Source organism: Lemur catta, chromosome 2, assembly GCF_020740605.2.
Source record: "Lemur catta isolate mLemCat1 chromosome 2, mLemCat1.pri, whole genome shotgun sequence".
Classification (NCBI taxonomy): domain Eukaryota; kingdom Metazoa; phylum Chordata; class Mammalia; order Primates; family Lemuridae; genus Lemur; species Lemur catta.
This window is the reverse complement of record NC_059129.1, coordinates 25,423,306-25,664,658: the sequence shown is the minus strand read 5'-3', so window position 1 is coordinate 25,664,658 and position 241,353 is coordinate 25,423,306. Positions and strand designations below refer to the sequence as shown.

The 241,353-nt window shown below is 45.5% G+C and overlaps 14 protein-coding genes, 4 long non-coding RNA genes and 2 pseudogenes across 28 annotated transcripts; 8 read left to right on the top strand and 12 right to left on the bottom strand.

The window, feature by feature from the left end:
• Positions 1-9,768: 9,768 nt before the first annotated feature.
• MBLAC1 (metallo-beta-lactamase domain containing 1) lies at positions 9,769-11,451 on the bottom strand. Its single transcript, XM_045541409.1, has 2 exons — positions 11,134-11,451; positions 9,769-10,892 (listed from the first exon to the last, which is right to left on the bottom strand). Exon 2 carries the CDS (start codon positions 10,874-10,876, stop codon positions 10,118-10,120), a length of 759 nt encoding a protein of 252 aa, XP_045397365.1. The 5' UTR covers positions 10,877-10,892; positions 11,134-11,451; the 3' UTR covers positions 9,769-10,117.
• Positions 11,452-11,507: 56 nt separating this feature from the next.
• Positions 11,508-15,891, bottom strand: CNPY4 (canopy FGF signaling regulator 4). The gene is made up of 6 exons (XM_045541410.1): positions 15,662-15,891; positions 13,786-13,912; positions 13,591-13,687; positions 13,218-13,340; positions 12,412-12,529; positions 11,508-12,318 (listed from the first exon to the last, which is right to left on the bottom strand). The coding sequence occupies exons 1-6, from the start codon at positions 15,771-15,773 to the stop codon at positions 12,161-12,163; spliced, it is 735 nt and encodes a 244-aa protein (XP_045397366.1). The 5' UTR covers positions 15,774-15,891; the 3' UTR covers positions 11,508-12,160.
• Positions 15,892-16,532: 641 nt separating this feature from the next.
• On the top strand, positions 16,533-25,435 carry TAF6 (TATA-box binding protein associated factor 6). 3 transcript variants are annotated; one of them, XM_045541401.1, is made up of 15 exons: positions 16,533-16,562; positions 20,418-20,633; positions 20,724-20,810; positions 20,953-21,106; positions 21,318-21,374; positions 21,478-21,597; positions 21,832-21,977; positions 22,086-22,163; positions 22,251-22,352; positions 22,459-22,641; positions 22,930-23,004; positions 23,130-23,255; positions 23,998-24,171; positions 24,421-24,615; positions 24,912-25,435. In XM_045541401.1, the coding sequence occupies exons 2-15, from the start codon at positions 20,478-20,480 to the stop codon at positions 25,290-25,292; spliced, it is 2,034 nt and encodes a 677-aa protein (XP_045397357.1). In that variant the 5' UTR covers positions 16,533-16,562; positions 20,418-20,477; the 3' UTR covers positions 25,293-25,435. The 3 variants fall into 3 exon arrangements, with proteins under 3 accessions (XP_045397357.1, XP_045397359.1, XP_045397358.1); XM_045541403.1 differs by lacking the exon at positions 16,533-16,562 and adding an exon at positions 16,661-16,688; XM_045541402.1 differs by lacking the exon at positions 16,533-16,562 and adding an exon at positions 19,069-19,085.
• On the bottom strand, positions 20,303-25,050 carry LOC123631611. Its single transcript, XR_006733197.1, has 2 exons — positions 23,866-25,050; positions 20,303-21,723 (listed from the first exon to the last, which is right to left on the bottom strand). It is a non-coding gene; the product is annotated as an uncharacterized LOC123631611 (long non-coding RNA).
• Positions 25,371-29,359, bottom strand: AP4M1 (adaptor related protein complex 4 subunit mu 1). 3 transcript variants are annotated; one of them, XM_045541407.1, is made up of 15 exons: positions 29,084-29,359; positions 28,896-28,984; positions 28,441-28,547; positions 28,258-28,354; positions 28,006-28,116; positions 27,836-27,916; positions 27,559-27,621; positions 27,393-27,459; positions 27,237-27,290; positions 27,014-27,120; positions 26,819-26,913; positions 26,517-26,561; positions 26,243-26,293; positions 26,000-26,111; positions 25,371-25,853 (listed from the first exon to the last, which is right to left on the bottom strand). In XM_045541407.1, exons 1-15 carry the CDS (start codon positions 29,343-29,345, stop codon positions 25,638-25,640), a joined length of 1,557 nt encoding a protein of 518 aa, XP_045397363.1. In that variant the 5' UTR covers positions 29,346-29,359; the 3' UTR covers positions 25,371-25,637. The 3 variants fall into 3 exon arrangements, with proteins under 3 accessions (XP_045397363.1, XP_045397360.1, XP_045397361.1); XM_045541404.1 differs by having other exon boundaries at positions 25,371-26,111; XM_045541405.1 differs by lacking the exon at positions 27,559-27,621 and having other exon boundaries at positions 25,371-26,111; positions 27,393-27,444.
• On the top strand, positions 29,242-36,784 carry MCM7 (minichromosome maintenance complex component 7). Its single transcript, XM_045541400.1, has 15 exons — positions 29,242-29,603; positions 30,772-30,851; positions 31,179-31,343; positions 31,499-31,623; positions 31,700-31,880; positions 32,136-32,273; positions 32,587-32,736; positions 32,931-33,045; positions 33,134-33,265; positions 33,511-33,594; positions 33,882-34,275; positions 34,535-34,618; positions 35,218-35,386; positions 36,156-36,265; positions 36,451-36,784. Exons 1-15 carry the CDS (start codon positions 29,390-29,392, stop codon positions 36,650-36,652), a joined length of 2,343 nt encoding a protein of 780 aa, XP_045397356.1. The 5' UTR covers positions 29,242-29,389; the 3' UTR covers positions 36,653-36,784.
• A 948-nt stretch (positions 36,785-37,732) lies between these two features.
• On the bottom strand, positions 37,733-40,497 carry COPS6 (COP9 signalosome subunit 6). Its single transcript, XM_045541408.1, has 10 exons — positions 40,396-40,497; positions 40,047-40,172; positions 39,709-39,840; positions 39,274-39,362; positions 39,108-39,170; positions 38,710-38,757; positions 38,507-38,621; positions 38,329-38,421; positions 38,132-38,232; positions 37,733-37,998 (listed from the first exon to the last, which is right to left on the bottom strand). The coding sequence occupies exons 1-10, from the start codon at positions 40,466-40,468 to the stop codon at positions 37,858-37,860; spliced, it is 981 nt and encodes a 326-aa protein (XP_045397364.1). The 5' UTR covers positions 40,469-40,497; the 3' UTR covers positions 37,733-37,857.
• Positions 40,498-50,550: 10,053 nt separating this feature from the next.
• On the top strand, positions 50,551-60,104 carry ZNF3 (zinc finger protein 3). Of its 2 annotated transcripts, XM_045541398.1 has the most exons (6): positions 50,551-50,677; positions 51,875-51,995; positions 53,540-53,671; positions 55,328-55,416; positions 55,706-55,832; positions 57,894-60,104. In XM_045541398.1, the coding sequence occupies exons 3-6, from the start codon at positions 53,617-53,619 to the stop codon at positions 58,958-58,960; spliced, it is 1,338 nt and encodes a 445-aa protein (XP_045397354.1). In that variant the 5' UTR covers positions 50,551-50,677; positions 51,875-51,995; positions 53,540-53,616; the 3' UTR covers positions 58,961-60,104. The 2 variants fall into 2 exon arrangements, with proteins under 2 accessions (XP_045397354.1, XP_045397355.1); XM_045541399.1 differs by lacking the exons at positions 51,875-51,995; positions 53,540-53,671 and having other exon boundaries at positions 50,572-50,677.
• LOC123631605 lies at positions 53,699-54,225 on the top strand (annotated as a pseudogene).
• A 10,050-nt stretch (positions 60,105-70,154) lies between the features above and the next one.
• Positions 70,155-83,771, bottom strand: ZSCAN21 (zinc finger and SCAN domain containing 21). Of its 4 annotated transcripts, XM_045541396.1 has the most exons (5): positions 83,692-83,754; positions 83,074-83,438; positions 75,358-75,849; positions 74,871-75,063; positions 70,155-71,412 (listed from the first exon to the last, which is right to left on the bottom strand). In XM_045541396.1, the coding sequence occupies exons 3-5, from the start codon at positions 75,751-75,753 to the stop codon at positions 70,571-70,573; spliced, it is 1,431 nt and encodes a 476-aa protein (XP_045397352.1). In that variant the 5' UTR covers positions 75,754-75,849; positions 83,074-83,438; positions 83,692-83,754; the 3' UTR covers positions 70,155-70,570. The 4 variants fall into 4 exon arrangements, with proteins under 4 accessions (XP_045397352.1, XP_045397351.1, XP_045397353.1 ...); XM_045541395.1 differs by lacking the exon at positions 83,074-83,438 and having other exon boundaries at positions 83,692-83,771; XM_045541397.1 differs by lacking the exons at positions 83,074-83,438; positions 83,692-83,754 and adding an exon at positions 82,881-83,062.
• Positions 83,772-88,719: 4,948 nt separating this feature from the next.
• Positions 88,720-111,634, bottom strand: ZKSCAN1 (zinc finger with KRAB and SCAN domains 1). 3 transcript variants are annotated; one of them, XM_045541390.1, is made up of 6 exons: positions 111,486-111,634; positions 102,289-102,803; positions 101,884-102,037; positions 98,739-98,830; positions 98,333-98,459; positions 88,720-95,885 (listed from the first exon to the last, which is right to left on the bottom strand). In XM_045541390.1, the coding sequence occupies exons 2-6, from the start codon at positions 102,709-102,711 to the stop codon at positions 94,993-94,995; spliced, it is 1,689 nt and encodes a 562-aa protein (XP_045397346.1). In that variant the 5' UTR covers positions 102,712-102,803; positions 111,486-111,634; the 3' UTR covers positions 88,720-94,992. The 3 variants fall into 3 exon arrangements, with proteins under 3 accessions (XP_045397346.1, XP_045397347.1, XP_045397348.1); XM_045541391.1 differs by lacking the exon at positions 111,486-111,634 and adding an exon at positions 111,048-111,265; XM_045541392.1 differs by lacking the exon at positions 111,486-111,634 and having other exon boundaries at positions 102,289-102,808.
• A 2,888-nt stretch (positions 111,635-114,522) lies between these two features.
• On the bottom strand, positions 114,523-120,171 carry LOC123631601. The gene is made up of 3 exons (XR_006733196.1): positions 119,790-120,171; positions 118,008-118,515; positions 114,523-114,908 (listed from the first exon to the last, which is right to left on the bottom strand). It is a non-coding gene; the product is annotated as an uncharacterized LOC123631601 (long non-coding RNA).
• Positions 120,172-132,603: 12,432 nt separating this feature from the next.
• LOC123632016 lies at positions 132,604-143,878 on the bottom strand (annotated as a pseudogene).
• Positions 143,879-150,983: 7,105 nt separating this feature from the next.
• LOC123631600 lies at positions 150,984-153,544 on the top strand. Its single transcript, XR_006733195.1, has 3 exons — positions 150,984-151,300; positions 152,619-152,738; positions 153,511-153,544. It is a non-coding gene; the product is annotated as an uncharacterized LOC123631600 (long non-coding RNA).
• A 3,646-nt stretch (positions 153,545-157,190) lies between these two features.
• Positions 157,191-161,370, bottom strand: SPDYE3 (speedy/RINGO cell cycle regulator family member E3). The gene is made up of 6 exons (XM_045542153.1): positions 161,290-161,370; positions 160,539-160,800; positions 159,837-159,895; positions 159,171-159,256; positions 157,417-157,585; positions 157,191-157,289 (listed from the first exon to the last, which is right to left on the bottom strand). Exons 1-6 carry the CDS (start codon positions 161,368-161,370, stop codon positions 157,191-157,193), a joined length of 756 nt encoding a protein of 251 aa, XP_045398109.1.
• A 4,801-nt stretch (positions 161,371-166,171) lies between these two features.
• Positions 166,172-172,015, bottom strand: LOC123631598 (zinc-alpha-2-glycoprotein-like). The gene is made up of 4 exons (XM_045541389.1): positions 171,909-172,015; positions 169,708-169,968; positions 167,662-167,937; positions 166,172-166,727 (listed from the first exon to the last, which is right to left on the bottom strand). The coding sequence occupies exons 1-4, from the start codon at positions 171,982-171,984 to the stop codon at positions 166,405-166,407; spliced, it is 936 nt and encodes a 311-aa protein (XP_045397345.1). The 5' UTR covers positions 171,985-172,015; the 3' UTR covers positions 166,172-166,404.
• Positions 167,863-171,081, top strand: LOC123631599. Its single transcript, XR_006733194.1, has 3 exons — positions 167,863-168,037; positions 169,316-169,401; positions 170,356-171,081. It is a non-coding gene; the product is annotated as an uncharacterized LOC123631599 (long non-coding RNA).
• A 3,229-nt stretch (positions 172,016-175,244) lies between the features above and the next one.
• LOC123631597 (zinc-alpha-2-glycoprotein-like) lies at positions 175,245-180,404 on the bottom strand. The gene is made up of 4 exons (XM_045541388.1): positions 180,297-180,404; positions 179,047-179,307; positions 176,736-177,011; positions 175,245-175,801 (listed from the first exon to the last, which is right to left on the bottom strand). The coding sequence occupies exons 1-4, from the start codon at positions 180,370-180,372 to the stop codon at positions 175,476-175,478; spliced, it is 939 nt and encodes a 312-aa protein (XP_045397344.1). The 5' UTR covers positions 180,373-180,404; the 3' UTR covers positions 175,245-175,475.
• An 18,297-nt stretch (positions 180,405-198,701) lies between these two features.
• Positions 198,702-206,113, top strand: LOC123631596 (gap junction gamma-3 protein-like). Its single transcript, XM_045541386.1, has 3 exons — positions 198,702-198,964; positions 204,912-205,699; positions 206,006-206,113. Exons 2-3 carry the CDS (start codon positions 204,916-204,918, stop codon positions 206,011-206,013), a joined length of 792 nt encoding a protein of 263 aa, XP_045397342.1. The 5' UTR covers positions 198,702-198,964; positions 204,912-204,915; the 3' UTR covers positions 206,014-206,113.
• Positions 206,114-213,720: 7,607 nt separating this feature from the next.
• On the top strand, positions 213,721-233,549 carry TRIM4 (tripartite motif containing 4). Its single transcript, XM_045541385.1, has 6 exons — positions 213,721-214,261; positions 221,253-221,348; positions 222,062-222,292; positions 227,753-227,775; positions 228,035-228,132; positions 232,110-233,549. The coding sequence occupies exons 1-6, from the start codon at positions 213,869-213,871 to the stop codon at positions 232,694-232,696; spliced, it is 1,428 nt and encodes a 475-aa protein (XP_045397341.1). The 5' UTR covers positions 213,721-213,868; the 3' UTR covers positions 232,697-233,549.
• Positions 233,550-241,353: the final 7,804 nt, after the last annotated feature.

The following is a 241,353-nucleotide window of genomic DNA, read 5'->3' as shown; positions in this document are numbered from 1 at the left end:
GTCTTGTATTTCAGGGTTTCCTTGCCTGACAGCACCATCCCTCAGTCCCCAGACCTCGCCCTGTGCGCAAGTCCTCTGGCTCTCTCCCCCCAGAACTCACCAGCCTTCTGTACTGGCCTCTGGCCCCGGGAGATAAGGGGAACCTTTTGGCCTCTACCAGCTCCCAGACCTCTACCCACTACTGGAGGGGCCCTGCCAAGGCCAGCTATGCCCTGGGAGGCTACCTGGAGGCCATCCTCATGGCGAGGGACCACTGGGGCAGGCCCAGGCCCATGGTGGGGAACTGTTTTGAGCACTGCTGCTGGGTCCCTGCCTGAGGACAGGGGTGCCTGGGGATGTCCAGGATCTGGAGAATGGCACATGCCTGTTGTCCTTCCCCCTGCTCTGGGCTGGGAGAGCCCAAGTGGGAGTGAGGCTGATCCACTCCAGCGAGGCAACTGGAGTTTTGCAGAGAATCTGGAAAGACCATTGGGCCACAGTTGATTTTATGGGCTATTTCCGGCGACCCACAGGATATGAAGAAAATGTGACTTGCAACGTGAATCCCCTGTTGACTAGGGATGAAGAACCTACCTGTCACTACAAGGAAGATTCGAGTGAGCTCTGGTTCTGTGCTCAGTCCCCTACCCAGCCCTGTGACTCACTGGTAGGACATTCAGCTGGAAATTACTGGAATGTGGCCACATCACACGAAGAGGCCCTGATGGCACCGTAAGAAACCAGGCATCACCTGGAGTGCCTGCCCCAACCCCTGAATCCTGGTCCCTGAACTCCTACACTTGTCATTCCTGTATTCACTTCCATCCAACACGTGTTTCCTGGGCACCTACTGTATGCCAGGTCTCACGCTAGGTACTAAGTATGGACAATAGTCAGCATCCCTGCCTGCTACAAGTTTTCAGTAAGGAAACACATGATTTTTAAAAAATACAGTGTGATGAGGACTTAAGGCACCTCACCTGGGGTATAACGGTCAGGGCAGGTGACAATTTAGCTGAAGCTTGAAGGAGAACCACAAACCTGTGGAAAAAGAGAAGACTCCCCGTCCTCTCTTGCCTTTCTGATGGCCCCCGCAAGGAGAGGTGTCGATTTAGAAATCAACAATGTACGGGTAGTCAGGGAGCAGAGAGGGCGGGTGCGACCCCGCTAAGTGAGAACGGGACACTTCGACCTGCAAGCCAAGCAAAATGAAGGCTGAGAAGTGTCCAGCCAGCCAGCCTCCCGGGGTGGACAGACAACCAGAGTGAGGGAGAGCGGACGGTGAGAACAGACTGGCTCACAGCGAGCCCTGCTGTCCTGGAGATCCGGACAGGGCGGGGCCGGAGGAGCCCTCCAAGCCGGGGGGTGGGGGAGGCATTTTCTAAGACGGGAGGCAGGGCATCTGGTCTCCAGTAGAGAGGGCTACTGAAGGCAAAGGAAGGAGGCAAAAACAGGTCTCCAGAAGATGTCTGGGTGGGGCCAAAGCAAAGAGGGACCCAGAGGGACAACCCCCCTCTGAGGGGTAGAGGACAGAAGCGGGTGCCCCGCGAGGCCGCGGTGCTCAGGGAGGGCTGGTGGTCGAGACGGCTGCTGCCCCGCGTCCCTGCGCAAGGGGGCGCCAAAGAGCACAAAAGCTGACCCTGGCTGCTCCCTGGAGGGGGCCGGCCGGGCCCGAGCACCGCTGCTGGCTCAGCTGAGACCCCCACGTCTCCCCCAGTGCCCGTCTCTGGAGGCTCTAAGCAGCTTTTTGCATCTAGGGAATTCCCAGTAGCATTCACTTCCTAGCCTGAGAATTTAGCCCTAGGAAACCCTGGTCTTTCCAGACCATCTTGCTTGCTCTCTGGTCAGAAAAGGAGAACCATGTGTCCTTTTTGCATTGATCGATTGGAAACAATCTATGCTTCAGTGCAGGAGCCGCCTCGGGCTGTCACGTGGAGGTAAAGCCCAACACCTTCAGAGCGAGATTGCCAGGGTTGGAATCCCTGCTCCGCCAGTTAGTATTTGCTAGTTATTATTTGTCGTCTTTGATTACTGAAGGTTAAGTCACTTAACCTCTCAGCACATTTTCTCATTTGTAAAAGGGGATAACAATAGTACCGACCTCCTAGAGGAACACATACGTTAATGTATGTCAAGTGCTTAGAACAGGGACGCCCGGCCGGTACTGGGCTGTTAGCGCTTATGATCTCGCCGCGGTTGCGCCCCTCCCTTCGCTGTGACAGACACTGTCCAAGGTCCTGGAAGTCCTGAGCTCAGGAGAGCAGGCAGGCCAGCAGTGGCCCCATCCGCGGGAGCTAGCAGTCTGCTGATAGAAAGACAGACATTAAGGAGATAATCACACATGTGGTGAACGTGTAGTGGACATGAATTTGCAATCCCAAGGCCAGGTGTTTTGTTTTGCTTTGTTTAGACCAACTTTGATCTAATTCTGAGGACCTCTGCAGCTGGACAGGTGGGGAGGGGTACCCTCACCTAAGGCCCATGCAAAGGAATCCACCTTGACCATCAGGAATCCTTCCTTAGTCCTGTGTCCACACTGGTCACCCCAAAGTGGCCATTGTGCAAGCCTGTATGGTCTTGGGCCCCACTGAATGGACAGGCGTTTCTACCTGGGACCATCCTGCACCTGCTTCCTGAAGTTGTGTCACCTCTGTAGAGCACTGAGGCCCTGGTACTCTCAGGAAGACTATGCTTTGGCATCTTTCCAAATCATAGTAATATTCCCTCACACACAGCCCACGAAAAGCGAATTCCCTCCTCCTTCTCCTAGCACATAATATCTTCAATCAGTCTGTTCCTTGGGTTGGCAAATGCTTGCTGAGTACCTGTTATGGGCGTGGCCCTGCTCCAGGCACTGGGAATAGATCAGTGAACAAACAAAGGCCTGGATCTGGTAGGGCTTCTATGTGACAAGAGGAAAGGATGATAAACAATAAATATAACAATAAGTAAATTATATAGGATTCTAGAATGAGATATATGACATGCAAAATTTTAAAATATAGAGGAGGAAAAATTAGGCGTGAGTGTGGTGAGGACAGGTCGTAATGTTAAATAGGAGGTCAGGGTAGATCTTATTAAGAAGGTGGCATTTGGCCAGGCACGGTGGCTCACACCTGTAATCCTAGCACTTTGGGAGGCTGAGGTGGGAGGATTGCTTGAGCTCAGGAGTTAGAGAGCAGCCTGAGCAAGAGTAAGAATCAATTTCTATAAAAAAATAGAAAAATTAGCCAGGCATAGTGGTGCGTGCCTGTAGTCCCAGCTATTATGGAGGCTGAGGTGGGAAGATTGCTTGAGCCTAGGAGTTTGAGGTTGAAGTGAGCTATGATGATGCCATTGTGGTCTAGCCACAGGACAACAGAGCAAGATCCTGTCTCAAAAGAAGGAAAAGGAGAGGAGGAGGAGGAGGAGGAGGCATTTGAGGAATGAGATGAGAGCAAGGAGATGAGAGAGTTGGCCAAGAAGATACATGGGGCAAGAGCATTCCAGGTAGAGAGGATACAGGAGTGTGCTTGGTGCATCAGAGGAACAGCAAAGAAACCAGATGGTTAGGATGGAGTGAAGATAGGAGAACAGTAGATGAAAAGACCAAGGAGGTTAAGGAAAGGCATGGTATGACAAGGAAGGGCACAGTATGACCAGGAAGGGCTCTGTAAGAACATTGGCTTTTGCTCTAAGCAAAAAGGGAGCCATTGCAAGATTTTGAGCAGAAGAGGGGCATGATATAATTTACATTTTAAAAGAGTCCTATAGATCTGTGTTGAGAATGGACTGCACTGTATGATTCCACTATTATGAGGTTCCCAGAGGAGTCCAATTCATAGAGACAGAAAGTAGAATAAAGTGCTTGCCAGGGGCTGAGGTAAGGGGGGAAATGAGGAATTAGTTTTTAATGGGTACAGAGTTTCAATTTTGCAAGGGTTAGTTATTAATAGCTCCTAGAGATATCGAACCTTGCCTGTGAGCAAGATTTTGGCATGCAAACCAACCAATCCTGAGTTCTTACCTCCTTGTATCAGGTTCCTACAGCCCTGATATCGTCTTCCTGTCGTAAGTCACCCCAGAGCCAGGTACCAGACAACTAAGGACCACCTCTATAGCCCATCGCCCACCAATATTATTCAAACGAGCCAATCTTAAACCTGCTTAGCTGATTATTCTACCTGGCCCATTCCTTTCTGTGAAAACCACAATAAAAGCCTTTGCCCATGCTGTGTCCTTGCTCCCTCTCCTCTTGACTGACACTGGTGCTCTCTGTGGGGCCCTGCAAGCCATGCTACCCCCCTCCTCTTGGGAACTGTGAGTAACAAACTATCTTTTCCATGGGAACCAGCTCCTGATCTATTGTCCTCACCATACCTAAGTAAAACCAAAAGCCTAGATACATTTTAAGACAATTTTTCATTCTGCACTGAGGAAATCCCTGAGGCAAGGAAATTCAAAGAATTCCTGAACTCCAGCTGTCCACTCCTCTTCTCTTTCCAAGCCTTCACTGTCTTCCAGGAGCCTGGCACTGGAACAGAAATCCTTGACTTTGAGAACCTCCATTCCCCTAGCACCCCCAGATGCCTCAGTCCAGGATTCCTCCCCTCACACACTTCCATTAAGGGCTCTCCTCTGACCAATTGGTTTCTCTTTAAGAATGTGACAGACAAGGTCCTCCCTCAGGGCATTTCTTCAATCCTGGTGGCCAAGGAGAAAAACAGGAAGGAATCTGGGTAAATGGCACTGGGGCTTGTAGAAAAGGCAGCATTTATTCCATGCTTGTGGCTTTAGCCTCGTCTGTACCCACCAATTGTTTTGCTTACAGTTCTGTCCCCTGAACAACCATGCAACCCTGGGCTCCCAGACCCAAAGCCCTCTGGCTTCTACCACCAAGATGTGTGGCACTCACTGTCCTGCTCTGCCCACACCTTCTCCACTGTTGATAGCATCTTGGGCTGCCTGGCTGGCCATGTCGCCCACATGTTGGGGGACCGCATGCTTCAGCAGTGGTGGGAGTATCTGCGTGATGCCATGCCCTGTGAGTAGCCACGAGGGAGGGAGCAGGACTTCTGAGAGAATAAGTGGGGAACCAGGCCCGCAAGAAGGCAGAAAACATCTATCACACCAATGGGGCAAAAGGCCTGGATTTCAGGAGAGGAATGTGAAAGGACAGGACACCTGGGTTTGGGGCAGGGAAAGGGCTGGGAAACAGGGTGTCCAGATAATGCATAATCTCAACAGTTAAGTAGGTGATGATCAGGGGGGCCTTAGAGGAGAACAAGTGTGTGGATAACATTGGCTGGAACTGAGGGTTTACTGGGGGTACTGGAGGAATAGAGTTGGAGTTTTAAAAAAGAACTGCAGGGAAACCAGGATTTAGGGGTTTATCTTGTGATAACTTAGAGGGATGATGTTTTTAAGCTGAGTGTTCAGTTTGTTGGACAGATTGGATTTTTAAAAATACCAAAGCCTGACAATATTGAGTAGCCTCAACATATGAGTTGAGGAGAGGCTAAATTGGTAAAGAAATAGGGGGCCAGCAGTAGAGGAAGTGTGCTGGAGGAACTGACAGCACTATTGACTGATTGGTTCTAGAATAAATGGACATGACTGGATAACTCTGGATAACTGCAGAGCAGACTCAAAATTGAAGTCATGGAGGTTCCTGGATTTGGAGCAATGGGGCAGGCATGGGAGAGAATGATGTATTCATTCCATACCCCTTCGAACTGGGTTAAAGAGCTGGGAGCTGGCTTCTAGGGGAACATCCCTTCTAGGGATGAGGCATTTGAAGACATGGGATCAGATTTGAAATGAGATGTCAGAGCTTCAGACAGAGTTTTGGTATCTATTCTTTACACATAAAAGTTAAAAGAGGTGAGTGTCATGCAAGTGGGAGTCTCCAACTTTCATGCACCAGGGTTCAGGACAAATTCCACAATATAATGTAACACGGATTAAGAAGTGTACCTTCTTGGGAAAAGGGATAACATGAGAGCCAAGGATGAGCAAGAAAAGAAAGAACGTGAGCGCCCAACCCCCTCCTCCACCTGCCCTGCCATCCTCCCACAGAGAGGTATGAAGGACCCTTGGGGCAGGGCTGTGCCCTCGTGGAGAGAAGCCCCCCATTGCTGTCCTTTTTTACCTATGAGCATTAAAACAGTCTTATCCAGCTTCTTGGCACAAAACAGCCTGAAGGTGGGCCAATTTGTTTATAGGCATTGTCTGGAAATACCAGCTGCCCACCTGGAGACTTTGAGGCCTGTGGGATGTTGTCTACCCTTTTGCTGGATGGATTGACACCCCCAGCCTCCCAGGAGAGTTAGCCTGGGTGCAGCCCGTCCCTCTGGGAGAAAGAGAAGTCTCCAGTTCCACCTGATTCAATATTTAGGTAACCTCAAATGACTTCCCAGGGTCACTTTGGGACAATTCTGCTATTGGATTGGGGGAATTCCCCAAGCAGGAGATGTTTCTAAAGATGGAAGGAAGTTCATAATAGAAAGTTGGGAAAACCAGAGCCTCTGCTGGCTGATGTGGTAACTTATTGTGAATCACAAAATGGTGTCCCCCTGGGCCCTCATAGCCTTTGAGCACATGGTGGGACAAGCATGCAGGGACTTTATGGAAAGAAAGGGCCTTTTCATGCAGGTGCATCTAGCTGTGTGTCAGGGCACAGAACTGAGCAAACAGACTGGGTTTTAGGTGCCACTGGCCTCCTATGCTGGCCATGATGGTGCAGGAATGTAAGCGGATGACCTCAAGTCTGCAGCTTGGGGTAAATCTTTACCCAGCAGAGACTGATGGAAGCCAATGGACAAATCCAAGGTGGAGAGCCACAGAGCACCAACATGCCACTGCGAAAGAAGAAAGTTTCCAAAGGAAAATCAGCGAGACAAAATGCTATGGGGCCAGGGAGGCCACTCATCATCCGCAATGAGGTGGACTTGCTTCTCTCCTTCGTCTGCCCCACCTGAGCACTTCTGAAGGTCCTGGAGCTGCACTGATGGGGAAGCCAGTTGGCCATCGAGCCTGGAGGTTCTTCCCCTCAGCTGTCAGTACTTCTCCTACCTCTAACACATAGGCGATAAAGTCAAGCAGCAAGAATGGGGGTGTGGAGGGTGGCAAGGGAAGGAAGCCTGGCAGAGGTTCAGTTCCCACATGGAAAGTCAGTGCTCGCAGATGAGGGTAGGGGACAGAGCCAGCAACATCTGCAACATCAGTGCATATAAGGATTGTCATTTCATGTGTCAGAGTCTTCATTTAGGGTGTCAACGAGCCTTGCAAAGATATAAGAGCTGAGTGCCATTTCAGTTCATCAGAACCACCCCACTGGAAAGCCTGACTATATATATAAACACTCCGTATACTGATTTGTAAAATAAAGTATTTCCCCTAATTGTTAAAAGCCACACATGCTTTTTGTAGAAAATTTGAAAAGACGCCAAAAAAAAATTAACAGAGAAAATAAAGATCACCTAGAATCCCATGCCTGGGAAATAACTGTGGTTGAAATACATATATTTCCAATAATTTCTCAGTGGGTAAAATTTTTTTCTATCCCCCTCCTTTTTTTTTTTTCCCTTTGAGATATATGTGATGGGATTATCCTAAGGTCCTAACGGACATTAAAGAGGATTTTGGTGTGCCCCTTGGTCAGTCCAGGTCTTCCAAGAAGTAGGTGCCAAGACAGGATTAGAAGTGCAAGGATTTTATTAGAGGAGACACCTGTGAGAGGTTATTGGCGGGAGTCAGGTGAGGCTGAGAGCCTCAGACCTTGATGCAAGGCTGGCCTTGAGTAAAGGATGGAGGGAAGAAGGGATGGAGGGTTGGCAGAAGCATTCCAGGCCATGGTGCAGTCTCAGGAAAGTTTGGCAGGACCACTGGGAAGTCCTTGAATCAAAGATGACCATCAGGGCCAGGTGCAGTGGCTCACGCCTGAAATCCCAGCACTTTGGGAGACCAAGGCAGGAGGCCAGGAGTTCAAGGTCAGCCTGAGCAACAGCAAGACCCCATCTCTACAACAAAACAAAAATTAGCCAAGCATGGTGGCATGTGCCTATAGTCCCAGCTACCTGGGAGGCTGAGGCAGGAGGATCGCTTGAGCCCAGGAGTTCAAGGCTGCAGTGAGCTATGATGACATCGTTGCCCTCTATCCTAGGTGACCCTTTCTCTAAAAAAACCCAAAAACAAAACAGAAAGATAACCTTCAGGGAGTCTTGCATCTCCCAGGAACGGGCCAGCCTTAGTATCCCTGCTGTGCCCAGTCATGGGCTGGAAGCAACCCATGGGAAGAGTGGCCTCAGAGTGTAACAGACCAATATTTAAAATATGCAATAACTCGGGAAACATAGTTGGCTTTAAGAATGATGAGTCAAATTTCAATCAGCCAAGAGTTTATTGGAAAATCTACAGTAAAATCTGGCAATGAAAATGAACTCATCTAACTGTAGAACTAAAGCTAAAATAAATGTGGGAATTATGATTACAGATGATAATGTATATATATTATAAATCCCAAAAAAGTAGGAAGAAAATTACTATCAAAAATTGGGAGGGTAAATGAAATCACAGCATAGCAAGTTATAAAAAAATGCTGACAATTTAAAATAGTGGAAAAAAACTTTAAAAAGAAAAAAAAGGAAAATTTGACATAATGACATAAAGGTGTATTACAGGGATAGATTGTGGGTGATTGCATGGAGATAGTCCGTAAAAGCTGGCCTAAGATGATGCAACTATCCTGTGATTGTGATTTTCCTGGGTTTTAGAAGTTAGAGATTTTGATCTTTCAGGATTTCAATATTTGGGATTATAGCATTCAGGATAGTGTCTGCCAGATTATTGTGATCCAGACCCCTGGGCCTGGGAGGCCACTTCACCACCTTCTTTCCATCCACCTTTGTGTAATGACTGTCAGGGATCTGGGCAGCTGTGGCTACTCTGCTGGCCTGGGAGCCTGGCACGCTTGTGGTCATCAAACTGGCCAACACCGGCTACAAGTCCATGTATGGCAGGGACTGGTACACCCACAGGGTGAACCGGCTTCTCTGAGCTACCATTTTAGCCTGCTCAAAAGCCAGCAGCTGCTTCCACCTCACTTTGTATACATCCAAACCTCTTGCCATGGTCCCTGACACCCTGCATGGTGGCCTTGCCTAACTCTGCAGCCTCATTTATTCCCTCCTACTCTTCCCTGGCCCTTTGCAGTCCAACCCCATGGGGTTTCTTGCTGCTGAAGTAGGTTAAGCTGTCCTGCTTCAGGGCCTTTACACCCACCTGTTCTACCCTTTTCCCAGATCCTCGCATGGCAGGCTTTCTTCTCAATTCTCTGATCAAACACTGTCTCATCACAGAGGCTTTTCCCAACTACCCTAAATAAAAGAGCCCACTCTCCCACCCCAGCACTCTATTCCCTCCTTACTCTGCTTTTCTTCATATCATTAACCACAACCTGTAATTATTTGCTTTGTTACTATTGTTGCTGTTGTTTACTTGTTTGTCTCCTCAAAAGAATGTGATTTCTAGGAGAGAGAGGGAGTTTGTCTACTTTGCACACTGTTGAATCCCATAACCTAGGGCAGTGCCTGAGACATTGCAGGTGTTAAATATCCACGGAATGAACAAATAAGTGAATGAATTAAAGTCAGATGACTAAGGGGTCACCTCTATGACCTGCACCTTCTTTCAGCAACCTGCACCCTATGAGAAATATGCAATTGGCCAAAGTGTCCCCCAATGCAGTTGCTGATTACCATATTTGCACAATTGTTACTGTCAGTGCTTCGCATTTACATTAGGGCAGTATGATTTTCAATGCAGTTTCTATTTTTATTTCGGAGAACCCTCACAAGAATATTCTCCCATTTTGCTGAGGCCTGGGGAGGATGCACACGGAGCTGAGCCAGTCCTTGCTTGGCCCTAGTTTGCTTGCAGAGACCGGCAGAGAGTGATACTGGCAACCACAGTGGTAAAACACTGTGTCCTCACTGGAAAACTGGCCTCCTGGAAGGGCTGGAAGCGACCACCCTTGACTGCTCTGACTGTGGTGGGCCGGGTCCTCTCCGTCTCGTTCCTAGCTGTAAGGGCTTCCTTGACAAGAGTCCAGTCCCTCTCGGGGCTTATCAGTTCGGGGGGGCTGTTGCCGGCTGTCCCGTCAACTCTTTTTCTCTGGTTGGGAGGCCTCCCTGAACACCAGAAAAGGGGCTCCGTGACCAGGAACGACTACGTCGGCAGTGTCTAGGACCCTCTTCCGGCTCCGCTCCTGGGCCACCGGGTCTTCGCTCAGCGCCTGCCACGAATCCTCGTCCCCATCGCGCTCAAACACATCGCCCGCCACCACCACGGTGCCCAGGGCCGTGCCCGCCACCACCACGCTCACGTCCCGCTGGCCCCCGTGGCCCGGCGTGGCCCACACCTCGAGCCCGGGCCCCAGCTGCAGGGGCCGCTCCTCACCCAGCCCATGGGGCAGGTAGAGGCCCCCGGGGAGGCAGAAGTCGTGCGAGACCAGCAGAGCCGCGCCCGGAAACAGCCCCAGGTTCCCGATATGGTCTGAGTGCCCGTGGGTCCCCACCACAAGAGTCACGTCTCCCGGGGACACGCCCTGTCCCGCCAGGGCCCCCAGTAGCGCCTCCCGAGCCCAGGGGCCCCCGGTGTCCACGAGGATGGGGCCACGGGCCGCCTCCTCCAGGGTGGTCTTCGCGCCGCCGCCTCCGCACGGGGACTCTTGCTGGCCAGAGGCCGGGCCCCAGGCCTGGGGCAGGACAAGGGTCACAGAGCCGTCGGCGCGCACGGCGTCATCCACGCCCTCGGGCTCCGCGTAGCCCTGCAGCAGAACCACGACCGAGTAGGAGTCACCGGGCACCAGCAGAGGTGCCCCGCCGCGCAGCGGCTCGGTCCGCACTAGGCTGCTCATGGCAGGGAGGGACGGGCTGGAGAGAAAGGAACTGGGGCTGTAGGCGACCGTCCAGGAGCGCCGCGTCCCAGCACACGCCGCGCCCGCCACTAGTCAAGTGGCACCTTCCAAGTCTCAGTTCTTTGGCACCCTCAACCCCCTGCCGAAGACGGTAGCGGCCCAGCTTGCTTTCCCACGTGAGTCCGCCCCGCTCCGCTAGTCTCGGGCAGGTCCTCCCTCGTCACCCTCCAAAGGACAGCCTTACTTCCCTCTCTCACCCTAGGCGCGCTCTCCCCTGGACCTAGCCGTATCGCCTCTTCTAAGTTTTACTTCACTCGAAGAAAACGCAGAAGTCGTAAAAGCGCAGGGAATTTTGTCCTCTACGAGCTCCCGTACACCGTGCTACGGTGGCCGAAACGGCACCACGCATTGGACTTTAATTCCGGCGCCTTCCTCAAACTGCCCCAAGGGAGGCTGCTCAGAGTCCAGCTTCGACACTGTTCTCGGTCCCTGTCCCCTTGGGCTGCAAAATTATCAAGCACCGTTATTTTCTAACAGGACGGCGGCCAATGGCCCTCTCTATTCTTTGGGCGCTGCTTCATTGATCAGCTACAATGTGTGCACGGCTGTTGTTTGAAACTTTGGGCCCAGCTGGTATTTAAAGAAAAAAAAGTTTAATAGCGATATAGAAAATTTAGCACCTGTGAAATTATCTGGTGGGCCCTCGGTTAAGTTAATTTGAAGTAGCCCAAGTGTCTACCCCACCTAACTTACCAGCATCACCTTGCCCCCACCCAGTGCCCTATTCTCGTTCACGGTTTGCTGGCATGTAGCCCCCCAACGCAGACAGTAGATATAGGTCCTGGAGGATGTCTGTTCTGGCCTCTTCCTCGTAAGGGCCTAAAAACAGACCCTGAGGGGCAAAGTAACTTTCCCAAGAAAATACACAGCTCCAACGCCACGGCCACCGCTGACCTCTAGGTGGGGGTGGGGAGCAGTAGGGACATTAAAAGAGGAAAGACTTAAGTAATGTCACCATACACTTGCCAGTTAAGGGGGCTGGATGGCAGGCAGAGGGTCCACCTGTAGGGGCAGGACTTCTACCTGCAGCTCTCACCTTTCTACCCATAGATGCTGCATCACCAGGATCCTGCCTGACATCAGATGGGAGAGAACAGCTCTAAGCTTTGGGGTGGGGTCACACACACAGACACACACCCTGAAAACTGTGGGGCAGGGAGAGCTCAGACTTCAGAGGGTTCTTCTCCATGATCCCTGCCCCTCCTGGGGGCTCAAAGGCAGGGGTCAAAGATCCTCTGGGTCATGCTTGGGGTGGCCTGGTGCCTTGGTCAACTTTTCTCCCTCCTCCTCTTCCTCCTCCTCCTCTTCTTCCTCCTCCTCTTTGGTCTTCTCTTGCCCATCTGTAATCTTCTCCTTTCCAGTCCAAGTTTCCTGTAGACATGCTAGGTTGGGTGAGAGAACACAATGTAGATATTGGTCCTGGAGGTAGGGGAGGCTGTAGCCTGGCAGGAGAGGAGCCTAACCCCCACACTTACCAGTTTCAGCAGCTGGGAGCACATGACCTTCACAGAGAAAATGCTGTAGGGGCTGCTCCTGATGGTGGAAGTACCAGTCTCCAACAACATCTTCAAACTCCTCCAGCATCGTCTCACACTGGTCAAATGGAAGGGCTAGAAGAGTATCTGCTCTGCTGGGCTTTGGAAGTCCTCCTCTCTGCTCTCCACTCCCTGCCTGTCTCCCTGACTCCACTTGACTAACTTTGGAGAGGCAGGTAGCCAGGAGGTTAGGCTTGGCTTACTAGATATGTGATCCTCATTCATTCAACAAACACTTACTAGCACCTACTCGGCCAAGGAGGTTATTAAATTCTGAGTCTCAGCTTCTCACCTGTAAAGTGGGAAATGTTAACAGGACCTACCACATCATGGTGTTGTAAGGGGAAATGAGGCAGCAGCTAGAAAGTATGTGGCCAAGAATTTGGCACATAGTAGGTGCTCAATAGGTGGTGGTGGATTTATTGGCCTCTGTTGTTACTTCTTGATCTGCCACTTTAGTCAATGACACAATCCTCACTCTGCCCCCTTCTCCCTGCTCAGAGGTGGATGTCCCCTCAGTCAAATCCTAGGACCTAACTCCCCTCTCAGGTTCCCTTGTCTCCTCCCTAAACACAGCACAGTATCTTATCCTACCTGCTCCTTTTTTTTTTTTTTTTTTTTTGAGACAGAGTCTCACTCTGTTGCCTGGGCTAGAATGCCATGGTATCAGCCTAGCTCACAGCAACCTCAAACTCCGGGGCTCAGCAATCCTTCTGCCTCAGCCTCCCAGTAACTGGGACTCCTACCTGCTTCTTGAGCAACGTGACCTCCACGCTGGGCTCGTCCCATAGCTCCAAAGGGATCCCCAGATCCACCTTCACCCCCTTCTGCACTAGGCCTTTCAGCGTTGCCATGGTCTGACTCTGACCCTAAGAGAGGAAGAATTTGGTATCAGTCCAGCCCACCACCCCACCTCTTCCTTCTCCTTTCTGCCATATCAGTTTTGTCAAGTACTAGAAACTCAGGAGTGAGTTCCACAAGGGTAAGATGAGGGAGCCTGACAATGAGAAGGGGACACTCCAGAGCTGGAGGGAAATGAGCAGATATCTCTTGAGGACCTCAGGGGATGTAGGTCTTTGTTTCTGAGAAGTGGGGTCCTGCCTCGGGGGAGGGTCTGACCTTGGCATATCTCAATGAGCCCTTGCGCTCGGCATGAACACTGTAATCCAGGATCCGCTCACATAAATTCTCCAAGGCCTCTTCCAGCCTTGTCTCTCTGTGGGAAGAGCAGACACAAAGATTCCTTGGACATTGTAGGAACTGCCAAGGCTCCTCTGGGGGTTGGAAGGTGGAGGAGCACCAAGAAGGACTCACGAAACACTGTAAGGCACGTGTCTCTTTCTCTTGCCTGTGTCCAGCACCTGACCCAGCTCCAGCACCTCTCGAGATCGGCCAGTGCGACTCAGCTCCTCCTGCAGCTCTGTGCTCAGCAACTTACACACTGGTGGGGAGGAGAGAGGTCCAAGGGGAAGTGAGAAACAAGCAAACATAGCAGCAGTTCATTCTGCAGATGATGAAAGGCAGCAGAGCATTCAAGTGCAGAATGGAGCCAGGCAGAGACTGGGTTGGAATCCTGGCTCAGCCACTTAGCAGCTGTGTGACAATCTTGCTGTGCCTCTGTTTCTTCATCTCTAAAATGGGATAATAGTATGTCTCTCAAAGGGCTGTGGTGAGAATTAAATCAAAATATGTAAAGCCTTTAACGTAGTGGGTACTGAATAAATGTTTGCTGTTATTCTGCTGTTATTTGTTAAACTTCTTTATACACAATAACAATATAGAGGGCAATAAGATTCACTATCTCTATCCATGGGACACTGTCAATATAGTTGGGGACAGATAAACCAATGATGACAATATAGTGTGATAGACTGTATACCAGGGGTTAAGACCAAGAGACTTAATCTCATTAAGAAATGCAAAATTCATTCAATGGTCACTTATTGACTTTCTACTAGCCTTTAATTTCCTTAAGGGTGAGCATCATGTCTGTTCCACTACTGTCTTTCCAGCACCTAGCACGTGACCTGGCATGTGGTGAGTCCCAAGAAAGAGAATGACCCACACAGAAGTGACAAACTAACTAAACACAGGCAAAGTAACAACAGTGCTTAAACTATGCCCAGCACTATGCTAGGACCTGGGATACACAAGCACTCCCCTTTGCTCCAGGGGCTTACAACATAGTGGGAGGTGACAGATAAGGAAGAAGGCTTCCAAAGGAGGTGACACATTTAAACTGGTTCTTGAAGAGTGGATAGGAGCTTATGAAATACAGAAGGGAGAAACAGCAAAGGCACAGAGGTGTAAAAGGACAAGGCATGCTCAGTGACCACCGAGAAAATCAGTGTGGCTGAAGCATGGGCACTTTAGAGATATGGGGGTGGCAGTATGGAAATGTAAGAAAGTTTGGGACCATACCACAAAGAGACTTATATGCAAGTCCTGAGAAACACTGATACTGAAATGTAGTGGAAGGTGAGGCGAAGAGAAAAAGAATTTCAGAAAGAAATTTAAAGTCAGGCAACAAGCTGGGGAACCAGGGCACTCAACAATCCAACTTTAAAATGCTCCCTCTCCACTGGGCCCCACACTAATGCAGGCACGGAAGATGCTGCTTGCTGTAAAATCCGTACAGTACACACTCTCTGCAAAGCCTCACACCGACGGGGCACCTCCCCTAGTTGTGTGGCCTCCCCCTCTTTTGTTTATGAGCTTCAAGGGCTGAGTTACTCACCCTCACACCCCCTCAGGAGGGAGTGGGGCCTGTAATTTGGGAGCGTCTCTGCCAGGGTGGGGCACAGGACGTCCACAAGATATGAGCCTCATACCTCGCTCCTGCAGGCTCTCCAGATTTAGGTCTGGTGACATCTGGGAAACACTAAAGATGCTCGGTAGAGTTGGTCTTGGGCAGGCAGTCCTTGAACTACAGTTCCCACAATCCACTGGGGCTCAAGCCAGCAAGAAAAAGCGGGCTTCCTCTGGATGTGTCATGGGAATTGTAGTGCCGTAGTTTTTTGGGGTGGGCACTATCCGTTCCCTCCCTTGACCCCATTCCGCCAAGCTCCAGCAGAACCTCCTCAGGCCTTCCAAGAGGTCGAGTGACCCACCCATCACAGTTCATTAGGTCTGGCCTGGACCAAGAAGGTGTGGCAGGGCGATGCAAATGGGGGCTACCCCCTTTAGATACCTTCGCATTTGCTGGGCAAGCGTTCCGTGTCATCGTCGTCCTTCGGCGTCCCAGCCCAAGTCCCGTACACGACCAAAAGGAAAAGCAATAGTCCCAACCGCACAGGTCCCATGACAAAGCGCTGTCCACAAACAACCACCGCTTGCCTTCAAACCAACTTCGGGAAGGCAGTGGGCCCTTTAAATTTAGAGGCGGTAGACGGCAACCTTAAATTAAAAAAAAAAAAAAAAAAAAAAAAAAAAAAGGCTGGGCGCGGTGGCTCAGGCCTGTAATCCCAGCCCTCTGGGAGGCCGAGGCGGGTGGATTGCTCAAGGTCAGGAGTTCGAGACCAGCCTGAGCGAGACCCCCGTCTCTACTAAAAATAGAAAGAAATTATCTGGACAACTAAAAATATGTATAGAAAAAATTAGCCGGGCATGGTGGCGCATGCCTGTAGTCCCAGCTACTCGGGAGGCTGAGGCAGTAGGATCGCTTAAGCCCAGGAGTGTGAGGTTGCCGTGAGCTAGGCTGACGCCAGGGCACTCACTCTAGCCCGGGCAACAGAGTGAGACTCTGTCTCAAAAAAAAAAAAAAAAAAAAAAATCCAGCCTCGTATGGTTGGCACTTGCGTAGAGCCAGCTCGGGCGTGGGTGGGGCCTTATTGCTCTGGGCGGGGACGCCTGTGTTTTGTGGCGCCTCCTGAAGGTCCTGGCCGCAGGGTAGTGAAGGATGAATTGAAGTAATTAGAACAAAAGGGCATGTTCCTCCTACTTAGACATAGAAACAAAGCTTATTTTTTATGTAATTTCAGGCCGTGAACTATAGAACTTATTTTGGCACGGAGAAGGGGCAGCGATGGTTCTTCGTCTCTGCCAGGACCTGCTCCCAGGAGGGGCGGGGCCAAGATGGCGCCGAGCGCCGGGTGAGCGGCGTCTTGGCTGCCGTGAGAGACTTTTCCTGCCCCGGGCGGTCGGCTGGCGGGGGCGGGTCTGAGTGGTACCGGGAGGAGACCCTTTGAAGGGCCCGTGTGGGGACTGGAAAGAGGACGGTTGGTTGTGTGTCCGTGCTCGTGGGGACTCAGTGTGTGTTTGCATTGGAGGGATGTTCGGGGAAATGGGGTGGGCTCTCTGAGCCTCCTTTAGCGCTGCCTGGGGATCTTCCACCTGCTTCTCTGCTGGGGAAACTACTGCACACGTCTTGCTCAAGTTAACCCTCTTCTGGAAAGCCTCCCTGCCGCCTCCACTGATCTGAGGAGCTCCTGAGACTGCAGCGTGTTTTATGAGACTTTACTGGCAGAGGGTACCGCAGGGTATTGAAGGATTAGTAGGAGTTCGACAGGGAATTGGGACACGACCGCTTCTTGTAAGCCCGGCGCCAGGCACAGAGTATGTGTTGAATAATTGGGTCCTCTATAGATAAGACTTACAAAAATGGGGGAGGAGACCTGGGATGGTTTGAAAAGTACCAAATTCTCCTTCAGCCTCCATCTTCCCATCCCCCCAGCACGCCCCTACTCTGCCCCCTGCACTCAGTCCTGAACACTATCAATGTTAATCTTCCTAATGCGCAGCTCCAAGCGTGCCACTCTGCATTTGACCACAATGTAGACTCCAAGCTTGGGCCTATGTCTTAGTAATCTTAATAATAGTGATGCCAAGTATTTATTGAGTACTTACATCTCTAAGTCTTAACAACTCATTCATTTATTCAACAAATATTTATTATTTACAGTGTCCCAGGCCCAGTATGGACTCCCAGAATACATCAGTGAACATAACAAATATTCCTACCCAGATAGTGGGTGGTGGGGGTGATAAGAGAGGATATAAAGTATGAGAAGATGTTAAATGGTATGGAAAAGGAAAAGTAGGGCAAAATGAAGGCAGAGCGTAGAATTAAATAGGGTGGTCAGGGTAGGTGGCCAAGCAGACATCTGAGAAGAGCATTCCAGGCAGAGGGAACAGAACAAAGGCTATAAAGCAAGAGCATGCCTAGCAGGTGTAAAGAACAGCCAGTAGAACGATGTGGCTCAATCAAGGTAGAAGAAGGAAAGGTCAGAGATGTAATGGGGAGAAGGCAAACTTTGAAGGGCCTTGTAGGTCATCGTAAGGATTTTGGATTTTACTCTATGGCAAATCGGGAGCCATTACAGGGTTTTGAGCCAAGAACTGACAATCTGATTTACATTTTGATAGAATCACTTGGGCTGCTATGTTAGGAATAGTTGTAGAGTGGCAAGGGTGGAAGCAGGGAGACCTTGTCAGGAGGCTGTTGGAGTTACCCAGGTGATAGATGATGGTGATTTGGGCCAAGCAGTGTGAGTGGAAGAGTCAGAGTCAATTAACCTGGCGGTTTTGATGAGAGGGCTCAGATAGAGTGAGTGTCTGGGTGGATGGCATTGCTATGAAGATAAGGAGAGCTGAGGCTGGAGCAGGTGCGTGGGGGAAATCAGTTCAGTTTTAGTGGGGATTTTGAGGAGGTAGTTTTATATACAAATCTGTGTAGTTAGGAAGAATGCTCTGGGCTGGAGACATAAATCTAACTGTCATTAGCCTACAAGCGATATTTAAAGCTGTGAGAGTGGTTGAGGTCACCAAGGGAGTAAGTGTAGCTGGAGAAGATAACCAAGGACTGAGCCCAAGACACTCCAACATTAAGCAGATGGGGAGAAGAAGAACCAGTTAAGGAAACTGAGGCAGTGTCCAGTGAGGTAGGAAGAAAACCAAGAGAAGGGAGTATGGCAATCGAGTAGAGAAGGTGTTTTCAGAGAAGGAAGTGGTCAACTGCTGTATACTGCTGAGAGGTCAAGTAAGGTGAGTGGACCTTGGATTTAGCAATGTAGAGTCAGTGGTGATCTTGACAAGTGGTTTCAGGGACCTACTGGGGACAAAAACCTGATTGGAATAGGTTTAAGAGAGAAGAGGAGAGGAATTAGAAACAGAGTTAAGACCACCCTTCAAGGAGTTCTGTTGCAGGGAAGAGCAAAATGGGATATATCTCATAGAGAAAATGGAATCAAGAAAGACTTTTAAAGCAATTTTTAATTGTGATGAAATATACATAACATACAATTTACTATTCTAACCCTTTTTTTTTGAGACAGTCTCACTCTGTTGCCCAGGCTAGAGTGCTGTGGCGTCTGCCTAGCTCACAGCAACCTCAAACTCCTGGGCTCAAGTGATCCTCCTGCCTCAGCCTCCTGAGTAGCTAGGACTACAGGCACGTGCCATCATGCCCGGCTAATGTTCTCTCTCTCTCTCTCTCTCTGTGTGTGTGTGTGTGTGTGTGTGTGTGTGTGTGTGTATTTATTTATTTATTTTAGCTGTCCAAATCATTTCTTTCTATTTTTAGTAGAGACTGGGTCTCGCTCTTGCTCAGGCTGGTCTCAAACTCCTGACCTCGAGTGATCCTCCCACCTCGGCCTCCCAGAGTGCTAGGATTACAGGTGTGAGCCACCGCCGCAGGGCCTATTCTAACCAATTTTAAGTGTACAGTTCAGTAATGTTAAGTAAATTCACATTTCATCTGTCTCTAGATCTCTTTTCATCTTGCAAAACTGAAAATCTACCTATTAAACAACTCCCATTCTCACCTCCCCCTAACCTCTGGCAGCCACCATTCTACTTTCTGTCCATGATTTTGACTAAGCACCTCTTGTAAGTGGAATCATACAGTGTTTACCCTTTTGCGACTGGCTATTTCCCTTAGAATAATGTCTTCAACATTCATCCAGGCTGTAGTATGTATCAAAATTCCCTTTATAAGGCTGAATAATCTATCATTTATGTATTCCCGTTTTTTTAAGATAGGAGAAATAACTGCATTTTGTAGGCTGATGAGAATGATCTTGTAGATTAAGAAATTGATGATGATGCAGGGAGATGGGAGAAATGCTGGAGTGAAGCTTGACTTGGGAGGAGCACGGACAGTTCCTCCAAAGCCACAGGTGGGAAGGCAGAGTACATGGTAGTGGGAGTCTGTGGAGGTCCTTTTCTGATCGCTGAGAGTGAGGAAGAAGGAAAGTCAAACAGGACAATGGGAGATGGACTGTGCTGGAGAAATACAGGGTGACTGGCAGCAATAAGGGCCCCTTTGAAGTTCACGGCCATGAATTTAAATTGAGAACTGGTCAGCGTGGCTGTATGCTTTTCTCATCACATTCTGTTGTACAGGTCTGTAGGCTCAGAGTGGGAGAGTTGTATTTTTGACAAGCATGAATAATGATGAGGGGCAAGAGAGATGTAGGTACATGTGTAACAACTTTAGGGGAAAAAGCATTATCTACATTTTACAGAGAAGAAAACCAAATGGGTGGGGAACCTATGGCCTTCTCTTTCAAGATTATTCTTTTTTAAGCACCAAAGGAGGCAAAAAAGGCTTCATTTTTTTCTGCTGTGCCCCTATTAATAAAAGGGTTTATTCTGTAAAATTTGGATTCAAAGCTGCACTTAAGGGCCTAGAAGGCCACAGGTAATTTGCCCAAGTAACAAACACAAGTAGGTAGTTGTAGAGCTGTGTTCCTTCTAATATATCTCACTTGTACAGTGCTTGGCCTAGAATAAGTGCTCAATAAATTGCAGTGAATTGGATCAGATTTCTGTCTTTTTCTATTATAACTGACTCCCATGGGGATGGACAGAAGATGCCCCCCACGTTATTTCCCTCCTTCCATCTCCATTGTCCTCCCTCTGTTGTGGCCTCTCTCAAGTAGACAGTCCCTCTTGTTTGGGTCTCATGTTTCTTTTTATTTCTTCTGCCTGCCCCATCCTCCTGCCAGCGTCTCCGTCTGTCCACCCTGGGGCATCATCCTTCTGGGGAGGAGAAGAGAGACTCCAGAATGACTGAGGAGAAGAAGCTGAAGCTCAGCAATACTGTGCTGCCCTCAGAGTCGATGAAGGTGGTGGCTGAGTCCATGGGCATCGCCCAGATTCAGGAGGAGACCTGCCAGCTGCTGACAGATGAAGTCAGCTACCGCATCAAGGAGATCGCACAGGTGACCTGGCCCTGCGTTGTCCAGGATGTTGCCTGGGCCCCCTTCTTCCTCAGGGTCTTGGGCTGACGTCTGTTCTCCCACCCACCCCAGGATGCCTTGAAGTTCATGCACATGGGGAAGCGGCAGAAGCTCACCACCAGTGACATTGACTATGCACTGAAGCTAAAGAATGTCGAGGTGACTGGGAGAGACAGGAAGGGGCTGGAGGACTGATCTGGAAGCAGGGTGGTGAGATGCCATCCTCCCAGATACTGCACGTGCTTCCAGGCAGGCCTCTACAGCTCCCTTCTCACTCCAGCGTCTCTCTCTCCTGATACAGCCACTCTATGGCTTCCACGCTCAGGAGTTCATTCCTTTCCGTTTTGCCTCTGGTGGGGGACGGGAGCTTTACTTCTACGAAGAGAAGGAGGTTGATCTGAGCGACATCATCAATACCCCTCTGCCCCGGGTGCCCCTGGACGTCTGCCTCAAAGGTTGGGGGAGGGGAGAGCAGGGTGGCAGGGAGGAGGGAAAGGAGTGATGCGTGTGGGTGTGAGGAAGCTCACAAGTGAAGAAAGCCTCAGTGTGAGATCCCTGGTGAGTTGCAAGAAGGGGCGCAGGAACGGAAACACACCTTCGTTAGTGTGGAGTGACTCCCTGGTGTCCATGTCCAGCAATTTAACTTGACACCTTCCTTCCTCACAGCTCATTGGCTGAGCATTGAAGGCTGCCAGCCAGCTATCCCCGAGAATCCACCCCCAGGTAACTTTCTCTGTGCCTACTCCTTCTCTCTCTTTCCCTCCTCTTTCTTTTACATTTCCTGCTGTTCTTGTCACTGCTCCCACTGTGACTGCTTTCCCACCAGCTCCCAAAGAGCAGCAGAAGGCTGAGGCCACAGAACCCCTAAAGTCAGCCAAGCCAGGCCAGGAGGAAGACGGACCTCTGAAAGGCAAAGGTCAAGGTGCCACCCCAGCTGATGGCAAAGGTCAGTACATCTAGGCCAGGCCTCTCCTGACTCACCCCAGAGCCAGATGGTCATGTGTAAAGTAGATGAGATCAGGGCCAGAGAGTCCCAGAAAGGATCTGGAAGCCTAAGAGGAAGCCAGGTGTCCTGGATGGGGGGTGGGGGATGGGGAAGGAATGGAAGGTTAAGGTTTGACTGGTACTGAGGCTTCTTCTGGAGCTTTCTGTTTCAAACCCACCTCCCCCATTCATGCAGGGAAAGAGAAGAAGGCGCCACCCTTGCTGGAGGGGGGCCCTTTGCGACTGAAGCCCCGAAGCATCCATGAGCTGTCTGTGGAGCAGCAGCTGTACTACAAGGAGATCACTGAGGCCTGTGTGGGGTCCTGTGAGGCCAAGAGAGCGGTGAGGCCCCCCAGCCTGCCCATACCCTGAGATTCCTCCCCTCGGAGGCCCCGCGAATTCCTCCCCAGGATATCTGCCCCCACCTCACAGGCTGCCCTCCTCCCACAGGAAGCTCTGCAGAGCATTGCTACCGACCCAGGTCTCTACCAGATGCTGCCACGATTCAGTACCTTCATCTCGGAGGGGGTGAGAGGATGAGGTTCCAGGGGTGCAGGGGCACAGGGACAGCTCATCCGAGGGATCTGTCTACCCCATCACTTCTCCTTCCCTTAGGTCCGTGTGAATGTGGTTCAAAACAACCTGGCCCTGCTCATCTACCTGATGCGCATGGTGAAGGCGCTGATGGACAACCCTACATTGTATCTAGAAAAATATGTGAGTGGTCCTGCCTACCCTCCTCTATTGCTGGGGTCCAGGGACCCGGCTGCCACCAACAGGAAGCTGTTTGTCAGAATCAGCTGACCTGTCACTTCTCCCTTAGGTGCATGAGCTGATTCCAGCTGTGATGACATGCATTGTGAGCAGACAGCTATGCCTACGACCAGATGTGGACAATCACTGGGCACTCCGAGACTTTGCTGCCCGCCTAGTGGCCCAGATCTGCAAGCATTTCAGCACCACCACTAACAACATCCAATCCCGGATCACCAAGACCTTCACCAAGGTGAGCCAGGAGAATCTACCGGGTACGGTCTGTTTCCCTACCGCCCCAGGATTGTCCCCAGGACCAGAGCTTCACCTACAGCAGTGGTGGGGCACTTGTGGCCAGGGGAGATGATATGGGAACAGCGGGCAGAGGGAAGGGGGACTGGGAGTGGGCAGTCTAAGGGCCTTCAGTCTTGTCTGTAATGTCCTGTGATTTACAAGGAAAGTGTCTTTATGAAAGACTTGGGTCCTTAACAATTAGCCTTTCAGACCCTTTCATCTGGGTTTATCTTCCTTCCCCTTCCAGAGCTGGGTGGATGAGAAGACTCCCTGGACAACTCGTTACGGCTCCATCGCAGGCCTGGCAGAGCTGGGACATGATGTTAGGCCCCAGGGGGAAGAAACAGGGGAGGGGAGGTGGTCATGAGATTACAGAGGGTGACACCTCCCTGCCTGAGAGACCCCTGGTGAGCCCTTGGCCTGGCTTCTTCCCTTCCTTTACAACAGGTAATTAAGACTCTGATCCTACCCCGGCTGCAGCAAGAGGGGGAGCGCATCCGCAGCGTCCTGGATGGCCCCGTGCTAAGCAACATTGACCGGATCGGAGCAGACCATGTGCAGAGCCTCCTCCTGGTGACCAGAGCCCCCGCCCCTGCCCTCCTCCTCCCAACGACCCCACCCCCTACACACACAGGGGGTGTTGAGCAAACATGTGGCCTATTTTACTCACTCACTCCATTTTTGTATTCAGAACACACCTCAGAGTCTAGCCTGTTTTGCAGATGGAAAGACTGAGGCCCAAATGGGCTAAGTAAGAAATGAGGGGTCGTGACTCCTACCTAGACTGCACTGCCCTGCTGCCTCTGCATCAGTATATAGTCCTGTGGGAGGAGGGCAGCCTGTGAGGTGGGGGCAGATATCCTGGGGAGGAATTCGCGGGGCCTCCGAGGGGAGGAATCTCAGGGTATGGGCAGGCTGGGGGGCCTCACCGCTCTCTTGGCCTCACAGGACCCCACACAGGCCTCAGTGATCTCCTTGTAGTACAGCTGCTGCTCCACAGACAGCTCATGGATGCTTCGGGGCTTCAGTCGCAAAGGGCCCCTGGACAGGCAAACGCCCTCTGGACCAACAACCCCATAGATATCACCAGTGTATTTAACAAGTTCTCTACACGAGTTGGTGCCATGTTTTGTCATGAAAACAAAAAAAACAAACAAAAAAAAACAGTATCTCTTACACACACCAAATAGCCTGGCATAGTCTGGCTTCCATCAGGGATACTGCAACGATGGTATCTCCTTTTCACCCCTTCCCCACGGCTCTTCTGAGTACCAGCCCTCCTTCAACCTGGCTTTTCTTTGTCGTCTTTCTGCAGAAGCACTGTGCCCCCGTTCTGGCAAAGCTGCGCCCACCGCCTGACAATCAGGATGCCTATCGGGCAGAATTTGGGTCCCTCGGGCCCCTCCTCTGCTCCCACGTGGTCAAGGCCCGGGCCCAGGCCGCTCTGCAGGCTCAGCAGGTCAACAGGACCACTCTGACCATCACGCAGGTCAGCGGCTGAGCGGGGCGGAGAGCGAAGAGGAAGGGAAGGAGCACCTGGGGGTGGGACAGGGCTGTGGTGCCCACTGGGATGGGCACTCACAGGCACACGCACACGCAGGCCCAGGGTCAGCAGTCTCAGTGTCTCAGTCCCTTAGTGACGATGCTGCACTGAGGAAGAGCAAGGCGAGCCTGGGCCTCTCCCTTCAGGTTCTTCTTCTTCTTAGATGTTGTTTCCTCTTGCCTCTTCTCCCTGCAGCCCCGGCCCACACTGACTCTCTCGCAGGCCCCTCAGCCTGGCCCTCGGACCCCCGGCTTGCTGAAGGTCCCTGGCTCCATCGCATTGCCCGTCCAGACATTGGTGTCTGCGCGAGCTACTGCCCCGCCTCAGCCCTCCCCTCCTCCGACCAAGTTTATTGTAATGTCATCCTCCAGCGCCTCATCCACCCAGCAGGTGCGTGGGTGAGGGACGGTGAGGAGCACCGAGGGGCCTGGTCGCCTCAGAGGACCCTGGGGAGACCCCCCCGAGTAGCACCAGTCCATTCTGGCCCAAAGTCAGGAGATGGGACAGTCACGTGCCATTGTCTTGCAGGGCTGTAGCTGCCCAGCCTGGGCAAGGCCTTGAGTTGCAGTAGCCTACTGAGACCCAAGGACAGGAACACATCTGAGGGGAAGCAAGTGTCCCAACCTCCAGGTTTCTGGGGCATGGGAGGCACAAGGTGATGGGCACTGCCTTTCTTTTCTGCCCAGGTCCTGTCCCTCAGCACCTCAGCCCCCGGCTCAGGCTCCACCACTACCTCTCCTGTCACCACCACAGTCCCCAGCGTGCAGCCTATTGTCAAGCTGGTCTCCACGGCCACCACTGCACCCCCCAGCACTGCTCCCTCTGGTCCGGGCAGCGTCCAGAAATACATTGTGGTCTCACTTCCCCCAACAGGGGAGGGCAAAGGAGGCCCCACCTCCCACCCTTCTCCAGCTCCTCCCCTGTCGTCATCGCCCTCCCCCCTTGGGGGCAATGCCCTCTGTGCGGGGAAACAGGAAGCTGGGGACAGTCCCCCTCCAGCTCCAGGGACTCCAAAGGCTAACGGCTCCCAGCCCCCCAGCTCTGGCTCCCCTCAGCCTGCTCCGTGATGCTCCATCTCCGGCCCCTGGATCCCCCCTCCACACACACACCGCACACACGCGGGGCGGAAGAAAGTAGTAGGCTGCTTCCTCCACGTCACTTTTTTAGATATTGTACAGCCAGTTACTCAGAATAAAAGCTTGGTTTGTAAGTTCTGATCCACCTCACTCCTTCCTGCATTGGATACCACGAAGGGGTGCGTCTGTCGAGCCCCCCTGCTCTCTCAGGACTCAAGACTCAGGACTCTTCCTGCCTAGACCCAGTGCCACAGGCCAGGAGGCCAGAAAAGATTGTCATTTTCCCATTTGACAAACCGCTGCCTTGGTGTCCTTGGCATCCTCATATAGGGAGTCTCAGATCCGAATTACGTAGGCATCACTGTGGCTTAGGTGTCGCACCCACTTGTGGGGGTTGGCGTTGCCGCAGGGCCTGAAGGTGAGCCTAAGGAAGCGAACCTGGAGCCCAGAGCATGTATGCCGAGGAAGTTCGAAGGAGAGGCTGGCAGGGCCCAGCCCCAGAGGAGGGGCTGAAGTGGAGGGCCCATGGCTGGGAGGCCCTGGGACATCCATCTGTGAGGAGCAGAGGTAGGGGAGAGCACAGAAGGCAGGAGGCTGACCACGCTGGGGAACAAGGCAGCAACTGCTTGGGGAGGGCAGGGCGAGGGGCTGCAAGTGCAGGTCAGAGGAGAGGGAGCTGGAGGATCGACAGCTGATACCTGGAAGAGGCCTGAGAGTTGAGAGCCTCCTTGCACCCGGGGCAGGTCCCAGCGAAGGGCTCCCTCTCCCAGCTCTGCCTTCTGCTCTGGGCTGCTCAGCTCCTGGGATAGGCTGGAGTTGGGAAAGGAAAGTGCTGGGGCTCGGCTGTGCCTTCCTTGGGCCAGGCCAGTCGTACTCAGCTCATCCTCTCTGCCCCCACACCGTGCTCCCCAAGGAAGCTCCCCTGGAGCACACACACTAACCTGACCACTCCTCGAGGCAGGGGAAGGTGCAGCCTGACATTGAGAGCTTGGCTGCGGAGAAGAAAGGAGCAAAGTCAGCCCCAGAAAGGCACAGTTCCTTGTCCCCATTCTTCTCAAACATCGCAATGGGAGCTCAGCACAAGTACAGCTTCCTAAACACTAAAGCCTCTAACCAAATGATTCTGAGGCTGGGGGCTGCATCTGAAGGAAGCAGCAACAGGTCTGTCTCCTGCCCCACACAGCTGAACTAGGCCTGGCCAGTCCCTACTCTTACCTCTTTGGGGGCAGGTCACATCGCAACTTCAGATAAACCTGGAGCCTGGATGAGAGGGTAAAATACCATTACTTAGGCCATATCCTACTGGCATCTCACCATTCCCCACCCAGAGCCTTCATGCAGGGCTGTGTAGGTTGTACCCCAAGAAGAAGAGCTGAAATCCAACCCAACTCCTAGTGGGCAAGCCTTTTTCCAATCTGTACCCTATTACCAGCACCCCTGTGTGTAGTAAGTCTTGGGAATATATACATCTTGGCTTGGCTTCCAAGGTAGCTCTGGAACACAGGAAATGGTCTCACCGGCCTGAGCCTCGGTCCCACTGCACAGAGGGAAAGAGCCGGAACGGGAGTGGCGAGGGGAGGTCATCAGAGAGTTGGTACCGCATTACGGTCAGCTGAGGCCAGAGAGGAGTGAGGTCAGTTTGGTCTCCCCACATCTGCACTGCCTCCCTTCCCCATGGTGGATGGAAAACTCTAGGCCACCCTGAGCCTCACCTCGCCCTGAGCTGGCTGCAATCGGAGGATTCGATGAGACTCAAACTCATCCAGGTGCACGGAGCTGTGGAATGAGACCTCATCAACCCGAATTCCTGGCCCATAACCTGGAAAGAGAGAAGGACTCTTCTCCTGACCCATATTGTGGGAAAGAAGAGCAGGGAGAAGGACGACGATCTGTCTCTAACTTCTCTCCGTGAACTCTAAGGATCCACTTTCTCACCTCTCAGTTCTGACTTCCCCACACAGAATTCTTCTGTCAAGCCTATGCGAATCTCTGTCAGAGGAAAGAACATTGGGGAAGGTCAGCAAACACCATATGTGACACCGAGCAGCGTGTCCCAAACCCAGCCCTGGACCCAGCGTGTAGACTCCTCACCAGAGCCGCTGGGAAGGAAGCTCTTGAGCCGGATCTCTCCCTGCACATCCACCTTCAAGAGTGAGCCCTGAGGAGGGAGGGAGGTCAGTGCCCAAGTCCTGACCCTCCCAACACATTTCCCAAATCCCATTTGTCCTCAGCTCCAGGGTTGGGAGCGCAAACTTACATTAGATGCTATCAGTACGGACAATCTCTCGACCACATCCAAAAAAACTTCATTCTTCTGGCTCTGAGAGAGAGGGGGGATTTGGGTGGCTGGAGGCAGAATGGCTTGTGTTCCAAGATGGACAGGCAGAAGGGACAGGGCAGTCCACACCAGGGCCCTGGGGTGGGGATATGGGGTGAGGAAAAGGATACCCATGTCTAGGGCAGGTGGAGAAGTCTTGGACTTGGGGGTCCCAGAAAAAAGCCAGAGGGTCTGATTCCATCCATCTCTCCCTCACCTGGTCAGTGCGACTGGACAGGACGGGGCGGCTGGCTGCGCTGCTGGGGGCCACTTTGCTCTGCTGTGTCTCGGCTCCAAACTGTTAAGTACCCAAAGTAATTAATTCTCAGGTTTGACACTCCCAACTGACTCTCCTTCCCCCTCGTCCTCCTTTTTCTTTCCACTGACCAAGCCAACACTGCTGAGGTCAAAAAGGCTGAAGGGCTTGCTGACCACGGGTTCCGTCTGGATGAAGTTCCTCAGCATCTCTGTGGACGTGGTCTGTACATAGCCATAGTCCTAGTGATGAACAAAAGACAGTCTTTGGGTGGCCAGTGGAAGGAGGGGTGAAAAAGGAGTGGACTTAGCTTCCCAGCCACAGGATCCCACAGTATCCCACAGTGGAAAAGCAGACAAGAGGAGAGAATCTGTGGGTCTCACCAACACTTCATCCAGGAGTTCGTAGACCAGAGCCACATTGCGGGAGATGGTCCCCTCACCCAGGGAGCCACAGTAATCGCCCAGGAGAGTGGCCAACCTGAGGAAACATGGCCCAAGCATGCATATTCCCCTCGTCCTCCTCTCAGACCCGCAGTCCCAGGCACCCCGCCCAGCCCTCCTCACCGGGAGAGCAGCTCCAGGAGGCTGAAGGGAGAAATGTTTTCTGAAGTCGTGGCTACTAAATAGAGACCACTGTGTCTGATGTGAATGAAATGACGATCATCGTGATGCTGAGACACAGATAGGGAGAAAAGCGTTAAAAAAAAAAAAGAGAAGGGTCGTGAGCTCGGATCCTGATGCTCCTACTAGCAGTGGTTGCAGAGCGACTTTGGGCGACACCTGAACCCTCCCTAAGGCCCAGCTTCTCAACGTGCAATAGATTGATAATAGCACCCACCCCAGAGTTGCTGAGGGTTGAGACACGCATGGAGCGGTGCTTGGTATACTGTTAGCCTTCAATGGACTTTCGCTAATTTTATTTGGAGCTGGGTGCCTCCCAAGCGCAAGCTTTCAAAGAACCAGCCCCGGGAGGGAAGAGGCGCCCACCTGGCCCGCCAGCCCCCGCCCCCAGTGGTTACCATGACAACCGGGGACTCGTCTCCTGGCAGTCCCATCAGCTTCCGGTAGAAGAGCTCGGCCACATCCCGGCCGCCACTGTCTCCCCGGACTGGCGGGTAGAAGGACAGTTAAGGAGCCTGCAACACGGGCTGGCTCCGGGCACTACTCCTGCCCGGCCCCTCCACCCCGCTCCGCGGGCCAAGGATACAGTCTTTGTAGATGAGAGGGTCTCCCTTGGAGGACAGAATGAAGAACTGGGAAATCATGGCTGTTCTGGAGAGTAAACAAGAAGGCGGCGAAAGTTGGGCCTGCCCCGCCCTGCGGCACCGGAACAAAAGGACGTGCGTGGACTGGCCCTTTAAGAGCGATCCTCCTCCGCCCGCGCCAGCTCCGACCGCGGGAAACCCGGCGCCAGCCCCGCCTCGCCCGGCGATTCCCTCCCGACACCCCCACCGCCTCTCGTCACTCATCCCAGGCTCGCCTAGTGATTGGCCGAGGCTGGGGCCTGTGGCGAATGGGGAGAGCGAAGAGCCGTCCTCTCCGATTGGTCCAAACGCAGTGGCGCCGGTCACGTGGAGGGCGACGTTTCGCGCCAATTTCGGTTGGTCCGCCACAGTCCAGCGCGCGGACGTTCTCGGCTTCCCCGGGAGCTAAACTGCTGAGCGCGCCAACTGCTGCTGCACGGCCCTCGGCAGCGATGGCGCTTAAGGATTACGCGCTCGAGAAAGGTGAGGGTCTGCAAGGCTGGGAGGGACGTCCTGTGCGGGAGGCCGCCGGGCTAACACCTGTGGATGTAAGCCGGGGTCTTAGGGGCCGTGTCGGTGGGCGCGCATGGCCAGAGGCAGGGTCGGGCGGCGGCGGGGCTGGGACAGACGGTGCATGGGAGGCGCACGGGGGACGTCGGGGTTGAAGAGCTGGTAAACCTGCCCAGGAAAGGTGTTGTCGTGAGAATGGGAATAACCCTGCTGGGGGGCTGCAGAAGGGAGGGTCGCGCCCAGGAGAGACGCGCACCCTAAGGGCTTTCGGCCTCGGACTGGGACCCTGAATCCTCTTCCCTCCGCGCTTTTGGGCACTCCCGAGTTCCCGCGTCCTCCCGAGACGCGCCGAAGCCCTGGGGGCGGGCAGGCCGGGGCCGCTGCGCGCCGGGATTGGCCACTTAAGACCGCCCTCCAAGCGGAAGTGGGGGCGGGCGGAAGTGGCGCGACGCGGTTGGAGGGAGTGTCGTGTGTAAACAGTGTCCTTCCGCGCGGTGGCCTCAGAGCTGCTGAGGGTGGGGGCGTGCCTGGAATTCGGGGGCTTAACGCTAGGCAGAGAACCGCGGCAGTGGGGAGGGACGGAGAGGCCCTCAGCGTGCTGGCCAATGGCGGGACGGGCTCCCGCCTTGGGCGGAGGAATCCCGGGCTGTGAGGCGGCTGGAATCTGGGCCCATGTGCTTCTTTGTTTACTAAGAGCGGAAGCACTGGCGGTGGCGGGGGTGGGGTAGAGGACCGGCCTAGTGGCGGAGATCCCGGCAAGAGCAAGGGTTTAGGGAGAACCGTACGGGTGGAGGGAAAGCTGAGAACCTTGAGACCGAGTGTGTTGTAGAGTGTGGGAGGCCATTGGGGAAGGGTGCTAGGATTTTAAACTAGAGACTGGAATTCCCCAGGGGGGAAGGTGTTGGGCAGTACTCTAATTGCCAGGGGCCCCTTACTCTTCCCTAGGTAAAAAGGGACTTGTGTAAAGAAGTTTTGCCCACTTTGGGGAGAATTATGTAGATTTGTTTAAGTATCCACGTAATAAGTAACTCATAGGTTGTGTTTTAAGTGAAAATGGGTTTTTTATTTCTACCAGAGGGATTTGCAGTACGCTATCTCTGAAAGAAGGGTTGCTTCTCATGATTTCACATTTATGTTATAGAAAAGGTTAAGAAGTTCTTACAAGAATTTTACCAGGATGAAGAATTTGGGAAGAAGCAGTTCAAGTATGGGAACCAGTTGGTAAGTGTAAGATTGGGTGAAGACTATAGGGTGGTGCTTAAGGAGTTATAAGAGGTGGTCTAGCTTGTTTCACAAAGTACATGTTCGTAAGTGAATGTTTGGTACAGCACATACTCTTTAAGCAAATATGATAGTACACTGTATTCATAAATGATGAGAGTGTTTTTAGGAGTTTGGGGACTGAGAAGTGAATATTGCTCTGTCTGATGCTGCTCTTTCTCCCCTGTGGGTGTCTAGAGCCTGTGCTCTGAGTTCACAGTGATGTATGAATTCTGGTGAACAAAGAAAACTTGGCTCTGAGGTGTTGCTATTTCTTCCCCACCCCAGGTTCACCTGGCTCATCGGGAACAGGTGGCACTGTACGTGGACCTGGATGACGTAGCCGAGGATGACCCTGAGTTGGTGGACTCGATCTGTGAGAATGCCAAGCGCTATGCAAGGCTCTTTGCTGATGCTGTACAAGAGCTGCTCCCTCAATACAAGGAGAGGGAGGTAAGTGGTTGGAGAACAGGGCAAGGGATTTAGGCTGTGTCATGAAGCTGCTCAGATAGTGATGTTTTCTGAGCTGGCAGAAAGGAGGGACAGTGACTTCTGTCTGGCACTGTGCTCTCTTTTCTCCGTTCTGCCATTTGTTTTTTTTTTTTTAGGTGGTAAATAAGGATGTCTTGGATGTTTACATTGAGCACCGGCTGATGATGGAGCAGCGGAGCAGGGACCCTGGGGCAGTGCGAAGCCCCCAGAACCAGTACCCTGCTGAGCTCATGCGCAGATTGTAAGTGTTTTCTCTGGGAAAGGGTGTAGGCATTTGTTTTCTTCTGGCCTTGCTAATGACTGTTTTCTCCCCTTAGCGAGCTGTATTTTCAAGGCCCCAGCAGCAACAAGCCTCGTGTTATCCGGGAGGTACGGGCTGATTCTGTAGGAAAATTAGTAACTGTACGTGGAATCGTCACTCGCGTCTCTGAAGTCAAACCCAGGATGGTGGTGGCCACTTACACTTGTGACCAGTGTGGGGCAGAGACCTACCAGCCGGTACGTGTGGAGTGAGGGACAGGAAGGCACTTCCTGATGTTTGTTTTCTCTGCTTTGTAAAAGATGCCTGTGTGTTAGCTTTTCATTCTTTCTCTGGTATGTAGTGGTCTTTTTTCTAGGTGTTTGTCATTATTGACCCAGAATAGTTCAAGGGGTTCTTGACATTTCGAAGATACTTGCCATGAAGAGGAAATGTGATTCAAGGGGTTCTTTTTTTTCTGATTTCGTTTGTTGTTTCGTTTCTCATATTTCTAGATCCAGTCTCCTACTTTCATGCCTCTGATCATGTGCCCAAGCCAGGAGTGCCAAACCAACCGCTCAGGAGGGCGGCTGTATCTGCAGACACGTGGCTCCAAATTTATCAAATTCCAGGAGATGAAGATGCAAGAACATGTGAGTTTGGGGTATGTGGTCCTGGGCAGGTGAAACAGGGAGTCCACTAGAATCCTGTAGTCACTTGTGGAGTGGCAGAAAGAAAGAACAGAAAAAGAGAGCTGAGGCAGAAAAGTACCTAGAGCAGGAGGGAGGTTTACCTGGAATTTTGTGTTTGAGTTGGGAAGAGGTAAAGGAGGTCTCATCTCCCCTGTTCCCGTAGGCTGATCTGAGGCTGGGCAGACTGAGAAGTCTTAGAGTGGGATGTTTAGGGAGGGAAGGTCAGGTCCTTATGGGTCTTATGTTTCTCTCTCCTTGCCTTTCCCTCTCCTAGAGTGACCAAGTGCCTGTGGGAAACATCCCTCGCAGCATCACAGTGCTGGTAGAAGGAGAGAACACGAGGATCGCCCAGCCTGGAGACCATGTCAGTGTCACTGGTATCTTCTTGCCAGTCCTGCGCACCGGGTTCCGACAGGTGGTACAGGTGAGAAAGGGAGTTTGAAACAAGAGAGAATCCCCCTTTCCCCTCAACCACTCATTCTCTCTACCTCCCACAGAGAAAACTAACACACCAAAACATCAGGCAACACGAAGGGTTTTGTCAAATCATTAGGGACTCATCAGGTGATGGACAAGCTAAAGGGATTTCACCCATATCCTGGCATTTTCTTGCGCAAGGGTTTACTCTCAGAAACTTACCTGGAAGCCCATCGGATTGTGAAGATGAATAAGAGTGATGACGATGAGTTTGCGGCTGGAGAGCTGAGCAAGGAGGAGCTGAGGCAGATTGCAGGTAAGGGGCCAGGGGGAAGACTGGGAATTTGATTTTTATCCCAGCCCCTTTTCCCCCAGAAAATACACTAATCTTAACTTCTCTGCAGAGGAGGATTTCTATGAAAAGCTGGCAGCTTCTATCGCCCCAGAGATATATGGGCATGAAGATGTGAAGAAGGCACTGTTACTCCTGCTGGTGGGAGGTGTGGACCAGTCTCCTCGAGGCATGAAAATCAGGGGTAAGAAGAAAGAACGAGGGAGAAACACAGGGTGGGTGAAGTCATTTGGAAAGAAAAAAGATGCTGTGGGCGAGTATTCCTATAGGTCACAGAATGAGAGTGGATCTTGCCTTCATGGGCACAGGGAGAACTTAGGAGTAGTAGTGTGCAGTGTGGGAGGGGAGGCAGACTTCCAAGTGTTTTCTTTGTGTTGGACAACTTGTTTTAGAGAATAGTTATTCAGGGGCTTCCTTCCCTTCCCCCAGGCAACATCAACATCTGCCTGATGGGGGACCCTGGTGTGGCCAAGTCTCAGCTCCTGTCTTATATCGATCGCCTGGCCCCTCGCAGTGAGTAATCATACCTTGGGCGGGGTAGGAGCACGGTGTTTATTCAAAGGGTAGGGGTGGAAGGAGAGAGTAATTATTAGAGAGAGAGAGTTGGTGGCAGGGGGAAGGGAGGTGTTGCCAGCACCAGCACCCCACAGATCTTTAGCCATCTCGGGAAGGGCTGGGAGGGCAGAGCAATTCAGTATAGGCCTCCCCTCCCTGGCCCTATCTTTGCATACTTGCCCTATACTCCTTTTTTTCTTTGTTTCTCTCTTCCTAAGCACATCTGCTTATTTATTCTCTTGTAGGCCAATACACAACAGGACGTGGCTCCTCAGGAGTGGGGCTTACAGCAGCCGTGCTGAGAGACTCCGTGAGTGGAGAACTGACCTTAGAGGGCGGGGCCCTTGTGCTGGCTGACCAGGGCGTGTGCTGCATCGATGAGTTTGACAAGATGGCTGAGGCTGACCGCACAGCCATCCACGAGGTCATGGAGCAGCAGACCATCTCCATCGCCAAGGCGGGCATTCTCACCACACTCAACGCTCGCTGCTCCATCCTGGCTGCTGCCAACCCTGCCTATGGGCGCTATAACCCCCGCCGCAGCCTGGAGCAGAACATACAGCTTCCTGCTGCACTGCTTTCCCGATTTGACCTCCTCTGGCTGATCCAGGACCGGCCTGACCGAGACAATGACCTACGGTGAATGAAGCTCAGCACCCAAAGAGACATGCCTTTCTAATGATCTGTAGGGTGGGAGGTGAAATCAGAAAATCAATCATATTCTCTGTTGGCAGGGGCTGGTCCATGGTTAGGGAAATGGTAGGTCGAGGCTGAAATGCTGATAAGGATTTCCTGGGGAAGTTTGTCCCTGCCATGCCATAAAAGTGAGGGATATTTAGAGCTGGGGCACGGCGCGTGTAGCCCTAAAGAGTGCTCCTCCTTGCCTCCCCTCTTTCAGGTTGGCCCAGCACATCACCTATGTGCACCAGCACAGTCGCCAGCCGCCTGCCCAGTTTGAACCTTTGGACATGAAGCTCATGAGGTAGGAGAGCTGGGTGAGGATGGGTGCACTTTAGGCAGGTTGCCTGCGTGTGGCAGTGTCTTGGGCCATGAGTGTCTCCTGAACAGCTTTCAGTCCTAGGGTGTGTTTTTTCACCACTCCCCCCCACCCACTACCACATGTTCTGGGCCTGAGAACAATAAATCAGGGTGTCCCCTGTGCCTGGCCAGATGAGAACAGAGTGCCCTCAGAACCTGCCTTCCTTACCACTGTCTTGCCCTAGGGGTGAGGCAGGTAGAGACTTTAGGCCAAGCTGGGTCCTTTTCTATGGATACTTAATATAGGTTGAACATCCCTAATCCAAAATCCACAACTATTTGAGTGCCACTGTGACACTTCAAGTGGAAAATTCTACACCTGATCTTGTTACAGGGTCATAGACACATGAATCTTGGTTTCCTGCACAAAATTGCTAAAAATTTTGTATAAGACTGCTTTCAGTCTGTGTGTATAAGGTGTCTATGAAACCCTAAAGAGTTTTGTTAAATGGGAAGGCTGTATGCAGAAAAAAACATGCATATGCATTCACTCAGTTCCCCATCTCTTTTTTTCTGCTTTCCCACGAACCTTCTCTCCCACAGACGTTACATAGCCATGTGCCGAGAGAAGCAGCCCACAGTGCCAGAGTCTCTGGCTGACTATATCACAGCAGCCTATGTGGAGATGAGGCGAGAAGCTTGGGCCAGTAAGGATGCCACCTATACTTCTGCCCGGACCCTGCTGGCCATTCTGCGACTTTCAACTGCTCTGGTGAGTGCCCGGTCTCTGTATTGCCAGAAGGCTGTCTTGGCCCTTCCTGAGCAACACACCTTAACGTGCTCCCATTGCCTCCTCCCTCCCACTCCAGCCCTGCGGGGGCTAAAGTGCTGACAGTGCAGATAGTGGTCCTGTCCGTGCTACCGCACTGTGGGTACTTGCTGCTCCAGTAGGGCACATGCCACGTCCATGGAGGGAAAGGCCTTCTCCCTGCTTCTTAAACCTCACTGAAGGGGTGGGTGGGATTAATTTCACTCCCTGTGTCCTAGATCCTGTGCTATAAACCTTCATTTCTATTCTCCCATGTTGGACCTTAGTCCCGGGGGCTCCAAAGTGCTGTTCGTGCAGGTAGTGTGATTACCTGACCTACTGCTGAGCTAGCACTTCCCGAGCCCCTGGGACACAACCTCTCTGCCAATCGCCTTCTTGGCTGAGCTCCCCAAGCTCCATCTGTCATGGTGGGGAGCCCAGTGGAGTTCAAAAGGGTCTGGTCTCCCTCACAGGACAGCTGAACACCGGGACTGGCCAGTGTTGAGAGGCGGAGACTTGGGCAATTGCTGGACGCTGCCCTGGGCATTGCACTTGTCTCGGTCTGACAGTGCCGGCCCAACACTGCGGATGTTGGGGGGAAGGGAGGAGCTCCACTCTTGTTTTGTGAGCAGGCAACATGAGTTGCCCAGCCTTAAAGTTGGAACAGGGGGGTTCCCTGACTTGGTTCCATTGCTCTCCTCCTGTTCCCATCTGTCCCCTACCTTCCCCTTAGGCACGTCTGCGAATGGTGGACACTGTGGAGAAGGAAGATGTGAATGAAGCAATAAGGCTAATGGAGATGTCAAAGGACTCACTTTTAGGCGACAAGGGGCAAACAGCTAGGTGAGTGGTTTAATGAAGGATGAAGTTTGAGTCACCTCGATTTTCTTGAGCAGATCACTTGGCTTCTGCATCCACATGTATATGAGGCCAGCCTCAGAATTGTAACACTGACTGTCATTGTTCTTTGTTGATACCGGTGTTCTTGTTTGTATCCCTGACCTTACACGCCCATACTTCTCCTTCAGGACCCAGAGACCAGCAGATGTGATATTTGCCACTGTCCGTGAATTGGTCTCAGAGGGCCGAAGCGTCCGATTTTCTGAGGCAGAGCAACGCTGCATATCTCGTGGCTTCACACCTGCCCAGTTCCAGGCCGCTCTTGATGAGTACGAGGAGTTAAATGTCTGGCAGGTCAATACTTCCAAGACACGGATCACTTTTGTTTGATCCAACCTGCTTGAGACACCGGGTCCACCCCTGCGTTGTGCTGATCTGCCCCTTTTAAGGGTTTAATGATGCCTCTTGAGGGAAGGTGGATCCTCTCTTTTGCTAATAAAGTGTTTGTATGTTGCCACAGTATTGTGAGGTTTTTAGATTTCTGTCTTGTTTTTTTTTTACATTTGTCCTATTTTATCCAGTCAGTAAATTTACTGAGTGAAGTGTCTACTCTACCTGCCAGGCACCAATACAGACACTGGGATAGGACCAGGAATAACTTTCTATCTGCAGAGATGATGTCTGCGCTGGTTTCTACTTTTTGAGCTCCCCTCCCCTACTTAGTTTCAAATACTGAGATACCCTGTGCCAGTTAGGCTCTGGGGCCATAGGGCCTCTCAGCCAAGCCAATTTTTCTTCTTTTCTGTTTATTAATGCTTCTATCAGACATCTCATTACTCACCACCTTAGTCCTCAAAGCCCACTCTGAAGCCCTGGTTAGGCAGTGATGAGAATCAGGGAACTGAAGGGTGGCATGTGGGAATGTGTTACCTGGCACAGGTAATCATGCAGCTATCCCTTCCTGGCCACCTCTCCAAAGTACAGATGATACTGATACCTCCATCTCATAGGGCTGAGGTGCCACACAGCCCATCAGTGTAGTTCACCCAGCAGTAATTGAGAAACCTCTCGCTCTCTTGGTAATTCACAGCGCCCACAGGATTGAGGCTTTGAACTGTCTGTAATAAAATGTGTTTAATATCCCTCCTCCTCCCCTTTTTTGTGTATGAAAAACTTTTAATGAAAGTAGTCATTTGTCATGTTTATAGGGTTGGACTATGTAAGATCATGTCAGGGTGACAGGGCGGAACAGAAATCTCATAGGTGAATACAGGCAGCCTTTGACTCGTGTAAAGACTGTCCACCTGACTGGACATGGGGTCATTTCAAGTCGCAGCGACTCCCACTCAATGGGGTGTCAAGAGTTAATAATAAAAAGGGATTCTGCTTGTGAGCAAGGCTGGAACACAGGCCTCTATAAGATCCAAGCTGAGAACCCAGTGTGGTGCCTAACAGAGAGGACAAAGCCACTGAAAGGGGTGCTGAGGGGCTGCTCCCCTTTTATTAATGACAGCGGTATCTCTAAAGGGAGCGTAGCGCCCCTCCCCTTTGGGACAGTCGCCTGACCCCTGTGCATCATCCCTTCAAGTACCCTCTCAGAAGAAGAGCCCCCGCATTCGCCGGCCGATGCCTTGTCGATCGTAGAGGACATTGAACTTGTTCACAAACTGGTTCATTGTGTTGCACGTTTTGGTGATGGTGCCAAGGTAGGCCATGAGCCCCACATCATTGCATTGCTGGGAAGGAACAGAAAGAACCAGTTCCCCAAGGGATCCCTCACAGTATGCCCAGGGAACAACTGAGTCCCAGGTCCTACATGCAAAAATGACCACAGAAGCCCCAGCTCCCTATCCCGAGTTTTACACTCACATCATAAAAATCAGTCTTGAACTTGTCTGTGCTGAGCACTGGGAGGCAGTGACACAGAGCATAGGCCTCCCTCAGGATCTCATGGTTAAAAGGGACTTCTCCTAAAGGCACAAAAAGCCTGCATTAATGTGGATGCTGTCACTTCCCAAGAAGGAAGAAGAAAAATGATATGAGTGCCAGGGAGGCAACTGTCCTACCTGCTTCGGAAGCCTTGACATACTCCAGGATGAGCTTGACACGGCTATGCAGCATCTTGATGGCGCTGTGCTGTGCTATGAGGTGTTCAGCCACTGCAGGGGGACAGAAACGGGCAAAGGTTGAGAAGGCATGTGGCCACATCTTCCACCCCTACTTCCACAAAATCCTCTTCATTACCAGTGGAGTTCTCTCCACTGCCTGTTGCCGTCATTCGGGCCACATGGTCTACACCAATGCGTTCAGCTTCTTCTGTGGCCAGAGTGTAGGTCAGCTCAGCAAATAGCATTGTGGCCTACAGAGCAAAGTATCCCACAGAGGGAGAGTCAAAAGCAGGAAATAGGCCAAGAGCAGGATCTGAGGGGTGAAGGGTAGGGTATTACCTCTCCATTGATTATATCAATGACGGACTCAAAAACACTGACTGGAAGCTGTAAAGACAAGATGAGGAACAGCTCTTACTAACAGCAAACACATCAGAACCGATACTATGTGCCAAAAATTGGGCTAGGCCCTTTCATACATTTTCTTTCATCTGCTCTTCCCGCAACCTAGTGAAGTGAAGATTATCCCCATTTTATGTAGGAAAATACAGTTTAGAGGTTACATGACTAAACCAAAGTCACATAGTAGGTAAGTGGCAGAACGGAGATTCAACGCTGCCATTCTCCAACAGAGAAGGGATGTCATACAGTAAAAAAAAAAGCAGTTGTTGAGGGGAAAAGATAGGTATAGTGGAAGACAAGCATGACAAAGTGGGTGTTGGGTTAGCATTACTCACATCTGTGTGCTTGGTCATAGGGTTCAACTTAAGAAAGAGGGGGCTCTCGATTATCTCACACACCTGAAAGGGAGGGACAATGCATGAGAAAGTCAATGCTCCATCTTTCTTCTTCCCCTCGTCCTCTATTCTCTGCCCCAGCATGCACAGGTGTGAGGATATATACCTGCTTATGGACGTGGATGTCGGAGGGGTCAGGCGGCCCCCCTGTGGTATACCAACCCAGAAATTCCAGCTCCTTGAATACCTGTTTAACTGGAGAGGAAGGGGCCAGAGCACACAGTATTTCTTTAAACCATCTTTCCTTAAATTAGATCCCCTGGTGTATTTTCACCAGTTTCTACCTCCCTCCTCAAATCTTGGCTCATAATTACTCCCTTCTATCCTGTCTTCTCTCATCTTTTACTTTCTTTGGGGGGAATATCTGAACGTGTTCTTTTTCTGAGATCTATTCAGCTACTCTCTCTTCACTTTTTCTCTTCCCTTCTCAGCCTCTTCTCCTGCTGACTTCTCCCCAACCCTCTCCATCTTCCCCGCCTGTGCTTTTTTTTTTTTTTTTTTTAGCTCCCACTTCTCTCCCCCACTTCTATTCCCCTCTCACACTGCTCCTCCTTGGTGTAATAATATTCCTTGTCAATGATAATCTTCTCTTCCACGGTGTGGGACAGCAGCTCAAAGGAGTTCATCACCTCGATATTTCGGCCCTCCTGCTTCCCGATCAGAGCCCCAATCACTGAGAGGAAGAACAACATGTAAAACGTGAGGAAATTCAAAACTTTTCCCTATCATCTGAGGGTCTGAGGTCAGTGGGAACCAAGTACTGGGGAAACAGTGATTTGGGGGGAGGGCGAATTGGCACCAGTAAAAGAAGGGAAAAAAACCACTGTTTGGGGGAGTTGACCAAGGAGAGGAGACTGGAGAATTATGCCTAACACTCACCTTGCATAGGCCGCCCCTCCTGGGAACGCATGCGGATCCAGTGGTCCGAGATGTTGAGAATGACAAGGGGATGAAGAGCGACTGAAACACTCCCAGTCACTCCGGAGGCCATCACGCTGGGGACTACTAACGATGGAGGGAAAGGAGATAGGGTGAGATTCCGGGCCCCACGTTCTTCCCTGGAAATGGGAGTGAGGGACAGCGGAGCCCGGGCCATACATCCCTCCCGCAAGTTATCCCAGGGAGAGATGTTGCTGTTCCGCCCTCTTCATTTCTCCTAGGAGTCCACGACGGCCTTAACGCACCCCTAACGGGTGTCTTCAGAAGTCACCCCTGCACTGCCCGTTACCTGCTGCATCCACCTCCATCCCGCTGCTCCCTCCGGTCCCGTTCGCCGCCGCAGCTGCCGCCGCTGCCGCCATTTTCCCCGCGCCTGCCAGCCTCGGCCCCGCCCCCTTCCTTCCCGGCTTCCGTACGGCGTGAGGCGCATGCTCAGTGTCCTCGTGGCGTCCGCCGGGCCTGGCGGCGAGCTGCGCTTGGGCTGGCTGCCCTCGGGCTGGGGAAACTCCGACGCCCTCCGGCCCTGGAGGCCGGAGGATTTTCCTAAGGTCTGCTCCCGCCTCTCGCCTGCGGGTGTCCTTGGACAAATACTTAACACCCCGCCCCAACTTGATCGTCTTCGTCAGTAAAATTGGGGATAAGAATGCCAAGTTCTTAAAGGTTGCTGCAGAGTGAAGGAAATGTCCTGTTATTACCCTCAGAATAAAGTCCAAACTCCTGGCTGGGAGTAGGGGCTCACGCCTGTAATCCTTGCGCTCTGGGAGGCCGAGGCGGGAGGAGGACCGCTTGAGCTCAGGAGTTCGATACCAGCCTGAGCACGAGGCAGATCCCGTCTCTACTAAGAATGGAATTAGGCGGGCGTGGCGGCACACCCCTGTAGTCCTAGCTACAGTCCCAGCTACCGCTTGTGCCCAGGAGTTTGAGGTTGCTGTGAGCGAGGCTGACGCCACGGCACTCTAGCCCATGGTCTGAAATCAAGGTGTCTGCAGGGCCACACTCCCACTAGGGGAGTTCTTGCCTTTTCCAGCTTCTGGAGCCTCATTCCTTGCATTGCGTGGCTGGAGGCCTCTCCCTCCATCTTCAAAGCCAGTATGTTAGCATCTTCAAAGCTCTCTCTCCATCCCTCTGCTCCCCACTGTTTTCCCCTATGGTAAAATCTCTCTCTGACTCCTTGTTATAGGGACACGTGCGATTACATAGGCCCCACGGGATAACCCTGGATCTAGGTATGTTTGAGAGCCATTGTTCAGCTGGCCAGGGTATGTGCAGGGCAGCTGGAGAGCAGTGTCCTGAATCAAGCGGTCGTTGTCTTTGTGATCTAGAACTGTGTCAATCAAACAAGAGAATCGTGCCGGTGGGACCGGAATTAACTTTGAATTCCTAGGTCGGGCTTTTGGCTGGGCTGCACCCACAGGATCTGCCCACCAGGGTGGCCTGAAATAGCCATTAGCGGGGAATAAAAAAGGAAGCATAATACCAAAGAATGGTCAAGCAAAATCCTAAATTTTCAAAGTAGGTCTATAGACCTCCCACCCTTCTATCCTGATCATTATCTAAGAGACAGCCAAGAGGAGATGAACCCTTTCGGGGACGGCCAGATTCAGTGACCAGACTGCCTTACTGAGGTGTGGACCAGGAGGTGAGGGAGTTAGAGCTGATTATGGAGGAGGCTATTCCAGTGCTTGACAACCAGGTGCTACAGACAGCAGGGGGTGTGGAATATCCTCTGAATGCTCTAACTACTACCCATTGTTGGGTGGCCTTTGCAACAAATGGCACACTAATGTCAGGCTGTAGAGGGTCTGGGAAGCCTGAAACATGGCACAGTTTAGTTTCAAGGGCCATAATGATGCACCCTGAATCAGCAGATCGGACTGGAACAGGGACATGTTAATCTCTGTGTGCTCAGAAGTAAGGCATCAAGAGTAACCCCTGGTGGGGCTCAAAGGTCCCGTGAAGGCAATTTACCAGGAATGAGAGGGAGCTCCTGGGTGATGCAGGCTTGGTCTGCAGCTTGGTGACAGTTTCATCAGAGATTGGGTCCCCACCCTGGGTACTGACATGAGTGACCCTACTGTCAGACAGCAGCCAAGATTTGTTTCCATAGTTCACGGCCCCAGAGGGTATGTCTTTAATGTTCCACGTCTTTAGTCTTTCAAGTGGTAAAACAAGCAGCTAGGACACTGGCAACAGCCCAAGTCAGTAAAATGTAGCAAGTTCCATCAAGGGGAGTGCTGGCCAGACTTAGGATGGGAATGGCCTTGAATTCTGCCTGCTAATCCAAGCGGTGACGTCCAGTTTCAGTTTTATGTAGCTGGCCCCGAGGCGGGATGGCAGCAGGAGCCCAATGGACCCCATCAGCTTTCAACTTAGCTAAGCCATCAATGAATCAGGACCACACATTTAGGGGAACTTCTGAGACCCGAGGGCCCCACTGATCCACATCTTTGTATCAGTTGATTTTTCCCAAGCGGTAGTTGCCAATTTTTCATGTAAAACCAAAGTGCTGCTAGTGCCAGGTTGACTACTCTCTGAAGTATTCCATTTCTATTTGTCTAGCGCGGCCTTTCAGGTTCTTCCCATCTTTTTTTTTTTTTTTTTTGAGACAGAGTCTCGCTTTGTTGCCCGGGCTAGATAGAGTGAGTGCCGTGGCGTCAGCCTAGCTCACAGCAACCTCACACTCCTGGGCTTAAACGATCCTACTGCCTGAGCCTCCCGAGTAGCTGGAACTACAGGCATGTGCCACCATACCCGGCTAATTTTTTCTATATATATATATTTTAGTCGGCCTTTCAGGTTCTTCCCATCTTTTTTTTTTTTTTTTTTGAGACAGAGTCTCGCTTTGTTGCCCGGGCTAGATAGAGTGAGTGCCGTGGCGTCAGCCTAGCTCACAGCAACCTCACACTCCTGGGCTTAAACGATCCTACTGCCTGAGCCTCCCGAGTAGCTGGAACTACAGGCATGTGCCACCATACCCGGCTAATTTTTTCTATATATATATATTTTAGTTGGCCAGATAATTTTTCTATTTTTAGTAGAGACGGGGTCTCGCTCTTGCTCAGGCTGGTCTCGAACTCCTGAGCTCAAGCAATCCACCCGCCTCGGGCTCCCAGAGTGCTAGGATTACAGGCGTGAGCCACCACGCCCGGCCCTTCCCATCTTTTTTAATCATCAGGTTCCATTTGACTCCAGAGAGAGGGGCAAAACCTTCAGCAGCAGTGGCTGCATCCAGCAGATGGCGCTGTGGGCTGAGAAATGGCCTGTCTCGGGTACTCTGGGCCCCAATCAAGTGTTTGGGAAAACTTGCGGAAATCAAGCTGTGATTTCCTTTTCTCCTCTCCAGATTCTTTATTGTTTCTGCTGGACTATCCGAGAGGGAAAGGGGAGGCAGGTTGGGGAGTGATGTACCTGTTCCACTTTCACCCCCTCCATGTGGCAGTCCCTGAATGGGAGAGCCCCCCTCTAACCTTTTATGGGACTGGAAAAGTGCAAGCAGATACCCCATCAATTTTTACTATCCGTTCAGGTGTAGAAGCAACAAAAACAATGGTCCCCCCACACAGGGTCACTGTAGCTACACTTCTCCATTGCAAACCTTGTCCAAATCCTATCAGTTGAATTTGGGCACATTTTCCCCTACAGGAACAAAGACCAAGAAATCTAACGGAGGCATGTCAAGGACTATATTGAGTGACAGGTGTCAGGAGACCATGGTAATCCACACCCCCAATCTCTGGCTGCAAGTGCAGAGTAGAGGGGGAGGCCAGCCTGCAAGGCATGCTGGGGGTGGCACAGGGGTAGAGGACTTATGCTTTTTGACCTATTAGGGTATGGTCTGCACAGAAGTAACCTTTCCAAGCAGTTCACCTTAATTCAGGGCATCTTTTGCCCCACTATCACATCATCCCTGAAGATTTTCCCAGTTTTAGCATAAGGGTGGGGGTTTTCAGGGCAGCCCACAGAATTTATTTAGATTTTTTTCTCCCCGATGAAGGGCCCAGGTGCTCTCCTAGTCCCCCAGGCCCATAAGAGAGCAAACCTGTGGCACTATTTGGTCAACTTGTTTCATTATCAGCTCTCACTGCTCAGCCTTGAAACATTGACTCAACTCCTGTTCAATAATAAGTAGGACAAGTGGGGGATCCTTCCTTCCTTCCCACCCTCCACTTGGCTGAAGGCGTTTGCTACTGGATCCCAGGGTGTCTTCTCTTATCTCCAAGCCTGGCCACATTGTACTTCCTGTTTTAGAGAGCCATGTCTGTATCAGTATCCAATCCTTGTTGTCAAAGCTGTTGGGTCTGGGATTTGATTTTACTTTACTTACAAGCGAATCAGTTAGCTTGTTACTGATCTGTGGTTATTGGCAGAGGACACAAGATTCCTGAGTCAAACACAAAGAACTCTATTTTTCATGGCACAGCAAGCAACAGGAGTACTGGCATAGTTGCATTGGCACTCCAAGTCTCACATGGGTTGATGTGAGGGCCCAGATGGATGCTACACATGCCGTAGGTGGCTTTGCAGCTGAGCTGGGTTGGGGGTGGGGGAGTGTACTGCTTTTATAGCAAGCAGTAAGCAAGCCTGCTCATGGTCGAGGGAAAGATGTTACCTCTTGAGGTTACTGATTGCATAAACAACCCTGAAAACATAGTCCAGATAAAAGGCAGCTGGCCCAACACTGAGGGAAATTATGCACTTAGTGTAGAAACAAAGGATGATATGAAATATGATGATACAACACAAATTTTCACACTGAAAGCCCAGAATTCTGAATCAATAGGCCTAGGGTGAGTTATGGAGTCTGTATTTTATCAAGCCGCCAGGTGATTCTGATGTGACACTAAAATATGAGAATCTCTGCTGAAAGCCATAAAACTAGGCTACAGGTGCTACAGCTGGGTTGTAAGCCGAGCCCAGAGGACACTCGGGTCACTGGCTTATGCAGCACTGGCCAATGGTGACTGTCCAGACACCCTTGCCTTACACAGAGGAATGATGTCTCACAAAACCACCTGTGACTGCCCCTTTCAAATCCATACTATTTTTTAAGAGATGGGGTCTCGGCTGGGCGCAGTGGCTCATGCCTGTAATCCTAGCACTCAGGGAGGCCAAGGCAGGAGGATTGCTCAGGTCAGGAGTTCGAGACCAGCCTGAGCAAGAGTGAGACCCCTGTCTCTACTAGAAATAGAAAGAAATTATCTGGACAACTAAAAATATATATAGAAAAAATTAGCCAGGCATGGTGGTGCATGCCTGTAGTCCCAGCTACTTGGGAGGCTGAGGCAGGAGGATCGCTTGAGCCCAGGAGTTTGAGGTTGCTGTGAGCTAGGCTGACGCCACGGTACTCTAGCCCAGGCAACAGAGTGAGACTCTGACTCTGACTCAAAAAAAAGAAAAGAAAAGAGATGGGGTCTCACTCTATCACCGAGTGATTATAGCTTTCTGCACCCTTGAACTCCTTTGCTGGGCTCAATCAATCCTCCCGCCTCAGCCTCCCAACTATCCAGGACTACAGGCACGGCCACTGCAACTGGCTTCCAAACCCACATTAACTAAAACAAGTGGTCTTGTTATTGGGCTGGGGCTGGACAAGCCTCTTGAGTCGGATACTTTTGACACTGCTCCATGTTGGCAGGAAGGCCAGTGGGCAGTTCACGGAATCCCTGTCCCATGTGCTAGCTTTGAGCATGTTCCTCTAGCCCACAAGGGGCTTGTCATCTGTGGGCAGTCTGCATCTTTCTCTCTCTGTTTCTCTCTGTCTCTGTCTCTCTGTCTCTGTCTCTCTCTCTCTGAGACACACACACACACACACACACACACACACACACACACACACACGAGCTATAATGATCCCAGCACACTAAAGTTCAAAAAATTACAATTAACCAGGAGCAGTGGCTCACGCCTGTAATCCCAACACTTTGGGAGGCCGAGGCAGGAGGATTGCTCAAAGCCAGGAGTTTGAGAGCAGCCTGGGCAATATAGCAAGACCCCTGACTCTACAAAAATTTAAAAAAAAATTTTAAAGATAGGAAAGATGAAGAGAGAAGCAGGTTTGGGGGAAGATAACCAGGAATTCTGTTTTGGAGGCTGCAAGTTGAGGTGCTGCTCTGGTATTGCAGTGGTTACCAGCTCAAACTAGCAATCAGACCCATGAGACAAAATAGGCTTTAATGGCGTGCTCTGCTTACTGTGCTTTATAGAATAGAGGACAGGATGTGCACATACAGCATGTGCAAAGTATTTATGTTGTTGGCAGGTCCAGCAGCAGCTACTCAAGTACATGCCTTATTTTGCAACACAGGGATCACTTTCACACAGGGAAACCGCAGCTGGGGTTTCCCATTGATCTTTTATGCTGTTCTGGTTACACTGGCCCAAGGCCTGCGTGCTAACTCACAGCTTCCCTGGTTCAAGTGCAATCCTGTGGATCAGGAAACTCACAGCGAACCAGGCAGGCTGCATTCCACAGTTACCTTAACGCTAGATTCCCAGGAGATGGTACTGTGGGAAGATGGAGTCCAAGGTCATTTCCCAGACAGGCGTAGGTCAGCCCAGGCTTGATGTGACAGATACATAGACAGGAAAAGTTACTCTTAAAAATAAATAGATCCTAATGAAAGAAGTGCATTGTTGGCTCCAATATATTATGATACTGATCTTCAAAACCTCCACCCACTGTCCAAAGGTTTTTATTGAAGTTCAGCTAGCATATTTCCATTTTTTTTCTAATGTCAACCAATTGTTTGTGGGAAACCAATACGTGCAAATATCCACTGAAATTCTTTGTTTGGAATGTTTTTTGACAGGTTATAAAATTATATTTTCAAATATTTTATGTGTGCAGATAGAGGTTTTATAGATGACAATCATTTTTTATTATCGTTTATTGAGGTATAACATACAAAGTGTACAAATTCTAAGTAACTCTTTTATATCTGCTGAGATAAACTATTTTGTATATATATATGGATCCCACTGATCACAGATGGCAAATTGCCAACTGAAGCAAAAAACTGAAATTAAAAACATATTGAATTTATTATTCAAAATTCACAAAACTGAGTATAAAAGAAATGTAATTAATTACATTTTTCTAGCCTCTGGTCTAGATACAACCACCGATTTACAGGAACTAGAAGGATCCCTCTGGATTGTTTAGCAGAAAAAATTTAAAAACAATAAACAAGGAACTGGAAGGAACTGAGGGATGTATTAAAGAACAGCACAGGGAGACAGCAGACTCCAGCTAATGGGAAACTCCATGATAAATTATCCTTTTCCTTAAGCAAATAAATTACAATGAAGAAGAATAAGATGAAGACAGAATTCACAGTTTAAAGGAAAGTTAAGGTGCATATCAACCAATCTCAGTATTGACCTTGCTTTGATCCTAATTCAAATAAACAGATTTATAGAAAATAAAATGTATAAGGCAATCAGGGAAATGTGATCACTGGCTCGATATATAATATTAAATAGTTATTGTTCAGTATTTTTAGGTGATAATGTTATAGGGATTTGCTTCAAAATAATCAGGAGGGATTGCAAAACTCTAGATGAAACTAGATTAGTACTTTATTGACAGTTATTGAAGCTTGGTGATGGTGCATGATTTTTCACAAGAAAAAGTTTAAAAATATACAGGAACAGTTTCTTTATGGGAATTTGACACCTTTTTCCCCCTTTTACCTCAAATGTATTCTACTCCTCTCATGGAGTTTTACCTAATGTAATATTTTTATGTGTAAAATCTTTTTATTAATCAAGCATAATTCTCCACAAAAAATTGTATATAAACTGAAATTTAATCAAATTTTAATTTTCTACAAACATAATGCTTTAAATGTTAAAACAATTCTGGGTTATCATTATTAGTAGTTCACAATTGATCAAAAGATAAATGTATAACAAATCTGATCTATGATTAACAGAGAAAGTTATTTTTATTAGAAATTTATCTCTTGAGATAGAGGAGAGTGTCTTGTTTTTCTCAGTAGACGGACATTACCTATTACTATAATGAAGTATTAAATCTATTCCTACTTTTGTTTTAATAGATGTAAATGTTGAGAAATCCTGCTCTCATAAGTTAGTAGATGAGTGGTGAAAGGAATATAGTTATAGCAATGTCATATTTATATGCCAAGAATCACATGGTGATTTATGAACAGAAATGGTTTTCTTTGCAGCTGACAACTTGATTAGGTCCTCCTCTCATTTAATTGGAGGGAAATAATAAGACACCACTTGAATCACAAAGGAGTTGTTCACCTGCTCAATCTTGACAGCAATATTTTAAATTACCCCTTTTGTGTAGTACCCCAGAGGCTTTGATGCCTCAGGGCAATGCACCGCTGTAAGATTTAGGGGTAAGAAGTTGACTATCTTCTGTCAAGTGAGGAAGGCCATTTTGAAAGAGGATACTTTGACTGTAGAGATGTTTTTCAGGGGATCGGTTTTAAAGTTGTATCAGTAGAAAATGAGAGGCCAGGTGCAGTGGCTCACGCCTGTAATCCTAGCAGTTTGGAGGCTGAGGCAGGAGGATTGCTTGAACTCAGGAGTTCAAGACCAACCTGAGCAAGAGCAAGACCCCCATCTCTACTAACAATAGAAAAATTAGCTGGGCATCCTGGAGTATGCCTGTAGTCCCAGCTACTTGGGAGGCTGAGGCAGAAGGATAGCTTGAGCCCAGGACTTTGAGGTTGCAGTAAGCTATGATGACGCCACTGCTCTCTAGCCTGGGCAACAGAGCGAGGCTCTGTCTCAAAAAAAATAAATAAATAAATAAAAAAAAAGAAAAGAAAATGAGAACTTGGAAATTGCTTCTCTCACAACTATATCCACACACTCTATGGAAAGATTTGTATGTTCCCATCCCCCTTCTACACCCTCCAGGGTCCTCATCCCCTTGTCTGGAAACTGCTGAGGTCATCAGTACCCATCCTATTGAATTTTGCTAAGGCTTACTTTTTTAATTTATATTTTTTCTTTTATGTGGAAATTTAAATGTTGTCTTCCACACCTTGGTGGACTGCCTTAATCAACACCTGGGTGGCTCATGGCACTGTGGAGACCTCAGACTCAGAAGAATCATGAATAGCGCGGCTTTGGAGAACTTGCTGGGAGTTAATGGGGCGGGTTCTGGGGCAAACACTAGTGGTAACTGCAAATTGACTCATTAGCCCCAGAGTAACGGAGTTGATTGTATTGATGGTGCCGGGAGCCCCAGAGCTGTTCCCTGAGGATTGTCAGTAGAACTACGGAAGAAACCCTCCCACTTTGAGGAGCCTCACTCTACTTCCTCCTTCCCTCCTCTCCCTGCCCTGCCTTCTCTATCCCTGTTCTTCTTGTGCTGAAGGAACTAGTGGAAGAGTAGAGAATTGAGACAAGAAAAGAACAAATGCCCAGGTTTTGGGGTGTGTGTGTGGGGGGGGGGGACTGAGTATATTGAGTGGCTTAGCAATTCCAAGTATTTGCTCAAGTTCTCCCAGGGGTCTAGGACTGGAGATGGGTCACACGCCCACCCCTCCCAGGCCACCCAAGGTTTTACTGGTCATTTGTGCACTGTTTTCTCTTGCCTCAGGGCCTTTGCACCGGCTGTTCCCTCTACCTAGAACAGCTCCCCTCCCCTCATGGGCCATCATGGAAACTGGCTATTTAAATTGCTGTCCTTAGACCAAAGTCATGGAGAGTAAGGTCTGTTGTATTCTCAGAACTCAGGGGGTAAGTAATAAATACTGGGTGTAGTAGAAATTGGGATGAGAAGGCAGGCAGGGCTGTAAGAGGAATCAGAGGGCCTTTGCTACTCGGGGTGTCACCAGATTTCACTTTGCACATAACCCGTCCCTTAGAGGATGCCCCCAGCGAGGGCGTAAGCGTGAGCGCCCGCAACCTCGCCCGCGCCCACTCCCCGCAGCATCGCACACACCCGGCACAGCCGCCACATCCTCGGGTTTCTTTTCATCCGTAGCTTCCTCTTTTCTGTTCTCTCCACCTGTACAGGTTTTGTTCTCAGGTGAATGCTCCTCTGGGCCGGAATGTTTTCTTCAGATTTTAGTCATTTAAAGGGGGCTTTTTTATGTGAAGCAAACACCTGGTTCGTGTGGAAACAAACTTCAAATAAGGGCACAAATTTTATATTGACGAATTCTTCAAAACTCTTAAGTTTGCCGCGGCGCATCAGCAGACGGTCTGAGAAGCGCGGGCACGACGCCCCTGCGCGCCCGCGTCCCCGCCCCCGCCCGCAGTGCCCGAGCGTGTGTCCTGAGGCCGGGGACGGGGTGAGCGCACAGCCCGCTGCTCCTGCGCCTGAGCGCGGCGTCGCGCCCCGGCTCGCGGGCGGCCGCGAGTCAGCCAACCACCGAGAGGCGAGGACCTCCCACGTTCCTAGAGAGAACAAGTGGGCATTAGGGGCACAGGGGTGAGGTAGGTGGGGTAAACGACCGACCCGGAAGCGAAACGGGGTGAACTTCCGTTCTTTGTTCTGTCCCCGGTGTGTGGGTCTGTGACAGGGTTCAACAGGGCCCGGTCTGTGTCCGGCCCCCCCATCTCCCGTCCCTGCCCCCAGGGTGAGTCTGGCCGTCCCTGGGGCTCGCGGTGAGACGGGGGCTGCGGTCGCCGGGAAAGGGGGTGGTGTCCGTGCCGCTGCGGCTCGCGGGGTCCCCAGGCTGGCCCGGAGCAGGGTGCGGGGAGGCGCCCCTCCCTCCCCTGAAGCCAGTCCCCTACTCCACTTCCCCGGAGCACCCCCGCCCCCAGCGCTGTGAGACCCTGCGTGGGGCGGAGGGGAGGAAAGGGGCCCAGGTTCTGGTTTTGTGAATTAAACAGCGTCCAGCTCGAGCGTTTAAAAGTTTCAGTATAGCTATAGAGAAGTCTCTCTTAAAAACAGCTGGTGACAGCGACCCCTCGGTACTTCTCCTAGACGCATTTACTTGATGTTAACACTTATTCGCGCTGATGGTAGGAGAGGAAGTTTATTTTTACATAGGTGGGTCCGAGGATCAGAGAATGTGTAGTTCTGCGAGGGGTATGTAGTTAGAAGCATGGCTAGGAGGGCGGGCAAACTCAGATTCTGAGAATAATCCCACCGGAGCCCAGTAAATCGAGTCTTTCTCCAGGAGTGATACAGCCGACTCTGGGTCCCATTTTCAGTTGTATCAGATTACTAATTTGATAGTGCTTTAGCAGTGATAATGAACCCGCACTGGTGTTTACATTTTGAAGGGCGTATGTAAACTCCACAAGACCATGGCAGGATGATGATGAACCTGAATTCTATGGAATAATTAGAGGAAGTAAAGGTATTTTTTTTCTCCAGAAGAGATATCTGTGGAGAGAGGGCAGCATTTGGTTTCAAGTGTTTGATGGACAGTCGTATGGAAGAAGATTCTATCATTGAAGCTCCATAGGGCACTAGGTTTCTGTGAGGTGAAAGTCCAAGGAGATAGATTTTCTGCTTAACACCTGAAGACACCTAATGGCTAACTCGAACAGCAGTGGAACAGACTCCCTGCCCAAGCACTTGAGAGTACAGTATCTAGCAAGTTAACTGACAGAACCTTGGGGACTTTCTTACCCTGGGTGGAGGTTGACCCAGAGAACCTTCAGTTCTCTTTAGGCTCTCTCCAGGGGTACAACCCAAATGCCAGTTGTGGTGGTTGTAATTAGTATTTATCAATATGTTTTCTCTTTTTTTCTTATCTCTGTCTAGATTAGAAATGAAGTTTATGTGAATGTTTTAAATTCCTTTTTTCCCCCCAATCATACAGCATTGGCATCAACTAATGTCAGAATTTCCAGGATCTTGAACAGAGGCTGTCAAATTCCCAATAATTGCTACTTTGGCCTTCTAGGAACTAGCTCCAAAGAAGGGAGGAAAGAATCCAGCAGGTAAAGCTTTCCATGGAGTGTTCACACTGCTGGGTCATCTTTCTCAGTCCCCAAGATTAGCTCCAGGGATTGGGGGTGACAGCAGAGCAGGAGAAGGGACCTGCCTGGACCTGAAGCCTTGGGGCACAATGGAGAGTTTTCTTTCTATGCGAAACGTTGTTTACTGATCCAGACACTGGGGACTTGTTCTCAACAATATGCCTTTGAGTTTTGGCTTTGCTTAACCCAGCTGTGGGGAGGGACTGTTGCCTTTTTCTCTGCAGTCAGAGCCTTTGACTTGCCTTTCTAGGGAGAGTTAGCACTGAGCTGATTTGTTGGGAGTATCTGCTCATAAACGTCCTGGAAATTGTAAAGGTGGTTGATAATTAAAAATGGTGGCTGGCTCTGAGATAGAGTTGAAGGGACCCTGCTGGGAGGATGATACTGACAAGAGTGTATGTCACCTTGATTGCCAGTGGGTCTGGCTTATGCCGGATTCGATGCTTTCCACTGTGTGACGGCATTGGTATTGGGCATTCTATAACCACTTGCTGCCCCAAGGCCATAGTTCTCCAAACTTCCAAGTGACTCTCAGGGCCCCTCCCCCTTTTATGCCTTACATGAGGGTAACAGTCTGTATTGATGAAGCAAATACTTTTTGAAATCCTGATTTTTCTTTACTCTCTGAAATATTGGCTTGCAACATAGTTGGCACTCAACAAATGTTTGTTATATGAGCAGATGAGGAAACAGATAAAGATAAGGAGTTAGATGAAATCCAGAGTTTTGTTTCTTATGTTCTTGCCTAACTGTAAGGTCGCTCTGGTGGCTGCTGGACCTATTCTGCATGTATCGATCTTGCCACAGCATTCAGGTGTGAAGTAGAAATTTACACTTGTGATCCAAACCTTGGTCTAAGTACTAATATTACAATTTATCCGCTAAGCCACAGAGAACAGACCTCTTTTGATTATGGTAGCAACTGGAGAGTAGAAACATTACTAGGGATAAAAGCAGAGTAATAAAGAATCTTATATTTTAAAAAACACTGGTCTCCTTTTCAGGGACTTATATTCTGATCCAAGGAAATGTCTTATGAGAAAAGGGAGATAAAAAGAAGGCAGCTGCCTTCTCAGTGAGAGGAAACACAGCCAGTGGGACTAGTCCAGGGATGGGGAACTTGCGGCCTTAATGCCATATGTGGCCTTCTAGGTCCTTAGGTGTGGCCTTTTGACTGAATCCAAATTTTATGGAACAAATTTGTTCCTACCCCTGGACTAGTTTTTTTATCCTGGTCAATATATATACGCACTTTTTGGTGTTATAAATATCACTCAAAGTGTGTAGGGGGAGCTGTTGTTGAGAAACTTGGGCCCTTTTTGTGGTCCTTGTGGTAGTCTCATTACAGGGAATGGGAGTACGTATTCAATAGGATCTAAAAGATTAGTCCTAGTTGCTGTGTTTTCTCTCACTGTTCTTGGGTACTAACTGAAATAGTTCTGCTCTTTCTTTACTCAGGAGGTTTTTTTGAATTATCTTTGAACCTTGAACTTTTGCTTCTGCAGTGCTTCCTCATTCTCATTCAAAACCTGCTTCCTGCTGAGTCTGCAGAGACCAGAGACCGGAGCATCTAGCCCTACCCATGGAAACTCAGGCTGATCATGTATCTCAGGAACCTCAGGCCCTGCTTGAGAGTGGTGAGGAATAGGGATTCATTCATTCTCTTACTCAATCATTTAGCAATCATCTATTGAAATCTCTCATTCACCAGCTACTAGGCTAACTACTAAAATCCAGATGTGAATAAGACACACTCCCTATCATTCAGTAACTCACAGCCTAGTGGGGAAGGCTAACTGAAACCAGCAATTAGTGGACGGCTTGATAGGTTTTATCATGGAGGCATTTTTGAAGGGTTGTGAGCATCTTGTGTGTGCCTAAGAAAATTGTGACAGGCAGTTCATTTCTCCGTCAGCTGAGAAGAATGTGTTGAGGTTGGCATACCCATCAAGGACAGTAACTACCATGGCTTCCAATGCTTTGACAAAACCTCAGATGTGTGGCCTTCTGGCCAGGTGTCTGTGCTTTCATATTGTTGGAGCATTTGTTGTATCCCTGGGGGTTGCAGCTTTCTGTAAGTTTGCTGTAGCTGAAACAAGAAAGAAGGCATATGTAGATTTCTACAGAAATTATGATTCTATGAAAGCTTTTGGAGATGAGGAAGGCTGGTATCTTTCAGAGTGCAAAGTGATTTTGAAATATAAAGGTGCAGTTGCTTGGACCTAGACCATGGATTGAAGGGGTCTCCATGAGCCTCTATCTTATCCCTTTTAACTCATGAAAAATTCTTGAGTCCCAGTGATGTGAGCTGTATTTATACCTAGATATCAATGAAAAACTGCATTGTAAAAAACCCCTGGTAACAATAGACATCTATGTGTGGTCAGCCAAAAAAAAAGAAAGAAAGAAAATTGTGACAATCACTGAATTCCATTTTTCAGGCATTGTGTACAGCTGACTTCATAGACAGAATTTGTGCTCTTTAGGAGTGTGATCTTAGAGGAAGCTCTCGGGAATCATTTTTTAGGACACAAACAAAAGGTTAAAATGGGTAGGAAGCCACTAAAATATATTTTGCTTTCATAGGCTGTGCCACTGACTTTGGCACAGTCTTAATAGATATTGTTCCCATGCTTGTCAGGAAAAAGCATTTAAGGACCTTTTGTCCAATGATTCAACAGATCTGCTATCTCCAGGGGTTCAGAGTCTCTAAGAGACAAATATGTAAACTTAAGAATTACAGAAAAAGGTAAGTGATAAAGCACAGAAACAGGAAGTGTCTGTGGTATATAGATTGGATCTGGGGAGGGAGAATAAGGAGAAGAGCTTTGGGCGTGGTGTTTTCAGTCAGGGCTGCGGTGAAGCTGCTGGTTTTCCTCTGGTCTCAGAACTTCATACAAGAATTTGAGTTCAGAGATGTGGGAGAATGATGGAAGGAACATGAGCAGGATCACCTGTTTCTGGCCAAGCTTGGGCGAATGAACAAGAATCCAGCAATCACTAAAGATGGGACTGGGTAGTTTCACTGAGATAAGAGTGACCTGGGGCAGACTGGAAACCAAGAATTACCAGGCTCTGGGCCGACTCTGCTCAGGCAGGATGGATCTACCATGAATGTGCCCCTGTTGTATGCACCTTTAGTAGCTACAGAGGAAGCAAACTTAGAAATGTAAGAGGGAGCAAGTCCTGGGTTGTCCAAGGACCGTGTGAGCTTTCTGGAGATTGGGCAGTCAGCGAGTCGGGAGGCCAGAGAGCAGATGGACTCACTCCTGGGCCCTTTTATTGCCCTTCAGCTCTTCCTTCAAAAGTTCCTGCCTTTTTCAACAAGGACAGCCTGGGGGATGAGATGTTGGCAGCTGCACTCTTAAAGGCCAAGTCCCAGGTGAGGTCTGGTTTCCCTCATCCTTTTCCTTCCCACTTTTGAGGACATTTTTTGTGGAGCGACATCACATTCAGAGCCCTATTCCCTAATTCCCTTCATCAAGATCATGGTTCTTTCCTGCTGCATAATGGACCTTTACCTTCCATCTTGGACTCGTCTCTCTCCTACTCTGACCGCCTTCCTCCACTTCCCAAATATGCATTATTCAGCCCCATCTTGAGTTATTTTTGGGGGGACTGCCAGTCCCATCTCTTGCCCTGAAATTGCATGCCAGAACATGTTGTTTCAGGAATTGGTGACATTTGAGGATGTTGCTGTGTACTTCATCCGGAAGGAGTGGAAGCGTTTGGAACCTGCTCAGAGGGACCTCTACAGGGATGTGATGCTGGAGAATTACGGAAACGTGTTCTCACTGGGTAAGGAGTTGCGCCTTCTCAACAAAACTCCCTGGTCTGTGTTTTCTTCTTTGTTTGCTAGTAACAATCTAGCCATCAAAAACAGTTAGGTAAGGATTGACTTAGTCTCAGAAAATTCTAATAACAATAATAATCATAATTCACATTTATACAGTAATTTGCAGCTTATAAAGAGTTCTCATACATATTCACTCATTTAATCTTCATGGTAACACAGTAATTGAGGTGTAGATAATATTATTCTCATAGGTGAAGAAAATGAGGTCAGAGATCTCAAATGCCTTATGCATGGTCATAGAGCTGGTGAGTGGCAAAACTCAAGCCCCAGTCTTTTTAACTCCAAATCTGGTACTTTTTCCATGTCATTCTCAAGACTTAATATAGAATCCAGAGACTTTTCTAAAGTATTAGCATGTTGAGATCCCTGAACGTGTGAGGTGTTGCTCTGTGCCCAAGTAAACTGGGACTCTGTCTACTCCTCCCCTTCTCTGCTGGATTACCTCTAAGGGCCTGTGCTTTGTTCAGGACCTAATGTACCTGCTGCTCTATAGAAATTTAAACTTATTTTAAGGGGAAATTACCTTCTTAAACTTTAGGATGTAAACTGTTGATTCCTTGTCTCTCGTTCCACGTTTAGTGGGAACGTTTTCCCAAGCAGTGGCAGGGTGGTCTTCTCAACTCCCATTTGGACCCTCCTCTACATTTCCTTTCTGTCCCTGTAGATCCTGGGTCTGGGATTGAGCCAGAGCTCAATCTGGGACCACTCAGTGTGAGCAGGATAAACCTCCTTGTCCCATGTTTCTCCCATGAGCAGGATTCCCATTTCTGAATCCTGACACAATCTCTTGGCTGGAGTGAGAGGAAGAGCTGAGGGTCCTGGGTTTGAAGGGAACTGAGAACAGAGAGGTCCTGAGAGGTACCTGTTCAGGTGAGGGAGAAACAGCTGTTCCCATCCCTAACACTCATTGCCCTGTCTTTACTTTTTAAAATACCCATAAACTAAAAATGCTAACTATCTGGACCCTTTACACTTATCCTCTATGTCTGAAGCCCCTTTAGAAATTCCAGTGTAGGCCAGGTGCAGTGGCTCACGCCTGTAATCATAGCACTGTGGGAGGCTGAAGGGGAAGGATCACTTGAGCTCAGGAATTCAAGACTAGCCTGAGCAAGAGCGAGACCCCGTCTCTCCTAAAAATAGAAAAAATTAGGCAGGCATGGTGGCATGTGCCTATAGTCCCAGCTACTCAGTCCCAGCTACTTGGGAGGCTGAGGCAGGAGGATCACTTGAGCCCAGGAGTTTGAGGTTGCAGTGAGCTATGACGACACCACTGCACTCTAGCCTGGGGTGACAGAGTGAGACTCTGTCTCAAAAAAAAAAAAAAATCATTAAAATAAAATAGCAACTCCAGTGTAGTGAAAATACAGGAGTCAAACACTGAGATTGTTTGTGTAGCCTCATATGCAAGCATAGCCTTCCAGGTGTAGGGCCCAGAGGCGGACTAAACTCTGTCTTGTTGTTTCCATGGGTTTGGCATATGTGGCATGACGACAGACATGATTGTTCTTCTCAGGGCCCATTGGGGTCATTAGTGCCTTCACTCTGACTCCTCCCTGCTCTGCTGCTGTTTCTCCTTGCCCTTCTACATCTTTCTCACCAGCCGTCTGTTTAATTTCCTGTATTTGTGGTCACCATCTCCCCAGTTATAGCTGTTGTGTCTGACCTCCCTGAAGGACTGTCACTTCATTAAGCAATATGATCTTCCTCTTCTAATTTTGGTTTTCTGCCTTTCTGCCTGATCCATCCTCCCCTCCTTAGAAACTCAGCTTTCTCTGTACTTTCAGCTCTTTTCTCCTGGATTTTGCTTTCTGCCTTGCTCCTTCCCTATCGCCTTAGCCCAGTTATCTTGTTTTGCCTTAGCTTCACACATAAGGGCAGGCCTCTTTGCTGGCATGTAAGAGGCATGTGTTCTTAGCACTATAATCATGTGATTATCCTGTCCTCTGATTTTCATTCTTTCTTCCACAAGGAACAAGTGACATTTGTGTTTTTTATTGTGCCAGATGGTGAGACCAGAACCGAGAATGATCAAGAAATTTCTGAAGATACAGGATCACATGGGGTGCTACTGGGAAGATTCCAAAAGGATATTTCTCAGGGTCTTAAGTTTGAAGAAGCCTATGAACGAGAAGTCAGTCTAAAGAGGCAGCTGGGGAACTCCTCTGGAGAAAGATTGAATAGGAAAATGCAAGATTTTGGTCAAGTGACAGTTGGGGAAAAGCTAACCCCTGTGGGAGAGAGAAGTGAGAAATATGCTTTTGGGAACAGCTTCACTGTGAGTTCCAACCTTATTTCCCATCAGAGACTTCCTGTGGGAGACAGACCCCATAAGTGTGATGAATGTAGCAAGAGCTTTAATCGAACTTCAGACCTTATTCAGCATCAGAGAATCCACACTGGGGAAAAACCCTATGAATGTAGTGAATGTGGGAAGGCCTTCAGCCAGAGCTCACATCTTATTCAGCATCAGAGAATCCACACTGGGGAGAAACCTTATGAATGTAATGATTGTGGGAAGACCTTCAGCTGTAGCTCTGCTCTCATTCTGCATCGGAGGATCCACACTGGGGAGAAACCTTATGAATGTAATGAGTGTGGGAAAACCTTTAGCTGGAGCTCCACCCTTACTCACCATCAGAGGATCCACACTGGCGAGAAACCGTATGCCTGTAACGAATGTGGGAAGGCCTTCAGCAGGAGCTCCACCCTTATTCATCATCAGAGAATCCACACTGGAGAGAAACCCTATGAATGTAATGAGTGTGGGAAGGCCTTCAGCCAGAGCTCACACCTCTATCAGCACCAGAGAATCCACACTGGAGAGAAGCCCTACGAATGTATGGAATGTGGAGGAAAGTTTACCTATAGTTCAGGCCTTATTCAGCATCAAAGAATCCACACGGGGGAGAATCCCTATGAATGTAGTGAGTGTGGGAAAGCTTTCAGGTATAGCTCAGCTCTTGTTCGCCATCAGAGAATTCACACTGGAGAGAAGCCTTTGAATGTAATGGGTATGAGCAAAAGTTCTCTCAGAGTTACTGCTGAGTTAAATATCAGAGAGTCTACATGAAAGAGCCACACACCTGTTTTCTTCACTTCCTCTGAGTCTCAAGAGCTCTTGCCTTACTATATAATACAAACAACTTAGGATCTGTCCCTTCTAACTCCAACCTTTCACTTTAGAGACTGGGGCAAATTGGGCAAATCATCCTGGCACAGTGATCAGCAGCCTGGTGAATTTTGCCCGGAATCCTGCTGGCCTTGGAAAATGACGAGGCCAGCTGCACATCATGTGCTGGGAATAGAAGGAAGCTCTGGGACCAGTTACCCCATTTTGGAAGGGAGTTTGCACTAATCCATTTTCCTCACAGTAGAGAAGCCTTTCCAAGGTGGGGATGGAAGCACAGTAGGGACAGAATTCCAAGGATTCCTCTAGTTGGAGTCAGTTTAGTCAGCACAGAAAGCAGTGTAAAGAATGTTCTGGGTACTGTTACTTGCTAGGAAGGGGAAATGGAGGCTATAATGAAAGCCACTGTTCCTAATCTAGCTGTAAGATTTACTGAGGAACATACTGTTCTGTTTCGTGATTTCATTAATTATGGAAATTTGGTGTTGAGAGATTTATTAAGGTGGGGGAAAAGAACCCCAAAATTTTCTGTGATGACTGTATCCTTGGAGGCTCTTGGAACAACAAGACCATGTTTCCAAGAGCAGTCTGGCAATATTGTAGGCAGACTGCTGCCCTCCCCTGTTGTAACAAGGCTGACTGAGAAATCCATCCAGGCAAGTGAATAACCTGAGGGCGAGGATCAGAAGCATTCAGCACTGACCTCTGAGCCCTGTCCTTTCTCCCCCGTCCCCCTTCTGTGATGAAAAGTGATTTTATCTAAACCCCCTAGTTACTAAGGATGCTTTCAAGGAGCTCACTCAGCCTGCTTGCCCTGCCCTCTGCCACCTCTCACATCTGGTGCCAGCAGCCAGACCACTCTTGACTCCACCTCTGACTGTTCACCAGCTGAGGATTAATGCAAATAAAGAGCAAAACCCAGAGAAGGAAGGCTGTGGCCTGAGCCTGTGACAGGGCTCCTTGCTGGGTTGGATGGAGCTCCCTGAGTTTTCCCAACCAAAAGGATGGCCTTCCATTGTGTTTTCCCAAACCTGCTCATCCTGTAGCATAACTGAAGTGCACTATTAAACAGAATAGTTTTGCAGAAGGAGAGATTGAGTGTGATTTTGTGTAGGGGCCAAATTTATTTCAGTTAAAACAGGACACTTTAGTGACTATGGAATCTGAAAGTTAGCCTCTAAAATTTCTTTATGACAACCATTTCTCTTAGTCACAAATATGAGACTTCCCTTTCCCCCAGACCACCATCATATTCCTCCAGATACTGCTGCAGACTGTCTCAAAATCATTTACACTCACTCCCACCTTCAGACCCGCATTTAGGATTTTAGGAGCTACAGATCATTCCGTGTTGTATAGTAGTTATGACCAGCAACCCAAACTAGAAAGGTCTTATGGGCATGGAGTCCGTGACAGAGAGTGCTTGGTTGTTGGGGACCAGTGAGCGAATTTAGATTTCTTGGTTTGGCCATTGCTGGGAGGCTGTTGCAGCCCTGGGAAGGCTAGGATGAAAATGATGGAGAAGTTGAGAAATGGAACACTGGTGTCTTTGGAAAATTCTGGATCATATGTTGTGATTGTCCACCTAATAGTAGACAATTTTAATTTCACAAAACTAAGTGAAACGGATCATTCTGGCTCTTTAACATTTGCCACATACTTGCAGATTGACTTTGTTTTTCAAAGTGTGCCCCGTGAACTGTCCATGTTAGGTTCACCAGGCTGCTTGGTAGTTCAGGTTTCTGAGCCCCAAATCAGACTTATATAAGAATTTCTGGGGATAGAGTCTAAAAATATATACTGAGAGGGAAAAAATAGTAATGGAATAGAGAAAATTTCTAGGTGATAAACTTGGTAGGCCTGAGAAGTCAGACCCTATGTGGTTAAAAAAAAAAAAAAAAGGAGGCTTTGAGCACAGCAGTTTGGGGTGAGCCTGAACATGGCCACTCATGGGGAGCTTCACATGGAGCTCTGGAGAAGACACCTGAACCGGTAAAGCTGCTAGGTGATGTCTAAGCACGGAGACAGAGTGGCTGAATGGGGCTTGAGGGTTATCAGGGCCATTGCATGAAAAATAAGTTTGTGTTTTAAAATCAAAACTGCTTCTATAACATTTTACTCACGCAATTCCCCTACAGATCCTATTTCCCACTTTTCTCAGTCCCTAATGGGCCACTCCTCAACATTGTCATGCCATCAGCTTGTCTCTGTTTCTAGGCCATTATCCTTGGAACCCCTTTGCTCCCAAGGCTTCAGCTGTCACCACTGTGCATGTGTGGTACTGATCTCTGTCCTGGGCTCCAGTCTGGGGTCTCTAGCAGACTGCAGAACATTTACACCTGGACTTTTTACAATTTCCAATTATGTTTCAAGCCAAATACAACTTTCCCATTTATTGCCCCCCTCTCGAAGTTTCTGTAAACCTCTCAGGGTCAAAATTCAGGAGTTTTCTTTGACTGTGCTCCTCATGCTCCTACATCTAACCAGTGTCAAGTCCTGGGCAGGTTCAGTAAACATGGAGTGAAGAGATGAGATCATTGTTGGAGGAGAAGTTTTCAGAGCTGAGGTTGTGGACAAGGTGGGGTTTCCAAATGATGGTAGCAGTAGCTGACACATGGCATATAGTCTGCTGGCTTTGCCTGGGCCTTTTCCAAGTGGTTTTCATATATTAAGTCATTTAATCCTCATGACCTGTCCATGTGGCAGTCGTCAGTAGTATCCCTGTCTCACAGATGAGGAAACAAAGTTGAACACGCCCAGTGTGACATGACAATGAGATGAGACAATGGAAGACCTTCCCTAGGTTCTACCTGGCAAGAGGCTGGACCACGTGGCCTCCAAGGCATGAGTATGAGGCGGGGAGAAGAGGAAACCATCCAGGCAGTTGTCCTGTCCATGGTGATTCTTCAGTCTCCCTCACTGTTCTTCGTCTGCATTTCCATTGCTGCTAACCCTAGAGTTCAGGTGCTTAGTACACCTTCCCTGAATTATATATAGTCTCCTAATGGATTAATATCTCTGTTTTTCAATCTCCCCAGAGCACTACACCAATTTTGTCACTCCTTTATCAAAAATTTCAGTAGCTCCTCCCTTCTTAGAGAATAAAATTCTAACTCCTTAGCCGTATAGTCCAGGCCTTCCTTGAGCTGGTCTCTCTACATACCTATATAGCTACCTCTCCTGCTTCTCCTTTTCATGTGCCAAGTAGCAAAATGATAACAAGGCCCCATAGCTACCCAACTTGCACATCCACGAGTGTTCACACAGCGTTCCTGCATCCTCCAGCTCCTCACATCCAATCAATAAAAAAGAGTAAAAAAGAGCCTTAGAAACCATCTTGCTTAACCCCCTGCTCAGTGCAGAAACTGTCAACACTCCCTGACAGATGGCTGTCCATCCTCTGTTACAGTATCTTCAGGGATGAGAAGCTCATTGTTGCTTGGGGCAAAAGCAGGTAATTCCACTCCTGAGCATTCTGATTACCTCCTTGTAAGTTCTTCCTTTAGCTTCTGGTTTTGCCTTCTCACGCAACACAGCATAATCATCTGTAAAATGAGAGGGATGGACGAAATTTCCAAGAACGTATTTGGTCATAGCAAAAGGAATTTCATTCCTAACATCTCCCACCATCCCAAATCATGCCTGTTCTTTGAGATCCAACTAAATGATTCTGAGAAAGGATATTAGCTGATAAGTTTTCAACTAGAGGAAAAGCCCAGTTTTAGCATGAACCAGGGAGTGGTGGGCGAAGAGCATTTTGATGAATATTTTTTTTTTAGTGAAAAGATTGGTTTTAAAAAGCTTCCCAAAGATATTTTCTTTCTTTAAATTATGCACGGAGTTTTTTTCCACTTCAAAAAAAGGAAAGCCCAGTTAGATGCATTATTTTAATTATGTCTGTAATGAAGACCTGAAGATTGCAAGACGAATCAACAATTACGTGGATTGTTTTCTACACACAAAGATAATTATAAGCCTGAGCAAGAGCGAGACCCCATCTCTACACAAAAATAGAACAATTAGCTGGATGCGGTGGCGTGTGCCTGTAGTTCCAGCTACTCGGGAGGCTGAGGCAGGAGCATCGCTTGATTTTGAGCCCAGCCGTTTGAGGTTGCTGTGAGCTATGATGACACCACTGTACTCTAGCCGGGGTGCAGAGCAAGACCATGTCTCAATAATAATAATAATAATAATTATGGTCATATGGTCACCGGAGTGGTTTTTCCACGGATAACAAAGGATTCTTTTATTTTCCTCAAGCATGTTCTTGTGTATTCCCTGCTTTGGTTGCTGACATCAACTTCCCAGTGAGCCAAGTTAGTAATGTCGGAATTAATTGGTCTGGATACACATTTCTCTCCATCTCTTCAGCCCTGCAGCTTGTCAGTCAGTACCTCACCCACCCTTTCTTCCCCATTGCTGTGACTCCTGCGTTGGCCTAGGCCATCCTCAACTCACTCCAGGACTTTGGCACCAGTCTTGCACTAGGTCTCTGCTTCCTTCTTTCTCTTCAATTCATTCATACCTAAGCACGAGTTACCTCTCTAAAATGCAAAGTGGGTGACAACAGCTCAGAACCTCTCAGTGGCCCGTCTCATACCCTAGAGGCTTTTCATTTCCCCGTCCTTTCATCAGGAAAGGTGGGGGTCAGTTCACCAGGAGCACAGTAAATGGTACTGTGAGATTCAGACACACTTGGTGCCCAAAGCCCTGGCCACCAGAGGGAATCCAACCCCCTCAAACAGCCTTTTCTTCTCACTGATCCGTGAGGCTCTTCACCAGCAGATCAATGAGTTAAGTTCTTGTACTGTAGGGGATACAAAGATGAGTGAACCATGGTTCCTGCACCGAAGGAGGCTCAGTCTAGTGGGAGACTGATAACAGAACATACAATGAGATGCCAGGGGAGGCACAGTGATCAGAATGATAGCTGATCTTCATCGATGCTTACCCACGTGACAGGCAATGTCTTACTTGTCTTCACAACCTGTGTTGTCTTTGATGGTGTCAATACTGTTTTCACAACTGCTCCTTCCCTGAGCAGTCTAGAGCAGTAGTGGCATGGGAGGAGCCAAAGGTTTTCAAATCCCCTCTCAAGCATGCAATACTTGATATGATATGTTTTATGATTCTGATATGTTTTATTACCACAGGATAAAAACATCATATTCAGAGTGAACTATATCTGGCATACTCCAGTGAGTACTACCAAATTAGCTTATTGAGTTCTGATCATGAGAAGAAATTTCAAACAAATGGAAACAGAAAGCTTGTGCATTACTAAGCAGTCAGAAATGGCCACCAGGTTTTTGTAGAAAGTACTGCATGGGTTCGGCAAAGCCCCAAATAGCTAACTGTCTGATCCTTTGAGACAAGGAGAGCCCCCAGTGCAGCCTGGTCGCTTCCACCTTCTGACGCTAGACTGTGCTGCTCGGGGCCAGGGCAGTGGCACTCAGCATTTGTGTCCTGTATTTGTTGGGCTTTCTGAGGGAGCTTCTTGTCCTTCTGTTGCCCAAAGACAGAACTGTCAGTTCAACACCAGCATCTGCCTTTTTTTTTTTTAAATAGACTTTATTTTTTAGGGCAGTTTTAAGTTCACAGCAATGTTGAGCAGAAGGTACAGATGGTTCTCATAGACATTCTGTCCCCACACGTGCACAGCCTCCCCCATTGTCAACATCCGCCAACAGAGTGATCCATTTGTTTGAACTGATGGGCCAACACTGACTCCTCATTATCACCCAAAGTCCACAGTTTACATTAGAGTTCACTCTCGCTGTTGTATATTCTATAGGTTTGGACAAATTTATAATGACATGGATCCACCATTATGGTACTATACAGAATAGTTTCACTGCCCTAAAAATCCTCTGTGCTCTGCCTGTTTAATCCTCCCTTCTGGCTAGCCCCTGGCAACCACTGATCTTTTTACCATCTCCAGTTTTGCCTTTTCCAGAATGCCATGTAGTTGAGGTCATACAGTATGTAGTAGTTTCAGATTGGCTTCTTTCACTTAGTAAAATGCATTTGTTTCTTCTATGTCTTCTCATGGCTTGATAGCTCATTTCTTTTTAGTGTTGAATAATAATCTATCTGGATGCATTACAGTTTGTTTATCCATCCACTTACCGAAGGACATCTTGGTTGCTTCCAAGTTTTGGGCTCAAGTGATCCTCCTATCTCAGCCTCCTGAGCAGCTCAGACTACAGGTGCATGCCACCATGCCTGGCTAATTTTTCTATTTTTTATAGAGACGGGTTCTTGCTCTTGCTCAGGCTGGTCTTGAACTCCTAAGCTCAAGCAGTCTTCCCACCTCGGCCTCCCAAGGTGCTAAGATTACAGGCATGAGGCACCATGCCAGGCCAGTATTTAATGTCTTTATTATTAGTATAATCCTCTTGTATTTCTTCACTTCTCAGGCCATCTTGTTCTGCCCTGACCTTCTTCCGTTAGTGTTGTCAGAGTTAGCAAATAAAAATACAGGACATCCGGTTACAGTTGAGTTTTGAACAAATAACAAATAATTTAATGCTCTAGTTCCCTTGAACTCTCTGGCTTGGCAAAAGCATTCCTTCCTCCTTGTTAGAGAGTAGCCTCTCTGACAGCAGAGATCTCACCTGGGCGGATGCCTTTCAAGATAACCCTTGCCCTCCTCAAAAAATCTGTCCCCACCACCCTGAATTTGTACAAATTAATAACTGGGATTGGCCTCAGCATAGTCCCAGTGGGAAAAGTCAATGCTGTAAGAAAAAATGGCTTACTCACTGAAAGTGTTCCAGAATATGGCTAAAATTATTGGCAGGAACCAAAGGAACATATCTGGGAATGGATCTAGAGGTCCTGGACTGGGAGGGAGGGCACTGGTGCCGGTGTGCTGAATATAGAGTTGGGATACTGGGGGGGGGGGCATTTTGACACGGGGTCATTCTTCCATGCTTCAGGCTTTAATGTCCTGGCAAATACATATGGACAGTCTGTGGTAGGCAGAATAATGGCTCCCAGAGATGGATACATCCTAAACCCCAAACCTGTGAATAAGGTTGCAGATGGGATTAAAGTTGCTTATCAACTGACCTCAAGATCGGAAGATTATCCAGATGACTCCAATATAATCAAAAGGGTCCTTAAAAGTGGAAGAGGGTCAGAGGTTAAATGTGACTACAGAAGAGATGCACATTGCTGGCCTTGAATATGGAGGAAGGGACTATGAACCAAGGGGTGTGGGTGGCATCTAGAAGCTGGAAAACTCAAGGACACAGATTGTCCCTAAGAGCCTCCACAAAGGAACACAGCCCTGCTGCCACCTTGATTTTAGCCCAGTGAGACAATGTCAAAATTCTGATCTATAGAACTGTAAGATAATAAAGTTGTGTTGTCTTAAACCACCAAGTTTGTGGCAATTTGCTACCGCAACAATAGTAAACTAATACAGTCCTAATACACTTCTAGGATGGCTCATTACAGGCGTGGAGGTAATGATGGGCAGGAATGGTGGCCTACAGTAAATGAGGCAGAGAAGCTGGAACGACTTAGCAGAGTACAGAGAAAGGGGTCAGCAGGCTCAGTGTGTGTGAAAATGAACTTGTTACGTAAGACTTGAGAACCCAACAGCCGATTATGTTACCCCAGAGAACCCAAAGAACCCCTTCACTAAGACAAAAAGGGTGCACCCATCAGGGGAGCACTGGTGGTGTTCAGTGGTGGCTGTCTCTGTGTGATTAGTAGATTCTGCCATGGAACCGGGTGCCCTGGTGTCAATGAGGATGCTGATTTGCAGAGGCCAGGTGGTGGCATTTAGTTGTCAGAGGTAAAGTGGATGTAATTGCCGTAATGGGCAACAAAGGTCAAGGACAGTAACTAGGGTGTCTTGACCCACAGGGATCTGTGGCAATGGCTAAGAACCCTTGGTGTTCCTAGGAAAGATAGACAACCAACAGGATGACGCCTTGTGTTAACAGACAACCCCCCCAAGAGCTGATGAGGCTGAAATCAGCCCATACCATGGGAAACTGCAATCCTTCCCCCACTTTCCACATCTGAGCCAGTCCTCAGAATCCAGAATCCATCAATTGAAGAGGAGGTTGGGTTTCTTTGAAAAACCTTCCAATTCTACCACAAGTATATGCAGTAAATATTCACCCCAAAGGACCTGTGGCTGGTCCCTATAGTATGCAACGGAAAGGGAATACCCAGACCTTTTCAGGCTGTTTGATACAGGGTCTAAGATGACACAGATCTAAAACTGCATCACTGCCCTCTAGATAGAAGCCAGGTGATAAATGGAGTCCTGGCCCAAATCCATCTCAGCGGGCCCAGTGGGTACAGAGATCCACCCTATGGCCATGTTCCTGAGAGGACTATGATGGATGTGTGTAGCAGGGGGACAGATGGCTAGCACATTGGTTACCTAACGTGGGGGGTTGTGGGAAGATGGGCCAAGTAGAAACACCTGGACATCCTTGCCCTTCCTCAGCCATCCAACATGATAAATCAGAAACAATACCACATCCCGCATGGAACTGGACTACTGCTGCCCTCAAAGATGGAAAAGACTCAGTTCTTCTGTATGGCTCCTGTAAAACACAGACGAACTGCGTCTGATGATGGTTGTTTGCCATAAACGTAATCACAAGTGCTGTGCAGGGTGCGCTCTTCAGTGGGACAGGCCAACATGGCTTGTGGCTCTTGGTATGCATCTACTGATCTGTGAAAACATTCTTTCTAATCTCCATCAATGTTGAGGATCAAAAGCAGTTCACAAACAGGAATGACTACAGAATACATTCGCTCTCAACCCAGGGCTGTGTCAGCCCTCCTGCTATTCCACACAGGGAACCTGGTTTTCTGGACATTCCACAGAACATCTTTCTGGTAATGACATCATAATGATCAGACCTGGTGAATGGAAGTGGCAAGGGTTTTTGGATCCCTCAGGAAAACACATGCACACAGGGGTTGGGAGATAAACCCTACAGATCCAAGGGCCTTCTAGATCAGTGAAGTTCTTCAGTGTCTAAATACCTGAGGCATGCTGGGAAATTCCAAGGTAAGAAACAAATTATTCCATCTTGTACTCACTACCAAGAGGGAGTGTTTGGTGGGCCTCCTTGGATTTTGGAGGCAACATATACCACATTTAGGAATGCCTTTCCAATCCATTTACTGGGGGAACTGGAAGGCTGCCATGTTCATGTGTGGCCCACACCCATATGCCCCAAGTACCACATGACCTGGCAGACACAATGGTGTTAGTTAAATGTGGTAGCTAAAACTGTTGTGCAGAGGTCTGATAAGCCCCACTGGGAGCCTGGCAATAGAATAGAAGAGCAAAGCCATGCTTCTGCAGCAAAGAACAGTTCACAGCTTGAAAAGCAGCTCCTGGGATGCTACTGAGGCATCAAGTGACTATGAACTGGAGCTGTTGATCATAAGCTGAGTATTACTAGGTCCAAGTCATGAGATTGGGTGGACTCAGCAACAATCTGTTACACAAAGGAAATGTCACAATTGGGATCAGGCATAAATAGGCAGCGACATAAGCAGGAAGCTGACTGCCCTGCACCTATCTTTGCTGCGCTGACCCTCGTCTTCTGCCCACTCCTCTGGATTCATGGAGGCTCCCTTTGACCAGTTAATGGAAGAAGAAACAGCCAGGGTCTGTTTCACAGAGGGAACCAAAATGGCATTGTTTCACTATGGCCTTACTCAGAGTGGCCCTAAAGGCCAGCGTGAGGGAAAATCCAGTAGGCAGAGCTTCAAGCAGTATATACAGATATATGTTTTTTTAATAGAAACAAGTCTTTATTAAGTAACTTTTAATATCAGAAAAATAAAACTCTTATCATTCTCTTTACAGCAACCAAGCAGTGTATTTGGCAGCAACTTTGTATAGACGGGGAGTGGCTTGAGGCAAAGGTCTCATGGACTTCTATACTGCAGCAAACAGCAGCCCGGACAAGGGGCCTGCGAGGAGTAAGGCTGAGTTTGGAGACCCGAGGAAGACCTTAGCTTACGAACGGACTCACAGGAGGTGACACAGCATGTACATCTTTGTCTCTTACATCAATGCCATCAGAAAGTACCTTCTGCTGAGTGTCCTCAATAACAAGGTGTTACGGCAGTACAGATCTGGGACCCATTCACCTCTCACCAAAGTTGGAGGATGAGAAGCAGCTTCAGGCTTAGCCGGGCTCTTCGTTTCCCTCCTCTGGCCACCAGGAGCAGCTCCAGCAGGGGCACTGCAGATAGATAATTAGCTGCTGCCTAATTACTAATTCTCATGGGTCTTCATTGTGGTTAATACACAAACAGGACAGGTCACCATTAAATATACTGAGTTTCGGGTGCTGGCAGGACACCCGGATCTCCAGCAAGTTACTGCAACAGTAAGACAATTTTAGTGTTCAAGAACCACTGACTCTTTTTCGGCAATGCCCTTCTCTCCCCATGGTATACTTGCCTAGTACATGAAGACTTTTCACCTGGAGCCTAATCTAATCCCAGGATGGCATACAGGACAGTTTCCAGAGATCAGAACTGGTACTAGACAAGAAACGTTCTTGTTCCTAATCCTGGCATGGCAGGCTGCAGCAGTAGGCAAAAGGATATTTCAGTGACTACTTATCAGACGTGGAAAAAACTGTCACAATATGAAGCTAAGCAAGTGATGGAAGGAAGGAGTGAAGTAGTTGAGTTTCTAGGTAACTAGAGTTTCTAGCCAAAAGACATTATAAGGTACAGAGAAAAGTAACTTAGGAGGTCAAAGAGACTGCAATAAGAGGGAAAAGACAGTCTGGATTTAAGGTAATCATATTGTATATGACTTCTGCAGTTTCAGAAGGAGGTTTCTGATTTTCATACTTTGGCACAGACAGGCTATGTCCCACCAAAATGCATGTGAGGCTCACAAAATGTTACGAATAATGAAAATGTACTCAGTATGCAGGAAAAAAAATGCAACATAGGCCAACATGCACAGACTCTTATCTCAACTTCCCAACATACACATTCACAAGTACCAAAAGCTCTATTTGCCCCAAATTCAAATTTTCTAAAAGCTAAACCAGTAGGAATAGTTTTATCTATAATAGTGTTCAATAACCAATGCATCATTTGTTATAATAACAGCCCTGAGGCATTACAAGATGTTGTAAGTTTATTCTGAATCCGATTAAATTGTGTCCAATGTGGCTCAATTCTTTACAAATTATAATTCTTGGATATATGTTAAAGCAGTTCAACAGTTTTAATGTTTCTTCCTTAATTACTTAATTATACCGGATATACATCAGTTTATTCAAAAAGCAATGCTGGCAGGGTCTCCTGGGATCCTAATCGTGGAGTGGGCGGGGACTCTGCCCCAGCCAGCTGGCAAGTGTGGAACCCACTGACACCATCTGAGGATGTCCTGTCTACCATGTCACTGTGGAGCTCTCACTCCCCAAACATTCCTTGATGTTGAGTGAAGCAAAATCTATCATAACAGGGCTGGTCCCTGGCATTCACATTCTGAAGTTTAAAAAACCCAAAACAACGGAAGAGCACACTTCACAGTTACGGTGCTTCTCCCTCTCCAGTGTGGACCCTCTGATGTTTGGAAAGATTTGACTTGCTGCAGAAGGTTTTCCCACAATGATTACACCAGTAAGGCTTTTCCCCAGTATGGATTCTATGATGTTTGTTAAAATTTGAGCTGTGGTTGAAGGCCTTCCCACACTCCTTACATTTATACGGCTTCTCTCCGGTGTGGAGTCTCTGATGTGAACTAAGACCTGCATGCTGACTGAAGCTCTTCCCACACTCGTTACACTGATACGGCTTCTCCCCAGTGTGGATTCGGTAGTGTCGAATGAGGCTGCCCTTACCACTGAAAGCCTTTCCGCAATCTTTGCACTGATACGGTGCCTCTTCAGTGTGCATCCTCTGATGTTTAAGGAGGTCTGAGCTCTGCCCGAAGGCTTTCCCACACTTACAGTCATAGGGCCGGTCCACCAAGTGTGTTCTGTAATGAAGGGTGAGGTTTGAGCTGTGGCTGAAAGCTTTTCCACACTTGGTGCATACGTATGGTTTCTCCCCAGTGTGTGTTCTCCGGTGTTTGGTAAGATTTGAGCTATTGCTAAAGGCTTTTCCACACTCAGCACATATGTAACGTCTCTCTCCTGGGGTAGGTTTAGTAGGAACCGATTCTGTACCTTTCTTGGAGCAGGTGTCTTGAAGGGGCGTTTTTGTTCCTCTTTCCTTTTCAAGGTTTACACGCTGCCTTTCTAACCTGGCCTCACATTTATTGGCAATAATCACGGGAACGATATCTCTTTTGAGTCCATCTGCACAAGATTCTTCTTCAGAACCTTTCTGCTCATTGGCTGATTCCTCATTCTGGGTATCTGTCTTACAATCTGAAACAGTAAGTAGAGTAAGGATACGTCAGTTGTTTCCCGTTCGGAGGAGGAAACTGTTACCAGGGAAAAATGACCATCAGATGACACTGATGGACTCTGAAGGATGACTAAATATACTTTTACAAGAGCTCGCAATATCACATCCATAAAAGGAAATCATCATCAAATCTAGTTTATAACACCACTTTCACACAAGCCCCCTGCTGGAAGCTGTTACGGTATGGTGAGTACATAGCTTTTTCTGCCAGGAAATGAACTGCAAATGCAGAGGACAAAAAGAAACAAGTAAGAATGATTGCTGATGGGCCAGAGTTGATTAAAGAAGATGGCAAGACAATTAAGGGAGAAGCAGCTGAGTGACAAACTCACAAAACCCATATCCTCACAGCAGCTGGACAGAAATGCAATCAAAGAGGACATTTAGCCATTTATATCATTCCAGCCCCAGATCCTTATCAGCTGGAATGAAAGCACTTTACCCCTGTGAGGGTTTAACTCTCACCATTCAACTGGCTATGTCTTGTAATTTAGTTATAAAGTGACACTTACTGTTGGAATTAGCTGGAACCAGTTTGTCTCCTTAGAACATCTCACTCGGCAGTTCCACCTCCTCAAAATCCATCCAGCCACCCACACGTACAGAAAAGGGGAGTTAAGAGAAATTCACTCTGGAAAAAGGGCTCCCTTCAAGAACCATCATCCCTCTGAGGGTACCGAAGCGTCAGTCAGCAAGTACCTTCCTTCTAAGTCCTTTCTTCCTTTCCCGACGAACTGCCTTGACAGTCTCTCTCTTTCCACCCAACATTCTACTTCCCTCCTCTGCCAACAGTGAGCACCAGCTGCTTCCAGGTTCATCCCCTTCTCCCTGTCTGCTGGTGACCAGAGCCACAGCAGCTAAAGGCCTTTCATGTTCCATGAAGAGCCATCACCTGGCTACATGCACAGACTTCCCTGAAAGGTACTGCAGAGCCATGGGCTACATGTGTGGGAAAGATGTAACAATATAGCCTAACGAGGCAAGGTTGAAAAGAATTTACCAGGACCATTTATTTCCTTATCTTCCAGCCTGTACTGTTACTGTCCGGAAGTCTGCTATCAGTCTCATGAGCATTCCTTTGGGAGGTAGGCAATCTGTCTTTTATATCTTGGTTACTTTTAAGACATTCTATAAATTTTGACATTCTGCAGGTTTACTGAGGTATCTATATTTTGTCTTATTTATCTCACTTGGGATTGTTTCCTGAATCTGAGGATGTTTGTCTTTCATCACTTCTGGACAATTCTCAGCCATTTTCTCCTTTTGAATACAGTCTCTCCCTGACTCATCCTATTCTCCTCTGAAACTGCTATTAAATGTATATTGCATTCTCGTCTTAAAAAAAACCCTGCGCAACCTCCGATGCCTGCCACCTTAATCTTTTTAAGCAGCATTTCAGATAACTTCCTCACGTCTATCTTCTGGTTCAACTGTTTAAAACACCCATTGTGCTCTCAACTGCAATGACTATAGTTTTCCCTTTTAGAAGCTCTATTTCATTTTTATCAAAGCTGCCTGTTTTTTTTTTTAAAACACTTTGTTTTTTTAAAGCTCTCAATCATTTATTTTATGTCTTAAATTATTTTAAACCAACTTATTTTATAAAGTCTTTTTACTGATGTTTATTATTGCAGATTATTTAGGGGTTCACTGTCCTTTTGTTGTGTCTCCTGACTCTTACTCTCTTTGGGCATTTTATAGTTTTTATTCTCTAGAAAGGCTTCATTCCCTACCTCTCCCATCCACCCCCGGTGATTCATGTATGGCCTGGAATATTCTAGAATTCACTGACACAGTCTGTGACTTCACATTTGCTTCTGCCAGGCACCCAGGGCCAATGTCTGTGTGTTAATTTCTTGGCTTGGAGATTTCTGGACCACACAGGTTATAGAGACTCAGATCCCAAACCTTACTGAGGGAAATGTCCAGGGTATGCTTCTATTTCCACTCAGAGCTCAGGCAGACTGATAAACTTCTTTATTGTATCCCTGTGCTAGCGCACTCATCTTTTTGGTCTAGTATATCTGAGGGTATAATATTTTAAGATTTTATGCAAAGTTTTCAGTGTCAATTCACCTTTCCTTAGGAGGGCCTAAGAACTTTGTCTCTTGTCTCCTCAATCTGGATACTAAAACCCAAGCCCATTAATGGCTCTGATAATCCTTTTCCACTAGCTTCTTTGCGTAGTACTGCGAAGTGGCTATGCCAAGAGAAATGGAAAATAAAACTGACCAGATATATCTTTGAGTATTTTTATCTTTAATTACTCTGGCAACTCCAGGGATGCCCCAACCGTCTGGAGAGAAGGATTGGTATTAACCATAAAATGTGAAGAATTTAGCAAACAGTTTGATTTTTTACTTTTCCCAGAGAATGCTTTTTAATAAGGCTCAAAACTTTGTTTCCAAGATGGAATTTCACATGTTTGGGACACAGTAAGTGTGTGACAAGGAGAGATTTCTGAGGGCCATGGACCCTCCTCATGAAATCACACCAAACACATAAATAGTGGCTTATACCAAGTACACTTAAATCCTGGTTTGAAACTATTAAGATTTGGAATAAGGTACCTTTATTTTTACAAACATAACTTTGTTTTAAGAATTTAGTTACAATCCACCAGGTAAATGAAGGTATGTAAGAGTAGAAACTGTTAGTGCAAAATAACACAGGGGGACAATCGTTTATGGCATCTGAGATTGTTCTGTAAACTATGATTTGTGGACATTAGAGCCGGGGAGTACAGTCACCCTGATATACCTTTGACTTGTGAAAAACTGCTCCCCTTCTTTCCACAGCTTCAATAAGGAGGCTGCTGATTATTTTCCATTTGCCCTCCCCAGATCCATTCTCAGCCCCGCTCTGTGCCCCAGGGAGCTGTCTCGAAGGGCCGGCACTGGCTCATTTCTCCTGCCCTCTGGCTGTCAGTTGGGTTTGATCTAAGGGCAGGAGGAGGGTGAAGCTTGAGTATGTATTCCCTCTGTTCTCTCCTCGCCCAGTGGCAGGGCCTACGGCCACAGCAGCTACCAAGCGATCCCTCCCCATGGCTGCAGCTCTCATCAGGTCTGGGAACAGGTCCCCTCCTCTTGTCCCTTTAGGCTCATGGGCAGTAACAGCTTTTCACCATTGTCTGGTGAAGCATTATCCCTACTGGTTCAGTCAACCTATCTACACTTCCATAAACAGTTCCTTTACTAGACTCACTTCAACTGACCCTTTAGGAGTGATCTGTTCCCATGCTAGGACCCTGGCTGAGACAGCTGTACCTGGGGGAGGAAAGGGAACTACTTCCACCTGGTCAGCCCAACAAGTCGAGTCAATCCAGGAATCACCTCACAGCCAGGAATTATGAATTATTCTGCTTCTTCAACCATGAAGGCCTGGGGCACCAAACAGGAGCCTGACAGATGGTCCTTACCTTGAATCTTTGTTGGATCTTGAGTGAAGTCCTGCTCCTCACCAGTCTCTTGGATGTACAGGGGCCCCCAAGATTCATACTTGTGACTGGTCTCCTCGGGCTGTGGCTGCACACTGCCCAGGGACTTCTTCGTTGTTCCTGAAGACGACATCTTCTCCCACGCCTGTTTCTGTTCACTTGGAGGAGCTGAGACCTAGAAACAATTAGGAATGGCTGGGTTTGTGCACAGCTCACTTAAAGAACTAGAACAAAAATCTCAGGACAGTTATGTAGAACTCCTAGGAAAGAGAAAAGAAAAACATCCATCCCATTTAATTCCCAAGGCTGAAGGCTAGTTTAGGATAATAGAAGAAAAATAGGAGGAAACATGGTCTAACTCAGTAGAAACTTCCATTCAGTTAATCTTACTATATGGAAAAACTCTTGGTCCTGCCTAGAATGTCATGCTCCCAATCTCCTAGAATAAAAAAGGTCTCCCCCTGCCTACCTGGTGTCCTGGCTCATCCAGTTCCCGTTCCAGATCTTCGAGGAGAGTGACGGCCTCTTCAGCGCTCTCCGGGCAGTGCTCCTGCACCCAGGCCTGGAGCTCCTGGGGCAGGATGGTCAGGAACTGCTCCAGCACCAGCAGCTCCAGGATCTGCTCCTTGGTGTGGATCTCAGGCCTCAGCCACTCACAGCACAGCACGCGGAGTTGGCTCAGGGCCTCCCGGGGCCCTGGAGTGTCATGGTACCCAAACTGCCTAAAGCGCTGGCGGAACATCTCCAGGCTAGGAAGGCACTTCCCTTTCTCCTCCTCCTCGACTTTCACAATCACTGGCCCCACCTGCTCCCGTGGAGGCCTCGGGCCCAAGACAGTGCCCATGCCTAGTACCTTGGTCATCATAGAAACTCCAGAAACAGTCTTACTAAAGACGGGACTCTGTGGAGCAGGAATATTAGTTCCTTTGGGTTTCTGGTTCTTTAGGGCCACACGTTTAACCTAAGAAAATAAGGTTGCCAAAATATTATCAAAAAGAAGAGTGTGGTTTTTTGGTCTTTGTGGCCTTACCTTGAGCACAAGAAATTATTAAAATTATGGCCACCATAAAACTACCATATAAAAGTGACTTGTCGAATCTTCCTGGAATCTCCTCAGAATATCCTACTTCGATTTTACTGTTCCCACTCTTCTAAAAAGTGCAGTGTGGCACAACTTTAAAATTAAATTAACTTTGCTCAAAAACTTGTTGCAGAATCTCACAACTACAGATATTCTAGTTTCTGAGATTTCAACAAGCTATCTACTGGCCAAACATCATCTGTTTAAACCTAAGATATTTAGTCGAACATTAAAAATTTACTATTCAAATGACTGGGCTTGTCAGTAGGACCAGGTATCATGTCGGAATGGTGGAATTTACTAGTTTATTTAGAAATAATTGACTATTATTAGTGATGTGATTTTGAGCTTCACTTGGCCCATTTTAAGTAGAGCATCCTCAAGTTTTTAAAGTTCCTTTAGCTTTTTACAAAAAGGCACGTGGAATACAGAGAGATTAAAGTAGCATATATTCTCATAGAGCTATTTATTTCAATAAGATATGTTCTGTTGAGAAGAAATTGAGGGAAAAAAATTAAATCATAATAAATGATACAAACATGGCTGGGAGCAGTGGCTCAAGCTTGTAATCCTAGCACTTTGGGAGTGCGAGGTGGGACTACTGCTTGAGGCCAGGAGTTCAAGACCAGCCTGAACAACATCCTGAGATCCTGTCTCTACAAAAAAATTTTTTAAAAAGTTAGCTGGGCATGGTGGTGCACACCTGTAGTCCTAGCTACTCAAGAGGCTGAGGTAGGAGGATTGCTTGAGCCCAGGAGTTTGAAGTTTCAGTAATAATGCCACTGCACTTTAGTCTGGGCAACAGCGAAATCCTACCTCAAAAAAAAGAAAAAAAAAAAAAGATTCAAACAAAAAATGTTTAAAAGTATTTTAAATTTTAAATATTCTAAATCTTTTGGTCAGATGACACATTAGAATACTGAAACATCTGTAGTAAATATAATTACTTCTATTTTCTTCATTTGCCAAAGAAGTAAAGTCCATTCATTCAATCTTTATTGAACACCTGGCCTGTGCTTGCTGTCAGGGCTGCAGTGAAGAATGAGACAGACCCGCTCCCACCTTCATGCAGCTCTCAAGCTGGCGGGGCAGATGGAAACCCAATTAGCAAGCAGATGACAGAATCAGTCTATCATTACTGGAGAGACCCATTAAATATATTTTGAAAGAAAAATATATAAATTAATGAGTCTTACACACCTGTGACTGGCTTTCCTGAGCATGTTTTCAAACTTTAAGCCCTACCTTTCATGTCACATAGGTATCCCATGCTGGATTTGGATCCTCTAGAGTAGGACAACTCCAGTAGTCCCAATAAAGAGAAATAGATAAAAATCTATGTGGGAGGCCAGGCTCACACTTGTAATCCCAGCACTTTGGGAGGCCAAGGCTGCAGGATCATTTGAGGCCAGGAGTTCAAGACCAGCCTGGGCAACACAGTGAGACCCTTTCTCTACAAAAAATTAGAAAATTAGCTGGGTGTGGTGGCACATGCCTGTAGTCCCAGATACTTGGGAGGCCGAGGTGGGCAGACTGCTTGAGCTCAGGAGTTTGAGAACAGCCTGGGTAACACAGCAAGACCTTGCCTCAAAGGGGCAAAAAAAAAAAAAAAAAAAATCTAGAGCATTAAAAAACCCAATTATGCTAATTTTGAACACAACAATCTCCATGGATCTGGCTTGACAGCACTTAAAATATCAAAAGTCGTACATTTATACATAGTACACACATAACAAAGGAAAAAAACCAAAACTTAATAAACAGCAATAATGCTAGGTTATGGAATTACAGATGATTTCAATATTCTTCATTCTTTTTTAGATTTCCAAATTTTGTTTTTTAAAGAATGGGTATTACTACCACTTTAGTAATCAGAAAAATCATAACATCTTAAAAGGGATCATAAGTAGTCTTTTGACAAACAAAAGAGTTTTACTGTTAACACTGTGTAGAGAAGGTTCATATTTATGGAATTAATATTGGTGGAATGGTCAGGAGAATTATTAATATAAACATCAGGAAGCAACTCACAGCATGAAGAGGGAAACCTAAGGCACAGGAAAAAAAATATATATACAGAAGCATCTTCCAAAATGTGTTTAAAGGAATTAAAACTAGTCATTTGAATAAAGGATTCTTTGGTCAAATAAATCTGTACCCAGTACACTCCTGGAGGGTCCAAGTTCAGAACTATTGAAAACTGAACCACAGGAGGATCAGTGCCATCAAATCTTCTAAAATAAAGGCACAAGCACCAAAGGCTAAAACAAGAAAAATAACAGAGGTAGCAGTGCTGGGGAGCATTCTTCAGAAATATTTAAAAGTAGACCTCCTGAGTGGTACATTAACTTTACATAAGTGTTACAAAATTGTACTCTCTATCCAGAGGACACCCCAAGAACAGTAAAGAAACCTGTTTGGTTCCTTTGAATCTGCACAAAAGAGAAAAAAGAAAGAAATCTGTCTCGGCCACTGGGCTTCTGTGATCCAGCCTGGGACACTTAGCAAGACACTAGGAGTTACACAGCACCCAGCGGCATCAAACAGGAAGCATCATATAGCATGATAACATTCACATGGGATATGTTCCAAGAACTTGGTGAATCCGAATTCACATATGCCACTATAACTAGCACATGATCGCCTCTGCAAAATATGTATGTTATGTAGTCACAGTTACAGAAGAAAAAGTTTCCCTAGATGTTGCCTCTGGGCAGTTGGCTGGGCTACCTCACTAGTTAAGCAATTATCCTAGCACGGCAGTTGTGCAGTGTACACAATTCAAACGAATTCAGTGCAGTAAGACTACAAATGAGTAGCGGGCTGGGTGCTTGGGTCCCTTCCTCCTCATTGTACTTGCTCTCCCAGGTAATTTCATCCAGTTGTGTGGCTTTACTGACCATCTATATACTCACAACTGCCCAACCCATATCTCCAACCTGGACCTCCCTCCCTTCAGAACTCCAGACTCACACAATCAACACCCACTTGACTTTGTCATCTTATGTCCAATAGGTGTCTCCAGTTTAACATGTCCAAGATGGAATTTCTCCTTTCCCCCAATGCTGCTCATCTCAGTTAATGGCAACTTCACTGTTCTATTTACTTAGACCAAAAAACCTGGAGTCATCCTTGACTCCTCCTCATTCATATTCTACGTACAGACCACATGCAAATCTTGTTAGCTCTATATCCAGAACGTACTCAGAGTTCAACCACTTCTCACTACCTCCCACACCACTGTCCCAGTCCATCATCTCTGGCCTGAAGCACTATAATAGCCCAACTGCTTCCCTCAGTCTATTCACAACACAGCAGCCACAGTGAGCCTGTCAAAATACAAGTCAGGGTGGGCATGGTGGCTCACACCTATAATCCCAGCACTTAGAGAAGCCAAGGCAGGAGGATCCCTTGAGGTCTGGAATTGGAGACCAGCCTGGGCAACATAGAGAGACCCCATCTCTACAAAAAATAAAAAATTAGCTGGGTGTGGTGGTGCACGCTCGCAGTCCCAGCTACTTGGGAGGCTGAGAAGGGAAGATCACTTGAGCCTAGGAGTTTGAGGTTGCAGTGAGCTATGATGATGCCACTGCACTCCAGCCTGGGTGACAGAACAAGACTCTGTCTCAAAAAAAATCAAATAAGAAATCAAAAAAACCCCGTCAGGCCACATCATCCCTCTGCTCACACCCTTCAAGCCTTCTTGTCTCACAGAGGAAAAGCCAAAGTCAACACAATGGCCAACAGGGCCTTACACGATCTCAGCCCCATCACCTCTGACCTCATCTTGTACTTCTCCCCGTCCTGCTCAATCCACCCCAGCCACACCGTGCCTTGAACATGGGGGGCACACTCCCACCTCACAGCCTCTGCACTTGCTGCTCCCTCTGCCTAACTCTCCTCCTCCAGACTTCAGATGCCTCACTCCCTCACCTCCTTCAGGTCTGTACTCAGAAGTTACCTTCCACTGAGGCATCCCGGGTCACCTGTTTTAAACTGTACACTGTCCTCCCTTGTCCTAAAACTCCTGAGCCCCCTTCTCTACTCTCTTTCTCCCCATCACTTATCATCATACAATATACTATATACACACACTATGTTTTACTTTCTAAAAAACTGTTTCCTACTTTGAATATCAACTCTAGAGGATAGGGACTGTTTTGTTCACTGCTATATTCCAAATGTCTAGAATACACCTGGTACTTTGCAGGTGCTCAAATATTAGTGGAAAGAATGTACACAGATCTCTGGGGGCTATTCTTAAGTAGTAAAAACTGTGAAAACAGGTTTTAAAAATAATATTATCAATACAAATTTAATATTGATACCAATATTACAAATTTAAGTTAAACTCTTAATAAAAATATGGTAGTATAAACTCATGTTTAGCTTTATGTAGGTACAGATGGATACAGATTAGGTAAGTGTGTACATATGAGTTAGTACACATACATTTATTTCCTAGCTCTGTCTGCTGTGAAGGCCTAAAAGCAAAGACATCGCAGTAACAATGAGCACACCCACCTCCCAGATCTTGGTTTCTAAATATCGTTCTGCAATAAAAAGAACGAGGAAATAGAGAAATGGCTGATTCTTGGTTGGGGAATATATGAGATGGGCCCGGAGCATACTACAGTGCCAGAAAGTTTTCAGAAAACAAAGTGATGGGGGTATGTCCAAGGGACACAGAAACCAAACTTAAAAAGAAGAAAAAAGCTCTCAGTGGCCGCGACTGTAATAATTTGAACAACAAAGTAACATAGTCCTGGATTATAACCCAAAGTATAAAATAAATATCCATGAGTCCATACTGATATAAAAAAATTGACTGAATAAATGAAGACGGGAGAAGAGACAAATCTCTTGCAAAGAAGAATTCTACATAATTTATGTAGATACTCCCTGCACAAGGAGGTGGAGCTTAACTCCCCAACTCTTGAGTGTGGACTGCACTTAGTGACTTACTTTCAAAGAGAGTAGCACAATATACTATATACACAATATAGAGTAGTACAATATACTATATACACACACTATGTTTTACTTTCTAAAAAACTGTTTCCTACTTTGAATATCAACTCTAGAGGGTAGGGACTGTTTTGTTCACTGCTATATTCCAAATGTCTAGAATACACCTGGTACTTTGCAGGTGCTCAAATATTAGTGGAAAGAATGTACACAGATCTCTGGGGGCTATTCTTAAGTAGTAAAAACTGTGAAAAGAGAGGTGGCAGGAAAGTAACTAGAGTGAAGGATCTTGGCAAACACTACCTCAGCCACGTAATCAAGGTTAACATCCTCAGTGATAAGTCATGTTGATAGCACGTTCCCTAACATATGATGGGCACTTCACCTCTCTGTTTTCCTTCCCAAAACCCATATGCCCCAGTCTAACCAAGAAAAAAACATCAGTCAGACAAACCCAAATTGAGGGACCTTCTACAAAATATCTGACCAGTACCCCTCAAAACTGTCAAGGTCATCAAAAACAAGGAAAGACTACAAAATTGTTACTGACTACAGGGCACTAAATGGACATGAAGACTAATGCAATGTAGTATCCCGGTACTGAAAAAGGACATTAGAAAAAAACTAGTGAAATCCAAATATACTGTGGAGCTTGGTTAATCGCAATGTACCAATATTGGTTCCTTAGTTGTGACAAACGAACACAGCAAATGTAAGATGATAACAGGTAAGGGAAACTGGGTGAGAGGTATATGGGAACTCATTGTATTATATTTGTGGTTTTCTATAAATCTAAAACTATTCTAAAATAAAATGTTTATTTAAATTAAAAAATTATGGGGCAGTGGGGGGAAAAAGCAGCTTTGGTTAATGCTGTTCCATTATGGAAGGGCAGGAAAGAAAAATATAGCTGTTAACTTCAACAACATTTATGATTTTAAAGCAGATTCTTATAGTTAATTGGACATTTAAAAAGTTGTGAAGCCTTTTTCTCATTATTTAAAAAAAAAAACAGGTGCTTGCCTTGTCTCTAGGAGCAACAATAGTTAATTTCTGATTCTTTTCCAACAATTGTCAAAACATTGGCCTAATAAAATAGTTCCTAGCAGATTTTAAATGTAACATAAAGCCTATTTTTAAATTTGACCAAATACCTCTGGCTTTTAACTAGTAGGCAACATTCTGATAATATCTTCCTTTGAAATCAGTCAGGCCATTTTCCAATTTGGCAATTTTATCACCACAGGCTCAAAGGCTATTTGCAGAGGTTTAAAATACAAATTTGCTCATATTACTCAGCTGCTTAAAACCCTTTAATATCTTTCCATGCAAAGTCATAATCCGGCCTCTGCCTCCCCATTCATTCCCCTTCTCATTCTCTATGCCGCATCAATACCCAATACTTGTGGCAGGCTTCTATTTGTCTTTCAATTCTCAGTTTAGCAATCCATGAAAAGATGCTTAACTTTAGTTATAAGAACAGAAATGCAAATTAAGGCTACAATGAAATGATTCCATGTATCAAATTCACAAGATTAAAAAAAATCTGATAATGCATCTGATATCTTCACATTTCTTTTTCCTCCCTGAAGCCGGTAATTTCACATTTTGGTTTAACGGTTCGTATAGGGATGCTCTCCAGGTCTCGGCTTCTGAATTTTTTTATAGAAAAACAGAGCCTTCCTAAAGACCTCATATTGTCTTCAAAGACAGTGAATTACTTTTAAAAAGCTATCTAAAATGTCTGGCTTAAGAGGTCCATCAAACAAAAGTTCATGATCAATAGCAGGCCTTTGTTCTGTTCCCAGTTTTTTCCCCCCTCCTTTATGCCAATTTCCCAAAGCTTACATGGCCTTATAAAACTGCCCAAAACCCTTCTGGAAGAAGAAAAGGCATGAATAAAATCCAATTATCATAGATTCTAACAACTGAACAGAACTTACCAACTAGTGCTGGAATACCTTTAATACATCTCAATCTTGTCACTAAAAACTCCTAGGCAGGCAGATTAGATAATTCTCCAGGCACAGAGAATTCTTCTGTTGGACGGTTCTAATTGTTACAAGGTCGTCTTTAAGCTGAACCAAACTGTGCATCACTTGAAAGATCCTAGTTTGGTCCTAGACCAATACTCACTTTCTCCACGGTAGCCTTCAGTACTTGAAAACAAGTGTCTTGCACAGTTCAACTGGTGGGTTTCCAAGTACCTCACCCACCAAATCACATTTCTCTTAACACTCTATTTATAAATGGTTCTCTAAAAATGTGTTTTCAAGCTTGAGCAGATCTCTGTTATATGTATGCTTTCTAACACTAACAAAGCCGCAGGGGACTAGTCCCTCCCTTAGATTGGACACTACCCAAGATCTCCAAGATCTCTAATGAGGTTCTCAATTCCTGGGGCGTGTTCCCATCAATTAGCCTCCAGTTCAAAGAGGAAAAAAGCAGCCGCGGACAGACTGACAGACGGCTCGTCTTAGGGAACGCACAGAAGAACTCTTCTAGAACGCGAAAGAAACAAGGTATCATTTGTTAAAAGCCCTGGGCGGAGGAAAAGGCTTTCCAGGGAGCCGGCGCCTCCGCTCGCTGGGGCTGGGTGGGGACGGGGGGGAGCCCCTCCCCACAGCCCTCCTAGGACCGGTCTGGGGGCGTCCCCGGAGGCCACAGCTGCGAAGCCCACTCCTTCCTCCCCAAACCTTCGGGCCAAAGCTCCCTTTTCCGTCCACCACGCTAACCGGGTACCAGCAAGCTCACCGTGAGTCAGAGCCGCTCCAGGAGCCGGGAGCACGCACCACGCACCGCGGGCCGGCGGGACCGGAAGTGCGTCATAGCCCCGCCCCGCGGCGGGTTTTGTAGGGCCGTGGCAGCCCCTCTAGGAAGTGGGCAGATCCTCTAGGCGTCTCGGTGTCTCGGGCCTTCGCTGGCCTCTGAGGCGCGTCTGGGAGGAGCTGGGTCGTCCCCCACGGTGAACAGTTTGGGACCTCGCTCCCGGTTTTTACTAAGGGTCTGGTCCTGCAAAACTCAAACGTGTTGAGGGACAGCATCGTGCTTGCACACGGAATTCCCTGTCCAAATGCACCATAAATTTATACATACTTGACATCGTTTTCCCCTGATGTATTCTAGGATCATTTTTAAAAAGTTTATTTTCAAAGACATACAAAAGTAGAGAAAATGACATAATGAATCTCCTTGTACCCAGTGGCCAGCTTCAACAATTACTACATGTCAAGCTTTTCATCCGTTCCCCCATGCACTTCTCACTAAATTATTTTGAAGCAAACCTCAGACAAAATTATCCTTTTCCTAAGATAGATACATGTATTTTTGAGACAAGAGTCTTGCTCTGTTGCTCTGGCTGGAGTGCAATGGTGTCATCATAGCTCACTGCGACCTCCAACTCCTGGGCTCAAGCTATCTTCCTGTCTTAGCCTCCAGAGTAGTGGAGTAACTGGGACTACAGTCGCCAGGGACTGCGCCTAGCTAATTTTTCTATTTTGGGTAGAGAAGGGGTCTTGCTCTTGCTCGGGCTGGTATCGAACTCCTGAGCTCAAGTGATCCTCCCGCCTGGGCCTCCCAGAGTGCTGGGATTACCGGTGTGAGCCACCGTGCCCAGCACTGACATGTTTTTTAATGAGGTCAGTCTTTCTGCACTGGTCAGACATCCAAAGTGGGTTCCTTCTGGGTGCCACATGTTAAGGGGAGCTTTCACAAGCCAATGGCCTTCCAGAAGTAAGCAAATTTGGTGAACATCATGCTATTCGACCTAAGAGAACCTGGAGAATTTTTCCTCAACTTAGAAGAGAAGACAAGGGGAGAATAAGGGACAAACAATGTTAGTTTTCAAATATGTTTGAAGTGTCATTTGAAAAAGGAGTTTGTCTCATGGGATCCCAGAAGGTAGGATGAGACCAATGAATGAATGGAACTGATGGAAAAGTTCAATAAAAGGGAAACTTCTCTGTTAGAGTTTCTCAAAAGTGATGCTTCCTGCATTATCTCATGCTGTTTTGGAGAATGGGAGAGCACAGAGGATGGGGAAATCGGGAGTTTTGCACAGTGAATTGATGGACTGGATGACCTTCAATGTCTCCTTCCCACAGCTTGCCCCATATCCCTATTAGTTTCTCCCTGACCCGCCAACATTTTTACATTTGTTTACCATTCACATTCCCTTCACACATCTCCTTTAAGTATTTACTATGGTGATAAGGAAAACCCCCATCTATTACTTGGCACATCAGCTTACTTTAGAAGATCGTTCCTTCCTTTTGGAGAGTTTGCATTACTAAAAAGTTATTGAAATTAAAGTAAAAATCTCCTTTCCCATAAGTTCAATTGACTCTAGTCAATAATTCACTGACACTAGTCATTTTCCTCCACAAAATACATCTAGTTGTTGTTCTTGCCAGCCCTTCAAAAGGTTTGAAAACTGTCCAGTATGATTGTCCTAAAGGTCGCCTACAGCAGTTCCACGATCATGTCTGGAAGTTGCTTCTGAATCTTGGAATGTAAAATGTGTGGGCCTGGAGACATGAACTCATTATGTCCTCTGGACTCTCCCACTTTACTTTCTCTACAGTACTGTTCCTACCTTTTTTTTTTTTTTTTTTTTTTAAGAGAGACAAGGTCTTTCTATGTTGCCCAGGCTGGACTCCTGGGCTCAAGGGATCCTCTCACGTCAGCCTCCTGAGTAGTTGGGACTACAGGTGCACGCCACCACACCCAGCTATACTCTGTTCTCTTTTGTCTTGGAAGATTATTTGGCTTGACAAAAGAAAAAGGATTGCTGTGCCCTTTGTAGCAGAAATCCAGAAGGGGAAAGCTACCAGTGTGTACTGTCGTCCTGGCTGTCTCCCTCCATTTCCAGCAGGGTGGCCATGGTTCTCTCTTAAAAAGGTGGTTTTCTGGATCCTCCTTGCTCACTCTCACCGTCACTTATTTTTGCTGCCATCAGCATGCTTGGCCAGTAGAGGGCGATCAAACCTTGATTTCCCTTAGAGCATGGATGGGCTGTTAACAACTCAACACTTCCTTTTTCTTCTTGGAAGGAGTCCACATGTATGGCATGTTGGAAAGCTGCAAAGACATTTGCTAATGAAAATGAACGGAAAAGACAATAAAAGTGGAGTGTTTCTTTAACAACTGTTAAAGAGAAAAAAATTATTCAACAATACTTGTTAAAGCACAGTAAGGAAGACTTTATTCAAGACCATCATGATAGAGGAACCACCGCAATGGAGTCTTGTAGCGGAGGAGAGAGATTGGGTTCAATCCTGAATATAACATGGACAACTGGGAATTTATGGCCAAGGAGAAGAGTGCGGGGTCAATGGATGGAGAATTACCAAGAGGAAACATTCTGGTTAAACTAAGCTAACAGGATTCTTGCCAAAGGCAAGCTAGGGTGATGAGACATTACCTAGTGGATGGTGGAGGATGAGGAACCAGATGAGATCTCAAGGGTGTAAAGGAAAATAAAAATCTCAGGACCTCCCCCACCCCATAACTCCTTATGCAAAAGGAAAGGTCAAACTTGGAGGCTGAGTCATGCAACACCCTCTTCCTTTCACATGAACAGCTATTATTAGCATCAGCAAGATCCCCATGGAAAGGTAAAAGGCCTCAGGCATCTACAAGGACCGTCCCCACAGATTATAAGAAAATTCCTTGCTGGCTTCCCGTAAGCAAAGACATGAAAATTGTAACTTTGGGTCTGCAGGCTACGTCTAGCTCCGTTAAACTAAAATGTTTAATTCCACACAAATAACGTTGATTGAGTCCAAGTTTACCTTCCCACGTGCAGAACAGAGACAAGACAGGGTCAAACAGTCTTCCGCCTACCTTGGAACATCTACATAACTGATGCTTCCTTCATTCCCTTTTTCTTCTAACATTCCCTTTATCTTATGTAAAATATAGATTTCCTAGACGTCACAAGAATGTAACCATTTGTATCACTGCCCACACTCCACTTCTCCTTTTTTCTTCCTGTATGTCCTATCCCCTTTAAAAACTAAGTTCTCTAATCCTGTTTTGGAAAAAGTCACAGATCCATCTGTGGCCTGTGTTTTTCCCAGGTGTGTCCTCAAACTTTGGCTTAATAAACCTCCATCAATTGAGATCTCTGCCTCAGTAACTTATTTTGGGTTGTCAAAGGTAATCAGATATTGAGGATGGTGAGTTCTTGCTACACTAACTTAGCAGGGTTCTTTGCTTAAACTGGATTTTACAAGGAAATGCACAGATGGGTCTAGCAGAAGATTCAGAAACCTAACTAAAGTTTGGCCAAGCAAAGAATCTTTGTCACAACACTATGTCTTAGTGCCAGAGCTCTGTTGCTAGTGAGCCTTTGGAGATTTGGGTATTTGGAAAATGAGCATAGTAATACCTGCTCTGACAACTTTAAAGCATTGGGAGAAAGATTAAATTATAACATGTGAGAGAAAACTAGCTTTGTAAAGAAAAAACTTGCAAATAGTAAGGGATTTTTAATCCTCAAAACTCTTAGCTACAGTATTATTTCTGATCTCTCTGGTGTAAAGTCAGACTCCCAGGGTTAGGTGTGGCTCCACCAATCACAGACCCTTTTTCTGTTCTGCCCTCTCTGGAGAGGGTCATCTACCATTGCCACATATGTCCTTTATTATTAACACCCAACACATGGCCTGATACTGTTTGCTGAAAGGATTTAGTTCTACTTACTGGAATCATGCAGAACAAATTGAATCCCTCTTCTAACAGGACAGGGCCAGATGTTTGAGGGCAGAGACCATGTTCCGTTTTTTCTTTACCAAGCTAAACACTTTATTGCACACATGAGGTGGTTTTGAAACTCTTTGCCAACCCGATCGCTGTCCTTTTACCATGCTGGTCTTTCAAACTGTGGAACCTAGAACCAAATGCAGGGCACACAGTGACAGCTAACTCAGGTAGGGTAGAGTCACCCTATCACCTCCCAGGTTCAAGAATCTGGAACGGAGCCTGGGCTGAAGACAGGAGACCTGGAGGCAGGGGTGGCAACTACTGCAAAAGGGCAAAGGTAGTTTGGGACAAGCAATTTCCATTACTCCAGGAGAAATTTGCTTCCTCAGAGGATTTGGGATTGCAAATCAGCTGTAGGATTGGGGCAGGGGAAAGAACTGAACAGGGACTTGGGCAACTGGAATCACAGAAGCCATGTGAAATGCTGCTGTCCCTAATACCCGGAATTGAAACAGAACCAGAGTCTGGGTCCCCAATTTTCACAAAGACCTGGTTTCAAGGTTATGTATTTTAGGGACTCATGGAATGGAGGACACTACCAGCATGTTTCAGTTAAAAAAAAGGGGACTTTCGTAAGGGCCAAATTTCAAGAGAAGAGGCCCACAGAGGAAACAATAGCTAAAATTTTGGAACACTTGTATCAGGCACTGTTGTGGGTGGGTGGTTCACATGTATTAGCTCATTTATTAACTCTATCCCCATTTTACAGACGAGAAACTAGGACATTCTAAGACACTTACCCAGCAGGTAAGTGGTCACACAGCAGGTATGTGGTAGATGAAGGATGTACCCCTAGGCAAACTGGCTCCAGTGCCTGTGCGCTTAGCCATCATGCTAGGCTGCTCCATGAACTTAACCACAGGGTCGTGTTAGTGACAGTTGAAGATGCGGGTGGGAGGAGTGAGTTTGTGGGTGGCAGTTCCAGTTTTTAATTTTAACTTTGAAATTATACTTTTTTCTTTACTCCAAATGTGCATTTACACAACCAAGGATGACAAAAAGCAAACACCACGAGTATTGCCACCTAGAGAGATAATTTATTGTTTTACCATGACCCAGAAGAGAAACAACATAAAGAGAATATTCATTACAAATCCCCAATTTCCTCCCCAGCCTCACTACTCTAACATTTGTCAGACACCACTGGCCTCCTAAAATGGACCATTGACTATAAATACGCATAAATTTTATTTTGCTGCCATTTCTCTTATGATTGACATTTTAGACCTCAAAGTTTCAAATTATTATTTTCAATGGAGGAGTTCCCTAGCTTTTAAAAAAACCACTTTTCCTCTAAGATTCCATTATTTATCGAAAGAAGCCTTTCTAGAAATGTTAATGAGGATTTTAAACAAACAAATTCAATTTAAAAAGCACTTACTGAACATCTACCAAGCACCTGGACTCTTCAGAGCCTGGCAAAATGAAAAAATCTAGTTAACAGCAATAACTTAATTCTGTGGGTATACAAAGTTAAGTTTCTTCTTTTGGTCTACTTTATTCTAAACAAAGAAGTCGGGAACTGACAAAACAAGACAGGTTGTTTTATCCAGTCTACAAATAAACGAGACAATGCCTGAGTTAGCTCTCTATATAGATTTAGGTTTATGTTGACCTGGTTGTAATAATCTATATTTAACTAAAAGTTAATAAAAATACATATGCTCATTTTAAAATAATTACTGATTTTGCTTGAATATCCCACCCCTTACCCCTAAACTCATGTATTTTTAGGACATGATTTTCCTGCATAATCACAATCTGCTTCCTCCCATCCCACCCCCCTCATATATGTTTTCAAATAACCCCTGCTACCAGCAGAAGCATCTCTACATCTAACATGCTTTGTCCTTGCTAGGGCAGACTAAAAACTTTAAAAAGCAGCTGGATGCTGTTCCCTGGTTGAGGTGAGGGGAAGGCAAGTGAGCACTAACCCCAACACACCCCCAACAGTCTCCCCTACCTCCCTCCTCAGCCCAGAGGGGCTACTTTAGCTCCTCTTCCCGCTTGTCCTTCCTAATGCACCTAACCTTGTCAGGAGATTAAATAATAGCGACTCAGGGTGGTTGCAGCTGCCTGGTCCCTTTGGTTTTAGGACCAAAGGAACTTAAAACCCAAACCTGAAACTGGAATAAAATCCACGTTTTAATACCACCTTTTAATCAATCACAGATCTCATTCTTTATATCTTAAAATACTCAGCATCACTGCTTAATGAGTGCTTGCTGAAGGGAGAAAATTTAACTTTAATGACCAATTAACTTTGCTGATTACTGAGTAATTTGAAGTGAGTCATGATTCTTTAGTAAATGGAGGTGAGAGTCTCAAAGATTAAAATCACAGCAGACCATGGTTAGGAGTCTATGTAACGCCCACTGTTTCCCTTTCATTGTTTTAGGATAACAGAAAAATATGAGATTGGTGGTGTCCACTATTAAACAGAACCAGACAATATAAAATTATGTTCTCATGTTAAGACATTCTGTATTATGGGATGTCAAAAGTATTTCCCAAACTTTTGTTTGACCTGCAGAATTGGAGATGGCTTACCTCCCTATGACTTCAAGTTTGTTTCACAAAGCTTTGAAAAGTAAAACAGATAATTTCATCTTCAGATATAATAAAAAATTAATCTGAATAGCAAAATAAGTAACTGCTTTTAAATGTACAGTAGTGTGTCCATTCTAAAAATGAAACCTAAATCTACATTAGGAAAACTTTTCAAACAATAATGCATTTTATTAAATTCTCCAGTAGTAGTTGAAATAAAAATCTACCCTAATTTCTATGAAATGATCTATTGTATAATTAAGTAGTATACACTTAATTTTCTTTTCTCTGATTCTATATTTCACTTAAAAATCTGCAGATCTTCATTTGATTTCCCAGATGGGAAACCCCAGCCCCCTCATAAATGTTTCTGAGAAGTTGCTCAGAGTGGGACACACAAAAATATGGCTCCTCTGGCAAGTATTGCTGTCACTGTTTGACTGCATTTCAATACTGTTAACTCCAATTCATACACAGAGTCTTCCATGAGGATGGCAGGATGAACCTGGTTAGCTGGCTTTGGATAAATAGATCAGCATGACTACCTGGAATAATGGTGACCAACTCTAGGATAAAAATTAAAAAAAAAAAAAAAAACTTTCACAGCTATGACACTTCATAACCCCTCTCTCCTAATAATCACAAACCAGGGGAAGAGTGGGAACAGGGAAGGTACATAGGAAGCATGGCCAAAGGGAATATTGCAAAATGCTTCTCAAGCCTTATCAGACAAACTTACTGCAACACCACAGCTGGATGCATCTGTGCCTCTTTCAAGGTGGGAAAGCCCACCTTGGTGTTTCCCTGTTCCAAATTTCCTAAGCAGAAAGATTTAAGAGTTAGTGGGGAAGCAGGACTATGGTTTAGAGCCCGATCAGCTTACATGGTCCCCCTGGCCATTCCAGCACATTCCCTCCTCTCAACTCTCGGAGAAGACCCTCCTCCCCCACTGCCGAGAGGATCATTCCCTTTGCCTGCAATGGTGACCCAGCTGCTCAGAGGTCAACTTCCCAGTTTTGAAGAGAAAACTCTCAAGCTGCAGATGTTTACAGTTGTTCCATTTGAGTGCCCCATTAACCTGTTTCTCCTTGCAAATTTACCAATCTTTACTCTTGACTGGATAAACACCAAACTATGAAGCTTTTCCCTTCATTTTTCCCCTCCTCAGTTCTGTGCACTGACTTTTTGCTATAACCACATCACTTTCTTCACTATTCGCTCCAAAACTTTGCTCTTTTGGAGTGACGTGTTCTGTCACATAGATTAAAATAAAATACATCATCTGCTTACAGGTAATATACAGAACAACAACAGGAGTTGGAGGTACAAAACACACACTAACATTATGATCATACAAAATATATAGAAGTACCCAACATTAACAATTTTTGTTAAGAAGTTGTACATTTTGCTATTTCTTTAGCATTTCCCCACATTTTTTTCTTCATTAGATCCTCTGGAGTTAAGACTGAGCTCCCTCTGCACGGTTTCTCAAATTCATCACATGATTGGAACATCCTGACGGAATTCATTTTCTGTCCAAAGCAATGAAAGCTATACATGAAAGTTTTCCTCACATATAATATTAATAAAGTTTATTTACAGTGTAAGCTTTCTGATGCTAAGGGGTGAAATGTGATTAAAGGCTTTGCTGTATTTATCACATTCAAGAGGTTCCTTTCTGGAATAAATTCTCTGATGTATGTAAGATGTGAACTGTCCCATATATCAAACATCTCAATCTCTCTACACACATTTAGCATAGTTTTACTTTTATGTCTTTACTATTAAGTGCCTTACATATCAAGATGTCTCATATATCTATATTCTCAGGTTTTAGCCTTGCCAGCCAGGCTGGAGTAGAAACAAACACCCCACAACTTGAAGAATTTTACTTTTCTTCCTGGCAAAGGTAAGGTATGTATTTTAAAAAAACTCTTCCAAAACTTCCACTAGGTTAACTAGCATGTTAATGGTTAACTATAGAGTTCTTAAACTGTTAACAGACTTCAGCCAGTCAAGGACTTTCGAGTAACTATCCTGAGCACTAATTAGATGTTGCAAGCATTTTTTGACCACGATCCAACTACACTTTGCACTGAGCATCTGATAAACGAATGCAGTGCAAATGCTTTTAATAAACAGGTATAGCCTCTTTTCCTCAGAAAACACATCTTCAAATAGTTGCTCTCAGGAGTGCAGCTACTGAAGATCTGAAGCAACCCCAGTGGCTATCCAACATAGTAAGATGTCCCAATAAAATGGGAACTGAATGTGGGGACCCATGTCATATTTAATTTCTATTTAAAAACAAAACCCCAAAATGATGGCTGAATCATATCAGCATGTAGTTGTGGCTACAAAGAGGCCAGTGTGGAACTGGCCAAAGACGCTTCCCTCTTAAGAACAAAGTCAGCGCTTGGAGAGGAGCCTGGAGTCATGCAACCCACTTTTAGTTGCTTTCTAGTGGGCAAAAGTCCTTGCTCAAAAGCACCAGCAATTTTCTATGCAACCATTACTGTGGCTCCTTCTTTGAAGAAAATCCTTAAAGCAAACCTACCTCCATTTTACTATGAAAGTTACTTAGCTATACTCTTCTGGGTATCTCTTCGGTTTTTCTTCAGTTGGATAGGTAGAAATATTCTGATGACTGGTTGACTTACCACTTTAAGTTTTCCCAGGCAACACTGATGGAACTGCTTAGAAGCTATAGGGAAGTTGTGCTTGGTCCAAGTAATAAAGCCAGAGAGGCCAAAGAATGACTGCTGTGCAGAATTTTAGTTTGGTCTGGAGCTGAGGCCACATTTGTCCCTACCTCACTGGTTCTGCATTAAAACCACGCTGTTGCATGGACTTTTTAGCTGTTGGTCAGTGAACAACTGATGATAGTTTTAGTACTGTTTCTTAAGGGAAAATCTCAAGCTGTTGGTGGGGTTCTTCCATTATGGGGTGGCCACACGGATAATCTTCAGGTTTGTTCTTAGTCTATGTTTCTAAGTTTCTGCAGGGCTGTCCACAATCATTTGATGCTCTCATGGGCAGAGCCATCTCTACCCAAGTTCTTGATGGCTACCTACATAGCCCACAATACTTGGGTCTCCTGTATGTGTGAAAGAGTTTCTACCATTAGCTTCTAGGTAGCCAACTGCATCCTCCTGCACAGATGATGGGAAAGATTACTTTCATAACCTCACTTCAGTCTTTAGCGACGAGAAACAGAAAAGACACTGTGCACTATGACAATGATATAACCAACCACATCTTAGTATGCTGGTGAAGGTCTCAGAGCAACAAAATATGTTTAGTAATCGCCAGGTAATGACTAATGCTTTTGCAAAGTTTCTGGAAAAGTGTGGGAAAAAATGCCCCCCACAACTTTCTCTTTTCTGAAAATCAACAAAAATCACATCTTCTGAACTCTACCAAGTTACAAATGATTCAGATAGTGCCCAAGTCATCATATTGTTCAGCAGGTGACTGAAGAGAATTCTGGTTAAGATCTCTGCCATTGAAAGATGTCAAAAAATGACCTTAGTCAGTGTTCATATTTTTCTTCTTTAAGATGATGATGACAGGAGTCATTTCTGACATTTCATGGTATTTACTTACTGATCCAGGTTTAGAAAGTCTATGCAGGCAGCTAACAAGTGCCTGTCATTTATATTTGGGACCTAAATAGCATCAGACCCTAAAGGTTTAGCATGTCTTGTGGTTCTGAATGTCCTCTTTAAAAGGTGGGCCAGGCTACCATATTTCAGGTACTCATAATTCACAGGGCTTTATCATAAATGTAAAAGTCCTGCTAGAAGTCAGTCATAATGAGTGCCTCTTACGTGTTCAGCATTATGTCCAGTGCTGTGCTGTCAGGGATAGAAATATATCCCTTGACAATTGAAGCATCTCTTTTGGGGGAGGGAGTGACAAAAACTTCATACATGAAACAATGAAGGATTAAAAGACAGTACACAATCAAGTGCTAACTTGTGGAGAAATGCATTTAGGAGTGCTATAGTGCTTTAGGGATTTCAAGGGAGAGAATTGTTTTAATCATTGTTGCCATTTCAGTAGAATTGATCTCAGTGATGAGGATAGAACCATCTACATTTGTTGCAGTCCTTTGGAACTGTAGACTGGTGCACTTACCCTCTCTTTCGGGAAGAGATAGAAATCTTTGGTTTGATACTGATTAGCACAGTCCTCGATTTCTATAGCTTTGGTAGGCTACCAGTGATCATATATAAAACTTATCGTATATAACTAGCTTGAGCAGCATGTCCCAATGTAGTTTTTAACTGTCCCTCTTTTTTGAGAAATAAGCAAGATGTTGGCCAAGTAGGGCTTATTTGTAGCAAGTAGCTTCTTAACCTCAGTATCATGTTCATGGAGCCAATCTCCATCTTTCAATTTTATGTTGTGATTGCTAAGAGTCTAATAGGGCCTTAAAGGTATCCTCATTACTGAAAAGCTTGACATTTTCCTATGCGTGTGCTTTTACCTTGTGTGGAAATAGCATGTGAACTACCCATATGACTAGCTTTTCCCTGCAGGGGCCGTGTGGAAGAATTGCCTGCCCGCAGACTACACAAAGGCCGAACACTGCTGATGTAACTCTAAGGATCCTTACATGTGATTTAAAAAAAAAAAATCTGTTGAGGCTGTTTCATTTTCCCTCCGTGGGCACACATCTCTGAAACAATTTTAGAAACAAAAGGGGGAATGGTTTGATGACAAATTCTTGCTTTACACACAACTTTTCAGGAATGCCCCAAATGCATCAAGGGAGGCTGGGCTGTACTCAGAGGCTCTCTCTCTGGCATGGATTCTGTGGTGCAGAGTGAGGGTCGAGCTCCGGGTGAAGGCCTTGCCACACTTAGTGCACTTATAGGGCTTTTCTCGAGTGTGAATTCTCCGATGCAAAATAAGGTATGAGTTTCGGTTGAAAGCTTTTCCACATTCGCTACATTCATAGGGTTTCTCCCCTGTGTGGATTCTCTGATGTTTAGTAAGGTCTGAGCTCTGGCTGAAGGCCTTCCCACACTCATTACATTCATAAGGTTTCTCTCCAGAGTGGATGCGCTGATGTAGGATAAGATTTGAACTATGACTGAAGGCCTTGCCACACTCGTTACATTCGTGAGGTTTTTCTCCTGTGTGGATTCTCTGATGTAGGACAAGGTTTGAGTTAAGACTGAAGGCTTTCCCACACTCACTACATTCATAGGGCTTTTCTCCAGTGTGGATTATTTTATGGCGAATAAGGCTTGAACTTCTTGTGAAGCATTTACCACATTCATCACATCTGTGAGACTTTGTTCCCGTCGGAACTTCTTCAGGGGTAGTAAAGTTTGAACTCAGACTGAAGCTTCTTCCCAATCCTTTACCCTTCTCCCTTGGACCTCTCTCTCCTGTGGTGTTTTTTTTTACCTTGACTGTGGCTGGCACTGAATCCCTCTTCTCTTTTCCAGTTTTCTCCTCAGGGTTTTTCTGCTGCTTTTCCACTACTTTGCCCTGCTGTTCACGTTTCTCTCCAAGCTCTTTTTGGACTCTCCCTGCTGTCTCCCCACGTGATGCTACGTCTTCTGAGACCTCAGCCTTTGAGGTTGACTCCTCTTTCTCATTCCTCTTTTCAGAACCTGATACAATAAACAGAAAGTTCAAATAGCACCTTTTTCTTTTGAATATGTAAGTTAATCAAGTGACATTATTTTCCAGGAAGCTTCTACATGCCTGTAAAATGACTTCATAGTATTAATCCAAGATAAAACAGGAGAAAAACAAGGGAAAAAACTGGGACAACAGGAAGTATAGCTGGAAAATAAGAGGGCAGTGGAAAGAAAGGGGACATCACGGGAGCATGGGGCGAGGGTAGGAATACACAGGCACACTGGGAATGAGCCGAGGGAAGAGAACCAGTCAAGGAAGAAAGGAAGGGATAAGGAATTAAGGGACTTCAGAGGTCACAGTTCTGTTACTTGATCATTTTGATAATTAATGTGAAGGGACAAGTATACATTTAAAAAAATCACATTTCATTCCTAACAAATATTCATAAGTTTACAAAAAGAGGACAGGTCTTTCCTAAAAATGGTTAGCGGTATTAGCGGAAAGAAAGAAATACAGTTTAAAAAGCAAATGCAGATACTCCTCCAATTCTGTGAGCATTTTATCAACAAGCTGATGATTAACGGGCAAAACAAGAAACTTGTTTTGAACTTGGCAGGCTACAGTGACTTTCACACACAAAATAGTTTCTCTCCACCAGGGAGAACAGCACAGAGCTGACAATGCTGAAGTAAGAGATGGGCGGTGAAGAAGTCAGTTGGGGCATTAGTCAACATAATTAAAACCTTCACTAATAGACAACTGAGAATAACTGAGAACAGAAAAAAAAAGGAAAACAAAATCCTGGAGATAGCTTATGAAGAAGATAATAAGAGAAAACGAAACCTTACACATGTAGAGCTAATCCCCTCATTTTAGCAACTGGTATATTAAAACACTGGAATTTAATTTTTATTGTACACTGCTATCTTCTGTGTGTCACTTTGCTTTTAAATGAAGACTGATAAAAATTTGTTTAATGGTTGTACACTATTTTATATGTTTTATATTTGTCTAGGAAAACACCCAAAGTACACCAACTCTGCTCTTTATTTATCTGGTTTTAAGATACCTTTCAAGAGGGTCTACACCATCCCAAACAGGCCCTGGAATGCAATGACTGAGGGAGCTCAATCATAATCCAACTCCTGATTTTTGTGATGAAATCACTATACGTACTGAACCAACTGTAAGAAAAACGAAACTGGTTCACTTCTTTTGAAGTCTAAGCCAATGTCCTTAACCATCTGGACTGTTCCCAGACTGTTCCCAATGTTTTTTTAAGTTATTGGAATGGGTAACACTCAGCTCATAAGCATGGGTCAGTTCTTTGGCTTAATTTTCATTTAGTACAAAGAGCAAGTACCAAAAGAAACTATAAACCCCATTCATAGTTATGATTCAAAACAAAACTTGCTGTGGACTTCCCTATTGCTGTATTTACTTGAGGACTTCTTTGCAGCACTGTGCCTTAGTGGTTAAGATCTAGCAGAGGCAAATGTGAATTTTGCCAACTGTGTTAGCTTGTCTCATCTGGCTGATGCCTCTTGAAGTTCTTACTACATTCCTAGGACCCAGAGCTCCTCCTAGAAGATCACCATTAGGTTTGGAAACTGGGATCCTGTTCAAAAGGGATGTCCAGGCAAAAGCTCATGGAATTACATGGAACTGTCTCTGAGCAGCACTCAGGATAGAAGACGACAGAAAACCCATGGAAGGATGCTTGGTAGTTTTAGCAACATGGTGCTGGGATAACAGGTTGGGATTAGACAGATGACCAATTCACCTGGCCTTCTCTACTAGATAGATATTCCCCTGACAGAGGCACCTAACTGTAACGCATGGGGAGTGGAGCAGAATCCTCCTAGGTAGCTGAGTGGTTGATGAGGTGAGGACTCAGGGCACAAGAGTTTATTTCTGATCTCAAAGAGCAAAAACTACCTAGAGGTAAAAAATCCACCTGGAATCAGGGTCTATACTTTAACTTCATACTTTTGGAGTTAAACAAATACAAATGTTCTCTCTATCTGGTCTGAAGAAAGGGGAACAGGTCGGGCGCAGTGGCTCACACTTGTAATCCTAGCACTCTAGGAGGCCGAGGTAGAAGGACTGCTTGAGGCCAGGAGTTTGAGACCAGCCTGGGCAACATAGCAAGACCCTGTCTCTACTAAAAATAGAAAAATTAGCTGGGCATGGTGGTGTGTGCCTGTAGTCCTAGCTACTCAGGAGGCTGAGGCAGGAGGATCGCTTGAGCCCAGGAGTTTGAGGTTGCAGTGAGCTACGATGATGCCACTGCACTCTAGCCGGGATGACAGAGTGAGACTTTGTCTCAAAAAAAAAAAAAGAGAGAGAAAGAAAAAGAAAGGGGATCAGCAGTCTCTAAATCCTTCTCAACATTCAAGCGAATACACCAGAGATCCCATAGCTAACAAATAAGGAGGCAAAATCATGACAGATAATAAGCCTACATCAGTCTTACCCTGGGAAAACACGTTCCCATAATTCTCCTGCCTGTTGTCCCTACTGGGGTTCCTCCGAGCCAGGTTCTGACATCCCCATTCCTCCAGGATGAGGGATACGGCCATATCCTCGATCTTCACCATTGCCTGAAATAACAGGAGATCCCCACACTCAGTTCCCCCCAGACTCAGGGATAATCCCATTGCCCAAACCTGAGTCAGGAACAGAGCTGACTGCATAGTTACAGGATGCTGGGAAAGAAAAGGTGAAGGTGACCACAGCTTGTGGGGCAGAGGCGGTGGCCTCTGGTGGAAAGACACTACATGGGGGATCAGGGCAGCCAGAGTGAGTGGCCTGTGTGGAGACTGTAAAAGAGCTCCAGGAAGATACAAGGGACTCAGGAGGGCAAGGGACCCACAGCTCACCTGGGAATCTGCTGTGAACAGTGCAGATGCCATCGCCTGGTCTCTGGGACTCCCCTCATGAGGAGGGGCAGGAACGTGAGTGGCAGGGGCAGCTGAGGAAGGAGAAAGGAGCTGTGGGTAAATTAGCTCGGTTCTGAGCTTCCCTCAAAGGGCCCAGGGCACTCTCCTTCCTGGAGCAGCATGTTCACTATTCAATGTCTAACTACCAAATGGAGAACTCCAGAGAAAAACAAGAGAGAGCAGAGCCTCAGTTTTCCCAAGACCTCTACTCTTAAGCAGCAGCCACAAGGAATCGTTTAATAAAACAGCCCTTAAAATCACCTGGTTCTACCCTTTTATTTTAAAGGAGGGGAAATCACAGCCTTGTGAGGGTAAAAGACTTGCCTGATGTCACTCGGTTAAGAATGGCAGAGCCAGGACTAAAACTAGGTTCGTACACTCAGCTACAGAAGTGGGTTAACATTCAGTCCATGATTCAAGTCAGGCTCCTAATTTCCTCCAGTCCAAGGAACAGGATATGAGAATCTCATTTATGTCTACACTTGTGAAAACGCAACACAGCTTTACAATCTTTAGTAGTAATACCTAGAAAGGCAGGGAAGGAAGGGGTCTTCTTACTCCTCGGTAAGTTTTTACCATTTTTTGTCACTCTACTATTCTCCCTCATTTGGCCACAATAAATACAGATTTTTGATAAAATATATACATGGTTCATTGTAAGTGTATAAAGGTATGGATTAATACTCACATAATAAAAGATATCCATAACATATCATATGATCACACTAACTGCAATGTATAAGAAGAATTAGAAAAATTTTAAACTGTACAATTAAACCCCCTCTCCTCTTGCTAAGTACTGTTAGATCTGAAAATGTTACTGGTAGACAGATGATGTTACTGAGATGCAAAGATATTCGAGAAACGAATTTGAAACTGAATTACCAAACCTTGCAACAATTTCAAACCGTACAAAAAGATAGTCTAAAGCAAATGCACAAAAAGATCAAGCATCTATCTATCTATTTATTTATTTTCTTTAGAGACAGAGTCCTGCTGTGTTGCCCAGGCTGGAGTGTAGTGGTGTGATCATAGCTCACTGTAATCTCAAACTCCTGGGCTCAAGCAATCCTCCCGCCTCTGAGCCCTTCCAAGTAGTTGGAACTACAGGCGCACACCATCATGCCTGGCTAATTTTTAAATTTTTTGTAGAGCCGGAGGTCTCGCTATGTTGTCTAGGCTGGTCTTGAACTCCTGGCCTCTAGCAATCGTCCTGCTTTGGCCTTCCCCAGAGTGCCAGGATTACAGGCATGAGCCACTGTACTGGGCTCAAGTACCTAACTTTTTAAGCTTCCTAAACTTCTTTTAACTTCCTTTAAGTTTCCTAACTCCTGAGAGTTAGGGAACACTCTGGAAGATGAATAGGACCAAGGGGAAACTGAGAATTAACATATATGCCTCAATTCATTAAAAAAACTATTTGCTAAATAACAACTCTATGTACCAGGGTCTCTGAAACTGTTATTCTGGCACCCCAAAGCTCTAATCTGGAGCCTAAGACCATGACTATCCTCCCCAATTTCCTGATGTTACCCTCTGTCATTCCTGCTCACGGAGTGTGCAGAAACTCTACAAGCCCTAGAACAACATCAACAGTAATGGAGTTAAACACCACAGCATCGTTTGACATGAATTTCTCCAGCATGTGTCTGCTGGCTGTCCTCCAGGATGCATGGAAGAGAGAATGCTTCCTTAAGCTCCATGATCTAATATTCCTACTGTAAATGTGATCACAAATAAACACATTGGGTGGGCACAGTGGCTCATGCCTATAATCTCAGCACTTTAGGAAGCTGAGATGGGAAGACTGCTAAAGGCCAGCAGTTTGAGACCAGCCTGGGAAACATAGTGAGACATTGTCTCTACAAAAACAACCAATCAAACAAACACACAAAAAACTCCAAATCAAAACAAAAAAACAAAATACACTGGTTAGGGAATGTGCCTTGATCAACTCTTCTTGAACAACTATACAGTTATGTGCTGCATAATGCCATTTCAGTCAATGATGGTGGTCCTCTAAGATGATAATGGAGCTGAAAAATTCCCATTGCCCAGTAATGTCACCTGGTAACATTGTGGTAGTTCAATGCATTATTCATGTGTTTGTGGTGATGCTGGTATAAACAAACCTACTGCACTGCCAGTCATATAAAAGTCTAGCACATACAATTACATACACTACATAATACTTGATAAAGATAATAAGGGATAGTGTTACTTACATTGTTTTTCTTGTTCCTTTTCTGTTTAGATGTTTAGATACACAAACACCACTGTGTTACAACTGCCTACAGTATTCAGTATTGTAACATGCTGTGCAGGTTTGTAGCCTAGGAGCAAGAGGCTATATACCATCTATGTACGCTCTGATGGTCGCACAGTGATGAAATCACCCAGGTATACATTTCACAGAACGTATCCCTGTCATTAACTGACGTATAACTATACTTTTACCATTTTGTTGTTTTTACTGACATTCTATGCACCTACTTTGATTTTAGAATTTGATAAAGATATATATTTCTCTCAAAGGGAAAAAAACCAACACTGATTTTTATTTATATGACCTTGAACTGATTTTTTTCTCATGTTCCTGAAATCCCACAAAAAATTTTTCCACTCTTTTCCCACTGTTTGAAATTTTTCAAAATAACCTAGAAAAGAGTGATGCCGTATAATATTTTTATATATTTTAAATAAAATGGATCTTTAAAAAGATTTATGATCCTTTTAAACATAATTTATGACATACTAGAGTGTTTCAAAATCTAGGATGGAAATAATATCTGTTCCCAATACTTTCCTATTAAAAATGTGCCAGACGTCTGGAATGCTAACAATTCAATAAATAACGTTCATCAAGTTCATTATGCACAGTTCATTTACCTCCTTAGTAATAGCATTTAACTCCTGAGATTGATCTGTAAATTATATTTTCCATAATATTTAGTAATAATGACAATAATGTGTAACAGCAAAAACAAGCATGCTCCTTTTTCATAGGCACTCAGCTACACAGAGAGGGCACTCCCATCCTGAATAATTTACTTCTTTTCCCCCCAAATGAAACCTTGCTTCTTACCCCGTGATTGTAAGAGGCGGGGTTTCCGAGATGAATGTTTGAAATGGGACTGGGTGGCCTCCTGATGAACGTCAAAGCTCGAGGACTCCTGAACTGGATCCAGAGGCACCAGCCCCCTTGCGAGCATCTCAGGTCCATGAACTTGACCCGGGACCTGAAGACAAACAGATTAGGCTTGTGGGTAAATCACTTTTAAAATAGGAATTAAAATATTAAAGAAAGACCATAAGTATGCCAGGGAGGAGGCCAGAATACTTTTTAATATCCAGAAAGAGCAGGCAGAAAAACCACCACAAGGACTACTATTGATACTATTAACCCTGGCTTTAAATCAGTAACTTTCTCCTAGCACCAGTCTCAAAGTCCACACCCTGCTCACACATAATAGGTCTCATCTCTTTTCACCTGCTGTCCTGACAAATCAAGCTCCAAGTCTTCTAAAAGGGTCACAGCCTCCTCTCCACTATCAGGGCGGTATTCCTGCAGCCAGACTTGGAGCTCCTTGGGCAGAATGGAAAGGAACTGCTCCAGCACCAGCAGCTCTAGGATCTGCTCCTTGGTGTTTATTTCCGGTCGCAGCCACTGATGACAAAGTTCCTTCAGTCGACTCAGAGCCTCTCGAGGCCCAAATGTGTTCTGGTAACAGAAGTGCCTGAAACGTTGGCGGAATATCTCTGGGTCCAGAGGAGGTGTCTCCTGTTGGCTGGAATCCTGCCCCCACATGTGGTCTTCCTCATCTTCCTCTTCTACCTTCACTATCACAATACCATCCTTTTCCTGTGCGGCCTGGGGGGACAGCCCCGTGGCTTCCCTTGATTCAGCAGTCATCGTTCAGGCTCAGGGAACTGACTTGATCCAAACAGGGTCTGTGCTCGACTTTCAGGCCTAGATGTTTTATGATGGCTCTTCCTGTATTATTCCTGAAGTATTAAAAAAAAGTTATTAGTATGTACAGAGTGACCTGTGCTGCTGACGCTTCATACTAGGCTGTATATCAAGGCACTGAGAATACTTCTGAATGACAGTGGAAAAAACTGCAGAGCTGTACTGTCTCCACTGTTGCTTCATAAATTAAGGTTTGCAAACAGAAACCTCAAACCAGCAAACTCCACCCTCATGGTGTTTACCTGGAGTCAGAGCAACTGACCTCTAGGTGGACAGCAGGTTATGAACCCAGCACTGACAGTGCTTAGCCCAGTGAGAGCTAAATGCCAGCAGCGCGCCAGGCTTAAAGCAGTATGTGCTCAATCTTCTTTTGCCCCACCGCAACCCTAGCAGGTAGGCAGACCTGTTAGTACCATTTCACAGATGACATAAACTGAGGCTTAGGTTTGCTCAGTAGCAGGTGGCTACCAAGTGGAGTCAATGTTCAAGTCAAATTTGAAGCCTTGGGACTTGCTAATCCATCACCTAGCCATTTTTACTATTTTTATGGGTGCCTTGGTCAGTCTAAAGCTGGGGTTTCCAAAGTACAAGAGGATCCACTAGAGATACAGAAAGAAAATGTCAGAATGTCTGTATTTTAAAAGCGAGAGAAATTAAGCCACATTTAACATACAAATTGACACTAACATGCTCACTCTGTCTAAATGTTTAGCTGTTACATGTCACATAGGGTATGTGTTACATCCTGAGGGAAGAGTGAACCTCCCTTTCGCCCACACCCCGCCGGGGCTGCCAAGATGCCCTCACTCGCTTGCTCACTTTATTTATTTTTTTAAAGACAGGTCTTGCTCTGTCACCCAGGCTGGAGTGTAATCAGGCTGCAGTGGTGTGATCATAGCTCACTGCAGCCTCAAACTCCTGAGCTCCGGCTTGCTCACTTTTAGATACTGTGATTATATCCTGGTTTATCAGAGACCAGTTAGATGAAATGACATATTTTTAAAATCTAACTTTAATTAATCTCACTTTCATAAAAGAAACAAGCAGTTTTAAAGATTTTTGTAGAGAAATTACAATTAGAGGAAATACCAATGATGCCAACACAAGTAGTAAGAAAATGGCAGAGCTAATGCTTCTCTCTACAGCAAGGTCTTAGCTAGATTAAGAGGTCAATCTAAATTAAAGATACTAATGAGTGAGAAAGTAGCTGCTTAAAAAAAAAGTGATGAGGGGAAAAGAATCTCTTTTCAATAAATGGTGCTGGGAAAACTGGACAGCTACATGCAGAAGATTGAAACTGGATCCCTACCTCTCACCTCTCACAAAAATCAATTCAAGATGGATAATAGACTTAAGCCTAAGGCATGAAACCTTAAGAATTCTAGAAGATGACATTGGGAAGACCCTTTCAGACATAGGAATAGGCAAAGAATTTTTGAAGAAGACCCCCAAAGCAATCACCACAGCAACAAAAATAAATAAATGGGATCTGATCAAATTAAAAAGCTTTTGCACAGCCAAGGAAACTATCATTAGAGTGAATAGACAACCTATAGAATGGGAGAAAATATTTGCTCTCTACACATCCGATAAAGGGCTGATAACAAGAATCTATCTAGAACTTAAAAAAATCAACAAAAAAAAATCAAACAACCCCATCAACAAATGGACAAAGGAAATGAAGAGAAACTTTCCAAAAGAAGACAGAATAATGACCAGCAAACATATAAACAAATGCTCAACATCTCTAATCATTAGAGAAATGCAAATCAAAACCACAATGAGGTATCACCTAACCCCAGTGAGACTGGCCTCTATCAAAAAAATCCCAAAACAACAAATGCTGGCGAGGATGTGGAGAGACGGGAACACTCTTACACTGCTGGTGGGACTGCATATTAGTGCAACCTCTGTGGAGAAGAATTTGGAGATACCTCAAAGAGCTAAAAATAGAAATACCATTCGATCCAGCAATAGTACTATTAGGCATCTACCCAAAAGAGCAAAAGACATTCTATAATAAAGACATCTGCACCTGAATGTTTATGGCAGCACAATTCACCATTGCAAGGATGTGGAAACAACCCAAGTGCCCATCAATTCATGAGTGGATTATTAAAATTTGGTATATGTATGCAATGGAATATTACTCAATTATAAGAAATGACAGTGATCTAGCACCTCTTATATTTTCCTGGATAGAGCTTGAGCCCATCATCCGAAGTGAGGTATCACAAGATCGGAAGAATAGGCTCCACATATTCTCGCCATCAAATTGGCCCTAACTGATAAACAGTATGGTGTTCACATGGTAGTAATATTCTCCAGGGATTAGGGGGTTGGGTGGGGGTAAACTCACAACTCACAACTAATGAACGCGGTGAGCATTGTAGAGGGGAAGGGCATGCCTCTAATCCTCGCTTGGGTGAGGCAAAGACAAAAAATGTAACCAAAATGTTTGTACCCTCTTAATATCCTGAAATTAAAAAAAAAAAAACAAATCTGATAAACTTAAAAATATTTTTAAAAAGTGATGAAAGTACAATTTCAAACATATATATGAAATGTTTCTATTGCTATGTAATTTTAAGTGCCAAAAATGATACCAAGTATCCTGGAAAAACCCTTCTATGTTCACATTTTAAAAACTTGAATATTTTCTAACCTGCTTAAAAATCTTTCGAATGAAGAATTTTAGTGGGTTTTAAGCCTTTTTGTTAAAAATATAAAACACTACCTTGTGACTAGTTTGTAAGAACAAGTGATTTAAAGTCATGGATGATAAAAATATAGTCTGAATTTTAACAACAAAAATTTAGCATGGTTGGTGGACAGGACCAGTCAAGAGTTATTAATAGTAAGCAGAACTGACAATGTAATTCTTCCATCTGAATCCACAAATCTTTGTGAAGTATCTTTTAATCTTCATGGCCATCAAAACTAAGCATCAAATTAAAATTTTAGAAACAGACCATTCAATTACTTTACCACAATGAGTTAAAAATGAAAGTTTTAAACTAGCAAAGCATTTTTAATTACATGGCTCTCACTAAAAAAAAAAAAAACCTCATTAATAATTTTGGTGTAAAAGGGATCACATACATTTAAGAGAAAAAAAATTACCTTAAAATAGCACAATTCATTTTTTGTCTTACTACACAAAATATTGATAGAATAGTATAATAATACATGCATATAATTTTAATAAATATAATTCTTTTTACTGACAGGAATGTAACCAAAAAGGTTTGGAGATGACTGTTTTAATCACAAAGATTATGATTTTAATCTGAGATTTACCACAAACCATAAATCTTTTTAAAAATAAGTCTATAAAAATAATAATGAACACTACAGTTGAGCTGGCCCTTCACATCTGTGGGTTTAGTATCCTCAGATTCAACCAACTATGAATTGAAAATATTCCAGAAAAAAAAAATCAAAAATAACACAATACAAAATAATACAAATAAAAAATACAGTATTAACAATTACTTACATAACATTTACCCTATATTAGGTATCATAAGTAGTCTGGATGATTTAAAGTACATGGGAAGATGTACGCAGGTTATATGCAACTACTACCCCATTTTATATCAGATACTTGAGCATCTGTGGATTATAGTATGGGAGGTGGTGGTGGTATATGTGTCCTGGAACCAATCCCCTGTGGATACCGAGGGACAACTGTACATTCACAAGAGGCTTTCTACATAAAATGTGAAGAAAACCTGGGAATTAAATCATTTCTCCAATGACTTTAAACTGTGAAGAAAGTCCTATTGCCAACCATTTTCTAACCCTTCCCCCTGGATTCCTTCAGACCTGTTTTATACCCCACCTTCCTTGCTGAGGTAAATATATTTGGTTTTTCAACTTCAGATCAGCTTTACTCTTACATCCTTACAGCTATAATTATTCCATTTCCTACACATTTTCTGCATATCTACAATATGCAAACTGTCCTGTAAGACTGGGAGGAATAAAAAGGTAAGAAGCGTGATTCTGATCCTCATACAAATACTTATAGTACAAAGCAGAATGTTCTAAGGAGGCTTCAACATAAGTGCTAGAGGAGCCCTGAGAGGTAACTGATGGGCAAAAAAGGGAGCTCCAAGAAGAGGCCTCCCTGGAGCTGGGGCAATTGAGAACAGATGGGACCTCTGCAGGAAGAGGCAGGGACTAATTGGGCCTCTGGTGAGCTTTTTCCCAACTAGAGGCTAGTTTCGCTCAGCCTTTTTCATTCTGAAAAGCAGAAAGACTATCTTTTCCTGCTATGCTTCTCACCCTTACTTCTCACCACCCTAATTCGGGCTCTCTATCTCCTGCCTAGACTAGCGCCATAAGCCCCACATAACTTCTCTAGCTCCAATTTCTCCCTGTTCCAATACACACAACAGACCAAGGTCAGCACAATATTGCAAAAGTGTGCTTCTGGTCATGCCCTCCTGTCCTTCACTCACTGTTGGTGAACCCCTGATGGCATTCCTAAGCCTTCAACCACATACTCCCATCTACTTTTCCAGTCTGACTTCCTACTAATTTTTTTAGCAGTGCTCTCCCCTATTTCAGCCTATCTGGCCTATGAATGTTCCCCAAGATTGGGCCATGAGTTTTCATCTTCACCTCTTTGCTTTCCCACCACACCAACTCTTTTGGTCAAATTGTTATTCACTCTTTGAGATGCACAAATCTCTCGTGATATCCCAAATTAAATAATGTATCTTCCTTCTTTGAACATGCTTAGTACTTTCTTTGTTCCTATCTTATGGCACTTACAGTCTCCTTCTAGTATCATTATTTGGGTTGCAGTTCCTGTCCCACCTGACAACTAAATTTTAAGCCCCCCAAAGACAGGGATTCTTGTCTTCTTTGTTCTATCTTTGTACTCCTAAAGAACTTGGCAATTTAACTCTGTTAAACTGAACAGATGTTAGGAACCATCCAAACTATTCCAGCTCCCCCTGCCATCCTTTAGTGGCCTTTAAATTAGGATATTCTACTAATAGCTTTTATCACTCAGGATCAAAACCTCCTCTTCTTTGATTCCTTCCTCCTTATATGCATTCAGTCTCCAAGCACCAGGGAGAAAAAATTCTTTGCTTACATTTATTTTTTGATCTGATCCCATGAAGTCCAGCTTCGTCTTCTTGGTTTCTCCCTACCCTCCCACAGTCCATCATCTACCTCACTTTCAGGTTATCCTGTCTAAAACTCTACAGCTCTGCAGCCAATACCCTCCAGTGCCCGGTCCCAATTTCCCCTCAAGCTATATTTCCCATCAATCCCCCCCTCCCCATGAACCTTCTCCATTCAGCAAAAGGAGTCTAATCAGTATTTCCTACATATGCCTTGTATCTTGACTGCCATTCTTTCCTCACATTATATTCAATGCCTGAGATTTCTTCTCTATTCCTGCCTCTTCAAATCCTACTTATCCTTCAAAGCTAAGCTAAGACTGCACTTGCCTCTTACTGTTGTCCAAGAACCCTCTAATGGGTATAATACTAAGAACTAACATTTATTGAGTACTTTCCAGATAGCAGGTATTATATTAAGCATTGCACTTGACCACACAACTATCTTAGCAGGTAGCTATTATCCTCTCACTTTATAATACAGAACTGAGGTTTACTGCCATTAAATAACTTACCCAAGGTCACATAGCAAGTAAATGGTAGAGCCAGGATTTGAAATTAAGTCTGTGACTCCTCAGCTCAAGTTCTTTAGTCATTATACCAAATTTATCCTGTACCCAACATGTGGGGTAAGAGGGGCTTCTACGTATATACAGATTCTTTGTAAAATGAAGCCCTTCATGAAAGGGACTATGAAGAATGACCACTCTGGAATGGGCCTCATCTACACCCACTCTTTTCACCAGAGGGTCATTATGTGACTGAAACCCTCCAAGAAAAGGGAGGAGACACAGCAGGAGATGCAAGTGGGGACTGTCTAGGACATAACCAGGAAGGTGCTTCAAACAGGATAATTGAGTAGAAATAGTATGGTAGCTAGCCCAGCCATCAGAAGTCTCTATTTTTGTGAACGTTTTATCCGTTTCAGCTAGGGAGCAGGATAATCTTTGGGTCAGTAAGACTCAATAGCAAGGGACTCTTAGAAGGAAGTGAGCCCAAAGGGACAAAGATAAGGGCATAGGCACATTCCCTCTGCCCCCTATTAGGACAGGTCCTCTTCCCCACACGCAGTATTTTTCGGCTCCTACTCTGGGCCAGAGAAGAGCCACAACAGCAGTGAAAGGGCTGGGTTTTATTTTAGTTTTCCCAGACCATCTGAGCACATAATCTTCTCTCCTGCCTCTTAAGGCCCCAGTGATCTTCATGAAGCTTTTACTATGTAATTTCTTATGATGTTTCTTACTCTGTAATTTTTCTTGCCTTCTTCCTCAACTAGACTATTGTTAAAGGTATGCTTCTTTGTATTACTTACATCGCTTAGAATGATTCCTTGCAAGCATTAGTTTTCAAAAAATAATTGGCTGAATTTACAATATTACTGTTATTCTGTCTATTCATTCTGCATTCGATCTTGCCCTCAAATTTGTTCCACCAGCTACTTGAAAGAGTTTCATGTTAGCATTACAGCTGCTCCACCACTTACTAGTTGATGAACTTAGGCAAGTTAACCTCTCTATGCATTAGTTTCCTCATTTGTATAATGGAAATAAGAAACAGTATTTGCCTCACAGAGTTGTTGTGATTAAATGGCTTAACATATATAAAGCACTTAAAACAGTCTCTGGCATTTCGTTATCGCCAGAGAAATGTTTGAATTTTTTTCAATAATCTTTAGATATGTACCTGTACATTCCAATTTTCAGCCTGCTTATCGATTGCAAGCAATGGGAGAAATCCTATAATAGTGAAAGCAGCACAGGTTGGAACAACTGAATTCTAGCTTCCCACAAATAAGTTAACATATCCTGAGTGAGTTATTTACCTTCTCTGGGACTCAGTATTATCAGTCGAGAGGTTGGGGGGAGTTCCAAATAGTAGGAAACTACCTCTGGGGTTGCTCTGAGCTGAAAAACGTTCTGACATACCATCCACTTTAGAAAAGATTACCCCCAGCAACCATGGGATAACTTCAGTTCTCACCAAGGACAAATATAAATGATTTTCTTAGAGAAAAGGCTTGAAGTTACAAGCTCAGTATATTTCAAAGGTTGTTTTCTAAACAGCCCAGTATTTTTTCCAGGGCACAGTCTTGAAAGTTTAAATTGCCCCTCTACCTCCATTTTTTTAACAGAGGTATAAAATGTTGTAATATGAAAAAAAACTACCTTAAAAGACAGCTAGCTACCAAAGAATATTGATACTACCACAGAATGAAAAAATAAGACTTAACATACACTAATCTGCATTTAGATGCAATACAAAACATTAGAAAAATTTTACTAATAAATGCTTAGATCAAACAGAGTCAGCAAGACTACAGTATTAAATAGTAAGCTTTCCTGTTGGTATTTTAAGATGGTGAAAACTGAAATAATGAACAAGAATCTTGCATAGTAATTCAGAGAGGATACAAACCTGGAGAAACATTCTGGGGCAAATCTTCATTACAGTTCTCTACGTAATAAAACTATTTCTCCACATCTGGCCAGCATATATACTAACAGTGCTTTGTTGATGTGGTTACAATGAATCCTCCACAATTCAATTCAACAAGTATTTATTGACCGCCTCCAATCCGCCTAGCACTGGCCCTTACAATAAATGCTTTCTTTGGTCCCAGGCCATGGAACAGCCACTCTCTATAATGAAAGTATCTTATTGTGTACTGGAGGCACTGCAGGAAAGGGAGGGGGGAAGGGGGAGTGTCCGGCTAAATTGTAGTTGAATTTTTCAATTACACTGACTTAAATCATTTCAAGGTTGGAAGGGCCTTTGGAGAAAATCTAGTTAATTTTATTGATGGCAAAATTGAGAGTTGGCGTCTTGTCTTATGCAAGGTCACTCTCCTAATAGTCCACTGCAATTTCTACAAATTCCCTTCACTCCTCAGCCATTCCAAGTCAAGCAGAGTAACTACTCAGAACTGAAAAATCCACATAATCTCCCGGACAGCTCATTTTAAAATGGCCTTGAAAGCATTCCATAAAGCTGAAAGAGAGAGAGGTGCATATAATCTCTACTATAACCAATTCACTTCTTTAGCCACTATCACTAGGCTTCAAAAGTACTCTTCAATCTCCACGCAGTGGTGGGGGTGAGGTGAGGAAAAAGCAAGGGATCTGGAAACGGATGCGGCACCTGAAAATGTGTCCATCTCTCGGCCTTCCGCAGTTTTCACCTCCAGGTCGTGAAGGACCCAGAAAAAAAAAAATCTCTCACCGGAATCAATGCAAATGGCGACGGCGGGAGAGCAGAAAAACCAGAGAGGGATCAGTTCGCTCGCGACCCCTTTCTCAGAAACGTCAAACCACGATGACGACACTGCGGGCGACGACTTCTCCCCAGATCTCCGAGCACCCCCGGCCACTGAAACCCTCGCCCCCTCCTCGCCTGGCCCCGGGGGTGGGGCGGGCACGTCTCCCCGGGAGACAGCGCTGCCTGCGGCGGGGCCTGGGGAGGAGGCAGGGGCACCGATCCTCTTCGCACTCCGCCGGGGCCTCAGCTGCAGCGCCCACCCTCACGCACACACCCCAGCGGCGCCGCCCGCCCACCCCAGAGGCCGGCCCCAAGTCTCACCGTGAGCCCCAGGAGCGGCCCGGGGGCGCTGGGCGAGAAAGGGGAGCTGACTCTGGGGCTCAGGCCGGCCGAAGGGCACCGCACACCAACCTAGGCCCTCCGACGCCTCGACACAGACACAATGAGTCACAAAGGCCGGAAGTGTGTCAGCATCTCGCCTTCCGGCACTGCGCTGCACTTCTGGGTCCGCTCTAGGAGCGCGGGAGGACTTTGCATCTCGGTTCCTGAGTCGCCGGGCTGCAGCCCCTGTCCTTGCATGGTCAATCCTACAACTTTGAGGTTCCGGCCCTTGGCCGCCCCCAGTTAATGTGGGGACCAAGGACGGGGTGGGGTAGTTCAGACTTGCCCTGACACAAACAGACTCTCCAGCTCAGACACTAGAGTGCGTGTGAGGATTCGATTTCTCCTGCCTTTTCCATCTCGGGTAGTCCTTGTAGTAATTATAGTTATTATCGAGCCATAATAATACTTAGTAATTGTATGTCTGTGGCAGAGGAACTGAAACAAGGGTGTAGACGGAGAAAGATCAAAGTGAAGCCAGGGGTGGCTGATTTCACAAAGCTGCCATGGTAGCTTCTCAGTGCCCTGGAGATGTGCGCCAATTGAGTGGGTGGTATTTTCAAATACTTGGCCTGTGGACAAGGGGCGTCTTTTCACAAGCAAGCTAGTTATAAGGTTGTGTGTTTCGCTCATGTGGCATATGCTATTATAGCAGTTTAAAAGGAGTTTTCAGAGTAATAACAGACACTTTTGCCTTCCAGGTGCTTTCACAAACTACCACAATTAGAACCTTCACCGTTGCCTTGCAGGGTAAGGCAGGAATAAGGATCCACTTTGTGCAAGGGTGACCACAGGCTTCAATGGTTGTGACTTTCCTCTACTGTTCCAAGACAAGTTCATGGGAGAGACTGAACTGGTAGCTTGGTTGCATGACTCCTACTGCTTGGGGGGATTTACTTTAAAAAAAAAAATGCTTGAAAACTGCAAAGCAATTACAATATCATTAAAGGAAATTTGCAAAATGGAGAAAAGTAATTATAATTCTTCCACCCTAACTCAACTGACAGGTTTAATTTATCCTTTTCCTGTTTTCATATATAAATAAATATATATTTATGTTATTTTAAATATCGTTCAAAACCATAATTGTATTGGAGAGGTGGCTGGTATGCTGGAAGTAGCTGCCGCATTGATACTACGTGAACGCTTTTGGGACCTGAGCTGGTTGGATCCGGTGCGGGCATGTGATGGCAGTACAGCTAGTACCTGTGCTGCCCAGTAGAACTAGGAAGTGGCCTGGCTTGAGAGCTCCCATTACCAGACCAGCAGTGACTAATTGAAACAATGAAGTTCTCTTTCTTGGGGAGTTTAAATGTTAAATGAAAAGGGGGGGCGGGGCAAGCAGAAATCAGTAAGCAGAAGCCATCAGGTGACAGAAGCCAGGAGGCCATGGAAGAAAGTCATGAGTAAGCACAGGCTCACTTGTGGCAGAGAGAAAAACCGAACAGCTACAGCAACGAAGACAGTGAGGGGCTGGCACAGCACCATGGCAGAGCACACAGAAGGGAGGCCAGGTACCCAGCACTAAGGACACACAGCTTGATGAGGGGACAGCTTGAATAACCTCCAGGCCTCAAACAATGTTTTATTCTCTGCATTGCTTGACTTAGCTGCAGATGTCATTGTGCCCTATCTCCCTACTTCCGTGCATGTCCTTACAATAAATCCCTTACCAACAAAGGAGTCTAACTTTGTTCCTTGCCCCCTGGAGAAGCCCAACATAATAACTGATGTGAAATCATGTGTACTACTTAAAAACATAATATCATATTAACATTTTAAATTTTGCTACACAGAGTGGATACTTATCATTTTAATATTTATAGTATTGCAGTGAGTGGCTATACCATTATTTAATATTTCCCCTATTTCTAGACCTGTAGAATTTCTGAGAGTTTTCCCTAAATTTTTCACACACACAGAGTGTGTGTGTGTGTGTTACTTATTGTTTTCCGCACCTGTGGTTACTGAACAAAGCAGTGTAGTAGAGGAAATCAGAGATGGACTTAGAAGGCTGAGCCCTGGCCTGGGCCTTTCTAGCAGAGTGGTCACGGGCAGGTTCCTTATCTTTAGTAGGACACATTCATTTAATCTATAAAGTGGGTATAATAATAATACCTATCTTTTAGAGTGGTTGTGAGAGTTAAATGCAATGATCTTTGTAAAAGTATTTCTTCAACTATAAAAGGTCACAGAAATGATATTATTATTTATTAGAAAATCCAAGAAAAGAACAAGTGCAAGTGCACTTAATCAAGAATAATGAAAAAGAGATATATTCACTTGCTGCTTGCTTGTGTGTTTGTACCTATGATTTTTTTTAACTTAAATTTTATTTTTTTTTTAGAGATGGAGTGTTGCTCTGTTTCCCAGGCTAGAGTACAGTGGTTCAATCATAGCTCACTGTAATCTCAAACTCCTGGACTCAAGTGATCCTCCTGCCTCAGCCTCCCAAAATACTGGGACTACAGGCCTGAGCCACAGTGCTCACCCCATCTTTTCTATATGCTGCCTACATTCCCTGGTGCACAGCCCCTTCCTTCATCTTTAAAACCTAACAGCATAGCATCCTCAGATCTCTAACTCTGCTTCTGTGCTCACATCTTCTCTGACTCTAAGCCTCCTGCCTCCCTCTTATAAGGACCCCTGTGATTACATGGAGGCCCCTGGATGATCCAGAATAATCTCCTTATCTCTAAATTCTAGGTTGAATCTGCAGTCTTTTATTGGGAAAGATAACATATTCACAGCTTGCAGGACTAGGACGTGGATATCGTGTGTGTGTGTGTGTGTTGGGGGAGGGTGGGCATTATTCTGCTACCAAAATTTCAAACCCTGCCTGCTGGCTGTATGTCCAGCTACCAGGTCCTGGGCACCTATGAACTCACACCCCTAGGCTGCACCTATGGCTGCTACAACCACAACCACTGCTTTGCCATCCTGCTGTCACCACCGCTGAAGCTGTTGCTGCTGCCACTACCCCCGCAGGAAATGACACCAACATGTCCTGTTGGCAAAGAAGGCCAGAAAGGGTAATTTGCAAGGTCCTGGAATTCTTCCACATGGAATGGAACATGAAAGGGAGGGAGTCCAACCGTGAGCTGAGAGCCGGCGGGCAGACAACCAGCAAAGTCCATTGGTTGGGTGTCTCAGCATTTATTCTTACTCTTTCATCCAGATTTAACTTCCACACAGCAGCAAAAACGATGTTACACTTTTCCTTAAAATACAGCGGCTATCCTTCATAGAAATGAAATGCTTTGGCACTTTCCTGCAATGTCCCAATAGTTATTGTACCCATCAGTGGGTGGTATTAAATTGTCTTCTAGTTCAGTTCCAGATGGAAAATTAATAATATTCTTTCTATAAAACAATAGAGGAAACAAAGAGAGGAACAAGGAATGATTAGTGAATTCATATAAATATATAAATACATATAGAAATATAAAATATAATACAAATAAGGAAGAAAATATGCCTGGTTGCTACAGGTCTTGTTTCTATAATATAATTCATCAGAAGGTTGTGTGTTGGGGCCATTGGCAGCCAATCTGGAAAACATAAAACATTAGATGTGTACCTTATACTTACATCAAAATAAATTCCAGATGGATTAAAAATTTAACTGTGAATTATAAAACCATATGAGTAATGGGAGAAAAAAAGCGTGATCATTTTTACACATTAGGGATGGGGGAATTATTAAGTTTGACACCTGAGGGGGGTGTTCATGGACTTATCTGCCCAGAAGACAAGGTAGATTTTGAACTTAAAATCCTCCTCTTCTGAGGAGCCTCTCCCCATCCCCACCATGGACATGTGGTTTGAACAGGAGATGTCATGTCCTCATGTGATCTCCCCCTCATCCTGGCCACAACAGCTGGTCTAGGTGAGCATCTTGTCCAAGCTGGGCTAATCAATCCTCTGGTCGCTAATCGAAGTCACCTTTAGACTCTTTGAGCCCCTCTCTGTTCATGAAACCAAGGACATATGTGTTCCAACCCTGCCTTTGGAGGTGATTCTAGCCTTCTGGATATAGTCATAGTAAGAAAATAAAGCTGACAAGGAGAGAAAAACAAGTTGTGAAGCAAAGAGAGACCTGGGGATGCTTGTCCCTGTTTCTTGTCATGCTATATCACACCTCTGTCTTTTTTAGTCTGGGAGCTAATCAATTCTCATTTTTGCCTAAGCTTATTTTAGCTCAATTTCTATCACTTACAACATAAAGTCCCAACTCAAACAATACCAGAAACAGAAACCACAAAAAATAGTAGATTTTAAAATTAAAATGCATTTAAAACTAGGTGTTTTTTTTTTGTTTTTTGTTTTTTTTGAGACAGAGTCTCACTCTGTTGCCTGGGCTAGAGTGCTGTGGCGTCAGCCTAGCTGACAGCAACCTCGAACTCCTGGGATCAAGCAATCCTCCTGCCTCAGCCTCCCGAGTAGGTGGTACTACAGGCATGCGCCACTATGCCTGGCTAATTATATATATATATATGTATGTATATATATATATATATATATTTTAGCTGTCCAGCTAATTTCTTTCTATTTTTAGTAGAGACGGGGGGGTCTCACTCTTGCTCAGACTGGTCTCGAACTCCTGATCTCAAGCGATCCGCCTGACTCGGCCTCCCAGAGTGCTAAGATTACAAGCATGAGCCACCACATCCAGCCTTAAAACCAGTTTTTTGTTTGTTTGTTTGTTTGTTTTTGAGACAGAGTCTCGCTCTGTCACCCTGGCCAGAGTGCCATGGTGTCAGCCTAGCTCACAGCAACCTCAAACTCCTGGGCTCAAGCAATCCTTCTGCCTCAGCCTCCCGAGTAGCTGGGACTACAGGCATGCGCCACCATGCCCGGCTAATTGTTTTTCTATATTTTTAGATGTCCATATAACTTCTTTCTATGTTTAGTAGAGACGGGGTCTTGCTCTTGCTCAGGCTAAAACCAGTTTTTAAAAAGAAAAAAATACCACATACCAGAATTAAATTACAAAGTTAATCACAAAATTAAAAGACAAGTGAGAAAAATTTGCTGCACACATGACAGATACTTTCGGCTGTTTTCTCTCTTGTTCTCAAGATGGCTGCTACAGCTCCAGTCATCTTTTCCTCCTACAGCCGTATCCAGAGAATGTAAACGGACCCGGGCTGTCTTCTGTGTCCGCTTTTAAGAGCAAGGAAAATCTTATGACTCCCTGTTGCTTTCTTCCCTCAATCCTCCATTCCCAGCAGACCACATCTCTTTAGCAAGAATAGTATCACATGCTCATGCCACGAACCATCAATGCATAGAGGACGGAATTATGATTGGCTGAGACTGATGAAGATTCACTACCAGGGATATAGTACCTGTGAGCTGTATGGAAAGTGAGAACTTAAACAAAATCAGGGCTGTGCCAGCAGGGAAAAACACATCGTCTGAGATGAGTAGGCTAGATGCACAGATTTAAGTGGACTAACCAACATATTCTGCCGCACTAGACAAGTATCTAGGATGCTCTTCTCTGAGATACAGCCTATTCCACGGAATGGCTTGAGAGACTGGCTTAGCCCCTCTTAAACTTCACTGTATACCAGGCATTGTGTCCGTCCTTATTCAGAGCATACAAATTAGAGTCGAGTGGAACTGAGTTTAAGTCTCAGCTCCACCATTAATAACCTCTCTAAGCCTTCAGTTTCTTTGCCTGTAAAATGGTGATAATTAATAATTGGTAATTATTGGTCATGGTGATAATTATGCTGATTTCATAAGGTCTTTGTGACTTGTGACAGTTAAATGGCCTAATGTGTATAAAGTGCATAGCAAAGTCCTTGACACCATAAACACTCATATGACCTACCGTTATGATTATTATTGTTATTCTTATCATAATCTTAATTACCAGAGGAAATGATGGAGTATATATCCATATGGGGGAAAAAACAATAAATTTGTAAATAACCAAATAAGATTTGACAATTCCATAGAGGCGTTATGAGAAAAGCAACACATCTTTGTGCATAGTCATTAAAGACATCTCTGATTATTTCCTAAGGATAGATTCCAAGAAATGAGATTGCTGGTCCCACAAATAGTCAGAAGGACTCCAGAGAATAGTGTTGCTAACCCCAGGGTTCTAGACCTGTTGGCAAACAAGCTTGGCTGATGAGATTGGGTGGCATCCACCCAAGAGTTTTGAAAGAACTCAAAGGTAAAAGTGTTGAAAGATCATGAAATGTAATGATTTACAATTACAAAGAGACACAGTGCTTAAACACTGGCAGGCTGCCTGAGCAAATGAAAGTGTCTGAAGAGCACCCTAGAAGCTGCAGGCTCTCAAGTTTTACTTCCGTATTGTGAAAGCTGGTGGAGTTAACACTGAAGGGAAGCGTCCCTGACTTTGTTGCCGACACTGTGCACGAGGGACATTGAGGTGCGTTTCCTTGTGTAGGAAAGTGAGTCATGCCCACCCAGGCTTACCTAAAGATGTGTCCTTAAGGGTCTCTCCCCATCCTGGCTTCCGGGGACCATCATATTTCATGGGAGAAGTACTTCCCTACTAAATTGTGAAGGCAGCCACTACTTCACCCAACATTGGCCGACTATTTTCCTTGGAACTGGCATATAATGGAATCTTCCTCATACACAAACAAACATCTCTCTTGGCCTCTGGTTGCCTTTAATATGCAAAATCCGTGTTTTTTCCCCAGCTTCCCGTTGAGAGGTCACAGAAGGCTTGGAAAGGGATGGAACAGGCAGATCCTTCCTTGTCACAGTGCTGATAACGAACGGGGAATGTCCAGAATGGGCATCAGAAAAAATTTCACAGGAAAAGGCAGGAGACCTTTGTAGGAAACTGAAGAACGTGTTCCACTATCCTCAAAAGACAACGACTCACAGTTTTCTCTCCCACAGGTGAACCATCTTCAAGGACATTCGGAGGAAAGGTTTGGTTTGTGTGGTGGGAGGCAGAGTTGGCTAAGGACCACTATAAAATGCCGATAAGAGAGAAGATTCAGGGAATAAGGAAAATTGACAGTCTCTAAATATACATAGCTTGTAGCTCCAGGTGAACAGAGAACAAGGTCTGACCTTACATCATCTACTTCCTGAAGTAAACATTCCCACTGCCCCCACCTCCAGGGTGCTGCCTGCACTTGGCTCTTGGATAGGAATCAATGTGGTTACTTGACAGGTATAACCACTTTATCGGGCAGTCTTCAACTCCAAGGTGTTCATACATGAAATACTTTTATTTTTCACCCATCATTCCCCCACCCCCCATTGTATTGTTGAATCTTCCATTTCCCTGGGTAATGGATTTTTTTTTTGAGACAGAGTCTCACTCTGTTGCCTGGGCTAGAGTGCCGTAGCGTCAGCCTAGCTCACAGCAACCTCAAACTCCTGGGCTCAAGCCATCCTCCTGCCTCAGCCTCCTGAGTAGCTGGGACTACAGGCATGCGCCACCATGCCCGGCTATTTTTTTCTATATATTTTTAGCTGTCCAGATCATTTCTTTCTATTTTTAGTAGAGACGGGGGCGGGGAGGGGGGCCTCACTCTTGCTCAGGCTGGTCTCGAACTCCTGACCTCGAGCTATCCGCCGGCCTCGGCCTCCCAGAGTGCTAGGATTACAGGCGTGAGCCACCATGCGCAGCCCCGTAATGGATTTTTAAATGACACCTGGAGAAGATTCCATATTTCCTAGTCACTTTCAGCTAAGATTCTTCCAGTTTAAAACCCTAGTTTCACATCTGATTCAAAAGTGCCCCCATTTACTGGGTTTTCTTCTTTGCTGTTGGCCAGGGCTGTGGCTGGGGCGCCTGCCATGGGAAGAGGAGTGTGGTCTGCCCTTTGCTTCCACCCTCCTCTCCCTGGAATGGCGGGAGTGAGAGATTTGCCTCTAGGAGACCATCTCCCCCTCTATTTTCCTATTAGAAGCTCTGCAGCTTCTCTGGTGTGTTGGACAGAGTGAAGGGGAAGGGAGATGATTGAGAGTCTCTTGTTTAACTGGCTGAGAGACTGTCCTCTCTCTGTGGGTTGTTTCTGCTTCCCTTTGTAACACAGTGTTCTAGCTACTTAGGCTTCACAATGAATTACCCCACAATTTAGTGGGTTAAAGCAATGACAACATTGTTTATTTTATTCCTAAGTCTTCAACTGGGGCAGGGGTCAGCATGGATGGCTCATCTCGGCTCCACCTGGATCTGCTGGGGAGGCTCCAAGGCTGGGGGTTGGACGATTGGAAAGGTTGCTAACTCACTCCGAAGTCTGGTGATTGGTCTGGCTGTCAACTGAGATGGTAGCTGGGGCTGTTGGTCAGAACATCTGCTGCCTCTTCATGCAGCCGGGGCTTCCTCACAAGACAGTGGCTGGGATCCAAGGACAAGCATCCAGAGAGAGAGGGGAGGAAGGGAAGGGACGAAGAGTGGGGGAGAGAGGGAGGGAGGGAGAAAGAGAGAGGGCCAGGTGGAGGCCACATGGTTTATGACCCAGCCTCAGAAGCACACAGTATCACTTTCACTGCATTCAATTCCTCCAGGCAGTTGTAAAGTCAGGCCCAGCTTCAAGGGCAGGGGAAATAGATGCTGCTTCTTTTTTTTTTTTTGAGACAGAGTCTCATTCTGTTGCCTGGGGTTGGGGTGCTGTGGTGTCAGCCTAGCTCATAGCAACCTCAAACTCCTGGGCTCAAGTGATCCTCCTGCCTCAGCCTCCCAAGTAGCTGGGACTACAGGCATGCGCCACCATGCCCAGCTAATTTTTTCTATATATTTTTAGTTGGCCAGATAATTTCTTTCTATTTTTAGTAGAGATGGGGTCTTGCTCTTGCTGAGGCTGGTCTCGAACTCCTGAGCTCAAACGATCCACCCGCCTCGGCCTCCCAGAGTGCTAGGATTACAGGCGTGAGCCACCTTGCCTGGCCCTAGATGCCACTTCTTGATGAGAAGTGGCAAGGTTCTGGAATTGCACATAAGACCAGAAATATTGCTGTGGCCACTTTTGGAAAATATAATCTACCACTACCAACTGTCTGTGTGTCAGGCATCTAAATGTTGGCTCGAGGAGTATAGGGCTGAAATCCTCAGGGGGGCTTAGGGGCCTGCATACTGCCCAGTCCCCTGTCCCAGTAGATCTGTCTCCTGCCCCCAGCAGGGCACTGCACAACCTCTTTTTGCTGAGGACTCTTGGGTCAGGTACTAGTAGAACAGTTCAAGCCCAGCTACCCTCTCCTGGGTCCACTTGATCTATGGGAAACTCAGGCATCTTTGGCCACTCAGATGGCTGGAACATGGGCTGCCACACTATTCCCCTCTGGCCACCCTTCCATTTTAGACAGTGGACTTGTTGAATCACCCTCCACCTGCTTGGGCAGGAGACAGTCTCCCATTTAACATAATGGCCATCAGAGAATGAGATGCCAGCCTCCCCTATGACTGGCACTCATCCCCTCTCTACCCCCAGGTTGTGGGGACATTCTCGCTTGGCTCACAGTGAGTGGGTGAGGGGATCACTCATGGAGGAGCCAAGGGAAGCATTCTCCAATAGGCAGGAGGCATTTGGCTTCTATGAAGTCCTTTCTTTCTTGCCAGTTTCATCTAGACTTGGGGAGCAGAAAAACTGGCCCAGCAAGCAAAGCACCTGAACTTTTCTGCCTGTCATGCAGGTGGCTTCAGGGACCTTTGATGTGCTGTGCTGTGGGCCGGGGGCATCCTCCAGGAGTCTGGGCTGCTTTGTCTTCAGCTTTGGATTCCAGCCATCGACCACAGAGTCTTGGCCCACGTACAGTCACATGACTGCAGCAGCACCCGGGTCTGAATGAGGATGCTTGTGAGGATACTGGTGCCTAATCAAATCAAATCAAAGCAAACAAACAACTTTGCCCCCCCTCCCCCAAGCCTTATGGCCTCATTCCCAAGTAAGCCCAAACCATGTCCTTTATATCTACGGTGTGTAGTGTATGGGTGCTGGATTCCGATGGCCTTGATTCTAATGTTGTCTGTACCACATACTCTTGGTCTAGTTACTTAAACTTTAGTAGCCTCAGTTGCTCTGTCTGTAAATCAGGGACTAAAACAGCACCTACCCCATCAGGTTGTCCTTAGGCTCTAACTGAGTCGATGCACGCAAAGCCACCGGCACCGTGCTGAACCACTGTTGTTGGCTAGTAATGCTGTTGCTATCATTATTATATTTTCTGATTCACTAGATGAGTTTAGGGATCTGGGCTGTTGACCAACCCTTGGGCTTGAGCAGCATGTGTGGGTCCATCCTGCAGCCCTTTCCTGGCTGTGCCAATGACAGGGCATCCTTTCTTGGCAGTACACAAAGGTGGCGGAGCTCGGTATATCTCAAGCAGCTCTGACAGGCATCCAACGGGGACAGGGTAGGGCTTCCTCACTCTTTTAGAAGTCAGCCTGGCGACACATCTCAGAGTTGGGTTGGACGTGGGAGAGCAGAGGAGGGTCGTCACAGCTCTGAGGAGCTTACAGTGTAAGGTAGCACAGGGTGGACGTACAAACACATCCAAGCAGCGTGCGGCGCCTGGTCACGGGATGAGCTGTCATTCGCCTGCCACGAGAGCCTTCAAGCGTCTGGTTCCAGGAGTCGCAGTTGGATTTTAGCAATCTATGACAGGCGCTGAATGTAGCAAGAGAATACAGAAGGATAAAGGCGAGGGCTCATTATAATGTTGGGGGAAAGGGAAGTGAGGCCTTTGCAGTAGGAAGAGCACTTGAAATCTTATAAATATCATTTTATCGGGAAGGTCATGAAAGATCTGAATGTAGGTTGGTTAAAAGGATGCTGGCAGGCAGAATTCAGGCACATCAAAGGCAAACACAGAAACAAACAAAGCAGATTTAGCAGTTTAGGCAGGAGATGAACAGAGAACCACTGGGGGGAGGAGTCAACTTCTGAATGAGACTCCGTATGAGTGCACATCTATGTGTATGTATGTAAAAGTATTTTCAAAGCTGCAACGCACAGTAACACACTAGTTGTTACAGAAAGGTGATCACTAAAGGATGAATTGGTGAGAAGAGAGGAGAAGCAGGATTTGACAGTGAGTGACATGAAAGACGAGACCAGGAGGACCTGGTGGCTGAGCCAGGGGCCTGGCACGGACGGAGGGTGGTGGGAGCACAGCTGAGACCTGTGGGTGGCAGAGAAGGTCTAATTGGTCACACTGGTCGAAGCAATTTGGATAGAGCAGTAGAACTGTGCTTAAGGGACAGAAGTGGAGAGAGAAAGGGGAGGAACATGGAACGATGGGTTTTGGGTGGGTTTGGTGTTTGGGGTTATAAAAGGAGGAAAAAGAACTGGGAGGAAATAGACAAGACAGCAATCGGAACTCAGGTGATGGCTTCAGGAAGACTGTGCGGGTTTGAATGTAGGGAGAAAAAACCCAGAGGAGACAGGAGCAAAGGAACCTGGAGACAAGTGTCTGTGATTCTATAACACACTCCCTCCCTTGTCTCTGTGACTTCAGCCGGGGTGGGACACCCTGCATGTTTCATGCGGTTTCACACGGTTGGGCCTCAGTCTGTCCACACAAGGCTCCAAGAGCTTGCGGGGAACCCCCCGCTGGTGTTGTCCACGAACAGACCCCAGGGCCGTGGACGGCACCCTTGCAGCTCACTGCTTTTGCATCTAGCATGTCCCTGAGGTGTGAGGCTCTCTCCTGGGAGCCCCCTGCAAGGTGGTTACGTATTGGAGCAAGCTGTCTGCTTGCCTTGTTTTAGAGCCAAATGGGGAGGAAGTGTGACAGAGTGGAAAGGGAGTAAACTCCAGAGTCACTCCCTGGGCTTTGCCTCTCGTTAGGCATGTGGTTCTGTGCAAGTGACTTGACCTCTCTTAAGTCTCAACTCCTCATTTGTAACACACGGATGATTTTGGCAATAGCTACCCACCCAGCTGTCATGCAGATTGTATGACTTCGTGGAGATGACAATGCTTTGTAAACTGCCCGGTACCTTATAGGTGCCAACCATCACCATTCTTTAAACACAGAAAACTGCACTTCTCACTACCTTGCAAAATGAAACCTCACAATTTATTTGGTTTCAGTGTGAATTTTATGGGGAAAAAATTTAAAAATAACAATGTTCTAAGAAATTTCTCCAAACTGTCAATATTTACTCTCAAAGAAGAAACAGTGCTGGCTGGGGCTGTCTCCCCAGGGGCCCTGGAACCCACAGGCGCCTGACCTGCAAATGCCCTGCCGCCCAGCCAGGGAACAGCCAGATGGCCGCTGCTAAGTACCTCCCTGTGCAAACATCCCTTACCCAGCCGAGTCAGCAGGCCTCCCTGGGTCAAGAGGCTCCTCCGTGCTGCTTCTGTGTGGTGTAGCCCAGAAATAAGGGGGTTGAGACACAGGGATCTGGACTTTGGTTATGTTTTTAGTCAGGGCCTGGAGTGACAGGGTCATCTGTCTTGGCTCTTTCTCTCCTTATGTAAACAGGGCTGGTGGGACCCTGTAGTTTGGGTACATCCAGGCCCTGCTCCCACCCCCTCCTCGAGTAAACACATTACAAAGAATCTTTGTAACTGTCCAGGGGAAGAGAAGCCTGCATTGGGAGGAGCCAGAGTGGGGACAGAGTAGATGGGAGAAGGGGGCAGGGGTGGTGCTTACCTCCTGAACCACATGTTGCAGAGAGGTCAGTTCTGCCCAGTGTCTGACCATGAGAGGAGAGGGTCTGTCACCTGCAGCAGAAACCAAGGTGGGGGTGGGTATTAGAAAAGGGGAGAGTCTGGGTGTTGTGACTCATGCCTATAATCCCAGCACTTTGGGAGGCCAAGGTGGGAGGATCACTTGAGGCTAGGAATTCAAGACTAGCCTGGGCACCATAGTGAGACCCCATTTCTCCAAAATATAGAAAAATTAGCTGGGTGCAGTGGTGCCCACCTGTAGTCCCAGCTACTTGGGAGGCTGAGGCAGGAGGCTGGCTAGGGCCCAGAGGTTCCAGCCTGTCGTGAGCTATAATGACACCACTGTACTTTAGCCCGGGTGACAGAGCAAGACCCTGTCTCCAAAAATAGATAAATAAAAATTAGAAAAGAAAAAGAAAAGGGGAGAATCTTTATTTCCTAATATCCCATAGCCCTGACATCTTCCCTACCTTAGCATTTCAAACATGATAAAAAAAGAACTAAGTTCTCCTCTTCATGCAGTATGGGGTAGAAGAAAGAATATTAGTTAGAGAGTTAAGATAACAAATTATATTCCTGCTCGTACCCCTAATGAGCTATGTGCCTGAGTTTCCTTATCTAGATACATTAGAATGATATCTGCCATTTTTTTGAGCACCGTTGATGTGCCAGGGACTTTTTAATAAGTCATTTTATTCATCCACACCAAAACCCAGTGAGGTAGGGATGATTATCCCCATTTTAGAGACAAAGATGTTAAGGCTTAGCTGGAAGAACTGATTTGCCCCAAAATACACATTTGTAAGTGGCAGAAGCAGCTCTTTTTTATTCCAAGTCCCCGTTCTGCCCCTGCAACTAAGAAACGCGGGATTTCTTTTCTTCACAATTTGAAAGCTGAAACTAGACAGGGACCAGTCTATTTAGAACACTGTTTATTGCTCGGGGGACAAAGGTTCTGATTTTGATATGCTCAAGGCTTGGAGTCCCAGCCACCACCTTTCCCAGCTGTCTCCTCCCACTGTTCTCGTTTAACACCTTGGTTAAAATCCAGGCAAAAGGAACAATGAACAACTTGTTCCGCCCAGGGTAGAGCTTGGCAGGAACTCCGGGAATTGCTGTTCCTACCTTTTCCATTCCAAGGTAATTCATAAATGTCTAAATTTCCATGGCACAGCTAGGAGGCTGCAGGAGGGAGAAAGAACCAGGAACCCTTATAGCTACAGACAAAAATGAGTGCTGGGAGGCATTGCTGGGAAGGGTAACAAAGTTCAGGGGCTTTTGACAATAAACTCTACACAATGGTGTTCTAAGACAGTCTGCAAACTTCTGTCTCCAGGCCAAATGCAGCTCATCACCTGTTTTTGTACAGCCAGTGATCTAAGAATTTCTTTAAATAGTTGAAAAAAAAAGAAGAATAATTGTTTACAACATGTGAAAAGTATGTGATGTTCAAATGTCAGCATCCACAAAGTTTTTTGGAACATAGCTGTGCTCCTTCATTTACCCATTGTCTCTGGTTGCTTTTGCACTGCAAGGGCAGAGTTGAGTAGTTGCTACATTGACCATGTGGCCCTCAAGGCCTCAAGGGGCCACTATCTGGTCCTTTACAGAAAAACTTTGCCATCTCCTGTGCTATTAATAGATAACAGCGACCACCTGGACAGGGATGGGGGAGGGTCTCTCCATTCCGGAGGTAAGTATTTATTTAAACCCCTTGTTTTCTGCACAGCACCACCCCCTCAACTGTGCCAGGTGTTCCCCAGTCCCGCTGGGTCTTGTTGGTGGCCTGAAGGGTGGGGGATCGCAGACCCTCCGTGGCTGGGCAGCCCTGGCCTTCCCCCTCCCACCTTCAACGGTCAAGTCCTTTCCTCTGTCAGCACCCAGAGTGGCAGCTGGGCTTGGACTCCTCAGGCAGGAGACTGGAGGCTTTTCCTCTGGAGAAACTGACCAAGAGACAAGATCCACAGACAGATAATGACAGCTGACAGTTTATTTCCCACCAGATCATCTAAGAGAAGCTGACGGTGGACAAAGCCTGCCCACACCCAGAGCCCCACACAGACGTGTGAACGGACAGCCAGGCTGCTTGAGGAACACCCCTATCTTTGGTGTAGGCATGGGTGGTTCGACGATTTGGGGGCTGATCAAGGAAGAAACCTCGCGACATATGGTAGTATTGCACAGCAAGCTTTACTGGGCCAGTCTTGACAGTTCAGGAAAGGCGAAAGTCCCTCTCAGCAGGAGACCTCATCCAGACAGAGACAGCTATGGCACAGGCCAGCCCCCAGAAGGGGAGGAGGGCAAGGGAACTCTCCTCTTGGGGAGAGGAGAATTGGAGAGGAGGAGTATGTGTCCAGCAGCAAGGTGGGGAGTGTCTGGGTCAGAGAGCGCAGGAGCACAGTGGTGGTTTGGGATCTTTGATAGACCCATGGGTTGTCTTATGTACGGCTAGAAGATGTTGCATGTTTTTGCAGGGTGTGCAAAGCTGGCAGGCTTGAAATGGCTAAAAATATACTTATTTGCGCTGTCTTTAAAGCAATTGGCTATGTGAGAATTTGAGCTTAGCGTTGGCTGGCAGGCTTTGAGCTAAGGGTCCCTGCTGGCTCTGAAGAAAACAACACAGGGTCCATCTTTGGGCTATTTATATAACAGCAGGCCACAACAAGAGGAAAACCAGGAAACCATGAGGATGCAAGGAGCAAAAGAGAACATGTAACAAAAAGCACAGCAGTTCATATCTTCTGAGGTATGAGAAGGAACTGCAGGATACACTATGAAAGGAACATTCAGAAAAAAAAGGAACATCTTGGAAATGGAAAATATAAGAGCAGGCTAGGTGCAGCGGCTCATGCCTGTAATTCTAGCACTCTGGGAGGCTGAGGTGGGAGGTATTGCTTGAGGCCAGGAGTTCAAGACCAACCTGAGCAAGAGTGAGGCCCCATCTCTACTAAAAATAGAAAAATTAGCCAGGCATGGTGGCATGCACCTGTAGTCCCAGCTACTCGGGAGGCTGAGGCAGGAGGATCAATTGAGCCCAGGAGTTGGCGGTTTCTGTGAGCTAGGCTGATGCCATGGCACTCTAGCCCGGGCAAGAGTGAGACTCTGTCTCAAAATAAATAAATAAATTCATAAAATATATGGTTGTGTCCAGCTTATAAGTCAAACTGTTCCCCAAACCTGAAGAAGACCATTTAGCCCCTATGGAAAAGGACTTTTCTGCATTTCTTACAATTTTGTCTTGTTTTGCTATTGCTTAGCTGTTTTCAAAAAAGTAAGCAAGCTTTTCTGGATTTCCACATCATTTGTCGTTTGTATATCTACTTGATAATATGAGGAAGGTAGAACTTCCTATAAAGAATATGCCACCATCTCCGGCTGTCTCCTGAATGCAATATCACACCACTCTCTTCTCTAAAATGCCTTCATTTCCCTTTTTCACATCATGCAACAAAACTCCCCCAAATGTATAGAGCCTACGGGTTCTTCCGATGGCCTGGGGCCTGTTCTGCAGTGTGGGGTTGTGGAGGGTTGGGGTGCTTCTTAGCCAGCCATGCAGAAGCAGCTATCTGTCACCCCATCCGGTGTTCTTTATGGACTTTAAACACTACCCTTGCCTTCATCCTCGATAGAGAGGGGAATAAGAGCCTACATCTGGAGAAGGATTTTAGTGGAGGGAGCCTGGGCTGTGGCCAAACTTGACTCGACCCTGCTACTTCGTAGCTGCTGGACTTTGGCAGCTCCCTGAACATCAGTTTTCTCACAGAGGTGCTGGGCATGATACTCCCAACCTTGCAGGGTTGTTCTGAGTTTTAAAAGTGATAGCATCATGGATCTTAAGCATCCTGTACCCTTCCTGGTTCCTAGTAGGTGCACCACGTGTTGTGGCTATTATTACCCAGGTTCATGTTTTCTAGTTTACACCATGCGTTCATATGTCCTTTCTCACTGAGTCTTTAATGAGGTGGGAGGAAAAGTTTTATGTCCCTATTTAAAAACAGACAAAACCAAGGTTTAGCAACAGGCTTATAGGATGCGAGGGATCCTTTAGGCCATAACATTTCTGATTACTGGGCAATGTTCTGTCACACATGGAGCCCTTAGGAAGCGAACTTCCCTGAAAGAGCAACCATCCTTGATGGGGTCTTACTTCCAGAACCCCCTTTCCAGCAGCAGAACCATGGGGTGAGAACAGACTGCAATTATAGACCTACTGCCAGAAAGCGGGTGCTTTTCTGTTTCAAGTGAGACCAGGAAGGACAAGGGATGACAGCGGAGAGAGGAGATCCGTGAACTGCATGCTTTGTAATCACTGCCCAAAAGGAAATTGGAAAACAAGTGTGTATAAATCACTTCATTCTTGTAAATACATTTACCACTTAAACAGGGTAAGAAACAGCAGGGCAGTCTGCAATAAGGTTTGAAGAAATAAGAACTAAGGCCCAAGCAAAGGATACAGTTTGTTTTTATTTTTTAAACAGGCTTCCAGCTCCTCTTCAAACATTACAAAGTAAACATTTGTTTCAAACCATGTTTTTAAAAATGGTTTATGGAAGGGATTGTGCCAAGGATGGCATGTTACACAGATTCAGACTTCCTGAGTCACTCAAAAATAACTTTAATTTAAAAACTTCGGAGACTATTATAATAACTGGCATGAAAGTAAGATTCATGTTCAGTTGGGCAAATTATCTGAGTTTATGAGGAGTGTTTACTTTTTCTTTAAAAAAAATGTACAGTGAAACGAAGAAAGTTATGTAGGTCAGACTGTTTGGTGTAAGGCCAAAGAGCTCTGAGGACTTCATTGTGTGAAGGATGTTGATAATGTTGACAGAGTCAGTAAAAATGAGTTAAATCATTACACACAGGAAGGTATCATACATTTTAGAAATATTTCCATGCAGAATGATTAAAAATGTCATGTCTCAAAACATTAGCAAGAAGCCAATAAGTGTGGGTTGAAGAAAAATTATTATACGACAGTAAATTCTATTAGAAAAATAGAATCCTAACGTATAAATGGTTATCTCTAACATACAACAGTATGGTATTATATTCCAATAGTTCATTTATAGATGGGCTATTGGGAATTTGGAGCTCCTTTTTCCACTGAAACAATGTTCTAGACATTAATTATGCTGTCACAAAAACATAGCTAAAACATAGATGAAATGCTCTGTAGGAGCAGTGAACAACAGCAGAAAACATTATTGCAATTCTAGCTTCTAAGTACAAAAGAAAAACAATAAAATTGAGTTAGGAACACTTTTATTCATTTTGGATGCTAGTATTTGAAGAGTAGAGGATTACTGAAGAAAGATATTACATCTGTGGAGTTTCTGAATGAGGTATTTAGGCTTTCAAATGATTAAGATGCCGACAGCAGCCGTGTAATTTCACTTCAATACTTAGATGCTCTTCTCTTTTCTTGATATAGTTGTTTCTCTGGGTTATTATTGATCAAATCAGGCATGATTATTGTCTTTTTTAAATTCACAAATGGAATGAAGTGGGGGGAGAGGAAAAAGGACAGTTTCCTAAGGAGTAAGTGAAGAAAGAGGGGACAGAATTTTCTTGAGGGATGTGGAAGTACATGGTAAGGAATAGATGCCAGATCAGACATATCTTTGAGCCTTAACTCTTTTTTTTTTTTTTTTTTTGAGACTGTGTCTTGCTCTGTTGTCCTGGGCTAGAGTGTAGTGGTGTCATCATAGCTCACTGCAACCTTAAACTCCTGGGCTCAAGTGATCCTCCTGCCTCAGCCTCCCAAGTAACTGGGACTACAGGTGCATGCCACAACATCTGGGCTAATTTTTCTATTTTTAGTAGAGATGGTTTCTTGCTCTTGCCCAGGCTAGTCTCCAACTCATGAGCTCAAGCAATCCTCTTGCTTCAGCCTCTCAGAGTGCTAGGATTACAGGTGTGAGGCACTGTGCCCGCCCGGCCGGAGCCTTAACTCTCAACTCTTGGTTGCTGATCAGAGCCTTCAGAGTTGGTGGAGTGTGTGTGTGTGTGTGTGTGTGTGTGTGTGTGTGCGCACTGCGGAAAGGAGGAGAGAAGGGTGGAGAGAGTAGGTGGCAACTGCCACTATACTTAACAGAATGGTTGTAAATTATGCTCTTGTAACTTGAGGACTACCCACACTGCATATATTTCAATCTCACCTATCCTATTCCATTATTCCCCCACTTGCCTTCCCAGTTTTTGGTAACTGTTCATCTTTGCTATAGAAGCAAAAATTATACATGGTGTCCTCTCCTGAGAAATTAAGAAAAATGTAGCTTGAGGGGGTTGTAAAGGGATCTAAATAAAACAATGACCAGATACAGTTTGGCTAGAATATGTGTTTGTGGAGTGTGAATTAGCTCATATACACTTGGCAATCAGAATGATATTAGCATGTTATGTTAAGTCTTCTTGTTTCATACACAAATTTTCTCAGCATGTTAATGTTTTGTGCCACTAAGCAACAGTACCTGAAAGCAAAGGACCCCAACAAAGCTGAATTCAGCAGGCCGCAGGGCAATCCAGTACTGTACACATCCACCTTTCCTCCTGTTTGTTCAGGTGGTCAGGTGGTCAGGTGCTTTATTTTGGAAAGGCTTATTGCGCAGTCACCCCGACCTTTCTATACTTACCCATGTCTCTCTAACTCAAACCTTCAGCCTTTCCACATAGCCCTTCCACCAAGCTACCTTCTCTTTTGATTTTTTAAGGCAAGTGTATAGTGTAGTATTCTTTGTTAGGCATTCAGTGTCTTTTAACTGTGCGTCTTTAATTAGGATCATTACTGTATTTCTTGAAGTTCTGTTTACAAATGTACATAGTTTTGAGGAGTCTGCCCCAACCCTATTAGCTTTGGTCTTACTTTGAGTGCTGGGGCAGGGGCTTCCAAACAGAAATACATAAAGAAAATGGGTTTAATAATTGCTCATAGGAAAAAAGACCTGTCTGATTCCCTCCCTCCTGAGAAAAAATCCAAGGACAAAAAGGAAAGGAAAACACTCTCCTTTAATTCCCAAGAAAGGGAAAACAAGGCAGAGATTCTATAAATGGAGACAATTTTGGTTCTCTCAGTGATTCTCAGCATGTTTTCTGGAGGCATGCCTTGAGTCCATGAGACTTTTGAAAGGGTCTATGGTGGGTGTAAATTCCAAATCAGATGGGAATATGTCATTAAAAAGTGATTTTGAGAAAAGATTACAAAAGTATTATTTATTTTTAAAAAGTATACATCTTCATGCTTGTTTTCATGCAGATAAAAATACTACAAGATGTTACGGGTATAATAACAGAGGGTAGGTAGGTGACGTCCCATCCACATTTTGGGAGGACTGAATAGGTTAATGTCAAGTTTCCCCACACGTTTTTCCTATCACATTCTGGAATTTACACCTGCTCGTCCTCTTCCCACATTGCTTACTGTACAGAGGAGGTTCTATAATGGGAGAAGATACTATCACAAACTCAGTGTTTATCAATAGTAAAAACAATGATAAATCTACCCCTTACTGGTACTATTTACCACACACACACTGTTGTGGCTGCTTTATATGTTAACCTCATTCATTCCTATTAAATAGGTACTATTATTATCCCTCCTTTAGAAACAAGGAATTTGAGGGTCAGAAAGGTTAAGTTGGCCATTAAGTGGCAGGCAGTTCTCATTCTGCTATACTATCTCTACAAAACAAACCCAGGGGTTTTAAATTTTATTTTTTAAAGAGCTTGGCTATTTTTAGCAGAAGGAATCTGCAGTCACACATCCTTTAATCTCCACTACGCAGCACAGAATAAACATTTCTCAGGATGGTATTGAAATATTTACCTCTCCCTCTGCAGTTCTCCTTTTTCACCTTTGTGCTTTTGCTCGAGCTCTATCTGGAACATTCTTAGTTTTGGATAGTAGAGCATTTCCACAGATCCAATTCTTAACTTCTCCTTCCAATACCCCCTGCTTTGCGGAAGTCTTCCCTGATCCCTGCTCAGAAGCACTCCACCTGCATTTGTCTGTTATAGATATCGGAAGTGTCTTAAAAACCTACGTCAGGACCAGTAACCTAGAAAAGGCAAGAATCTTGTCTGAATCTTCATTTCCTCTATACCTAACCCAGCGCTGGGGCTATTAAGTGCACGTTTAAGAATAATGAAAGTCGAGAGATGCGGAGTGCTTTTCCAGTTCAACCTGGACCTTCTACGAGGTCGTTTTCAAAAGGGACTCGGGAGGGAGCGGGGTCGGCCTGAACCCTGCAGCTGGCTTGGTCGGAGGATGCCTGAAGCGAGCGGTCGAGCCGTGGTGCCCACCCCCGCCTGTTTGGTCTTCCCGGCCGGCTGGGGGCACAAAGGAAGGGCGAGACGCAGCGCCCGGGGCCAAACAGGCCGAAACTGGCGCTGTGCTCGGGGACACACATCTCAACGCTGGGAGCCCCGAGCTAGGCCACAATGGGCACTCGGCCACGAGCCAGACCGCCCAGCCTGGCCCTCCGCTGGCAGCGTCGTCGCCGACACACAAAGGCCGGAAGTGCGTCGGCGGCCGCTGCCGAGGCGTCCTCTCTAGGACTCCGGAGGCTCCTCATCTCTGTGGTTCCCTAGACTCGAGGAACGCCCCCCACCTATTCTCAGGGCGTGAACCCAATTCCAGGGACAGCAAAATGAGGCATCAAAAAGAAAAAAAAAAAAAAAAAAAAGGAATCTAGCGGCTCACGTGTATAAGGGGAACTCCACTCAAAATATGTCGGGGGCTAAGTTTCGGCTAAGGGGTTGGAGCATGGCTGATTTCCCCCCCCCCAGGGGACAGGATGCTCAGGCCTGGACAAAGTTCTCCTTTGTTCGGGGTCTCACAGTAACAGGGCAGAACCCAGGACTCGTACAACCACAATCTGTGCCCTTTTCACTGCCCGGGCTGCCTCTCAAAGGACATGAACACTATAATATTAAAGCTGTGGTTTCCAGATGGCAGGAATTTGTGACAGTTCAAAGCAGACAAATGGAGCGTGCTAGACTTGAGAGAAGACCACCCACACCCATTAGGATGGCCACAGGCTAAGTATTCCTTATGTGAAAAGCTTGAGACTAGACATGTTTTGGATTTCACATTTTTCTGGACTTTGGAGTATTTATTGGTTGACATCCCTAATCTGAAAATCCGAAATCTGAAATGCTCCAGTGAGCATTTCCTTTGAGCACCATGTTGGTACTTGAAAAATTTTGGTTTTGTAACATTTTGGATTTTGGATTTTTGGATTAGGGCTGCTCAACCTGTTCTACTAAAAAACAAAACAAAACAAAACAGGTGTTGGTGAAGTTAGAACTCTTATGCATTGCTGGTGAGAGCATAAGATAGTCTAGCCTCGGTGGAAAACAATGTGGTGCTTCCTCAAAAAATTAAAAATAGCATTACTGTGTGATCCAGCAATTCCACTTCTGGGTATATGTCCCGAAGAACTAAAGCAGGGACTTGAAAAGATATTTGTACATCCATGTTCATAGTACCAGTATTCACAGTACCCAAAAGATGGAAGCAACCCAAGTATCCACATTTGGGTAAGCAAAATGTGGTGTATATATTCAGCCTTACAAAGAAAGGAAATTCTGACACATGCTACAATATGGGTGAACCTTGAGGTCATCATGCTAACTGAAATAAGCCAGTCACAAAAGGACAAAAACTATAATTCCAGTTATATATGTACCTAGAGTAGTCACATTTAGTGACAGAAAGTAGAATGATGGTTACAAGGGACTGGGGGAAGTGTGGAAGGGGGAGTTATTGTCTAAACTAAACTAAACAGAGTTTTAGTTTTATAAGAAGAAAAGAGTTCTGGAGATGGATGGTGGTAATAGTTGTACAACAATATGAATGCACTTAATGCCACTGTACTGTACCCTTAATTATTAGATGGTAAACTTTATATTATGTGTATTCTATCACTAAAAAAACAAAAGAACTTGGATAAGACACAATCCTATGTAAAAAGTATCAGACTTATGCTACAAAAATAGGGTGGGATTTCTGGAATAGGAAACAGGATTGGCAGCAGAATGTAAATAAATATTTGCAGATAATGATGTTAACTGATATTTCAGGGATGGGTAGGGCAGTATGACCCTAATATCAGGGTTTTCAAGGGCCTAGAATTAAAAACTCCTGAAACTCTATGCCAGGTACCAGGAAGGTTCTGGCAGCCTTTCAAAAAAACTTTGCTAGAATAGCTTTGAGCAAATTAGTATTTATGGAAAACCAGCACTAGGAAGAGCATTAGAAAAGTCCTGCTGCTGTCAGAAGAAAAATGGTTGGATATTTTCACCCTACATATCATTCCCCATGTCCTGCATTTCACATAACGTTGGGAACTGGAAAAAGGCAACATTAAGTATGTGAAATAGCAAGAGGGTGTGTGGAGGGAGGCAGCACCAACATCTAGGGAATAGCCACAGGACACCCTGTCCTGGGGTCACAGCCAGTCCAGGGCTTGGGCTATGGGTTTGTAAGCTCAAACACCTCTTCCTAGAGCCAGGCTGACCCCAGGCCAAACCAGGGCTTCCCACTCACACCCTCCTTTCTGTTCACTAGTCCCCTCCTGCATCACTGTTCCTCAGATGCCCTAATCTCTGTGCTGTAACTGCCCAGCTTTGGAGTGCAAGGTAGAAATATTTGAAGGTCCTATAAAGCAGTGGTCCCCAACCTTTTTGGCACCAGGGACCAGTTTCATGGAAGAAAATTTTCCATGGTTTCAGCATGGTTCAAGAGCATTACATTTACTGTGCAGTCAAACCTCTCTGCTAGTGATAATCTGTATCTGCAGCCGCTCCCCAGCGCTAGCATCACTCAGCTCCACCTCAGATCATCAGGCGTTAGATTCTCATAAGGAGCGTGCAACCTGGATCTCTCACTTGTACAGTTTACAGTTGGGTTCCTGCTCCTATGAGAATCTAATGCCACCACTCATCTGACGGGAGGCAGAGCTCACGTGGTGATGCAAGCGATGGGAAGCGGCTATAAATATGGATGAAGGCTGTCTTGCCCCCAAGCCACTCACCTCCTGCTGTGAGGCCCTGTGATGGGTACTTGTCCTCAACCCGGGGGTTGGGGACTGTAGCTATAAAGTTCTTTATTTTCCAAAATTAATTACCTCCCTTCTCCCTAGTAAGATTGTCTATAGTTGGCAACCCTCAAAGCAAAATGTAAAACTCAGTAGATTAAAAGCCAGGAGACCTGGGATCTAGTTTGCCTGACCACTAATAATGACCGTCAGTTGGCAGTTCTACTTCTCTGGGCTTTAGCTTCCTCATCCATAAAATAGGAGGGTTGGGATCAAATGTTCTCTAAGTTCCATTTCAGTTTTTCTGTTTTAAAGGTGATTTTTAAACTTTATTTAAAAATTTTATTTAAGTCCATTTTAGGAGATCGATAGTTTCCCCAACCATGTCTATAGACTGTCTTGCAATTTTAAAAACTTCACAGGCTACAAAAAGTAATGTTTATAAGCCGGTGGAAAATGTGTGTGTGCACACACAGACAAAAAAACTGCTGAAACAAAGAACCCTTTCCTAGATTGAATTGTTTAAATATTCTAGCTTTAAAAAATCTAAAGCTAAAGAGAGAAATTGAATCAGCCCAAGAGTTTATAAACTTTCAGAGAACAGAGGTGGAAAGCTTTGTGAACCACTTCTAGGTTGTGGGACTTGGTCCTTGTTGCAACTCTCAAATTGCCTCCATGCACAAAGCTTCTTTGCAGGGGAAGCTCTTTGGAGAAAGACAACTGGCAAATGAGAAAGAAAGCACAGGCAAAAGAGGTGTGATGAGGGAGAACTCTCTGTAGAATTTTGTGGACAAAGAGGAAAAAAATCCAAGAGTCCATGGAAAGAGTGGGTTGTTTCAAATCAGAAAGTATCATTAATATGGAGAGGGTGATTCTCTACAGGTGTTTTACTGCTAGAAGATCAGTGCTTTTCATTTCTCAATGACTCAAAGAGAATAGAAGGCCAGTTGGTCCAGAAGTGAATAACAAGAGATTATAGTGCTTATTTTGTGGGGAAGGTGACATTTAAAGATTAATTTATTTTTTTTCCTTGGTCCATCAAGGTTTGATGAGTGTGTCTGGGAACAACCTAAAATCTGGCTTGAAAAAAGCCATTCAACTCAAAGCTCAACAACGAAGCTGAGATATTTTTGAAGGAGAGAGAGCCTCATGAGTTGGAGAGGCCCAAGCTGATCAATAAATATTGGCTGAACACCTACCATCTGGTAGGACTAAATATAGAAAAGATTGTCTTTGGACAAAAGGCCATATATTATATGATTCCACTTAGATGATATGAACAGAATAGGCAAAACTATACAGATAAAAAGTAGATTGTCGGTTGCCAGGGCCTGGGTTGGGGAATAGGGAGTGACTGCTAATGGGTATGGGGTTTTGTTTTTGGGGTGATACAAATATTTTGCATTTAAGATAGTGGTGATGGTGTACAAGCTTGTGAAAATAATTTGTCACTGAATTGTACAATTTAAGGTGCTAAATTTTATGTGAGTTTTATCTCACTAAAAATATGGCAAGAAAAAAAAAGAAAAGAAAGAAAAAAGTTGTTCTTACAAAAGAGATGTAAAAGAGGAAGAAAGAAGGAAGACATTGTGGGAGAGGAAACAGATCTTCACGGTCAAGGCTGTGGACCTTTCTGAGATGAAGGATTTGGATTTGGCTCTCTGACCTGGTCAACAGAGCCTTAATCATTTAATGCAAAAATAATGATAGTGAACGCTTGTGTAGTATTCATGATGTGTGAGTGTCATTCTAGGGACCAGGATTTGGATTTGGCAATGCTATGCCCTAAGTATCTTCTTTGGTTTGAGACTCCAGCCCTGCTCTCTTTGACAAGGCCGCCATTAGCCACACGTGGCTATTGAGCACTTGAAATGTGTCTAATCTGAACTGAGACGTGCGTTAATGTAAAACGTGCAGTGGATTTCGAAGACTTAGTATTAAAAATAAGAATGTCAAATGTATAAATTAATAATTTTAAAATATCGATTACATGTTGAAATGATAATATCTTGAATATATCAAATTAAATAAAATATATTATTCAAATTAATTTCACCTGTTTGCTTCTACTTTAAAAAATGTAACTACTAGAAAATATAAAATTTCATGTGCATTTGCATTGTATTAATATTTCCATCCAACAGCATCATCTTAGCTCCTTTGGTCCTTGTCTTGGGCTTGTCAGATCAATAACAATGAAAAAACCTGTGTGGTTATTGATGTCAGACACTTTATGTGTGTTGTCTTTTTTTAACTTGTACATCAACCTTAGGAGGTAATTAGTAATAGAACTACCTAGTTTTATGGATAAGGAAACTGAGGCACAGGAGCATAAATAACTCTCCTAGGGTCACAGGGAAGCTGGAAGAGCCACATACAGCCGTGGGCTGACTAATTGTAGACTGGTCTGTGCTAAGCTGCCTCTGACAGATTTTTAGTAACCAAAGCCCCAAAACCTTGTTTGGAAACTAGAATCCCAGTTTCATTATTTTTTGGGTAAAGATAGTCCTAGCTAAGGACTGGAGGCTGAGAACTTTCCTTTCTTCAGTAGAGAGATCTACTTAGAAAATGAAATTCAAACCAGAAACTTCACTTAGTTAAAAATGGACATGAGAGACTAAAGAAATAGCTAATTCAAAGGTTTATTTTAAATCAGTGTATCTTAGAAGTTGATCTCTCTGTCCTACCATTTCCCACCTGTTGGGACTTTTGTCTCAAAAGCCAGGGGTCTGTTTATAAAGGCATCTGGCTCCAATGGCCAGTTCTGGATTAATCTGAGCTCATAGATTTGGATATTAACATTTTACCAAATCCTGGACACTGTTAGTTTGGGTTCTTTGAGAAGAAAATGTCAACATGAAACAGTCGTGCAGGAGATGTTCCGGAGGGGGAAGTGTCTGTGAAAGGAGCGGGTTAGGCAGAGGAGTCAGATGCCACATGAAGCTCTCCCTGTTTCATGAAAGGAGCCAGCAGAGCCTCACTGTGCAGGGTCACATGGGGTCATTGGGAGCCCCCTGGCCAGGACTACCCATTGTGGGGTCCTCTGGAGGGTGGGAGGAAGGAAGGGCAGGGCTCTGGTTCCTGCATGCTCAGGGCATGGGACCCCCAGGTGCAGTAGCTTAGCTGTCCTTCACTCGAGTCCTTACCATGGACCCCTTCTTTTTTTTATTTTTTTATTTTTTTGACACAGAATCTCACTCCGTTGCCTGGGCTAGAGTGCCTTGGCATCAGCCTAGCTCACAGCAACCTCAAGCTCCTGGGTTTAAGCAATCCTTCTGCCTCAGCCTCCCGAGTAGCTGGGACTACAGGCATGCGCCACCATGCCCGGCTAATTTTTTCTATATATTTTTAGTTGTCCAGCTAATTTCTTTCTATTTTTTAGTAGAGACGAGGTCCTGCTCTTGCTTAGGCTGGTCTCGAACTCCTGACCTTGAGTGATCCTCCCTCCTTGGCCTCCCAGAGTGCTCGGATTACAGGCATGAGCCACCGCGCCCGGCCTCATGGACCCCTTCTTGAAGGGAGAGCTGAGCAGCCCACCTCCATGGCTGCCATACGTGCTTTCATTTTTCAATTCATTTTAATACAGTATCATGGTACCCCTTTAACTACCCCCCTGCTTGATGTTATAATCTCCTGGCTTTCTTCCTCTACTCCCTGCCTTCCTCACAATCTAGATGGGATAGACCATATCTTGATTGGGTCCAGCTGGATTCAAGGTTTTCATCCATTCTGCTTTGTCTTTTACCTTTTTAATCTTTCACCTCGTTCCTCTTCTACCTGAGTTTTCAGTTATCCTGGTTCAACTTCTCCAGTTAGAGACTCTACTGGAAGGGGGTGGTAGATGTGGGAAAATTGTTTAGAGTTTCTAATCTAACCCCAAAAACCAACCAGAAGAAAAAGTTACATGAATATATGACCAGTATATTTTGCATTAGAGAATGAGACAAAATGGTGTTATGGGCTGAATTGTGTCTCCGCCCCCAAATTCATAAGTTGAAGTCCTAAACACCCCTGTACCCCAGGATGTGACTGTATTTGGAGGTAGGGCCTTTACAGAGGCAAAATGAGGTCACTGGGGTGGGCCCTAATCCAATATGACTGGTGTCATTAAAAGTGGAGGGGATTAGGACACAGACACATACAGAGGAATGACCATGTGAAGACAGACAGCAGACGGTCATCTGCAAGCCAAGGACAGGGGTTTCGGAAGAAACCAACCCTGGTGACACCTTGATCTTGAACTTCTAGCCTCCAGAATTGTGAGAAAGTAAATTTCCATTGTTTGGTACTTTGTTATGGCATCCTTAGAAAACTAGCATAAATGGGCAGAACATTCTACTCCTATTCCTGTAGCCATTCCAAAGAACAGGAATTGAGAAAGATGCCCCCAGAAGGCACCTGAGCTATGGAGCCCTGGGTCAGGGTAGGAGGACACGAAAGGGGGTTCCTATTTAGGGTTTAACAAATATTGGAAGGGCTTTCAAAGACATTTTATTTATAAAAGCAAATGGACAGGTCCCCTGTCTGGCAACAGTCAGACACTGTACGCTATTCAGGAAGAAGAGATGATGAATCCCTCACAGACTGCATCACTAATCTGAATGAGTGGCCACAGGCATGCACAATAATTTTGGCCTTGACTCCCATATAGTGGACAAACAGTCCGAATAGCATGACCTCTCCCAAGTCGCATTCACTCATCACTAGTTCTTTAGCATGGGAAGATGTTGGTCAAAGGTACAGTTTCAGTTAGACAGGATGAATAAATTCTGGAGATCTATTTTACAGCATGGTGACTCTAGTTAATGATAATGTATCGTATACTTGAAAATTCCTAAGAGACTACATCTTAAACATTCTCCCCCCAGGTTATTAAAGCAGCTAGAACTGGTCAGACTCTGTTAGCAGGATACATAGTGTCCTCTCGTGGCAACAACATGCAACTGCAACCGAGCCTACACCCAAAGGCAGAAATATCTTTCCTGAAGCCTGAAAGCTGCAGTTCCGTCCCATTCGCCTAAGAAGGAAATCTGACTGATGCACACAGTGCGTTTTACGATCCTGCACATAATGATTGAGTGTTCAAGGATCCAGAGAAGGCTACTTCTCCCCCCAGGTGCTGTGAACCTTGGAGTCTCCTGATGGACAGCCCAGAAGAAATGGCTTGTGGACAGATGGATTTTTAAGCCTGCACTCAAGAGGCAGCCCAGACTGGAGATCTGCATTCATGAGGACGTTGGTGGCTGAAGCTATGGACATGTGGAGGTCGCCCAGAAAGAGGGTGTGTGATGGGGACAGAGAGGGCAGGTGACATGGTCCTGAGGAACACCAGCACTTAAGGGGTGAGTACGGGGAAATAAAGCAATACTGGGGACTAAGGAGCAGACTCGGGGGAAGAGCAACAGGTGGCCTGAAACCCAGGACAGGGGGCTTCAGGGATGGAGTGGGCAGGAGTGTCAAATGCCAAGGGAGAACAAGTAAGATAAGGGTTGAGAAGTGCCCTTTGGTGAGGGCAGTCTGAGTGGTGGGCTGGAGAGAGAGCTGTTAATAACTTGGGGAGTTGAGAAAAGAATGGAAGGAGAGAAAAGAGAGTGACTGAATGAGTGAGGACCTTGCTTTCAAAAGGTGGGGCTGTGAGAGGAAGGTGAGCAATTCGCAGAGGCAAGAGAGTTTTGTTTTCTTAAGATGGGAGCGACAAGCACATTTACATGCTGAGAGGCAGTGGCGGGAGAAGCTGAGCCGGGGCTAACTGTGTGCGGTACCAGTGTGGCAAAGCAGCAGAAGTATTAGCAAACATTCACTGGGCACTTACTATATGCCAGGCACTGCTCTAAACACCTAACATACACTAACTCATTTACTCTCACAACAATCCTATAAAATAGTGAGTATTACAAACAAGGCATGGAGATCTTAACTAACTTGTTCAAGGTCAGAACTGGGAGTGGGTGGGCTATGATTTAAACCCAGGCCATCCAACTTCAGAATCCACAGCCTAAATTGATACCTGAGCCTTCCAGAGCCCTGACTTAACACGTGTGTGGTTTCTCTCCAGCAGAGCTCAAGGTTACCACGCCGTTCAGGGGCAAGGGCAAGTAGGGAGTGCATCGCTGAAATGAGATGTCCAAAGCCAGTGACACTGACCTCTCTGGGCATATTTAGAGGGTAAAGCTAGAAAGGTGTGAGAGTCTGAGCTCAGCTCAGAGACGGCGAGCGGTAGGGTTAATGGGACATAGTGAGTGGGAACAGTGTGTATATTGAAAGTGTTTGGGGGTCACCCTAATCTCTCACCTTTCATGTCCTCAATATGTGTACCTCAATGGCCATGCTGTATGAGCAAAGGTGTGAGAATGTGGGAACTTACGCATTGCTGGTGGCAGTGTAAATTGGTAAGTACACCTGCCTGCATCAACTTGGCATAGGCCATTTGATCCAAGATCACAGTGTTAATTATTATGTTGATATTTGGTTATACTGAGATTATTGTATGTATTGTCTTACTGTTAGGTATTGGTTATTATATCTGCATATCTGGTAGGGAAGCCCTTCCTGCCTCTGCTGCCTCCTTGTTTCCACCCATTTCCTTAATTGTAAAATGGGGATAATATTAATACTTACTTCCTAGGGTCATTGTGAGGAGTAAATGAATTAACACAGGTAGAGATTTGAACTGTACTTGGCTTAAGAAGGCCTTCTTTATTTCAATAACAGTAATAATGATGATAATAATTATTTTAGCCAATAATTATTGAATGTGTTCTATGTACCTGTCTCTAAAGCGTGTTACCTATGTCACCTCACTTAATCCTCATCACAAAACTCTGGGGTAAGTACTATATTATTCCTATTTTACAGACAAGAAAACTGAGGTAGAGAGATTACATGGTTATAAATGACAAAACTTCCACTCAAAGCCATTAAATCTATCCCAGAGTCTATTTGCTTAATCAGTAAACCTTACTAATGCATATATACACTCTTTTATATCTTTTTTGGGGGGGAGGGAGGTTAATATATTAAGAACTTGTTCCCATATCTAAAGATTAATTGTCTTCAGTAAGAATGAAACAATTATTTCTGAAGTTTACTTAACAATATGTATCAAGAAGCTTAAAAAAGGCAGGCATGAAAGTATCACAGCAATATTTATGCTATCAAAAACTGGAAACAACATAAACCTTCAACACAGGGAAATATCAACTCAATGGAATATTACTACTGGAGAAGGAATGCTTTCACAGGATGTGCAATAACATGGAGGAAACAATTAGGATATAAATTATATTTGTGAATTTATACATTTTAAAACTCAATGGATAGAAAAAACAAACTGTTGAGAAAGATTTTAAATGATGAGATATTATTGAGTTTTTCTTCTTTATACTTTTCTTTAATATATATTCATAGTCGGGGATTAATTGGGATTAAGAAACAGAGCCCAGTTGAGGTGCTGAAAGCAAACAGGGAATTTTATTTAATGGATCTTACACTACTCAAGAAAGGAAGGGCATCTTTAGGGACAGTGGGACCAGAAATTGGAAAGCCATCACCAACCAAGACAGACACCCCTGCCACGCACCGTCCCCACCTCTCTCTGTGTGCCTGTCTCTTTCTGAATCTGTGTGATCTCCTATCTCTAATTTCTCATCACTGATTTCATTTTTCTTCCTCTAGGCACACCAAACATTTCCTCCACTCATCCACGGGGCAGATGTTCACCCAGCACACTCAGATTTCTTCTCTTCTCTGTTCATGCCCCTGGCAGAGATGGCACACGTTGTTGGCCTCAGATCTAGATTCCCAAGGGAGAGAACTGATTTGGCTCATTTGGTTAAAGGACCCATCACTTGGCCATCTCCACTGGCGGGGGAGGTCAGGAAATGTTGCCCTTATTCACTGGGGCTTTGGGGGCACAAGGCACATGGTCTCTGGGAAGGAGCCAGGCAGATTGGTCATAGTGTCTGCTTGAGGCTCCTTACACTGTCCAGGGTGGGGAGAAGAGGACCTACCTTCCCCAGGGGCTTGCACCATCTTCTCAGACCCAGAAGTACAAACTTCAAAAGAGTAAACAAGAGGCAGATCCCACTGACCCCAAACATGGTTTTTAGAAAGATGGTCTTCTCAGAGGAGCGGGACACATTACAGCTGACAGCAGAGTAGCAAGACTCCATTTCACACTTAAAGGAGCTGGGCACTTGGAACCCATATAGATGGTATTGCAACTCCAGGGCTGCCCCCTCAAGGGCCAGTCAAGCCCCCAGCTGTGCCATATAGGCCCAGAGCAGCGGGCACCTCTGCCGCTCTGCCTTTCATGGAGCAGGGTCTCCTCCTCCTTCTTCACCTTTCCTGATTCTTCCCAGTGCCAGATCACATGATACAGGGTGAAACCCATGTAGAGGGCGCTGGGAACAGCCACCAACATGACCTGGAATGTCCAGAAGCGCAGTGGGGAGAGGGGGTGGAAGGCGTCGAAGCAGGCAGCCTTGCAGCCCGGCTGCTGGGTGTGACACACGAATTCACTCTGCTCATCGCTGTAGACGCCAGGCCCACCGGCAGCCAGCAGCAGGAGGCGGAATCCCAGGAGCACGGGGAGCAGGAGGCGCCCCACTGGGGTGGAGTGCCCGGCCTCCTCAGCCAGCAGCTGCCGCAGGAAGCAGCCACTCATCCTGCTACGCAACATTGAAAAAAAGTTGTTAGGAGTGATTGATTTTTAACTTCAGGCAGGTCCCTGGGCTACGGGGGATTATTTTGCTTGAATCCTATTAGCACCCCTATTTGTCCCTGTTGTATACTGTGGGGTGTAGTCTTTTGTGCCTTACAGTGGCCAAAGAAGAAATGCAAAGTTGATTGGACTCTCAAGCCTGTGCAAGGAACCAAAAATTCTCCAGTAGGTCAATGTCTGTGAATCATCTCACATTAGTCTAGCGCTGTGCAAGCCACCTCCCTTTTAGGGCTACCTCCCAGGACAGGTAGTGGGAGGCAGCCCGCCTTGCTGGTCAGTGATCTCTGGGCCTTGACAGATCTGACCCCATTCAAGGATGAGTCAAGAGACAAAAGTACGGTCCTTTTAAAATGTCACGGTGTCATTAAAGGGAGTGTTCGCTGGCATGGAGTCTTAGGGAAAGCATATATCTGAAAACACTGTTTTGTACAAAAAGAGAAAAAAGATGAAAAGTTTGGATGACATCTTCTTAGTGCTTTAAAGACACACTAGGCTATAGCCTCTATCTAACATGTACAGGTACCATAAAAGAAATTCAGGCTCAAGGGCAGGCAGACATGAACACGGAGGGAGTCTGGATGCAATTATAAAAAAGCAAAGATAGGCAGAATGCAAGGACAGAATTCAAATCCACCTTAAAGAGAGGAAAGAGCTGAAAGAACACTGAAGAAAGTCAGATAAATCAATGGAATGAAAGACAACATTGATAAGTTCTCTAAAAATAGAGTAGGAGTACAGATATCTGAAAACAACCCAAACTGACATCACTGATGAGGGCAATGGCTGTTTCCTAATTTGAAAGTCAGTAGAGACTTCTGGTTTTAAGATGGTGGAATAAGGCTGCTTTCATCCTTGAAAAACCACTCCTTAAACAACAATGAGACAATAAAGAGACAGAAACAGAAGCTCCATTTTGAAAATTAAACTTGAGACAAAATATATAAAGAGGGAAAGGAGATGGAAGAATGGTGAGTGGCCAGCAGACCAGAGGAAGCACAGCCCTCTGTGGAGAGACCACCCAATTTGGCACCCAGAGCTGGGAAGTGTCTGCAGTTGGCAACGCCAGGTGGTACAGGGTGCAGCATTAGGCACATGACTGGAACAGCAGGAGAGGAGTTATTTGACAGTCTGCCTAAGGAGCAGTTGGACCACCCCAAGAGAATAAAAGTATATTTTCTGTAAAGATCTATACAGGATCCCTGCTCCAAATTCAGGGACAGGAGGCATGGATGTAGAAGCCACCTGGGGATGAGGTGCAAGATGGAAAATGGGGAGGAAATGAGTCTCCCTGCTGAACAAGGAGCTGTCCTCTCTTCGGATCCAGAACACCAACATCCAGGTTTGTGTTTATCAATCAGGAAACTGCAAGGTCCTTCTGACACCAAATGCGTCCTTCCCCACCAACAAATCAACCACCAACCATCCATTGTGTAGTGGACATCTGCTGGGTGTCCTCCAATTCAGTTGAATTCAATTTCGACACCATCTCCTTGGAGACAGCATCAGATGACTCAGGTTGAGGAGTCAGTTCACAAGACTGCTCCCCACTTCAGATGCCAGCCACAAGCCCCAGGTGCTCTGAGCAATCGGCTATAAATTGGGGTTCCCACAGCCCCCTCCTTGAGTTTGATGAATTTGCTAGAGTGGCTGACAAAACTCAAGGGAAACATTTAAGTTTACTGTTTTATTACAAAGGATATTTTAAAGGTTGTAAATAAACAACCAGATGAAGAGATACATACAGCAAGGTCTAGAAGGGTCCCGTGCTTCTGCACGTGTGGAGTTGGGGTGTGCCACCCTCCTGGCACGTGGATGTGTTCTTGTTCACTTTCCTGAAAGCCCCGAAGTGTGTGGTTATCCACAAGCTCTCTGAACCCAGCCTATTTGGGTTTTTTATGGGAGCCTCATTACATAAGCACGATAGATGAAATCATCAGCCATTGGTGAACAACTCAAACTTCAGCCCCTCTCCTCTCTCTGGAGGTTGCGGGTGGGGTGAAAGTCCCAGCCCTCTAATCCTGCCTTGGTCTTTCAGGTGACCAACCCCCATCTGAAGCTACTCAGGGGGCTGCCAGCCACCAGTCAACATACAACATACTTTAGCATACAAAAAGGCATTTGTCACTTTGGAGACTCTGAGGATTGTATGAGTTGTATGCCAGGAGACAGGGAAAAAAATGTATATATATTTCATAATATCATAGTCCTTCTTTGGAAAAATGAAGTCTTCTTACTCCCAGCCCCTGCAAAGGAATCTTTAGATACTGACAAGTAAGTGTCAAGTGAATGTGTCCCCCTCAAATTTGTATGTTGAAATCCTAACCTTCAAAGTGATAGTATCAGGAGGTGGGGCCTTTGGAAGGTGATTAGGGTGGAGGCCTCATGATGGGGTTAGTGCCTTTATAAAAGACCACAGACAGCTGCCTACCCCTACCACCACCGGAGGACACAGCAGGAAGGCGGCTGTCTATGAACTAGGAAGTAGGCCCTCACCAGATATTGGAATCTGCCAGCACCTTGGTCTTAGACTTCTCAGCCTCCAGAATTGTGAGAAATAAATTTCTATTGTTTATAAGCTACCCCATCTATGGGATTCTGGTAGAGCAGCCTGAGTGGACTAAGACAAAACATCATCAGTGAAAACATTACCGTGAAGCCTGGCAGTTGACAAGCTCACTTGATTCAGCTTTATAATTTCTTAATGTCAAATAGGATCTGATGGCCTGGAAGCACAGACTTCTTGACATAATCTTCCAACATGAAAGAGACAGATCAAAACAATTGTAAAAAAGGGACTCACAGGGAACAGAGAAAACCCTGCGAGTTGAAGATAACTTCGAGTTCATATCCACATAATGATAAAAAGATGAATGACTCCATGGCCTTAAAAGAGAATCAATATAGAAGGTATAATCTGAGAACTAGCAAAGACTTTTGGAAATCAGAAATGTTGTAGCTTTCTTATTTGCAATAGGCAAAAAGGGGAAACAGCTCAAATGTCCATCAACCGAAGAATGGATAAGTCTAGCGTGGCATATTGTGTTATATTATATCTAATCATATAATGGAATATTATTCAGACATAAAAAGGAATGAAGTGCTGAATTATGCCATGGCATGGATGACCTTGAAGATACTATGTTGAGGGAAAAAAGCCAGATGCAAAAGGTTACCTGTTGTATGATTTAATTTATATGAAATGTCCAGGAAAGCAAATCCATAGAGGCAGAAAGCTCTCTAGAATGAGGAAGTGGTGACGGTTGCCCAACCTTGTGAATGTACTAAAAGCTGCTGAACTGTTTCCTTTAAAATGGTTAAAAGGGTGAATTTTATCTTATGTGAATTCTAGCTCACTTAAAAAAAACCATGATTGTTGAATGAAAAGTATACTGAAAATGTTAGAGGATTAAGTCAAGGAAATCATCCTGAAAGTAGAACAAAAGGTAAAGTGCTGGAGAATACAAAGGATAAGCAAATTGGAAGACTGTGTAGGAAGGTCAACACCCAACTCAAAGGAGTCTGATGCTTTTGCTATAAATCTTGTTTTTAAAGCATTTGCTTATGGGGAACCCCCCAGGAGAAAGACACTGGGTAGGTTGTGAGGGCTCCCTCATCTTGGCAGTCTCTTGAACGTGGCCAATCCCAATATCTAATTCTTTCATCTTCTGCCTGGCCCCTCCCTTAGCCCCAGCTCTTGCCAAGAAGCAGGCCCAGCCTCCTTGATCACTTTCCCAGCACGTTTCCAGGAAGCCTGGAATTAACTCAGAGCAGGCCTGGACTCTTCTTCCAGGAGCCCTGTCTCCCACTCCTCTTCCTCATTAGGAAAAGTGCTGTGTCCACCCAGGCCCCCAACCAGATTCCCCCAAATCTGTAGGAATTCCGTCAACTGAGTTTTCATGTGCTCAGGGCTCCCTGCAGAGCTTTGGGTACTTGGAGTGGAGAATCAGGCTCCCTTGGCTGTTCTCTGCACCTGTTACTCACCTGGGGGCCTGAGCAAGGGCTTCCGTCCGCAGATAGACATGCACAGAGAAAGGAGTCCTCACGTGGGAGCCTCCAGAATCTCAGCTCTTCCCCAGACCCTGCCCCTTTCATTCCAGGAAGCCTTTGTCCGAAAGGAAGGCCAGCCAGAGGCACCTCTATTGTTGAGGAAGTCAGCAGGATCTTGGCTTCCTGAGCAAGGAGCAGGCTGTGGGATTCCTCCTGGAGTCAGCACTGAGGCAAGGAGGGTGCAGGGAGGGGATGGCTGGGACAGATGCCTGGCTGTGGCCCTGACCTGGGCAGTGTTGGTTCTTAAAGCCCGGGACATGGAGGGTCCCCCGGCAGCCCCCAGTTACCTTTCTAGCTTACGTCTTAGAGTTGCCTCTCTGACCCTTCTGTCTTCTCCTGTCTGCCATGGTTTCTCCTTTATTTTTCAGTAGAGCTAGTAGAAGAAATTGGCACACAGGCTGCCTCCAATTCTTACCTCGAGCTACTGCAACCTGGCTCCAGGGACTCTATATGTTCCCTGCTGTCCTCTACCACCCACCCATATCTTACAAAGCCTGGGTAGAGGGGAAGGCTGCACGGAGCTGCCTTAGAGCTCTCAAGGGAAGTGGCAGAGGTGGGTACCTTGGTTGCAAAACAATGATCTATGTAACATGAAACACTAAAGCCTGATCAACCTCAAAGAAAATGTGCATTGATTCCTAGGTATTTTATTTCTTTTAAAGCTGTTGTGGTTGGGTTTCTTTTTTTTCTTTAACGTTCCCCAACTTTGTAGCTGGCATATAGGAAATCTACTGATTTGTTTATTTATTTGCCATCTACGTTTCTGAACTCTCTTGTCTATTTTAGTGAATTATCCATTAGTTTTCTTGGGTTTTCTAAGTAGGAAAACATACCATCTGCTAGTAAGTGTCATAATTTCATTAGTTTTAATATTTCAACTTCTCGTTTTCTCTTGTCTTAATGAATTAGCTGGAATGCTCTAATGTTTCATTGGTAGGTATAACTGCTTTTTAAAAAACATTATATTTGTATTTGTTCAAGCGTAACAGACACTTCTGGTTGCCTACCCCAAATAATTTCCCTCCTTCCTCTGTGCTAAAGAAAATGCTCTCGGATTTTGACAAGAATTGACAGAAATAGTAAGAGAGGGTCAGCCTTGATAGGTACGTGGAACCTAGCTTTGGCAGGTGAGATGTGAACAGAAGTCAGCCCAGGGCATAGTCGTCCTGTGAAGGTTTTCCTCCATAATAAAAGGCAGGAATTGTGGGAGGAAGACCACTGGGCCATTATCTTTAGCACAATTGAGAGGACCCGGGTCCTTACACTTGCTGCAGCCATTTTCTTGATCACTTGGGCCTGGCCAAAATCCTAGAGAAGCTGGTCCAGAGCTGCTAAGCACCAGCCTGAGAAAAAGACTTCTTTTAAGCCATCTTTTGTCCAGTATGCTATTCCTTGCACGTGAGAGGCATTGATAAATGATACATTTTGTTAAGGAGACATCCTTTTGCCACTAGTTCACTGTGAGCTTTTGCCTGAAGTAGGTACTGGGAGTTGAAGTTCAAAGCCAAACATAAGGCCTTGAACCAGAGCAGGTGAGAGCTAGGAGGATTGGGACCGAACTGCAGGATGGAGCAACTAAAGGATGGCAAAGGGCAGGCCAGTACCCAAGCCGGCGCTTATGTATTTATCCAGTAAATAATTTACAAAGTCCCCACTACAGCCTCTGCCAAACCCGCGCGAACCCGGGGCCCCGCGACCCCTGGGTGTGCTCAGCCCCGCAGGCTCCGGGATCTCCCCCAGTGGACGCCAGAGCTTGGCAACTAGGGCGAGGTGCACATGCGCAAGAGAGCACCAGACTCCACCTCCAGGGCCGCCACCGCCCTAGGACAGGTACCAGGACTATTTCCCACGAATCTATGCGCCACCAGGTTTAAGGAACGTCTTAAAGGTCTCTGCCTCGTCTGGCTCTGAGAGTCTCTGTGCAGTGGGCCCTGGCAGCCCCGAGCCCCGAACTCAAATTTCTCCTTATTCTAAGGCCACGTCTTTAGGGGACCGTCTAGGCCTGGCGTGGTGGTTAAAGCGGGTACTCCCGGCACTCTGCGGGGCCGAGGCTGAGGATCGCTGCAGGCCAAGTTCGAGGCCGCAGTGAGCTGTGTTTGCCCCACTGCGCTCCAGCCTGGGCGACACAGCGAGACCCTCTCTCAACCAATCAATCAAAATTAAAAAAATAAGAGAATCAGTGTCCACGCACAACCGTGATAAATAAAGGAAAGGGGTGCGTCATGTCACATTTGCTTATGCTCAACAAATGAGACATTTAACTAAAATGTTAGGACATTGAGCCCAGCGATAAAATAGAGTATTAGCCTGGAAGAGGATACCTTCCTCCCCCAACAAGGAGAAAAGAAATTTAGCTTTTCCAAACCACTTTTAATTCGTAACAACCGTATATCAGAAACTACATGCAGAATTGAAAGAAGAAAATTACCCATAACTTTACCTCCTGAAGAGGATAAAGTGTGTAGAAAAATAATTCTGTGTTTCAGTGGAAAATTAACCATTGTTTGGAAGACCTTGTTGTTTGATTCCGGCCCTGTTCATAGTCTTTGAGCTATTTTACACCTTTTTGAAAATTGTGGTTAACAGATGCAAATTACGTCCTGCTTGCGGAAGCTGGTGGACTCCCCTTCCCCCACACACCAGAGGAAATCCAGTTTTGACTCCATTTCTCCATTTGCTTAATAATTTCAATATTCCTGATCTGTAAATACGTTTGTTCCTCAGATTCCCTTTTGAACCGGTCACAGTATCTGCCAGGGCCTCTTGAATTAAATAAAATCTTTAGGATGTGCTCATTTTTCTATTTGTGTGACAGTCATAATCTTGTCTTCTGTTTTAACGGTTTTGAGGTCTTCACCGAGACCCCCCCCTGGAATCACAAAACTGAGCCGAGCAAACCGTCTCCAGCGAGGCGCACATGCGCAGGCGAGGGGCTGGAGCCCAGGTGATTTTTCTTGGCTCCTACGAGTGAGTCCAACGTGGCAAAAAGGCTTTGCTGACTTCCTGTTTTTCAGTAATTTCCCATTCTACCAATTTTGTGTTTTGCTTTGGTTTTGGTTCTTTTACAGCTGAGGTTTTTTTTTCTTTTCTTTCATCGTTGCTAGCATCAAGGATTAGGAATTTGGCTTTATGGTCTCACCACTTGGCGATCTGTTCGAGGATTAATGTTTTCCAGAGGCCTAATGTCTGTTAAATGACAGACAACAGAAAGTCTGGCTTGTTAGTCTTATCTGTTTGTCTTTTTGTCTACTTTGAACTCACATCAATTAAGAATTTCATGCCCAGCGGGAGTAGAACAGCTCTTTGATACCTGGACTGGTGAGTTTTTGCGTTTCTGTGTTTGCTCTTGACCCATATCTGAAATTTTAGAACTGAAGCTATAAACTCGCTTTCTCTGTATGTCTGTGTGTTTGTAATTCAGAAAGGTCTTTACCTCTGATTCTGTGTGTAATGTTTTCCTACCTCTGAGTACTACTAAAGTAGATTATAGAGCATCTTAAAGACCGTTCTGTTTGGCTTATAGAGATAAAAACAGGCTTATATAAACTGAATATGCCTAAATTCTCAAAAAAAAAAAAAAAGGAAATTGGACTTCTAATACTTTCAATGTGCTAGCAAAGTATTTGTACGGAAACCAACTCAAATGTTTTAAGAATTCAAGTTCACATATGCCATGGACTGAATATTTGTGTCACCCCCAAATTTGTATGTTGAAACCCTAATCCCAGTGGGATGTCATGGGTAGTTCAGTGGTAGAATTCTCACCTGCCAATGAAATGGCATTTGGAGGTGGGGCCTCTGAGAGGTAATTAGGTCGTGAGAGTGGAGCCCTCATGGGTGGGATTAGTGCCTGCATGAGAAGAGAGCGGAGAGTTAGCCAGCTTGCTTTCTACCATGTGAAGGCACAAGAAGTGGGCAGTCTGCAACCTGGAAAAGGACCCTCACCAGAACGGGACCATTCTGGCACCCTGAACTTGGACTTCCAGCCTCCAGAATTGTGAGGCATAAACGTTTGTTTTTTAAGCCACCCAGTTTATGGTAACTTGTTACAGCAGTCCAAACTGACTAAAACAACATAATTTATGTTGATCTTCAGTAAATGAGACTAGTTTAGTATTTTTGGTTTAATAAAAACAGGTATGTCTTACCTGATTTATCATTGTTATTTTTTATTTTTGTTAAATTTTTAAAACAATTTTTCTAAATTATTTATAACTTTTATTTTTATTTTTTTCTCCATGATCTCTTTAGAGACTGATTTATCATTGTTAAGCATACTTTTTTAATTGCATTTAAGTATGTTTTTTCTAAACTTACATAGGCTTACTGAGTAAATAAGTAGCATTACTCCTACTTAATGTTTATGGTTATAACAAATGTAAATTTGTGTTTAACCAAACTTAGTTATTATTTTGACAAACTTTATTTCAACAATAGCTATGTTTTGTGGATGTCAGCTTGACAAAAAAATCCAAGATCATTCACTTAAACCCTTAAACTGATATTACATTGAGTTCATTTACAGATAATCATTGGGTACCTAGATCATTTCTAAGTAAGATAGAATTTTGAAACATTGATTACTAAGCATAATTTCAAGTTTACATGCTCTTCCTTTTTATTTTTTATTTTTTAGAGAGAGGGTCTCACAATGTTGCCCAGGCTGGAGTGCAGTGGCTTTTCCCAGGTGCGATCATGGTGCACTAAAGCCTGGAACTTCTGGCCTTCCAGTGATCTTCCCACCTCAGCCTCCCAGGTAGCTGGGACTACACTCACAAGCCACTGTGCCTGGCTTCCTTTTTTATTTTTTGTTGTTACAGAGAGGCTATATTTTTGAGTCTGTTAACGAATGTGTTCATTTTACCACCTTGAGAAGGTATATTAGGCATGTTTATAGCTAGGTAAAGTTGTGTTGTGTATATTTGTGAGTTCTACTAGTCTGCTAAAATGCTGATGTGTGACAGACAGTTCTCAATTCTTCAAGCCCTACTTTTCTCTGTGAAATGGAAGTAACTTTGGTTAAAAGTTATAATTAGTATACACTGATAAGACTGTATTGGGATCAATGTTGACAGAGAGATACAAGTTTGTGTGTAAGAAAATGAGATGTGTTTTGTTTATTAATGGAAAAAAGAAAATAGTTTTGTCCTATCATAAAATGGCTGGTTGTTCCAGAACCAGAAAGAGGAGAGTAAAGGATAAAACCTGAATGAGTATAGAAAGTTGTAGATTAGTGGAAGGAAAATGATATTTGCCTTGGCCAAAGGTTGCTCCCTTTTGATAAATTCATTTGTAGGATTTTCAAAAAAAGTTTGTGGTTCTGTTATTATCAAGTATTATCTTGATAATACTGGAATTTGGTTTTCTCTCTCTTGTAATGATGACTTTTTCATGGAGTGCTGGTTTGCTCTTAGTGAGAGGTTATAAAAGTTATTCTTTACGTTCTATGTAATCTGCCCAAATAGCAGTGATTCTGTATCTCACCAGAATAATTCTCTATGGTCTGTTTTGACTTTCTCATACATTAGGTCATTTTCTTCAAAATAAAACAAACAGACTGGATACGGTGGCACATGCCTGTAGTCCCATTTATGCGCATAGGAAAAGGCCATGTGAGGGCACAGTAAGAAGCCAGCCGTCTATAAACTAGGAAGAGAGGCCTGACTAGAAACCAACCTGATGGCACCTTGGTCTTGGCCTTCCAGCCTCCAGAACTGTGAGAAAATAAATTTCTGTAATTTAACCTACATCGTCTATAGTCCTGTGTTATGCCAGCCCAAGTAGACTAACACAGTAAGGTCCAGATATTTTCCATATATATGTATGAGATATTTATCCTGAATTATTTGTGAATGCTGTGTTCCTAATCTTTGCTATTTTTCTTTTTTCTTTTTTTCTTATTTGTAGGAGGTCTTAGAAATGCTATATCTTTAAAAAAGATATTATAAATAAATTTCCAGTATGTCATTTGCCTTTTGACTCGGTTTAGATTGGTCTTTATATATCAAAATTTAAAAATTTTACAGAATTAAAACTGTGTATCTTTTCCTTTGGAGAATTTGGGCTTTCTGAATTTCATAGTTCTGTAGAATCTTCCCCCACATAGAAGTTATACAAGTATTATTCTTCCAGGGGGCTATAACACCTGGAAATAGAAATTTTACATACATATATCCATATATATATATTTTTAACAGATTCTGGCTACATCACCCTAATCTCTGCCTCCATCTTCGCTAGAGGTGGAGCTATGTGTAGGTCAGCACAGCTGAACAGCCAGGCTGGGCACTTTAGTCATGAGGAAGCAGAGATGTAGCAACATATTGTGGGAAAAGCTGAATGCACGGGAGTAGCTGTAGAGGGACTACATCAGCATGATGGGGTCAAGCTGAGCGGATGGGAGTAGCTGCAGACACAAGTGACCCTGGGATGCCTGCCGGACACTGTTGTGTCACCCTTATAATGTCACTGCACTTTCTCCACATTTCATCTTCCCAAAGCTGCTCCCCAGTGCTTGTTCCCATTCTGAAGTCCTCAAAGACCCGCGCTACTGTCCCTCCATCTGTTCCTGCCACCACCATCCTGGCTCCTGTGGCATCATTTTCTGTCCTTGGGCAACATTCTGGTGCCCAGTCCTGTGCCTAGATTCAGGTTTCTCGTGGGATCTGCTCTCAGGAGTCGTCAGGCCATCCAAGCCTTGCTTGCCGCCCTGGTCTCGCTGCTCCCCAGTAGAGCCAGCTGCTCCTCGCCCTCCCCCCCCCTCGCCCGCGGGAGTCGGCCTGAGTGTGGGCCCTTGCGTGGGTCCCTGTGGCTCCCACACTGCTGTCCTGGGGTCACCTGCCAGCTGCCTTGGAGCCGGCACAGGCGCTCCTCCTCCTCTGCTCAGGGGTCCCCTCCTCGGCACCCTGGGAGTCGCCCTAGCTCTGTTCCTTCTCTGTGGCCTCGGCCTCATCTCTCTCTTTAGAGAAGTTCACTTGATCCTGGAGCTCAGAGGAGCTCCACAAACAATTCTCCAATGAGCAGCTTAGAGTCAAAAATATGCACACAGGACACGAGGCACCATGGTATGTTTGAGGAATGCCAGTTTATTGAATGACCCCAAAACTCATATGTCAACAAGAAAAAGAGAAACAGCTGAATAGAACCGCAAAGAAAAACCAATTCATACAAAAGGAGAAGTCGTTAATAGAGGTAGCAATAATGAGCGACATCACTCACAAGGAATAGCATATAAATAAAAAATGAGGTAATATTTATTTCTCCTCTCAATTGGCAGAGATTAACGTTGGATAATCCCAGAGCTGATGAGACGGTGGGATATGAAGGCTCTGGGGCAGTGTTGGTGGGAATGCCAGCGGCAAAAACAGTGGGAATGGCAGACAGAGGAAACATCTGAGGGGACTTCGGGTCTCAGAATGATCAGACCCGGCTATATTTACAATGTTTAAAGAAAGGCTTAAAAATATCTGCAGGGAATAAAATATATTTTTTAAAAAGATCAACGTAGAAAGAAAAAGAACCAAACAAAAATTAGAGAAACGCAAACATATATTAGTTAAAACAAAAACACAAAGTTTGGATTTTGTAACATGTTAGAAACAGCTGAAAAGCAGGTTCTGCTTCTCCCCTGGGTCCAGCCAGCTGGAAGTAAGAGAGAGACGATGTCAGACTGGAAGGAGGCCATTGTGCAGGCAGGAAGATTATTCACATTCTGAGTCAGTCCCAACCAGAGTTTAGACTAAGTTATCAATCCAGTGTATATCTAACCCTTCATTCTAAACCCCGATCCTGAACCATCGTTTTCAGTTTTGATTCTCAGACCTGGTGATCCTGACTCCTCAAACCACTTAATATACCCAAGGTCAGGCCAGCAGTCTGCTTGACGGTGTGGATGTTAGGTGAGGGGATTCTGCTCAAGGGGGTAGAGCGCACTTGGAGAATGTGGCTTGGGAGTCCATCCCAGCTTGGACCCTTTCTGTTACTTAAAATCTAAACTTGGGACCATGCTGTAAGCATCACTAACATGTCAGCATCGTGAGACCAGATGCCTCATCCCTCGTCCTAATCTCTGATGTTGTTTGTTCATTCGTTTGTGACAGAGTCTCTGTCTGTCACCCCCAGCTAGACTATAGTGGCATCATCATAGCTCACTGCAAGCTCTGATTCCTGGGCTCAAGGGATCCTCCTGCCTCAGCCTCCCGAGTAGCTGGGACCACAGGTGTGCACCACTATGCCCGCCTAATATTTTTCTCATTTTAGTAGAGACAGGGTCTGTCTTTTGTGAGGGCTGGTCCTCAAGGGATCCTCCCACCGCCTCCCTCCCACTGTGCTTGGATTGCAGGTGTGAGCCACCACACCCTGCCCCTAAGGCTTTCATAGAATGCTTGGTCCTAACCTTGCTAGCTGCATATGATTTAAACCAGATCTTTATTTAATTCTCTGCCCAAACCGGTAACAGTAAAATGTCAGTCATAATAAGCTGAGCCGAAGCCAGTATGTCTTAACCTTCCATCGTTCTGACAAACTTCCTTGACTATGAATTCTGGGGAAAAAATTGTGATTGTATGAGGAGAAATTGGTTCAGAAGTGATCAGCTGGGGGAAAGCAAGAATTCGGGAGTGGTCTGGTCAGGAACATCTTGTCTGGAAGCAAATTTGGATGAAAATATTGGTAGTTATAATTTTTGTTTTTGTCACTGAACATGCAGAGTGTTAAACCATTACCTCAGTATAAGTAACTCTGTATAGTCAGTATCCCTAAGGGACCAAATAAATGAAAAAGAGAAAGTGAAAACACAATACAGTATATGGGGGAAAATGTGAATTTACCACAAAAGTATATTCACTTTTGATGAAAATTCTCATTTCATCAAAGGTGTCCTTTGGTCCCAGGTGCTTTGGGTTAAAGGATTTCTGCCAGATCTGTACCTCTGTGACAAACTGGTTTTCCCGGGGTGTGGCTGGTGGCCTCGCTGGCTCCCAGCACATCTCCCCGAGGCTGTGCCTGTGTGTGGCTGTCAGTGTGTGGCCGTGAAGCTGACCGGAGGGTCTGGCTGTGTGGTGTGGCTGGGCTGTTTCCCAGCGTGTACAAGGGGGATGTGGATGGGGGTTCCAGTATGGGCCAAGCAATTCGGTGCTGCGGATGCCCTCAGAGGACAACAGATCGCTGTGTCTTTGGCCAGAGAATGCAGATGTAGATGTACCTTTCTTCAGGTCGATGACCTTGGGCCTCCACGGTCTCCGGAGCTGTAGGGAATGAGGGTGCGATCTCGCCCCCACACCCAGAGGTTGGGATCATAAGCCTGGATCTGGAGAGATAAACAGCCTCCTAAAAGATGGCGACTCCCAGGGAAGACCCCTTCCTCCCCGTATCCAGCCTCCAGTCCAGCCCGGTCCCTTCCCACCACCACCCCCAGATTCCCACAGCCCACCCACCTCTTCACACTCTTCCCGGGAAACTCTAGCCCTCCAGCCCATGGATTGGATGAACTGGTAGCGCAGCTTGTGGAACAGAGGACGCTGGGAGCGGCTCTTCCCATACAGAAATGACAAAATGGCTTTCTTGGGGGCCTGGTTATCCTCCTCGATGTCATTGGCCAGGTAGCTGGAGAGAGAAATCAGGTGGCTTGTCAGGGACCCCAGCAGGAAGGCAGAGAAGGGACTCTGCCTGAGGTCAGTTTTGCAGAGAGGAGGACAGGCTGCCCGTGTTCAGCACAGGACCCGTGTCAGTCCCACCCAGTGTCACAGAGCTCCACCCCTTCATCAGGAGGCCACTGCTGGACAGAGACCTTGTGCAGGGGCCTCTCACAGGCTGAGGGTGAAGACAGACCCCGCCCCCTGCAAGGCCTGAGGCTGTCGCCTGCTGTCCTGACACAAGGCAGTTGGCATCACGATTTCCCCAGCCCCGTCTCCGTCCCCCTTCCCATCAACCTGCTACAGGTGCACACACCTATCTCCCCCAGTATGTCGTAAATGCCCTGAGGGGACAGGAACTGACTGGTTTATTTCTGTATTCATCCCTCTCCTGGGAAATGGCTAAGACAGGATTTGGTTCCTGTTGGTGCATTTAATTGAACAAGCTTTTGCTGGATCCCTCTTCCCGTCCCCTCACATTCCCTGGCACGTAGGACGTACTTCCCAAGGGTTTGTTGAATAAATGAATGGACCAGTGAATGAGTGAAAGGTGGATCTTATAGCCAAATACCAGACTAGTGACCTCCTAGATTCAGTATAACACAAACACCCGCAAAATGTAAAGAATTGTGTTGTTTTAAGAATGCTTGATATTTTGAGAAGACTCTGCCTTCAAAAGGTGTCTGGTCTAGTGGGGTTGGGGAAAGAGGCGCGGAGATCAGAAACTATAACCCACAATGTCATACTGCGATAGGATTTAACTCAAGTGCTACTGGTATGCGCAGTTGGAAGATCGGGGAAGGCATCAGTGGAGTTGTGGTGTTTGAACTGACTTTAAGGCTGAGTAGTTTTTCCGTACGTGTGGAAGACACTCAGACAGAAAACACCACGTGAAAATAGAGGGAAGGGCATTTGGAGGGAGCAGGAAACACAGGAATGAAATACCGAGGTGGTGAGCAGGTTTGGTTGTGGAGAGATTGTCGAAAGAGTTGAATTCAAACTGAGAACCTTGGCCTTGATGGAGACAGTCGTTAGCCGATGGGTTAAGGAAGGCAGTGGGGGCTTAGGCATGTGTTTTGGAAGGATTATGCAGGCAACACATATAAAGCCCATTGGCTCTGGGAGAGAGGCTTGTAAGAAACACCAGTGGGGAGCATTTTGCAATCTCTTTGTGTCGTGAAGGGGGCCTGAGTTGTGGCATCTGACACGGGAATCCAGAGGAGGAAGATGGACACTCACATTTGGTGTTGACACTGGAGGGACAGGGACAGAGGAAGCAGAAACAGCTATTTTCTTGGCGGGCAGGGTTGTGTCAGTTTTGTTTTTCTCTCCATGTAGGCAGAGTTTTATGTTTCCTTTCATTTGGTTAGTTTTTTAAAGTGACATTTGGGTGTTTTGTTTTTACAAAGAACAGTGGAAGAGCACTCAGTATAATATCATTTTTATACACATAATAACAGTACAGAAAGGTTAAAAGTAGATGAGAGGTTAGAGTCCCGCTTCTCCCCCTCTCAGGGTAATGAATATTGATTGATGGGACAAGGCAAAGTACTCACAGCGCTATGAAGAAATGAATGCGTTGGTATTGCCAGGAGAAGAGGCCAGCCCGGCTAAAGTAGGCTATCACCATAGAGAGGAGATACTGATGGCGAGAGAGCAAAAGCAGTAAGAGAGGGGTCCCTTGTGGAAGAGGAAGAACATGGGGACAAAGGAATGGTAGGCCGGGGCAGGGGTTCCTAGTCAGACAAGAGACCCCTGTATTGGGTGACATCGTGTTCATTTGAGGGGGGCAGGATATGTCTGAGCGTCGATTACAAATCACAGGAGTCAGAGGCAGCGAGGTCCACAGTGCTCCCGGGATGGCGAGTTCTGCCAGGATCTCTGGAGGGAAGGTGTTCTGCACGGCTGATGTCGGGAGGGCCTTTGGTGAGCTGTGGCAGAAGACAGTCCCAGAGAGCTGAGAGGAGAGGGGCCAGGAGCTGAGACTGGCGATGACCAATGAGACAACGCCCAGGACAAGACTGTGCCGACCCCACCTGAGCAGGGCCGTGTATCCAGCTGCAGGAGACCTCCAGGCCCGGGAAGGGAGATGCTGACAAGTCCTACAAGGCTCAGGACTGTGGGAGCATCCGGTGGGAGAGACGCAGAGGAAGAGAGAAATGGAACTGTGGGTTAGAAAGCCCCGCCCCCCCAGGCTGTGTGTTGGAGCAGAACCACCTTACTTTGTCAGATACTCTTAGATTTTTGTCCCAGGCCAGGAAGTTTCTAATGACAGGATCCTCTGTGAAAAGAGAGCATGCGTTAGGTTGAGAAGTGGGACAGAGTTGCTGTGGTGGGAGCAACTCTGAGCAAAGAGGAGAACTCTGCCTCCCTGGGAGAAGGTTCTGGATTGTGGCCAAGGGTTAAATGAGTGGAGAGAGGAGAGAGAACATTCACTGGGCAAGGGACGGAGGCTCCTGGCCTGAGATTCCCCTGAGGAGTGACCGAGGGAGGGTTTAGATGTCAGTGGCATATGTGCACGAGGAAGATCCTGGATACCCCTCATCCTACAGGAGTGTACCACTGCAGAAGTCACAGAGTGACTTGAGCCATTTTCCACTGGATAGTCACATCAGGGGACAGACACAGCCTTGCTCTCCCCCTCTACAGGTGCCGACACTTAGATTCCCCAAAAGTCAGCCAGAGCTGGTAAGTTTCAGAGGGTGCAGCTTTCTTATCCCAAGGGCAGAGCTTTTTCAAGTCTAGCCTCATCCTCTACCATCTTCTAAGTGTCCCTGCTGAGTGACACGTATTGCATCCTCCAGGGACGGACAGATTGCCCACTAACAGGGCATTCTTTTGGCTAGAAAAGTGTAGTGATTAGAAGTTTCTTCTTTTTTTCAAAAGGATAAGATTGGAGGGTGCTGTCTGGGGTCTCCTCCTACCAAGCAGCCTGGTGAAGACCTCGTGGTGCTCGGGAAGCACTGACGACACTCGCTGCTTCTTCAGTCTCATCTTCAGCCCATGCAGCGACTCCACGGCCCAGATGTCCTTAGGCTCAGGGACCAGCAGCTCCTCCTCCAAGTCCTGATTCTCGGAATGGGATGACCACTCCCTCTTCCTTTTCTGGCCAGGAGACTGAGGCAGTGGGTTGGGATCTACCCGAGGGGCTGAGTAAAGAAACCAGGCTACAGTGTCCAGCTCTGTCTTTGGAATTCAGCCAACTGATCACCTAACTGTTCCCTGTCCCCCCAACTAGACCTCTCTTCCACCCTCTGCAGCCCCACAGACGGAGGCCTTCTCGGAGCCATCTCTCCAGCTCTCTCTTTTGTTGACATCCGTCCATCCCACATCTGCCTGGCCGCTATTGCATCTCTCTGTCCTCAAACTCTTCCTCATTGTAGAGAATTACTTCCATTGGGGAAGAAAAGGAAGGCTCCCCTTGAGTCCCTCTTCCCTTGTCTCGGACTCACCTCTCAGCCCCACTGCCTTGCTCCCCAGCTTTTCCTTCCATGTGGACGTCCTTGCCCCATGTCCTGTGCTCTCTGTCTCCATTCCTGGCTTTCTAAAGCCTTCATTTCTTTCCCACACATCTTCCTGACTTCAGTGCCCTTCCTCCCGACTAGGCAATCTTCCCAAAACTCTTTTCCCTGCAGGCCCCTCACCTGATGGTCCTGGGCGTTCATCATCCCTCACCACCTCCAGGGGGTAGTAGCCTGATGCACCTGGCTGGCGGCTGTTGTCCTCAGGCTGAGAGTTCCGCTGATAAGTGGCCATGGTTCCTCCCCAACTCTTTCTTGCCTTCCACAGAATTCAGACCCTGATCTGGCCAAAGCCTTCTTCTGACTTCTGCTTGACACCAAGCTTGTTATCTGTTCTCCAAGCTGAGGAGGAGTTAGGCGTGGAGTCCAGCCCTGAGAAGATGCCGTTGTCCACTGGGCTGCCAGGCACCCATGGAGTCAGGTCCTTCCAATCAGGAAGGTCAGAAGCCTCTGATGTCATCAGTCCTTCCAACCTGGCAACAAGTTTGAAGGAAAACACAAGTAACTGCCAGACTGACGTGCACACTTGTCTAGAACTCTGGTGTAAATGGTACCTCCTGTCACCGACCTCTGATTTTTGTCCCAACTCTCCTCGGGGTCTCTGCATCTCTCTCTCCTTCTCCCCAGCAGATGCCATCTTCTCTCCACTCTAAACTCAAATGAAACATATTGGGCTCTTCTCCCTCTGTGCTGTCCCACTTCAATGTACAGTTGAGTGGCATTGAGGACATTCACAATGTTGTGCAACCACCACCATCACCATCCATCTTCAGAACATTTTTCTCAGCCCCAACAGAATCTCTGTTCCTATTAAATGCCAACTTCCCATGCTCCTTTCCCCTCAGTGCCTGGCAACTGCTATTCTGCTTTCTGTCTCCATGACTTTGACTCCTCCCAGGATCTCATATACCTGACATACTATGGGATCATGCAGTATTTGCCCTTTTGTGTCTGGCTTATTTCACCTAGTATACTGTCCTCAAGGTTCTCCCATGTTGTAGGATGTGTCAGAATTTCCTTGGTTTTTTCTTTTTTTTTAATTCTGAGTAATAGCCCATTATGTGTGTCTATATAGATATACAGTGCACATTTTGTTCATCCACTCATCCATCTATTGATGTTTGTGTTGTTTCCACATCTTGGCTCCAAGTCTTACTTTTGATCCATTGGTGGAACTTATTGATGAGAAACACATTTGTTATTGAGGCTGTGTGTAAAATTTTGTTCTGTATTGTTATGCCTTACATATTTCTAATGAAGCCATAGCAAGCATGATACTAGTCAAATGAGTTAATCCAAGGTGCAGGTACTGAGTGTCTACTTTGTCTGCAGTCCTCAACCTTCAGAGTTGGGTGAGGTGTCAGAGACCATGCAAACACCCTGTGAGTCCCTGCACAGCTTCCTAAGAGGGCCAGGCTCTCCTAGGTTTCTTTCGCTGCTGGGAAATGTGTGGCTGCCTCCAGAAGTAGGTCCCATGGCTGTGGAAGTGCAATTGTTAGGAAGGAAGTTCTGTTTACCTTGAAGCATCATGCATTCATGATTCATCTTGCATGCATTGCACTCCATCAGAGTGGATTGGGTCCTTTTATGGGAAAACAGAATTTGCCACCTCTCTTCTGTTTAATGGGCTTTTATACATTCCAAGATCAACATTCTGTCTCCATTACAATTTCTCTTCTGTGCCATGAAATGCCCTGATTATTGTAACCACTCTTCACTCTTAGTTTGCCACAGTCCTTGTGTGGATGTTCTACAATCAGGCAGTACCCATCCTAAAATATTATAAGTTGACTTGCCACAGTCCTTGTGTGGACATGCTACAATCAGGCAGTGTGCATCTTAAAATATTATAAGTTGACACATTGTCTGAAAATGGACTGAACATCCTAGATGTGGTCTTGTATGTTTAGGGATAAAGCAAAACTATCCCCTCTCCACTTCTCTTTCCCTCCTATTGATGCAGTTTTGTCCAACAATGGCTGTAGTTATACTGCAGATATATCATTAGAGTGAAACAGAAGTGCTTGGCAAATATCAGCCTCTGAGCATAGCAGTCACATTAAAATGCAGGTGCGTGGACCCATCCTCATAGATTCTAATTCAAGGGGGCTTTGGGAGGGCCTAATTGAACTCTTTCACTCATGTACCTTCAGGTTTGGAGCTGTCTGGGTTGGACAGTGACACAGAGAGCTTGAAGAAAGTACAAAATCTTTGGGACGAGATATACAGGAAAGATGTTTTGAGGCAGGTGCAATGTGGTCTGTGCCTAACATGGCAGGGCTCTGGCCAGGCCTGGAATCCTTGGCTGAGTGGGATGTTCTGAGGTAGCCTCCAAGCCTCCTGTTTGCCAGAGGCCAACACCTTCCCCAGAGGCGTTGGTGTTGATGCCATGAGCAGATCTGCAAGTGGGGCTTAGCCCAAGAGCCTGCCCACAGCCTTCTCCACACCTTGCCATGGTCTTCCCATTCTCAGCTCTTCATTTGCCCTGGTGAGTAATGGTCTCTGTACTTTGAAGGGAACTTCCACTTCCGTGACCCATAAACCTAGTGAAACCAACTGAGAGTCAGTGCTTAATCACAGCAGAGCAGTCCATGATTAGGACAAGGAGAAGAGGGTCTTGATCTTGACCTTGAAGGTCTTGTGTTTGAAGCTCATTCCTAAGGGGAAATACTAGTCTGAATTTTTATAGTCTCCCACCATCCCCACCCCAGGATATTCTTGGTGGATTCCAAAGTTTGGTTAGTTGTGCTCGGCTATTCATTGCCTCTCTCTCAAGTGTTCTAAAATGTTGTCTTAACACCAGTGCCCATTTACGTTTTTAAATCTTGGTTTGAAATAATCGTTTATCATTTCTAGGACATTTGCAGGAGGATTGCCTCATGTTCTTTGTTGGGAAAGGCAAATGGGGTTCTAGTATTCGTGTTTCAGAAGTCAGGGATGCGAACGAGAAGACTGAGGGAGGATTCTAGGATTCCTCCCAGCTGCTCTGAGACCAGGTCTCTGTCACTCTGCAGCTGTGTCTGCATCAGCTCCTAAACTCCTTACAGTTGGAGTTCCTGAGAGAATCAGCTAACAGGGATAATTCAGCCACCAAAATGTTGGGAAGGGGAAAATGGGAAAATGGTTTTTCTATCACTGGGCAACATGTTCTGTCACCTGGGGCAAGTTCTTCTCCCTTTCCTTGGTTTTCTTTTCTCAACTAAAAGAAAAAAAAGAAAGAAAGAAAAAAGAAAGTTAGAGTATGTTGGTCCTTTGAGACCGGAGTCTTCTAATCTCCTCATTTGCTGGGAAATTAATAAAATTTCTTTCCTTCTCCTCCAACCTCTTGTCCTCATTCTTCTGATGTGGCCTCAGGGATAAGTGCCGAATTTTTGGTAACAGAATTTGGTGTCCTTTGGTGGGCCTGTCAGCACCCTGTTGGAATGGCATGACCGAAGTTCTGGAAGAGGCAGTGAGTAGCCTCGGGTCAAAGCTGTGGGTCTTCACGGGTAGGAGTGACTTCTTTTTGAGGTGAGGGACAGCCACAGCAGCTGCGGCTGCCTGTTTTAGCTCTAGGGAGTTCTTGTCTCTGTCTTCCCCAAGTAGATGCAGCTCCCCACAACCTGAACTTAGTTGAGGAGAAGGAAATATACTTGGGAAGCATCACGACAGCCACAGCCATTTATTTGTAAGTCAAGTTCCTTGGGATGCTGAGATTGTGTTTCCACCTGTGTGTTGGGGGTTTTTGAGACCTCCCTGTTGAGTTTGTTTAGAGGGGCCACTTTGAGGTGGGATCCAAGAGGTTGAGTGGAACTAGGTAAGCAGGTTTGGACTGAGCACATTTGCAGTTCCCAGGGAATAGGTCTGGGGAGGGGATTGAGTGACATTGGTTCTTTCATCTGAGAGTATTTGGTTCTTGGTTTGTCCCCTTTTGGATTAGGAGGTGCTGATTCTCAGCTGAGAATTCACTTCTCATTTTGTGGTTCCCATTTGGCTGGCTGTGGCATTTTGTGTTGGGTATTCCCTGTATTGTGTGTGTTTGTTTGTGAGTTTTTTTTCTGGAGAGTTTTTGTAGCTATATCTAAAGATTATTGTGATACCACTTGTCTGGAGTGTGAGGAAAAGCCGTGGTTGACAGTCTGTGGTTTATTCTGAGCTATCGGCTTTTTCAAAATTCAGAGCTCAAATGGATTACCTGCCACTGTAGAGTTCAAATGTTGAGTCTCAAGCTCTCTGCTTGAGATAAACTCATTGTTTATGGTATACAAAATGATTTGTGTTTGTATGATTTTTAATAAATGAGGTCCTCTTGCCCCTGCCAGAATCCTCAGAGCCGGCCAGGGTGAGGTGCTAGGGGAGGCCACATTGTGGGGGTGGACCTGGCAGAAGGGAGCACTAGTGCATGTGACTCCCACCAAGTGGCTTGCAGCAAGGGGAAGGGAACACCTGCTGCTGCCACCATCATGGCACCATGGGAAGGGCTGGAGAGAGTCCCCCGTGAACTTACTCTTCAATCCCACACCCAGTAAATTATAAGTCAAGGTTTGGAATGGTCTCTCCCAGCAGCAACTTAATTTGGGCCAGAGGGAACCCAAAGCCACCGCGGGCAATTCGTGGCAATATCAGATAGGGGGCTTGAGTGTGCAAGAACAACCAGCAGGGCCCTTGGAGACAGTCCAAAGGAATGGGCAAAAAGCCACCCCAGACAATGTCAAGCAGCTTGAATGTAGGCTGATGTTTTACAGGGAGTGAGGGAGTGCTGGGGAAACTGAGGAACAGAAGAGTCTTGATTGTGTTTGGCAGTGTTTGCAGAGTTCTGGGTCGTCACAGGCATAGGGGCCATGGCTACATCTGTGGATGTCAGCAGTGGAAGCCTGGACAATACCGAAGGGACCAGGTGGTCTAAGTCACACTTGGGATGGCCCGGGTCAAGGTGCCCAGGAAACATGGCTTTCAGTAAAGACCAAGAATCTGGGAGGAGTTGAATGCTTAGGAGAAGGAGGCATGGAAAAGCTGGCTCTCACTGTGACAGTATTCCAAAATGAAAAGCACCTGTGTGTGTTCTGCTGGGCAAGTTTATTGTTCATTAGGTTCTACAGATTGGACACGGGGGCTGTGATTAGCAAGGTGAGGCCACGTGGCCGTGAGAGTCAGCTCAGTGCCCCGAGTTCCGTGTCCTCTGTGCGAATCCTCCGCCTGTCTGTCCCGTGCTGGGCTCCCAGGCCTTGCCGATGCCACTAGGGGTGACTTGTGAAGTTCAGTTCTCCACAACAGGCAGAAAGGGTGGCTACTAGGACTGAGTCCCTCCACTGTCCCCAGCCCCTGCGTCCTGCCTGCCGTCCCAGGGCACCGAAAGGGGCTGAGCCAGGGCACTGTGCTCCACGTGGCAGGAATAAAGCTCTCTGTCCTGAGCGGGCACCTCTAACACCACGGAGGACAGGTAAGTGCCCCCTCCGCTGGGAAGGACGTCACCCCCTGACTCAGACCCCTGCACCTCACTGTTCCGAGTCCAGTGCAGATCAATTCCTCCTGGGTAGAAGTCATAGGCCTGGCATCTGAGGGTACTCTTTTTTCCTTGGATGGTGTGACTGGTGACTGCCACAGAGGGAGGATCTGTGGGGACATAGAGCGTGGTCACTGAGGGACGAGGGCGACTTCTCCTGGCCCATGTGTCTTCCCAGTGCCCCTCCCTAGACGACAGGGATCAGCAGAGCTCTAAGTCTGTACCTGCCCCCCACCCCGACCACCCCCAGGAAAGCTCCACGGAGGTGCGGGAGGGCCGAGGCTTCCCTCAGGCCTTCCCTGCTGGATCCTGGAATGTCCCTGGCTCCTCTCCTCCCCGTCCCCCCTCCCAGCGTGTACTGACTTGTGAAGGCGCCCACCTGTGATGCCCACGCTCCTCCCTGTGTGTCCCCTATCTCAGTGGCTCGCAGCTGCCCCCTCCCTCAGTCTGAGTCCAGCCCCTTAGAGCTGCCTGCGGCTCCGTCCCGCAAACTCTTCCCTGCTCCATCGCACGGTCCTGCTTCTCACTACCTGTGGATCAACGTCTCAGCTTGTGGCCACGAATCGTGGTCACACTGGCTCGTTCTGGTCCTTCCAGGGCAGACATTTGACATACCTGCCTTCTCCCCACCACCAAGATAGGCGATGTCATTGTAGAGAGAAGCACTAACGGGATTTGGAATCTGAAATATGGATTTTGTGCCCCGTCCCTGCCTCTTAAGGACAGTGTTAGTGTAACCTCAGCTTCCCCTGGTTAGCCCCATCTGTCAACTGCGGGAAATTTAGGAAAGCTGCCATGGAACTGATGTCTTTTCCCACCCATCGTTTCTGAAATTTTGATGAAGATTTTTTTTGGATCCCATGTCATGTCCTTCCAGGGAAGGCAGGAATGCCAGGAGGTGAAAGGGACATCCTTTCACCTCCTGGGGGTGTGAGGGACATCCAGGGATGGCAGAGAGCGGCCTGAGATGTTCCTTGAGCTCCTAGCCTCAGGCGCCCTTGGTCTGTGTCAGCTCAGTGCTGGGGAGCAGGAAGCAGTGAGTACCTTGCCGGTCCAGGATGTGCCTGCTGTGGTTCAGGTACCCCTCCAGGATCCCAGGACACTCCTCCTCCAGGTAGGCCTTGGCCCGCTGCACATAGACTTCCTCTGCCTCCCACTTCTTCTTTGTGTTCCAGGCTGCCGGGTCCAAGGGGACCCAGGCTGGGATTTCTTTGTTGAATTCAATGAAGTCCTTTCCATCATAGGCAGACTTCCAGAATGCTCCACGGCTTCCGTTATTCTGGAGCTCACAACCCAACCGTTCCTGTAAGATGTGAGACCCTGAAGTCTCCCCCAAAACCAGAGGAGGCCAGTCAGTCTGGTGCCAAGCACATCTGAATTACTCTTCCTCCTGTACACTTTTCAACCCAAAGGAAGAAAGGTCTGTGAAATCCAAGAGTGCCGTCCCTTTATCCTGGCAAATAACTTACTGTCTGGACATACAGCAGGCAGAGAGGCACAAATTCCAAGTTGGTGTTTCAGGACAGTCTGAAGTGAGATACACTCTTTCCAGCAAGGGAACTTCAGAGACTTACAGAATAGGGTCAGAATTCTGTCCCTTTGCAGTGTCTCATCTAATGAATCTGAATTTATGGTGAGTGCAGAGGAACCTGTCACCGCCACACCAAAGTGCATTACTAAATTTAATAGATTTTTTTTTTTTTTTTGAGACAGAGTCTCACTTTGTTGCCCGGGCTAGAGTGAGTGCCGTGGCGTCAGCCTAGCTCACAGCAACCTCAAACTCCTGGGCTTAAGCGATCCTACTGCCTCAGCCTCCCGAGTAGCTGGGACTATAGGCATGCACCACCATGCCTGGCTAATTTTTTTTTTTATATATATTTTTAGTTGGCCAGATAATTTCTTTCTATTTTTAGTAGAGACGGGGTCTCGCTCTCCCGATGTTTATTTCTTCATCCTCTTTCCTCATGACTATTCACTTTGACATTTGTAATCCAGTTAATGAACGACCCCCGCAGTGTCCTTCCTGGGCACCTGTGCCCTCCCCTCTCCTATTTCTGACACACGGCCCAGGCCACTGTCCTCACCAAGACTTCCCATTCCACATCCTCCCGATTTCTGAAGATCTTTCGCGTCCTTTTCCTAACCTTTATGTTCCATGTAGCTCTTGGCATTTTTGTACTCAGAAGCCCACAATTTAACACCCACCCTATAATAATTTAACATCCAAAGTCCACCAGGCCTGAGACTGGCTGCCTAGGGAGGCAGCCAGTGTGTTTAGGAGAAAGAGTGCCAGGCTGGGGACACAGGGACAGGTCTCTGTGCTGGCTCTGCCCCAGCTCCCCACACCGCACGTGCATGACCCTTCCCGGGTCTGCTGAATATGGACAGGAGCATCTTTATGGCTCCATGTAACTCTAGCAGTCCGTGGTTTTAAATCCAGCACTTACTAATTTCCTGGTGTGGGCTATGGTATGTGGTAGCTTTTCTTTCTCTATTCACTGAAAAAATTTCAATTGAGCAAATATTATTGGTGGCACCCTGTCCTAGGTGATGGGATACAAGGGAGATTGAGACAGATTGTTTTGTCCTTCGTGGAACAGACAGATAAATTTTACAGCATCTCTTGGAGGTAGGTCCCAGTGCTTCAGTTTTCACAGATTTAGACCAGATAAGTAAGGCACCTGTGTACTGTCAACAGCTAGTGACTGGAGGCTCGATCCTGTGAACCCAGGTGTGACTGCTGCCAAGATTGCCTCACTGTGGACCCAACACCCTTGGGCAGGGGTGAGTCTGAGAACTTCTCCATTGGGGCCAGCCTCAGACAGGTTGGGTGTGGAGGAGAGAGGTCAGAGGTGCCTGGAGAAGGCGTGACTCCGGCATCTCTCCTGGTTGCACTGAGGCCTGGGGTGAGGATGGGGAGCACCAGGGCGGGAGGAAGCAGGTGCTGTGGGCCGGGGGATGCACACATGTCTGTGCATCTCTCCTTGTGCCTCCTGTTCCTCGTTTGGACAGGGACCATTTCCATCCCTCTGACCCCTTACCATTGCCTCTGAGCTAAGACCTCCACCCAGCCGTCTGTTGTGCACTGACCGTTGCTGTCATTGTAGTAGGCCATGATGTCTTGCAGGGTCTCCAGGTAGATGCCCTCCCTGAACTTCTGAAGCTGGCTCTCCTTCTCCCAATCCTTCATTCCTTGTATGTGTCTCCATGGTCCCAGGGGCTCAGCCTTCCCACTTTCACTGTCGTAGTGGAAGAAGGCCTGGTCATTGAGGAAGACAGTGCCCTGCAACCAGGGGTAGCCTTCCCCGGGCCTGGACAGCCCAGTGTAGAGATAGGTCAGGGTGTAACGACCTGCAAAAGAGCAGAAGACTCTGAGGGGTGGGGTCCTCTCAGGGGAGTCCCACCGTGGGGCTGCAGAGGGCCCGGTGGGAAGACCTGGCCACTGGGCCTCCCCCTCCCCAGCTCTCTGCCCTCAGTCAGCCTCACACCACTGGAGGCTCACTCGAGAGAACAGGCTGTTTCATTATGGGGATGGCATTTCAGGGACCATTCTGTGTCTTCACTATGATGTTTTCTCTGCTTGGCACAGAACAAGAAGATATTTCTCAGCCTCCTTATAGATATATTGGGACCATGTGACTGAGTTTTGGCCCAAGGGAATATGGGTGGAAGGGATATTTTTCTCCTGGTCCAAGGCCCCAGGAGCTAGCTTGGCCCCTTTATCTTTCTTTCCTTTAGGTGTTGAATGTGGAGGACACAGGAGGAAACTGAACACTTTGATGATGCAAACAACCTGGATCCCCGAGTGACCCCGTGGAGGAGAGGAAAGTTGCCTAAACTGCATTGAACTTGGCAGGAGCAAGAAATAAACATTTGTAGTCAAACCTGACAAATACTTACAGTTGGAAAGTGTAGAAAGGAGAATTCACTAGAAAACTCAAGAAATGACCCAGAATGGATCAGCACAAGTAAGACTAGGATGGATCTCAGAATTCCCAGGGCTGTGCCTTGCATTGTGGTACAAGATGGGAGCTGGGAGCCAGGGCTCTTTCCCTCATTAGTTCCATAATTCATTCATGACATCACTCACATGGGTGTTACTGATGTTGGAGGTTATATGGCAGATTCCTAGTTTAAGTGGTGAAATTATTCTTGCTCCTTCGTTTCTAAATATGATTAACATTTAAACAAGTAGAACTTGAGTAAAGCAGGTTACTCTCTATAGCCTGGGTGGCCGTCATGCAATGAGTTGAAGGCCTCAAGAGAAAAGGCTGAGGCCCCTCAGAGAAGAAAGGATTCTACTTCCAGATTGTGTTTGGCCTCAAGACTGAACTGTCAACTGTTCCTTGGGGCTGTAGCCTGCTGGTCTGTCCTGTAGGTTTAGGACTCACTAGGTCTCACAATTGTGTGAGCCAACACCTTGAAATAAATCTCTCTTTTATAGACATACATACAAATATCTCTTTGTATATATATGCACATACACAGAAAACATAAATACATGTTCTTCACATTAGGACTGTTTCTCTGGAGAACGTGACTCATTCACATTTTGGGGCAGAATGTGATTATCATTCTAAATGTGACTGCTATAAAACTAACACGGACTAAGTAGTCTCACAATTTGGTAATGTAAGAAATTTTAAGCTCGCCCAGTTGAGAAATCATGAGCTTACATGTATCTATCCTGAACATTTCCATGTCATAAACAGCCTCATTCCCCTGCACTGGAATTGACTCTGGATCTCCCCGGGTCCCTGCTGTCTTCTCTTCTGGCCCCTCACCTTGCGGACCCACTACAGCAGTGTCTGCCTGTGGGGGGAGTGGGTGGGTCCCCTTCTAGTGCCACCCCCCCAATCCCTCCAGTTACCCTGCCTTCCCCTTTGCCCCCCGGGGTGCCCTTTCTTGCCTTCAGAGTCGGCCAGGTGTATCCAGCCTTTGGAAGGAGGGCAGGAACAAGAGCAGAAGAAGCTCTGTGTGTACAGTTCCTTCTTGGTCCTGGTTGTCAGACCCCAGGCAGGTCACTTTTCCTCTGTGGTCTTTGTTTTTTTTTCATTTGTCAATTAAGAGTCTTAGATTCAGATTCTTTAAGTTCTTATTTAGCATGAGAACAGAGGTTCCACAAATACTCCTATCTGTGTGTGGGCTGAGTTAGTTGATATCCCTGGACACCCATCACTATCGTACACCAGGGAATCCCCGCTACCTCAGGAGCTCCTCCCAGCCCATCTGTCCTGTTCTTCACCTTCCTTCCAGGCCTCTCCAGTCCCCACCCCTTGCTCCCCACTCACCAGCTTGGGCCTCCCGGGGGACTACAGGACCCAGAAGGAGTGACAGAGACAGCAGGACGGGCACCATTGTTACCATTGTGCCTGGCTGGAAGGTTCTGGAAGGTTCTGGGCAGGAAACACAGGTCTTTCCCTGAGTCCTGGGGCCCTGCCCAGGGGAGGAGACTCTACAGGCCAATGGGAGTGCCAGCACGGGCTCCTCCTCTGAGAGGGAGGAAACAGGGCACAGGAAGCAGGCTGGGCAGAGGTTATGGTCAGTGGGTCCACAGACAGGGTCTGCAGATTGAGAGCTGAGACAGCTGGTCGTGGGACTGGGGCATCGTGTATGTCTCAGGTGGAAGGATGTCAGTGGGCTGGAGCTGTGTGTGGCAGGGGGCAGATGGCTGGGTTATGTGTCACCTTCCCGATCTATGATGACATCCCCATGGGGGGAGTAGGTGGATTTGGATATTGTCAGATTACACTTTATCCTTTCTCTCTGGACAAGCTCTCAACATGTCCAAAGCCTGGACATGAGTAGACCCCAGCAGGGGTGGGACCATCACTGTCTCCCACCCTACCCTGTCAGGGCTCTGTGTGGAGGACATTCACATCTCTCCCTGCTTGCATTTCTATGCTTGGGGAATCCCGATCTTCCATCATGGAAGAAGAAACAGCCAGATTCCCCCTTCTGCAGCCTGAGAATATGAATATGGAAAAACTACCAAAAACTAATCCATCTAATAACAAACTGTGATTCAGACATTCTTGCCTATCTTGTAGGATTGCTACTGAAGGTCAGTGTTAACTAACAAGAGCTTCGTGAAGAAAGATCTCTAGTCTGGAAAGGCATCAGGAAAGGCGGCGTGGAAGGAGGGTGAGCAGCACATTGAACATGGATAGAATTTATGTTGGCAGATGGGGCCAAATTTCATAAGGACAGGGAGGGTGTCTATCCTGTTCCTTTCTCTGTCCTCAGTGTTTGGCAGAAGGAAGACAGTTGATAATTAATAACGAAAATAAATCAATGAATGAATGAGCAAAGACAAAAGGAGAAAGATCAGACATGCGAGGGTTACTGAGGCCAATTGAGTGGAAAGAGAATTGATGAAGATGATTGAAGGCTGGGCACGGTGGCTCACGCCTGTAATCCTAGCACTCTGGGAGGCCAAGGTGGGTGGATCACTCAAGGTCAGGAGTTCGAGACCAGCCTGAGCAAGAGTGAGACCCCGTCTCTACTAAAAATAGAAAGAAATTATCTGGCCAACTAAAAATATATATAGAAAAAATTAGCCGGGCATGGTGGCGCATGCCTGTAGTCCCAGCTACTCAGGAGGCTGAGGCAGGAGGATCGCTTGAGCCCAGGAGTTTGAGGTTTCTGTGAGCTAGGCTGACACCAAGGCACTAACTGTAGCCCGGGTAACAGAGTGAGACCCTGTCTCAAAAAAAAAAAAAAAAGAAAAGAAAAGATGATTGAGGGGTGGGGTTGTGGGGGTGATGAATGCTGAAGGGAGGTTGGAATCAGATTGTGGAGCGCCTTGGTCAGTGTCCATGTCCATTGTCATGTGATGAACGGGGAACAGTCTGGGATTGTGTCCTTTCCCTCACGACTGGTCTCTGGCTACCCCATTCCTCTAGGTCAGCGGTTTTCAACCTTTTTGTGCCAAGCGCTCCTTTGCCAATTATTCTCAAGATAATTTTTAATGCATAACATAAAACTCATAGGATACAGATGCAGCCAGTTTTCTGGAAGCCAGGTCTTTCCATCCACAGGATGGTGGGCTGTTTGTAGAGGGGTCCCCCAAGTACAGCGTGACATGCTATTCTAAAGTGACTGAAGAATTATTAAAGAGGGAGATGATTTGTGATAAAGAGCCTCTCCAGGTTGGGGCCTCCTCAAATTCCACTTGGAGTTGGCCCTGCCTGTAGGACAATGTGTTTTTGAGCAGGAGGTGACCCTGGAAGAACCCACATAGGCTTCTGTGGACTCCTTAATTGTCCTTGGTGTGCCCAGTGGATGCCTGTGGCCCAGCCTCACTCCCAGGTCACCTCCCTTGTCAGGCCCCTGTGACCCTCCCCTCTCAGCTGCCTCACATCCACCTGGTTAGGAAACTTCTCACCTCTTCTTGGCCAGCTGTCTTAGGCCTTCCTGTCTCCTCTGAAGTCTGAGTCCCTCCAGGAAGTTTTCTCTGGTTCTGAGTGGCTCTGGCCCCTGTCCTCCTCCCCACACCTGGCCACGCCTTGGGTCTTCTGAGCTTTCCTTCCCCTCATCCTTCTCCCCCATCTCTTCTGTTGTCAGCGAGGCCGGATCTCACACTCCCATCTTCCTCAGCACTCGCCGGTTCACGTGGACTTTGATTTCCTTATTGATCTGAAATGTTTATCCTTTCTCTTTTATTTGTAGAAGGTGTCATCATATGTTGAAATATCAATTGTGGTATTTTTTTCCTCTTGACTATTTTTGTCTTTTTTTCCCTGGGGCCCTCTACCGTCCAGATAGGACTTTTTGTGCCAGAAGGAGGGGAATGTGGATTTTATGTAGACTAAAGGAGTCATTTCTTAGCTTTGATTTTCAACTTGGAGCAGAAGCATTAAAAAAAAAAAGTTATAGCCTCAAATTTAGGCTTTCAGGAAAGATGAGACAGTTGAGTCAGAATTCTGAAGGCAGGGGATGGTTTCTTTCAGGAACTCAGCCAGGAGGCCTGACTTTGGAGTAATCCAGGGTGGGAGGTGCAGGAAGTTCTTGTTCCTCAAGAAAGAAAAACACAGTCCTAGGCAGGTGACACTTAGTGAATAGGTCAGGTGTGAGAGCTCTGCTCTGTCTTTGGGGTTGAAACCTGTGTATGGCAATTGGTGACTTAGCTTAACAAACATACTCACAGGGATTTGGCAGGAGTCTAAGAATCTCAGGGCCAGTTCCTGCTTCCTTGAGTTGTGCCCTGGGGGGCTGAGGGTTCTCAACAAAGCTCTGCTGTGCGTGGGTCAAGGCCAACATACTGTGGACAATGTGGAGCAGCTGGGGTGGAAGGGGATGTCTTACAGGGAATTAGGGAGTGCTGGGGAAACTGAGGCACAGAAGAGTCTTGATTTTGTTTGGCAGAGGATGCAGAGGTTGCAGAATTCTGGGTTATCACAGGCAGAGGGGCCATGGCTACATCTGTGGATGTCAGCAGTGGAAGCCTGGACAATACTGAAGGGACCAGGTGGTCTAAGTCACACTTGGGATGACCCGGGTCAAGGTGCCCAGGAAACATGGCTTTCAGTAAAGACCAAGAATCCGGTAGGAGTTGAATGCTTAGGAGGAGGCATGGTAAAGCTGGCTCTCACTGTGACAGTATTCCAAAATGAAAAGCACCTGTGTGTGTTCTGCTGGGCAAGTTTATTGTTCATTAGGTTCTACACATTGGACACGGGGGCCGTGATTAGCAAGGTGAGGTGATGTGGCCATGAGAGTCAGCTCAGTGCCCCGAGTTCCGTCTCCTCTGTGCGAATCCTCCGCCTGTCTGTCCCGTGCACGGCTCCCAGGCCTTGGCGATGCCACTGAGGGTGACTTGTGAAGTTAAGCTCTCTCATGACAGGCAGAAAGGGAGGCTACTGGGACTGAGTCCCTCCACTGTCCCCAGCCCCTGCGTCCTGCCTGCCGTCCCAGGGCACTGAGAGGGGCTGAGCCAGGGCACTGTGCTCCACGTGGCAGGAATAAAAGACTCTGTCCTGAGGGGTCACCTCTAACACCACGGAGGACAGGTAAGTGCCCCCTCCGCTGGGAAGGACGTCACCCCCTGACTCAGACCCCTGCACCTCACCGTCCCGAGTCCAGTGCAGATCAATTCCTCTTGGGTAGAAGTCATAGGCCTGGCAGCTCAGGGTACTCTTTTTTCCTTGGATGGTGTGACTGGTGACTGCCACAGAGGGAGGATCTGTGGGGACATAGAGCATGGTCACTGAGGGACGAGGGTGACTTCTCCTGGCCCATGTGTCTTCCCAGTGCCCCTCCCTAGATGACAGGGATCAGCAGAGCTCTAAGTCTGTACCTGCCCCCCACCCCGACCACCCCCAGGAAAGCTCCACGGAGGTGCGGGAGGGCCGAGGCTTCCCTCAGGCCTTCCCTGCTGGATCCTGGAATGTCCCTGGCTCCTCTCCTCCCCGTCCCCCCTCCCAGCGTGTACTGACTTGTGAAGGCGCCCACCTGTGATGCCCACGCTCCTCCCTGTGTGTCCCCTATCTCAGTGGCTCGCAGCTGCCCCCTCCCTCAGTCTGAGTCCAGCCCCTTAGAGCTGCCTGCGGCTCCGTCCCGCAAACTCTTCCCTGCTCCATCGCACGGTCCTGCTTCTCACTACCTGTGGATCAACGTCTCAGCTTGTGGCCACGAATCGTGGTCACACTGGCTCGTTCTGGTCCTTCCAGGGCAGACATTTGACACACCTGCCTCCTCTCCACCACCAAGATAGGCGGTGTCATTGTAGAGAGAAGCACCAACGGGATTTGGAATCTGAAATATGGATTTTGTGCCCCGTCCCTGCCTCTTAAGGACAGTGTTAGTGTAACCTCAGCTTCCCCTGGTTAGCCCCATCTGTCAACTGGGGGAAATTTAGGAAAGCTGCCATGGAACTGATGTCTTTTCCCACCCATCGTTTCTGAAATTTTGATGAAGATTTTTTTTGGATCCCATGTCATGTCCTTCCAGGGAAGGCAGGAATGCCAGGAGGTGAAAGGGACATCCTTTCACCTCCTGGGGGTGTGAGGGACATCCAGGGATGGCAGAGAGCGGCCTGAGATGTTCCCTGAGCTCCTAGCCTCAGGCGCCCTTGGTCTGTGTCAGCTCAGTGCTGGGGAGCAGGAAGCAGTGAGTACCTTGCCGGTCCAGGATGTGCCTGCTGTGGTTCAGGTACCCCTGCAGGATCCCAGGACACTCCTCCTCCAGGTAGGCCTTGGCCCGCTGCACATAGACTTCCTCTGCCTCCCACTTCTTCTTTGTGTTCCAGGCTGCCGGGTCCAAGGGGACCCAGGCTGGGATTTCTTTGTTGAATTCAATGAAGTCCTCTCCATCGTAGCCATACTTCCAGAATGCTCCACGGCTTCCGTTATTCTGGAGCTCACAACCGAACCTTCCCTGAAAGGTGTGAGACCCTGAAGTCTCCCCCAAAGCAGAGGAAGCCAGTCAGCCTGGTGCCAAGCACAGCTGAAGGACTCTTCCTCCTGCATGCTTTCAACTGAATAGGAGGTTTCTGAAATCTAAGCATGCAGTCCCTTTATCACGGCAAATAGTTTACCACCTGGACACACAGCAGGCAGAGAGGGGGAAACTTTGTTTGGTTTGGAATTTCAGGCAGTCTGACATGAGATGTGTTCTTCCCAAGCAGGGAACTTGAGAGAGATACAGAATATGGGCAGATTTGTAGTCCTTCTCCAGCTTACCTTCTAGTGAAGGTCTTTGTTTGATTTATGTGCGTGCCGAGAAACCTGTCACAACCACCCGAAAGTGCATGTCACAATTCAATAGAAATTACTAACGGTTTCTTATGGATTATGGGCATCTCTCCTTTTCCCTCAATTCTAGGTGGAATTCATAATATCACCTGATTAAACCTAATTTAATCACTTTTCCCTCTTTCCTGGTGGTTGATATCTTTATTCCAAACGTCTAAAGCCCCAACCCCTTTGCCTATTAGCAACAACTGTCAGAAACTGACCTCCTTTGGGCAGAGTGACACAACTTCTTCACTGTGATTGTAAGAGCAGGTGTTTATCGGATACTGGGCAGTGCTGTTGGCACAGGCTCTGAGAGCTCTCAAGCCACGTGGGCTCAAATCCCAGATCTCTCCCCATGCCCACCTGGCTTGTTTCATGACCTTGACCTTGAGCCAATAACCTCTCTGTGCTTCTCTTTGCTCGTCTCTGAAAAGGCAGTGGCAAAGTACTAACGTGGGGGGTTGCTGTGGGCATTTATGATGTTGGTACCTGAGCCTGGCACATAGCAAGTGCTGAATAAATGTTAGCTCCTGTTAATTTCTAATGCCCCGTGTTTATTTCTTCATCCTTTTTCCTCGTTACTATTTACTTTGACATTTGTATTTCAATCAACGACACCCCACCCAGTGTCCTTCCTGGGCACCTGTGCCCTCCCCTCTCCTATTTCTGACACACGGCCCAGGCCACTTTCCTTCCCATTCCACATCCTCCCTATTTCTGCAGATCTTTCATGTCCGTTTGCTAACCTTTATGTTCCATGTAGCCTCTTGACATTTTTGTACTCAGAAGCCCACATTTTAACACCCACCCTATAATAATTTAACATCCAAAGTCCACCAGGCCTGAGACTGGCTGCCTAGGGAGGCAGCCAGTGTGTTTAGGAGAAAGAGTGCCAGGCTGGGGACACAGGGACAGGTCTCTGTGCTGGCTCTGCCCCAGCTCCCCACACCGCACGTGCATGACCCTTCCCGGGTCTGCTGAATATGGACAGGAGCATCTTTATGGCTCCATGTAACTCTAGCAGTCTGTGGTTTTAAATCCAGCACTTACTAAGTTCCTGGTGTGGGCTATGGTATGTGGTAGGTTTTCTTTCTCTATTCACTGAAAAAATTTCAATTGAGCAAATATTATTGGTGGCACCCTGTCCTAGGTGATGGGATACAAGGGAGATTGAGACAGATTGTTTTGTCCTTCGTGGAACAGACAGATAAATTTTACGGCATCTCTTGGAGGTAGGTCCCAGTGCTTCAGTTTTCACAGATTTAGACCAGATAAGTAAGGCACCTGTGTACTGTCAACAGCTAGTGACTGGAGGCTCGATCCTGTGAACCCAGGTGTGACTGCTGCCAAGATTGCCTCACTGTGGACCCAACACCCTTGGGCAGGGGTGAGTCTGAGAACTTCTCCATTGGGGCCAGCCTCAGACAGGTTGGGTGTGGAGGAGAGAGGTCAGAGGTGCCTGGAGAAGGCGTGACTCCGGCATCTCTCCTGGTTGCACTGAGGCCTGGGGTGAGGATGGGGAGCACCAGGGCGGGAGGAAGCAGGTGCTGTGGGCCGGGGGATGCACACATGTCTGTGCATCTCTCCTTGTGCCTCCTGTTCCTCGTTTGGACAGGGACCATTTCCATCCCTCTGACCCCTTACCATTGCCTCTGAGCTAAGACCTCCACCCAGCCATCTGTTGTGCACTGACCATTGCTGTCATTGTAGTAGGCCATGATGTCTTGCAGGGTCACCAGGAAGATGCCCTCCCTGGCCTGCTGAAGTTTGCTCTCCTGATCCCAATCTTCCATTCCTTCCACGTGCCTCCACGGCCCCACAGGCTCAGCCTTCCTGCTTTCACTGTCATAGTTGAAGAATTCCTTGTCATTGAGGAACCCGGTGGCCCAAAACCTGGGGTAGCCTTCCCCGGGCCTGGACAGCCCAGTGTAGAGATAGGTCAGGGTGTAACGACCTGCAAAAGAGCAGAAGACTCTGAGGGGTGGGGTCCTCTCCGGGGAGTCCCACCGTGGGGCTGCAGAGGGCCTGGTGGGAAGACCTGGCCACTGGGCCTCCCCCTCCCCAGCTCTCTGCCCTCAGTCAGCCTCACACCACTGGAGGCTCACTCAAGAGAACAGACTGTTTCATTATGGGGATGGCATTTCAGGGACCATTCTGTGTCTTCACTATGTTGTTTCCTCTGCTTGGCAGGTAAGAGGATGATATTTCCTTGCCTGTTTGTGTACATATTGGGGCCATGTGACTGAGTTTTGGCTGAAGGGAGCATGAGTGGAAGGGATGTCTTTCTCCTGGTCCAAGGCTCTAGGAGCTGACTTGGCCCTTCTATCTCGCTTCTCTTTAAGTGGTGACCATGGAGACCACAGGATAAAACAGAGCAGTCATAAGATGCAAAGCCTGCATCGCTGAGTCACGCTGTGGAGAGGAAAGTCCTCGATCTGCATTGAACTTGCCATGACTGAGAAATAAACAGTGTTATTCAAACCTGACCAATACATATAGTTAGAAGGTGTAGGAAGAGAATTTACTAGAAAACTGAAGAAATAACCCAGAATGGATAGGCCTGGGGTAAGACTAAGATTGATCTTAGAATTCCCAGGGTTTCTATAAATGCAAAAAAAAAAAAAAATTCCCAGGGTTGTACCTTGCATTTTGGTACGAGATGGGGGCTGGGAGAGGGAGTTATTTCCATAAATAGTTCCATAATTAATTTATGATATAACTCACCTGGGTGTTACAAATTTTCGATTTAATATGGCAGATTCTTGGTTCATTGCTGAATACTACTAGCTGTGTGTGAGCTGAGTTAGGTGATATCCCTGGACACCCATCACTATCGTACACCAGGGAATCCCAGCTACCTCAGGGGCTCCTCCCAGCCCATCTGTCCCGTTCTTCACCTTCCTTCCAGGCCTCTCCAGTCCCCACCCCTTGCTCCTCACTCACCAGCTTGGGCCTCCCGGGGGACTACAGGACCCAGAAGGAGCGGCAGAGACAGCAGGACGGGCACCATTGTTACCATTGTGCCTGGCTGGAAGGTTCTGAGGTTCTGGGCAGGAAACACAAGTCTTTCCCTGAGTCCTGGGACCCTGCCCAGGGGAGGAGACTCTACAGGCCAATGGGAGTGCCAGCACGGGCTCCTCCCCTGAGAGGGAGGAAACAGGGCACAGGAAGCAGGCTGGGCAGAGGTTATGGTCAGTGGGTCCACAGACAGGATCTGCAGATTGAGAGCTGAGACAGCTGGTCGTGGGACTGGGGCATCGTGTATGTCTCAGGTGGAAGGATGTCAGTGGGCTGGAGCTGTGTGTGGCAGGGGGCAGATGGCTGGGATGTGTGTCACCCTCCCGGTCTATGATGACATCCCCATGGGGGGAGTAGGTGGATTTGGATGTTGTCAGATTACGCTTCATCCTTCCTCTCTGGAAAAGCTCTCAACATGTCCAAAGCCTAGACATGAGTAGATCCCAGCAGGGGTGGGACCGTCACTGTCTCCCACCCTACCCTGTCAGGGCTCTGTGTGGAGGACATTCACATCTCTCCCTGCTTGCATTTCTATGCTTGGGGAATCCCGATCTTCCATCATGGAAGAAGAAACAGCCAGATTCCCCCTTCTGCAGCCTCCCTTGCCATAGAAGGACCAGGTGTGCACATGGCGTGGGTTCAGCAGGCAGGATCTTTTGCCCTGGACACTGGGTCAGGGTCAGGGAAACAGGGAAGCAGGCACCGTGGACAATGCCTTCTGTTGGTTTTGGCAATGGCCACAACTGCCAGCTCCTGGGGACAGTGGGGCAGCAGTAGCCCTGGGGGCGTTCAGTGTCCAGTCCTTATTGGTGTCATATTGGTCCCTGCTGTGGCATCTGGTGCCCCCTGCTGGAGGCTGCAATGTGTTTCCAGGACTAGTTGTGGGGTGTGATTTTGACTGTGCTTCTCCTGCCTAATTCTGAGTCTGGGCTCTTTGTCCTCTGCGTGGACTCTGGGAGCTAATCAATAGAAAAATTTATTTTCTGCTTAACATCAGCTTTATATTGTGTTTCTAATGATGAATGGTCCTGAGTTATACAGATATTGGTACAAAGATTGTTTTTGGGCAACATGTGCTCAGGGAAGTGGGGGGATTGGAACCTGACATTGGTTACAGGGCCAGACTGTGGCTGAAGGCAGTGAGAATACAGAGGTCTTGGGGATTTATTGCAGGTCTGTGTGCAATGGTGTGTAAAACAGCTGGCTGAATATTGTCTTGTGATCAACTAGAATAAAAATTTCACTGAAGGCAACAATTTAAGTCCCCAGTGGCTGCTACTATGGGGCAGAGTAAAGAACACGAGGAAACCAAGGTTCAAGGGCTGGGGAGTTTGAGTGCAGAAGTGGCAGGAAATGTAAAGGAAAAGAGAATAAACTCAAATGCAGAAATTATTGACTCACAGCACAATCTGAAAATTGGGTCATTTCTATAATAGCATAGAAAAGAATCTCTTATTTTTCAGTTACCAGGCTGAAACAGACAAAAAAGAACCTAACAATGTCTAGTGATTAAGATCTATGCCAAGTGCAATGGCTCAGGCTTGTAATCCCAGTGCTTGGGAGTCACAGGTGGGGGGAGTGCTTGAGACCGGGAATTTGAGACCAACCTGGGCAACAGAGGAAGACCTTGTCTCTACGAAAAATAAAAACAAAAGACAAAACAAACAAAAAACTCTAATAACAAAAAAGTAGGATTTGTAATCTAATTACCCAAACCTACTCCATCTAATGACAAACTGTGATTCAGACATTCTTGCCCATCTTGTAGGACTGGCACTGAAGGTCAGTGTTAGCTAACAGAGCTTCTTGGGAGATAGTTCTCCAGCCTGGGAAGGCATCAGGAAAGGCGTCGTGGGAGGAGGGTGAGCAGCACATTGAACAGGGATAGAATTTCTGTTGGCAGATGGGGCCAAATTTCATAAAGACAGGGAGGATGTCTGTCCTGTTCCTGTCTCTGTCCCCAGTGCTTGGCAGAAAGAAGACAGCTGATAAATACTAACGAAAATGAATGAGCAAGGACAAAAAGAGAGCGAGACCAGACACATGTGAGGGTTATTGAGGCCAGTTGGGTGGAAAGAGAGTTGGTGGAGACAACTGAGGGGTGGGGTTGTGGGGGTGATGAATGCAGAAGGGAGGTTGGAACCAGACTGTGGAGAGCCTTGGTCAGTGGCCGTGTCCGTTGTCATGTGATGAACGGGAAACAGTCCGTGATTGTGTCCTTTCCCTCACGACTGGTCTCTGGCTGCCCCATTCCTCTAGGTCAGTTGCTCTCAACCTTTTTGTGCCAAGCGCTCCTTTGCCAATTATTCTCAAGATAATTTTTAATGCATAACATAAAACTCATAGGATACAGATGCAGCCAGTTTTCTGGAAGCCAGGTCCTTCCATGGAGGATGGTGGGCTGTTTCCAGAGGGTTCCCCCAAGTACAGAGTGACATGCTATTTTCTAAAGTGACTGAGAAATTATTAAAGAGGGAGATGATTTGTGATAAAGAGCCTCAAATTGCACTTGGAATTGGCCCTGCCTGCGGGACAATGTGTTGGTGGTACTTCATTGGTTGAGCAGGAGGTGACTGAGGAAGGACACACATGTGGTTCTTGGGACCCCTTAATTGTCCCTGGTGTGCCCAGTGGAAACCTGTGGCCCTGGCCCCTGCCATGTCACCTCCCTTGTAAGGCCCCTTTGACCTTCCACTCTCTGAATCTTTTGACCTGTTCTTGGCAATTTTTCTTATACCTTTACACTTCTGATATCTGACTTCCTCTAGGCAGTTTTCTCTGGGATTTGAGAGGCTCAGGGCCCCTGTCCTCCTCCCATACCTGCCCATGACTTGGGTCTTCTGAGGTTTCCTGCCCCTGGTCCATCCCACCCATGTCTCCTGTTGTAGGTGAGGTCAGATCTCACATTCCAATCTTCCTCAGCCCTGTCTGCTCTTGGGGACTTTTGGTTTCTTAATTGACCTGAAATGTTTTATTTGTTGAAGATGTCATCGTGTGTTGAAATATCAATTGCTATATTTTTCCCTCTGGACTGTCTCTTCTTCCCTGGGGCCCTCTAATATTCAGATAGGACATTTTGTGCCAGAAGAGATAAATATGAATCTCATGTAGACTAAAGAAATAATTTATCACCTTTGATTTTTCAAATTGGAGCAAAAGCTTAAAAAAATGGCATAGCCTTCAAATTTAGGCTTTCAGGAAAGATAAGATGGTTGACTCAGAATTTTGAAGGCTGAGAATGGTTTCTTTCAGGAACTCAGCGAGAAGGACTGATTTGGGGGTAATCCAGGGTGGGAGGCTGAGGATAGGAGGTGCAGGAAATTCTTGCCTTTCAAGAGAGAAAATCCCAGGCAAAGGCAGGCGAGACTTAATAAAGCAGTCAGGTGTGAGAGCTCTGCTCTGTCTTTTGGGGTTGAAACCTATGTATGGCGCTTGCTGACTCATTTGAACAAACACCAAAAGAGATTTGGAGGGAGTCTAAAACCTCAGGGCCAGTTTCTTCTTCCTTGAGTTGTGCCCTGGAGGGCTGGAGGTTCTCAAATAAGGTCTGACTGTGTGGGGGCCAAGTTCAACATGCTGTAGGGAATGTTGAACAGCTGGACTGGAGGGCCGTGTCTCACCAGGAGTGAGGGAGTGCTGGGGAAACTGAGACACAGGAGAGGCTTGGATTTGTGTTAAAGAGGTTGCAGAGGACTGAGTGGCTCTGGCTCCATGTCCCCCGTTCCCCTACACCTGGCCAGGACTTGGGTCTTTGAGGTTTCCTCCCCCTCAGGCACCCTCCCCCATCTCTCCTGTCCTGGATCAGGCTGGATATCACTTTCCAGTCTTCCCCGGCCCTGGCCTTCTCATGTTGACTTTTTTTTTTTTTTTTTGATCTGAAATGTTTATCCTGTCATGTGCTGCTCTTTATTTATTCAAAGTACAAGACATTGCTTTGAAATATTCACTGGCCAGGTTATTTCCTTCTCAGTTATTTGGTTTTTCTTCCCTGACTAAATTGAATAGACCTGTCATTTTGATATATTGCTCACTCAATACTGTGTAAGAAAAAATACTAATATGAGAGTGAACTAAGGACCATGGGGCTGGTCCAGGCCAATTTCTCCCTGGAAGAGCTTGGAATTAGGACGGAATCACAACTTGGGTCCTCTTCCAAAGCATACTTGCCATGTTTCCTGGGTTTCAAGAGGGATTGATGATATATTTTTAGTGGGTTAAGTAGGATTCTGAGGAACATCATACTGAACCTCTAAGCCCTTTTCCTTCCCTTCCATTGGGTCATCTACCCTCTTATGTGTCCGCTCCTCAGAGTTCCTGGGTCCTTGTCCTCCTCCATGCTGGTAAGTAGAATACAAACAGCATGAACACTTAGTCCAGGTGGCAGGCGATTCCTCAGCAGCATCTCAGGGCACTCCTCCTCCAGGAAGGCCTCAGCCTGCTTCATTTCGATGCTCTCTGCTTCCTACTTTTGCTTGGGGCCCAAGGCTTCCGGGTCCAAGGGGACTCAGGCTGGGATTTCCTGGTTCAATTGGATCAAGTCCTGTCTACCGCAGGCGTACCTCTAGAATGTTACCGTATTGGTCTATTTTGTGTTGCTAAAAAAGAATACCTGACACTGGGGATTTAGCTCATGGTTCTGCAGGCTGAGAAGTTCAAGGGTATGACCCTGGCTTCTGGCAAAGACTTTCCTGTTGTGTGACACCATGGTAGAGAAGGTCAAAGGGGAAACAGACATGTACAAAAAAAGAGGAAAACCTGAGGGGCTTCCTGGCTTTATATTAATAACCACTCGCTCTTTCCGAAGGACGAATCTGTTACTGAGACAACAAATCCCATCTCTCAAGAACAGCATCAAGCCATTCATGAGCAATCTGCCCCTGTGGTAGATTTCCTCAACAATATATTACAACCCTTCTACTGAGTTTTTAAAATTCTGCTTTCATATATTTAATTTCTAAGAGCATTTTCCAAATATTCACTTTTTTAAAAAAAAAGCATACTTGCCATGTTTCCTGGTTGCAATACCTAGTGTCTCCAGTTATTAATATATTAATTTTAGTTAGTTTTTGAAAAATTGCCTTGTTCCTCACTGAGCTCTATTTCCTGAAAGTTACTTTCTTACTGTTTATTTGCCTAGGTCTATGCCTGTCTTGTTAGAGGCTCAACTCTGACGTCCGTTGATCCTTGGGCGTCTGATAATGTTCAAGGACAAGGGTGTCTGATCATGTTCAAGGACAAGGGTGTCTGATCATGTTCACTAGAGAGACTGAGAAGCTGTTTTGAAGCTCTGAGCATGCGCAGAAGCTTGTTTGTTGCAAGAATTACTCTAGGTTGAGCTGACTGGTCATTTGGTTAGGGAACTTTCAAGGTCTTTATCTTTAGGGCTTCTCCTTCAGGGTTGGTAAGATTCTTCAGAGAAACCTTTTCCACCTTCCTGCCTGGAGGAGAGTCTGCAAGAGGGCCTGGTGTTCAGCGTTCTGGGAGCTAAGGGAGGAAATGTTTTGAAATGGGAGTGTTTAAATGTTTGCAATGGGGGAAGATAACGGCCTTTTAGACTTTCAACCAGTCTTCCTTATTTATCTCTTCTTTTTACGGCCACTTTCAGAGGTACCTTGTGGTGTCATTTCCTGAGCTTTTTGGGGATGTTAAGGTATATAAGGTTCAAATCAGTTTGGTGCTAAGTGTCCCTGCTTATGCTATAGAATCTAGACCTCTCAGTTCTGCTAAGTCTGTTGCTACTTCCTTCTGCTTTCTAGATGTTTCCATGTTGCTGTTATCTCCCAGTCCCTGTCTGACCTTTTGGGTTTATGTCTTTAAAAGTAAAGCCCCTTTTCTTTTGTTTTAGTGGGATGGATTGAAAGCAGAGTCATGTGTTCATTGTGCCATCTGAATCTCTAGGTATTTTCCACTTAAAAATTCAATATGTTTGAATTATAATAAATAGATTTTATTTCCATTTGTTGTTTGTGATACCTGACTCAAGCACCTGGGATTAATTGCATTCTTTGGATGAAATACATTTTATTAAAACAATCAATTGAGATATTTCTCAGCTTAAGCTAATTTGACTTTCAGAGCGTGGAATGGCCCCAATTTTTCCGTTCAGACCTTGTATGAACAAATACTGCACCACTATATTCGTGATCTGCTAGGCCTGAGAGAGGCCGCTGCCACCCTGGTGCCCCAGAGTTAGCAGGCAGCATGAAAGGAGAGTCAGTCACTCATGAGAGCAGCACCGTGCTTCAATTCCTCTTGTGTGAGGGATTTTTGCTGATCCACTCGAAAAACGGAATTACACAAACTGTATTTGTTCTTGCATCACATCAGGAAAAAGTCCTTCCAGTAATCTATTTCATCAAGGGCTGTGGAAAAGTAACTGGAACCATTTCTAGACACAGACTTCTCTGCTTGGGCCTGCGAGGTGGCTCACGCTGGGGAGGTGTCCGGCTGAGGCTCTGGGCTGCGCCCTGAGCCCATCACGTGACTTCTTCTCCACTGCAGTGGAGCAAAGGGGGAGGAACTAAGGACTCCATACTAATCAAAAGATGGGAAGTCTTTTTTCTTTTTTCATTTGAGGAAATTGCTGGTGACTTCCGCATGCTACATCACCAGCAAGGAGGACTTGGACTTTATTTGTGTGGCTCAGGTGTCCCTCAGGAGCCCACCCTGTCTATACCTGGGCTGGAGCCGAGGACCCGGTGGGCTCTCTCTGCTGCCCCAACAGATGCTACCTGGCTGCTGTTTTCTCCAGGGTGCCCTTGCTCCCTTGCAAGCATTGCCTTTAGAAAGTATGTTGTTAGTATTCACTGACGCATCCAAATGCCCATTTATTACAGGAGGGCGTTGCTAGTTTGATCCATCACATCAGCTGCCAAGGACCATGTGCTTTTGCTTTTACACATCTTTCTGTCCCCTCAGTCCCCCAACAGGAATGCAGCACCCATCCCACCCCTCACCCCCAGCCGTGGCAGAGGGAACAGCCTATCATTCAGCTCCGGCACCTGGAGCTTTCTAGGGCCAGCTAGAAGGGCAGTCCATCCGTGCCTTGATGCTCACACTTACGCTGGGCCAGGAGGGCACCAAGTCACCACGCTGATCTTGGCCAGTGAGGACACAGCCCGGAGATGACCCCTTCTGCGGCTGCTTTTGTCTGGAAAGCCCAGCTGGGGACTTAGGTGCACTGCTTCCCCTCTAGCCACACCTGACACAAGCCATGGAGCCTGGGGCCAGGGTGGGTGGGCATCAGCAGTCTCCACCTCACCACCCTAGGGTGCTGTTGATGCCAGGCAACACTCACAGATCCAGCCCCAGCCCCAAGCATGCACAGAGTGGTGGGGCGGTGGCCCGTTGGTAGCCTACAATCCTGAACTCATCCTGTGTCCCTGTCCATGAGAGTCATTGAAGATCAACATATTAGTACGGTTTTGACACGATCCTCTTCCAATCCATGAAAACAATCAGCTTACAAATCCCTTTCCCTGCACCTTTGGACAACTGGTTGACCCTGCGCAAAGCGGTGGGAGGGACTGGGTAGGATGCTGTTGGGAGGGGCAATCCACCGTGGGCCTTGAGATTCCCCACAGGTTCTTGGGGGGCATGTCAAGAATGCAAGCCCCTGTCTGATCTCTACCTAGGCCATTCCTCAGGGTAGCGCTTGCAGCGAGCAACCTCAGGGGATGAGGTCCTGACCCCCTTCGGAAGGAGAGCAGGCTTGCAGACAACTCACTATAAATACATGAATTCCCCGAATTCAGTGTTCCTTGCCTGCATAGCACCCACCTGGGCCACTCGAAGTCCCCATCTGGGACTTAGCAGCCCTGGGAAACTCTCGCCAACACGACGCTCATGCTGCTGCCTGTGCCACGATCAATAGCTCTTAGTCTGGGAGCCAGAGCTCTTCTTTCTTCTGCCAGCATCCATGAAACAGCAAAAGGCGAATTTATTGGCTTGCAAGTAGGTTTTAATTTCAGAACCTGGCAAGCACCTGCCTCAGGGGACGGTCCCACGCCTTCCCCTGCCTGTGTCGGCGTTCCTGCTGGCGGAAGGGACTTTGTGCGCCGAGCCAACCGACCTACCTGTGATGGGGGTTAGGGTTGGGGTTGGGTTCAACGGAGACCGCCCCTCTCCTATCTGTCCCGGTGCGTACCTGCACATAATTTTGGCAAACCGGGTACACCACTGCAGGGCCAATGGCCAGGACCACCCGGCCCTAGCTAGTCTGCTGGGCACCCCGGGGCCAAGTTCGATCCCATGGTGATTGGGCCGGAGCACCGGAGAAACGACATAAAAGCGGTCGCTAGGCGGCGCCCGATTACCGGGGGCCGGGGATCCGCGCGGCTCTGACGTCCAAGGCCTGGGAGGGCGCACCAAGGTCCCGCGGGCCGTCTGGTCTCGACCCCCGCTCTCTCCAACAGCCTTTCTCTACCGGGGAGGCCGGAGAGCGGCGGGGCCCGTCCAGGGGGACCCCCGGAGGCCTCTGTGGGGCTGGGGTGGGTGCAGAGGGCTTTGTGTTAGCTACACACAGAGTGACCTTGGGTAAGTTGCGGGACCTCTCCAAGCCCAGAGTTCTCCTGTGTGCCCACCACGGGCCCACGCCGAGTAGTTCCTCTCCGGGTCTGGATCCCCCTTGTTACAGCCTGTCTGTCCACACTGAGTCCCTTTGGTGGCAGTCTGGGGGTCCCAACACTCCGAGGGCTCAGGGTGTGAGAGCTGGGCTCGGCTCCGCAGGGACGCGGGGGAAGGAGTGTCTCCTTGACCCTGTACCTCGCCTTCCCCTGGGCCCGTGAAGCAGCTCTGTCAGAGGAAGAGACTTTCCAAGTCCTTCTGGAATCGTTCCTTAAGCTTAACCTTTCACCTCCAAGGAACTGGAGTTTGAACTGAGTGGGGGGCCAGAAGCCCTCCTATTCTCTACGTTTTTCTAGCGCAACCTTCCCCATCTCTAGTTATTCGTACCCAATGAAATTTGCAACCCAGTAGGAAAAAAGGTTTTTGAAAACAAAACTCTTAATGTCTTCACTTGAATAAGGTCGGAGCCGGACATTTACTCGCAGGTTGGTGTTTCCTGGGTCTTAGGAGTAATATCACGTTTTGCCACAAGAGGGCGCCCATCAGCGGGCTCCGAGGGAAAAATCAGAGTCGCAACCGCTTGAAGTCCGTTAACAGAATTTATTCCTTTGGATATTTTGTAAATACTAAGAGAACCACACACGACAACATTCATAAGTATTCCAAAACCAAATGAAAATTATTTTTAACCTTACTTAGACTTTTTGCGACTTTTCATCTAAGAATCCATCTGCCCTGTCTAGTGATTGTAGAATAATTACTTCTAATCTTTTATCCTGCTTGTATCATCCCCATCCCAAATTCCTGATGTTCCCGTCTGCCCCACCAATTCTCAGTAATTCTCCATTGTTTCCCCCTCCCTGAAGCCCCACTTTCTGGGATCAGTGCAACCTTTACTTAGGGCTTACCCAATAGAGTGAGCGTTATGGTTAATCACCCAGTTTTTACAAACAGGTTTGAATCCCAGCTCCACAACTACCTGCTAAATTTGTGACCTTGAGCAAGTTACTTAATTCCTGTGTGCTTCAATTTCCTCATAATTAAGATGGACAATATAGGCATAGTTTTATCATAGAGGATTTTTTTCTGGGTGAGAATTAAATGAGATAGCTTGCACTTGGTAAATCCCATCTACTTACTATAAATACCTAGTGCTGATCATCCCTGTGACTCATGACTCTGTCCACAACTTTTCTGTTCCAGTCAGTGTCCTTCCCTGTCCTCTATGCCTTCATCCCTCCTACTTAGGAGATAGTCCAGGCTACTTGCCTGATTTCTCTTCTTGGAGCCAGACGGTCTGCACTTTGGACATTTTGTTCACTAATCCCACCCCTAACTCCTTATTCCATGCCTTATAGCAATGGTTCTTCTGGTCTGAGGAACCGGCCTTTAGTCTTATGCCGCATCTGGCAGTCTCTGTGACCTGCACGTGTTCCTTATTCCTAGTCTTTTTCCTCATGTGTAAACTGACTAGTGGCTCCTTATGGCTTCAGGCAGATGTCACAGTCTATGGAAAGGAAAACAATGTTTTATGAGCACCTAGCGTGGCCTGCAAACTCTGGACTGTATTTATTGAGCAAGTTCTAGATGCTGAACGTTGTCCTGGGCAATGGGTTACTGGGTAGATCAGGAGACAAACCTGCCCTCATGAAGCTCACACAGGCTGCTTTTGTTACCTTGAATTTGCACAACTCATTTATGCAATGCAGCCCAGATAGTTAAGTCACTTGCTTAATGTCAAATAGCTAGTGACTGGCAGAGCCGCCACGTGAAGGTAAGTCTGACATATTCTAAAGATGGATACCCTCAGACGGATGGGGGAGTGGAGGAGAGAGGTCAGAGGTGCCTGGAGGAGAAGTGACTCTGACGTCACTCCCTGTGTGAGCTGAGGCCTGTAGTGAGGACGGGGAAGCGCTGAGGAAGGAAGAAGCAGCTGTGTTGTGGGTCAGGGATGAGGACATGTCCGTGCATTGCTACTTGTGCCCTTTGTTTCTCCTTTGGGGTGCTGATATTTTCTTCCTGCTAACCCCCTTTTCACACCCACTTGGGACTGCCCCATGAGTTTGTGAAAACAGCATGTCCCTACCTGCCAATCACAGCCCTCAGTCCATTGGCCTTCTCTGTCATTGGAATAGTCCATGATGTCTTTCAAGGTTGCCACTGAGATTTGCTCCCTGGTCTTCCTCCATCACCACCACCTGGCTCTAGGGTCCCGGGGGATCTGCCTTCCTGCCTTAAAAATCATGGCAGAAGAAGGCCTGGTCGTTGGGGAAGGTGGTGGCCTGAGACCTAGAGAGGACTTTGCTGGGTCTGGACAATCTGATGTAGAGAAAGTCAGCGAGTAAGGACCTGTGGAAGTAGAGAGGACTTGGAGGTGTGGGGTCAACTGTGGAGTCCCCCTGTGGGGCAGCCAGGGTCAAGAAAGAGGACCTGGTTGTTGGGATCAAGAGATGCCCACACCCTCCTCCTGCCCAACCTTTTCTTCCCGCTGGCCTCCCGGCACTGCATGCTTACATGGGCAGAAGGACTTGTCTTTATATGGCAGAAAGGAGAATTCATTAGAACATTCAGGCAATGAACCAGAAGGGATCAGGATGGAATAAAACCAGGGTGCTGCCTCCATATCACCAGTTATTTGTGCTTAACTTGTTGCTCAGTTGAATCCTTGACATGATATGGTAAGAAAGACATGCATTTGCTGATTATTTGTAAATTTTACATATTTGAAACCTGTGCCGTCTTAAGAAATCATCAGTTTATAGTTCTGTTTCCTCTAGATTTCCATGTGATGATGGGCCCAGCGCTAGCTTAGCTCCTTTTTCTCTAGGTCACATTGTATTCCAGGCCCAGGGCAGTTTTATCTAACTCTGTGGGGAGAGGTTTTCCTTTAAGTTCTGGCACTTTCCTCCTCAATCCTTGTTCCTTGGGTCTCTCACTCTCCCCCAAACCAGGTAGATAAATCCAGCAGTGGAAAAGAGGGAAGAAGGGAGAAGAAATATCCCTGCTGCCATCATTCTTGGGCTACACAGATGCTAGGTTTCCACACTTCACTCCCTACCCTTGGGTGATCCCTGCACCCTGGGTGCCCTGTTGCCCAGGCCTTGGCACATGTCATCAACATATGGCTGTGGGAGGAGGCTGGTCTTGTCTGGTGGGAAGAGGAGAGACAAGGAGAGCATTGTTGGTAGAATAAAGAAGTGGAATGAGAGCTCCCTTGACCCTGGGGACTTCTTTCCTGGCACCAGTCCTCAGATAATCATTGTGAAAGAGAAGTTTGTCTTGGTCCTTTAGGGTCCTGTCAGAAGCTTAGAAATAGGCAGAACCCCCTTTACCCCCAATCCTCACGCCACCCGTAGCCTCCTCCCTTGATGCCCACACTGACCCAGGGCAGTGGACATTTATAAATGGAGCCATTGAGGAATCAGGGGAAATTCATGCAACTTTGAAAAGTGTCCCTATTCCCCAGGCCTGTGCATCTCCCCACTTTCCACCCCCACTTCAGACCTTTAGACAAGGACTTTGGTCACTGTGGCCAGACCATCTGCATAGCCCTAAGTGGTGGGGTCGCAGTTCTCGGTTTGCAAGAGCATAATCACATGCTGTGAGCAAAAATGTGCTGAGCACACCTGACACTGTGGCTCCTCCTTGAGAAACGATTCAGTAGAGAGCGAAGAGTTGACTCTGGAAACATTTCATTTGTTTGTAGCCATTAGGATTTCCTCTGTGAAGTGCCTTTTCATGACTTTTGTCCATTTTTTCTCTTGTTTATCTTTTGCTAGTGATTTGTGGTTCTTTCTATATCCCTGATGACGAGGCTTGTTTTTCATGCTCTTCTTGACCTTTTAGAAACAGCTTTATTAAAGTATAACGTACAAAAAATTGCAATTAAAGTGTAAAATGTGATGTTTTTACTATGTATACACATAGGAAACTATCATTGTTAATTCTATTGTGATTAGAAAACATATTTTGCATGACTAAATCCTTTTAAATGTATCAAGACTTGTTTTATGGCCTAGAATATGGTCTATCTTGGTAAATGTTCTGTGTGCTGTTGACAGAATGTGGTGTTGGGTAGAGTGTTCTATTGTCAGCCAGGTCAAGTTGGCTTATAGTGTTCTTCTAGCCTCCTATATGCTTACTGTCTACTTGTTCAATCAGTTGTTGAGAGATGAGTGTTGGCTCCTTGATTATTTTGTGGATTTGTCTATTTCTCCTTGACAGTCTATTAGTTTTTACTTTATGCATTTTGAAGCTCTGTTATTAGACACCTGATCTTAGCCAGAAGGCTGAGAAGCGATGAAGCTCTGTTATTAGGTGCATAAACATTTAGGATTTGATAAACTGACCTCTTTATATTAATAATAATGAAAGGACTTCTTTATCTCTGGTAATATTTTTGCTCCAAAATCTACTTTGATATTAATATAGCTACTCCAGATTTCTTTTGATTAGTGTTAACACGGTATATTTTTTCTACCCTTTCTCTTTAAACCTATTTGTGTCTTTATAATTAAAGTGAGTTATTTTTAGGCTACATATAATTAGGTGTTGATTTTTAATTTAATTTGTCAATATCTGCCTATAAATTGTAATGGTTAGATCATTTACACTTGATGTGGTTATTTGTATGGTTATGTTTAAACCTCTCATGTTGATACTTGTTTTCTATTTGTTCCATGTGCTTAATTTGTTTCCCCTTTCCTATTTTTCTACTTTCTTTTGGATTAATTATACACACGTACACACACACACACACATACACACATGCATATATTCCATTTTATCTCTGTGGTTGCCTTATTAGCTATAACTCTTTTTGGGTTATTTTAGGGCTTACACTTTATATCTTTATCTTATCACAGTCTGCCTTCAATTGCTATTATGCTCCACCCACAGTATAAGAACCTTACAAAGTACATTCCCATTTCTTCCCTCCTGGCTTTTATGTAATTGTTATCATATATCTGACCTCTATATGTGTTATAAACTCAGTACTACATTGTTATATATTTTTTGCTTTAAGCAATCAATTATCTTTAAAGAGATTTAAATAATAATGAAAACAATCTTTATATTTACCCACCTAGTTACCATTTCTTTATTCTTTCATGTAGATGTAAATTTCCATCTGGTATCATTTTCTTTTAGTAAAAGAGACTTGCTTTAATGTTTATTATAGTGCATAAATTATTTCATTCATACTGGTGATGAATTCTTTCAGCTATTATATATCTGAAAAAGTCCCTATTTTGCCTTAGTTTTTGAAAGATATTTTTGCTGGGTATTTAATTGTAGATTGACAGTTTATTTCCCTGAGTACTTTAAAGATGTTTTTCCACTGTCTTCTAGTTTGTATTGCTTTCAACAAGACATCTATTGTCATTCTTATCTGCTGTTGGTCCCCTGTCTAGATTCCCTCTTCTGGACTGAAGCACCCATTCCCATGCTCTCGTTAGTGCTGGGTGTTACTGGCTCATGGACTCTTTCCTTCTCTAAAGAGATGGTCTCACCTAGGAGAATATGACTCCTTCCTCTCTGCCATGGCTTCTCAGTGCCAATGACTAAATGATATTGGGACACAAAAAGTAAACCCCTTTACCTAACGAGGACTAAATCTGTGGTATGATTTATGCTTCAGAGTCCCGCATGGATAAGACCAAGTTCAGACTTTACCTAGATGACATCACTGCACAGCTTTTTTTACATTACCTCTTCTGCTTCCCTCATTTCCTTACAGACATTTTACTGAGGAGCCAAACTTTAAAAAATCACATGTATTCAAATTTCTGTTAGGCTCTGCTTCTATGAAACCAAACCTATGATGATGGGTACCTAGAGTGGTCCTAGGAAGCACAATATGAGAATCGGGTTCTGGGGCTGGGTCACTTGTCAGCCCACTGGCAACGCGGACAGCACTGTTGTTGGTAGGTGAAGTATTAATAGTCTCTGGCATGCTTTAGCAGTGCAGTGGTTAAGACTTTTACTCAGAGTAAACTGGCTGGGATACAGGTGGAAGTAGATGCACTGGCTCATGCAACATGTCTGGCATTGAAAAGATATGAGACAAATTCTAAGTATAAGGACTTTGGAATTGGGTGGCTATTACTGAGCAACACTGATGCCTTGAAGAGAAAAAAAATGTCAGGCTAAGGGCAATAAGTAACTAATTTAAAACAAAATATAAGAGTTAGAATGCCTCCTTGGCAGTATTTATCATTAATTGCCTGAGGGCGGACAGATCAGGCTGAGGACTTAACTGTAAGAGTGGTATGACTTCAGAGAAAGTTGAAATTTCAGCCTAGGCAAGTCTCCAGTGCCAAAGTCAGGACCTCAATAGGGAAGAGGAACACCCTGAGACTTGGGGTGGTGATATTAAGTAGATGCCCTTTGGATCAAAGGGAGGGGGCTAAAATATAAAGCTGGATATGGGAGTTGATCAATATAGGCCATTCTCATGTGACACAAGGTTTAACACCCTAGCAAGATTATTCTTAGGAGGGTGATATAATATGCTGCTTGGATGGCTTTTGAGAACTGGGAAAAGCAAGAGCTTCCATTAATAGAGTTGAGATGTTAGAACACTTATGGAAAATTGTGAATAAAGTGTTCAAAGTTCTAGAGAAATGGACATGGGAGAACAGATCTATAATAAAAGCTTGGAAAGTCCACCACCAGACTATATTGCTTGGCAGTCCTGGAGAACAGTCACTTTTACCAAAGCAATAGTGAATGTGCTGGTAAAGAGGATTATAATAGCTGTGAAAAGCTCAGTAGTGTCCATCCTTTGTAGACTGAGGCTACAACTGACTCTCCAATAGCAATAGGGATGATAGGATCCTGAATTAGCAGAGGCTAGTTGGCAGCTCTTAAACATCAGAAGCAAGGTGGGCATAATTATCATAATGATCAGCAGGGCTGAAATGATGGCCAAAGGGTCCTGACCTGCAGCAGTGTATGGAGATGGCTAAAAAAATAGTTTTTCCATGGACACATATGGCTATAAATGCCTCAAATTTGATGAAAATATTAATCTACACATTTAAGAATCTCAACAAACTAAAAAAATCCACACTTATACATATCATAGTCAAACTGTCAAAAGCCAAAGACAAAATAAAAAACAAAGAGAGAATCTTGAAAGCATAAAGATGAAGCCTACAATAGCAGACAAGCCACATCAATTTGTGAGTATAAAATTAATCTTGTTCATTCTCTAAATGAACAGAACTGATGGTTAACAGCAGAAATGACAGCCAACACAATAGACATCTCAGTTGGTTCAGCTTACACAATTCTGATTGAAAAAAATCAAAGTCGAGCAAACTTTCTACTTACTGGGTGCCAAAACCTTTGTGTCCAGACCAGCTGCAGACAAGAGCAGAGCTTTCAATGGAAATTTTTAAAAAGTGGGATCAAGATCCTAAGCATTTCTTCAAAGAATTTTAACAGGAGATGAAACATGGCTTCACTGGTATGATCCTTGAAGACAAAGCAAAATCAAAGCAATTGTGTGGCTAACAAGAGGTGGAAGTGGTTCAGTCCAAGCAAAAGTGGACCAGTCAAGAGCAAAGGCCATGGCAATAGTTTTTTGGGATGATCAAGGCACTTTGCCCATTGAATTTCTGGAGGGCCAAAAAATGATACTGTCTGCTTATTATGAGAATGTTTGGAGAAAGTTATCCAAAGCTTTAGCAGAAAACTTCCCTAGAAATCTTCACTGGAGAGTTCTTCACTATGACAATGCTCCTGTTCATTCCTCTCATCAAACAAGGGCAATTTTGCAAGAGTTTTGATGGGAAATCTTTAGGCATCCACCTTCAGTCTTTTGACTTCTTTTTGTTTCCTAATCCTGAAAAAATCTGTAAAGGGGATCCATTTTTCTTCAGTTAATAATGTAAAAAGGACTGAATTGACACAGTTAAACCCCCAGAACCCTCAGTCCTGGTATCATCACTTACAAAAGTGTCTTCACCTATATTTTTTATTTTATCTTTTATCTATTATTTTAATTTCATTATCCTTGAATTTTTGAAATCGCCTCATAAAATCTACAGTCTAGACACTCCTCCTAGGTAAATGCTCTAAAGAAAATCTTGCATATGTGCAGAAATAGAAATGGATAAGAATGCATAACAGTGTTGGTAAAGCAGAAAAACTGGAAACAACCCAAATGTCCACCAACATTAGAAGACATAAATAACTGTGGTCAATTTAAACAATGAAGGACTACACAGAAAGTGAACATTAATAAACTTCAACTGCATGTATGAGTATTATTCATATTAACATGTATGAGTCTAAAATATATAATATGAAGGCAAACAGGAAATCACAGAAGTGTTAGGTCAACCCTAACTACAATGAGTGCTTGGAAATGTTACCTTTTAACCAGGCACATTAAGTAAAACAAGCATTTCTCTACTAAGGAAAAAGGGAAGAATGGATGTTGGGTGATCAGTAACAGTCTTTGATGAGTGGGTAAAAATAGTATTTCATTGCTATTTTACTGACTATTTCTTTGATTCCTACCTAGATCGAGTATTTACAGGCTTTGAATTACCTTTTCTATGAATGGTCTTTCCATGTCCTTGCCAAGTTTATATCCTGGTGCACTTAGAAATATTTCATAATTTGGATAAGCTCTCAATATAATCTTCTCACATGATATTTTGTGTTATTTTTTTTCTGCTTTAGAGAGGATGATGCCAAGAGGATTTCTCTTTGGATGTTGTTTTCTCTTAGGATGTCCTGCACGCCGCTCTCCTCTGGGAACCACAGGAAGGATGTGAGGCTTCCCAGAGGCACTGAGGATAGCCACCCTTGTGAAGTAGTGGAAACTCTGCTGCTGGGGAATGTTCTTAAGACCCCATCCTTGAACCTATGGAGAGCACCAGAGAATCAAGACATCTCATCCCTGCAGGGACCACCAGTTCTGTAGAGCTGACTGCTGGCAGCAGATGTTTTGGAGAGCCTTAAACAAGAAGGAACCAGGGTCTTGGACAGGGTCTAGGGAAAAACAAGGGCATCAGGGAATAGGATTTGGGGTGGTGGGTGCTGATTCAGTCCTGGGTTATGAGGAGGCTTTTGTGCCCAGGCACAGAGAGAAGGAGCACTGTGGCTGAACCTCGTGCCTAAGCCAGGGGTAGTATCTGGAACTGAGGTTCCCTGCAGCATCTCCTCTGCCTTGAAGAATCCAGTGTTGACCTGGGAGCTGCCTCAGGCAACAGAACAGACCCGCCCTGCACTCCACATTCCCACCCACTCACCAGCTCACCCTGCCTTGACCCTTCACCTTTTCTGCCACGTCTTTGGAGGGGATCCTGGCTCTGGCCATGGAGGCAGGTAGGGGTGTCAGGGTGCAGGTGTCACAGTTTTCAGTGGGCCTGACTGATGGAGGCTTGGGCTCTCTGGGTTACTGAGAGCACATAGAGCAAATTTCCACCATGCCATGAGGGGAGCCTGTGCTATTTCTCTGAGCGAAGAGGAGAGGACATCCCAGGCCACCATGAGTTCTGAGATGAAGACTGATGGAGGAAATGAAGCCAACTAATACAAAAACACAAATACATACATGTATCTACTTAGGCAGATGTGTGCACACACACTGTTCTGTGGGTAAACTTGTGCTTTGGGTACTTTGGGCAGGAGAATGGGGGGTTAGTAGAGATTCAAATCCATGGGAATTCCATCTGTTGTTGCCTGCAAACCCCAATGTCGGAGACACACTGAAGCTGCCACTCCCCTTTTAGATGGTCTAAAAAATCCCTTTCAGTTCCCTTAGGAAACACCCCTCACCCTCAACAACAGAGTTGTTTTGCAGAGCTGAGCAGAGGGCCTGCTGCTGCTCCAGCTGCCATTCCTTTCCCCTTTAGGAAGGCTGCCAGGAATGACAAGGGGAGGGGGAAGAAGTGGGCGGCAGTGGCAGGAGGCAGCGCTGGGGAGAGTGGGACCTGCGGGCTCCAGTCTGAGGACTCTTCTCTCTGCCTCTCTCCCCTGTTGTGGGTGCTTCTGCTCAAACATACCAGGTGAGTGCAGGGGCAGAGAGTGGCGGGGCTGGCTCAGGGCCTGGTGGTGGTGGTGGTGGGGGCCTGCCCTGGGCTCTATAGAGGCTTCTCTGACTCTGATGCCCACACGAGTCACCTGAGGATATTATTAAAATTCAGATATGATTTTGCAAGCCTGGGCTGTGTGGCCTGAGATTCTGCATTCCTAGTGATGCCAGTGTTGCTCCTCCATGGCCACCCTGTGAGTAAAAGAATCTAGAACATTTTCCAGGCTGGGTGGAGCACGATGGAGCTGTGAGCCTGGGTCTGAGCCTCGTGGTCCTGCCCTCCCAACTGGACATTCCCTCCCTCACACCATAACTCCATGAGATGGATTCTGCCACCAGTAGAATCCTGAAATTTTTTCTCTGAAAGAATAAGAGATGCTTAGAAAAGTTCTTACCAAAATCATGATGGAATTTTAAAAAATCTGTGAGAATATTTGAAAATCCCTTCAAGCCCTTCCTTCTTCTCCCAACTCTGGAGCTCATGGTTTTTGTTTCACTGACTAAAATCCTGAGGGGGCTCAGATCCTGCTAACTTGTCAACAAATTTATTTGCAAACTGTTTCTCCACTCCCAGAAACAGGAGTGTCCTTTAAGCCGAGCTTTGTCAACAATGCTGAGCTGGGAGCTTTGGTAGCATCTCCCCTTTCTTTTGTCTCAGCTCTCTGGGCCCTGAAATTTGGCCTGGTGGCCCTGTCCCCTGTGAGGCAAAGCTGCAGACTTGTTCATGGGACAAGGATGCGGGTCTCAGAGAAGGAGACAGGTGGGGTGGGGACAACTGGACCTGACTGAGGAGACCACAGGGTCCCAGGAAAGCAGAGGATGAGGGAGGATGGGGGCTTTTGTATAGGAAGCTCCTTTGGTGTGCACACGTTGGGAGGTGGAGATGAATTTGTCTGCATACTACAGAAGGCCCCAAGTGAATGTGTGTGAAATAAGCATTGTTTTGGCAGTAGCAGCCATGGGTGAACAGCAAGGAAGTGTGCTCAGGATTAGCTATGGGAGTTCTAAATCAAGGGATCCTCAGGCAGGTCCTTTAGTCCCGCTGTTGCCCGTCCAACAACCTCCCTTCCAACCCCCCAAAGCTCTGTGGTGAGCTCTGGAGACCTCAGCTCAGTTCTGGAAGTCTCTGAAGACATTTGAGTGTCCGGTCATGAGCCGTGGTGGGAGAGAGAGGAACCAGAGGTAGGGCGTCTGGGAACCACTCAAGTTCCTAACAGTTATGATATACCAGGTCTGCTGCCCTGTGTTCAATTCCAAGTCTGCTGGGAAAGTGCTAGAAATATGTTTAGAGGATGCTTGGCCTGCACTTTGAAATAAGATGAGGCTGAGAGCAAGGCTTGAGAATTTACCAAATTAGCATTTAATCTGCTAACTCTCTGACAGAGCCAGGGCAGACACCTTCAGAGCTCTGGGGCTGCTTTCCTTAAATCCAGGGATCCTGTAGACTTATGAGGCAGGGCAGGGCTGCAGGCACACTCACCGATGGGGCTGGCTAAGGAGGTTGTGTGGCTAATCCAGAAGATGGGCTGATTATCACGGCCCCATCAAACGGGAGGCTAGAAAAGCCCTTTGAGATGTTCTGGTACAGGCAACTTGCTTTGCAGAGCTGGTAACTGAGACTAAGAGTGGAGAACTGATGGCTCAGTGTGACCCTGACCTAGCGTTTCTCAACCAAGGGGGAATTTGCTCTCTAGGGGACAATTGGCAATGTCTGGAGACAGTTTTGGTGGTCACAATGTAGATGGGAGGGGAGAGGTATGTTGCTGGCATTTAGTGGGTAGAGACCAGAGGTGCTGCTAAGCATGCTACAATGCACAGGATAGACCACCCACAACAAAGAATTATCCGGCTCCAGACAATGCCAAGGTTCAGAAACCCAATACCAGCATTGGAAGTGAACCTTCCTTTTGGTCCTCTGCGGAGCTCAATATTTCCCCAAACAAACTTAGCCAAACATTTATTGAAAAACTACTTCTTTCCAAGTCCCTTCACTAAGTTCTTTCTCCCTTGATAGTGATTTTGTTTCATTATTGTCTTGATTTTCAAATTAGGAAGCAGACTTTGTTTCCATATCTATTTACCTTTTATTATTTTCAATTATGCATTTTCTTCCTCTGAATTCTAGAAGTGCTTCTCAAGTATGTTTTCCAGTACCCCTATTTGATTTTCCTTAGAATTGGTCCTGTTGCCAAGACCAAGGTGGATTTTAATTGTGCTTTTGATCTTTCTCATCCTCTATTTGTAGTGGGTTTATTATGCATTTAAAAAGCCCATTCACTGTCACTTTTGAGGAGTCTTGAGAATGATAAGAGATAAATATTTATCTTCAATCTGCCATCTCTGATCATGAGACCAATTTTGCATCTTTCTAGAGACTGAAAATAGATTTCTTCTAAAAATTTTAACCCTTTTTTTTTTTTTTTTGGCAACAGATGTTTTGCTCTGTCTCCCAGGCTAGAGTGCAGTGGCATCATCATAGCTCACTGCAGCCTCCAACTCCTGGGCTCAAGTGATCCTCCTGCCTCAGCCTCCCGAATATCTGGGACTACAGGCACATATCACATGCCCACCATACCTGGCTATAGAACTGGGGTCTCGCTGTTGCCCAGGCTGTTCTCGAACTCCTGGGCTTAAGTGATCCTCCTGCTTCGGCCTCCCCAAAGTGCTGGGATTATAGGCGTGAGCCACCATGCCTGGCCAGTAACCCAATTTTATAGAATAGAATTTTCAGTGGCCTAATATACCTCTGAGTCTTCACAGTCTTTGACAGAGGCAGAAAGACAGGGACTGAGGGGCAGGCAGGGGTTCAAAGTCTGACTCCTAGTAGCTCAAATATGCTCTCTTACTGTTGGTGGATGGCAACATATTTCTCCGGTCAACTGAGGCCCTTACAGAACACTTCCTTGGAAGCATCTCATTCCATTGCTCTGACTGCACAGAAGTGACCATTTTGCCTAAGCTTTGGCATATGGCTTGCTCTCATGTATAGTTTACGACACTAATGCCCATTGAAAATTGTTTTGTGCATATTTCTGGGTATTATAATTGGGAGGCTGATATGAGACAAACGAGGCATGTCTCATTTGCTGCCATGGTAATTTAGAAGCCCAGGTTATTATTAGTAGAGGTAAGGGAGATAACTAAGATATTCACAGAAAGGAAACAAGGGGGAGTCTGAATTATAGGGAAGATAATGGGGGATCAAATCCTTGAAGAAGCAGGAAAGGAGAGACCCAAAGACACAGATTTGGATGGGAAAGTAGCTTTGACAAGTGTAGGTACACCTTTTTCTCTAAGATATTGGAGAAGGAAGTAAGTATGAAGAGAAGAGAAAGTAGTAGCTGTTGGGTTTCACATCAAAGAGTCTCTATTTTCTCTGTGGAATAAGAGGTTTGCATGTTGTCTTCCTGTTTGAGTTGCTATTATATAACAAAATACTTTAGACTGGGTAATTTATAAACAACAGAAACTTATTTCCTTTTTTTTTTTTTTTTCTATTTTTAGTAGAGACGGGGTCTTGCTCTTGCTCAGGCTGGTCTCAATCTCTTGAGCTCAAGTGATCCTCCAGCCTCAGCCTCCCAGAGAGCTGGGATTGCAGGTGTGAGCCACCGCGCCCATCCTTCAACAGAAATTTATTTTTCATTGTTCTGGATGCTGGGAAGTCCAAGATCAAGGCACCAGCACATTTGGTGTTTGGTGAGGGCCTGTTCTTCATAGATGGTGGCTTCTGTGTGTCCTCACATGGTGGAAGGGCTCTTATCCCATTCAGGATAGGACATAAGGACCTTCTGCTATAGTTTGGATATGGTTGGTTTGTCTCCACCAAATCTCATGTTGAAATTTAATCCCCAGCGTGGTGGTGTTGCAAGGTGGGGCCTGGTGGGAAGTGTTTGGGCTGTGGGGGAGGATCCCTCAAGAATGGCTTGGTACCATTCTCATGGTAGTGAGTGAGTTCTTGCTCTTGTGAGACTGAGTTGGTTCTTGGGAATGGATTAGTTCCCTCGAGAGTGGTTATTGCAAAGCCAGGGTTTGGTCCCTCTTCACACATGCCCCCTTCCCCTTTGATCTTCGGTGCTATGTTTTGACACAGCAGGAAGCCCTTGCCAGAAGCTGAGCAGATGTCAGCGCCATTATTCTTATATAACCTGTAGAACCATGAGCTAAATAAACCTCTTTTCTTTATAAATTACCCAGTATTTGGTATTCCTCTATAGAAACACCCCCTAAAAGCCTCACCTCTTAATACCATCACACTGGGTACAACAGTCCCCTTTTATGCGCAGGGAATACATTCCAAGATCTCCAGTGGATGCCTGAAACCATGGATAGTACCAAATCCTAAATGTTTTTTCCTGTACGTACTCACCTATAACAGAGTTTAATTTATAAATTAGGCATAGTAAAAGATTAACAATAACGAATAATAAAATGGAACAATTATAACAATATGCCAGCATCACTACTCTTGTGTCTTGATGCCATTGTTAAGTAAAGTAAAGGTTACTTGAACACAAGCTCTGTGATACTGTGGCAGTAGATCCATAACCCAGATGACGACTACATGACTAACAGGTGGGGAGTGTCTACAGCGGGGATTTGCTGGACAAAGGAATTATTCACATGGGTGAGATGGAGAGGGACAGTGTGAGATTTTGTCACCTACTCAGAAAGGTGCACAACTTAAAATTTATGAATTATTTATTTCTGGAATTTGCCACATAATATTTTTGGACTATGTTGACTGTGGGTAACTGAAACTATGGAAAGGGAAACTGAAGATAAGGGGGAATGACTGTATTTGGTTCCAACATATGAATTTTGGGAGGACACCAACATTGAGACCACATCACATGGTCTGAGAATGAGAGGAACCAGATGTGTGAGGGTTTGTGCTAAATGATGGTTTGAAAGAGCTGCTGGGCGTTGGGGAAGGCTGCCGATTGGGACAGAGATGAAGATGGTGAACTTGGGCTTGCAGCATGATGGTATTTTGTCCAGGGAATTTCTGAAGCCTGTCCTTGACCGCGGTCATCTCTTACCATGAGGGAGATAAATGCCCAAAGAACAATGGCAGATGGGAGTCAGACTTTCAGTTTCTATCCAGTCAGCTCTGGCTTTGGCCCCAAATCCCACGGCATTTAATTCTGGTAAATTCTGCTGGGTTACCTTCAAAATACTCTCTTTTTCCTAAGTTTGTAAGGTAGGTCTTACAAGAGCATCAGACTAAAGCAAGCCTTGACACTTGTCCTGTTCATTTCATCCCAAACCCGTTTAACTCTTTAACCTAACTGCATCTCAATCTCACCGCTCTCATGGGAGTAGAGACCCATCCAGACACACTGTGTGTGCCCAAGGGCATTGGAGGCAAAGAAAAGAAGACGGGGGGGGGGGGGAGGGGGAGAGAGAGAGAGAGAGAGAGAGAGAGAGAGAGAGCGCGAGCGAGCACGTTCCCTCCCTGTGTCAGCACTGATTTTGTTACCATGGCGCTGTTAGCACCAGACCTAGCAGCCATCATGTGGGGAAGCAACAGTTTTCAAAGGCTGAGTAATCAAAAATGCCAGTCTGGACTCTTACATGTAGCTTTTGGGAAAGAGAGAGAGGGAGGGAGGGAAGGAATGAGACAAAGACGGACCCTGGTCTCTACCTGAGAATTCCTCTCCACTCCAGCAGTACAGAAGGGGAGGGTGGAAGAGAGAGAGCCACACCCCCACACACTCATTATTATTATTTTACATAGATGATTTCATTAACTAGTAAATAGGTGCAATCAGAGTCTTGGTATTTGATCAACCAGATCCTTGGAGAGAAGCAAATAGGTTTGCCTCCCCATCCTTGGATTGGGAGTGACAAGGTGGACTGGAGCTCCCTCTAAAGGACAGTGAGCAACACACATGCAGTGACTACTGTCCTCTGCTCTGTAGCAGGATGAGTGGCGGCTTCCTGAGGCAGCTGCTGGCTGAGGAGGCCGGGCACTCCACCCCAGTGGGGCGCCTCCTGCTCCCCGTGCTCCTGGGATTCCGCCTCCTGCTGCTGGCTGCCGGTGGGCCTGGCGTCTACGGCGATGAGCAGAGTGAATTCGTGTGTCACACCCAGCAGCCGGGCTGCAAGGCTGCCTGCTTCGACGCCTTCCACCCCCTCTCCCCACTGCGCTTCTGGACATTCCAGGTCATGTTGGTGGCTGTTCCCAGCGCCCTCTACATGGGTTTCACCCTGTATCATGTGATCTGGCACTGGGAAGAATCAGGAAAGGTGAAGAAGGAGGAGGAGACCCTGCTCCACGAAGGGCAGAGCGGCAGAGGTGCCCCAGGGGCTGGAAGCCCCCGGCTGCTCTGGGCCTATATGGCACAGCTAGGGGCTCGACTGGCCCTTGAGGGGGCAGCCTTGGGAGGGCAGTACCATCTGTATGGGTTCCAGATGCCCAGCTCCTTTGCATGTCGTCGAGAGCCGTGCCTTGGTAGTATAACCTGTACTCTGTCCCGCCCCTCTGAGAAGACCATCTTCCTAAAGACCATGTTTGGGGTCAGTGGGTTCTGTCTCCTGTTTACTCTTTTGGAGCTTGTGCTTCTGGGTTTGGGGAGATGGTGGAAGATCCAGAAGCACAAATCTTCCTCCTCTAACTACCGCCCAACTTCAGAGAGCACCAGAAGACACAAGGAACCAACTGATAGCTTTCCAGTGGTGGAAACCAAAGAGCAGTTTCGAGAAGCAGGTGAGAAGGATACTCTCTTTTCCTGCCACTGATGTCTCTGTCCTGATGACCTCCTCTTGGGGCGGGTCCCTCACCCTTCTGGGAAGTACAACTTCTGCATGTTACAAAGTAGATAATCAGGTTCTAGGCAGATGTATTCTGACCACTGCTCCCCACCCATCTCCCAATATCCATCCCTTTGAATTTGATGATTCCTTCCAGTGAACCAGGAAGACAGTGCTAGTCCATTGTACCTCCTGAATTTCCATTTAGGTCTCTTTACACTTAGGAAAAATCTCAGCTTCTGCTTGGTTCTCTACTTTGCAGAGTTATGAAGACACCTGGCTTGCCTGAAGGAAACCCTATAATTGGATCTTCTTCCCAACATCCATGGAGTGGGGACTCATATCCATGACAAATTAGAGGCTGTTGAAGGATCTCTAAGGGCCATGGTAGGCCGTACTGTCTAAAGTGTTTCCTTGAAGAGTTCTTGATTGTACCTTCTTACTCAAATTCTCTGGTGTCAACATCACAATTTTCATGGGCTCGGTTCAACAGTCAGCCAGCAGAAGCCTCCATAAACCATGACTCTCCCCTGCCCTGCTCAATAAATACTGACGACTTGTGTTGGTATTCCTGTTGCTGAAGATAATGATCCTTCCTGCCCCAGTGACTCATTTATCTCTTTTTTGTTGTTCCACATTCTCTGCTTTCCCAGTGCCAAAGTCCTGAAACCTATGAGTGTTCCTCAGCCCTGCACCATATGTTACAGCTGGAAACTCTGGTCTTTCAAGCATGTATAACCCAATGTCCCTTAATATCTAGAGGAGATTTATTCAAACGCCCAACCGCATCCTTTAGGAAGATTACTGTGAATTCAGGGGCTTATGTCCCTTTGGCCACTGATAGCTCTGATTTCTGCTTTATTCTCATTCTCCACTTGGTGCCCTGCAGCTGTTCTCCAGCACAGCAGCAACTCAAATGCAGGACCAAGTCCCTACTTTTTAAACTCACAACCTCCACTACAACACAGAAAAGATTGTTATACTGCTGATTCGAGAGTAAGAGCAAGAGAGGTTTATATCACAGTGTGATTCAGTGAATGACTGAAATCTGAATACCAGGATTCTTGCACCCCTCAGTCATTTCTGTTGGACAGTGTTCTACCCACCCACCTTTTTACAGAACCCCACCCCTTCCTCAGTTCTCCCTTGCCCTCAAAGTCTCTGCAAAGAGCAGTTACCTCATTTGTTTTCTCCTTCTGAATCCCAAGTGATGCCCAAGTAAGTTAGGCAGGCTCATCTCTACGGAAAGACATTGAATTCACCAAGGGATGGTTTGGCAACTAGGGAAAAAATAAGTTTTATTGCTGCCACAGGAGTGTTTCATAAGCATCCATTATCCACTTTAGTCAGATCCCAGCCAAGGTGACTAAGGAAAAAAGTAAATGCCATCATGCACAATTTCTCCTTATTTCACCCTTTGAAAAACAGCTTTACTGAGATAGGATTCATATACCATAACATTCACCTATTTAATGTATACAATTAAATAGTTTCTAGTATATTCTCAGAGTTCTGTATCCATCAACACAATCAATTTTAGAACATTTTCATCAACTGAAAAAAACAAAAACCCGATACCCTTTAACGGTTACCCTCAACCTCTTATTTCTCCCCACGCATATGCACCCAACAGTCTACTTTCTGTCTCTGTGGATTCTCCTACACCTTCACATAAATGGAATCATACAGTAGTGGTCTTTTGTGTCTGGCTTTTTTCACTTAGCATAATATTTTTGAGGTTCATGTTGTACCATGTATCAGAACTTCATTCCTTTTTGTGGTTTAATGTTATTTCATTGTTAGAATATACCACATTTTGGTATACCATTTGGTATGTTATCCATTCTTCAATTTCCAGACATTTGGATTGTTTCCATTTTTTTGCTATTATGAATATCGCTATGAACACTTGTGTATCAAATTTTGTGTGAACATATATTTTCAGTACTCTTGGGTAAATACCCAGCAGTAGATTGCTGGGCCATATGGAAACTCTATGTCTAATCTACCTTTTGGGGAGCTGCCAAACTGTTTCCACAGAAGCTGCCATATTTTTACATTCCAACCAGCAATGTGTGAGGGTTCCAATTTAGCCACATCCTCACCATCACTTGTTATTTAGTGCTTTTTTAAAATTCTAGCCACCCTAGTGGCTGTGAAGTGATATCTCATTGTAATTTTGATTTGTACTTCCCTAATGGCTAACAATGTTGAGCATCTTTCATGTGTTTTTTTTTTGACATTTGTATATCTTGTTTTGAAAAATGTCTATTCAAATCCTTTGCCCATTTTAAAATTGGGTTATTTGTATTTTTGTTGTTGCATTGTAAGAGATCTTTATATATTCTGGGCATTACATATTCATCATATATATGATTTCCAAATATTTTCTCCTATTCTGTGGCTTGTCTTTCACTTTCTTGAGAGTGTTCTTTGATGCACAAAACTTTTAAATTTTGATGAAGTCCAATTTATCCATTTTTTCTTTTGTTACTTATGATTTTGATGTCATATTTAGGAAACTGTTGTCTAATTCATGGCCATGATAAATTTCCATCCATGTTTCCATCTAAGAGTTTTATAGTTTCAACTTTTAGATTTAGGTCTAAGATTGATTTTGAGTTAATTTTTGTGTATGGTGTAAGATAAGGGTCAAACTTTATCTAGTGCATGTGCATATCCAGTTGTCCCAGTACCATTTCCTGAAAAGACTATTCTTCCTTCATTGAATAGGGAAGTCTTGGCCCCCTAGTTGAAAATCAATTGATCATAGACGTATGGAGTTATTGTGGAACTCTTACTTCTAGTCCATTGATCTGTATGTTTATTCTTTTTTTCTTTTCTTTTTTTGAGACAGAGTCTCACTGTGTCTCCCTGGGTAGAGTGCAGTGATGTCATCATAGCTCACTGCAACCTCAAACTCCTGGGCTCAAGAGATCCTCCTGCCTCAGCCTCCCAAGTAGCTGGGACTACAGGAGCACACCAGCATCTACTTCTGGTGAGGGCGTCAGGGAGCTTCCAATCACAATGGAAGGCAAAGAGGGAGCAGGTATTGTCACATGGCAAGAGAGGGAGAAACAGAGAGAGAGAAGAGAGAAGAAGAGAAGAAAAAAAGAAGAGAAGAGAAGGGAGGCAGGGAGGAGGGAGGAGAGCGGGTGCCCACGATCTTTTAAGCAACCAGCTCTCCCATGAGCTACTAGAGGGAGAACTTACCCATCACCAAGGGGACAGCACCAAACCATTCATGGGGGATCCACCCCCCATGACCCACACCTCCCACTAGGCCCAACCACCAATATCCAGGGGGTCAAATTTCAACATGAGACTTGGAGTGGACAAACATCCAAACTATGTTGGGATTATAACCCAAAGTATAAAATAAGAATCCATGAGTCTAGTCAGATATAAATAAATAATTGAATAAATTGGAGATAATTGACAAATTTCTCATGCAGAAGAATATCCCCTCTCAAGGAGGTGAAGCATAACTCTTCACTCTTTAGGTGTGGCTGCACCGAGGGACTTCCTGCTAAAGAGTAAAATTGGGGAAGGAAGGGAAGAATAACTCTACAGGGGAGAAAACTGTCAAACACTACCTCAGCCGGGTGATCAAGATTAACATTAACGTGATAAGTGATGTTGATAGCGTGTACCCTCGATACAAAGTGATGATGGTTTTTGTATTTTTCAGTTCTAAAATTTCCATATGGTTAATCTTTATATCTTCTGTTTCTTTCCTGAGACTTTGTATCTTTCCATTTGAATAGCTGCTTTCTAGTATTTGATAATTACAACATCTGTGGCAACTCATAGTTTGCATCTGTTGATTTCTTTTTCCAGCGTGAGCTGAGATTTTCCTGGTTCATCATGTGTCAATCATTTTTGTATTGTATTCTGGACATTTTGAATATTATTATGATGCTTTTGGTCTTGTTTAAATTCTGTGGGGAATGTTGACATTTATATTGTAATAGGCATCTAACCCAGCTGGTTTCAGGCCACAAGTTCTGACCAGCCTTCTGAGGGTTGTGATTCCAATGTTAGTTCAGTTTTCACAGCCTTTGTAATGCTATTCTGACAGGTCCCACATGAATGCAACCCAAGGGCCAATTTGGGACTTGGGTGGTAATCTGGGGCCTGAGAACTGGACTCACAGTGCAGTTCTCAAAGTCTTTGGTATGCTATTAAGGGTCAGATTCATCCTACCAGAAAAGGGGAATATTCTCAACAGAATCCTAAAGTTACTTATATATCAGAGGCAGTGTAGAGAAGGCATCTGCAGTGGTGTGGAAGGTCTTCTGACAGGAAACAAAGGATGGAGGAAAACTGAACTAGTCCTCTCCCTCTGGGAAATACTGACAGCACCATTGGCCTCAAGAGGAAGTCAAGGGTATACCTCTCTGAAGTAAGATATATAATAAATAAAACTCCCAGAAATAGTAGATCAGCTGTAGATGTTGGGCAGTGTTCTTGGTAACTTTTAACCACAAGGTATTACGAAACCCTTACAAAGAGGACATAAACTACCCATATACTCAGCCTGACCCAACATCAACCCCTTTCACTGCCATATAATTTTAACCATTGTTCCTGTTATTAGTGCTTTCACTGCCAGGGAAACAGAGATTCTCATATGGGCTTAATGGTATGTACCACATTAACAAATTAAACCATATAATTATCCTCCTGAATAATATCTTAACTGTAACTTTGTGAGAAACCCTGAGCTAGAACCATCCAATCAGGCCACTCCTAAATTTCTGACCCACCAAAACTGTATGAGGTAATAAATGCTAATTTTTAAAGCTGCTAAATTTTGGGATAATTTGGTACCAGAAGTGGTTCCAGAGGAATAGACACTGTTAGGACTTTAAAGACATAACTGCACTATCTCCTCACTTGCATGGTGTCTGAGAGAAGGCTGCTACAGTACTTATCGTTTTCCCTTGTAGATAATGTGTCTTTTTTCTCTGGCTGCCTTCAAGATTTTCTCTTTGTCTTTGGTTGTCAGCAGTTTGAATGTAATAAGCTTAGTTTCTTAATTTTAACTTTAGTTTCTTACATTTTAAGAAAGGTATCCTGCTCGGTGTTCTCTGAGCTCCTTGAATTGGTTTGATGTCTCTCACTAATTATGGAAATTTTCAGCCATTATTTCCTGATTTGATAGTTGATATTTTCCCACTGCTCTTGGATGCTCTGTTTTTATCAATCTTTTTTTATCTTTGTGTTTCAGTAATTTCTATTTACCTATCTTTAGGTTTATTGATCTTTTTTCTTCAACTGTGTTGAGTCTAATAATGGGCCCAGTGAAGGCATTCTTTATCACTATTACATTTTTTATTTCTGTAATTTCCATTTTATTCTTTCTTATGGTTTCCATCTATTTGCTGAAATTAGCTATCTGAGCATACATGTTGTTTACTTTTCCCCTTAAGTCCTTGACCATATTAATCATGGTTATTTTAATTTCCCTTTCTGATAGTTCTAACATCTATGCCATAGGAGTCTGGGTTTTAATGATTGCTTTATCTCTTTAGACTGTGTTTTTTTGTCTTTCTGCATAATTATTAATTTTTTCTTCTCATTGAAAGCCGGACACATTGTATAAACAGATGTTTAAATAAATATTATTATGGTTGGAGATGAGTGTGCCTTTCCTTCTGTTATATCATAGTACCTAGTGTTGGTGGTGGTGTATCATTATAGTCAGGAGTTGGGCTAGGTTTAAAGTTTACTGTTGTGGTGGTTATCCTCAGTGCACTACAGGCTTCATATTTCTCTAGTGATAACTTATGTGTAAAATGTAGGCTTTATTTTGATAGTAAATATGCTTTAGAGAGGTCTGTGTGGGTGCCAAGTTGACAACGGGCAGACAGTGGTGATTTTGTAATGTGTCAACTCTGTTAAGCTCAACTATGTTTCTTAGAATTTCCTTTCCTATTTGTTCCTGGTTAAAGTAGTCTAAAAAAGACATGTTTGTGTAAGTTTTGGAGGGCAGACATGAAGCAGCTCTATAGTTTTATACTGGAAAGGGTGGTGCAGGGACACTAGGTGCTACTGCAGCACTTTGTCACCTATCAGCCGGTTCACCTTGTTGGCATGGGGAATCAGCCTTCCCCTGGGTCATCCTTCAGTTTATTTGATTCCTGAGCCGAGTGTGTGTTTAGTACTGGTGTCAGTCCCTCTAGCAGGGATACCCATATCTTCAAAGTTGGACACAGTAAAAGAATGATCAGTTTGTGTTTTAGGTTCCAGCTCATTCTTGCTCTTCCCTACTTTATGTTGATCTTCCCTTTTAAACTGCTTGCTCTGCAGACTTAAAGAATCATAGTGATTATTTCTTTGATTGAACCTTGGCTGATATACAGACTTATAGACATTTTGTGATGCAGAAAATTGTGAATTAGGGAGCCTCAATTATTCTTAGTAAAGAAGAAGGTCATCTCAGGAGTATGGCAGGACAGAAGACATAAAGGCTGCTATAGTTTGGATATTTTGGCTCTTCAAAACTCATATTGTAATTTGATCTCCAATATTGGAGGTGGGGCCACCTCCTAGGGGGAAGTGTTTGGGTCATAGAGGTGGATCCCTCATGGATGGCTTAATGGTGTCCTTGTGGGAATGAGTGAGCTCTCCCTCTGTTAGTTCTCATGAGAGCTGGTAGTTAAAAAGAGCTTTGCACCTCCCTCCCATTTTCTCTCTTGCTTCTACTCTTGTCAAGTGATCTCTGCATGCCAGGTCCCCTCCACTTTCCGCTATGAGTGAAGGCAGCATGAGGCCCTTCCCAGAAGCCAAGCAGATGCTGGTGACATGCTTCTTGTACACCCTGCAGAACTGTGAGCCAAATAAACCTCTTTTCTCTATAAATTATCCAGTCCCAGGTATTCCTGTATAGCAACACAAATGAACTAAGACAAGGATCTTAAGGAATTTACCTGAAAAAATTTAAATGATTACTGAGAGCGGAACAAATGCTTTGCAGGAATGTAGTGACTTCCCATCCAACATGTAGGCAGATATATAGACAGACACACACTCACACCACAAACACTCATGGTGGATATCAGTAACTGGTAAAAAATTTTTTTCCTGCTTGGTCCATATTAAAGACTCAGATTCCTTTTCAATGTAGTATTCCAGTTTGCAAAGAAAATGCAGTTATTAGTTGTATAATTTGAATGTTTTAAAAGTAGATATTCTATGGAACTTTTATTGATAACCTCAAAACAGAAATCTCAGGAACCCTTTTTTCAAATCATTTAATCATACTGAGAAAATTATTATGGGAAAGGCAGTATCTGATATTGACACAAGAAGAATGAGAAATCTGTTAAATAAGCAGGAGGCTATTAGCCTAAGGCTGTCCTATATAACAACCTACAACCTATCTTAGGACATAAACAAACTGAAACCTAACTTAGTATATATATTTTTTATAGCAAATAGCTGGTGTCAGTCAATCACAACAGCTGAGCTTCAGCCAGTAACAGGCAACCAACTAATCAGACCATGCCCCAGTAAGGCAAATGCCTCATCACATTATTACCAAATTAGGCAGACGCCTACCTGTAGCGAATCAGGTGATGGCTCTACTTTGCTTCCTATAAAAGCTAGCTGCTCACATTGCTGGGCAGAGCTCGCTGAACCTCTTCTGGTTTTGAGTGATGCCCAATTCATGGTTTGTTCTTTGCACAAATAAATTCCGTTAAATCTATTGGTCTAAAGTTTTTTTTAACAAATCTCATTCATGAGAAAAGGAATAAAGTGGGAAGAATAAAAAGAAAGTGCCTCAGAAATACAAGATAAAAAATCCATTGAAGAGAAATATATAATTCCCTCCCCTCTGGGCTTCACTGGATGCCTCGCGGGAGCTGCACTCCAGTGCCCTACCCAGGTCCTCTCTAGGCTTTCTGGGGGATTTGCGCCTCTCTATCGTTGTCTGGGGGAGCCGTCCGCCGTCCCGTCACGCCCCGCGCTCATACCCGGAAGAGAGGCTGCTCTCTCCGCGCAGGGCCCGGGGCGCCGCCGGCGGGTCCGAGGGCGATTGGGCTCTCCGCGCCGGCCACATTTTGTGGGCCCCTCCCACGCCTCAAGTAGGCCCCCGGCTCTGGAGCAGAGAAGCGGCATGGAAGCCGAGGACCTTCAGGAGGACCTGACCTGCTCCATCTGCCTGGACTACTTCGAGGACCCGGTGTCCATCGAGTGCGGCCACAACTTCTGCCGCGGCTGCCTGCGCCGCAGCTGGACGCCGGGCGGCGGCTTGTTCTCCTGCCCCGAGTGTAGGCAGCCGTCGGCGCCCGCTGCGCTGCGGCCCAACTGGGCCCTGGCCAGGCTGACGGAGAAGACCCGGCGCCGGCGCAAGGGCCCCGTGCCTCCGGGCCTGTGCGGCCGCCACTGGGAGCCGCTGCGGCTCTTCTGCGAGGACGACCAGCGGCCCGTGTGCTTGGTGTGCAGGGAGTCCCAGGAACACCAGGCCCACACCATGGCGCCCATCGACGAGGCCTTCCAGAGCTACCGGGTGAGCTGGCCGTTGCGGTTGCTGTTACCGGGCTGCCGTATTGCCTGACAGTGCTTACTTAATTCTTAGAAAAGGTCCATGAAGTGGCTATCATTGTCACTGGAAGCATGAACCCCCCCGTCCCCCCAAACTCAGAGCAGTTAAGCGACATACGGATCTGGATCTCAGAGCTGGGGTTGTACCTGAGATTAGGGGAGGGGTGATGCATGCTTCAGCAATCATTCTGCAGAATTTTCAAGGGAGCCACCAGGGAGCTCCTAGGTAAGACAAAAACATATGAGAGGGTGTGTACCAGTGCTGTCCAATAGGAACATGATGCGAACCACATAGGTAATTTGAAACTTTTCTAGTAGTACAAGAAAACAGATGATGTTAATTTTAATAATACATTGAACTCAATTATCCAAAATATCATTCAATGTTAATTGATACGAAAATTATCAATGAGATAGTTTACATTTTTTTTTTCATAAGAGGTCTTTGAAATTGGTATTCATTTTACATTTACAGCACATACCAGTTTGGACTGTCTACATTTCAGGTGCTTTTGTGGCCGATGGATGCTGTATTGGACAGTGCAGGTCTATACCCATGGAAGTCATAGCCATGGCTTGGGAAAAGCCTGACTTGGAATGATGAGGATGGGTTTTGTTACTAGCTTCCTTTATCAGCTGGGAAAATCACTTAACATTTGAATTTGGGGATTGTCTGTCCTACCTATCTCAGGGATTAAGAAGCTTCAGTTGAAGAAGTCAGTTTGCCTTCCTCTGCTCCAGCCACACTGGCTTTCTTGCTTTTGTTTCAAGTCTGTTCTCTTTATCCACATCTTCCATCCTTTAGATCCTTTTAGCTTTTAGCTTGAAGACCTTCCTTGATCATCCTTTCCAGAGTAGCCCCACCCCCTTCCATTACTGACGGTGTAACTCCAGTGGTCTCCAACAGAATTGATATTCAGTAAGTACACAAATACACGAATTTAATGATACAATAAAAACGTTTTGTAAGCTGTAATATGCTGTACAGTTTTATGCTGACTAGGAACAGGAAAGCCAGATGCAAAGCCAAATTTGAAAGTGTACATTCATTCCTTCATTCAGTAATCTTTACTGATGCTGGTCATGTGCCAAACATTGTTCTGGAAATCTGAACATAAATGGATGAGAAAGACATGGGTATTGTCTTGTAAGGGACACAAGCCTGTAGACCATTAATTTTAGCATGTGTGAGAGTTGTTGGCATATTTACCAAGTATGTGAAAGGTCTGAGGTTGCAGTGATCAGTGACAAGTGAGGAAAGGCTCAACAGAGATGTTAAACATGAATGTTAGCTCTTGAAGGGTGAGTATAGGTGGGGAAGAGGGTATTTCAACCCACAGGAACAGCATATTTAAAATGTCGTGGTGTGGAATAGTGTGTGCTGTGTGAGAGGACTGGAGCTTGCTTAGTACTGCTGGAGTGTGGAGCATGGGAGGGAGGATGGTGGGAACTGAGACTGAAGAAAGAGGAAGGGCCTTGTCATGAAGAATCTTGTTTACCACACTAAAGATTGGACGCTTTCTCTTTCGGGCAGTGGGGAGTCATTAAAGGGTTTTAAGGCAGGGAATGATATGATCAGTTTTTCTCTTTTTTTAGAAAGATGACTTTGGTATCCATGTGGATGAACGGAGAAGATGAATTAGGTTGCTGTTGTGCCATTTTAAGTGAGAGGTAATACGGACCTGAATTAGTGCAGGGCAGGGGTGAAGGAGAAGAGGTGATGGATTGGTTATGAGCTTGAGTTAAATGGCTTGTGACTAACTGAACTTGAAGGGTGAGAGTAATCTTGGGTGGTAGTCCAGATTTCTGCTTCTGATGCCAGGTAGATGATTATGGGGTTAACTGAGGTAGGGTACACAGGAGGAAGAATAGGCTTAGGATAGAAAATTCTGTGCTTGTTTTGGGATATGTTGAGTGTGAAGTAACTGACAGGAAGTCCATGGAAGAGGGACAGGAGGCGGGGGGCCTAGGAGGCTAGAGACAATATTTTAGAATTGTTAGCCTGTTCTTGAAGTCCTGGAAGAAGTAAGCAGATGAGAATCTGCCAGGGGTACCACGTAGAGAGTAAAAAAAGGCACGAAGAGAAGGTTGTGAAAGACCAGTGGTTAGTAGCTGGCAAAAGAGATGGAGAGGACCCATCGGAGAAATGTGAAGGGAAAAATACATTTGTGGGTGAAGGCTGAGAAAAATATAAGTGGATGGTTATGAAAGGGAAACATAGCCCTTAAATCGTCAATCATCAGCATCAATAATAATATTAATGATAGTTTTTAATTCTTTATTACTTATGCACTACCCACAGTTTTAAACATTTTTCATGTTGTAATTCTTTAATTCTCATAGGAATCCTATTATGTGGATTCTATTTCCTTTTTATAGATGAGGCAGCTGTGGCAAAGAGATGTGAGGTTACTTGTCCAAGAGCTTCCAAGAGCTAGGAAGTAGCTAAGCTTGAACTGAGGTCCTTTACCCCCAAATCCATTACACTTTTCACTCTGCCATAACTAATCTGAGAATCTTGGAAGAGGTGGGATTTGGGGATTAAGCAAAATAGTCCAACTGGACAGGGGTGACTGGGACACTGGGGTGGGCTGAATGTCACAGTGTTGACTGGGCAGGTGTTGAGGAGTCAGATTATTAGGTGGAATTCCCTGATATCTGCCCTTCTCTCTGTCCTCCTCTGCTTAGTCACTACTCCATTTATCCATCTCTCATTCCATCCCAAGTTAGTTAGAAAAACATCAAGTTGCTCTTGGGTGGAGCTAACTTGTTTCCAAGCATCCCATTCTCAGCGTATACTCAGGTGGATTGACTATCTCTTAAAAGTTGGACAGCTGGAAAAGTTAGGTGTTCCTAAATCTATGGAAAGTATCCCCATCCTACACCTGTTATGGTGGGGGCAGAAAAAGAGAAAACGGAGAAATAGCTTCACAAACCTCAGGATGCAAATTGTTTGCATGGAAAAGGCTTCCAAGCACAGCTCTTATCCCCTCATGCCAATATGTAGTCCTCTGACTCTGGTAGGTAATCCCTCCATTCTATTCATTTAACAGATACATTTATTGAGCACTGGTTTTGTGTCAGACACTGTTCCGTAGCACAAGACATAGCACCAGGAATCCAGTGGTGAACAAGACAGGTAAAGACTTTGCATGGAGTGCACAGTCCAGTTGGACTGGGATGGGAGGTAGACAATAGACAGATGAAATAATCACAGATTGTGATGCGTGCTGTCAAAGAAGAAAATGCTATGCCAGAGGAGTAGCAGGGACTTTAATGAGGTGAGTAGAGTTTTCTTTGATGCTGTGACATTTCAGTTGAGACTTGATGGGCAAGAAGGAGTCAGCTATCTGAGGAACTGTGGGAAGAACATTCCAGGCAGTGGACAGCAAATGCAAAGACCCTGAGGCTGGGGAGAGCTGGTTATATTTATGGGACTGAAAGAAGGTCTATGCACCTGGGGCACAATGAGCAGCGGGAAAAGTAGCATGAGATGTGATGCGAGATGTAGGCCAGGGCTGGCTTATGTCAGGCCATGATAAGATGATTGAATTTTCTTGATGAGGAGGGAAGCCAGTGAAGAATCTTTAGGAGGAGAGTGACAAGATCTGATTGGTTTTTACTGTGGCTGCTCCGTGGATATTGGATGAGAGAAGGACAAGACTCCAAGTAGGGGGACCAGTCAGAAGGTTATTGTAGGTGTCCAAACAAGAGATGATGGTGGCTTAAACTAGGCGGTGGCAGTGGGGATGGCAAGTAGGCAGATTTGAGGTTTATTTCAGAGGCAGACCTGCCTGCCTGGATTGATTGCAGAGGTTGCAGTGACTGAAATTCATAGAACGTAAGAGCTGGAATGCTATTTAAGAGACATTTAGTCCAGTTGTCTTCATTTTCTAACTAAGGAAGCTGCCAGCCAGGAAATGTATGAGGCTGATTTGCTTACAGAGACATAGCTAGTTGAAGATCTATACTGAAACTCTGATCTTCTGCTTTGAAGTTTAATATTGTTTGAACTATTAATACATGATCCCAATCAGTAAATGTTTTCATTCTGTAAGTGTATGCTCTTTTATTATGCTTATGTTTTTATGTACATACAATTTTCTGATTAAGTGAAGAGAAAGTGATTTTTTTAAACTTCTCTTACCTCTAACTCAGCTTTGAAATGCTTGGTGTTGTCCTCCTGCCATCTCGAGGCAGTTTCTGTTTTTGCAGGAAAGGTGTTCTCTAATTTTCCGCAAAGCGTTGCCAAATTAACTTGGGTCCCAGTTTAGATCCCAACTGTGGGAAGATTCAAAAAGTCTTAGGTGGAATCTTGAATAATAGAATCATATGAGATAATTCATGCATTATGGAATTGTTAAAAGGCTTTTTAAAAAATTGAAAATCTCTATTTAAAAGGTTTTTTTTCATTATCAAAGTTTCAAAAAATCTTGGTCATATTTAAAGGAGCTGCATATCTCATTGCAAGCTTCAAATTTGACAGTGATCACAAAGTGGCAGTTATTAATAATCGAATAACAGTAAAATTACATGAGATAGCTTACTGAGTAGCGGGGGTATATACCAATTTAAGTTAACCACTAGGAATAATAAATAGATTATATAATGTCAGCAAAAATTATGGCAGAAAGAAAATAGCACAGACGTTATTGTGCTACTTAACAGAACTGTATAAATTGCTTTTATAACCTAATTTTATTTTTTCCTATTTCATTTTGTCATGAAATTTTCAAGCATACATCAAAGTTAGAAGAATTTTAGAACACCAGTAAACCCACATCTAGATAGATTCTACCATTAGCATTTTACTCGACTTGTTAATACATAGCTGTCTGTATCCCTCTCTGCATCCATCATTTCTTATTTCCTTTTTAAGCTTTTTAAATTCAAATGCAAACAAAATACTTCAGAATGTATATCATTAACCAGATCTAACATTTGTTTATGGTATTTTTTGAGGTAAAATTTAATACAATAAAATACACAGATCTCAAGTGTACATTTGCTGAGCTTTGATGAATGCACCCACCTGGATAACTTAAGCCCTTCTCAAGATAAAGAATGTTACCATCACCCGGAAACTTTCTTCATGCCTTTTCCCAGTTATTCTCTGCTCTCTTCCCCCGCCCAGTGCAACCACTGTTCTGACTTTTTTCCCAACACAGTTTTTTTGTTCCAGAACTTCATATAAATGGAATTATGGAAAAATGGATTCCATATAAATGGAATCCATATAAATGGAATAATTATGGAATTATTAATTTATAATTATATAATAACAGCCAACTTTGCTGTTGTCAGTCTTTTAAATTATTTAACTTTATTTTAACCATTGTCATTTGTAAATGATTGGAATAAAAGTTATACCTATTAGTTTTTGTTATCCTCCTAGGAAGAATTTTTTAAAACGTTGTACAGCTTATTCCTTAGTTGTATTCACTTCTTTCTTTTCCTTTTAGCTTTTTATTTTGACATCCATTCAGACTTACAACACGTTGCCCTAGGCCACCCTTCAGCATTTGACACTATTCACCTGTTTTTTAATTTAAATTTTCTCTTCCTTTGGAACGTAAGAAACCGTTAGTCCTTGGTTTTTCACCAACTGCCATTTATATGGATTCCTTTGTAGGATTTTCATCCTCTGCATACCCCTTACATGTAATTGTTCCCAGTTCTAGCCTCTATCCTCTTCTTACTCTATAGAATCCTACTGAGTAATTTTACTTATACCTGTGACTTTAACTGCCACCTGTGCTTTAAACCCTGAATCTGCTTATGCAGCACAGATCTCGTTCTTGACTCTTAACTACTTACATATCCACTTGGATGTCCCATAGGCATCTCAAACTCAGTTGTTCAATGGGCTTGATTTTCTTTCCTTCCATTTATATATTACTCAATTTCCTATATTTTCTAATTAGGTAAATAATCTACAATCCATCTAGTTACTCAAATTAGAATCCAAGGGCTATACCTGGACCCCTTCTTCCTACAGGGATTTGGTCCTCAATTCCTATTGGTTTTCCTCTTGTTTGTTTCTCTGACCCCTCTACTTCTGGCTCTGTGGTCATTCATGTCTGACATTCTGCTATCAGGCGCTGCCCCTCAGCGGCCCACTTTGTCAGTGTTGATTGCTTACTTTATTTTTTCATAACTTATTTGTGTTTTTAAGTTACAGAAATGGTATATGTATGTTGTAGAAATTTAAACAAAATAAATTTATAAAATTTCTAGTCCCTCCCCACAACTTTCAAGCTATTCTTATTCCCTAGAAATAACCAGTGTTAATACTTAGGTGTATATCCTTCCAGATTTTTCTTCTATTCACATACAAATATGTACACATGTAAAAACACATGTACACAGACATACATATTTATTCAAAACAGAATTATATAATACATACTGTTTTACAGCTTGTTTAAACTTAATGCAACATGTAATTCATGTCAATATAGAGAGAGCTACCTGAAATTGATGCAGAGTATCAATATACCATAATTTGTTTTAATATTTCCCTATGGGTGGATAATGAATAATGCTCTAGTGAACATTCCTTTACATATTGATTGTTTTTGTTAATGTTTCATTGGATAGATCATTAGAAGTAGGATTATGCATATTTTAAATTTTGTTAAATTCTGCCAGTTGTCCTTCAAAAAGATGACACCTTTTTACTTTCCTATTATTATGGTGCCAGAAGCCTTCTTCCTTGCCAGTACTAGATATTTATTAATCCTTTAACAGTTTTTAGTTTTTGCCAACTTACTAGGAAAACTCAATATATTAATAGTGTGATGATTACAGACCAGAGTAGTTCTTACCATAGGCCTGTGACTCTCTTAAATATTTTCTCAATCTCATTCTCATTTTGGATTAGGTGACATATAGCTCTTAAAAAATGAAGATGCATGGAGAGATGATTTCTTACCTGTGTGTGTTTCTGCTGGCAGGAGAAACTTCTTAAATGTCAGTGTAGTCTCACAGCCAAGATGAAGAAAGTCATGCAGTTACAGGACATGGAAGCGAAGAATACTACAAAGTGGAAGGTAATAGCAGGAACTGTTGGGCATATCTTGTCCCTGAGGCCCTTTCAATCTGGAGCTGCTTGTGGAGTTTTGCAGGAAAGAGCTTTCAGGGTGTCATCAGAGGTCAGGTCTTTTGCAGATAAGGTGATGATGGGAGAGGGCAATGTGAGTTCTACACACTTCATTCCCATATCTCTACTTTCAGGTAGTGCCCCTCTCCTTCCTACTTTTTCTTAAATATACTCTCTAGGTTGGAGTTGGTTTGGGTCCATGGCACTGTGGAAAGAATCAGATGAATGGGCTTTCAGGGAGGCAAGTCTAGGTGGGAAGTATCATGCGCACACGCACACGCACACACACGCACACACACACACACACACACACAGACACACTGCTAAAGATTTAACAAAACTAAACAGGTCTTCTGAGGGCTAAACTAAATAGTAAATGTGAAAGTGTGTTTTAGTTTAGAAAGTATCCGAACAAGGGATTGCTTTCAGCAGTAGAGACTCAAATGTTAGGAAGAATGAATGAATACTGTATTGACTAGTACGAGGATATCATGTAGGTGTAGATAAAGGAATAATGGAATTTTGTATTGGAATGGACAGGAGGTCTTCTAGAGGAGTTGATTAGGATGGAAAAGACCATGGATTGCTGGGGAGTCGTGTGCAAGGAATTTAGGAGCAGGGGCCAGGTGGAACACGGAATGAGCAAATGTCATGTGGCCATAGGTGCAGATAAAGAATCAGCGAATGAGAATCAGTACAGAGTTCTCAAAGCTGCACAACTTCCTGAATGAAGAAGAGCAACTCTTTCTTCAGAGACTGAACCAAGAAGAAGAAGAGACAAAGAAGAAACTGAATGAGAACATGTCAAGGCTCAATGAAACAATCATTTCCTTGAAGAAGCTCATCATAGAGGTCGGGGAGAAGAGCCAGGCCTCCATCCTGCAGTTGCTCCAGGTAAGACAGGCACAGGAGGGAATAGTCTCCTTCTTTATGGAGTTCTTAGTTAATATCACTGACTGAACTCCTTGTCTTTAGAGCTGAATGCCCTTTGTGGTAAGTGGGTTCAACAGAAGACATGTCTTCTCTTTGTTGGTAGTTGTGTACTATTGTCATTATACAATTAAAGAGTCAAAGATTCACCATTCAAAGGAAATTAATGTGATATTTAGGTGTGCTGAGCTCAGGTAATATGAGATACTTAGATTCACATGGTCTAAAAATTTATTTAGGATCTGAAGCACATCTAAGATTTTCTGATTCAGCTTATTTGTACACTTATAATTCTGTATTAAAGAATAAAACAAAGCAAGCATAAAACCACAAAGTACATAATTATATCAACAGTTAAGAGAATTTACCTTTCTTGCTAATTTTTAATCATTACAGTGATAGCTTTATATAATTTTGTTTTTATCCCCAAATTTTGATTGGTACCTTCATTTAAATAATTTCTAATATCCAGCAACCTATAAAAGATCATAATTCTAACTCGGTACTTAAATTTGGGTCCTTATAACTTCTTTCAGTTTTGTTTTTCAGACTTTTTTATATTCATTTCTGCCTCCTTGAATGACTGGGTTATCTCGAGAGCAGGTCTTCAAGCTCAGATTCTTTCCTCTCCTTGGTTTAGCCTGTTGTTAAAACTTTCTGCTGTATTTTGAGATTCCCTAAATGACTCTTTCAGTTTTTTAAGTTCTATGATATCCTTTCTTATGTTGTCTAGTTCTCTAGTGGCTTTCATTGATTTCCTGAAATATTTTTTTGGCTTCATTTTGTTGGTTTTTAAGTTCCTGTTCAATTCCATTCATCTTATTTGCAACCCATGTTCTGAATTCCATTTCTGTCATTTTGGCACTTTCTTTGCGGGTGGAGTCCACTGCTGTAGCTCCATTGAGTTCCCCTGGGATTGTTGAGCTATTTTGTTTTTTCCTGTTGCCAGGGTTCTTTTGTTGGTTTCTTCTCATCTGGCTCTGGGTTAATAAGATTGCAGGGCACATATTCTCCTTTGCTGGGTACTCTCTCGAACCAAGTCCAGGAGTGATGGCTGCTGAGGGTTGGGGGGATCTGAGTGAAGTGTTGGACCTTGGGGAGGTTCTGCCAGCCCAATGGTAGTGGTGGGGACTCAGTAGTCAGGTCTCAGGGTCCATGCACAATTCTGGAGTCTCAGGGGTGGAGTGGTAGGCTTGGCAGGGGCCCTGGAGCCGCAGGGGCAGAGCCTCGGACTCAGGCACAATGAGAGCTTCTGAGTTGGCTCTGGGGGTTTTGGGGTTAGAGCTGCCCATGTGAGGTGCTGTTCCACCAGTGTGGGGACTCCTGATGCCCAGTAGTGCAGTCTCAACGGCCCAGGGTCTGTAGGCAGGCCCACACTGCTGTTCAGCCAGGTTCTCCCTCCACACCTAGGACCCACTGAGGCAGTAGCCCCAGTCTTCCCAAGTAGTGACTGTGGCTTCTGAGCCTCCTCCTCTGTTCAGCACCTACACTGGGGAGGAGGTTGCTCAGCCCCCAGTCACAGGACCTGGCGCAGGGTAGCATCTGTTGCCTCCCCAGCTCGGTGGGGGTGATGCCAAGGCTGTTGCTGGAAGGTTGGGTCCTGTGCAGACCTGCCTCTGTGCACCAGAATGATCAGGGTGATGTCAGTTGTAGAAACCTGGGATTGGCAGGCACCAGATCTCTGCTGCACCTGCTTTCCAGTGCAGTGTCTCTGTGCAGACTCTGGGAAGCTCCCCGATCAGCTCAGAGGTCTGCAGTGGGGGAGGGAGACCTCTCACAGATCAAGCTGCCTGTGACTTTTGTTTCCCTCCTAAAAAGCAGTATCCCCTCGGGTTGCTTCTATCCTGCTGTCCTCCCCTCTTCCAATCAGTGTAAATTGTACTGGGATCCCAAGCTTAATCTCTGAGATGGTGGGTGATGCTTATGAGTAAGAATCGACCATGCCCTGTTTGACTGAGTTGGTAGATGCTGTAATGACCTATAGAGTTGTTCTCCCTGTCTGTCAGTGGTTGATACTTGCAGGAGAAAGCCAACTGCAAAGATGTTCTTTGGTGCTTGTAATAAGCTCCAGCTCTCCAGATGGAGCACTTGAATGCCTCAGGCTTTGGGAGGGGCCTCGTAACTCACAGGGAATTGCTTGATCTCCCCCCATAGCAGAGTTGGGTGGAGAGGCAAGGCTGGGCGATCCTGGAAGGCTTTGCAAAGCCTAGGCAGGACTCATAGGCCGATCTCCTGGCCACGAGTGGGGAGCCGCTGGGACGAGGGTTGTGACTGGCTGTCCAAGCCTGGTATGCAGTTTGTGAGAGTGGCTGCACTTCCCAGACTGGCTGTGGGGAGTGAGCTCTGCCTTTCTTGCCTTGCCCCTGCCCTTGGGCACTTGAACGGGGGTGGGGGGGCACTTGGTTGCTTTGGCCCAGAGGGCTGGGGACCCTCCCTGGTCCAATAGCACAGCTTTGAGCCTTGTCATGGTTTCAGTGTTGTCATCCCGGCCTCCTAGGAGGAGTGTGATGCTGGGTCTCCAAACCAGGAAGGCTGCTTGTGAGTGAGGGGCTGCAATTCGCAAATTGGCTGTGGCGAGTGAGCTCCACCCTTCTTGCCTTGTCCCTGCCCTCAGGCGCCTGAATGGTGCTACCCTTGGTTGCTGTTGTGCCTCAGGCTGGGATCTTCCCTGCCAGACCACCCTAGCCTGACAGCATGGCTTTCCTATGTGTGTGGGGGGGATGGGCGCTTTCCCAGATCGCTGTGTCTCAGACTCCCATAGTAGTCTCCCATCAGTTCCACCTATGTGGGTTTCCTCGCCTCCTGATTCCAGCTCCCAGACCTCCCCGCTGTGTTCCCCAGCAACCTGCTAGAGTCCTGGGAGCACAGGATCCAGCCGCCATGTCTGACCCGGTGGTGTGTGTCTCTGTGAAAAGCTGGTAGGTAGAGAGCTCCCAGATTGGGCACACCGGCTCTCCTGCAGGTCCTCAAAGGGAAAGGTGTGGGCCCCAATCTCTGTGGAAACCTCAGACTGCAGGACGTGCCAGCAGGGGAGAGGCAGCTGCTTGCCAAATTCTTGGCTCAAACTGCACTCCCAGTTGTAGTGGGTCGGGGAAGGGTGGCAAGAAATGAGTCTGAATGGAAGAAAGCTGGCTCTCCAGCTTCTGGGGTCACTCTCCTTGGAGGGGAGCCCTGCACGGAATGTCCAAGCTCTGGGGTCATTCAAGTTCTCCCCACGATTCCGTGGTTGCCGCAGTGCTTGGGCTTGTAGGGGTGGAAAAGCTTCCTAGTAACTTGGTAGCCCAGCTGATCACCGAATGCTTGTGAGTGGGAAAAAGGGATGCCCTCCCTCCGCCTTACCCCTTTACTGGGCTCTGAGCCTCTGGGTTTGGTCCTCATCATTATCTTTTTTTCCTTTATCCTCTTTCTTCTCTGCTTCAAAGTTTTCCTCTTGAGGTCCCTTTCAGGCTGCGGCACTTCTCTTACTGACCTTCACCTGAGCTGAGTCCCCTCTCCCCTCTGCTTTATCTGAAACCCTTCCTTCCCTCTGGGACTGTCCAGCAAGTGATGTCTCTAGTCAGCCATCTTCCCCCTCTATTTCCATATCAGTAGTTTTCAGCCAGGGTGATTTCCTCCACAGGGCAGTGTGGGGACATATTGGCACCTAGCATTAATAGGGTGCTGCTAAACATCTTATGGTACACAGTACACACCTCTCCCTGGCTCCCAGCAAAGACTTACCATCCCAAAATGTCAGTAGTGCTGAAGTGGAGAGACCTGCTGAATAGTACTGTATTCCATTGTATTAATATACCAAAAGCATATTAGTCCTTTTACTGTTGAGGGAAGCTTGGATTATTTCTAGATTTTAGTGTTATAAAAAACAGTTATGAATATACATGAACATCTTTTTTGTTCCACATTTGTCCACTTATCTATCAGTTACGTACCTATGAGAGCAATTCCTGGTCACAGAGCATGTATGTATGTTCAGCTTTAGTAGATGATTCCAAACCATTTTCCAAAGTGGTTATATCAGTTTACACTATTAACCAGCAATGTGTTAGAGTTCCGGTTGCTCTGTATCCTCACCAGTGCTTGGAATTGTCATTTCTTTAATTTTAGCTAACCTGAAAGGTGTGTAATGTTATCTCATGCCTTCAATCAGTACCTCCTCCCTTCTCCTGAAAGGTAGATGGCAGGCTAATCACTCTGTGATTCTCCCCATGCACATGTTAATAAAATTTACATGCCTTTTCTTCACAAAAAAGGTAGGTGGCATTTTCCTGAGAACTAGTGAGATTGAGCCCTTTTCTTATGGCAATTAACCATTTTTTAAAAAGAGTGATTTCGATTTACAAAGAAGTTGAGAAGATAGTATAGGGAATTCCCACATCCCCCTTCACCCAGTTTCTCTTATTATTAATATTAACATGTTACATTAGTATGTTTCATTCATTACTGTTGATGAACCAATGATACATTATTATTAACTAAAGTTTATAGTTTATTCACATTTCCTTAGTTTTTACCTAAGGTTCTTTTTCTTTTCCAGAATCCCATCTAGTGTACCACATTAAACTTAGTTGTCATGTCTCTTCAGGCTCCTTTTGGCTGTGACAGTTTCTGAGATTTTCTTGTTTTTGGAGATCTTGACAGTTTTGAGGAGTGCTGGTCAAGTATATTGTAGGATGTTCCTGTATTGGAATTTGTCTAATGTTTTTCTCAAGATTTGACTGAGAAACCTATAACGATAGGTTTTTGAGAGGAACTGTATTTTTTAAGCACACCATTAGCATTGACTAGCCAATATATTACTTAGAATTTTTGCATCTATTAATATGTTTTTAAGTGAAATGGGTCTATAATTTTTTCATGTATTTCCTTTAATGGCTTAAGGAACAAGGGTATACTAGTCTCTTTAAATAAGTTGGGACAATTTTATATTTTTCTCTTTTTTGTCACAACTTACAATAGGTATTTTTCAGTTCCCTAAAGTTTAGTAAAATTCACTTGTATAAAAAACTCTTTGGACTCAGGCATTATAAAAATGTCCTTGGCGATTATAACTTATAAGTGATTTTGTTAAACAAAGGAAGGAGAAGATTAGAAGGCCAAAGGTGGAGCTGCTAGGATGACGCCAGAGGGCAAGCAAAGAAGATGGCTCTGTGATGAAAGAAAATAGATGGCAAAGTAGGTGAAAAGCCAGGAGAGAGTTAATGTTGTTGTGCCAAAGGAGAAAGAGTAGGGTTTCAAGAAAGGGATTGGTCAACATTGTCAAATAGTACAGAAGGGGTCACATGAGAAAAAGGACAAGATTGTGTCAATCCATTGGCTTTGGCATGTGACATTAGCAAAAGCAATTTACAAAAACACCTGCTCACAGAGTTGTGTACGAGGTCTCAAGGAGAAGTTCTATAACTTCTTTCTTTCTTCTCTTCACAGAATCCAAAAGATATGTTGACCAGGTATGAGTTCCTGCTCTCTTTTGGGGACCTGAGTAGAATGATAAAGACATAGGTTGAGCAGAGGGGAAATAGAGCCTGGGCTCCATAGATCCATCTGGGTGCACACTGAGGAGTCTGTGGAGGAAATATTATACTGATCTCTTTTGTGAGGAGGAATGGGAACAAAAGTGATCTGAGCTTTGGGCTTGGAAGTTTTTGGTTGGGAATTGGGGGTCTTGGCTCCCCTAGTTGTCTTCTAAGAAGAGCTGTACTTTCTTAGGAGTGAGATGCAGGATGTGAACTGTTCCCTTGAAGTTCCAAAGGTGAAGACAGCGTGCCAGCTACCAATGATGAAGGAAATGCTAAAGCGATACCAAGGTGAGCAGAATTTCTAGGACTTGGGGCTCCCTAGAAATCTTTCAAATGAGAGAATAAACAGAGAAGTCTGGAAAGGAAAGAGGAAATAGAGCATGCAGCTGATAAGAGTGTCACGAAAAATGTTAATAATAAATGCATATATGCTTCATTCAAGAAACATTTATTTAATACACATTGTGTATTACAGAGTACTAGTGATACAAAAAGAGAGACCCATTCTCTTCTTCCTAGGAGTTCATAAGCAACTGGAGAGACAGACACATATAACTTGGTGTAATTTAGTAGGAGTCAATGTTTGTCAGTGGTAGGAATAAAACGTTACAGAAGTACAGAGAAAGGACTCTGTTGGGGGTGAGGTGGGGACGTTTTCACAGCAGAGGTGACAATTCTGGGATTTGAGGGATTAGTAGGAGTCTTGCTAAGTGGAAAATGGGGTATACTCTTCCAAGCAGAGGTAGCAGCATGAACTAAGGTGTGGAGAAAATGGAGGGGAGGCTGTCCATTGTGGCCTAAAAGAAGGAGTTTACCCACACTAGACTACTTCAAGAAATGCTAAAGTTGTTCAGGTAGAAGGAAAATTATGCCAGATGGAAATCTTGTCTACTCAAAGGAATAAAAGAGCACCAGAAATGGTAATGACATGAATAAATGTGTCTTTTTATTTCATTATTTGAATCTCTTTTAAAAGTAATTGTTATGGTAAGTTTATGTGTCAACTTGACTGGGCCATTGAGTGCCCAGGTATTTGGTCAAAAATTATTCTAGGTGTTTCTGTGACGATGTTTTTGGATGAGATTAACATTTAAATCAGTAGACTTGTGTAAAGTAGATTGCTCTCCATAATGTGGGTGGGGCCAATCCAGTCAGTTGAAGGCCTACATAGAAGGAAAGACTGACCTTTCGCCTGAGGCAAGAGGGAATCCTACAGCAGATTGCCTTGGACTTCATCTGCATCACTGGCTCTTCCTCATGGCCTTTGAACTGGAACACTGGCTCTCTCTGGGTCTTGAGCCTGCCGTCACACACAGCAGATTGAGACTTGCCAGTGACAATAATAACATGAGCCAATTCCTTGTAATAAATTTCACATACATGTGCATACATATATCCTATTGGTTCTGTTTCTGTTGAGAGTACTAATAGAGTAATTGACTAAACAGACAAAAAAAATGTATTGTGGAGTTTATAACATATTTATAAGTAAAATGCATGACAATAGTGTGAAGATTGGGAGGGGAGAAATGGACATATACTATTACATGGTTCTTAGAGCATATGTGAAATGGTATGGTATCTCTTGAAGGTGGACTGATAAAAAATATGTATACTGTAAACTTTAAAGCAACCACTAAAATAAATGATTTATAGCCAATAAATCAGTAAAGGAAATGAAGTGGAATCATAACAAAGTTGGATTAATCCTAAAGAAGGCAGAAAGAGGAAAAAAACAACAAATCGGACAAATAGAAAACAATTAGCAAGATAATAGACAGAAACCTAATCATATTAATAATCACATTAAATCTAAATGGTCTGAATATCCTAATCAAAAGGCATATTGGATTGCATGAGAAAAGCAAGACCCAACTATATGCTGCAAGAAACACATTAAATGTAAAGAATCATATATATTTAAAGGAAAAGAATGGAAAAAGACATATGTTAATGCTAGTCAGAAGAAATATGGAGTGACTATATTAGTATCAAAGTAGATTTCAGAGCAAGGAATATTAGCAGAGATAAAGAAGGCCTTTTCCTCACAGTAGAGAGGTCAATTCATCAGGAAGACATAACAGTTCTAAACATGTATGTACCTAATAACAGAGCTTCAAAATATGTTAAAGCAAAAATGAATAGAGCTGCAAAGAGAAATAGACAATTACAGTCAGAGTTTTCAATACTTTAATAATTTTTAGATGAAATAGGCAGTAAATCAGCAAGGATATGGTAGACTTAAATAACGTTATCAATCAGTTTGACCTGACTGATATTTATAGAACACTCCATCCAATAATTGCAGAATACACATTTTTAAGTGTATGTGGAACATTTTTCAAGATAGATCAAGGTGGCCATAAAACAAATTTCAATAAATTCAAAGTAGTCAAATAATACAAAATACATTGTCTGACCAATTAGTAGCAAAAATATCCTTGGAAAAAATCCCCAAATATTGGGAAACTCAATAGCATACTTTTCATAACCCATGAATCAAAGAAGCAGCCAAAAGGGAAATTAGAAACTACTTTGAATGGAATGAAAAGGCAAACACAATGTATCAGAATTTGTGGGATGCAGCTTAGTCATTACTTAAGGGGAAATTTATAGCAAACCACCTATATGAGAAAGATGAAATTTCTCAAATCAGTGACCTAAGCTTGCACCTTAAGACACTAGAAAAAGAAGAGCAAGTAAAGCCCAAAGTAAACAGAAGAATGGAAATGATAAAAATCAGAGCAGAAATCATTGTAATGGAATTAAAAACAACAGAAAAACCAATGAAAGCAAAAGCTGGTGCTTTGAGAATATCAATAAAATGATGTACCTTTAACCAGAAAGATAGGAAAAAAGAAGGCATACATTACTAACATCAGGAATGAGAGAGGTGACATCATTACAGATTCTACAGATATTAAAAGGATAATAAGAGAATATTATGAGCAACTTTATTCCGATAAACTTGACAATGTTGATGAAAAGGACAAAGTCCTTAAAAGACAAATTACCAAACCTGACTCATGAAGAGTAATCTTACTTCTATTAAAGAAATAGGTGTTTTAGTTAAAAACCTTCCCAAATGGCTTCACTGGTGAATTCACCAAACATTTAAGACATAAATACCAATTCTACAGGAACTCTTATAAAAAAATGAAGACGAAGGGATATTTCTCAATTCTTTCTGTAATGCCAGTATTGCTATACTACCAAAATGAGATAAAGACATTACACGAGAAAACAACTATAGATCAGTGTGTCTCATGAATACAGATATTCTGAGAAAATATTAGCAAATTGAATCCAACTGTGTATTAAAAGGATAATATATAATAATCACAATGAAGCAAGAGGTTTTTTTCTTTTTTATTAGCAAGGCTTTGCTGTACTCAGAAATGAATGAGATTTATCCCAGAAAAGCAGGGTTGGTTTAACTTTTGAACATCAATGTAATTTACCATATCATTAAACTAAGAAAGGAAAATCATATGATTGTCTCAGTTGATACAGGAAAAGCATTTGCCAAAATCTAATAACATTCCTGGTTTTTTAAAAAAATCTTAAACTAGGCAGACAAGGAGAGTCTGAGGGGGAAGGGAATTTGCAGAGTTAAGGTGAGAGATGGGATAAAGGGAATGGTGACAGGAATGGAGAGGATGAAAAGACTGATATATTTCAGAGGTAGAATTGATAGGACTTGGTCTTTGAGAGTCTTTGAGAGTCAGAGGAAAAGAAGACTTAAGAATAAACTCAAGATTTGAAAGCATGAATGTTTGTGTGGAGGTAACGCTCTGACAACTTAGAGAACATAGGAGACAAGACGTCTGCATGTAAGGGGGTTAGTCCCAAGAGGGTAGAAAGGGGTGTAGGATAATGAGTTCAGTTCTGTTAATTCCTCATCTGTGTGACATCTGTGTGTACCCATACAAGAATCAGCTAGACGAAAGCCTTGGTTTTAGTCCTGAAACAAGTCAGAATTTGTTAATCTCTCTCCAAATTTTATGCTGATTGTGAAGACTTGAGCCATGAAATAATGAGCTCCCCATTTTCTGGGGCTCACCCTTTCAGAGCAGAAGGGAAATGAGGATATCTGGTTGGGAAAGGCCATTCTAGAGCCTGCAAGGCCCAGCTGAGGAGTCATCTCTAACAGTGCTTATTGGGAGGAACAGGAGGAAAATGACATTTGAAAAGAGGGGCATTTCTGGAGGAGGGTTGGGGATAAGCTGCTGTATTACTTACCTCAACTCTCATTTTCTCTGCAGTGGCTGTAAATGTAGCTGAAGACACAGCTCATCCCAAACTTGTCTTTGCCCAGGAAGGGAGATATGTGAAAAATGCAGCATCAGAGAGTTCATGGCCAGTATTTTCTACAGCATGGAACTACTTTGCTGGATGGAAGAATTCTCAGAAGACCACACACGTTGTTGAGAGATTTCAACACTTACCCTGTGTTCTGGGAAAAAACGTTTTCACCTCAGGGAAGCATTACTGGGAAGTTGAGAATAGAGGTGGCCTGGAGATTGCTGTGGGGGTGTGTCAGGAGGACATTATGGGGATTACTGATAGTTCAAGTATGTCCCCCCATGTGGGAATCTGGGCTATTCATTGGAGTTCAGCTGGCTATCGGCCCCTAAAAAACCTCCTTTTAATTCCCCCCAGCAAAGAACCAGCTGTTCACCGGGTGGGGGTTTACCTAGATCATGAGGCTCACAGTGTCTCCTTCTACAGTGCCGTGGATGGAGTGCACCTACATACTTTTTCTTGTTCTTTTGTCTCCCGTCTCCGGCCGTTTTTTTGGTTAGGTCCATTAGCATCTTTAGTCATCCCACGAGTGACTGATGGGAAATGAGGCTATTCTTCCCCTGGTCCCAAATCCTTCCCTATATCCTAGCTCAGTGACACACATACCCTGACCCTCTTCTTTGGCTTCATATGTCCAGTATCCTGGGTAGTCCATCTTCTGGGTCTCCCTAATTGAACCATTTGGTTTTCACCCTACATGTGCTTCAGAAGAGGCAGGCCAGTGGGAGGTAATTCAGGCCAGTGATGATGGGACAGGAAATTGTTCATAGTGCTTCTGGGGAATGTATTTGGAGCTTTAAGAAAGAGATGTTTTGGAAGACATAGCCCCACTTCTCATGTTAGCAGGTATTTTGGAACTCAGGAGAATACAGGAAGAGTGAAAAGGTGTAAGAAACATAGTCTTTCTTGCCCTGGTTAAAGTATTTGAATTTCCCTAATGTGAAGCTTCTTGCTATATGAGATAATTAATCCCTTCCCTTATTTTGTAAGGCAATTTCCATTTCCTTAGGTAACTTGCAGCATGAGGTACCCTAACTGGCACTATAGGCACCTAGCGTGGACATCCCCTGATATAGGCTTATCTCACTTTTTCTGCAATTTGGCAAAGGTATGGATTCCCCTCTGTCCAGTCATGCAATGCCTCTTTTCAGCAAGTACTGATGTCTCCCACTTTTCCAGCTCAGAACCTTGAGGAAATTTCCCCTCTGCTCATGCTGCTTGTTCTCTGTTCCTGACCATGTCTCTGCCCTCAACCGTTTACTGTACATTTGTCAACTTCATAAGTTTTTTATAGATGGTCGTTTGTGTCATAATGACCATGTTGAGAAATCTGTGTTAAATATCTACATTGTCCTGGCATTTTCATATAATGCAGCTTGAAATAAAGATGGAAATTTAAATCCTGTTTGTATAAATGAGAATACTGAACACTTCAGAGTAACTAGCTCAGGATTGCTTAGCTGGTTAATAGGAATGTTGGGATTAAAATCCAGATTTGTCTGAGATGAAATCTGACAGCCTATTCTACTCTACCTTTATGTGTAAATGTTTATTGAATGCTAATTGGGTGTCAGCATCATCTTTGTTTCGGGTTACTATTTTGTTATATGTTTTTATCCGGTATATGTTTTCCTGGCTTTACTTTCTCCTCTAGATTATATGTACTCAGAGGATTGTGACAATTACTGATAGTTATTTTAAAAATAATGATTCTCTTTGGTATAAAAGTCATGTGTACATATTATATATAATTTGGAACATACAAAAAGTACAAAGAAAATTAAAAGTTATCTATAATCCCACCACTACTAACATTTTAATATATTTTCTCCTAGATTTTCAATAAATACTCTCTGGTAATTGTTTAATGATGATTCTTAGAAACTCCCAGCACTTTCCCTAACCCTCTCTTCGTATGTCTCAGCCCATCCTGGCTTGTCTTCCTCTTCAATCTGAGCAGACCACTCATTCAACAATTTCTACTGACTTCTCAGCTTCCCAGGATACTTGCTTTTATGGGTTGAATTGTCTTCCCCAAAAGTTGAAGTCATTCTACCTGTGAATGTGACCTTATTTGAAATTATTAATAGCATCTTTGCAGCTATAATCAAGATGGGGTCATTTAGGTGGGCCCCAATCCAGTACATCTGGTGCCTTTTAAGAAGATGGAAATTTATACATATGCCCACACACATATGTCTATGTACAAACACAGGTTTTAACAAACTTAAGAAGATTGAAATCATTCAAGTATCATTTCTGCCACAGTAAAATCAAAATAGAAATCAATAACAAAAGGATAATGGGAAACCACAGTAAAATCAAAATATAAATCAATAAAGAAAAGGGGAAAACTCATAAATACATGGAAATTAAACTCTTGAATAACCATTGAGTCAAATAAGAAATAAAAAATCTCCAAATGGGAAAGAAAGAAGAATTACCTCTCCTTGAAAATAATATGATCTTATATGTAGAAAACACTAAAGAGTACCCAAAAAACAACCCTCTTTGAACTAATAAGCACATTCAGCACAGTTGCAGGATACAAAATCAACATAGAAAAATCAGTTGCATTTCTACACACTAGCAACCAACTATTCAAAAAAATTAAGAAAGCAATCTCATTTACAATAGCATTGACAAGAATAAAATACCTAGGAATAAACTAAACTAAGGATATGAAAGACTTGTATACTGAAAACTATAAAACACCAATGAAAGAAATTAAACACAAATAAATGGAAAGACATTCCATGTTCATGAATTGGAAGAATAATATTGTTAAAAATGTTCATATTACTCAAAGCCACCTACAGATTGAAGACACTCCTTATCAAAATCCTGATGTCATTTTCTACAGGAATGGAAAAAAAATCCAAAAATTCACTGGAACCACAAAAGACCCCAAAGTAATTTTGGGCAAGAAGAACATAGCTGCAGCCATTATGCTTCCTGATTTCAAGATATAATCCACAGCTACAATTATCCAAACAGTATGATACTGGCATAAAAACAGACACAGAGACCAATGGAACAGAATAGGCAGCCCCAAAATAAACCCAGGTTATATGGTCAATTTATCTTTGACAAGGGTGCCAAGAATACATAATAGGGAAAGGATAGTCTTGTCAATAAATGGTGGTGGGAAAACTGGATATCCATATGCAAGAGAATGAAATCTGATTCTTATCTTACAGTATACACCAAAATCAGCTCAAAATGAATTAATGACTTAAATGTAAGACCTGAAATCATAAAACTCCTAGAAGAAAATATGGTACAAGCATCACAATATTGACCTTTGCAGTGATTTCTTTGGTTTAACATCAGAAGCACACAGCAGAAGAAAAATACGCAAGTGGTATCACATTAAACTAAAAAGGTTATGAACAGCAAAGACACAATAAAATGAAAACATAAAATATAGAATGGGAGAAATTATTTGCAGACCTTATCTGATAAACGGCTAATATCCAAAATATATAAGGAACTCGTACAACTCAATAGCAAAAACAAAACACAACAAAAACAGTGACAGCAATAACAATAAAACAAAAACACAACGAAACCAAAAAAACAATATTAAGCCAAGATAAGCTTAGAGAAGCAACACATTTTAGGATCTAAGTGGAGATGGAGACACAGAATAGCCCAACATATCCTTGTAACGGAGAGGAAGGGTATGGGAATGAGTTGGGAGTAAATAAGGAGGAGAGGTAGAGATATGCCATCCTCTTCTATCCCTTCTGTATCTGAAATCTCTTGACGTGTTACGTTAATGTAGTCTATAAAATTGGAGTATGACCAACAGCTAGGGTAGGAATTGCCTGCTTCTATTCCTTGACTTCTTTTCTATGACATGGCACATGGAAAACCCTGAAAAGAGTTCTGTGGGCAAGAGAGACTGGATATTTCTCAGACTGTCTACTCAAACGGGTTGGATGGAAAGGGGCTAGAGAGAGCTGGGTTCTAAAACGAAAAACAATCGAGAGACTGTAGGGATTGTTTGTCTCCACAGTTAGTTGGCCCCTGGAGAAAATATTCCCATGTTATCTTCATAGGCACACTCCCCCAAAATCTCATTCTCCTGATCCCTACAAACAAACTGCAAGTAAAGCCCTTTGAGGATGCTTAAGTCCATGTACACAGCACGGTCTAATTGGTGTCTTGAGTAATGATCTCCAGAAAGGATCCAGGATGTGTCCTCTGGGTTGGAATCCCTGATTCTATCTATTTAGTGTCCTCAGTTTGCCTCAGCTGACATCATAGGCCCTCTGGGTTAGGGGATGTTTGCTCTCTCACAGATGTTGCTCCTTTTCCATGATTGGCTCACATCAGATGGAGTCTGTTCTCTTTCTAGCCACTGTGATTACTATTGATGAAACATTTGTGGAGTCAGGAAGATTCTCCAGGTCTTATGACTACAAAAGCCAAATTTATATCTTGGAAAGTAGGGAAGGAGCTACAAAGCTAAGAAGAGAGTGCCTTGAGTGATCCAAAACAACAGAAAACCCAAAACAGATTTTCCTTTGCGTATGAATATACTGATGATTAAGCTGGTATTAAATTTACCTTCATAATAAAGTAACATTCATGGAAATTTTTATTGCCCATGCTTTCATATTGGGGTGGAGGTTTGGCTCCAATATATATTTATAGACAGAGGAAGCACATGCATCATTCCAAGGCCCAACCAGTCGAGGGTAAAGAAGTTCAGGTACTTAATCTGTCGTGGTATGTGGTGATGGAGGTCAAAATCTGAACAGCCACATGTGCTGTTTCTCCTGGTGATGCTCTTTCACTGGGGTAATTAGTTTGAGCAAGGATGACTGTGTCAGGGCAATACCTTCCATGGCATTCCACCAGTAAATGGAGATTTCCAGGCTTAGGAAAGGAAGACTGATGAGGACCTCAGCAAAGGCTTGTTTTGACCATCGGCAGCCAAGCTGTGGGTCAGCGTGGTCCTGTTTTGCCTTCTCCATTTCACATCTATGCTTGTCTGCCCACACGTCTCTGCAGAGGAAATTCCAGGTAAGATAATGACGGAGCTTGAGATATCTAGGAAAGTTTATTAGAAACTAGGGTATTGTCCCCCTATCCCTTCAGTCAGAGGGTAATATTTTGTCAGTCCATGAAGAAAGGTTCCTGAGAAGGCAGAGAAAAAAATCCATGTGAGGAGTACAACTCAGAATGGGACATTATTAGGAAACTTGCTGAACGTGGAAGAGACACATGGGTCAGATGGTGAACAACATACGCTATGCAGATTAAGAGAAAGGTGGACACTAATGAGGAAAGAGTTAGAGAAGTGTTTGGATACTTGGTAAAAGGGAAGTGTGTGGATATTTCGATTGGGTTGGAGTGGGGGAAGTTGGGGTTTTAGTTGATAAGAAGCTGCGTGTGAAATACCAGTGTGAGGTGACAGCCAGAAAGATGAGACCATAGGCTGCATTAGTAGGGAAAGAGATAATAGATGTGACCTCTTTCTTACTAATGGAATTATTCTTTAAAGAGTGCATTCAGTTCAGAGTTCTCTGCTTTAAAAAGTTAGTAGGTAATCTGCAATGCATGAACATATAGTGAGATGTCCAGTGGGAAAATCACCAAGAAGGATAGGGTGTATATTTGGAGGATCAATTTTTTTGAGTCATGCTTCACTGTGAAGATCAAGCTCTTATTCTGATGAGTGAAATATATGTGCAAATTGAATACAGGGCAGATTGGGAAGTTTGACTGATTAAATGTTACAATCCAGTTTTATGAGCCTGATTCATAATTTGAAGACTCTCAAGTCTAACTGCGGCATATTTCTTTTTGGTTTTCCAGTATATAAGTATGGTGCCTTTGTTATGTGTCACCTTGGTACTGTATATATCACTTTTGAAATCATACTTCATCTCCAAATAAAGCCAATGCCAAAGTTATGCTTATACCTTACCTGATACAGCTATTCCATGTATAACCCAAAACATGCTAACCTTATTCCAAAAAGTAGAAGATATAAAGCCCCTTTCCCCTTAAAAGGATATAGAATCCCTATTTTTGTCCTTGGGTAAAATTCATTTTACTCCTATTTTATTGATAGTCTCCCTACTATATCTCATTATCAGAGGTTTGCGATGCCCCCTATGTAACCGGGTCCTCCGGCAGTGTGCGTTGCAAGAGATGGGAGAGACTTAGACAAGGACAGAAAAAGTAAGGTGAAAGGGTATGGGAATGTCAGGAGACTACCAGCGTTCCTGTGAGCCAGGTGGTACTGACTGAAGTCTAGCACCCGTTTTTATTCTCTTTTTCATGTTATAGATTACTATGATTTCATGTGAAAAGCTCATGAGTTAGTACTAAAGTGTATAATCCAAACAGGAACAAAGAGACCACGTACTTCTTTCACTTTATCGAGTTCCTCACTTACTGAGACATGAACTCAGGAGAGAGATGGGAACATTGCTTCGGGCTTAGAATAGCAAACTGCTCTTATCTGCTGGGCTGAAATCCTTTGATCATTCTCTCCACCTTCAGATTACAAGCCTGGGGGTCCCTTTGCAGACATCCAGGCTGTAGCCCTCAGGCTTCAAGGCAGAGTCTGTTTGCAGGCATCCCTGATCAGTGGAATGTCCTCCTCAATATTGAGCAGCTTTTGCTCAATGAACTGAGATGTCCACAGGTTGCTCTTTGGCAAAGTCCTGTCCCACTCCTGAGGGACCCTAACCCTCAACATCCCATAACTTAAATACTGAGATATGAGTTAACTATTATTAATACCTCTTATGTTAGATAAGTCAATGACAGACAAGAGGAAAGAAAAATAATCAGTATATACACACATATACATACACAAAATAGGGAAGAAATGCCCATAACTATTACAGTTTTTGTTTTCATAGTTGCTTACATGTTTATGGCTGGTATTTTTAAGTACCCTCTTTCATTACCCATTCCCTATGCCCTTTGTCTACAGTTGATCATGGTTTCTTGTCTGGTGGGGTGACCTAAACCTTCATTTCTGAAGGATCTGGGCCACTAAAGTCCTCTGTGAATTGGGTTGTTTTCTATTTACTTATATCACTGGACATGGTAGTACAAAGTGGTCCCCTAGAAAATCTCCTGACTCTAGGTGTCTCCTTATCTGCATTGTGAAGTAGTAACTTGGTTTCCCTTTGTGGGTCAGCATGAATCAGACCAGTTAATAGACAAACCTTGTTTGCCTTCAGTTAGTGCTAAGAGGACACCAAAAGGGCAGGGTGGCAGTCTTCACTCGAATTAAATGGAATCATTGTTGTAACACCTGGTGGAAGAATTTCTCCCATTGGAACTAAGACCTCTAAAAGCGCAGGACCTCAAAGTGCAGGGACAGGACAGAAAAATTTTTATGGTGGTTCATAGTTATAGAGGTTATAGTGATAGGACTCACGCTTTCTACCCCTTGATTTGTGGTCCTGTGAATGCTCATTATGGAAGAAATGGCACCATAAATTGGATGCAGATTTAGAGCATACACCACATCCTGGAGGACATTGCCCCAGCAATGCAAGTATTGCCAACTAGCTGCTCTTCAAAAGGACATTCTAGAGTCCTGTCAGGCCAGTTGTTGCAGGATGATAGAGGACCTAAGGTAAGACCAGTGAATTCCTCGACCATGGGCCCATTTCCACACTTTGCTGTCAAATGAGTCATTCGTCAGAAGCAGTGCTGCCTGGATACCATTATGGTGAATAAAGCATTCTATGAATCCACAGATAGTACACTTGGCAACAGCACTGCAGGTCAGGAAGGTAAATCTATATCCAGAGTAAGTGTCTATTCCAGTAAGAACAACTCACTGTCCCATGCCAGTTGAAAATGGTCCAGTGTAATCAATCTGCCATCAAATAGTTGGCTGATCATCCCGGGAATGGTGCCATCTCTGGGACTCAGTGTTGTTCTCAGCTGTTGGCACATTGGGCACTCAGCAGCAGCTGTAGCCAGATTGGCCTTGGTGGGTGTTTCATGTTGTTGAAGCCATTCAAAATCTTTATCCATGCTTCTGTGGCTGCTTTGTTCATGGGTCCATTGGCCAACGACAGGAGTGACTTGGGGAAAAGGGGGCTGACATCCAAGGAATGGGTTAGCACTTGTGTAGGATGATCTGTTCTGTAGCTAATAGTAATGATTCCTTTTTCTTTGTTTTTATAGGAATATTTTACATATGTGCTAATCAAATATTTTTGTTTTAAGTTACAAAATATGAAACGCGACATATGACTCAGGGGAAGAACGAACATCATCCAAAGGCAAACAAACAAACGAAAATTCCCAAATCTACCTTTGTATTTTCTTCTGGGGAAAAGGTTAGTGTGTGTTTGGTTGTTTGCAGGTGGTTGGATCATGTCAGAGACATGAATTTGTTGTGTTTATTTAGAGATTAAGTGTGACTTAAAGAGTAGTGTATGTGTGCCAAATTGACAGAAGATGGTGGCTTGGCTAGGATAAACTACTTTTCCCAGAATTCCTATTTTCATGTGTTTCTAGTTAAGGTGGGCCAAGAAGAGATTCTTGAGAGATTCAAAGGGCTGAGGAAAAGCAGCCGTTTTGCAGTTTACACAGTTGTCACTGGTCTGCTCACTCAGCTAAGTGGTGTGAAGCAGCAGCTGGGCCTGGCCTGCAGCTGCTGTATGGGGACCTGGGTCCTCCTTTAGCTCCTCTGACCTCAGGGCCAGATGTGTGCATCAGTGCCATTAAGAGGAGCCCCAGCTTCTGCAAGATACCCATACCACCAGTTGCAGAGGCAACAAGAACTGACATGAGTTTCAGTCTCCCCTTGTGGGTTACAGCTCATGCTTGTGGGTACCAGCCTGCCCTTGATCGGCCCGCTTTACCTCCAATTTTCCTTGTTGACAACTTGCCCCAGGGAATTCAAGTTCCAGCATCAGACACAAAGGTGAAATAGCCTTACACAGACTACTTTACTTTCTTCCACACTGTAAGGCAAAAGTTCCTAACAAAATTTATTATTTGCATATGTACATGTAGACCTTGTTCAGAATGTTTGGTTAAACCCTCATTCATAAAATAAGGAAAAAATTCCCAATAAAAACCCAACACCTTGAAACTGCCTGCACCCTCCCAAACCTATTTGTGTGTGGTGTGCATATATATAAACACGTACATGTCCCTGTGGGTATGCACACAAATGCATGTTTTTTTCCTTAATGACATGAGTCT

Excerpts from the sequence above, each read along its gene's own strand:
- TAF6 (XM_045541401.1), top strand. The coding sequence starts at position 20,478 with ATGACTGAGGAGAAGAAGCTGAAGCTCAGCAATACTGTGCTGCCCTCA. Across the intron at positions 22,353-22,458 it reads CATTGTATCTAGAAAAATAT|GTGCATGAGCTGATTCCAGC; the intron begins GTGAGTGGTCCT and ends CTTCTCCCTTAG. Across the intron at positions 22,642-22,929 it reads TCACCAAGACCTTCACCAAG|AGCTGGGTGGATGAGAAGAC; the intron begins GTGAGCCAGGAG and ends TTCCCCTTCCAG.
- ZSCAN21 (XM_045541395.1), bottom strand. The coding sequence starts at position 75,753 with ATGATGACCAAGGTACTAGGCATGGGCACTGTCTTGGGCCCGAGGCCT. Across the intron at positions 75,064-75,357 it reads TGGATGAGCCAGGACACCAG|GTCTCAGCTCCTCCAAGTGA; the intron begins GTAGGCAGGGGG and ends AATTGTTTCTAG. Across the intron at positions 71,413-74,870 it reads AGATCCAACAAAGATTCAAG|ATTGTAAGACAGATACCCAG; the intron begins GTAAGGACCATC and ends TTACTGTTTCAG.
- ZKSCAN1 (XM_045541390.1), bottom strand. The coding sequence starts at position 102,711 with ATGACTGCTGAATCAAGGGAAGCCACGGGGCTGTCCCCCCAGGCCGCA. Across the intron at positions 102,038-102,288 it reads TTGATTTGTCAGGACAGCAG|GTCCCGGGTCAAGTTCATGG; the intron begins GTGAAAAGAGAT and ends GTTTGTCTTCAG. Across the intron at positions 98,460-98,738 it reads TGTTCACAGCAGATTCCCAG|GCAATGGTGAAGATCGAGGA; the intron begins GTGAGCTGTGGG and ends CTGTTATTTCAG.
- COPS6 (XM_045541408.1), bottom strand. The coding sequence starts at position 40,468 with ATGGCGGCAGCGGCGGCAGCTGCGGCGGCGAACGGGACCGGAGGGAGC. Across the intron at positions 40,173-40,395 it reads GATGGAGGTGGATGCAGCAG|TAGTCCCCAGCGTGATGGCC; the intron begins GTAACGGGCAGT and ends CTCCATCGTTAG. Across the intron at positions 39,841-40,046 it reads GGAGGGGCGGCCTATGCAAG|TGATTGGGGCTCTGATCGGG; the intron begins GTGAGTGTTAGG and ends TCTTCCTCTCAG.
- LOC123631596 (XM_045541386.1), top strand. The coding sequence starts at position 204,916 with ATGAGTGGCGGCTTCCTGAGGCAGCTGCTGGCTGAGGAGGCCGGGCAC.
- LOC123631597 (XM_045541388.1), bottom strand. The coding sequence starts at position 180,372 with ATGGTAACAATGGTGCCCGTCCTGCTGTCTCTGCCGCTCCTTCTGGGT. Across the intron at positions 179,308-180,296 it reads CCCCCGGGAGGCCCAAGCTG|GTCGTTACACCCTGACCTAT; the intron begins GTGAGTGAGGAG and ends GCTCTTTTGCAG. Across the intron at positions 177,012-179,046 it reads CTACTACAATGACAGCAATG|GGTCTCACACCTTTCAGGGA; the intron begins GTCAGTGCACAA and ends GGGAGACTTCAG.
- AP4M1 (XM_045541404.1), bottom strand. The coding sequence starts at position 29,345 with ATGAGTGACGAGAGGCGGTGGGGGTGTCGGGAGGGAATCGCCGGGCGA. Across the intron at positions 28,548-28,895 it reads ACGAGTCCCCGGTTGTCATG|CATCACGATGATCGTCATTT; the intron begins GTAACCACTGGG and ends TCTGTGTCTCAG. Across the intron at positions 28,117-28,257 it reads AACTCCTGGATGAAGTGTTG|GACTATGGCTATGTACAGAC; the intron begins GTGAGACCCACA and ends GTTCATCACTAG.
- ZNF3 (XM_045541398.1), top strand. The coding sequence starts at position 53,617 with ATGGAAACTCAGGCTGATCATGTATCTCAGGAACCTCAGGCCCTGCTT. Across the intron at positions 53,672-55,327 it reads TCAGGCCCTGCTTGAGAGTG|CTCTTCCTTCAAAAGTTCCT; the intron begins GTGAGGAATAGG and ends ATTGCCCTTCAG. Across the intron at positions 55,833-57,893 it reads CGGAAACGTGTTCTCACTGG|ATGGTGAGACCAGAACCGAG; the intron begins GTAAGGAGTTGC and ends TTATTGTGCCAG.
- MCM7 (XM_045541400.1), top strand. The coding sequence starts at position 29,390 with ATGGGGAGAGCGAAGAGCCGTCCTCTCCGATTGGTCCAAACGCAGTGG. Across the intron at positions 31,624-31,699 it reads GCTGAGCTCATGCGCAGATT|CGAGCTGTATTTTCAAGGCC; the intron begins GTAAGTGTTTTC and ends TTCTCCCCTTAG. Across the intron at positions 33,595-33,881 it reads CGATCGCCTGGCCCCTCGCA|GCCAATACACAACAGGACGT; the intron begins GTGAGTAATCAT and ends ATTCTCTTGTAG.
- LOC123631598 (XM_045541389.1), bottom strand. The coding sequence starts at position 171,984 with ATGGTAACAATGGTGCCCGTCCTGCTGTCTCTGTCACTCCTTCTGGGT. Across the intron at positions 169,969-171,908 it reads CCCCCGGGAGGCCCAAGCTG|GTCGTTACACCCTGACCTAT; the intron begins GTGAGTGGGGAG and ends GCTCTTTTGCAG. Across the intron at positions 167,938-169,707 it reads CTACTACAATGACAGCAACG|GGTCTCACATCTTACAGGAA; the intron begins GTCAGTGCACAA and ends GGGAGACTTCAG.
- SPDYE3 (XM_045542153.1), bottom strand. The coding sequence starts at position 161,370 with ATGGCCACTTATCAGCGGAACTCTCAGCCTGAGGACAACAGCCGCCAG. Across the intron at positions 159,896-160,538 it reads GGTCTTCACCAGGCTGCTTG|AGGATCCTGTCATTAGAAAC; the intron begins GTAGGAGGAGAC and ends CTCTTTTCACAG. Across the intron at positions 157,586-159,170 it reads ATTCATTTCTTCATAGCGCT|CTACCTGGCCAATGACATCG; the intron begins GTGAGTACTTTG and ends TTCTCTCTCCAG.
- MBLAC1 (XM_045541409.1), bottom strand. The coding sequence starts at position 10,876 with ATGAGCAGCCTAGTGCGGACCGAGCCGCTGCGCGGCGGGGCACCTCTG.
- TRIM4 (XM_045541385.1), top strand. The coding sequence starts at position 213,869 with ATGGAAGCCGAGGACCTTCAGGAGGACCTGACCTGCTCCATCTGCCTG. Across the intron at positions 214,262-221,252 it reads AGGCCTTCCAGAGCTACCGG|GAGAAACTTCTTAAATGTCA; the intron begins GTGAGCTGGCCG and ends TTCTGCTGGCAG. Across the intron at positions 228,133-232,109 it reads AATGCTAAAGCGATACCAAG|TGGCTGTAAATGTAGCTGAA; the intron begins GTGAGCAGAATT and ends TTTTCTCTGCAG.
- CNPY4 (XM_045541410.1), bottom strand. The coding sequence starts at position 15,773 with ATGGGACCTGTGCGGTTGGGACTATTGCTTTTCCTTTTGGTCGTGTAC. Across the intron at positions 13,341-13,590 it reads GCTCATTGAGATATGCCAAG|GGTCAGAGTCAGACCATGGC; the intron begins GTCAGACCCTCC and ends TTCCTCTCTTAG. Across the intron at positions 12,530-13,217 it reads TCACGTTGCTCAAGAAGCAG|TGTGAGACGATGCTGGAGGA; the intron begins GTAGGAGTCCCA and ends CCATTTGACCAG.